This window comes from Schistocerca americana, chromosome 5, assembly GCF_021461395.2.
Source record: "Schistocerca americana isolate TAMUIC-IGC-003095 chromosome 5, iqSchAmer2.1, whole genome shotgun sequence".
In the NCBI taxonomy this organism is placed as follows: Eukaryota; Metazoa; Arthropoda; class Insecta; order Orthoptera; family Acrididae; genus Schistocerca; species Schistocerca americana.
The window spans coordinates 400,732,738-401,010,286 of record NC_060123.1 but is presented as its reverse complement, the minus strand read 5'-3'; the positions used below and the strand labels follow the sequence as shown (position 1 = coordinate 401,010,286).

Here is a 277,549-nt window from a genome sequence, read left to right as displayed (position 1 = left end):
GAGTGATAGGAAGGCTGGAAGTCCTGAGAAATTTAGGCAAAAGGAACAAACTCATATCATAAAACCTGTAATAAATGGACTATCAGATCAAGACATGCAGCTCCTTGCTTTAGATGTAAATTCTAAGCAGATTATCAAGACTGCTAAATGTGAGTACAGGAGATTAGTCAATCAACAAAAATTGAGTGTTTTAGAAAACTACTCAAAGATACGAACTGGAAGGATGTTTATAGTGCTCATGACATGAATGAAACATATAACACATTCTTGAACAATGACAGTACCATGTTTGAAAACTGTTTTCCTCTCAAAGTTACTCAAATTAAACAGAAGTCTATCACAAAAGCATGGATTACACAAGGAATAAAGATTTCCTGTAAGACCAAAAGGAAAATGTCGACCAGTGCTGATGATTTAGCTAAATACAAGAAATACTGTGAAATATTAAAAAAATTAATTCAGACATCTAAATAAACGCACTACGAGAAGAAGATAGCAATATCAGGGAACAAAATAACAACAATATGGGATATAGTGTAAAAGGAGACTGGTAGAACCAAAATGGAACAGGAGCAAATAACATTAAGGGTAGATGACACATAAGTAACCGATGGGCATAGTGTGTCAAATCTATTTAACAAGTTCTTTATATCCGTTACTGATAGAATTGGATTTTCAGGATCAGTAACTAATGCGCTTGAATATCTGAAACTAGCCTTTACAAATAGCTTCAGGTACATGAATATGTCACTCACTTCACCAAAAGAAATTACTTCCATAATAAAATCTTTAAAAACAAAGCATTCTAGTAGTTACGATGAAATATCAACAAAGTTAATTAAAGCATGTTCTTCTGAGTTTAGTACAATTCTAAGTTACTTGTGTATCTAGTCAATTATAACTGCGACATTTCCAGACTGGATAAAATATGGAGATGTTAAGCTTCTATTCAAGAAAGGGGATAAAGTGATACCATCAAACTACAGACCGATTTCACTTTTGGCAGCATTCTCGAATATTGTAGAAAGAGCAATATACAGGCAGCTTCCCGACCATCTGACCACAAATAACATATTATCAAGAACACAGTTTGGTTTTTGAAGGTTTCTGATATCGAGAAGGCTATTTACACCTACAGTGAAAATGTACTTAATTCATTAAATAACACATTGCAAGCAGCAGGTATTTTCTGTGATTTGACAAAGGCATTTGATTCTGTGAACCACAACATCCTTTTAAATAAATTAGAATTCTATAGTGTCACGGACAGTGGTGCAAAAGGTTCAAGTCATACCTCGCTAACAGGAAACAAAGGATGTCAGTGCAAGGGACTAGTGAATTAAATCATCAGTCATCATCAGAATGGGAAGAAATAACATTGTGGTGTCCCACAAGGATCCATTTTAGGGACATTGCTTTTTCTTGTGTACATTAATGACCTCTCATCAGTTACACTGCCAGACACAGAGTTCGTTTTGTTTGCAAATGACACAAGTATTGCAATAAATAGTACTCGAGAGTCGTTCTAGAAAGATCTGCTAATGATATTTTCATGGATATTAATAAATGGTTTAAAGCCAACTCACTGACATTAAATTTCGAAAAGACTCACTATATGCAATTCAGAACCTGTAAGAGGGTTCCACCCAGCATATGCATAAAGTATGAGGAAGAACAGATAGAAGAGGTTGACAGTCTTAAATTCCTGGGATTACAACTTGACCATAAATTCAGGTGGGAGGAGCACACCACAGTACTGCAGGAATCGTCCTAACAAATCCGTATTTGCAATTCGAGTGTTAGCTGACATAGGCGACATGAAAATGAAAAAGCTTACATACTTTGCCTACTTTCATTCCATAATGTCATATGATATAATATTTTGGGGTAACTCTTCAAGTCAAACAAAAGTTTTCGGAGTCCAAAAGAGTGTAATACGTATTATTTGTGGAGTAAATTCACGGACGTCCTGTAGAAACCTATTCAGAGAACTGGGTATACTAACTACTGCCTCTCAGTATATTTACTCCTTAATGAAATTGGTCCTAAATAATATATCTCTTTTTCCAACAAACAGCTCAATTCATACATACAATACCAGGAACAAAAATGATCTGCACAAGGACTTAAAGGCACTTACTTTAGTTCAAAAAGGTGTCCACTACTCAGGAACACTCATCTTCAACAATTTCCCAGCAAACATAAAAAAAATTTGGTTACAAATAAAGATCAGTTTAAAAGGAGACTGAAAGACTTACTAGTGGCCAACTCCTTCTACTCCGATGACGAATTTTTTAATAGAAACAAATGATGTATTGTATGTACTCATACTATTAGTATTGTTATTTCAGCTTAAAAAAATTGACATGTTCCACACCCACGCGGATCTCCTCAGCATGGATCTATGGAACTAAAAACTAATCTAATCTAATCTAATAAAATGTGGCTCTAACATGAAACATCAACTGCTTGCATGTGACAGACAACAGGTGCATGAAGTTGAGAGATTCGCTCTTCAAGTTAGCAAAGAGGCAAGAAGTGCTAAAAGGAATGCCAAGAGGAAGCTTGATGATGAAGAAATGCTGCAGGATGAAGACTATGCTTCAGGAATGTTCTGTAGCGCAGTTTAATTAGACTCTTATCTTCATTCGCAATTTCCAACAAGTTGTATTTTTCAGAATTCACGTAAAAATATTTCCTAAACTTTATAGAGGATCGCTCTAATTGTTTTCTGTAACTTGCAACAGTACATACCTATGTAGTAGACCTAAGCTTTATTGCAAAACCAACTAAATTATAGAAAAATAACATTTTTATTAGGAAAAAATTTATAAAAATTGAAATGTAAGATGTGCTATTTTTATCCTTGTAATATACACAATAGATGGAATTAAGGTAAGAGTACCTATAGTCGACAGGTTAAGAAAAATTTTTCCTACTTTTTAATACTACGGCCATGCTATTAAATAATTACAGGTTCTAAAATTATTTTCTGGAACTTCAGAGTCTCAGCTTTCATCTACAATATCATGTCTTGTAAAAATGAAATTCTATGTTTTTCTAAAAGAAAGGAAATGTGAACCCTTGAATTGCACCTAAAATAGACACCATAAAATGGCTGTGCTCCTAAAGTTAACAATTTTGGCACCTATAGTCGACATAATTTCCATATTGCCAAAGTTAGACAAGGATGGAAAGAAAACTGCAATGCTAGTCACACCAAACTTTTTTTTAATTATTTAAGTTTAACTGCAAACATTTGCAGTAGGTGTAAATCTCCTCAATTGGGATGTAAATATAGTAGTTAAAAATTAACATTCTTTGCAAAATTATTGATTATCTTTAAACAGATGAGTAAAAGCAACTGAAAATTCAGAAAGGAGCTTGCTGCTGAAAATTAATGTTTACAAAAGAATGCCACAAACCAATGTATGGCTAACTTTTCTATTACATTAAGCAACTTTTTGAAAACATATTTGATTCTTTCCCCCTGTCACTGACAGTTCAGGCTTCTCTACAACATCAATTATTTGATGGTGTGAGATAAGGGAAATATCAGTTTCATTTGCTAAAAACTCGGTCTTACTTACGTAAATACTTTTCAGTCCTATAACTTTTATCAGATCTTTTGACACCTACTGAACAAAGTGAAGGTAACTGAAGATTGACGTATTTCGTTTTCCTCCCACAAATTTTGCAATAATAAAATCCCCTTCTTTCACATTCTTTTCACGGAACTTTACTCTCATCTCAATCGGACACCACCACTTTCTTTTTCCCTTTGTTGGCTAGTCTTTCTTCCCTCTTCTTTTGTTGAATAATTTCCTTGTCCTCTCTAGTCTTCTTCCTTTCTTGTTTCTCCATTTCTAGTTTGTTTTTCATTTCCTCCTTTTTTAGGAAGTAATCTATCATTTGAGGAGATGTGACAACAGCTGGAATTTTCTCTCTCTTTCTCTTTAGTCTAGTTGAAGCGGTATGACTAGGCGAAAACAAAGCTCTTTAAAGGGTGATGGTACAAATCCTGTACTACTGGATGGTTTCGACTTATTTGTTGTCATTATGGCTTTTTGTGGAGTGCTAAGTTCTAGAAGTGTCACTGACTGTGTTGTATTTCGCATTCTTGAAGTTGAGAAGGTTGTTCTGGTGATGAAACGTGAGGCAAGATCAGCAAGGCATTCTGTGATGCAGATGACGGTGCTGGTGAGGTTGTTTGCTGAGACAGATCATGTATAGCTTGTTGACCTACTTTCTTCCAAAGGTTGTAAAGAGAACAAATCTTCTGCCCAATCTGCCCAGTCTCCCTCATTTTCCACAAAAGTTCGTAGTCTCTCTGGTCCAATTTGATCTTCGAGCCAAGCTACGTGCTTTTTCAACTGGGACTGTGGGATTGCTGTTGTTGTTGTTGCCACTTGTGGCTGAGTTACATCTAATAACGGATCTACAACAGCTTCTCCATTCCAGGGAAATAATCCACATTTTCAGAGCCCATTCTGAAGGATCTCGTGTGTTATACCATCTAGAGCTGAACTGAACATGTGCACAAAGTTTTGTTTATTTAATTGTCCGTGCTCCATGTGCCATTCTTGCATTTTTTGCTTCCAGGACATTTTTAAAGTACAGAACACAGCAACATCTGTAGGTTGCAAAATGTGTGTTGCATTTGGATATAGGTCCACTATTTGAATGCCCTTCTCTGCACAAAACTGATTCAGGGGACTGACATGTGTGATGTATGACGATCCAGAAACAAAACAATTGGGAACTGATATCCTTTCTTTACCAACCATCGGTAGAAAATGTCGGCAATATACTCATAGAAGTTTTCGTGGTTAATCCACCCACTTTCATTGCGCACAATGGCCCATTCCTTTGGTACTGCTGTGGCTACAGCTATAGCTGCTGGTATTCTGGTGTACCTGAAAGAAAATGTTCAGAAAGTAAACTAGGCTTGCTAGAGAATACAGATACAAAAATTAATAAACAGGTAAAACTATTTACCTAAATACAATTATTGGTGGAACAAGTTTCCCAACTTCATTTCCCATAATGAGTATTGTCATGTTCTCCTTTTCATCATTTCTAGCTCCTTAATACACTATCTTCGATCCTCGTTCAGCCAGAACCTTCCACACTTTGGTTTGAGGGAGAAGGAAGTTTCGCCACCATTAAAAATTCTACTTGGTTCCTCAAACACTGAAATTAGCCCCCTCGCCTCAAAATAACTATGAACCTCCTTAAAACAAAATTTAATATTAACTTGAGTGACATTTCTTTGGTTTGTAGTTAAATTTTGGCAAATTCTTGAGCTTAAATTGTAATGTCTTTGCATAAAGTCATTGTACCTTTTCTTACTGCGAAAAGACTCTTTTACTTTAAGCTTTAATTCGTCAGCCAACTTTCTGGCAGAATACAATAATGTCTGTTTCCCCATCATTATTACCCATTCAGCTAGCAAATTCCCCTGATCTGGTGAAAATGCTGTAGAAACTCCCATCTTCATTTGTAATGGGACCTGCCCCTTATGTTTCCCCATCAAATTTACCCTTGGAATCCCTAGTTGTTTTGAAGCAGAAGAATAACTCATACCATGGTTCACTGCATCAATGGCCTCGATCAAAGACCCTTGTGAGTATTGTTGATACTCCTTTGGATCCATGTTTCTGAAAAGCACAGTTAAAAATAGCAATTATTTAGAATACTGATACTAGAAAATAAACGATTTAAAATTATCAGATAGTACTCCCTAATTTGACACTTGAATACCTAAAGCTGACACCCTATGTCAATTATGGGTTCTAAGTGACATAGCCTAACAAAACTAATATCATTATGAATGGCATTAAAGTTACTTTCAGATACAGTCTAAAACTCAAATTGTAATAGGAAACCTAAAGTTGACGCCCCTGTCATATTTAACATTATGTTAAATTAAAGGAACCAATAGTTGACATACATGTGAATGCTTAAAGTACTAATTTTATGCCACACTCCACAAAACAAATGCAATAATAAAGTCTTTTCAGTAACACAAAAGAATTAAAATTAATCTAACACATACAGAAATAAGTTGAAACACACTGAATGAAACTTAAGTGCTTGAGATTTCCTTAAGGTTTGCTTCTTGTTTCTGTCTGCAGTGCAGGTCATAACTGATGAAAAATATTATTTTAAAGGCAAGAAAACTTTTTTAGGTTTATAATTAAACCACATTTACTAAAAGAAAACACGAAAGTTACACACAAACAAAGAATAAAGGTATTGACAGCAGAGTCATAGAGCAGCACATAAACATAGACCTCAATGAATTTTTTTCTTTTCTTTTAACACTTCCTCCAAAAGAAAAAATTCATGAAATTATTGCTTTGTCCCTTGCATGCCAATATCTGAACATAGAAAATTAAATCGAACTCGTTTGAGGGGTTTCGTCAAAATATCTACCAACTGGTTGTGTCCATCAATGTGCTCCAAGAAAATCTCACCATTCAGATATCTTTCACAAACATAGAAATGTCAGACCTCTATATGTTTAGAGCGTCGATTATATTCTGGATTTTTTGCTAACTTCAATGCACTAGCATTGTCAATGTAGAGAACTGGAGGCTGCCCCGACATTTATGCTAATTCTGATAGCAGATGATGTAACCAAACTAACTCTTTCGCTCCTTCACTAGCTGCAACTATTTCCACCTCGGTTGTGGATGTGGCCACTACTTTCTGAAACTGACTTGTTCATGACACTGCACCACCTGACTACTTTGCAAGAATTCCAGTTGTTGAGCGCCTTGTCCGGTTATCACCTGCGAAATCTGCACCGGCGTAAATCTTTAACTCTTATTTTTTATTATATACAATTCCAAAATTTAAGGTCCCTTTCAAATGCCGGAAAATGCGCTTTACTGTATTCCACTCTTCAGCGGTTGGTTTCTCCATAGCTAGAGCAGCTTTATTGACTACAAAAGTGATATCTGGACGAGTTACTGTTGAAAGGTACATGAGACAACCAATTGCTTCACGGTAGGATACAGATGACGAAACTTCTTCGTGTTGATTATTGTCCTCACGTCCAATAGGAGTTGAGACTGTACTGCATTCTGCCATTCTAAATCTTTGCAGAAATTCTTCGGTGTATTTCTCTTGACTTATCATTATTGCTCCATCTTCATATTGCTTTATTTTTATGCCAAGAAAATTGTCAAGACTACCAGTTGTTATTTCGTATTCATGTTGTAAAACATCCATAAAAACAGCAATTTCCTTCTTGTTACTGCTGACAATCAGGCCATCATCAACGTAGATTGCCAAATAAAGGCTATTTCCATTCTGTCTACGATAAAATAGGCATGGGTCTGCATCACTGTTTAAAAAACCAGCTTTCTTCATGAACTCAACAAAACGTTTGTTCCAGCAATGTGGTGCTTGCTTCAACCCATAAAGACTCTTTTTTAAGAAACACACTCGACCTGTACCATCTCCGAAACCATCTGGTTGTTCCATATGCAGGGTGTTACAAAAAGGTACGGCCAAACTTTCAGGAAACATTCCTTACACACAAACAAAGAAAAGATGTTATGTGGACATGTGTCCGGAAACGCTTAATTTCCATGTTAGAGCACATTTTAGCTTCGTCAGTATGTACTGTACTTCCTCGATTCACCGACAGTTGGCCCAATTGAAGGAAGCTAATGTTGACTTCGGTGCTTGTGTTGACACGCTACTCATTGCTCTACAGTACTAGCAGCAAGCACATCAGTACGTAGCATCAACAGGTTAGTGTTCATCACGAACGTGGTTTTGCAGTCAGTACAATGTTTACAAAGGCGGAGTCGGCAGATGCCCATTTGATGTATGGATTAGCACGGGGCAATAGCCGTGGCGCGGTACGTTTGTATCGAGACAGATTTCCAGAACGAAGGCGTCCTGACAGGAAGACGTTCGAAGCAATTGATCGGCGTCTTCGGGAGCACGGAACATTCCAGCCTACGACTCGCGACTGGGGAAGACCTAGAACGACGAGGACACCTGCAATGGACGAGGAAATTCTTCGTGCAGTTGACGATAACCCTGATGTCAGCGTCAGAGAAGTTGCTGCTGTACAAGGTAACGTTGACCATGTCACTGAATGGAGAGTGCTACGGGAGAACCAGTTGTTTCCGTACCATGTACAACGTGTGCAGGCACTATCAGCAGCTGATTGGCCTCCGCAGGTACACTTCTGCGGATGGTTCATCCAACAATGTGTCAATCCTCATTTCAGTGCAAATGTTCTCTTTACGGATGAGGCTTCATTCCAACGTGATCAAATTGTAAATTTTCACAATCAACATGTGTGGGCTGACGAGAATCCGCACGCAATTGTGCAATCACGTCATCAACACAGATTTTCTGTGAACGTTTGGGCAGGCATTGTTGGTGATGTCTTGATTGGGCCCCATGTTCATCCACCTAAGCTCAATGGAGCACGTTATCATGATTTCATACGGGATACTCTACCTGTGCTGCTAGAACATGTGCCTTTACTAGTACGACACAACATGTGGTTCATGCACGATGGAGTTCTTGCACATTTCAGTCAAAGTGTTCGTACGCTTCTCAACAACAGATTCGATGACCGATGGATTGGTAGAGGCGGACCAATTCCATGGCCTCCACGCTCTCCTGACCTCAGCCCTCTTGACTTCCATTTATGGGGGCATTTGAAAGCTCTTGTCTACATAACCCCGGTACCAAATGTAGAGACTCTTCGTGCTCGTATTGTGGACGGCTGTGATACAATACGCCATTCTCCAGGGCTGCATCAGCGCATCAGGGATTCCATACGACGGAGGGTGGATGGATGTATCCTCGCTAACGGAGGACATTTTGAACATTTCCTGTAACAAAGTGTTTGAAGTCGCGCTTGTACATTCTGTTGCTGTGTTTTTCCATTCCATGATTAATGTGACTTGAAGAGAAGTAATAAAATGAGCTCTAACATGGAAATTAACCATTTCTGGGCACATGTCCACATAACATATTTTCTTTCTTTGTGTGTGAGGAATATTTCCTGAAAGTTTGGCTGTACCTTTTTGTAACACCCTGTATACTTCATCTTCAAGTATTCCATTCAAAAAAGCTGTCTTTACATCGAATTGTTCTAGCAGCATTTTTTTAGAAGCAGCTACAGCCAACAGAGTTCATATCGTGTTATAACGTGCCACAGGACTAAAGGCGTCGTTATAATCAATGCCTGCTTTCTGAATACAGCCTTTTGCAACCAATCTGGCTTTAAAGCGAGTACCTCCATTGACTGCGACCTTTCACCGTAGAACCCAGCGGCTTGCAATACTTTGGCATTCTTCGGACGGTCATCCAAGCACTCAGGTATTGTTTTTCTTTATTGATTGAAGTTCTTCACTGATAGCTTGCATCCATTCTTCCTTCTCGTTTGACTGAAATATTTCTGAAAAACAGTTTGGATCTTTGTATTCAAGTGCATCAACTTTTGTTGCCATACAAAATTCACCATTTTCCATCCAGGTTGGTTTACTTCGTTGTCTTTTATTCTTCTGTTTCTCTTCATTAAAAGATTCAGCAGCTTCTGCTTTTAGAAAATCTGTTAATTCTGTATTCTCATCAGATTCACATGACTTTTGCCTTCTCTAGAATCGAGAGTGCCAATTTTTTCTTGAATTTGACTTCCTCCAGAAGTGTACAGACTAGGAGATTTACATTGCTCATCTTTAGATGAATTCGGATCATTAAATTCTTCGTGAGGGACTTCAAATTCAACATGATCACTATGTAAACCACAAACAACTACTGGCTTAAATTTTACATCGTGACTCAACACCACTTTTCTTTTAGATGGAATCCAAACTCTAAACTCATCCTTGTCATTAACATATCCAACAAGTCGTCCAAAAACTGCTTTATCATCAAACATGGAACGGAATTGTTCGTTAATGTGAACATAGCAGCCTGTGCCAAAAATTCTGAGATGATCAAGTCGTCCTACTGGTCGATTAAACCATAGTTCATAAGGGGTTTTATTTTCAACTGAAGATTTTCCAGTATGATTTATTAGGTAGACTGCTGTGTTACATGTCTCTGCCCACAACCCTTTAGGTAATTTACTCGGATTTAGCATTGACTGGGCAGCCTCAACAATGGTCTCATTTTCTCATTCACCCACACCATTTTGTTCAGGAGTGTAAGGAGGAGGAATCAGAAGCTCTATTCCCGTGACTGCAAGCAGTTCACTGACATTCTTATTGTTAAATTCTTTACCACGATCATATCTAAATTGTTTGACAACATGTCCATTAGTTCGTGCTTCATTTAAAAACTGCTTAAGCACAGTACACACTTCACTTTTGTGTCTTATAAAGAAAATTTGACGAAATTTACTGAAATCGTCTTTGAAACATACATAATAATGCTTACCTCTAAAAGATTTCGTGCTCATTGGTCCATTGACATCCGCATGGATTAATTTACCAGTACTGGTAGAGCGTATTGTTCGTGTTTTGAATGGCAGCCTATGCATCTTTCCAATTGCACAGCTGTCTTCCACATTAATGTTCACTCCTTTTAAAATATTCTTCACATGTTGTCTATTTTGATGACCAAACCTTTCATGGTACACTTGCAATGTTTCAGATGAAGTCATCAAGTTCACATGATTCATTTTTGCATTTCTAACAACACGCATGTTCAATACATAAAGTCCATTTTTCACATAACCTGTCACAACAATATTGCCATTGACTTGTTTTCGAACACAGTCATTATTATATCTAAAATCAGTACTGTAGCCTCTGCAGGCAATGGCTCTCACAGAGAACAGATTAACACTTGCATCAGGGACGTGCAAAACATTGTCCATTTTAGCATTGTAGCATTTATTGTTTCCTTGAATTTGGATGTAAACTGTTCCTTGACCGTATGCACACATTTTGAGATCATGTTTTCCCAATGAAATTACTTGAGGAGCATCAAATTCACTATACGAAACAAAATACTGTTTGTTGGGAGTGATATGACTTGTAGCGCCACTGTAGCAATACCATTTATTTGGGTCACTGTGATTACTGGTACACACACCCATAGCATATGAAGTAAATGCAGCGTGTTCACTTTCTCGTTTCTTCTCTTTTCTTTTATTGCTGTCACGAGTGTTCTGTGGACACTCTACTGCCCAGTGACCTAATTGTTTGCATGCTTTACGCGGAAACTTCTGTTTTAATTGTGACTCCGCCATCTTTACTTGCTGATTACTTGTTTGCCGTTTTCTTGTTTTAGAAACGACTAAATCTGCACTTCCATTAATGTCTTGTTCACGCAGTTCAATAGTACAGAGTTTTTCAATTAATAAATTAAAGCTTTGCTTTTCTGTCGGTATCATATCCCAGAGATCCTTAAAATTGTCGTAGTCTTTTCTCAGTGTAGACGAAATTCGATCAATTAAGATTCTTTGAGATAGCATATGTCCTTCATGTTTTGCTAATTCATCGTTCAGATCCACAAGTAACGTTTGCAGTTTGGCCACATGTGCACTAAGATCTTCCGTTTCATCACGTTTAACACGGAAAAATGTTTCAATCAACATATTCAAACGCTGAGTACTGCTATGTTCAAATCGGGCGCGTAATTTGTCTCATATTTCTTTAGCATTCTGCAACACAGGTTTACTTAGCGCAATTGCTATAAGACTTGCTGCCTTTGCGTCGTCCTTGTGCCATTCCACATACGCTTCTCTTTGTGCACTTGTCGCATTTTGCGGCAACTCTACACGTTCGCGCGTACCGTTAATAATATCTTCTAGTCCATGTGAACGCAGCACTGTAGAAATATGCCATTTCCATTTCGTCCAGTCGTCAGGTCCTTCAAGCTTATCAACGCTGACCTTATAATCACCGCTAGCAATCATGTTTCTTTACAGACATAGACTCATTTCAAATATTGTTTTAATTAAACTATATTGTTTGCCTTTACACGTGTACTGGGCCCATAACCTGATAAAAAATATTATTTTAAAGGCAAGAAAACATTTTATTAACTTTATAATTACAACCTTGATACGAAAAAAAACACATTTACTGAAAAAAAACACAAAAGTTACACAAAAGCAAAGAATAAAGATATTGACAGCAGAGTCATGGAGCAGCACATAAACATAGACCTCAAGGAACTTTTTTTTCTTTTATTTTAACAGGTTGCCTTTATATAAATGTTTTAAATCAGTTATGTGTGGGAAGTTTGACATTGTTGAACAAAGCCTTTGGTCACCTGCAGTAATCATTCCTTATAGTGACTTCCATGTTGGTATTCATACACATGAAAGGCAACTGAGAACTACTGTTCAAGAAATGTCTGTTTCATTTGACATTTGTGACCTTCAAAAGAGACTGGTAGAAATTGGGCCCTTTCCCTAATAGCTCACACGTGGATGATTTATGATCAGTTTAAAACTGAAATTTATTTGCCATGTGGTACAGTGTAAGATGGATAAAGTTTTGTGTTTTATTGAAATTAAAAATGTTCATAAAATAATGCATCCTTGTCAGAATCACTCAACCTGCATTGACAAAATTGAGAAGTAGAATTCTCTCTCTCTCTCTCTCTCTCTCTCTCTCTCTCTCTCTCTCTCTGTGTGTGTGTGTGTGTGTGTGTGTGTGTGTGTGTGTGTGTGTGTGTGTGTGTGTGTGTACTTTCTAGATTACAGAAAATTGAAAGTAAACCTGTAGTTAAACGTATGCTAATGGCAAATTGAAATGGACTCTGAGGGAAATGGAATTTGTAAATATGATTTATGGTCAGTTTGTTTATTTTAAACTGAAATATATTTGCCATGTGGTGCGGTGTAACATGAATAAAGTTTTGTGTTTTATTCAAAAGCAAATTTTTCATAAATTATGCCCCCTTGGCAGAAACACCCACCAGCATTGGCAACATTTAGAAGTAGAACTTTCTCTCCCTGTGTGTACTTTTTAGATCACAGAAAACTGAAAGTAAATATTAAGTTAAATATATGCTAATGTTTATTGAAATGAAGGACTGTGAACAAAATGGAATTTGTAGTTAGGATATGTTGTATTGTGTGAAATTTCTGCATTCAGCTTAAATACATTTTCGGCACAAATCAAATAAAAAACACAATGGTGTAGGTAATCAAATTGCACATTCATCTTCTTTGGTGTATTTTACCATCAATTTATTTTCTTCGCCATTTGATTAAGAAGTATAAATTATTAGTACACATGTCACCAAACTCTTTCATTTGTGTCACTTTCCATTTCCCTTAATAGTGTTATATGAGTTGACTGTTACATGACCAACTGTATGTGCTTTACAGTACATTTATTCTCCGATCGCCTTTTTTCCCCCCTTCTTACTCAGTCTACTATTTATTTAATAAACTGGGAGCAAGTACGTGAAATGCGTTAAATAAATACTTCAAAGTGTCACCAGTAAGAAAAACTGTGCTTTAGGTCGAGAAAATAAATACGCAGAAATAGCAGAAAAAAGGACGAATTAGCAGGGATATAATAGCTAATGTGTGGCAAATTCGGTGTTTTCGGACACTTGAAAAAGTACTAGCGTACTGTCTAGTCGTTTTGCAAGACTATCACTGCAAAAATGTACGTCAGGCTCTGTAATACTATAAAGTGACGTATCATACCGAAAACTACCAAAAATCGAGTGCATCTGAACTGTGACACCTATGGCAAAGAAGCAGAATGCAATATCACTTGCCCTTAAAAGTTACGTAGCTGGTTTATTCCCGGTATCGAATGGATACTGTGAATTTGTATGCACAACATATATAAATAATCCACAACACGTACAAAAAGAATCCGTCTGTATTAGGTATGTAGTGACATTCTAAATATACAGGGCGCTAACGCTATTTTGTCGAAAGTCGACATGTTGAGAAACGTGGCTGTTGTACTTAAGGTTTATAATTTATATAAAAAAACAGCTACCAGCCACATGTGGCTGGTAGCTGTTTTTTATGTACAGGGCGCTATACGGACAAACACACGACATCCCGAGGACATGTGACCAGGCTGGCTATGTATGTTGGCAACACAAAATCTGTTCTGCGCATGTGAATGCTCACTCCAGAGATTTTTACTCTATCACTGAGGCACAGCATACCATTGTTACATATGTCGCTTTTTTCGGCTTTTCTAGCCCGAGGGTGCTATTCTTCAGTTGATGTACATAGGTCAACTGAATTACGGGATACAAATTTTTTGAATGTCAGTCTTTTCCCCTTCGATAGTAGTAGTATCGACTGAAATATATCGTAGTTAATACTATTGCTAGCGAAGGCAAAAAAAGCAACAACTGTAAAATTTATATTCCGTACTGCGATTTGACGAACCCTGCTTCAAGTCTCCCATACTCATGAGAATATCTGAACCCATACCTGCAAACGAATATCAAGAAGTAAAGACTGTCCAAAATGAAAAGCTATTCTTTCAAAACATTTGAAACTCACTAAGAGTGAAAATAAGTGTTGACTTAATTGGAATGAACAAGTTAGTTAAATTAATGCAAGCTACAAGAATCGTACGCAATGTCTAGCCCTGTGTTTTAAAAACACATTTATTTATTTCAATTTACAATGGCCACACCTCACCACAGAAGATTACCGATTTATAATCTATAGTTCGTAAAAAAGGACATTAATATCTAAGAGTAATTATGCAGTCATTGGTCAAAGCAGACAGGTTGTAACCCATTCTTCAGTTGACTCAGTAAGTTGATCAGTTAAAATGATTGCAGCTAGACTGTCAAATTTCCTCATAGAATATAATGTAATTTCCAATAATGATTGTCTATCAAAGTTGCGTGGTGCAAACGACAGATATCGAACAAGCCATTGAAAATCGATCATGCGACTCTGGTGGTGGGCGTTATGATCAATTATTTGTGATCGTCATTTTTATCTGTTTTCTGTCGTTCCCTTCTTTCTCTAAATCACATACCTCTGTGAATTAATTGTGAGTTTCTACGGGAACCTGTACGATTTACGTCGGTAGTGAGTGGGATGTCTGGTGTTCTTGCCGTTTCTTCGCCGGATTCTCTCACATGGAAATCCAGCGTATAAAATTGTTTGACTTTTTGTAGCAAATATGGAGTACTACTCGACGAGGAAAGGATGGACTGTGTAGACTGTGGTGCGGAAAACGAGCATCAGGAAGAATACGTGGTTTGACTCTTCCAAATTATCCATCCAGACCAGTGTAATACTTCTGTCTTGATGGTTTCGAGACTACACCTTCCAAGCAACAGCATCGGAAACTGACTTATCTGATAAATACCGTGTGAGACTACTTAGGATTTTTAGAGAAGCGTGTTATGTGGTAGTGACGAACGACAGTGTACCGATTGGTGGACAGAGTTAAGTTGTTGAAGTGGACGAATCTCATATAGGTAGAATGAAGAACCAGAGAGGACGACCTTTGGTGGAATACAAAGAGAGTCCCGGAAGTGTTTCGTTGTATGAGTAGTGTCCAGAGACAAGGTCACTTTAGTGGATCTGGCAAAGCACTTCATACTGCCTGGTACTAAAGTCATTACAGACGGGTTTCAGTCCTACAAGACACTCAAAGCTAAGGATTCGACCACGAGTTCGTCAACCACTCTTCGTGTCTTTGGATGACCTCAGTGTGCCGGCCGTTGTGGCCGAGCGGTTCTAGGCACTGCTGCTAAGGTCGCAGGTTCGAATCCTGCCTTGGGCATGGATGTGTGTGATGTCCTTAGGTTAGTTAGGTTTAAGTAGTTATAAGCCTAGGGGACTGATGACCACGGATGTTAAGTCCCATATTGCTTAGAGCCATTTGAACCATTTAACCCTAGACTGCACACGCAGGATATTGAGCGGCTATGGAAATCTGTGAAGTCTTCCATTAAACAAGAAGGGCGTCCAGATCAAAGAGACAAACTGTACTTGTTTCAGTACCTCTATTTCCAGAACTTGCGTTTGCAGGGAAAAGTTAATGCATGTGACACACTACCCATATTCTTGCGTGACATTACTAGAGTTTACCCAGGCTATGGCAAAAAGGGAATTGTCCCCATAACGTACACATCACATAGACTTTCACGTAATGTCAACACCGACAACGAGTAAGGTAAGTCGTCTTTTTTGTAGTTACAAGTATTTATGTAACGCTCTTCTTTTGTTGTTGCTGCAGTGGCCACCGTAAACATACTCATAACGCCCGCCACCAGAGTCGCGTGGTCGATTTACTATAGCATGTTCGATATGTATCGTTTGGACCCTGCAACTTCGATAGGCAATCATTTTTGGAAATTACCGAATATAAATGTATGTGATTTATTTAATATTGTGACGTATGTATTCAGGCTGCAAGTGCAGTGTGTACTGATGCTCTTTATAAACTGCAGATTTAGTTTCATAGTTGGGTGTGGGTGAGGGTATGCAGCTGTGCTGTATGCAACTTAGTACTGTTGTAATGACTGTTGGAGGACCCCTTCAAAGTTAACTCTTTAACTTCCATTGAATATCAAGTTATTTTCAGTGCCCTCCTTCATATCAAATTGTAGGTAGCTGAACATATCTTATATTGTACTTTGTGAAGTGCCATTCTTCTGACCTTGATGGCTTATTACAATTGTTTATTGTAACAAAAATTTGATAGTTCACTAATGTCCGAGTTCACTCAGCCACGTCTATAACAGAAAATATTGTTCACTTTCATCTCCCATTGGGACAACAACTTTCCATCTTTTAGTGAATACTTCAGAGCAACAAACCTAGCAAACTTGTAAATTATAACTCAAGCTGAGTTTAACATAGTAAAATTAACAGGATTCCTTTCTTTTAATAAAGCTATAGTAGATAGCTGTTGTATTTATGAGTTGTTAGTATTATCCACATAATGACATCCGCATTTATCATAAAGTAACTGTTATCTTTGTCTTACAAAAGCATGGGTACTGGTAGTTCAGCTAACAGGAGTCCTTACGTATTGAATCTACATAATCATACCAGTGGACGGACTGGCTGGAAAGTTATGTTTTCGAATTAATCTTGAACTGTCTCAAGTCATTCTTTTCTTTCAGAAATGATCTGTTCCACCAATGAACCAGCTATTACGGCAACTCATATATTTTACCTGTGGTGATTTCCTTCTGCCCACTGGAGATGTTATTGGTATGGCAAGGGGATCAACAGCACGATTATTAAAAGGATGTCTATGACACTGGGCAACATATACAAGAGGTAGTTTTTTTAAATTATTTCAGTTCTTTGATGTAATTAAATGAAAATACAGTAAACAAATGTAAATTGATTAATATATTTTTATTATGAAATCATTTGTTTTTGTTTTCTGGTTGTATTTTGAGCTTTATGCTCTTTTTTAACCAATCCAGTAGTTATTCCCTTCTCTGGTTCCCATCAAAGCTACTTTTGATGCAGCGCCGTCTGCAACTCTGCTAATTTCAAATTGGAGAAGAGTTATTTTTACTCTGAAAACAGAAGTGACAGTTCTAAGATGTCATGACTGCAGAAAAGAAGGAAGAACACAGTTACTTCCCCATCCTTCCCAGGTTACATATAGCTGCTAGAGATGATTGCACAATCCAAAATTATGTATGAAATAGTTACTGTTCCTCAAACATTTGTGGTGAGGAAGAACATGTCCCCAGTTTGATATACGCCATAGGTACATTTCTACTCCAGAATTATAAAGAAGATAATGGTTCCTTATTTTACATGTTGCCATCTTATTCTGCATACATACCTTCAATGTGATTAATAACCACCACAACATAGAAATAGGAACTGCAAATGTGGATGCAGAAATAGTGTTCAATAATTCAGCAATGGTATTTTATGTAGCACGACGTTGACTACTGTAATGAATAAATCATTCTAAAACATAAATACAGAAGCAAACTAGCCAGTAATCGATCTCAAAATTTTAAATCAAATCAATCTCCATGATATTTGTGTTGTCAGAATTTGTTGGAGAGACTGAAAAGACCAACTATTTTACAAAGCAGACTGCATTTCACAGTTTTTTTTTTTATTATGAGTCTACTCACAATCAACCATCTATCATTCAGATACATTTGATGGAATACTGTCGTATGTAGATATGTTGCATCTGAATCGTACTGACTGCAGCGTCCTTCTATCGACAACTTTATCAGATCGTGTACTCCTCTGTACACATTATGGAACATACATTTGACTTATGGGGGCGCCACCAGTCCCTAGCCCCTGCTATCTTTTCTTTGCGTAGTATTTACGTGTTTCTTTCTTTCTTTAAAAAGAGTCTTATGTCTGTTGTAGCTTCTCAGTCGATCTGTGTGAAGTTGTTTGTGAATGGAACCTGTTCTAGATTTTTCCTGCACTTTATTCCGAAACCTAAAAGGATCTCTTACTGATCAAATAACAAATAACTGATCCTTTAACTAAATTCAAGACACATCGTTGTATATATATAAGTACACTACCAATTTAGTTAAGTACTTTATACCAATATTTCATTGAATGAGACTACTGCAGTTTTCGACTTTTCTGCTACATTCTTGAACGCATCTGCAGTATCTGCCAGCTTTAAAGTACACTCAAGTGAATAGTTTTGCGATCTGGAACGCTCATCTCTCATGTTTACCACTATTTCTGCAGACGACGACTAAGTAAACGTGAAATGACATACGCGAAAACATCCAGCGCACTCGTCAGTTGTTGCCAAGTTAACTGGAGTTGAACGCTATTCCGGGAATAACTAACAGGGGAATAAAATGGCCTCATACAATGTGCACTCCAAAGTAACCCTCGGTTAGCCTATTCGTCGGTTAGCTACGCCTTGATTTATCCTGAGATTATACAACCGTCCCTGAACAGAAAGTCGATAGCCGATCATGTGATCATCGATACTATGCGTGACAGCAAAACCACGTCATGTTATCAGGAAGTGGTGTGAAACGAGTGTTACTCGCACACAGCCCTGGCTGCAGCGTGCATCTTCTCGGAGCCTCACCTGGCTGCTAATTGTAAGTAATGTAGTGGTAGTAGTAGCACAGTCTAACATAATAGTCGCGACACTCACAGCTGTAAAAGTTGGTACCGTTTGACAGATGGAGCTACACTAGCGCTCCAAGCGGCGAGTAAAGTGAACATCAGACGCGTCGTAAGCATAATGTTTGTTTTGCATCCATTTCCTAAGTAATTTACAAAAATATATTAGAGTTATTTTCCTGCCTCCAAGGGTTTGTGTAGTATCAGAAGGCATATATGTTTCTAAAAATGATTCTAAAACAAGTGCAAGTACGGACAAAAACCATGAATCGAGTGGAAAGCTACAACACATTCAAGAAGAAACACTTGTGACGTTAATTAGAATTCCACCTTACCTCGTTGATATCAAAAGAATATAAACACACATATTCACACGTAAGAAGCACAGACATGTACCTCTACATGCAAAAGCTATCGACAGCTTATTTATCGTTCTATAGGCCTACTGTGTTTGTCATTGTCGCCTGCTGCCACAAGTACGACCTTCATCTTTCTATTATTCTAAGTGCGCCAAGCAACTGCCAAACAGTGGGTGAAATATGTTGAAAACATTATAATGAGCTGATTACATTACATTTCACGAAATCCAAATATTTGAATAATTTTCTAACAATCTGTCAGTGAACAAGGTGCTAACAAAATAATGTCATCACACGAAGGAAGCAAGGAAAATTAAGTGACTAACAACAGAAGTGAATGAAATACATACCAAACCTTACGCTTTTGTAAGACACGAATAACTGCACTTAATCTAACCATTTCATCGTCACACGAATCTGGCACTGATACATGGAGAGCTGAACTGGCTGCTTCTGTGTCGTAGGACTGTTTTACAGCTTTAGATGAATTGTCGAATCATTGGGGCAGTTTCCTCTTCTTTGTCAGTTGAGGTGGCTTATTTAGGACGTCAAACAGTGCGGGTACTGCATGTCACACGAGTTTATTATTGTCTGCGTTCATGAACTGGTTTTGTTCCAAAAGTAGCGAACTACACCTAATATTATCACACAGGTAAAATGGGTCTTTTTTCATAAGGTCTTCTCGCCTGCTATTAACTAGCCATTTTCTGCTTCTAAAACGAAACATTAATCATTAATACGCATGTAGTTTGCAAGGGAATCCTGACGATACACTTTAGTAACATTACGGTATATACCTCTCAGAACCCTTAGGAAACCTAAAAAAAGACATCTGTGGTGTCTTCTTCCTGTTGTTGCTGCAATTTATTGCGCTACAAACGCTCCCGCTTGTAAAAACCATTGTAGAAATCAAAATAAACAACCACTATTCGCTTTCACGATCGCGCCGAACTCACAGTTCAAGTTACTGGCCGCTTGGGGCGCTGCTGGCGCGGTAGGCAACAAAATCGAGGCGAAGTGTCGCGACTGTTATGTTAGACTATGGTAGTACTCACTGCACACACTACACACACACACATTGTTCCATAACACTTCACACACACACACACACACAAACACACACACACTGGTGATCTCTGGCCATTTTCTGTACCACAACTTCCCATTTGCAATCCTGAAATACTGAGTCAGCATCCCTCTATAATGAGTGAGATGTTGAGCTCAGAAAGAGGAAGAGGTGTTAGTATTGTGCTATGCATAGCTTGGAGGTACGTTTTTCTAGAAAAAGAAAAAAGAAAGGAAAAAACATACTATGAAGGTGTTATGTGGAATGTTAGATGTTTTGTAATCATTATTATTTATTTGTATAACTTTTTTAACCAAATCGCTACTGTGTTTTGTCTAAGTAATTCTTCAGTGTATAAAATGTATTGTATAACAGGTACATTTTAGCTGCCTTTTTAAATAAGTGTATTTTTGCAATTTCTTTAATCTCTTTTTGTAATTTATTGCACAGTTTTATTCCTTGGCAGAAAAAGCTATTTGAGTTTTCTGCTTATTTTTTCTTGGTAACTGTAAGTTGAGTCTAGCTCTTGTTCCATGGTCATGGACAGAGCGGTTTGTGCAGTAATTACCAATGTTATTTTTGATGTGGACAACTGATTGGTAAATGTATTCACATGGCGCACTTAAAATCCCCTGTGTTGTGAACAGTTCTTTACAATGATCTTGACTACTATTTATGGTTATTATTCTTATGGCTCTTTTCTGGAGGTTGAAAATTGTGTTCCTATTTTGTCCATTTGTTCCCCAAAAAAGAATGCCACAGCTAAGAACTGAGTACATATGAATAGTATGTAATTAAAAGACACTCCATATTACACACTGATGATAGTATTTTAAGGGCATAACATGCTGATGACATTCTGTTTGCAAGTACTTTTGTGTGTTCACACCACTTCAACTGAGAATCAATATTCATTCCTAGAAATTTTGCATTTGTTACACAGTCTATAGAAGTGCCATCTACATTTAATTTAACATTTCAAACTGAAACTCATGGCATTAGTTTTCTTTATGTTCAATGTCACTTTATTGCTTATTGACCAATCATAAACTTCCTTGACAGTTTCATTTATTTTTCTGCAAGGAGTTCTCTTGTTTTCTCAGTGATTATAATATTGCTGTCATCAGCGAAGAGAATTTTTTCACCATGAGTAACATTACTGGGGAATTCATTGATGTATATCAGGAATAGTGTTAGTCCCTAATATGCTACCTTGCAGAGCCCCTACACCAATGTATTTTGGTTCTGATAAGTGTTTTGTTAAATGTTTAGAGCTATTTGAAGTATGTGTTATCTCTAGTCTTTGTGCCCTATCTGCTAGGTGTGATCGAAACCAGTCATTAGCTACCCCTCTAATTCCTAATGTTTCTAATTTGTGTAATAGAATCTTGTGTTCGACTGTATAAAAGGCCTTAGAAAGATCAAAAAATATGCCTGTGACACACTCATCTTTATTAAGAGCATCAAGTACAACTTTTGTGAATCCTACTACGGGTGACTCCGTATTTTTGCCTTTTCGGAAACCATCCTACTATGGGTGACTCCGTATTTTTGCCTTTTCGGAAACCATACTGTAATTCACTTAAAAGCTTGTATTTATTCAGGTAATTCATTAATCTGTCTTTCATAATTGCTTCTATTATGTTTGAGAATGGTTACAGCAAAGAAATGAGCCGGTAATTTTCTATGTCTTCTGCATTATCTTTCTTAAGCAACGTTACAACTCTTGCCTGTTTTAACTGCTCTGGAAATGTCCCTGACGTGAAGGATTCATTTATTATACTTGTTAAGGGGCCTTGTATACTGTATGCATTGGTACATTGGTACTTAATCTGAGCCTACTGACTTCTTATTTTTTAGTTTTTGAACAGTTTTATTGACTTCATTCTCTGTGGTTGGAAGCAACATCATTGCATTTAGTGCAACATCATTTACAGGTGTTATATTTGTTTTGGGGAATGTTTGCTGTAACTTCCAAGATGGCCGCCGAGTAAGTGACGCCAGAAACCATTTCCAGAAAGTTAAGTGATTTAGACAGGAATATAATTTAGTTTAACGCCGACAACAAATTAAATACGTGCATTAGTGTATCGTTTAGTCTTGCCGTTAAAGGTTTGACTTTTCTTTGCGTATTTTTTCAGAAAACACGAAAAGATCGTAACTTCGCGAAGTCGCGCTTAGGCTTAAATTTTGTAAACGTGTTTGTTTCTTGTTTCACGGTAATTTAACTAGTTTCTCGGTAACAAATAAGTAAACTACCGTAAATAGCGTATAACTTCATTGTTTTAATACAGATTTCAGAAAAGCAGCGTAACTTTATATCAGAAACTTGCCTATATACAGTTGTTTATAGGCCTAATTCTCGTAACGTTTTTGGAGAATCAAAGTTAAAGTATCTCGTTTAATTGTCCTTTTGTTCATTCCATCGAGTGAAATATATAATAAATAGCGTATACCTTCGTTGTTTTAATACAGATCTCAGAAAAACAGCGGAATTTTAAATCAGAAACTTGCTTATATACATTTGTGAATAGGCTTAATTCTTGTAACGTCTTTTTTGATTTTCGGTAATTTAATTGATTTATTCTAGCTAAAGTATTATTTTTGCCATGAGTGAGAAGTGCCTGACTTGCCGTAGAATTGTTAGTTCCGGGGTTTGGTGTGATGGATGCAGTAGTTTTTTTCACTGGGGGGACTGCAGTGGCGTGGGTGTCGGGAAAGTGGATCAGGCTCATCAGTGGTTATGTAGGATTTGCAGCAGAGATAGGAAGATAGCGGAACAGGAGGGGAAAATTGCTACCCTTCAGGCTGAGCTAGATCAGGCTAGGGAAGATCTGGACAGGTTAAGAAGGGAGAAGGGCAAAGAGAGGTGGGAAGTGGCAACAGGTAGCAGAAGGAATAGGCCTAGAACTAAGTCTGACAGTTTTGTGGTGAATGTCAAAAATAAGTTTGACCTGTTGCTTCAGTTAGAAACTGATGAGCCTCAAGCAGAGGTAGGTGTAGACAGGACACAACAAACTTTCAATAGGAAACTGAAAGAGAATGTAGGAGTCATCGAAAAGGAAGAAAGTTTTGTTGTTAGGCAGTTCTCATGCCAGAGGTGTAGGCCAACTTCTGCAGGAGGAATTCGGACCAGAATACCAGGTCACAAATTTTTTCAAACCAAGTGCTAGTCTGGATCAGGTGACAGAGGATTTAGGTTCACTCTGTAAAGGATTTACCAGGGAAGACACCGTGGTTATTGTGGGAGGGCCAGGGAACAGCGTCGACAGAGATCCTGGGTACAGTATAGAGTGTGACCTGGTAAAGATTGCGTCAGCATCGAGACACACCAATGTTGAATTTGTATCTGTCCTGAGACGCCATGACCGGCCTCATTTGAACTCTTCTGTTGGGAGAGTTAATTTGGAGTTGGAACGGCTGCTTGCATTGGGTGCGGGGGCTCATACTGGTGTGGTTCCTGTTGATTATCTCAGTAGGTGGGACTATACCAGGCATGGCCTACATCTCAACAGGAAACGGAAGGGGAAACTGGCTGGGGTAATAGCAGGAAATTTAAGGGGGGAGGCACTGCCATGAATGGTAAAATACCAGTGGTTACAGGTGTTGGAGCAGCACCTTTTTTAGGATAGGTAAGACAGAAAGATGTCAAGTTCTACGAGAGGTCAGGATTGAAACAAATCTTCAGTTTAGGAAAGAAATTAAACAACACAATTCTAGCACATTGGATCACCAATCACAGCTATCAATTATAAATTTTCACCAATCACCAGAAATTTTATCTCCACCAAGTTGTATCTCAGTCCTAGGTAATTCCATTGATGAATTAAAGTCACCCAACCCAATTGACATAATCTGCCTCTCTGAACACCATGTGACCACTGGTATAGGAACTAGGCCTAAGCACAATGAGAAACTCAGACAGGAGAGTACTGCAAATGTTAGAATAAGGAAAGGTTCTCATAAAAGTACAATTAAAAATAATGTAAGTATATTTCATCAAAATATTGGGAGTTTAAAGAATAAAGTAGATGAGCTTCTGGTTTGTTTAGAAGATTTAGAAGCTGAGAATGAAATAGATATACTATGCCTGTCTGAGCATCACATTGTTACTGATATGGATAAGGTAAATGTAAGTGGTTATAAGCTCTCTGCACATGTAATGAGAGAAAATATGGAGAAAGGAGGAGTTGCCATATATGTCAAAAGTTATCATTGTGCAAAAAGTATAGAAACAAAAAAGTTTTGTGTAGAGAAACATATAGAAGCATGTGCCTGTGAGCTTAAATTAAATAAAGGCACATTTATAATTGTAACTGTATATTGGTCCCCATCAGGAAATTTTCATCTATTTCTGAAAAATTTGGACTCCTTGTTGTGCTATCTGTCAGACAGGGGGAAGCAAATTATTATTTGTGGGGACTTCAATGTAGATTCTCTGAAAGAGGGTAATAGGAAAAATGACCTTGAAGTATTACTCGGTTCTTTCAATTTGACACCCGTTATTGATTTTCCTACTCGGGTGGTAAAGGATAGCAGCTCACTGATAGATAACTTCTTTATAGACCAAGATAAGTTTAACCAGATAAATGCCCAGCCTGTTGAGAATGGTCTTTCTGATCATGGTGCACAGCTAGTTACAATATATGACATAGCTCCATTCAGCAATACTAAACAGTCCTCCAAAGTAGTACGTTCAGTCAACGATTTAACAATTGCAAATTTCTGGGAAAGCCTACAGCAGTTAGACTGGGATGAGGTGTACCGTGAACATGATGCCAATTTAAAATATAATTTATTTCATGACATTTTTGTAAATGCATTTGAAAACTGCTTCCCCAAGAAAATAGTTAAATATACTCGTAAGAAACCTTGTAACAAACCATGGCTTACTAAGGGTATAAAAATATCTTGTAACCGGAAAAGGGAAATGTATCTGACAGCAAGAAAGAGTAGTGACCCAGAAACTATCAAAAATTATAAAAACCACTGTGTTATATTAAGAAAAGTTATTAAAAAATCCAGGAGTATGTGTATCATGTCTGAAATCAGCAACTCTGATAATAAAATTAAAACAATTTGGAATATTATTAAAAGAGAAACAGGTCAACCAAGAGCAGAGGAAGACAGTATTACCATCAAATTGAATGAAAACTTTACAAACGAAAAGTCAGAAGTTGAAAATATTTTTAATAATCATTTTCTAAATGTTGTGGATATAGTAGGATCCAGGTGTTCATTAGAAGATGCTAGGCTGTTAATGGAAGAGGCCATACCTATGCAATTTGATACAATTGAAATCTCACCCACTTCTCCCTCTGAAATTAGGAAAATAATAAACTTGCTTAAAAGCAAAAACTCACATGGAATTGATGGCATTTCCAGCAAAATACTAAAAGCTTGTTCTCAACAGATAAGTAAGATTCTCAGCCACCTGTGTAATAGCTCTCTGGAACAGGGCATTTTCCCTGATAGACTGAAATATGCTATTGTTATACCTTTGCATAAAAAGGGGGATAGATCTGATGTCAACAATTACCATCCAATCTCCCTTCTAACAGCTTTATCCAAAATTTTTGAGAAAGTAATGTATTCAAGAGTAGCTTCACATATCTGTAAAAATGAAGTACTAACAAAATGTCAGTTTGGTTTCCAGAAAGGTTTTTCAACAGAAAATGCCATATATGCTTTCACCAGTCAAATTTTGAATGATCTGAATAACCGAACACCTCCCATTGGGATTTTTTGTGATCTCTCAATGGCTTTTGATTGTGTAAATCATGAAATTCTGCTAGACAAGCTCAAGTATTGTGGCATGAGTGGGACAGTGCACAAATGGTTTAATTTGTACCTAACTGGAAGAGTACAGAAAGTTGAAATAAGTAGTTCTCGTAACATGCAAAGATCAGCACATTCCTCAAACTGGGGAACTATCAAGAATGGGGTTCCACAAGGGTCAGTCTTGGGTCCTTTGTTGTTCTTATTATATATTAATGACTTGCCATTCTATATTCATGAAGAGGCAAAGTTAGTTCTCTTTGCTGATGATACAAGTATAGTAATCACACCTGAGAAACAAGAATTAACTGATGAAATTGTCAATACTGTCTTTCAGAAAATTACTAAGTGGTTCCTTGTAAACGGACTCTCACTGAATTTTGATAAGACACAGTACATACAGTTCCGTACAGTGAATGGTATGACGCCATTAATAAATATAGACCTTAATCAGAAGCATATAGCTAAGGTAGAATATTCCAAATTTTTAGGTATGTCCATTGATGAGAGATTAAATTGGAAGAAACACCTTGATGATCTGCTGAAACGTTTGAGTTCAGCTACTTATGCAATAAGGGTCATTGCAAATTTTGGTGATAAACATCTTAGTAAATTAGCTTACTACGCCTATTTTCACTCATTGCTTTCATATGGCATCATATTTTGGGGTAATTCATCACTGAGGAATAAAGTATTTATTGCACAGAAGCGTGTAATCAGAATAATACCCCTGGAGTCCACCCAAGATCATCCTGCAGACATTTATTTAAGGATCTAGGGATATTCACAGTAGCTTCTCAGTATATATACTCTCTTATGAAATTTGTTATTAACAACCAAACCCAATTCAAAAGTAATAGCAGTGTGCATAACTACAATACTAGGAGAAAGGACGATCTTCACTATTCAAGATTAAATCTAACTTTGGCACAGAAAGGGGTGAATTATACTGGCACTAAAGTCTTTGGTCACTTACCAAATAGTATCAAAAGTCTGACAGATAACCAACAAGTATTTAAGAAGAAATTAAAAGAATTTCTGAATGACAACTCCTTCTACTCCATAGAGGAATTTTTAGATATAAATTAAGAAAAAAAAATATTAAAAAAATTTAAAAAAATAAAAATAAAAAAACACAAAAAAATAAAGTTGTTATATTAACTTAAGTATGTTGTTAAATTAACCTAATTATGTCATGTATTGGAAAATTTGACTCATTCCACATCATTACGAAATATCGTATTCATGATCCATGGAACTAGTAGTAATCTAATCTAATCTAATCTAATCTCTGCAATACTTGAAAAATGCTCGTTTATATAGTTTGCGAAGTGTTGTGGATCATTTATTACATTATCCTCCTCCCTTATCAGAATGTTATTCTGCGTTTGTTTGCCTCTCCCCATATCCTTTTTTATAGCACCCCAGACTGCTTTGCTTTTATTCTCTGCATTATATATTAGTTCATCATTAAATGACTTTTTGCAGAAGTCAGCACCTTCCTATAGATCTTTTTGTATCTATGATAGAGATTTAAGAATTCTGGATCATTGTGACTCTTTTTCGTGGAACTGAGGTATTTAAGTGTTTGGGAGGAGTTCTTAATACTTGCTGTAACACATCGCTGACAAATCAGAGCATACTCGCCAGAATGGCCTACCTTTTTAGTCCATCATGAATTGGACTATCGCGATTACAGGATGTTTAAGTTCAGAAGCTCTTGTGTGCTTGTGTATGAAGGTTAACCAGTCGACAAGATCTGGAGCAAAGTGTGTGTTAGAACAGAACAAAGATCTGAAGATAAGAGACTAGCAACCATGGCTCAAAATGACAAACAACAAGAAACTAAGGAGGTAACGAACAAAACCTCGTTCAATAGTGGAATACCTGGTATTTATCCTTTAAATAAGGATCCATGTCCCCTTTTTCACACGGAGACATTAGTGCAGTCATCGGGTATTAAATATGCTAGTGAATAGCAATTGGAAGAAGCACAGACCCCACAGACAGAAGTTACATCTCATCCAAATGTAAGTACAATATATGATCAAAATAAATCCAACAAATATCAGACTGATGCAGTTGGTCTTTTTTGTGTGTTTGTCAAGGGAATTTATAGAAACATTGGTAAGTACCATCCCATGGCTCTGGAGAAGCTGTACACCTCATACTCTGATTATAATAATAAAATTGCATATCTCGAGATCATTTGGAAGAATAGAATTTGAATTGATTTGCTACAAGGACAGCCGCCAATAAATTTGTAGAAGACATACCACTGAGACACAAAGAGGTGGTTCCATACATATATCTAGTCTCAGTACTTACTGGTGAGAAGTTATAAGAAATGTCTATCAGAGCAAGAGCTAAAGGACGTGAATCCATGTACAATACCTATTACACACATTCAAAAGATGTTCAAATGTATAAATAACTTATGCACACTACACAAAGTGCCTCAACAAACATGCGTCCTCACATTTGCGTCACAGTTCTTACCAGATCATGTTTCAATAAGTGGTACGCGATGCACAGTTAAGTCTTGTGAAACAGCACTTCCGTTCCCAGAATGACATTTTCACTCTGCACTGGAGTGTGCACTGATATGAAACTTGCTGCCAGATTAAAACTGTGCGCCAGACCGAGACTTTAACTCGAGACCTTTGCCTTTCGAGGGAAAGTGCTCTACCATCTGAGCTACCCAAGCACGACTCACCCCCCGTCCTCACAGCTTCACTTCTGCCAACACCTCGTCTCCCACCTTCCAAACTTTACAGAAGCTCTCCTGTGAACCTTGCAGAACTAGCACTCCTGAAAGAAAGGACAGGCCGTGAGTCATGTTTGGGTAGCTCAGATGGTAGAGCACTTGCCCGCGAAAAGGCAAAGGTCCCAAGTTCGAGTCTCTGTCCGGCACACAGTTTTAATCTGTCTGGACGTTTCAGTGCTTCCGTTGTCTACAATTTGGTCACCTAAGCTTTCAGTGCTGATCACAAGTCCATTGTAGTACTTGTTGAAGTAACCATTAGGCAACTCTGTGTACAAGCCAAACTACTTGTGTGCATTGCAAAGAATATCACACATTGAGAGACAAATCTTGTTCAATGTACCTGAAACAGCAGGAGCTTAAAAAGACATCAGATATTCTCAACATGTTATTAATGGAAGTTGAGGAATATGTAAATAAAGGACTGTGCACAATAGGCTGCATGATGCGCAACTTCACTCCAGATGTCTGTCTTTGCAACCACGACACTATGCAGCGCGGTACTGCAACATGCTGAATGGACATTTCAGGATTGGCATCGCGTTCTCTTCACTGATAAGTGTCGAATATGCCTTCAGCCACACAATCGTCGGAGATGTGTATGGAGGCCACCCAGTCAGGCTGAACACCTTAGACACACTGTCCAGCGAGTGTAGCAATGTGGCGGTTCCCTGCTGTTTTGGGGTGGCGTTATTTGGGGTTGACGTACGCCGCTGGTTGACGTGGAAGACCCTGTAATGGCTGTACGATATGTGAATGCCATCCTCCGACCGATATTGCAACCATATCGACAGCATATTGGCGAGGCATTCATCTTCATAGACGACAATTCCCACCCCCATCGTGCACATCTTGCGAATGAGTTCCTTCAGGATGACGACATCGCTCGACTAGAGTGGCCAGCATGTTCTCCAGACCTGAACTCCATCGAACATGCCTGGGATGTATTGAAAAGGTCTGTCTATGGGCGACGTGACCCACCAACCACTCTGAGGAATCTACGCTGAATCGCTGTTGAGGAGTGGGACAATCTGGACCAACTGTGCCTTGATGAACTTGTGGATAGTATGCTACAACGAACAGAGGCATGCATCAGTATCAGTGCTATTGGGTATTAGAGGTACTGGTGTGTACAGCAGTCTGGACCACCACCTCTGAAGGTCTCGCTGTGTGGTGGTACAGCATGAAAAAAAAGGGTAGAAATGATGTATATGTTGATCTCTATTCCAGTTTTCTGTACAGGCTCCTAATCTGTCAGAACCGAGGTGATGCAAAACTTTTTTTGATGTGTGTATATTACAGAAACTTACTTAGTTTATTAATACACTTTTTGTCCTTCACATAAACTGCATAGCCAAGGTCGCAATAGTTATAGTACCCTAATTTTGTAAGCTTTTGAAGCTGACAAATTAATTTGTCAAAACAAATAAAGCATAATAAAATATATATTTATTTACGCAAGCATTTTGTTTAACAAAACAGTAGACTTATTGGACAAGGATGCTGCCGTATCTGGATCTTAGATAACAAGCTGTCTTGCACTGACTGATTACATCAAATTAAGATCCCAGAGAGTATCCGATATTTAAAACAATATTATCGATCATCGATACATCGACGCATCGCCCTATAAATATATCGTCTGCACATTGTAAAAATACTCCCGGTTTTAGAGCTGGCAGCTGGGTATCGAGTTATTATTAGATATTCCATACATCAGCATTCTAGCATTCTGCCTATCTCCCTTGGAGCAAGAAATGAAAGGAAAACTATGCACATTCACATTTGACGATAAGCACTTTGCAAACAATAGCATGCAGCAAGTAAGTGGCACAATAAAAGGTGTCCGATGGGTCCGTCGTTTTCATCACATGTTATATTTGTCCGAAACTCTTCCCCGTTTTTTTCATTTCTGCCAACGCCAGCGACCTGCTGAAGTGTCAAAATTGCATGGTGGTGTTAAATGTTGCAGTTTCAGTTGCTGACGCCGATTACGTCAACATTTCGCCTCATACGTCTCCGCACACCGCAAGGATCAATCTTGTCATTTAGACTTTTATTCAAAATTTTCAGCAACTGTTTTTTGAAGAATGTTGACAGGAAGAGAGAGTATACTATTCACGTTCAAAATTGTTTTTTAACGCAACTGAAGGGCTATTTCTTCACATTATAAATCTTGTTATGCCATTCACGCGACCCCCCCCCCCCCTCCCTCACTCCTAGTGTAATTCTACTTTGTGCCACCTAACTTTCTTCACAGAGTCAAATAGAAAGAGAAGACGTGACGAAAGCCCAAAAGCAGTGATAATCCTGCACAGAATGAAAATAAAATAATGTTCTTCTACAATTTCACATATTTACCAAGCATTGTGAAGAAATATATAATATAAAATAAAAGTATTGGTCTTCGATGTGGATATATCGAGCAGAAACGTATCGCCGACATAGCGTTCCATTTCGTTCAAGTATTATCAGTCTTTTAATAAGGTATGATAGAGCAGGGCTTCAGTGTCTGTCAGGATTTATTTTAGTAAACCCTAGGTTAGGTGAAACACTAGTGTTTAGAAATTAAGTTTGCCTTTGCTTACATAATATTGCAGAAACAATGTTTAGATACACTAATGAATCACATTCATGACCAAGTTGAAGGTATGAAAAACATGTGGTTGCAGCGTTATCGGCGAGAGACGTAGAAACAAGGTTGAGAGCGAGATGGAAACATTTACAGGCAGGAACAGTACAAAATATTCTCCATAGTTGGTGGACAATGTGGCAATACCTTGGCAACTACTTGCAACATCAACAGTATTGTCCATCCATATCACAAAATTGCTGTCTATTGCAATAACGGCAATATTTCCATAAAATACAGCCCACCTAAACGTACCTTCATAATTTATGATTTTATGTGGAAAATTATGTTGAAGGTGGGTGGAGGACTTTCCACGTATTTTATTTTGTGGTCTGAGGTCATTAAAAATCATGGGTTTGATTGTTAATTGGGGATAGGACCATTTCTCATTTCAGTTCTGTGGGAACACATTATTCTTTCAGTATTATTAAAGCCCTGTAACAGTAGTCCAATGTAAGTTAGGTGTGGGTGACTTGGTCCAGTTAGAACACTTACCACCGTGCTGAGGGGAATAGGTTGTGGCATATGAGTCTCTAACTATCGTGCCAGTGAGACAACAATCTTTTCATTTGTCATCGCCCCAGATGAAGCAATTAAAAGGACTAGCGGGGGAATTGTTTGAAGATGGGGTAATCTGTCCATCTAAACAGTGCAACTTCGTTCAAACAAATTTTGGGCTTGCAGTTGGTCGTTGTTTAATTCAGCCCACAATATTTTGACTAGGCTCTTGACAGCCATATTCAGGTGAGCTGTCGAAGACTTGTTCACGGGAATAAAGCTGGTAGATGCAGAGTCAAAATATTGTGGCATGAATTAAATGACTGTCTGCAAGCCTGAAGTTTTTTGAATATCAATTCACCGGAAAAAATTTGAAATTGACATGCAACTTTATTACTGTTGTGGGGCCAAGTTTATCTGGAGAAAATTTTATGGTGTCATACCAGGTGTTAAGCCATTTGGAAAACTGAATGATAATTCCTGAGCTATTTTGTCTATTGCCTGTGACTTTGTAATTGTATGGGTCAAATGTTAATAATAATGCTGGACAACAGAAAACCTGTGCCACATTCACAAGAAGACACTGCAAATTACGGTATACAAGGCCACACCTTTAGACAGGACTTCTTATTTATCTACAAGGGTGGTTGGAATAGTTCTTGGAACACAATATGAGAAAAGTACATACATCACTTAATTTTTTTGTTTTTCAATGTAGTGTCCTTGTAGATTAATGGATTTAGTCAAACGATGTTCCAGTGCCTTGATCCCATGTCAAAAATTAGTTTCCTCCAGGCCTGCAAAATGTTTTATCAACTCTGACTATAAATTCTTTGTCTGAAGTGAATCTTCGTCCACCAAAAAAAATTTTCAGTTTTGGGAAGAGATGGAAATCTGATGGAGCCATATCAGGTGAATGAGACGGGTGTGGCAAGAATTCAAACCTTTGTTCGTGTAATTTTGCCATGGCGACGGCACGTGTGCGGGTATGCATTGTCTTGTGGAAAATGACTTTCTTCCTTGCTAAACCTGACCTTTTTTCACGCATCTTTTGTTGTAACTTGTCCAGGACGTTAGCATAGTATTCTCCAGTAATAGTTTGCTCAGTTTGGAGATAATCTACAAACAGAATCCCCTTTTCATCCCAGAACACCGATGTCATGACCTTTCCTGCCAAAGGAACTGTCTTTTTTTCTATGGTGGCAGAGAATCAGCATGTTTCCACTGCTGTAACTTGTTTTGTCTCTGGGGTATAGTAGTGCACCCAGGTTTCACCTGAGGTCACAAACCGGCTCAAAAAATCTTTTCCACTTCTCCTAAAACGAGCCAAACATTATTCCGACATGTCCATTCTCATGTGTTTTTAATCCAGCGGCACCCATCTTGCAGATAATTGTTTCATTTCGAATTCTACACTTAAAATGTGATATTCCCTTTCAGATGACATCTGGCAAGCACAAGCAATTCCATGCACTTTCAATCGGCGATCCTCCGTGGCCATTTTGTGCACTTTTGCAATGGTATCTTGTATATGAAGGAGCAGAGTCCTTCAGTGTATTCGGAAAATCGGTATTAATGCCCTTTGCTTTCATACCTTTCTTTATGAAGTACTTAAACACTCTCGATTTTTCCATCTTCGCAAATCACTATGTGGGACGAACAACAGAGCCACGTCACCACCATAGCTACCTTCCAGGAGCACTGACATGGCACATATTTACAGGCAACAGTCCATTGGATATCATTTGAACAACTTGTTGCGCTAGCACTGACCTCTCGTAGTGATTCCGAAACTTTTCAAACCACCCTAATATATGGAAAGCTACTGATCACATAGAGGGATTTAGTTCCAGACAGGCACAATGACAATGAAACATATTTCTAGCATTATTTTTGGTTTTGGCAGTATGCTACTACTAACCCTGTAGAGGTGTTGACTCTCATTCTACACTTTCCATTGCTAAATTTGTGTTAGATATTGACAAGTTCCTGTTTTTTTAGAAATGCTTTTCTTGCTATGGCTTCAGCATTTGTCAGTTATCTTGCAGCCCAAATAGTTGAACTCTTCACTACTATTTAATATGACTATATTCCATTACCTTTGTTTTAGTTTTGTTGATGTTCATGTTGTAATCTCGTTTCAAGACTTTAGGCATTCTGCTCAATTGCTTTTCCAAGCTCTTTGCATCTCTGATAGATTTATAATGTTGATGGCAAACTTCAATTTTTTTTCTTCTCCGTGAAATTTAATTCCGTTTCCAATTTTCTCCTTGGTTTCCTTTACGGCTTGCTCATTGTACAGACTTAATATCAGAGATAGGCAACAACCCTCACTCACTCCCCTTCTCAACTACGACTTCTTTTCACAACTTTAGACGCTTATAACTGCTGTCTGGTTTCTATACAACTTGTTGGAAACTTTGTGCTTCTTGTACTTTATTCTGCTGTCGTCGGAACTCAGTGTTGATCCAGTCAACATTGTCTTATAAGGTAAGGTGTAGGGTCTGTATAGACCTTCGACCATAGATACTAGTAGACTGGCCTTGCTGTGCAGAAGCTATAGGGCTGGTGTGGCTCCAACATAAACCACGTGACTGTTGGCAAAACGTGGCGGGATTTCAAATCAGCAGTCTGTCATCCTATGTTTGTACCGTATTTTCCCCACATTTCTCAATTTGACTGCCAAACGCTTCCAACAAAAATTACTTTTTATTTGCGAAAAATTATGCCAGAACTACATTTGACCTGGATTTGTTCACAGTACCATTTAAAAAATCTAAGAAATACATCGAACGCCACTCTGGTGCCCAGCGGGACGAAATTACCATAAACTATCAATTAAAGTAAAATGTCGTTAAAATTCTTTTAAACAGTAAGAGTGGGCTCATGTCAAAACTTTAAACATTGGATTCGCTGCGTTTTGAGCTCTAGTCAGTTATAAAAGAAAATGGGATATGGGAATTACGTCAACTATAGGCGCCAAAATTGTTGACTTTAGGAGCAGGTCCATTTTAGAGTATCAGTTTTAGTTGCACTTCAAAGGTTCATTTCCCAATATTTTTACAAAAGTTTTAGAAAATAATTTTGGAGCCTACGTTTATTTAATAGTATTAGAAGGTAGAAAAAATTCTCTTAATGTGTCGACTATAGGTGCTCTTACCTTATTATAATCTCACTTGAATATACAAATCCTTGCTACCTGTGGGCTATTAAGTGCCTCAAAACGAATAATGCATATACCAAAGTGAATATTGTGCACCGTAAAAGATGTCAATTATGACTCCAGAAACACCTACAAAATTTCAACTGAAACAGTCGTTACAGCAATCAGTTTAACCAGGGCAGGCCATAAATTAAAAGTTCCAAGAGATTATGCAATGATTTTAATTTTTTACGGGTATTTCTTCACAGTTGATGAAAACAAACTCAAGGAAAACTCTTTTCAAGGTTAAAACACTGTTGTCAAATTCTGTCTTAAGATAGTAATTCCGTGAGGAAACAATCTGCAAAATAATTCCCACAATGAACTGTGACAGTAGATAATTTTTTAAGAAAACTGTCTAAGGGCCACTTTCCATTCCTAATATTGCAAAACTGTACTGACCCTCATCCAGATTAAGAGCTATTTCCCAGGGCACAAACAGGTTAGAGCTCATCTGCCAAAACGAAAACATTTGGCAGTCTCTCAGTACAATAAGAATAGGGGCTCTTTCTTATTTTAGAAAAATAATACCTGTACAGTGATCTGATTTTGTTCTGCCACTGTGTGGGATCATGAGGAAATTTTTCCTTGCCTCTGCATAATAATCATGTGGGCATAAATCAAATAAAACTCCCCTTTTATTACATAATAATGATTATCATTGAAGTTTGTGAACAATTTGAATAGCTTACTACAAATGCAGCAGAAGACAATTAGTCAACCTAGAGCTTAAAAACTCACTTTTTTAACAGAAATTTTAGGCTTACCTTAGGAGTAACCTTTAAAGATAGAAAATGTTTTTCTTATACTGAAAAGTGAGGTCTGTTTTCTGCAGAGTTCATAAACTGCCAATGTCACATTTTCATGATGTTTTGTACCAAATTTTGGAAATTGTTGCATATGAATGAAATATATATACCTGTACTTGCTTCAATCAAACAGCATTCTGAATTTCTTATTGCAAGCTTATGCAACAAATCCTTAGTACCTGTTGTCTGTAGTGGATGCATATTGCCAGAGATGACATTATCCATTGCAGTAACAACTGAGGTAATAGAAATACTTTTGTGCTTGACACTCCAATGATATTTACAAACATGCACTGCCAACACCATGCATAATCTCACATTTTCACTAAGTTCCTTAGCAAATTTTGAAAGCTGTTGCATATGAATGAAATATATGAACCTGTACATGCTTCACTCAGAGCCTACTGAATTTTGTATTACAATCTCATCTGACAAATCCTTGCTACCTGGTGGTTATTATGTATCTATAGCAGACACATTTTACCAAAGTGAACACAATCCATTGCACCAACTACACTTGGCTAAGAATCAAGAAACTGGTTTAACACGTTCGCTGCGGTCGCCAGTGCGAGCCGCTAACGCGCGAGGCGGACGCTTGTAAGCGCACGTGCGCTGAGAGCTGAAATCATAGCCCTGCGAAACCTGTAAGTTTGTGGCGAATAAACTAGATGCCGCCAGCTGATTCGTTTGGAGTTCGTACGCTGGCTACCAGAGGCGCAGCGTTCCACTCAGTCAAAACAGTTCGGGGCTAGCTGCCAGGAGCGCTGCAATCACTTCTCTTTGAAGCCGCACGGCCTTCTATGATTTTTATTTCGAGGAAATAACTTTACATAGTTACCGACTTAGCTCGCCACTGTATCTTTTCATAATTCTTATGGATGAATAAAACTTTGTTCTGCAAGGGAAGTCAGCAGTTTCAAGTTATAATAAGATACTGCTGGAATTTATATTTCGTAATCCATACCTGGCTGAATACAAATTATGAACACACCTAAATTTTGATCGCAAGACTAATGTCTAGTTTTGCGACAAATTCATGTTGTGCACGAACGTAATATTGGCAACGAATATAATGTCTGCGGAAGAGGTGCTAGATATAGAAATACAAGTACACTTTAGCTGCATGCCGATCATGTGATAAATGCTGCCTGCTGTCTGTCGCTTATAAGCGTTACATGCATTTATTGCAAACAATTCTAACAAAGCCCCTTATTTATTTATTGTATTGCTAACTGGACAGAAAATGCAATTCACACAAGTGACAAATCCACTCCATTGAAAAAGAATTAGTCGGAAAACACCAAAAGATTTATAAAACGAAGAAAAAGAAACAGGACTCGTCTGCAATGTGGTGCTATGGAAACCCAATCACAAATATATACATATTATAAAAATGACTGTATGTGTATGTATGTATGTTCCACATCTCCTCCTACTGGACCGATTTCAACGAAACGTGGTACACATATTCCTATTATCGGAAAACTATCACTGTAGGGGTAAGAACCACATACGACACATACGTCAGGAGATATGACGTCATGAACAATGTAATTCGTCAAAAACGGCCGCATCATGTGACGATATTCCACATCTGCTCCTAAACTAGTACACCGATTTCAATCAAATTTGGTACAAATCTTCTCTAAGGTAATGAATCATTTGCTATGGTAGCAAAAACTACTTACGATATATAGTTCAGGAGATATGACGTCATAAACAATTCTGTTCTTGAATAACCGCAACATCAGGTTTGTGATTTCGATTTATTATGTCATTACTACTAAAGCTATTCGCGAAGAATTTTGCAGAGGATATGCATATATACCACTAAATGTAGCTTTGAAATTATATCATAGTATGACACGTAGTACAGGAGATATGACGTCAAAACTATGAAACGCACGAAAATCCGTCCCACTATGCATGTGGTTGTAATGTATTACGTCTGTAATACCAACTCCATTCGCACCTCATTTTGCAGTTTCCTAATATTCTTCCCGGGGAACATGGAAAATTATATTCTTGTGGGACACATAGTACAGAAGATTGACCTGTGTGAAAACGGAACTGAGATGAATGGAAAATAGATAGCGATAGAACAGGAGGCGATGGACAGAGAGAGAAGAAGCAGATGGACTAAAATAAGACAGGAATGAATACACACCCGGGCAACGCCGGGCACTGCAGCTAGTAACAAATAAGTTTTCAAGGTGTAGAGGTGATGTTTTCATAGCAAACCACAAATAAGTCCACATACGGTACTGTACAGAAACATCATATTCTGAGCAACCAATGTAACTATATATACATGGCTATCAAATAAAACAAACACTTTACAAATCAAACACAAACAGATCTTCCTCTGTAGATACGACGTCCCATTACATTATGGATGTGTAATTGTGCAGCAGTTCAAACAGAATCCAGGTTGGTTTGGACACGTTATACACACGTATGGTGTATCCGTACGCGTGCCCCGTGCCGCGCACGTTTTACATCGCTTCCGCATAACTTGCTTCGTCCCTTCCGTTGCGTCCCGCTTTTGCACAACATGTGTGTCTTTACATTTGTTACGCACACCTTTTGTAACGTCCATTGGTGGAAGTAGTCCCTTTATTATTTGTATTCTATAATCATACAAAGTCATATTATGCCCTGAGTATTTATTATATAGGTAATGTGCATTGAACATTAGCATGTCAACTACATGGAAGAATAGTTTCTTTGGCCAGCGGATTGTCTTTCGTTCACATAAATAATAAGACAACATCTGGTCCTGCCTATCGGTCCCAGACATACAACTATTATATCTGATAATTGGCAGTGGTTTCGCGACTATTTGCTGGCGTGCATTCTGCACACGTTCCATTGTATTGGGGTATTCTGTGGAAATATAGGAGACCTCTCGTCTATCCTTTCATTTGCCGATCATTACCCCGTCCGAATATCGTGCTATGGTGTCCCCTTTCCCCAGCTTGGCGCATACCACGTCTTTAGGGGTATTTTTCCTATTTACCCTTAGTGTCCCGGTGCAATGTGTTTTTGCATTCAACAGGGTTTTAGCTAAGGCAAAGCTGTTGTAAAAATTGTCCATGTAAATGTGATGGCCAACATTCACCTTCTCTTCTAACAAATGCAATACTATCTTTTCAGCATGCCCTTTTCCCCCCATATCACCACGCATCCCCGTGTACACAGCGCATTTATTGATGAAGCCGTCTGGGTTATTTAGCATGTACAATTTGATGCCATACTTATTTCTTTTGTTTTTTATGTATTGTCTAAATGACAATCGTCCCCTCCAAAGAATCATTGATTCATCTAAAGAGAGATCCCTACCTGGATAATACACATTACACATTTTGTTGTTGAAATAATTCAATATAGGGCGTATCTTATACAGTCGATCATTTGGTTTCGGTTCGCCTGACTCTGGATTTTTTGCAAAATGCAATGCGCGTAAGATAAGCAAATATCTGTCTCTGCTCATACTCATCGTTATTCCTTTATTTTCGAACAGCGGATCCCTCTTCCAGTAGTCTTGTAGTCGGGCACATTTGACATTACCCATATGTAATGAAATCCCCAGGAAGACAAGTATTTCTTCTATACTTACGGGTTTCCAATTACTAATTCTAGAGCCCTCTTGTGTATTTGCGCTCGCAAATATATTCCGTGCGTTATCATTTGTTTCGTCATCTATGAGCTGCAGTATGTCATCTGTAACCAGTAGCCTAAAGAAATCCATTGGCGTATTGCCAGCAGGCTTCATCAGCAAACATTCTGCTTTCGTAAACGGGTGATACTGCATCCCATGTGGTTCTTCATGCCACGTAACACCTGGTTTGCTTACCTCTGCGAGCGCTGGTTCTTTATCGTCGGCGATTTCCTCATCATCGTCGCCCGTATCGTCCGATTCCGAACTGTCACGAAACATACTGGACAGTTCTGCTTCCACACTGTCATCGCTGTGGTCTGTTTCTGCAGTCTCCAAATGCCAGTCACCCTCATCTGGTTCGTCCTCTCTGAACTCTACATCACTATCTTCTAACACACGTAGTAACTCATGGTCAGTATATTGGTCACTCTTCCTACACTTTTTCGCGTTCGAAGGCCCCGGTGTCGGTTCATTCGCCGCCATTGCAAACAATGCACAACACAGACGACAAAAAACGAAAACACACAACTGCAGACAGGAACACGTTACGTGATATGTCGTTGGTTACTTGAACTAACACGAGTGCACAGCCGAACAAACTAAACTGAGAACTCTGCTAGTGAACGCGCCGCTTATATGCGTCAGCCGCAGCGAACATGTTGACGGCGTAGCGTAATGGTCAAGCGCATTGCCCACGAAACAGTCGACCTGGAATCAATCCCAGGTGCTTCCTAATGTTTTTCAATTGTTTTCATTCTTATTTTCCTTGGTTTCGTCAGATTTTGCAACTATTTACCGTAGAATTTAAATACATTCAAGTAGTATATTTATATAACTAGGCGAAAGTTTTAATGAAAATAAAGATTTTAAAGATTCTTGTGATTACGTGCGCTACTTTTTATTCATTACGACAGTAGAAGTTTTGCCATTTTTATGGTGACATATCATAGAAACATGTGAAACATATATGTTTCACTCTAGGCACATTTTATGAAGGCATTGTTTGAGCAGTTACATTTCTCTGCAACATGCTTCATTGGAAAGCACACTTAATTCAAGTTTTAAAACTAAGGTGTTTCCTCTAATAGTTTGGATGCAAACCAAGCGTACTAGATCATAGGGGTGTCCACAAGAGCACTGAATTGATGCAGCACGGTCGAATGTATTTTAATTGCATCTTCTCTTGATGATACCTCTCGCTGTTGTTGGAGTTATTCAGGGGCACTTTGTAATCTTTTAATTAGATTTTTGACTTGACGATAGAAATATACATCTACCGTAAATAACCGAACACTCTGAAGATACGAAGTAAAATAAAAATGAGAAAAAAAAATCAGGACGGACCTAGTATTGATCCCAAGTCGCCTGTTTCGTGAGCAATGCGCTTGACCATTACTCTACGCCAATAACGACGAACAGAGCGCTAAATAGGGTATAGCCTCCTATAGTGCTATCGGAACAACTTTCGAGAGCATGTTCTCCTTTCCTATGGCCAACTCAGGCGAAATATTTCGGGCACGTTATGTGGAGTCCCACCTCTTTCTAGAAACAATTCGGACGAAATCGGCGTGTCCCAGTTGGCGACCTCCCCTAGTGAGAACTCAGCTAGCGAGCGCACCGCTTATAAGTGTTACCCGCACTGGCTTGCTGATCGCGGCAACGCTTATGAGCGTCAGCCGCTCTGGCGTGTTGATCGCGGAAACGCTTATGAGCGTCAGCCGCTCTGGCGTGTTGATCGCGGAAACGCTTATAAGCGTCAGCCGCAGCGAACGTGTTAAACTATTACGTGAAACAACTTTTGGGTGTTTGAGTTTCCATAGATAACATGAAAAGAAAGAAATGTTGATTCTTTCAAGTGCTTTTCTCATTTTAAATTTATTACACTTTTTTCTCAGTTGCTGCAAGTATTCAAATAAAACTAACATATCTTGGGAAAAAATGGATATTCAGAAAAATTAACTCAATATTTTATTTCACAACATTATTTTATTTCTTACAAAATTTTATTTCACATTTTCTTTCTTACAACACAATATTTTCCCACATATTTATTTCTTAAGCCCATATTCTAAGAGGGCAGAACAATGTTTAACAGGTAAAAAGATATAGAAGACACTGACAAGAGAATAAATCTAGTAAAAATATAAGGGCCCAAACAAATTAACAACACAACATACAGACCTAGAAGGAACAAAAAATAAAAGACAGTACATAAATATATATTCTGTTAAGAGCAAAAGAATATCTAGGTTTACATAAAAGAAATGAATCCAATTGGTCTGAAAACAGAAGTAAAGTCCAAACATATATTGAAAAAGGCTTTGTGGGTGCAGTATGGGCACTGAGAAGAACTCCAGATACCTCTGTCTGTACTTTGTGTAGACATCAAGGTTCAAACATTAATAATAATAAACAACATAACCTTGGCAATTATTAACTCTAACGTAATAGGGATCAGGCATAGAGTATTTAATGTCCCTTAAACAGCACAGTTTTTGTGTATAAACTCCTCACACAACCTTTCTGGAATGTTTCTGTCACAGACTTGCCAAAATGGTGATTTCTAATTTTAAAATACTCAAATAAAATTGATTTAATTAGAGCATTTCTGTGATTTTCTGTGGGCTCAAAGTCCATAATATGTTTGTTGATAGATTGAAAAACACTACAATCAACATCTGCCATAGCACATGAAACAAGAACAAGCATAACATTTTTCTTTTGCAACATTCCCTTCGCCTGTTGCAACCGATAAGCTTGCTCTGCTGCTTTGCAAATTTTAATAACGTCAGCAGAAGGTGTAACTAAACCTCCTACATTCTTTCTTCTGATTAGTCCAATGTCACTGTCCACTGCCCCACACAAGGAATTTGCACATTCTACACAATGTACTGACTTAGTCAATTTACGCACAATGAATCCTGCTAAGTATGCAACAACATTCCGTACATAATTTGACAGCTGTTCAAATGAGACAGCAAGGAATGCTGTATGAGTGATCATGAGAGACTGATGCAACATCTAGGCTTAACTTCTCTGAATTACAATTGATAACTGATGTAAATGGGTTAGATTGCATCACATCCAGTCCAGAAGATACACCGAGAATGGAACAATCTGCAGTATCCAAAGTAGATCCAAACTCTGACCCTCTTACCTGCTGATGGATAAGCAATCGTTTGTAGGCTGCTTTGAATTGAGCTGCTGTGGGATTGTTGTTATCACCACCATATCTTCTGATTGAGCTGAAAAATGTCTCTATGTGGTCCTGTAGCAATTTATATTGGTTGAGAGCTGTCTATGAGGGAAACATATAATTTTCTTAGGCTCTGTATACATACAAGAAAGCCAAGGAAACCAGTCTTTCTGTTAGTATACAAAATAGATGGTCCATTAGCCTCAAGTCTCAGCTCCTGAATATATTTTTCCACTTCATCAAGAAATGGTAAAATATGGCCAGCTGTCTGCATTGAGCCCGCATCTCGTGGTCGTGCGGTAGCGTTCTCGCTTCCCACGCCCGGGTTCCCGGGTTCGATTCCCGGCGGGGTCAGGGATTTTCTCTGCCTCGTGATGGCTGGGTGTTGTGTGCTGTCCTTAGGTTAGTTAGGTTTAAGTAGTTCTAAGTTCTAGGGGACTGATGACCATAGATGTTAAGTCCCATAGTGCTCAGAGCCATTTGAACCATTTTTTGTCTGCATTGACAGAGGTGATTTATACCCTTTGGACAGGAGATTCCTACTATTGAAACAATCAAAAAGGTTGTTCATTGTCCTTATAAATTTAACTGTATGTTCACATCCTTTAAAGTTAGCTAGTTGCAAATCTTTGTCAAGGAATTCAAGAGCATTAGCTACACTACCACTAAATGTTTGCACAGCAATCCTTACATTCATTTTATGACGATACCACTCAATGTGTCTTGTTCTTACTTTTGTAGCAGCCAGAAGTTTCTCCACTTTTTGCAGCTCATGTAATTTTAATACATAATCCCATTTTATTGGATTTCTGTTTCCATCAAAAATGACACCTTTACCAGCTAATGTATTGCGTATTAACTTGAACATGTGACATAGATCAAGGAATGTGCAAACATCATCCTTACATAGAGGGTGTTTTAAAAAAAGATTTCATTCTGCATGTTGAAAGACAGGCCCCTAGCTTGTCTTGTCTACCATTGCAGTGTTTACGTGAGCACCATCAAAAGTAACAGAAATTACTTCTACTCCAGCATCATATGTAAATTTCAATGCCTCCTTAAGTAGGTTTGATTTTTCAACAGCACCCAGGCCATTGACTAAAAAGTAGCCAATTGGAATTTTTCATGAACCATTAACAGCAGTCAACATGAATGTTAATGCCTCATTTACAACAGGCAGATTGTCATTGTCAAGATCTGTACCATAATCTATGTAACCAATAAACTTATTTCCACAAAATTCAACATGCTTCCTTATGAAAATCTCATCAAATGACATGGCACAAAGCAATTTCTTACCTTTGCTAAAGAGTTCCTGATTTTTTATTCTAAGCGCTATTGCTGCTTCTTTACTGAAACCAGGATCCCCATCAACAACACTGTACCATTTTCTTAATGTTCGTGGATGTGGCAGTGATGTTTTAAAATTTTTCCTTACATAGCTATATGCCTTGCTACTGTAAAAATTTAGTGTTAGAGCAAAGGTCCGAAGAGCTGATGGATACATATTTGCTTCTTTACCTTTACTGACACGTTAGAGCAACTCCGAAGTACCAGGTGGCAGCATCTGATAGCAAAAAGCCACATCATTTAAGCATAAGTATTCCAACCTGCAATCAGTTATACATTTTAAAAATGACAGGCATTGTAAATATACTTGCCTTTAGTAAATTAGCCAGGGATTCATTTATAACATGATTATTTTCAAGATTGTTTATCAAAGATTTCAAAGACAAGACTTTCTTCTTCATCCCACGATATGATCGCTGCAAATTCTTTAACTTTCTGGCTTTGATGCTAATCTGCCGTCTTGCCACATCTATCACTTGTTCTGCTATGCCAGGAGTACACAAATCGCTATTCGAAAAGTCCCCAATATACCTGAAACTTTTGTTTTTTCGGGGTGTTCGTTTCCATATCGCTTGTCACTGTAAACAAAGCAAAAATGCATGTTTTGAGGTATAATTTGTGGGCGAAGCATGTCCGAAATGGCACTTAACGTAACGTGCTACAGTTCTATTCTAATATAATATTTTACTAACTCGCAGTTGTTACACACATTCTAAGAACATTCAGACTTACAGGCATTGGAAGCACAGATTTCAGAAGACGAGGCATCATCTAACGAACGCCTTCTAGAGTGTGATTTACGGAGCTTAGGCTTCTTCGATTTCATATGCTCCGGAAAATCGAAAAGTGTCGGGATAGCATCACTACTTAGCCAATTCCCTCCAGTTTTAGCCCTATAAAAACATCGGGTTTAAAAATGACAGGCATTGTAAATACAAATTATAAATATACATTGTAAATAATAACTAACCTATCAAAATATTTCTCCTCGAAGTGTTTCGAGCAAAGGCGCGTATGTGCAGACGGCTTAAAGTTTTTCCGCTTCAGAGCCTGTATCCAAAGCTGCCTTCGGTTTTCATCCTTAGGGAACCTATGAGTAGGAACGAGAAACAGTTATACTTACTTCTGTAACCGAATTATCACAGATACTTTCCAAAATGTAGTATGAGTCTGACTTTACAGGCACCACTTTCAACACTTTAATTTACGTGATACTCTATTTCAAGTGTATAAAACATATAAAAGTCACTTCAGCAGATTTCAATAAACGCACCTGCACAATCATAGAAACACTTACACGTGAAATGTAATGCCATTTCCCCCGACAAAACGCTGAGTACAGCCATAAGCGCAACACGAAACAACCACGTTTTGCCAACATTCACATGACTTCAGCCCAGAGATGTTGGAGCCGCGAAAATGACGTCAGGGCCAGTCTATTATATTTAATATTTATGGTCGAAGGTATAGACTCACATCCTCTTGCGTTTCTTTGGAACCCAAACTGATATTCTCCAAAGGCGACTTCTACCAGTTTTACTTCTGTAAATAAGTCATCAGCATTTTGCACCTTAGTTCCTTTCTCTAATTTTCTGCTGCATTTTAAGTACAAGGTGTCTCACGAAAGATGTATGGGAGGGGTCCATGGATTACGCGGTATGTCTACCGGCCGCCACTGCACACAACTCTGACACTAATCCGCCGTTAGTCGGCTGTGCGGGCACTTCACGAGAGTTATTCATAAACAACGTTGCCATCTGATTAACTTAAACTTACCTTTTTTACAGTAGGTGCTCAAAATGATGTCCCTTTGTGGTAAGAGCAGCCTGACGTCACCTGAACATTTAGCAAATTCAACGAATTTCCGTTGCCGAAATCTGGGAAATGACTGGCTAAACCTTGTTTTCAGGCATGTGGAGGATTGGTTGGATACATCTTGTTTTTCAACATTACTGCAAGATAAATATCACATGGATTTAAATCTGGAGAACAAGTAGGCCTGACAACCATCCTGTCATCAAAAGCTCTTTGTACTGGTGTCATAGAAGCATTGACAATGTATGGTCTTGCATAAAATAACTGCACATCTTTCCCATAGGTGTTAGTTCTCAAAGAAGGAAAAAAATTTTAAAAATGATGCAATATGTTGTTCACATACCTGTCAGAACGTGTTGTTTTGCGGGACAAGACTGGTTCTATAATTAGTCTTGCACAAATTGCACACCACACTCTTGTTTTCACATCATGTGAAGGTTGGTGATGTAATACAAAATGATTTTCGTGCTCCAGCATTAACTAATGCAGCCATCCATGCTTCATCAGAAAAAAGCATCTCAGGCTCAACTTCCCATCAGCCAATTGCAATAATGATGTCAAACAACAGTATACGAGTTCCTCAGTTGATGCACTACCATTATTTAGTATGGTTTCAATTTCAGTTTGCGCACAGCTCTGTGAACAGATGCTCTTGACACACCAGTTTGAAGTGCCAAACAGCGCAGAGATTTTCTCGAAATTCTTTCCAAGGCCTCCTCCATCTCATCTAATTTATTTTCAGTTAAAGCACAGATTCTCTAGGCCGTCGTTTGTGCAACAAAGATAGTTTCTTGAAATTTCTTCACTAATTTGCGTATTGTTGAATCATTGGGAGCATGCACACCAGGAAATTTTCATAAGAATTCAAGCCAACATTCCACATACAATTCTGTTTTTGCACAGTTCAACACAGGAAACACTTTTTGATCCTTCGCGTATACCATACTGAATGGAAACTTGACAGGAAACTGAACAAAACACCCCAACACACAGTCTGTGCGAGGACTGGGCCCAGCTACATATGGGGAAGGAAAGCCCTGGACTTAACACAGTTGCATTAATGACATCTAGCGACAATATTTTAAGTGATTAAACTTGACAAAAAAACTCAAGACACCACCACTACACTCAGTCGCACAGTGTAGGGAACACGTGCGAAGTATCGATGTCCGAGAACTATGCATAGCGACAACTGGCAGACGTAATGGCAACAGTTAGCAAACGCACTGCGGCACCCATGGACCCCTCCTGGGCTTCTTTCATGAGACACCCTGTGCTTTTATATAAGTAATATATGATGTATGTACTGCTATTCCAAAAGCGTAATTAAGCTTTTTTCCATTTAAATTTATTGCTCAGATTACTTTTGGCTAATCTGATTCCAGGAGTAACATCAGTTCGGCTACAGAACATGGTAACCAAAATTAGCTCTGTAGTTTCTTACATGTAAAACTTTGTGAGCTAGTCAGCATAATTCCATGTGTCACATAGCTTTGCAACGGAAAGCATTCCAATTTTTGAGTAACATACTTTATTTTGCATGAAACTGATTACATTCCAAAGTAATCAGATTTGAAGTTGTGTAAGATAGCATCATTTTTCATTGCAGATTTTGTCATAGCCACAGTTAGATTCCGAAATTCGACTACATATCTATGTTAGTTTAATTTCTCTAGACAGTATGACAGATAACATTTAGTAATTAATTTACTAATTAATAATTTCATCTGATTTATGATTTTTAATGTGGCATGCGCAGTTTATCAAGTAACAGTTTATGTGTATGCCTTTCTTTATACGGACATCTTGGTGACAAATTGGCAGTCTGTGGTCAGAATCTAGACGCATAACGTCTGTGCCGAAACATGTGAAAAAGTCTGCATCTTGTGTTAACTTGTGTAAGGAATATTATAAAAAAACTGTTTGTATGCTGAATTGGGAACATAAGACTGTGCCACACTTAATTATTTTAGTTGGATTGATGTTTAGAGCTGTGTTCGAATTATGGAATGTGTAGTGAAAAACTATGCTGCAGTTACATGACAATAGATTTACTGAACTTCACCACAGTGACTTAGCTATCTTAAGGAGTAGACTGATGTGGACACTAGTATATCTTACAAATTGGTCATTGTCTCAATGAAAACATCTATAAATTAATAAATGTGTGAATCAGAAAAACAAATTGTCGAGGCGTGTAAATTTTTGAATGGAAACCTACCAATAGTTAGTTAGAATTTGCAGTTTTATCTATAAACTGAAGAGGCAATGAGTGGAGGCAAACATCAGGTTAGTGACAATACAGGCTCTCACAAGGATCAGCAATTCCCAGGGAGTGTCATTTACTCCAGGGGATCAGTTTTGACTTGGACCTTTCAGAGCACCATCAAATTAGTTTTACAATATCAGTATCTCCCATCTCACATGCATTTTCTTCCTCCTCTCATTCTATAATACTGCCTCCAGTGTTTCCCTCACACACAGCCCTTCAATGTATTTCTTCTACCTTTCTGCCATTCCTTCTTTGCTTAGTATGGATTTTTCATCTGAGCTTTTAATATACTTATAGATTCTTCACTTTCGTCCAAAGGTGTGTCTTATTTTCCTATATGCTGCTTCTGCATTTCCTGCAGTCATATATGCTTTTACAACCCTGCATGTGTCCTCTAACATTCTGCACTTTTTGTCACTCATTTTTTTACTCCCTTTCACCTGCTTCATTTGTGCATTTTTCTCCTTTCATCAGTTATTTTCAATATCTCCTGTGTTATCCGAGGATTTGCACTAGGCCTTGTTGTTTTACCTGTTTGATTGTCTGCTGCTTTCACTATTGCATCTCTCAAGGATACTCATTTATTATTTGTTGTGTTCCTTACCCTTATTTACCTAACGCCTCCCTTTGAAACGCTCAGTAAGTTGCTTCTTTCAACTTATTCAGGTCTCATCTCCTTAATTCCCCCCCCCCTTCACTTTTAAACTGCAATTCATAACAAATTATGGCCAGAGTCTTCATCCACTCTGGAAATGTCTTACAGTTTAAAATGTGGTTTTGAAACTCATAATTACATAATCAATTTGAAACCTTTTAGTGTCTCAGGGTATCTTTGACATACACAACCTCCTTTCATAATTCTTAAACCTAAACTTGTTTTCAGCCATTCACAGAAGCAACGGAGTGAAACCACTATGGATCATGTTACGAGGTCAGACCAACCAATCATCCAGACTAGCCCCACAGGTACCCCTTCCAATGTGGTTGCACATTCAGTGTGGCTATCTGACACAAATGTATGCGAGCCATCCCATCTAGTCAAGCCTCATGGTTTGTGGAATGGACAGTGGCAGCATGTATTTTGATTGCAAGGGATGGTGTCAGTTTTTTTTTTCTTCTGCAAGATGTCATTAGAGGCAGATGCACCACTATGAAAGAAGGCAGGGAGTATTATGTTGTCAGTAGAGAAGCAGTACTAGCACAATTGGCCAGGAGAGCTCAGCAACTTCAAAAGTGGACCAGTCATTGGATATCACGTGAGTAACAAATCTACCAGAGACAATAAGCGGCTCAGGCACGAAGAGAATAGAAGCCATTGAAATATGACGCTACAGGAGAATGCTGAAGATCAGATATGCAGACTGAATAACTAATGATTTGTTACTGGACAGAATTGGGGGAAAAAGAAATTTGCTAAACAACCTGACTAAAAGAAGAGTCTGGCTGATAGAACATATAGTGGACATCAAGAAATTATTACTTCGTTAATGTAGAGGAGAGTGGGTGGGAAAAATGGTAGGAGGAGACGTAGTCATTGTTTTGTTTTGTTTTAGGGTGCTAAAACAACTAAGGTCATACGTGTCCATGTCAGAACTGTAGAACACTAAGACGAAAATGCAACTACACATTAAGCCTAATCGATGGAAGGAAACACAGCTAAAAAGTAGAATTTCCTCTTGAAGAAAGCTCCACAGAACACGCCAAAGAGACAATGGAGGTCCTGAAGCAAAGATTAGATGTCCTTTGTCATATTGCTATAATGGATAAAAAGTAAAATGCAGTCAACAGCCCATACGGTCGATAAGTCAGATGGCATACATAAAGCAGCATTTAAGTGGTTAAAAAAGGGCATTGGGTCAGGAAGTTGCGAACCATCAAAGGTTGAAGAGCACAAAGTGGTGGAGGAAAGGCAGTGCCCAATACACAACCTAACTAAAATTATCTCCTTGTGGCGAGAGGTGGTCAGCCAAGTAGCTGGGAGAGGCTCAGTTCCCTGGAGCTTGTTCCCATGAAGGAAAGACCAGTGGTGATGCCAAAGTAACACCACCTGCTGGCAGAAAGCAACATGGAGATCACTGGAAGGAATGGAACAACTAGCAGGCTACGAAAATTGCACCCTTGGCGGCAATGTCAGCAGCCTCATTTCCCCTCCAACCTATCTGACCAGGGACCCAAGTAAACATCACAGTGGCTCCATCAAGAGTGGGCGAGTGGAAGCTTTCTTGGATTCGTTGCACTAAGGAATGGACTGTGTACAGCACGCAGAGGTCCTGAAGGGCACAGAGTCAGAGCAGATGACAAAATTGAAAAGCCTGTGTCATTGGATATGCTGTGTGGCCTGACAGGGCAAAGAGCTTTGCTATAAAGATTGAGCAATGTTCCGGAAGCCAATACTGAAACTCATCAGTGTCAATGATGAAGGCACACCTGACACCGTGGTTAGTCCGAGAGCCATCAGTATACACAAAGGTACTACTGGTAAGTTCTGTGCGATGGTAGAGGAACTTACAGCAACTATAGTAGTTTCCTTAGGAAGCGCATGATGTCCAAGATGAACATGAGGTGCTGCACAAAGCCAAGGTGCTGAAGGGTCCCACCCATCGGGTAAGTGGCATGTAATGTGAAGTTAAACTGATGGAGCAATAGCCGAAGGTGAACTCCAGGAGGTAGCAGAGAAGAGGGACGCAACCCATACTGGCACTCAAAGGAGTCATTGGAGAAAGAGGCATGCTTATCTGCTGAGGAGGACATCACATTGTTATGACACGTGTAGTTCAGCAGCAACTGCATAGAGACTCTCACCAAAACTAGTGTAAAAGGCGCCAGTGGCCAAATGGATCCCACAATGGTGGATTCTATTAACATGACATGAGATGGACGGATGTTCAGACACATAAACGAAACACCCATAGACTAGTTTTGAACGGACAAGGATCATCACAAATGGAGGCTGCTCCCACTGAAAACACACAGGACACTGAGGGAATGGGGACACGGGTGGCCAGGTAAGACATAGGAGGACCAAAAAAAGTTTTCTATCCAGCATGAGCCCCTTGAATTTCGAAGTTTCAGCGAACGGAAGAGCAACAGTGCCCATGAAGTTAAGACAGAGGAAGAAACCCATTGATATGCCAGAAATTCATACAAACAGTTTAGTCAGTGGAAAAGCCAAAGCCATTCTCAAAGCTCCACAAGTAATGACGACCGATGCATCGCTGAAGATGACACTCCAGGTGACAGGACAGTGGAGAATTACAATAGGCTGCACATTTGTCAACGAAATGAAACTGAAGATGCCCAGTGGGAGATAAGCATAATAATGTAATGGCAATGGCAAAGAGGACGACACTCAGGACGGAGCCCTGAGGCATTCCGTTTTCCTCGATAAAGGTGTCTGACAAGGCAAAAACCACATGTGCCTTGATAACTTTGTCTTAAAAATTTATGAAGGAAACGGGGCAGGCAGCCTCTGGAGTCCAACATGTAAAGGATACAGAGAATACAAGTAATCCAGCAGGTAGTATACACTTTCTACAGATCAAAAAACACGGCCACAATCTCGTATTTCCACAGAAAACCATTAATGACATGGGATGACAGAGTGACAAGATGGTCAACAGCAGAACGGTGTGCCCAAAACCAACACTGTGCAGTGGTTAGTTAATTGCCACAATACCAGCTGGGTGTGAGAAATGGGATGGTAGTTAGAAGGAAGGTGTTTGTCCTCACCAGCTTAACTACGGGTACAGCAGTAGCTTCACGACAACGTCTGAGAAATGTGGCATCTGCCCAGATACGATTGTATGTAAGAAGGATAATGTGCTTGCTTGCAAGAGAAAGACGCTGCAGCATCTGAATGCGATCATTGTCCAAGCCCTGGGGGCAGAAGATCGGGATGAAGTAACTGTACACTCTAGCTCCCTTATTGTAAAGGCAGAACTGTAGAGTTCATGATTCTCAGAGGAGAAAGTGATCACCCGAGCCCACTCCACTCATTTCCAATGGAGGCATGCATGGTGAGAGTGGGAGGAGCTCAAAATCTCCCTAAGGTGTTCGAGATAGCAATGGGGTCCACAATGACACCATCTGTTATGGTCAGACCAGAAACAGGGCAATGTACATTGTTCCCAGAGAGTTGTCTGAGGTCAGCCCACATGATGGAAGAGGGAGTGGAACTTTGGAAGAACCACTAAAAATAATCTAGCTAGCTTTTTTGTTATACCGAAGAATTCAACAACACTGTGCACATAACTTGTTTTGAATGCAGTTTTCCATTGTTGGATGACAGTGAAAAATGCAGAAAGCATGTCTCCCTGTGCGAATTGTGTCACAGCATGACATAGTCAACCAAGGGATCAGTACGCGTCGAAGTAAAGGTCAAGTGTGAGGAATGGAACATACTTTGACGGTACAGATAATTTAATTTTATCCATATTTTGCAGCTTCAAACGATGGAGAAAAGAATGTATGATGGTGCTAAAACGTTAAAAATGCTTTTCTTGGATTATTTGGTAAGTTTACACTGTTCATCTTTTCCACTATTTCACACATATTTTGCATGTTTGACTTACGGAATTCATAACTTAACATCAAACTTTTTCGTGACAGGAATATGCATTTCACCTCAATAAAGCATTTATTAAGATGATTACACCTGATGGTCAACCCACAGGGTCCGAAATGCATCGTGTACTTCGGGTGATGCTGAGGGAATTAGATTAGGAAATGAGACAGTAAAGGAGTTTTGCTATTTGGGGAGAAAAATAACTGATGATGGTCGAAGTAGAGAGGATATAAAATGTAGACTGGCAATGGCAAGGAAAGCATTTCTGAAGAAGAGAAATTTGTTAACATCAAGTATTGATTTAAGTGTCAGGAAGCTGTTTCTGAAAGTATTTGTTTGGAGTGTAGCCATGTATGGAAGTGAAACATGGATGATAAATATTTTGGACAAGAAGAGAATAGAATCTTTCGAAATTTAGTGCTACAGAAGAATGCTGAAGATTAGATGGGTAGATCACATAACTAATGAGGAGGTACTGAATAGAATTGGGGAGAAGAGGAGTTTGTGGCACAACTTGACAAGAAGAAGGGACCAATTGGTAGGACATGTTCTGAGGCATCAAGGGATCACCAATTTAGCATTGGAGGTCGGCGTGGAGGGTAAAAATCATAGAGGGAGACCAAGAGATGAATACACTAAGCAGATTCAGAAGGATGTAGGTTGCAGTAAGTACTGGGAGATGATGAAGCTTGCACAGGATAGGGTAGCATGGAGAGCTGCATCATACCAGTCTCAGGACTGAAGACCACAAAGCAACAAAAGCACCACCACAAAAAAAAAAAAAAAAACCCAACAACAACAACAACAACAAAAACTTCATAAAACACAGGTAGCACACAGGAAACGGTCGTTCAAGTATGTGTCAGAGGGAATGGACCACTTGAGACTACAAGCAAGCTGAGCAGTGCTACACGAGAGGTCCAAATGGGAATATGTGTATGTGGAGTCTGAAACAAATATGGTTGCTCCTGTGTTAAGGCAGAAGACATTGAGCTGATTGAGATGGTCAGCCAAGAGGGCACCTCTTGTCAGGTTCACAAAGAAGCCAAAGAGAGTGATGCACATTAAAGTCACCAAGCAGCAAAAAGGGCTGAGGGAGTTGCCCATAAGCTGGAGGAAGTCTGCCCTAGTGACACCAAATGACGGAGGAATGTAGATGATACAAAGAGAAAAGGTGAAATGGGGAACAAAAATGCGGACTGCAATAGCTTGCAGCCGGGTGTCAGTGAGATTGTTTAACTATAGATTTCATCCCAAATGAGCAGCATGACTGCCCCACAAGATGGAATGCCATCCTTGGGGGGAGAGGTGAAGGTCAAAGTGGACCAGAAAGAAATGCAAGACATCAAATTGATCATGACAATGTGATTTTGTCTCCTGGAGGCAGAAAACAAGTGGACACTGTGGCTTGAAGAGCAGCTGTAATTCCTCCTCGTTGGATGGAACGGCGCGAGCATTCCATTGGAGTTGAGTCATGACGGGGATACGGGAGAGAAAAAAATGATGGATTGTCACCTCAGTGGCTGCTGAATGCCTGCCTTCAAAGATTCACTGCTACAAGGCACAGAGGCCAGAGGATCCTGATCCATGAGATCTACAGAGGCATAGGCATTCTCACTGTGTCGCCCAGCAGATTCCAGGACAGAGGAACGGTTAGGTTGGCAGTGCGCACCAGCGAAACTGAGGTTGGCCAAGTGAGGCTATCACACGGTGACACTGTAGAAGAGGATCTCCGAGTCAGTGAATGAGAAGAATGTTTGACTTTGTTTGGTTTCTTTGAGCCTTTGCAGTTGGCAGATGAAGACTCAGGTGTTTGTTGGCTGGAGGGACGTATAAAGTATTCGTGGGAGTATTCCTTCTGTCCTTTATGACCTGCTGGTTGTGTAGCAGGTGATTTCGCCACCAGAGGTGAAAATTGGGTGGCTTGTTGCACAGCTAGACAAGGAGATGGAAATGCTATCACGACATTAAGCGATTTTACAACTATGGTGCTGCATTTGCGGTTGCAAGTCTGCATGGCCGTGTCCATCATGGAGCGCATTGTGGTAAAAACAATACCGTAAGTACCATATAGTAAAACGTAGGGTTTCCAACTAATCAACAACTTGTGAGTGACAGGGTAAGGCACTTTCACTCACCCAGGTCTCCTGGACGGCCCACTCAAGATACATGCGACATTCTAGGGATGAGGCTGCACGGTCGCCATTGCAATTGATGCAGCAGGAAGGAAGAGATGATCAATCGCCCTTGTGGGCATCCCTACCACAAGTAATGCATTTGGCCAGGTATCAAAGGAACATTCAACTGTAGTTTGTATGTGTGGCATGGTAGCAGCGCATCGAGTTCGCAATGATGGTCAGACCGTGATGACTTCATAGCCGGCTTTGATGGAAGCACTACTCTATCGAATATGAGAAAAAAAAGAGTGCATGTAGGCGCGCAGGATTCAACAACCTTTGTCATTATCGAATTGACTGCAGTGACTCCCTTATCAGAGAGGCTACTTTGTATTTCACCCTGTCCAATCATCACGCAGCCTAGTGTAAATAACACCACGTGAAGAATACAGTGTTCAATGGGTGACATGAACAGGATGGAGGAGTGAACCTGCAATCAGTTGTGCCTGAGAATCACAATTAGCCTCCAAAAGCAAAGTGCCATTGCATAAAAGAGAGCAGGATTTCACAGGGCCATCAACTCATCAACACTTATGAAAAACAAACAGATTAACCATAGCAAAGGACTGGCCTCCTCCAGCATGCAGTACCACAAGGAACCGAGGTGCGGGTGGGAGAGTCTTTGCATCTTTAGCTTAATTCTATTTGTGTTTAGTAGATGTAGACTGAGTTGGTGATTGACTCCTTGGAAGAAAATCGCCCATGATTGCCAAAGTCCCCAATGGTGCACTCCTTCCAACTGGGCCCCCACTCACTCATCCGCCTTAAGTGATTGTTGAAACCTCACGTAACACCTCCCCGACTCCTGACAGAGGGACCAATTGGCAATTTGGGAAGGTAACAGCTGAAGCAATCACTCCTCTCTGGTCCTGGCCTGTACTAAGGTGTACGTGTGAACCCTATCTGTCGACCTGTGGCCAGGAATTACACACTACCCAGTCACCTTTTACGCATCAGACACATGGGCCGCGGTGTTCATGTGTGCACATGGAGGAAGAAAAAACAAAGAGGAACCTCAACACAGAGCAGTGGAGGAAGGATAGGAGATAGAGACTGGAAAAAAAAAACAGTGGAGGGATTGTTTTGAAGTCAGGCTACTGAAAATTAAGAACATATTTCCAAAAATATCTCAGATATGTTCCCCAAGGGAGGGGAAAAAGAATAGCAGATGGATAGACATGCAGCACAGAAGGGGAAAGGTGCTGCATAGGATGGAGTTCCATGGTAGCCAAGCACGAACTCACCAAAGAGTGGTGATCCCCATGGGAGGGGCCTAGTGATGAATACAGTAAGCAGGTCAGGTTGCAGGAGTTACAGATGAAGAGTCCTGCACAGAAAATAGTCGTGTAGGCAGCTGCATTAAAATAGTCTTTGAACTGAGACCTACAACAACAAATTCCACTGTGTTTGGGGACTTCAAATTATGTATGCTTTTCTTTAATACTGTCTATGAAGCATGAAAAGTTCCATTTAAAGGAGAACATATTGCTACAAAAATGCACTCCTTTGATGTTTCTGGTGCCTGAAAAATAGATTGTAAACAAAGTAAGAACAAATAAATTTTGACATACTGGTCGCTTGTCCCTTCTCATATGTGCTCAGAAACTTTGCCAGGTTCGCCACATGCTAGTTTGTGTGTTGTGTAAAAATAGAGATTTTTTTCTTTTTTGGATTGCGGTCAAAGTATCGTTGTGTAAAAAAGGTGTGTGTATCACCAGCTCTCTTCCTGAAAAATTTTAATAAATGCACATCACACATGGAAGCAGCACTGGCTGCAGCTTGTTAGCACTTGCCGTAACTAGCACTCAGTTGGGGGAAAAAAAAACACATACTGAAATCAAGTTCATAAGCGTGTACCAACATTAAGGTAACCATTTATCTATGTACTATAATGGAGAAAATTTATTCCTGCTAAGACAGTGTCCCCTTTTGTTTCCACATTGGGACTTTACTATGTACAAATTGTATATTTTTTAAAAATAATAATAAGCTATAATAACTCCTTTCCTTTTGGCCTACCAAAACTTCACTGAACCTCTGCAGTTCACCATATCAGCAGGTGGGACTTTGCTACACTCCCGTTATACAGTTCAGACAGTAACCCTGAAACTACCATAGTACATAGCATGAGCGGCGGTGGTGGTGGGTAGTGTTTAACGTCCTGTCGACAATGAGGTCATTAGAGACGGAGCGCAAGCTCGAGTTAGGGAAGGATTGGGAAGGAAATCGGCCGTGCCCTTTCAAAGGAACCATCCCGGCATTTGCCTGAAACAATTTAGGGAAATCACGGAAAACCTAAATCAGGATGGCCATAGATGGGATTGAACCGTCGTCCTCCCGAATGCGAGTCCAGTGTGCTAACCAATGCGCCACCTCGCTCGGTCATAGCATGAGCATCTTGTTATTGTGATCCATATACTGAGTGGTTACTTCAGTCACTTTACTGTCTCAATAATTATTCTCCACACACTAAAAAGTTTTGCATCCCCTCGGTTCCGGAACCTGTACAGAAAATTGGGAGAGAGATAAACATAAACATCATTTCCACCCATTTTATTGCTCATGAAAACCACACTTTGCATGTTATACCACCATGCAGCGAGATCTTTGGAGGTGGTGGTCTAGATTGCTGTGCACATCATCAACTGTAATACGCAGCAGCATGTCCTCTTGCATTGGTGCATGCCTGTATTCGTCGTAGCATACTATCCACAAGTTCATCAAGGCACTGTTGGTTCAGATTGTCCCACTCCTCAACTGTGATTCGGTGTGGATCCCTCAATGTAGTTGGTGGGTCGCGTCATCCATAAACAGCCCTTTTCTATCCATCCCAGGCATGTTCGACAGGATCATGTCTGGAGAACATGCTATCCACTCTATTCGAGCGATGTTGTTATCCTGAAGGAAGTCATACATAAGATGTGCACGATAGGGGTGCAAATTGTTGTCCACAAAGATGAATGCCTCGCCAATATGCTGCTGATACGGTTGTACTATTGGTCGGAGGGTGGCATTCACATATCGTACAGCCATTACGGCACTTTCCATGAACACCAGCAGTGTATGTCAGCCCCACATAATGTCACCCCAAAAAAACAGCAAGGAACCTCCATCTTGCTACACTCACTGGACAGTGTGTCTAAGGCATTCAGCCTGACCGGGTTGCCTCTAAACACATCTCCGATGATTGTATGGTTGAAGGCGTATGCGACACTCATCACTGAAGAGAACGCGATGCCAATACTGAGCGGTCCTTTCAGCATGTTGTTGGGCCCATCTGTACCATGCTGCATGGTGTCGTGGTTGCAAAGATGGACCTCGCCAAGGACGATGGGAGAGAAGTTGTGCATCATGCAGCCTACTGCACACAGTATGACTCTTAACACAACATCCTGCAGCTGAACGAAAAGCATTATCAACATGGTGGTGGTGTTGACATGGTTCCACCGAGACATAATCTGCAGGTAGCGGCCATCCACTGCAGTAGTAGCCCTTGGACGGCCTGAGCAAGGCATGTCATCGACAGTTCATGTCTCTATGTATCTCCTCCAAGTCCGAACATCACTACTTTGGTTCACTCTGAGACACCTGGACACTTTCCTTGTTGAGAGCCCTTCCTGGCACAAAGTAACAATGAGGACACTATCAAACCACAATATTGACCATCTAGGCATGGTTGAACTACAGACAACATGAGCTGTGTACCTCCTTCCTGGTGGAATGACTGGAACTGATCAGCTGTCAGACCCCCTCCATCTAATAGGCGTTGCTCATGCATGATTGTTTACATCTTTGGGGGGGTTTAATGATGTCTCTGAACAGTCAGAGGGATTGTATCTGTGTCACAATATCCACAGTCAACGTCTCCCTTCAAGAGTTCTGGAAACTGGGGTGACGCAATTTTTTTTTTGGTGTGTGTAGTTTTTGCTGAATTCCTATCACAAAAACTACTTTATTACTAATTTGCAGTGACTTGAGAGCAAATGCTACCAGACACGGGATTTCCATCGAAGTGCACATCTCTTAGAGGCGGTGAAATCAGGAAACACCTCAATGTAAATGATAAGTCAAGTAGGGGATAAGGAATCCAAACGTCAGACTGTTTTTAACACCATAATATGACTGTCCAATTACTGAGGCCCTGATGAGACCAGATTTGTTATTCAAAATATGAATATCATGTATGTACGATAGGCTGTTTTACAGTTCTGATGACACACATTTCGATCTCCTGAAATACAGGTCCTACGAACTAATGTTTGGGAAACTGAACAGTAGAAGGGGGAGAAAAGCAGACAGGGCAGGAACAACCCAAATCAGTAACAAAATACAAAACAAAATTAAAATGAAGAAACATTATGCAATAGACTTTTAAGAAAGGTGACAGTGTATTAGCATGGCAAGGTCTCCTGAATACAAGAGGAAATACTGACAAGCCAAAATGCTGACAAACTGGTGTACCAGAGAACACACATGGGCTATGAAACAACTGAAAAACCAGAAGTAGTGACAACATACATGAAAAGAATGAGTGCTGTTGAAAGAGCCAAACATTACATAAACATTACATTGCTGCCTACAGTTTACTTAAGAAATTGGGAAAGCATTTTCCTGGTTACTAGAATTGTGTGTAGTAGGAGTAAACCATTTAATGTGTTTGCGCTACCAATACAGGACAAAAACTGCTTATCCTATAGGTTAAGTAGGAATGAACTGTTTGCTATTTCTCTAGAAGATAGGGATTCTGTTATTAGCTGTGGCTGAAAGTATTGTTATTCTTCTCTCTTTGTTTTCCTAATGACTGTGTATGGTTCTGTCTGCAATAAAGTTTAGTGAAACAAAGACAATAGTGCTGATCGAATTTCATTGTCAGATGATGGTTCACTGGTGCATGCAGCTCCCTGAAGGTCAGCAAGTACACTCAAGAAACAACAAATGACACACCATGAAGAAATTATCCAAAGGGTATGGAAAATGGAAGGGGTGATGTATATGTGTCATACAGACAAACAGATGATTACAATTGCCAAAAAATTGGACGATTTATTCAAAAGAAAAGAACTCACAAATTGCACAAGTTAATATTATTTTGGACCTTATGCTAGCAGTTATTTGGTTTGTACTGGTTGATAGAGTTGTTGGATGTTCTGAGGCATATCATACCAGAATTTGTCCAATTGGTATATTAGATCACCAAAATACCAGGCTGGTTGATGGGCCCTGCCGATAATGCTCCATTCTCAATTGGAGAGAGGTCTGATGACCTTGCTAGCCAAGATAGGGTTACGCAAGCATGAAGACAAGCTGTAGAAACTCTCGATGTGTGTCGACGGGCACTATGTTGTTGAAATGGGAGCACAGGAGGCTCGCCATCAAGGGCAACAAAACGAAGCATGGAATATCGTTGATGTATTGCTGTGCCGCAGGGGTGCCACAGGTGACACCAAAGGGGTTCTGCTATGACCGTCCCTCATCAATTTTCGGAGCTGGTCCACAGCTCCATGATTGGGGATCACAGCAGCCATTGTGATGATTATGTTGCACGAAACTGTCACTAGCACTGCCATTGTAGTGTGTGACAGGTGGGTACTGAGAAACCTGATACCCAAAGAGAGAATTAATTTTTATGAACAATTTTGCAACTCTGGTTGTTTCTATATAAAAAAATTTAGCTTTATACTTACTTGCGGGTCTGGAAGAACAGACACTGTTAATGATACACTGCTGTACGAAATACTTCAAAATTTATTTGCTGACTGAATTTCTTGATATCAGCTGTATATTTATAATTCTACTATTCAATAGTGACACGTGAAAATTTGTGTCAGACTGTGACTGGAGCCCAGATTTCCCAATTACCTTGAGTGGTTGCCTTCACCACTTCAGCTATTTGTGCTTGTGGAGGGGTGATATTCAGGTACAGAACCACATTATTTCAGTGTGTCACTTTACAGCTCCAACATTAAATGTTTTAATTGAAAAATACTAGAATAGTATTTCCAGATCAGAATTATGAGTTGAGAACCTTTAGTTGCTTAGTTTTAGCTCCTATTCACATGTTGTATTCCATTCAGCATACCCAGTTTTTAATACAGTAATTTATTTGTTGTTATTATGGAGGATGGGGAAAATATTTCATTCATGTAATGTATAATCATAAAATAAATAAAAAAAATAAAATAAAAAGAATTTGCTTCTATGTGCAGTATGAATCCATGGGCACTAAGCTCCAGCTGCAAACATGGACAAATACCTTTGAAAGATTTAAAGTAATATGCCACAGTAATGTGGCAGTGCGATCATCTGATCTGGTGAGACACACGGTCTTGTGTGACACACTACATGAAAACCTTTAAACTCAATGTTCATTTCACATATTCAACATATATCACTATGACCTTAAAACAGATTTTTCCCTATTACTTTGATCCAGTAACATAGGATTCTGCTTTCAGTATAGCTTACAGCCATAGGCAATATTACCAGGACTGTTAAGAACGGAGCTGACACTGGAGGATTGGAAACTATTGCAAGCCATATATGTTAAAGTGAATGCAAAATTTACCTGGTTACTCACAGGAAGCTACCAGTCATTGCAAATAATCTCCAGGATATAAATTTCCATTCCCATGTGTATCTTTCTTGCAAAAGTGACATTGTACAGATGCAGTGAGATGTCCACTTCATGCAAGTACGGAAAAAACAGTCTCCAACAGTCATGGTCATCATAAACATGCCAGCCGGAGTGGCTGAGCGGTTCTAGGCACTGGAACCGCGCGACCGCTACGGTCGCAGGTTCGAATCCTGCCTCGGGCACGGATGTGTGTGACGTCCATAGGTTAGTTAGGTTTAAGTAGTTCTAAGTTCTAGGGGACTGATGACCTCAGAAGTTAAGTCCCATAGTGCTCAGAGCCATCATAAACACCTATTACTAGCTACATATGCCTTATTTCTCATCTAAATATGACCTTGTGAATGTACCTTCAAAACAGGACTGCCAGGTTGGACCTTAACCTGGATCTTTTGTCTTCTTCACATGCACATCGTGCACAATTCATCTCTTTAGTTGAAGTTCCTGTAATTAACAATGCTGACTGCTGCATGCATAGTGATGGATGTTTCACCACCAGGTAAGGCCAAGCCACAGCATCAGATGAGAGACTCTGCTGTGGCAGCCGGTGGACACACAGTGTTTGGCATAAGGCTCTGCTGTGGTCTGGTGGCAGTCAACTTATTAAAAATTACGTTTTTCATATCTTTTCCTCCTTAATCAAATCTTGAAATTAAGCTTTAAGAAACTGCTGAAGTTCAATATATATGAAAAACCCTTACCATAAATAGTAAGAAACAACTACACACATTCTAAATATCTAATAATAGCATTCATAACATAATTTACGACAGTGTTAGATCTCTTCACAGACTCAATTGGGACTCAGCCCTGCCCATAAAATTTCTCTGTAATGGTAAGAGTACTAATTAGTGAATTAATAAATACTGAACACAGTAATTAAAGCATACAGATTTGTGGTCCACATGGTACACTTGCATTAATACACCATGGGAACAAGAATGAGTCAGTATCACTATAACGGTCTGGATTTAACAAAAATCAATCTAATTCTGTGGCACCAGAGTTTTCATTTTTCCACAACATTAATAACAATTTTTCTAGAGCAACTACTTTACAATCAATAAAAAGTTATGCACGAACAGCAGTTCACAGGTGCAGCAATAAGGATGGCAGAGACATTGAGTCACAAAGTAACAGTTTACACCCTCTTAAATCATCTCTGGTATACAAGAAACATGTGTTCATGACATGGAAACATATTCTGTACCAATAATTATACAAGCCATCAACCTCTGCAAACAGTGACATGGGCTAAAGAAATGACAATTCATAAAATTGTAATTTACTGTTCCTCTCAAAAAATGTTACATTAAATCGACAGTAAACAACATACTGTACATGTACTCTGGATGTATCAATAGTTACATTTACATATTTCAAGACAACAATTAGTCCATGTTGGCTAACAGAGATCCAGCGACCAAAACAGCCTGCCTTCTTTGGAACAATAGTGCCTTCAGTACACAGAAGGAACCAACAGAAAGCAGTGCTACAACCAGCAGCAGCATAGCTTCCCATCCATAGGCATCAGTGACACAGCCAACCAGGGGACCTTCCAGTACTGCTCCCAGGCTCCCAAAACCATTTACAAGACCAGCCACAGCGGCACCAGCTCCTCTGCCATCACGTTCACCAGCAGCTACTGCGAGTGAGCCTCCCAAAAGGGCATCAGGTCCACAGATGCATGCTCCTGCCAGCAGCAACAGCATAGCATTGTACAGGGGACCCCATGCTGCAGTTACAAGGAACAGGATGAAGGCCAGTGCACTAACCACCACTGCTAGCCACGTGTGAAAGAGAGAGCTGTGACGATCTGCAGCTAGTCCCAGCAAAGCACTTCCAACAACACCACCAGCATCGAATACTGCTGACAAGATGCCTACCTGCAGAACAGAAAAAATTGTAACAGCTCACTTTATTTGTACGATATTAAAACTCACTGAAAAATGTAATGGAAAGGTCTCAAGAAATTTGTCAAGAAAACATTGTTTCTTTTGAATGGCCAACAAACTCAGCAAGTGGTGACATGAAAGTTAACACATGTAAATGCTCCAGTCTCTTAAAAAATACATATCAACCCCCTTAACGATTTTTTGCTTTTCAAATTATGTTCCAAAAAATAATATTTTTTTATTAATGAAAAACATCCTATAAATAATGACATTACATATAGACACAAAGCCAGTTTTTAAATATCAAAATAATGAGCTACAAAATTTTTGAAGATCACCAATAATAAAATATCAAGTATATTCACTCACTGGACTTCATCTAACATATCCTGAAACTTGAAGTCATTTTGTAATTTCTGTGTAGCTAACTGTGTATTTAAATATTGAAGGGGCTGGCTGGAGCACAGTGAATGTATTTATCTCTCAGCACTGGCCAGCACTTTTAACACAACTGATGAAGTATCATCACTTTCAGTCTAGAATGTAATAATTTTACATTCTTCTTCACTTCCTGAGCCACTAAATTCAATGTCCAACCCAGGATCACTATAGCCATTCTTTTTTGAAAGCCTTGCCTAAACAACACAGGAAAGAGTCAAAACATGCATTTTGTTCTCGAGTATCCAAAGCTGCACACAGTAAATATGATGCCTAGTGGCAACCACCACAACCGTAACACAATAGCCAGTCTACAAATGTAGTACCAGATGTTAGCTTGTGGCCAAAAACTTAACTATCAGTGCCGAAACAAATGAAGTGGGGTTCTATTTTTTCAAAGATTGTTTTCTAAGCTACCCAAGTATACAAGCAATTTTAAGCTTCCATCAAACTAATAAAAATGAGATAACTGGTGTTTTAAGTTAAGGGGTTAAATCACAAGTAATGGCCTGGATCACGGTCATCGATGGCATGCAAAACTGATCTGTGCACAATGTGCTGCATGCGTGCGATCCAAGGCTTGGCCTGTCTCAGCACTACTTGGTAAGTCTCAATTTTGCTTGGTCCTTCTCAGAAGCACTCTGTGAATGGCGACATTCCACATACCAATGCACTGTTGCATTTCTTATCAGTATGACATTCTTCACTTCGGCAGAGTCATGGTCTCAGCACTGTTTACCTTCGCTATTTGTTTGAGGTACAGATACAGTTGAGAGGTCCAGTGGCTGACTGCACAAAAAGAGGAAGTCAAGCAATCTAACGTCACAAGCTTTAAAAATGAATTGGAATGACAGAAGAGAAACATGAGAATTCTCTTTTATGTAGTTGCATAACAGGTACAACAAATTTGCTATGGAACAATGTTCCAATATCATGCAGAAAGGATTTAAAGATATAGTTGATGATGGATGAGAAAAAAAATTGTAACAATCGACAGATTTCTGCAGAATTCCTTGTTCTATATGTCAAAAATCACTTTGTGCTAAGTTTGCAGGCATGGAGCAAATGATGAAACTTGAGGTATGAATAGTAAATTAAACTGTCATTCGCTACAGTTTGATGGAATTGAACAGAGTATGGAGACTTTAAATATTATTGAAAAGTACGTTGATTACGTAAAGGGATATGCCTAGATTTATTTCTCAATTTAAAACCAGCTATTGTTAAATTTCTGAAGGAAAAAGGAAAGCAGGAACAGAAACCAGAGGATTCGGAACGGATTGCATCATAGAAGGAACTTATTCTGACACACACACACACACACACACACACACACACACACACACACACACAAACAAACAAACGCTGTCCATTTCGTAAAAGACAACGCAAATTTTCACAAAATCACCATGAGATTGAAAGAATTACAAGGACAATTTTCTAAGCATTTTGAGGACAATGCCAATCACACATCTGTCTTTGAGACTGATTCCTGTTTCAGGTGAAAATACCCCCGTGCATGTGCAGATGGAACTGGAAGCCATGATTATGTGGTAACACATGTGACAAAACTCCGCAAAATTGTCTCGATGCTGACAGTTTATACCAGATAAAAAATTTATTATGTCTTCCGGGTGCCAAAAATGATGACTGAAGACTGAAAATTTGTTTTTGTGATTTACCTTGTTGAGAAATGTGAAACCAGACCACTTGCAAGCCATCCAACCTTCATGTGCACCCACATTGTCGATGTGGGGTATTTGTAATTTCTTCCTCTCCCCCTCCTACCACTCAAGACAGCACGATGTGGTAGTGGGGGAATTGTGTACCCAAGGGACAGAGATTCGCACACATACGATGGAACTGAATGTGCACAGAATTCTTGCTGTCTATGGGCTAGGTGGTGATAAAGAGTTTAATGTATGTGACATAGACCAATGTAACCACTAGTGGAAGTTTCTTTGATCTTACACAACAGGAACAGACTTATTCTCACATTCTCTGCCACTGGTGTGAAAATTATTTGTTACTACTGTGCCTGAAATAGTGATCTACATTCTACTTCTCTCTCCCTACATTTCTGCGTAATGTAAGTCAAGGATCATGAAAGGTATTGTTTCATTTGTTGATTCCCAGTGCATCTGCCAGGAATAACTGACAAATCAGTATTCTGTAACATACAATGCCATTGTGATTCATGTAGGATCCCTAGTCATTTGTTGGAGCCTTTGGAATTTGTAGTTTGTGCTGGAGAACATCTGTTTGATTCCAGTCGTAGTAATAAGTAGGACGTGGCTACATATCTGAACATGGGGTTTCTGCAGGTAAATTATTAAGAGTAAGCAAAATGGCATTTGCCATCAAAATTAATTATAGTTTCCAAGTCAAAATAGGCACCCTCCGTGGTGTCCTTACCTTATCATGGTGGTGGAGCTTGTGTGCTCAAGTGGTCCTGAGAGCTAGGCTGGGGGTAGCTTCGCTTCTAGTAGGGTCTCCCACACCAGATAGGCCAAAGGTGGTGATCCAGACTAAATGGGACAACCTGGTCCTCCAGGTTGGGGGTTGGGCGTGGGGGCCAACACCCCCACATCGCAAAAAAGATGATCATTACAAAACACCAAGAAATAGCCTCGAATTCGGTATGGAACCATGGAAATGACCCCAGGTCAAAGCTTAATGCCAGGTGGTCATGGAAGAAACAGAGTGAAGTGTGGCACTTGGAATGTAAAAACACTATTCTCACCTGGAAATGAAACCAATAGAGAAAAGGAGTAAGAGCAGGGGATGGTTTAATGATAGGTGTAGAGATGCAGTCACCAAGAGAAAAGCAGCGAAACTGTTACAGCGTACAAATGAACAGGATGAAAGAACAAGGTTGGGATACATGGAAGAAGCTAGAGAAGCAACAAGACAAGTCCTTCGAACAGAAAAGTGAAAGTTCACAGACAGTAAAATAAAACTGGCAGAAGAAGACCAGATAGCAGGAAATACAAGAGACTTTTACAAGACAGTCAGGTTCTTCAAGAAAGGATACAATCCAAGGATTGAAGTGATCAGAGGTCAAGGAGGACAGATAATCACAGATGAAATAAAAGCTATGGAGGAACGCAAAAACTACTTCGCAAACCTCCTGAATGTGGATGTAAACACCCAAGAGAAAATTAAGAAGAGGAATCATATAGAGAAAACAGAGATACTGTACCACTAGAGGAGTATGAACTACCAAGCATGGAAGAAGTAAAAGCGACCATAAAACTTCTGGAAGGAGTCTGTCATATGCCCTATACTGACGAAAGGAGACTCAATGAGATGTAGCAACTATAGAGGAATCACACAACTATGTACAGCTTATAAGATCTTGGGATTTCAACAAGTAGGTTTCAGAAATGGAAAGTCAACTGTACACCATTTAAATACAGTATGGCAAGTGCTAGCAAAGAGCTGGGAATTCCGCAAAAATGTTCACTGCCTTTTTGTGGACTTCCAAAACGCATATGATAATGTGAATAGACAAGCAATAAGGCAAGAACTCGAAAGGACTCAAGTTCCCAGAAAACTCATGAAACACACAGATATGCTCCCAGGAGACAACATGTATGGTGAAAGTGGATTGGAGTGTGACAAGGAGACTGCCTCTCCCGTCTTCTGTTTAACCTGGTACTGGAGAGAGCCCTGAGAGAAGTAGCAAGCTTAGAGACAGGAATGCAGCTGGGAAGAATCAGCACCCTGGTCTATGCAGATCATGTAGTTTTAATATCAGAGAAAGAGCAAGACCTCGTTCTGATGACAAGAACATTAATGGAAGAGGCAATGAGAGCAGGCTTAGAGTTGAATATGGATAACACAAAATACCACTTAGCAGAGAAAATGACAGACCCCTGAAGGTGGAGGTCAAAGTCTTTGAAAGGGTAAAAGACTTTAAATATCTTGGGGCTATACTCAGTGAAAGGAACAAGATAGATCAGGAAATTACAGCACAAATACAAGCAGGAAACAGGTCAAGATTTGCTCTGGGAAATCTGTTAAAGTCCTGGCTTCTATTGAGATCCTCAAAGACCAAGATCTACAAGACAATAATACAACCTGTACTCCTATATGGAGCGGACACCTGGACCATCACCCAAAAGACGGAAAGAAAACCCCTGACATTTGAGAATGCCGTTCTCGGACAGATTTTTGAGCCAGCGAAGGACGGAGATGAATGGAGGAAAAGAAAGAAGACTGAAGTGGTATAGACACGTAATATGTCAAGAACGCCAAATCACAAGGCAGGTAGTGGAGGAAGATGTTAGAGGCAAAAGACCATGGGGAAGACGATGACTCTGATGGATTGATCAGGTCAAAGGGGATATGAGTACACTGGGGCTGTCTGAAGAAGCATACATGGACCGAGGATGCTGGAGGAGGCTGATTGGTGAGGCCAAAGACCGAATGCAGCTTGTGTGGCCAATGCAGTATGTAAGTAAGTAAGTAAGTAAATCTAGGCAGAGAATGTAGGAGTAGAACTGGAAATGACCATGTATATTTAGGTGTTTGGTTGGATGGTTGGACGGGAGGAGAGGGGGTTAAGGGTCTTAATGGAAGCTCATCATGCTCTCATTCAAGGGATTGCCCATCTGCAGTTAGGAACATCAGCCACCAGAAATTTGATCAAATTTCTACAGTACGCAGGAGCGGTGAAAAGCAGGTTTTGAAAGCAATATTGATGCCAGAAATGAGCAATTGCATGAGTGACGAAAGTACATCACTCTGGCCAGTTCCAGATAGCAGACGAGTTCTGGGTCAGGATGAACTACAGAATGACGAAAGAAATCCATTCATTTTCACAGGAGAATATTGGAGGCCATGGGAAAGCGTCCAAGTAAATGTCCTTCGGAAGGCTCCTTGGAGCTGGTGTGCAGCAAAGGCTACAAATTTGGAACTTTACCAAATACAGAAGTTGTCGGTATACAGAGTGGGGGTAACTAATGGTTTGACAGAGGTCATTAGCCCATTAATGGCGACAATGAAGGGTGTAACGCTCAGCACTGAGCCCTGAGGGATGCCATTCTATTGGACTCAAGGGAGCTGATTACCAAATATAACTTGAAATGATTGGTGGGATAAGAACTGGCAAATAAAAATCAGTTGGAGGGTAAGTAAAATATGATGTTGCGAGGCAGTGTTGTATGAAGACAGCAACAAAATGTTGGCATTTAGGAAAATGCCAGTCAGATTGCGAATGCCATCTTAACCAGATAGTCAGTTGTAGATCATCAGCACTTAGAGGGACAAAAGGTGCTAAATCCAAGAACTGAGCACAATTGTTAGCCTACCTTCAATTCAAGCATTTTGCACAGCAGGTTTGAGACGCTAATCAGTCAGCAGCTACTGATATATGACACACTTTTGCTCATTTAAGGACTGCAATGTTGATAATATCTCTCCACTGCGAAAGGGAAACACCTTCTGGCCAAATACAGTTGAGGGCCCTGAGTAAACAGAGACTGAGATGCACTCAGTTGTTTGGTCATTTGATTATGAATTGCACCAGGTTCTGCGTGCGTATTATGATGCGAGTCATGAGACTGATGCACTTACCAGTCAGTAAATGTATCATTACATAATTCAAGGTTACTGTGCCAGGGGTTGATAACCTGCGAAGTGGGCCACAACAACTTCAGAAAACTTACGCATATGTAGAAATACCACCAAGAAGGAGGGGACTTTGAATAGTTGCTGATCCTTGGCAGCCCACTAGACTACAGAGTTCGATTCACATCTGGGATCAAGATGTAAACCTTTGCAAGGAAGACACAAAACACTCCTTTTTACTGTCTTTAATCAGGTAGTGAGCATTTAGACCAAGCCACCTAAAACTGATGAGGTCAGTTGTGAAGGATGTTGCTCAAGATGTTGAGGGTCCTGTAGAAAGGAGGATACAAGTTCCAGCAACAGAGACATCTTCAACAAGGGATGAAGGTGATGGCAGAGGTATACAATTGCCAGAGATTCCAAGTGGCAATTGCTCAATTGGGTGGCGACAAAGAAGTGACAGTATTACTGGAAAGATACTGTCATCACAAAGATCATCAATTAATGACCACTGTAGTGAAGCCACGAGATTGGGTGAAGAGATCATAAGGTCAAAAGCCAAAATGGTACCATGGGCAGCACTAAAATGGATGGGATTACAATAATTGAAGACACACAGATCAAAATCTGAAAGAAGCTGGTCAATAAGAAGGTCCCTACTGGTACTCTCCCACGAGGGACGGAGTGCACTGAATTCTGCTAATGGGAAAAACAGGAGAGAGCTGTTTCAAATATGGTATGAAGAGGAATCCACGCACTGACAATATCTGTGTGAACCAATGTACAGATCCCTCCAGATGCTCTCTCATGGCGACTATGGCTCCAACAGAATGCAGGGTAACCTTGAAGTGTTAGAATGGTTATCAGTGAAATGCATTTGTTGGAGAGCAACAAAGATTACAGAAGGGAAGGACAACACTGCACTAGGAGCATCACAATAACAGACTATGATTTTGAGTCTCTCACAAAGTAAAAACTGAACATAAGGACGGATGAATACTCCGCTGTCTCCTTATTGTCTGGCACACCTAAACATACAAAGTGGACCCATTGCCTATCTAAGAGTTTGCAAAATTCTCAATCCATATGCAGTGTTTTGTTTTGTGCTGTTTTGTTTTATTTTAGGTCAAACGCACCTATAACACTAATATCAAAAAGGAGTTAAAAAAGTGCCTACATGTTAATCCCAATTGATGGAAGGAAGAGGGCTAAGAAAAAGGACTACTAGTTAGAGAGAAGTCTACAAAACATGCTGTAGAGGCAATGGAGGCATCCAACTAAAAGTTAAATGTCCTTTGCCACATTGTCACAATGGATAAAGAGTAAAACGTGGTCAACAGCCTACGTGTTGTTCGCTAAAACGGCCAATAACTCAAACAGCAAACATACATGTGCATTCAGTCAGGAAATGGCGAACCGTCAGAGGTTGATGACACTGAGCACACAGTAGTGGGAGACAACCACCTAACAAACAGCAATGGCTAAAATGGCAGCACCCAATATGCAACCTAGCTAAAAAGATCTTGCAACAAGACGGCCTAGAGGAGGTTGGCCAACCCGCTGGGAGAGGTTTAATACCTTGAAGCTTGTTCCCATGAAAGAAGACAAGCAGTGATGCCAAAGTGACACCACCACCTACTGACAGATGGCAACATCGGGAGAAATGGAAGAACTAGCGGGCTGAGGTAGGCGGACTGCAGTCCTGGCAGCAGCAGCAGCCTTGTTTCACGTGAGCCTGACCAGGGACCCGCATTAACATCACAGTGGCTACCTCAAGAATGAGCAAGTGGAATCTTTCTTGGACCCATTGCACTTGCACTAAGGGATGGATTGTGCATAGCACACTGATGCTCTGATGGACACAGAGCGAATCGGATCAATGACAGAATTGAAAAGCCTGTGTTACCAGATGTACTGCATGGCCTGATACAGGGCAAAGTGCCCTGCTCTAAACACTGAGCAGTGTCCTGCATTCCGGAAGTGGATTCCGTCTGTGTCGAATGCACACTTGACACCACAGTCAATCCGAGAGCCATCAGTGACACAAAGGTACTATTGGTAAGTTCGGTGCGACGGTTGAGAAACTTACAGGAATAGATCAAATTTGGAGTAGTTTCCTTAGGAAGCAAATGACATCCAAGGTGAACACAGACTGCCACACAAATCCAATGGTGAAGGGTTCCACCCATGGGGAAAGTTGCAGGTAGCATGCAATTACGCTGCCAGGGCAATAGCCGAAAGTAAACTCCAGGAGGTAGCAGAGAAGAACAACACACCCCATACTGGCAGTCAAATGAGTCATCAAAAAAGCCATAGAATGGGTGACTGGGCGTGGCAGACAAACAGCATGCATTTCCGCTGAGGAGAACATCACGCCAATATAATCACGGTAGCTCGGCAGCTTCTGCGTAGATACACTCAACTGAGCTAGTGTAAAAGGCACCAGTAGCCAAACGAATTTCACAATGGTGGATTGTATTTAGACTGTGTAAGATGGACCGATGCATAAATGAAACACCCATTGTCTAGTTTCAAACGGACAAGGGATTGGTACATATGGAGGAGGGTGGTCTGATCTGTCCTGCAGGAACATGTAGGACACTGAGGGACCGGGTACAGCAGATGGACGGTAAGACACATGGAATGATCAAAAAAGTTTTCTATCCAGCATGAGCCCCCTGAATCTGGTAGTTTCAGGGAACAGAAGAGCAACAGCACCCATGATGTAAAGCACCACTCCTGGAGAGACTTCTGTGGAGACCTACAATAGACCACAAAGTCATCAACGAAAAGAGCTGGAGATGCTCAGAAGAAGATAGGCCATAATACAGTTAATGGCTGTAGCAAGAGGATGACACTCAGGATGGAGCCCAAGGCACCCGTTTTCCTGGATAAAAGTGTCTGCCAAGGCAGAACCCAAACTTACCTTGAAAACTTGGTCTTTTAAAAATTCCTGAAGGAACCGAGGCAGGCCGCCTCGGAAGCCCATGTGCAGAGAGTACTGGGGATACCAGTCAGCCAGCATGTGTCACAGGCTTTCTCCTAATCAGATAGCACAGCCACAGTCTGGTATTTCCACAGAAAACTGTTAATGACATGTGTTGGCAAAGTGACATGATAGTGAACTGCAGAACGGCGTGCATGAAATCCACATTGTGCAGTGGTTAGTAAATTGTGAGACTTGAGCCACCATACCAGCTGGGCATGAATCATACATTCCATCACCCTGAAAACACAGTTGGTGAGAGAAATGGGGCACTAGCTAGAAGGAAGGTATTTGTCCTTAGCATGATTATGAATGGGTATCACAGTGGCTTCACCCCAGCATCTGGGAAACGTGCCATCTGCCCAGATGCAATTGTATGTATGAAGGAGAAAGTGCTTGCCTGCAGGAGACAGGTGCTTCAACATCTGAATGTGTTCATCATCTGACTCTGGGGGGATCATCGGGATGATGCGAGAGTATTCACAATTCTGAGAGGAGAAAGTTATCATCTGAGCCCATTCCACTCGTTTCCGATGGAGGAAGGCAGGGTGAGAGTGGGTGGAACTCGAAACCTCCCAAATAGCAGCCTAAAATGTTGGAGATAGCCATTCTGTCCACAAAGACATCATCTGCCACAGTTTCGCAGGAAATTGGGGAATGGACCTTGATCCAAGAGAGCCATCAGAGGTTGGCATACACGACTGAAGAGGGAGTTTCGTGGGTTGTGCAGGACGTATTTCCCACTAAATGTATTTCTTTACATTTGTTAAGGAAATGTGTTACTACTTCTGTATGCTCCTGGCATCTAGTGGCAGTCTGCTGCAACAGTTGTAGTTTCTGTTTGTTGTGGAATATAGCCTTCAGGACTGTCAGAAGTACATGTTCCACCAAACAATGGTGTTGTAATGGTTCTCGGGAAGTATGACTACAACCAAAGTAGCTTCTGGAAGAGGTTTGGGAATTATATTTATCACAAAATTGATCTGTTATCTGTGGTCCTTGGGAAGTGTACTTACCACCAACTTAGGGGTATCCCAAAGCTTTTGGGAATACGTCTTACCATCTCTGTCTATGCCTGACATCTTTTGGTAGTACACTGAACCAGTGGTATGAAAACTGCTATGACAATGTCGTGGGGTGCTACTGTTGTTGGGACACATTACTTCGCTTCTGCAATACACATTATTGTGACCTGTATCAGGTCATATTTTTATTGCATGATAAAGTTTCTAGGATTGTTTTCACATTGTGGTAAGTAACTTTAATATCAATAACCACCATTTTTTTTTAAAATAAAAGGAAATATGAAATAAAAACAGAAAACACTGTTCATTATTTTTTTATGTGTAATAGCAACACACAACAGCACACAAAATGGAAATGCGAAATTAGTTTACCACCATAGTTTTACTATCTCACAAAGGTAGCCATGGTGATATATGTACGATATTTTTTGATCTTAAGTCACAAAAACAAATTTATCAAAAGATAAATATGGTCAGTTGATCACAATTCTAATAGGATAGCAAAAACAAATTATCTTCGCTGAGCTGCTACAAAATATGTGCACGCGAAAGGGTTAAAAGAACAAGTAAATGAAATCCAGCTAGCTTTTTTTGCTATCCCAAAGAATGTGACAACGCTGCATACACAACAGATTATAACTACCGTAGTTTGTCATCATAGGATGTCAGTTGAAAATGTGGAGAAGCTGCAAATTGTGTTGCGGCACGCCCAGTCCACAAAGGGACTACGACATGGTGCGGTAAAGATGAAGAGCGAGATACGGTATGCTGTGTGGTGATAAAGGTAACGTTTGTAAGATACTCTACCAGGTCATCACAACTGGGGAAATGTCATTCGTCAAAGGTCACCAAGGAGAAGTAAAGCCTTCAGTCAGCGACCTTTTGTCTTTGTTTCATTTCTTTGAGCCTTTTCTTTGCAGTTGGCAGATTACTCAGATGTTTGTTGGCTGGAGGTATGTAAAAAGTCTTCGCCTTCTGTCCTTTCTGGCCTGCCTGTTGTGTAGCAGGTGATTTCGCTACTGGAAGTGAAGATCTGGTGCCTTGTTGCATAGCTGGAGGGGGAGGAGAAAGAAACGGATGCTTCCATGACACTGGGCGATTTTTCAGCTGCAGTGCTGAATTTGAGGTTGCAAGTCTGTGCGGCCGTGTCCTCTGTGTAGCGAGGCATAGCAAGAATGGTACTGTAGGTGTCAGATGGTAAAACACAGGGATTTTGACTAATCAATAGCTTACGAGTGACAGGGTAAGGCACTTTTTCTTCACCTGGATCTCCTGGACGGCCCACTCATCGAGATACACGAGACATTCTTGGGATTATGCTGCAGGGTCGCCATTGCAATTGATACAGCGGGGAGAAGAACGTGGGCAGTCACCCTCATTCGCATTCGTACCACAAGTAACACATTTGGCCATGTTTTAATAGGACATCTGAGTGTGGTTTTAACATTGACACTGGTAACAGTGCATCAGGTTTAGAATCTACAGTCAGACAGTGATGTCTTCATAGCTGGCTTTGATCTTTGATGGAAGCGCTAGTCTACCAAATGTGAAAGAGTACCTGTAGGCAACTTTTTTCATTACCCGGTGGACTGCAGTGACGTCCTGATCAGAGACAAGTTAGGATTTCTCCCTTGGTCAGATCATCAAGTAGCCTAGTGTAAATAACATCATGTGAAGAATTCAGCACTCGATGGGCCTCAACACGAACAGTACAGTCATGGAGGAGTGAAGCTGCAAGTAGTTGTTGGGCTTGAAAATAACAAATGGCGTCCAAAAGCAAAGTGCAATTATATAAATGAAATCACCATTTTACAGATCCTGCAATTACATCAACACCTTTCTGAATAATAAACAGTTTAACCATAGCAAAGGACTGACCATCTTCAGTACACAATACCACGAGGAACTGAGGTTCTTGGAATCTTTAACCTCATTCTGTTTATGTTTAGTAGATATAGTCTGAGATGGTGAGTGGCTCATTGCGAAAAAATTTCCCACAACTGCCAGCGTCTCCAACAGTGCGCTCCTTCCTACTGTGCCCCCCCCCCCCCCCCATCAGAGGGGGGCTGATCCGCTTTAGGTGATAGTTCACATCTCAGGTCACACCTCCGGAACTCTTGACAGAGGGTGCAATTGGCAATTTTGGAATGTCACAGATCAGGCAATCACCCCTCCAGGGCTTGGCCTGTACCCCGTGGTCCGTGTGAACCGCATCTGTTGACCTGGGGCTGGGAATTGCGTGTTACCCTGTCACCTGTCACGCTTCGGATGGCCTTCTGGATTGCACAGGGAGGAATAAGAAACAAAGAGACACCTCCAACACCTAAGCAGAATAAGGATAGTAGACAGAGAATGAAGAAAGAAAGAAAAAATAGTGAGAGCACTGCTCTGATGTAAGGCTAGTGGGACTTTAGAAAACATTCCCAAAAATATCTCAAACATGTTCTCCAAGGGAGAGGAAAAAAAATAGCAAGTCGACAGACATGTGGCACAGAAAGGGAAAAGCTGCTGCACAGGCTGGGGCCCGTTGTAGCCAAGCATGTATGCAACAAGAACTGGTGAGCCTCTGCAGAAGGGGGGGGGCAGTGTTATGTTGTTGACTAGAATTGGGGAGAAGAGAAATTTGTGGCACAACTTAAGTTTCTTAAGTCCAGAGACTGGTTTGATGCAGCTCTCCATGCTACTCTATCCTGTGCAAGCTTCTTCATCTCCCAGTACCTACTGCAACCTACATCCTTCTGAATCTGCTTAGCGTATTCATCTCTTGGTCTCCCTCTACGATTTTTACCCTCCACACTGCCCTCCAATACTAAATTGGTGATCCCTCGATGTCTCAGAAGGCGTCCTACCAACCGATCCCTTCTTCTAGTCAAGTTGTGCCACAATTTCACTTCTCCCCAAGTCTAGTCAATACCTCTTCATTAGTTATGTGATCTACCAATCTAATCTTCAGCATTCTTCTGTAGCACTACATTTCGAAAGCTTCTATTCTCTTCTTGTCCAAACTATTTATCGTCCATGTTTCACTTCCAAGACATGGCTACACTCCATACAAATACTTTCAGAAACGACTTCCTGACACCCAAATCTATAATCGATGTTTACAAATTTCTCTTCTTCAGAAACACTTTCCTTGCCATTGCCAGTCTACATTTTATATCCTCTTTACTTTGACCATCATCAGCTATTTTGCTCCCCAAATAGCAAAACTCTTTTACCACTTTAAGTGTGTAGTTTCCTAATCTAATTCCCTCAGCATCACCCGACTTACTTCGACTACATTCCATTATCCTCGTTTTGCTTTTGTTGATGTTCATCTTATATCCTCCTTTCAAGACAGTGTCCAGTTTTTATTTCTTCTCCATGGATTTTAATACCTACTCCGAATTTTTCTTTTGTTTCCTTCACTGCTTGCTCAATATACAGTTTGAATAACATTGGGGAGAGGCTACAACCCTGTCTCACTCCCTTCCCAACCACTGCTTCCTGTTCATGCCCCACGACTCTAATAACTGCCATCTGGTTTCTGTACAAATTGTAAATTGCCTTTCCCTCCCTGTATTTTACCCCTGCCACCTTCAGAATTTGAAAGAGAGTATTCCAGTCAACATTGTCAAAAGCTTTCTCTAAGTCTACAAATGCTAGAAATGTAGGTTTGCCTTTCCTTAATCTATCTTCTAAAAAAGTCGTAGGGTCAGTATAGCCTCACGAGTTCCAATAGTTTTATGGAATCCAAACTGATCTTCCTCGAGGTCGGCTTCTACCAGTTTTTCCATTCGTCTGTAAAGAATTCGCATTAGTATTTTGCAGCCATAACTTATTAAACTGGTAGTTCGGTAATTTTCACATCTGCTAACACCTGCTTTCTTTGGGATTGGAATTATTATATTCTTCTTGAAGTCTGAGGGTATTTAGCCTTTCTCATACATCTTGTTCACTAGATGGTAGAGTTTTGTCAGGACTGGCTCTCCCAAGGCTGTCAGTAGTTCTAATGGAATGTTATCTACTCCCGGGGCCTTGTTTTGACTTACGTGTTATGTAGCAGTGAACAATTAAAGGAGAAGAAATAAGAGCTTTTAGATTTGCCGATGACATTGCAATTCTGTCAGAGACAGCAAGAAATGGAATGGACTGTGTCTGAAAGAAAGGAAGGAAGGAAGGAAGACAGATTGGGTTTAGCGTTCCATCAACATCGAGGTCACTAGAGACAGAGCACAAGCTCGGATTGTGTCAAGGATGGGGAAGAAAATCAGCTGTTCCCTTTCATAAGAACCATTCTGGCATCTGCCTGGAGTCGTTTAAGGAAATCACAGAAAACATAAATCTGAATGGTCTGATGCAGGTATGAACAGTTGTATATCATGTAACTAATGACGAGTTACTGAACAGAACTGGGGAGCAAAGAAATTACTGGTGCAACCTCACTAGAAGGGTTCAATTGGTAGGATACATTCTGAGACACCAGGGGATCACCAACTTAATATGGAGGGAAGTGTGGGGGCGTAAAAATTGTGGAGGGGGACCAACAGATGACTACAGTAAGCAGATTCAGAAGGATGTAGGTTGTAGTAGTTATTCAGAGATGATGAGGCTTGCACAGGATAGAGTAATGTGGACAGCTGCATCAAACCAGACCACAACAACTACAATTAAGACAGAACCATTTTGTAATTTATTAAGTGAAGAGGTTTCCACAAATACATTTTCAGTATTCTCCACAAAGAACATTGGCTTAGTAGCTGTAAAAAACCTCTGCTTAATAACCAGAAAGAATCCTATGTGAGTCCAGATGGAATCAGGCATTGAGGGAATAAGTTTCTGCAGTTTGCTTGATTTTGATTTCCTTACATGGCTTAAGTTATCTGTACTGATGCATTAAGGTCTACCTGAACTGACTGCTGCAGCATCAAGGCCACCAACTGATAACATCTGTCTTTCCACTGCACCAGATATCCCCCATGAAGATATCGAGGGCTCTCCACACAGGTGCCACCCTACCTGAGCAACGGCCACCTACCCTGACTGCCACTGCCCAGAATTCTGGTGATTCCAGTTACCTACTCATTGGCATATTCCGGGAGACAACAGCTCAGACAACAATGAGGCATCCCCTGGATAGTTTGGGGGCTACCACCATACTACTGTTACCTGAAGACCCCCGCCCCCACCTCCCTGCTCCCTCACGGACTGGCTACCATGCTGTGCACTGGGAATCTTCCTCGGAGAGCCTGCTCTTCCATAAAAAAAAAAAGGGGGGGGGGTTGGAAAAACCATAATCTATGTGCTACGAGCAAGCTGGGTAGTCAGGACGAAATCTGATCTGGAGATTAAGTCTGAGAAAAGACACAATCAGAGAGTAACACGGCAGTAAAGGAAAGGAAGGAATACTGCAATGGCGTGGTGCCCATGTTTATCATTCATTTATTCACTGCCGAAGAATTGTAAGCCTCTTGGAAGTGAGTGAATTTAATAGCTCAAACTATTAAAATGTTTATATATTACAACTGTCTTACTTTTTATACACTGAAAAGGCAAGTAGAAGGAGGGCATCCGTGCAGCAACGAACATCACTGAGTTGGCCAAATGAGTGCAAGGAAAGGTTGAGCTTTAAGCACAGAATTTCCGTACTGGGTTAAAAAAAAAAAAAAAAAAAAAAAAAAAAAAAAAAAAAAAAAAAAAAAAAAAAAAAAAAAAGACTGCATATTTATAACAATTAACTGTTTTCTGTATATGTTTGTATTTGTTCACTGGAGAAAAATTTGGTCACAGTTGCTCTACATGGGATGTGTTTGGTTGCTGAGATTAAAGGTCACTAAACGTCAAAATTGTTAGCAGTAAACTAGACGAATTGAAGGAATTCAGCTACCTTTGAATACATTACCAGGAAAGGAGGAGGACATAGAAAGTAGATTAAAACAGGCAAAGAGGGCATTCCTGGCAAAACAATGTCTACTAGTGTCAAATATTGGCATTAATTTGAGGAAGAAATTTCCTGAGAATATGACTGGAGCACAGTATTTTATGGAAGCGAATAATGGACTGTGGGAAAACCAGAAGAGGAGAATCAAAGCATTGAGATGGGGTGCCATAGAAGGATACTGAAAATTTGGTGGACTGATAATATAAGCAATGAGAAGGTTCTCCGCAGAATTGGCAAGGAAGGGAACATTGAAAACGCTGAAAAAAAGAAGGGACATGCATTACGACATTAAGAAGTAGCTTCCTTGGTACCTGATGGAGCTGTGGAGGGTAAAAACTGCAGGGGAAGACAGAATTAGTGATGGAATCAAAACTATCAATTCATTCGGTTGTAGTTTCATGTATCAGTTACATAATTATCCATTCATTTCTTTCAAGTATATCTGGTCTGTAAGCGTAACCAAATGGAAACAGTCAATAAAGCCCATTTTAGTTCTGCATATTGACTGAATTACCTATTCTTTCTTTTCAAGTGAAATCAGTCTGTGGTACTTCCATTAGTTGAACTAACATAATGGTATACAATCGTGGTACACACAACCCCGGAGGGTAGCTCTACCACCGAGGGCATTTGAAGACATCTCAGGGAGTACGATAACGTTAAAATAAACATTATACATTCATTTAATTATGCACTGAACACAATAATTTTTCTTTTCATTGCTTAAAACTTATTGGATGTATTGCCATGGAGAAAGTGGTTCCAGATGCAATTCGCGTAACTAATTGAGCTGTATCGTTCGCAAAACAAAGTTCAGCACAAAAATGTTCCCTTAGGGGTCAGTGAAGAAGAAAGGAACCCTGCCAAATTTTTTTGAGTTTTTGCATTCCATTTTCCTGAAAACATGTTACGATGTCCATTAACTAAAAACTAATCTGGCCTCATAGATTATGTGTGCATCTTGTGTGCTCCCTATGCAAGGAGGAGTTTCAGTTGCTGGTGGCATGTTTGTACTGCACATCAACTGGGCCTCCTTGAGCTGGCGCAATACAGACCTGCAGTAGGAGGAGACTGCTCGCCTGCTGGCAGCTGGGCCACCTCCTGATACTGGCTGCACTCCTGGCAGCATCAGGAGCCTGCCAGCAGTCGTGCCATATGTCATGGGGGGAAAAAAAGATTGTCAAACCAAAAGACTGGGTGAAAACACTCGTACAGCAGACATGGCCACAGAGACTTGCTTCACTTAATTGGGGAAAAAAGCTGACTGAAGGGAAAGACAATTGCCTCAATCATCAGTTGTGAAAGACATTCTGTTGTTACATCACTATGGATGGGAATATATTCAACAAATAATGATTAAACTGGCGGCGAGAGAGAGAGAACACCAAAGACATGTGGCAGTGTGTTTCAAGCCTTAAGTGGTCTGCACTCTACTATGAGAAGTTCTGTTATATGAATAGTAGGGGCACCACAACCGCATAAACTAAATGTAAGCTCCATTAGCTAATCCGACACCCTTGTGATGCATTTACGACGCAGAGATCATGCTGACAATACAAGCAAAAGATAGACTGCTACTCACTGTGAAGATGACATGTTGAGTTGCACACCGATACAACAAAAAGACACTTACACATTAGCTTTCAGCCAATGTCTTTTTCAGAAGGGGAAACACACACACACACACACACACACACACACACACACACACACACACACACACACACCCCATAAGAAAGCACATTTCATGCACACATGACCGCCATGTCCAGCAGTTTGGACAAGAATGCAACTGTCATGTAGAACAGAAACAGCAATCTGGAGGAGCTGAGGATGGGAAAAGGACAAGAGGATACAGGTGAGTGGAGAGAAGAGTGCTATCTGCCACAGTGTGCTGATGTGTGTGTGTGGGGGGGGGGGGGGGAGGAGAGGAGTGAGGGAGGGGGAAAAACAAGCAGGTGTACTGTCAGAGGGCAGCACACGAATAAAGTGAGTGGATGAGAATAGGGAGGAGGAGGAGGTAGGACAAAAGCGGTGGAAACTGTTGGGTGGAGGGTGGGTGGAGAGTAGATTACTGTAGATTCAAGCCTAGATAATTTAGGAAATGGAGAATGTGGTCTAAGGAAAAATGCCGCCTGCGCAGTTCAGAAAAGTTAGCGTTGGATGGGAGGATCCAGACAGTCCAGGTTGTGAAGCAGCCACTGAAATCAAGCATGTTATGTTCAGATTCTACTCTGCTCCTGGCCACAGTTTGGCAGTGGCTGTTCATCCTGGTGGACAGGTGGCTGGAAGTAATACCTATACAAAAAGCTGTGCAATGATTCCAACAGAGCTGTTACATGACATGGTTGCTTTCACATATAGCCCAGCCTCTGGGGGAGGTAGGATAAGCCCTGTAACAGGACTGGAATAGGAAGTGTGGGTTGGCAAACTGGACAGGTCTCCTACCCGGGTCTTCCAGAAGGATATAATCCCTATGGCAAGGGATTAGAATTGGGAGTGACATAGGGATGGACTTGGATGTTGTGGAGATTGGGTGGGTGACAAAAACCACTTTAGGAGGTTGGGAAGAATCTTGGCTAGGACATCAATCATTTCAGGGCATGTTGATAGGTAAAATTGGGGTGTGTGTGGGGAAATGGCACGAGAGATTTGTTTGTGGACTGGGGGACAGTGCTTGTCTGTGAAGGCCTTGCTGAGACCCTCAGTATACTGACCAAGGTGTTGATGGGATGGCAGTATCTGTCAAAATACAGGTGCAATTTGTGGTTTTAACGTGGACAGAGATATGGATGGAGCCTTCAGAGAGGAGATAGTCTACGTCCGGGAAGGTGGCACGTTGTGTTGAGGAGGACCAGGTGAAGTGGATGTGACAGAAGGTGTTGATATTGTTAAAGAATGAGAATAAGAGGTCTTGGGCCTGAGTCCAGATCGTGAAGATCTCATCAATGAACTTCAACCAGACTAGGAGTTTGGCGCTTTGGAAGGTTAGCAAGTTCTCCTTCACATGACCCATAAACAGGTTGGCATGGCTGTGTCATGGATTTGTATGTATACCTTCGCTTCAGAGGACCAGTAGTTGTGAGTTAGGATAAAGTTGGTATGATGTAAAGAATGAGGTAGTGGGTTTGGATTGTGAAGGACACAGAGAAAGGTTTTGTTCAATAGTGTTCACTTCCATACAGCTTGGCCACATGAGGACGGCATATCTGCAGTGACAAGTTTCCCTTGCCCACCATACTGAGGGTCTCATCAAGGTCTTCACAACAGGCACTATCCCCCAGGCCTACTACGCAAACAGATATCCCGTGCCATTCCAGACAAACCATTGCCAATCCTAACCCACAGCCTAGAAAACAGGGTTTTACATCACACAGGGAGACCATAATCTTAACTTTTTCCATTAATAATTCACCCTCAAAAACCAAGATAAATGTGCTGGTATTTGGTTATCTTTACTTTGTTGGACCCCATAGATAAAATGGATACACTGTCTTTCCACGTGTGCACACTAATCCTCATCTGAAGTAAAACATTAATGTGGAATACCATACCCATAACAATATACAAGTTCTTTAGAGGGGTAACTGTGACAGGATTTCACCGATTTTGCTGCGCCATAACAATGCCTGTTACTGAAAGGAGGTGGCTGTTTTAAATCAGAATGGATACATTCTGCGCTTTGTTTATTGAAGACATATGGCCACCAGCATGTTTCACTTAATTCCCTTCAGTGGTGCCACCCACTCTGACAAAGGGCTCTCCCCAAGTCCAGCATGCCATTAAAGCAAAACTACCTAGCATGGATGTCACTGCCTTAAGTCCTTGTGTTCTAAATATGAAAAACGTATCACTGAAAATAGTTAATTTTCCATTTTTGAAACATAATGTAACTGGATAAATTAAAAAATCTCACCAAGCATTGGCAGGAGAACACCCGGGGTTCTGGACGACTTTTCCAAAGTATCCCCATTTCCTAAACCTTGCCAGTCCTTTTACTTCATCTCCCTTCCTTTCCCTTCAGCCCCTCTGCCAGGGGGAGGAGCCACTGGCTCCCGAAAATTGCAATTTTCTCCTGTCACCATTTGGTGGATACATTTTTTAAATAAGATAAATATGTACTCTTGGACACTCAAGGTGGTAGGAGAGGAAGGGGGGCAGCACAGGCACAAACCGTGCATTCTCTGCTGAGTCAGGGGCCTACCACCACGCAGGTGTTGTGTACATTGCGACACTACTGAGAAATTCTGAAGACACAACAGAGACCGAACCCAGTAATGGGAGCCATTTGTAAATGATTCAAACAGGTAATTGGACTTAATAAAAAGGCAAAGTTGAGTAACAAAGCAGAACAGGGGCAAATCAACATCGAAAAAGGCATCTGTTGGAGATTAAGTTGAATGAAAAGAGAGAGTTCAAAACCCGTACTGCATTACAGGAAGAGGAGAAATGCTGCAATAGCTCATGGCATACAAAATAGTTCTAGATCAACTGGTGGGAGGGTGGGGGAAGGGGCGTCATCCGCTACATCATAAAAAATATTTATTCTGAAAGACAGCAGACTAATGAAATCACAAACTTCACATGGTGTAAGAAATGTTTTTCTCTCTAGGTCCGTGCAGTTTTTAAAGTTATTATCTGTGAAAACAGTCAGAAAATCATAATACATGTCATCTTTCATACACACTCTATTATGCCCTACTTTCATAAATTTATTAAGCAATAGTTTTATAAATTCATACTATGCATGTGGCTGTATCCAGTGTTCGGCTGTCTTCATCCCATTCCTGGACTCAATTTGAATCTGAATTTTTGCTGTCAATTCTGTACAGTTATTTTTGTGTGTGTTGAATACTATGTCTAAACTGCACTCCAGCTATCACAACCCAAATTTTAGTGCAGTTATAATTATAGTTGAAACTGCAGTAGCAATACAAGTAAATGCTTTTTCATACCGTTGCAGCGTTTAATCCTAAAGCTTGGATCAAGTAAGTAGGCAGCCACAGGTACACAGTATAGCGCACCAGCTTCAGACAAAGCACTGCAACAGCCATCTCCGCAACAAGTGGAAGTCTCCAAAGTTCAAGCAATGATGATCGTGGCCTTGATGAAGAACCAGTCTGAACAGATGGGTGCTCTTTGCCAGGTACAACTATCCCAAAGTCAGTTGGTAATCGCATTGACATCCATGCAAGAAGTGATAGAGCAAGAACCACTGCACCCATTGGTAAGTAGACAAGACGCCAACCATATGCCGCTTGCAGCCACACTGCCAGACCTGTAGCTGCAGCACCACCAGCATATGCTGATGTTGACATTAGTCCAAATATAGTGTTTAGTGTCCTATCTGGAAACCTGGAATCACAAATAGAAGAAAATTATTTAAAGTACTAAAAGTATCATGGGAGAACAGAAAAATACAGCATCTCAAAATGAAAATGTGGTGGCCCCCTGGAACAAATTTTAAACTGAGATCAAATATCAGCTGGTCTCCCAAGGACAAATATCACTTGGAAAAAGGATAGATACCATGTTTTCAGAATTGCATCACAAATACAATTCTAATCCTTCAATACAGAAAGTTTTTTTGTATGCATTATACATCCTCATAATAAATGCATGTCCCTATTTAACTAAACTAGATATAAATTTACAGGGTTTCTCCAACACAGGGTCAAAACGGTACAGATAGTATACGATCTGTGATTGAGTACTTCAAGAACAAGCCTTAATCATCAAAAACGACTATTTAGTATTTTACCAACACACATTATTTTAGTCTTTGACATTCTGAAGATAATGGGAATAAAATACAGAGAGAAAACATTTGTTATCTACAACTTGCACAGAAACAAGACTGTAGTTATTAAGAGTTGGAGGACATAAAAACTGCGAGAGGGAGGTATGGAGGGAGGTGTGGAGGTATGGAGGTAGGTGTGGAGGTATGGAGTGAGGGAGGTATGGAGGGAGGTGTGGAGGTATGGAGTGAGGGAGGTATGGAGGGAGGTATGGAGTGAGGGAGGGCGGGGGGGGGGAGTAGTAGGTGGAGGTGGAGGGAGGGAGAGGACGGGACGGGACGGGACGGGAGGGAGGGGAGGGGAGGGGACGGGAGGGAGGGGAGGGGACGGGAGGGGGGAGAGGGAGGGGGGAGAGGGAGGGGGAGAGGGAGGGGGAGAGGGAGGGGGGAGAGGGAGGGGGAGAGGGAGGGGGAGAGGGAGGGGGAGAGGGAGGGGGAGAGGGAGGGGGAGAGGGAGGGGGAGAGGGAGGGGGGAGAGGGAGGGGGAGAGGGAGGGGGAGAGGGAGGGGGAGAGGGAGGGGGAGAGGGAGGGGGAGAGGGAGGGGGAGGGGGAGGGGGGGAGAGGGAGGGGGAGGGGGAGGGGGGGAGAGGGAGGGGGGAGAGGGAGGGGACGAGAGGGAGGGGGGGAGAGGGAGGGGACGAGAGGGAGGGGGGGAGAGGGAGGGGACGAGAGGGAGGGGGGGAGAGGGAGGGGACGAGAGGGAGGGGAGGAGAGGGGACGAGAGGGAGGGGAGGAGAGGGGACAAGAGGGAGGGGAGGAGAGGGGACGAGAGGGAGGGGAGGAGAGGGGACGAGAGGGAGGGGAGGAGAGGGGACGAGAGGGAGGGGAGGGGAGGGACAGGAGGGGAGGGGACAGGAGGGGAGGGGACAGGAGGGGAGGGGACAGGAGGGGAGGGGACAGGAGGTGAGGGGACAGGAGGTGAGGGGACAGGAGGTGAGGGGACAGGAGGTGAGGGGACAGGAGGGGAGGGGACAGGAGGGGAGGGGACAGGAGGGGAGGGGACAGGAGGGGAGGGGACAGGAGGGGAGGGGACAGGAGGGGAGGGGACAGGAGGGGAGGGGACAGGAGGGGAGGGAGGGCGGGGGGGAGTAGTAGCATATCCCCAATGTGATTCATTCTGTACATTAAGCAAGCAATAAAGACAACCAAGGAGACATTTTGAGATAATTACAAATCAGTTGGAAGAAATAATACCTTCAGTTTGCTGATGACAGTCTAATCAGGTCGGAGATGGCATAGGACTTGAAAGAGCGATTGAATGGAATGGACAGTGTCTAGAAAAGATCATCAATGAAAGTAGAACAATGGTAATACATGCAATCAAAGACATGCACATGAAAATAAATGTGTATCTAAATAGGAGATGCATAACATTCTTTTGATCAGCCACTGCAAAATAGCACTAAAGGTGGTGTTGATAACCAACAATGATGCCAATGCAAAGAGTAGGGGTTGTGTGATATCTGTAGCATTGCGCTGCTGATTACTTAGTAAACATTACCAAGAGTAATAAATTTTCATTGTTCAAAAGTATTTGGTCTGTTGTTCTTATACACACACTGCAGCCCCTTTTAGTAGAATAAATCCAGATACTGCTGTGTTGAACAAGTCAACAATAATGTGATTAATTTCCCATTTGCAAGAATGAGGATCAGTTCCAGATATGAAGAGGACTGTGAGACCAGCCTTTTTGATGACGCTCAACTGGGTGAGGCAAAGATGTGATGCTGAATTCGCCTGGAAAGAGTTTGACGAAACTGTCCAATCTCAGATTTAGAATGGCAGTGCTTAGAAAGTGATGCAAAATTTAAAATTTCATGTGTACCATGTTTGTAGTGTCCAGAAATTGAAGTCAAAGTACAAGGAAAAGTCTCTAGCATACTGTACATCATTTTTGTCAGTTGTTGACACCCACTGAATCGCAAAATGGACCTATTTTTAGTGGATTACATGTGTGAAAACTCAAAACTTAAGAATTTGGTCAACTGAAAATCTCCATGTGTTCCATTAAAACACCTTGCACTGTCAGAAAATTAGAGTGCGGTGTGCCGTATCATGTCATCAAAAAGTGAAGCCTATTTTCTTTGAGACTACAGTTAATAGTATTGTGTACCAAGATGACATTATAGAATTTATTTTGCTTATTGAGGCTCATGTACACAACAGATAGAGCAATGCTGGGATTAGGCTACAACCCTGTACCACTCCTCCTCAACTGCTGCTTCCCTTTCATGTCATGACTCCTAATAGCCGCCTGGTTTCTATACAAGTTAGAAAAACTTTTTCTCTCTGTATTTTATCACTGCAACCATCAAAATTTCAAAGGGTGTAGTTTAGTCAACACTGTCAAACAGTTTCTCAAAATGTACAAATGCTATAAATGTAGATTTGCCTTTCTTCAACCTGTCTTCTAAGGTGAGATGTACAGTCAAGCATTGCTTCCAGTGTTTCTATATTTCTCGGGAACTCAAACTGATCTTCCCCAACATTGGCTTCCACCAGTTTTACCTTTCTTCTGTAAATAATTAATGTCAGCAGTATGGAACCATGACTTATTAAACTGACTGTTCTTGCCTGTCAACACATGCATTATTTTGGAATGGGAATTATTACATTCTTCTTGAAGCCTGAGGGTATTTTGCCTGTCATATATCTTGCACCCAGGTGGAATAGTTGCCACTCTTCCAAGGGTCTCAGTAATTCTGAGGTAGTGTCATTTACTGCAGGGGACTTGTTTCGACTTTGACGCTTCGAAGTCCTGTCAAGTTCATCTCGTACTATGTTATCTCCCATTTCAACTTCCTTTACCTTCTCTACTCATTCTATAATACTATCTTTGAACTCTTTTTCTCGAGTACAGCCCTCCTAACAACTTTTTCCACCTATCAACCATTCCTTCCTTGCTTAGTATGGGCTATCCACCTTGTTGTTGTTGTGGTCTTCAGTCCTGAGACTGGTTTGATGCAGCTCTCCATGCTACTCTATCCTGTGCAAGCTTCTTCATCTCCCATTAATTACTGCAACCTACATCCTTCTGAATATTCTTAGTGTATTTATCTCTTAGTCTCCCTCTATGATTTTTACCCCCCACGCTGCCCTCCAATACTAAATTGGTGATCCCTTGATGCCTCAGAACATGTCCTACCAACCGATCCCTTCTTCTAGTCAAGTTGTGCCACAAACTTCTCTTCTCCCCCATCCTATTCAATACGTCCTCATTAGTTACGTGATCTACCCATCTAATCTTCAGCATTCTTCTGTAGCACCACATTTCGAAAGCTTCTATTCTCTTCTTGGCCAAACTATTTATCGTCCATGTTTCACTTCCATACATGGCTACACTCCATACAAATACTTTCAGAAATGACTTCCTGACACTTAAATCTATACTCGATGTTAACAAATTTCTCTTCTTCAGAAACGCTTTCCTTGCCATTGCCAGTCTACATTTTATATCCTCTCTACTTTGACCATAGTCAGCTATTTTGCTCCCCAAATAGCAAAACTCCTTTACTACTTTAAGTGTCTCATTTCCTAATCTAATTCCCTCAGCATCACCCAACTTAATTTGACTACATTCCATTATCCTTGTTTTGCTTTTGTTGATGTTCATCTTATATCCTCCTTTCAAGACACTGTCCATTCCGTTCAACTGCTCTTCCAAGTCCTTTGCTGTCTCTGACAGAATTACAATGTCATTGGCGAACCTCCATGTTTTTATTTCTTCTCCATGGACTTTAATTGAAATATGGCATCCCGGCTAAGACACAAGTTGAAAATATGGTCACTATTTTTTATTTACTTAAATTTGCCATATTTCGTGACAGTACCTTTTCTGTTAGACGTTTGCAAGGCAATATTAGTCTTGGCTTCAGTTGTCTCAGTATGATTCCACAATGCATCTTTGTCGGCTGCAGAAAAGACATGGTTCAACGTGTTTGCCTCATTTTGGTGTTTCAAATACCATTTCTTCAAACGTAAATCTCTTTTTTATAGTTAAAACAAAAAAAATAGTAACATAATTCAAAATTATTTATGATGGCGACCTTCACATTCTTCTTCCGTCAACACACACCAAGAGTTTACTGCCGACTGACTATAGTCAAAGACGACTCCAACGTCAAAGATATTTTACACAACACACTATTTTCCACTTGTAATCAGTCTCTTTGCTATTCTTCGATAAATTTTCTAATAGTAATCAATATGCTTTCACTCTCAAAAACAGAAGTAAATTAAGATATAATAAGACAAATTATAATAAATTCTGACAAAAAATAAAAGAAAACATTTACAATTCGGTATCGACAAATACAGTAAAAAAAATAACATCTCCCAGATCCATTACAACTTTAATACCTACTCCGAATTTTTCTTTTGTTTCCTTTACTGCTTGCTCAATATACAGACTGAATAACATCGGGGACAGGCTACAACCCTGTCTCACTCCCTTCCCAACCACTGCTTCCCATTCGTGCCCCACGACTAATAACTGCCATCTGGTTTCTGTACAAATTGTAAATAGTCTTTCGCTCCCTGTATTTTACCCCTGCCACCTTTAGAATTTGAAAGAGAGTATTCCTGTCAACATTGTCAAAAGCTTTCTCTAAGTCTACAAATGCAAAAAATGTAGGTTTGCCTTTCCTTAATCTTTCTTCTAAGATAAGTTGTAAGGTCAGTATTGCCTCATCCAAACTGATCTTCCCTGAGGTTGACTTCTTCTAGTTTTTCCATTCGTCTGTAAAGAATTCGCATTAGTATTTTGCAGCCATAACTTATTAAACTGTTAGTTCGGTAATTTTCACATCTGTCAACACCTGCATTCTTTGGGATTGGAATTATTATATTCTTCTTGAAGTCTGTGGGTATTTCGCCTGTCTCATACATCTTGCTCACCAGATGGTAGAGTTTTGCCAGGACTGGCTCGCCCAAGGCCATCAGTAGTTCTAATGGAATGTTGTCTACTCCCGGGGGCTTGTTTCAACTTAGGTCTTTCAGTGCTCTGTCATACTTTTCACGTAGTATCGTATCTCCCATTTCATCTTCATCCTCTTTCATTTCCATAATATTGTCCTCAAGTACATCGCCCTTGTATAGACCCTCTATGTACTACTTACACCTTTCTGCTTTCCCTTCTTTGCTTAGAACTGCCCCTTCCTTGCTTAGAACTGGGTTTCCATCTGAGCTCTTGATATTCATACAAGTGGTTTTTTTTTCTCCAAAGGTCTCTCTAATTTTCCTGTAGGCAGTATCTATCTTGCCCATAGTGAGATAAGCCTCTACATCCTTACATTTGTCCTCTACCCATCCCTGCTTACCCATTTTGCACTTCTTGTCGATCTCATTTTTGAGACATTTGTATTCCTTTTTGCCTGCTTCATCTACTGCATTTTTATATTTTCTCCTTTCATCAATTAAATTCAATATTTCTTCTGTTACCCAAGAATTTCTACTAGCCCTCATCTTTTTACCTACTTGATCCTCTGCTGCCTTCACTACTTCATCCCTCAGAGCTACCCATTCTTCTTCTACTGTATTTATTTCCCCCATTCCTGTCAATTGTACCCTTATGCTCTCCCTGAAACTCTGTACAACCTCTGGTTAGTCAATTTGTCCAGGTCCCATCTCCTTAAATTCCCACCTTTTTGCAGTTTCTTCAGTTTTAATCTACAGTTCGTAAGCAACAGATTGTGGTCAAAGTCCACATTTGCCCCTGGAAATGTCTTACAATTTAAAACCTGGTTCCTAAATATCTGTCTTACAATTATATAATGTATCTGATACCTTCTAGTATCTCCAGGATTCTTCCATGTGTACAACCTTCTTTTACGATTCTTGAATCAGGTGTTAGCTATGATTAAGTTATGCTCTGTGCAAAATTGTACCAGACAGCTTCCTCTTTCATTTCTTACCCTCCATCCATATTCACCTACTATGTTTCCTTCTCTCCCTTTTACTACTCTCGAATTCCAGTCACCCATGACTATTAAATTTTCATCTCCCTTCACTACCTGAATAATTTCTTTTATTTCATCATACATTTCATCAATTTCTTCATCATCTGCAGAGCTAGTTGGCATATAAACTTGTGCTTCTGTGGTAGGCATGGGCTTCGTGTCTATCTTGGCCACAATAATGCGTTCACTATGCTGTTGGTAGTAGCTTACCCGCACTCCTATTTTTTTATTCATTATTAAACCTACTCCTGCATTACCCCTATTTGATTTGTATTTATAACCCTGTATTCACCTGACCAAAAGTCTTGTTCCTCCTGCCACCAAACATCACTAATTCCCACTATATCTAACTTTAAGCTATCCATTTCCCTTTTTAAATTTTCTAACCTACCCGCCCGATTAAGGGCTTGGGCATTCCATGCTCCAATCCATAGAACGCGTATTCTTTCTCCTGATAATGAAGTGCTCTAGAGTAGTCCCCGCCCGGAGGTCCGAATGGGGGACTATTTTACCTCCGGAATATTTTACCCAAGAGGATGCCATCATCATTTAACCATACAGTAAAGCTGCATGCCCTCAGGAAAAATTACAGCTGTAGTTTCCCCTTGCTTTCAGCCATTCACAGTACCAACACAGCAAGGCAGTTTTGGTTAGTGTTACAAGGCCAGATCAGTCAATCATCCAGACTGTTGCCCTTGCAACTACTGAAAAGGCTGCTGCCCCTCTTCAGGAACAACACATTTGTCTGGCCTCTCAACAGATACCCCTCCATTGTGGTTGCACCTACGGTACGGCCATCTGTATCGCTGAGGCACGCAAGCCTCCCCACCAACGGCAAGGCCAATGGTTCATGGTTTAATATTCATACAGCTGCTTCTCTTTTCTCCAAGGATTTCGTTAATTTTGCTACTGATGACATCTCTCTTTCCCAGGTCATGCAACGACTTCCAATCCTGCTTATGTCTTTGGTATTTTTTTTGTCAACCTCATTTTTTAGATATATTTTCCTTCTGTCTTCTTTATTTGACGTATTTTTATACTTTTTCCTGTGGTCAAATTCAACATCTCCTATGTTATCCAAATATTAGTACTAGGTTTGTTCTTTTTACCTATCGATCATCTGCTGCTTTCTTCACTACTTCGTCTGTTAAGCATACACATTCATCATTTGTCATGTTCAGTCATCATTATCTAATGCTCCCATTGAAACTTGCAACTACTTCTGCATCTTTCAACTTATCCAGGTCCTATCTCCTTAATTTCCCAACTTTGTGCAGTTTTTTCAATTTTAATCTGCTGTTTATAATCAATAAATTATGTTCAGTGTCCATAACTACTCCTGGAAATGTCTTCCAGTTAAAATCTGGATTTAAATACTCATTTTATACAATCAATTCAGGACTTCCTAGTGTCCCCAGGTCTCTTCCACATATACAATCTTCTTTCATTATTCTTAAGGCAAGTGTTAGTGATTTCCAGTTTCCGATCACCATTAACTTTTTGTGTGCCATAACTATCTGAATAACTTCCTTTATATCATTATACATTCCTTCAATCTCTTATTCATTTGTGGAGGTAACTAGCATATAAACTTTTACTATTGAGGTGCATGCCACCTTCGTGTATTTTGGCTACAATAATTTGTTCACTAAGCTGTTCATCATTATACCCTAATTCCTATTTTTTAAATTCATTATTACACCTATCCTGCATAGTCCTATTTCATTTTGTGTCGACAGCCCTGTACTGACCTGACCAGAAGTTCTGTTATGCTTATCAACACATTTCACAAATTTGCAGTATATTTAACTTCAACTATCTGTTTTCCTTTTGAATCCTCTAACCTATCTAATTGATAAAGGGATATAATATTTCATGCTCCAACCAGAGGTTTGATAGTTTTGTTTTCCCTAAAGGTTATATTTTGGGTAATTCTTATCCAGAGATCCGAATGGAGCACTATTTTACCTTCAGAATGTTTTACCTGAGAGGATGCCATCACTTAATCACACGGTATAGCTGCATATCATTGCGGAAAAAAGGGGGAAAAAATGGCTATAGTTCCCCCCCCCCCCTCCCCCCTGTTGACAGCTGTTCACAGTAACAGCACAGCAAGGGCAAGTTGGCTAATGTTGCAGGGCCAGATCAGTCGATCAACCAGACTATTGCCCACCTGCAACTACGGATAAGAATGCTGCCCCTTTTCAGGAACCATGGGTTAGTCTGGCCCCTCTGCATATACCCTTCTGTTGTGGCTATTTGTACTGTTGAGGCATGCAGACACTCATCTTGGCAAGATCACGGCTTGTGGGGAGACGTTCTCTCTACACTTTGCATTACTGTTTTCAGTTAAGTGGATTCATGTTGCTCCTGTATGTTTTCTAATATTGTCCACCCACTTTCTTTTTAGTAATTGTCTTCTTTTACCACTCAAATGCCAGAAAAGGACTTCATATCCCCATCTAAAATCCATTTGCCTGGCTCCATATCCTGCTCCCTTCTGTTAATTTTCGTAGTCCAAATTAATATCTTACACTTCATCCTGTTTGTTATCCATCCGTCCCTCACTCACTCAGCAACACTTAGTTTCTGAATGGTTTTCATATTGAAAATCCACACCATACTGCCATTTGTCAAAACAGACACTACACACCAATTGCAAACATTCTGTTTCAAACCTATTGTAGCTTTGTCTTCAAAACTTTGCAGGACAGTTTTACTCCTGGGTTTGTTTGTTTCACTGCCCCAAAAACTAGGAACTTAACAATTTGTTGTATGCCTTCAATACTTCTGATTCATCTCTCAAATGAATCAAATGTTTAAAGGAAGTTCTGAATACTTTTAAAATACTCTTTGTTCTCAGTTACTGATGTAACATGATTCTACCCAACAATAAATATAACTGCACCTTCTCACATTCTCTCAAACATATTTCCGAATAGTTTTATGGAGTTATCCACATTCTATAATGTTGCTACATAACATTCCTCTTTAATAGTTGCCTAGAAATATTTCAAATTTTCTCTCTAGCCCTCTCTGCACCTGCAACATCTTTTATTGCTTGCATAAGTACCTTTGATAAATAACTGATGATTTGGTATAATCTATTTGTTAGTATGCTAAGGTCATAATTTGGATCTGGTATTTCTTCATTTAATCATGTCTGGCAGTCTCTCTTTTTTCTAACTTTGTCTTCATTATTCCTCCACACAGTAAGAGGCTATGGCCACTTCAAAGTCTCATGTGGTTTAGAATCATCATATCCTGTGCAATTCCCCTGTTGTTTGATAAAATAGTGAATTTCATTTTTTGTTCCACTTTGAATGCGTCAAGTACATTTTCGATTTATTTTCTTCAGGATGACTGCAGACAAAACCCAATCTTACTGGCAAAAAAAACTATTGCATTGTCCGTGTCATTTCTACAGCCATACTGAAAAATCAAGTTTTAGTTTTTGCCCTACTTTTGAGTTAACACTCCATCTCCCAGATTATAATTTCTGGTAGGATCTTCTGCCAGTTCATTGAGGTCTTTGTATTTCCTCCTCATAATGTGAGCCCACAAGTGCACAGACTAATTAGTTCCGTGGAAGAGATTTTCTTTATATTTAAGACAAATGTTCCCACTCTGTCCAAGATTGCTACATATCTGTTTTTAAAATTATTTCTTGATTACAATAAAGCCTAGTTCTGAAATTCCTAGTTGCTCTGTTTCACCATACTAGCACACATTTCCCAATTTTAATTCAATTTGTTCTTTGATTGATATCTAATTATATACCATTTGATTTAAACTATAACATGCCTTTCTGTTTATTTATACATATGTTACATTTGTTTATGTCAAGAGCCAATTTTACAACCAGCAACATGTGTCTATTCTCAGAAGGTTTTGTTCCACTCCACTTATGTTGTTGAAATTTCCCTAATTACCACATACTTTCAAAGCTTGGGTCAAACACTACAGGGGGGAGGGGGAGACACCACACATTAAAATTCTTAATATCAACTTACTCCTATTCTTGAGTTATTACAATTCCTAAACATCTGATTATTTATTTTGATTATGTCAGATACACAGATGATGCAAACCATTACAATGATATTAACAAGCACAGAACATATAATTAAATATGAACCTGCATGGTTTGTGAAATATGCCTTCGTTATTTCCGTCGTGTGATAAAATACAAGCCGAATTTCAAAGGCAGTTCAAAACAACAGTGACAGACACTGTGTTTCATTACATTTGGTAAACCTGAAAGAAGCTTTTGTGGCATCATGCACATACTGACAATAAAAATTTCAATTGTTCATTGTACCATGCAGCAAGGCACTTGCAGCAGGCTGGCCAAGCAGGACCCTGAGCTGCTCCACAAAGTGCCAACAACAACATTGGGCCTGCAAATCCACTCCAAGCACCAATAGCTGTCGCTACAGTGCCTGCTACAGCCAGAGATGCTGCCGCTGTAAGACGTGGTCCCATACGATCAGCAGTGGCACCACCGAGTGCCTGTGCCAAGGCATAAGGCAGTAGTAATGCAGTGTCTAGCAAGCCCAGACGAGATCTAGATAGCCCCAGTTCCTTGGCCATTCCAACCTGCAAATGGGTAGACAGCACCAATATTATCTCAGTTGCATTGATAAACCACATAATTTCACTCAACTCTGTCAGTGCATAATAAAAGATGACAATGACATTAAAAAGGAAACACTTCCTGAAGTTCTTCAAGTATTTGTTTGTTCATAAACTGACTTTCAGCTACTTATGCACATATGTGTTTTTGAGTTAAATTTGTAAAACAATTTACTGTTTAACTGCATACGATGATAATTACAAGCATCTCTGGCCATTCTCAAGTGATGACTGAATGATACAACCACAGGTAAAGTGACTTGCAACTTACACAGATATTACAGATACAGATGATTGATTAAATGGTGAGGTACATTATGTTAATTTTTTAATTATGAAGAAATCACTAAGTTAATAAAAAGGAGCAATAAAGTTGAGTTTACTATTGTAATCTGACATTTGCACAACTTAATTTTACAGAATTTAGGAAGCAGGTAACATTTGCACTTTTAAGACATGGCTGGCATTGTGTGTCGCATTTACTGATTTCAAACATTTCTATCTTTCTATTTCTGACAGTATGTAAAATATCAAAATGACCTTAATGTGGGTAGTTTTCTGTTAAAAGAAGTTCCAAAAAGATTGATTTCTGTATTTCCTAGGCTTCAAGTTCTCTCATGTTTTGATAACCTAATTGACATACGCCTCTCTGACTGATGCACACACTTTTATACACTATTTGCTACAGGTTCACTGTGTCTTTACTGCTGAATTCACTGTACAACAGATCTGTAGCTGCAAGACTAACATTTTTGCAACACTCTTTGAAATTCTGCTAAAATATGGGTTAATGCACCTGTTTTTGTAACTACTGACTGGCTAGTTTTGGTCAGAATTACATAAGTGGTAATTTTACACAGAAGTTTCACTACTATTGACAAGCACTTTACAACAACAACAACAACCTCATTTATTAATAATAATTATTTAATAATAAATAAAAAAGATACAATTAAACCATTGGCATAGAGAGCAACATATAAAATCAATGGCCAAGCACAGAGAAAAAGTAACCAATGGCCAGTCAGGCAGATCTGTGCAAATTAGGTTATCTGAATACAAAAGAACCTGGAGATTAGAACAGATATAAATTAATCTTTTCAGAATATCTTTCAACAAAAAATTACCCTCATGCTTTAATTTGTGACTTTTACACAGTGATATGAAAAGCAGAAAGATTACACTACTGGAAATCAATAAATATATTACACAGAATGCTATCTTAGTTTTTAAACAACCAAGTACAATTCCATTTTTCACTCAGTTAAAAATGCTTCAGTCACTGAAAGTATCAGTTAACAATAGTTAATTCAACTTGATTTAAGCATGATATAAAAAAATAATATGCAATCTGGTGTCTTCCTGGCGTATTTCTAACTCAGAGAATTCTTGGATATTTGTCCGGATCATGTCATAAGTTCTGCTCGATATTTCAGCAAAAAAGCTCATAGTGATCTTCAGGTGGTTCCTTGTGGCTACTGCTCCGCTCTTGTTGATGTTCTATACATGTTGGCTGTTACCCTCTCCATCCCTCTGCTCATGTTGCTATGTGTGCAGTCACAGCAGTAGGTAGCAGCAGTGGTGGTGGTGGTGCCAGGTTGCAAACTGTGACATTCAGTGTCCACACTTTCATTGTCAGGTGTGGACAGCTGCAGATGTTACTCCCGTGCTCAAAATATAAACAAAAAATATACGAACTTCTTGATGAAGCAGTGCACAGGAAGACAGACTAAGATCTGTCAAATTGCCTCTGGAGGAAAAACACTGAACGTCTTTGCAGTACCTTCAATGTGAACGCTGTTAATAAACTCTGACCATGAGCTGCTGCACCATCACAGCTGTATGAGCTGCCAAAAGTTCACAAAGGGGGCATTCCACAGTATCCCACAGCTGGAAATGTAGGAGCACCAACATATGGCTTGGCCATACACCTAACTGTTCTCCTGAGTCCATCTGTGGGGAAATGCAAACATCGCATCTGCAATTACATTCATTTTGTATATCAACAAAAACTTCACCTCACTGATAGTGACCTGTTGGTGAGTCGTCATGACCCTCTTCACCAGGGTACCACTAAAGGAATTCATGGAATTGATAAACAGGAAATTTGAGACCAACCTGATGAGGATCTTCGAGTTTGTGCTTACCTCAATTTACTTCCTGTTCAATGGAAATTACAGCTACAGTTGGGTGGGACAGGATGGCACCTTCCCCCTTCTTGATGTCTTGGTGAAATGGAAACCATATAGCAAGCTGGGATACACTGTGTATAGAAAACCTAGACACTGACCAGTATCTACATGTTCCCAGTAATCACAACAACTCCCAGTACAAAGGAATTTTATGCACACTTGTTCTTAGGACGCAATCCCAGCAGCAAGCAGAAATGCTTGTGTTTTGGTAGGTTGTACTTAGAGAACAGCAGGAAGAAACAGAGGAGCAAAAATCACTAGCACACATCCTCTTTGTTACCAATATCTGCAGAAAAGTTGGCAGAATCTTGGAACATCACAATGTTACATGCGTATTTCACCCATCCCCTAAGACGTTGATGCTACTAGATTTGGTAAAGAACAACCTAGCCCTTTGCAAACCAGCAGTCTACCAAATCCCATTAGTATGGCAAAGCATACATTTGGGAAACTGTGTGAATTGCATATGAGAGGCGCCATGAACACCACACAGAAGTACGCCAGACCAACAAATCAGCAGTGGCCGACAATAGTACAAAAACTGACCATACTACAGATTACAACAATAGCAAGACACTTAGGCAATCTTCCTCCTCCTGGGATTGCGTGATAAAAGAGGTAATTGAAAGAGTCTAATTAACAAAGGCAGTGGCCTACAGCTGATCCCAGTAAGTAACCTTGCAGTAAGCCTAGAAAAAGAAAACCATTCCCACATAGCGACACCAACCCTTGACAGCAGTGCAGAGACAGGAGATTACAGTTCACAGCCTGGCACCGCTACTTGTATCTTAGCCCCACCCACTGCGGCAGCTGCACAGATAGCAACATAAGCAGCAGGAGGAGGTGGCATAGCAGCCAATGTATGTAGGATGATAAGTGTGGAGCAACAGTCATCAGGAACCACCAAAAGATGGTAATGAATGTGTCTGCCAAAATATTGTGGAGAAACAAAAATGTGACCGGTCAGGCATCTCATAATTCTACAAGTAGAGAAGTAATACTTTTCTTTGTAAATATCCTGTATCATCATTTTACAATTTTTCTGTATTGGTAAAGTCTCAACTCACTTTATCTGTGATTGCATCATCTAATGTTGGACTAAGAAGCTGAAAGCCAGTTTGTAAACAAATACATAATATTTGCAGAACACCTGAACAGGGTTTATTTATTAGTGTGAATTACCCAACTGTTTTTCACAGCTAACATCAGTTGAAATAAGCCAGTAAAATTAAATGACTAATTATTCTGACTTCTTTTGGCAGTGAATCTGGGTTCTCATAACAACCTTTAATATTAGTATTTTTATTTCATTAATGATTTTACTTATTTCTGTTGCATAAAAATATTTTGTCCATTCTCCATTAACCACATGATTTCTCTCTGGAGATGCTCGATAAGAAATAATAAGACACAGCTAACCAAGAACAAAAGTTTATTATGACCACAATACAGAGATTTAATAACAAAGGAAAACTCTTCTCAATAAAAAAATAAAATAACTTCTCCGACACCAACACACATATGCCTCAAATACACAATGAATAAATGTAGTGGGACATAAGGACTATGCCACTGATAATCCCTAATGATGGAGGTTGAGCATTGGGTGTAGTTGACCAACAGGTACATCACAGGATATTGCTGGAAAGTCTTAGGTCCCACTATGGTGGCTTCTGACAGGGCACTGACTGATGGGCTGCTAAGAGCCAGCACATTAATTGGCCCAGATCTTTGGTGGAATGTACTGCTGACGTGTTGGCTCAAGCCTTCCCATCTAGCCAGGGCTGTGAGGAATTCATGCCGATCCAGTTTGCAAGCATTACACAGCGAAGGAAATAGGTCCATGTCACAGAGGACATCAGGTGGAGCGTGTCCTGCCGTCTGTCATGCTTGTTGTGATTTATACAGTCTGGGGATGTAATGCCTTGTTCATATACAAACCCTTCGTGCTTCTGTGTGAGGGCTTGCTAACTGTTTAGGCAAACATTGGGTACAAGGCACCAAGCCTTTTTGTTTCTTTAACTGGAATGAGGTTACAATTTTTCTAGACTATTTTCATACATGAAGCTCTTACTCTAAGTCACAAAATACCAGCAATACATTAAACTAGGCCTAGGACTTTTGGGTGCAATAGAGTGATGAAGAAAGTATGAAGTTTTAGTTGAAAAAGTTACCAGTTCCAGACAGAAAAATTTATAATGGAAAGCCTATATAAGTCATTAAATCATAAACCTCAAAAAAGAATTTACTCTAGAACTGAAAAACCTATGGAAAAAGCCACTGACTGAGGTTGCATCTACAATTACTCGGCAAATATTTGTAAATAGAAAGTAACATTCTTCAACAGAAACAGGAGCATATTTTATATCTAAATGGTAATGCACTTTTTTTGCATTCTGGCATGGCATCTACATCTCTGTATACAACCTAAAGGTTATTATAGGTAGACACAGCAGCTTTTAATCAAGTACCACATCTAGTAATAAAGGGGAAATCTGATAAAGGAAGTCTTCTTATACATTTACTTTTGTATTATGGAAAATCATTTATCAAGATTTACCAAACACTAGTTACAAATTTATGTAAGTATATGCATCTTAATACTTCACTATCTCTGTAATATAGTGCATTATGCAGATAATCCCCCCCATGAACCATGGACCTTGCCGTTGGTGGGGAGGCTTGCGTGCCTCAGCGATACAGATAGCCGTACCGTAGGTGCAACCACAACGGAGGGGTACCTGTTGAGAGGCCAGACAAACGTGTGGTTCCTGAAGAGGGGCAGCAGCCTTTTCAGTAGTTGCAAGGGCAACAGTCTGGATGATTGACTGATCTGGCCTTGTAACAATAACCAAAACGGCCTTGCTGTGCTGGTACTGCGAACGGCTGAAAGCGAGGGGAAACTACAGCCGTAATTTTTCCCGAGGGCATGCAGCTTTACTGTATGATTACATGATGATGGCGTCCTCTTGGGTAAAATATTCCGGAGGTAAAATAGTCCCCCATTCGGATCTCCGGGCGGGGACTACTCAAGAGGATGTCGTTATCAGGAGAAAGAAAACTGGCGTTCTACGGATCGGAGCGTGGAATGTCAGATCCCTTAATCGGGCAGGTAGGTTAGAAAATTTAAAAAGGGAAATGGATAGGTTGAAGTTAGATATAGTGGGAATTAGTGAAGTTCGGTGGCAGGAGGAACAAGACTTCTGGTCAGGTGACTACAGGGTTATAAACACAAAATCAAATAGGGGTAATGCAGGTGTAGGTTTAATAATGAATAGGAAAATAGGAATGCGGGTAAGCTACTACAAACAGCATAGTGAACGCATTATTGTGGCCAAGATAGATACGAAGCCCACACCTACTACAGTAGTACAAGTTTATATGCCAACTAGCTCTGCGGATGACGAAGAAATTGAAGAAATGTATGATGAAATAAAAGAAATTATTCAGATTGTGAAGGGAGACGAAAATTTAATAGTCATGGGTGACTGGAATTCGAGTGTAGGAAAAGGGAGAGAAGGAAACATAGTAGGTGAATATGGATTGGGGGACAGAAATGAAAGAGGAAGCCGCCTGGTAGAATTTTGCACAGAGCACAACATAATAATAACTAACACTTGGTTTAAGAATCATGAAAGAAGGTTGTATACATGGAAGAACCCTGGAGATACTAAAAGGTATCAGATAGATTATATAATGGTAAGACAGAGATTTAGGAACCAGGTTCTAAATTGTAAGACATTTCCAGGGGCAGATGTGGACTCTGACCACAATCTATTGGTTATGACCTGTAGATTAAAACTGAAGAAACTGCAAAAAGGTGGGAATTTAAGGAGATGGGACCTGGATAAACTAAAAGAACCAGAGGTTGTACAGAGATTCAGGGAGAGCATAAGGGAGCAATTGACAGGAATGGGGGAAATAAGTACAGTAGAAGAAGAATGGGTAGCTTTGAGGGATGAAGTAGTGAAGGCAGCAGAGGATCAAGTAGGTAAAAAGACGAGGGCTAGTAGAAATCCTTGGGTAACAGAAGAAATATTGAATTTAATTGATGAAAGGAGAAAATACAAAAATGCAGTAAGTGAAACAGGCAAAAAGGAATACAAACGTCTCAAAAATGAGATCGACAGGAAGTGCAAAATGGCTAAGCAGGGATGGCTAGAGGACAAATGTAAGGATGTAGAGGCCTATCTCACTAGGGGTAAGATAGATACTGCCTACAGGAAAATTAAAGAGACCTTTGGAGATAAGAGAACGACTTGTATGAATATCAAGGGCTCAGATGGAAACCCAGTTCTAAGCAAAGAAGGGAAAGCAGAAAGGTGGAAGGAGTATATAGAGGGTCTATACAAGGGTGATGTACTTGAGGACAATATTATGGAAATGGAAGAGGATGTAGATGAAGATGAAATGGGAGATACGATACTGCGTGAAGAGTTTGACAGAGCACTGAAAGACCTGAGTCGAAACAAGGCCCCCGGAGTAGACAATATTCCATTGGAACTACTGACGGCCGTGGGAGAGCCAGTCCTGACAAAACTCTACCATCTGGTGAGCAAGATGTATGAAACAGGCGAAATACCCTCAGACTTCAAGAAGAATATAATAATTCCAATCCCAAAGAAAGCAGGTGTTGACAGATGTGAAAATTACCGAACTATCAGCTTAATAAGTCACAGCTGCAAAATACTAACACGAATTCTTTACAGACGAATGGAAAAACTAGTAGAAGCCAACCTCGGGGAAGATCAGTTTGGATTCCGTAGAAACACTGGAACACGTGAGGCAATACTGACCTTACGACTTATCTTAGAAGAAAGATTAAGGAAAGGCAAACCTACGTTTCTAGCATTTGTAGACTTAGAGAAAGCTTTTGACAATGTTGACTGGAATACTCTCTTTCAAATTCTAAAGGTGGCAGGGGTAAAATACAGGGAGCGAAAGGCTATTTACAATTTGTACAGAAACCAGATGGCAGTTATAAGAGTCGAGGGACATGAAAGGGAAGCAGTGGTTGGGAAGGGAGTAAGACAGGGTTGTAGCCTGTCCCCGATGTTGTTCAATCTGTATATTGAGCAAGCAGTAAAGGAAACAAAAGAAAAATTCGGAGTAGGTATTAAAATTCATGGAGAAGAAATAAAAACTTTGAGGTTCGCCGATGACATTGTAATTCTGTCAGAGACAGCAAAGGACTTGGAAGAGCAGTTGAATGGAATGGACAGTGTCTTGAAAGGAGGATATAAGATGAACATCAACAAAAGCAAAACAAGGATAATGGAATGTAGTCTAATTAAGTCGGGTGATGCAGAGGGAATTAGATTAGGAAATGAGGCACTTAAAGTAGTAAAGGAGTTTTGCTATTTGGGGAGCAAAATAACTGATGATGGTCGAAGTAGAGAGGATATAAAATGTAGACTGGCAATGGCAAGGAAAGCGTTTCTGAAGAAGAGAAATTTGTTAACATCCAGTATTGATTTAAGTGTCAGGAAGTCATTTCTGAAAGTATTTGTATGGAGTGTAGCCATGTATGGAAGTGAAACATGGACGATAAATAGTTTGGACAAGAAGAGAATAGAAGCTTTCGAAATGTGGTGCTACAGAAGAATGCTGAAGATTAGATGGGTAGATCACGTAACTAATGAGGAAGTATTGAATAGGATTGGGGAGAAGAGAAGTTTGTGGCACAACTTGACCAGAAGAAGGGATCGGTTGGTAGGACATGTTCTGAGGCATCAAGGGATCACCAATTTAGTATTGGAGGGCAGCGTGGAGGGTAAAAATCGTAGGGGGAGACCAAGAGATGACTACACTAAGCAGATTCAGAAGGATGTAGGTTGCAGTAGGTACTGGGAGATGAAAAAGCTTGCACAGGATAGAGTAGCATGGAGAGCTGCATCAAACCAGTCTCAGGACTGAAGACCACAACAACATGCAGATAATGTGTGGTAAGGTACAGAACACAGACTTGAGATTTGGGAAGACAAGTAATATGTAAGGAAATTTATCTGTAAGCGTACCTTACCATAATTCATTCCATCAAGCCACTATACAAACCATGCATTGTTAAAACTTCACATTGTGGTGGAACTGTTTATTTTTTCCAGGAGAAGTTCACAAAGAATCTGTTTCCCTTTTTCTTTACTAAAATGTATCACTAAAATACTCAACATGTTTGTTCTGTACATCAGTGTTTCATATAGAATAAAATATACTGAATCATCAGAAACTACTTGCCCCACTTGAGATATTTTTTCTTCATGTAGAAGCTGGAGGTATTACTTTCTTAAGGTAATCTCTTTGGTGATAGACTTTTCAGTACGCTTCCAAATACGATTTCATAATGGGACTGTTGGGGCTAGAAAGTACCACGTAGCAGAAATGCCACCACTGTGTCAAACATTTCTCTTACTTTTTGGAGTTGAAGATACCAGTGGCTCATCAATAAGTAGTGCGTTACCACATTGTTTCCACTTTGTAGTTCCTTCACCACATTATTTCCACTTTTTAGTTCCTTATTCTTGCCATATTTTGTGTTTCCAGAAGCTGCAGAATGCAATTTCATGTATGGTTTTCAGACATTGTGACAGAGACATTACAAATAATACCTTACACCCTGAGAATAATCACTACTACTGAACAATGTCACACATTCTTTCATCGCCCACTTTGGATTCTGGTAGCTTTAATGAAGACAAAAGAGCAAAATTAAACAAGCAGATCATCATCATAAGTTGCATTGGCAACACTCTTCACTGTATGCGACATACTGAAACCCAAAATGCTTCTGCATATGGTGTGGTCACCCACTGAACAGCACGGTGACCCTTGTTAGCAATTACTTGAGTAGTTTCTCCTCACACGAATGTTCACAGACAATTCAAGTAAAACAGGAACAACTTTTGTTGTTACATTAGCCTTTTTGTGATTGATTTACTCAGTTGTTAAAAGCACTTCATCAATTTTCTCTTACATATTTTATTTGGGATTTTTTAAATTTTTTTGTTTGTTATGCATGACAAGATGATAGTATTTTGTATTACTAAACTATAATTCTTTCTTCACTATATACAAAGTGTCAAAATATTTCTGTTCAGAGTATTATGGTACTGCTTTTACTTCTGTTTGTAACTTTACGCGTACTTAGGCAAGCTAATCAGCTGCCTAGGATTAGTACAAGGTGAGGTGAAATTTTTTTTTTTTTTTAAGCTGTGCGGCCCCTAGGGCCAATGAACAATGCGGCTGGGCTGGCCACCACAGCTGCTCCAGGCGAGTGCATGCACTAACAAAGGACCGGATGCGGGAAAATCCCTAAGCTGGGAATGTGGACAGCTGTTACTCGCATGGCCTTTGTGCAGGAGATGCTCAGATAAATGTCAGTGTCTCAGACAATCTTAAAAATGGTTAGGTTACTGCTCTCTCAGGTCTGATGATAACTCACATCAAATATTAATGTAAATCTGAATACATTTATGATCTCAGAAAAGTGAGGCACATCCGATGACAGAACAGTATTTCAATATCTTTAAAACTAAAGAAGTTTATATCTCACGGCGAATATAAATTTTCACAATGAACCTCTGAATTAACAACTTCTAATCGCTTCAAGCAATTTCAACGTATTGATATCTCAGATGGCAGCATTGTGCTATAGCTATTGTCCCTGAAAGCTATGTGTCTGTATCTATTTTATTTATTGACTTACAACATCTTTTATATGCTTTCATTATGCGAATGTTACTCAAAACATCCATTCTCCACATTTACAGAGCAGTGCCTTATATTTTGTCATACTCGTGTATTTATTTACTGAACCTTTAGTATTTAGAAAGTGACTTTACTTAAATATTGATTGCAAGTGCTAATAAAAAACTGATCTGATTTACAACTGGTCAATCGCATGTGTTAGCGGACATCACAACTGAAAAGAGAACCGAAAAATGCTTCTGTTAAGAAGATGTAAATAATTGTTTAAATACTATTTACTGATAATCTGTAATCATTTACCATGAGTATACTTGCACAAGAATACTGCCATATTTATTTATGGACAAATTTTTGATATAGTTATTGTATTACTATGATTTATAATTATCGTGCATTACCTGGATATGACAATGTTTATAACATTTCCTTATTTAAATGTTATTATAACATGTAAGTTTAGTCCATGATGTGGTCAACTTGAATCACACCATGTCTGTAGAGATTGAGAATGATGTATTTTTGATGGGAATGACCTTCTGCCAAAGAGTTTGACAGTGGCAGAACAGTGCTAGAGTCAGAAGACTGGGACTTCTCGAGTGAAGAGCTCTAGGAGCGAGCCTGGACACACTGTATCGAGTGCTTGAAGAAAGCAGACTGCCTATGGTAATGTGAGAGATTCACCGATCTAGGTGATGGATTCTGAGTGGGAATGGCTGCTACAATACTCTAACTTTTGAAGGGACTAACTCATGAGAGATCTGAATGTGCACCAGGAACTGAACAGATTCAGTATGGGTTACTATTCTTTCTATCATTTATGTGAATCATCATGCTGAACTATGAACTGTTCTGAGCTGATGAATATTTCGTATACTGTGATCATGAAATGGACTTACGTTTTCGCAAGTCTTTGATGACTATTTAGTTTGAGTATTTTGCTACCATCCTTGTAACACTCTCAACGTAACTTGACTGCATTTGATAAGGGTATTTTCTGTCTGTATTTTAACTGATTATTGTAGGACCATTCCCTATTTATTTGAGATGTCCTTTCTTGAATGAACATTATTCATCATAATTCTCTGTCATCTACATCAATTATAGACATTAGAATAGAACCATTTATTACATTATTCATTGAACTTTTATATTTCTGTGTATTATATTAATTCACAATTCTAGCCAATGCGTAGACTATCCCAGACTATAGAAGCTTTCAAAATGTGGTGCTGCAGAAGAATGCTGAAGATTAGATGGGTAGATCACATAACTAATGATGAGGTTTTGAATAGGATTGGGGAGAAGAGACGTTTGTGGCACAACTTGACTAGAAGAAGGGATCGGTTGGTAGGACATGTTCTGAGGCATCAAGGGATCACCAATTTAGTATTGGAGGGCAGCTTGGAGGGTAAAAATCGTAGATGGAGACCAAGAGATGAATACACTAAGCAGATTCAAAAGGATATAGGTTGCAGTAAGTACTGGGAGGTGAAGAAGCTTGCACAGGATAGAGTAGCATGGAGAGCTGCATCAAACCAGTCTCAGGACTGAAGACAACAACAACAACAATAACAACAGTATAGACTATTTGCCTGCAGGATCATAGGTACAGTTTATCATCTGCAGCAAATTAGTTGAGGAGCATGAAAGCAAATGTGCTCTACCCTGTGACTACAGTGAGCTATTCTTTTTAAATAGAGGCATGCATAGCCCAAGTATCTAAGGTACACGTAATATTAGGCAAAGTCACAACTGGTTTGCTCGTATGGGACACTGTTTGAAGAGCAGCTACACTCAGCAGTTAATGTTAAGTACTGTCGTTATTGGGAGCTCGTCCAGGATATGAATCTAATCCATGTTGAATTGTAATTGTAGTGCTAACACTTTACAGTATTCTGTGAGCCAGGTCCAAAATTTACTGCATGATAGGCAGTTTGTGTGAAGGCTCCAAGCATAAGATTTTGCAGCAGTTATGTGTGTGATGATCTGTAGCAAAAGTTAGGAATGGAAAAGTTAGCTGTGAAACTTCAAGAAAGAAGAAGGAGGCTATGCAGAGGCAAGCTGAGTTCGAGTCTATAGCGACCAGCAGCAGCGAAGACTTCAACGGCATGTGAGCAGCAGTAGCAGCCACGACAACGTGGGCCACTGGCAGCGAAGTCGAGTTCATCGACAGCACCTGCATTTTCAGCAGCAGTAGTACAGCAGAAGCAGCCAGCATAACTCACAAGTTAAGGACTTGTACGAACAGTATTAATATGTGTAAAACCGCAGGGTCATCACCAGTGATGGAGCTTCCAGTGATTAAGCGATCACCCAGGATGTGTGGTTAAAATGATGGTAATGGGCCAGGTAGTCTAAAATCTGAGCACGGTGATAGGTACCTCGATAAGCGCGATATTAGTGGAGCAGATAGTATGAAATCAGATAAAGGAGATGTAACTGAAGATGATTCCATGGCATAGTTAAGGAAAATTCTGACAAATCTGAACTCTAAAATCAGGGTCTTGGGTAGGAACACAGGTACAGCAAAAACAGAAATAGGTGCAGTAGAGACAAGTGTTGCAGAAACAGTAAAAGCTGATGTGAAGAAAATTAAATCAGACATAGAAGGCATGATTGATTCAAAATTAGAAGCTATAAGGGATGATGCAGACAAAATTTCTGAGAAGGTTGGCCTGGTTAAACCAGAGTTGACACTATAGAAAAAGATTTTGGGGACAAGTTGGAAAAGACACATTACGAGCTGGGTCGCAATGTTAAGAAGCAAAATCCACTTGAAGTGACCAGTAAGTTAATTAACAATTTGTCTGGTAGAGTGTAGGAAAGAGGTAATGAAAGACAGACAGCAGTTGGAAGCAGAGATTTATAAGGAAGCTGTGCAGCATGAACAGTGTTTTAATGACAAGAGGGCAAAATTAAATTCTTAAGCAGTGAATCAGGCTACTACTGTGATAGGTGTTACATGGGTTAATTAAAATACCATCCAGGTGCTTGCTGTGTGGTTTTGTGATAGTGTTGGAAGTGGCAAAGATTAAGTTTGCTAAAAGACATCTTGAGGGCAATGCACAATCATGGGCAAATTTAATGAGTGCTTTATATACTACCTATGAAGAGTTTGAGAATTGTTTCCTGATCAAATTCTGGAGTGAAGCGAAAGAAACGTGACTTCAGAATGAGTTCCTAAATGGCTCAAGTTTCAAACAAGAAAGTGGGTCGCTGCGGGGATTTTTGCGCATAGGAACTAGCTAAGTTGATGAATATAAGTCGTCCATTGGAAGTGTTGACAGAGTTATTATGCTCAAGAGATGCTTGCCAAAATATTTACAATTGGATCTTGTCCCCAATCTGACAAATTCCATCGATGAATTTTTAGGTTTAGTTTAGAAACAAGGTGCTGAAGCTCAAAACACACAGTGGGAACAGTAGACAATGAAATGGGTTCCAGTACAGGAACAAAATTAATATCCACAATAATTATAATCATCATAACAGAAATTATTATCAATGTAATAATAATTTTCAAGGGGGAAATGGAAACTGGAACTTTTGTAAATGAAACCAAAACTTGGAATTAAGATTTGAGGGACAGGAGCCTCACGAAATGCAACATTAAAATAAGAGGTCGGAAAACTAGAGGTCGCCGCATCTCACGCCCAGAGCTAGCAAAATAAATCAGCATTGAAAGGGATATGTTATTTCAAAATTCTGTCAGTGCTGAAAATTCAGCAAAGAAGTCACAAATGTTGGAAATGAAGGTTAGAACAAGTAAGAATAAAATGGGAAATAATTTTACGCAGCACAACTAAACAGAGGGCGCAAAAGAAAGGTTGTAAATACGTAGAGAAATTTGATAATGAGGATATGGGGCTGGAAATTTATTTTGTGACAGGAAAGTGAATGTTGGAAGGAATGTGTATTTGGTGGAAAATTCTATACTCAGAAGAGAGGCTGAGGTCAATCTGGTGTCGGTTAGTCCGTCAGTGAGAGAGCACCGTGTGTTCCTGCTGCTAATAAGGAGGGTACACCATTCGTTTACTACATATCTTTACGTACGAGTTTCAAACAGGAGCGAGTTCAGAAATGGATAGGCACTGTGATTGCTATGTACAGATGCGAGCTGAGTTGGTGATCCTTTGCTCACAGCTGCAGGCAGTGCTGGCTTCCATCACACAGCTTGAGACTGCTGCCAAGGGGCATCACCATGGGGGTTCGGACGCGGGGATGCGAGGGAAGTCGAGCACGACACGTGTCCCCCGATCGATCCACTGCTGTGGCCGCCCAGGTTACTGCCTACACTGAGGTTGACCCCTCACCTGTGATCGAGTTGGAGATCATTTCAAAGTCTGGCAGGCAGTGAAAGACTTTCCGTGGGGCTGATCATAGGGCCTGCCCGGTTCGTTTGACGAAGATATAATCGTCCAGCCTGTTCCAGAGGAAGCTTCTTGGCCTTCAAGGTCTGGGCATTCATAGAGGGTGGGTTTACTGGTAGTTGGGAGCTCCTTAGGAATATGGCTGCCAAGGAGGGGAAGAAAGCTAGTGTGCACACCGGGGGGTGGGGGGGTGGGGTGTCATTCCGGATGTGGAAAGGGTGCTTCCGGATGCCATGAGGTGGACAGGGTGCTGCCAACATCAGATGGTAGCCCATGTCGGTACCAATGACGTGTCTCTCTTTGGATCGGAGGAGATTCATTCTGGCTTCGGGCGGCTAGCAGAAATTGTAAAGACTGCCAGTCTTGCTTGGGATATTAAGGCGGAGCTCACAATCTGCAGCATCGGCGACATAACCGACTGTGGTCCTTTGGTGCAGAGCCGAGTGGAGGGTCTGAATCAGAGGCTCAGGTGCTTCTGTGACTGTATAGGATTCAGATTCCTTGATTTGTGTCATCGGGTGGTGGGTTTCCGGGTTCCGCTTAATAGGTCAGGAGTCCACTACACACAGGAAGTAGCTACATGGGTAGCGGGTGCTGTGTGGAAGGGACTGGGCAGTTTTTTAGGTTAGAGTGTCTCTGGAAGCCACAGAAAGAGCATCCGTCGAAAAGGGGGCAAGTAAAACACAGTAAGGTAGTTGTAGAAACAATTGATATTGTAGTTTTAAACTGTCATAGCTGTGTTGGGAAAGAACCAGAGCTCCAAGCCCTAATAGAAAGCACTGAAGCTCAAATAGTTGTAGGTACAGAGAGCTGGCTAAAGCTGGAAATAAGTTCAGCCGAAATTTTTTCAATCAGTGTTCAGAAAGGATGGATTAAATACAGTTGGTGATGGAGTATTTATTGCTGTCAGAAGCAGTTTGCCTTGTAGTGAAATTGAAGTAGATAGTTCCTGAGAAATAGTATGGGTAGAGGTTATACTTGACAATCTGACTACACTATTAATTGGATCGTTTTACCGAGCCCCAACTCAGAAGATATACTTGCTGAACAGTTCAAAGAAAACTTGAGTCTCATTTCAAATAGGTACCCCACTCATACAGTTATAGTCAGTGGCGACTTCAATCTACCCTCGATATTCTGGAAAAATTATATGTTTAAAACTGGCGGCAGGCATAAATCATCATCCAAAATTGTACAGAATGCTATCTCAGAAAATTATTTTGAACAATTAGTTCATGAGCCTACTCTAAGCATAAATGGTTGCAAAAGCATACTTGACCTCTTAGCAACAAATAATCCTGGACAAATAGGGAGTATCATGACGAATACAGGGATTAGCGACCACAAGTCAGTTGCTGCTAGGCTGAATACCGTAACACCCGCAACCATCAAAGTGAAATGCAAAGTACATCTACTTAAAAAAAAGCTGATAAAAATGCTCTTAACACATTTTAAAGAGACAGTCTCCACTCCTCCTGATCTGATCACCTAAGCGTAGTAAAGATGTGGAATGATTTCAAACAGATAGTATCGACGGCAGTTAGATATATAAAACATAAATTAATAAGTGATGGTACTGACCCTCATGGTACACAAAATGGGCCAGATCACTGTTGCAGAAGCAATGAAAAAAGCACGCCAAATTTAAAACAATGCAAAATCCCAAAGATTGGCTAAGTTTTGCAGAAGTTCGAAATATAGCATGTGCTTCAATGCGAAATACTTTTAATAATTTCCACAACAAAACTCTGACTCTGAATCTGGTAGAAAACCCAAAGAGATTCGGGGCATATATAAAGCACACCAGTGGCAAGATGCAATCAATACTTTCACTGCGCGATAACAATGGTGAAGTCACTGATGACAGTACCACCAAAGCAGAGTTATTAAACACAGTTTTCCGAAAGTCCTTCACCAAAGATGAAAAGTAAATATTCCCAAATTCCTGTCAAGAACAACTGTGAAGATGAGAAACATAGAAGTAGATATCCTCAGTGTCGCAAAGCAGCTTAAATCACTAAATAAAGGCAAGGCTTCCAGTCCAGATGGTATACCAATCAGGTTCCTTTCAGAGTATGCAGATGCAATATCTCCATATTTAGCATACAACCACTTGCTCACAGAAAGTTCTGTACCTAAAAACTGAAAAGTTGCTCTAGTCACACCAATACCCAAAAAGGGAAACAGGAGTAATCCGCTGAATTACAGGTCCATATCACTAATGTCGATTTGCAGTAGTGTTTTGAAACAGACTGTACTCTAACATTATAAAGTACCTCGAAGGAAACGATTTATTGACACATAGTCAGAACGGATTCAGAAAATATCGTTCTTGCGGAACACAACTAGCTCTTTACATTCATGAAGTAATGAGTGCTATCGACAGGGGATGTCAAATTGACTCCATATTTTTAAATTTTCAGAAGGTTTTCGACACTGTTCCTCACAAGCGTTCCAAATTGTGTGCCTATGGAATATCACTTCAGTTTTGTGACTGGATTCATGATTTCCTGTCAGAAAGGTCACAGCTCGTAGTAAATAGACGGAAAGTCATCGAGTAAAACAGAAGTAATATCCAGCGTTTCCCAATAAGTGTTTTAGGCCCTCTATTGTTCCTGATCTATATTAACGACATAGTAGACGAACTGAGTAGCCCTCTTAGATTATCTGCAGATGATGTTGTCATTTACTGACTTGTAAAGTCATCAGATGACCAAAATGAATTGCAAAATGACTTACATAAGATATCTGTATGGTGCAAAAAGTGGCAATAGAACCTGAATACAGAAAAGTGCGAAGTTATTCACATGAGTGCTAAAAAAAATCCACTAAATTTCGATTACATGATAAGTCATGCAAATCTGAAGGCTGTAAATTCAACTAAATACTTAGGGATTACTATTACAAATAACCTAAGTTGCAACGATCACATAGATAATGTTGTGGGTAGAGCAAACCAAAGACCAGGATTCATTGGCAGAACACTTAAAAGGTGCAACAGATCTACTGAAGAGACTGCTTACACTACACTTGCCTGCTCTATTCTGGAGTATTGCTGTGCGGTGTGGGATGCATATCAGGTGGGACTGACGGATGATATTGAAAAAGTTCAAAGGAGGTCACTCATTTTGTATTATCGTGAAGTAGGAGAGAGAGTGCCACAGACATGATATGTGAATTGGAGTGGCAATCATTAAAATAAAGGCGTTTTTCGTTGCGATGGGATCTTCTCATGAAATTTCAATCACCTGCTTTCTCTGCTGATTGCGAAAACATTCTGTTGGCCCTCACCTACATAGGGAGAAATGATCATCATGATAAAATAAGAGAAATCATGGCTCGCACCGAAAAATTTAAGTGCTCTTTTTTCCCATGCGCCATTCGAGAGTGGAATGGTAGAGATACAGCTTGAAGTTGGTTCACTGAACCCTCTGCCAGGCACTTAATTGTGAATAGCAGAGTAATCATGTAGATGTTGACGTAATCACGTAGAGGTAGATGAATTTGGTGGAGGTGGAAAGTATGACAAATTCTAATGAGTCACTAGTCGGTAGCAACAATCATAGTAATGTAGGTCAAAGTAATATAGATAATATTGTATTGGAGGAAGTAGATGAAGCTGTGTGCGAAAGGGGTGAAGCTGAAGTCTCGTCAGCTGGAGATTAATTTTGTGGTGTATCAACGGTGGTATGCGAAAGTATTGGTGAGGGTGGTGTAGCAATAGTCTCATCAGCTAGTGATGAATTTAATTATGGATCGGCAAATGTGGGTGATTTATTGTTAACGGGAGGTGAAGGTGACATTTTAGGTGCTGAAGTTGCGAAGGTTCAAGCTACTGCATTAGGTACCTCGAAAGGAGGAGTTTATACATTAATTTCTATTGATGGAAGTGAACCTGTGGCTCTTGATGAAAACATGAATTTTAAGTGGATGTTGAAAGATGAACATGTAAGTGTGTCAGATAGTGTGTAAAAGCATGAGGTGACAGGAGCATCTGACGGGGAAAAAGTGAGGAGGAGACAGAGATCCAAGTTCGGCACAGTTCATGTGTACTGTGAATTCTAATGTGGAGCTATGCAATAGTGGCAGTTTATATGATGTACAGGCAGAGGTTGAGAGAGTTATTCATGGTGGCTTGCATACTATATTGGCGGATGTAATGGATTTTTTATTAAAGTAAAGAAGCTTATGAGTTGTCATTGGATGTTAAGGGAGTTGACTGTGATGAAGTTTGCAGCGATTCGATGGAAATGGGTGAGGATTTGTTTAAGAGAGATGAAGTTTTATGTTGTGTGGTTAGTTGCGAGAATGTTGCAGCTACTGATATCATTACTTCAGGGAAAGGGAACAGTATATTTTATGCTTACGAGGATGATAAAATGACAGGTTTTGAGGGTGATTTAAATCCTATAGATGAGCTGGAGATAGATCAGAAAAATCCGAATGGATAATGGTGCTGATAGTTGCTCTGAAATTATAATGTGTACTATAATAATGGAAGAAAAAGGAAGGGTCACTGAAAATGATCTTTTAAGGGAGCAGTGTTTAGAGAGGCGTGAAATTAAAAATATGCAGTCTGTAAGTGAAGTGATAAATTTCGAAGAAGAAAGGAAGTGTGTGACTCTCAAAATTAAAAATGGTGTTGCAGAGGTAGTCACAAATGATGTTGGTTCGTTGGGAAAGAGTCCTCGAATTTGAGCGAGTCAAAAAACGTAAAAAAGTGAGATTCAGAACATACATACACTGACAAGACAAATGTTGTCAGAAGCAATGATTGCCAAACTGACCTGTTGAACAAAAAACATGGCTTGTATTGATATAAGTGTGTGTATACAAAAGTAATTTTGTGTGTAGCATGTAAGAATTTTGGGGTTTATACAGCTTGCATAAAGAGTGAATTTGGTGAATTTATACAAAGTACAGAAGCACAATTTAGTGCAAGGAGAGTGTCGATGTTGGCCGCACAAATCTCGGTGCACGGTGTTCAGCAGGACAAAATTAATTTCATTATTCATGTAAGAGTAATGTAAACTGTATTGTATGTAATATCTGTAGGAGAAATTTCAAGGAGTTCTTTAAATATGTTACCCATAGCATTTTGGATGGGTCTTTCGTGTGATATGTGTAATTTATTCATAATTATTGTTCGCACAAAATTTGGCGCATACATTGAAATTTAACTGCTTGTGGGAGTAGTAGATGTGTTTAGGTGCAATGTAAATGTAAAGTTTTGGGGTATATTCCATGGGTTAATTCTGTGATGTATGTTATTTTGAAAGGGTTTAGTATAGATTTCTATGTGAAATTTTTGGGACAACTTCATAATATGTTTAAGAAAATAATTTTATGGATAAATATTTTATTATGGAAATAGGGTATTGATGAATTTACAGAGCTGTTTAGCTGCTGAGAAAAGGAGAGCTAAATGGAGGATTTCTGTGCAGGGTAATATTAGATGTGGTAAAGTTGCAGAGAAATGATAAAATGTTAGTTGATTCATGATGTTGAAAAAATTTCATAGCACGAAGGATGTGTTTTCTAGCGGGAACATTAACAGAGTGTTTGAAATGTCGAACTAAAGCAAATGTGTTTCTCCCATCATGCGCTGCTGCTCGCAGTCTGGCTTCAGCTGCCAGAGACTGCGGTCATGTGTGCGCGTGCGCGCGCGCGTGCGTGTGCGTGTGCGTGCGCGCGCGCGTGCGTGTGCGTGTGCGTGCGTGTGCGCGCTGTTTTTGACAAAGGCCTTGTTGCCAAGTGCTCACTTTCCTATAGTCTTTTTGTTGCGTCTATCTGCACCTCAGCATCACTGCTACATGGTGAGTCGCAACTACCCTTTTCATAATATTGTTAGAGTCCAATAAAATGCAAGTTTACAAAAGAGTTTTGCCAACATTCAAAACATGCAATTGTCTCAGAGAAGTAAAAATCAAAACTGAATGGCAATTAATACAAAAAATATGAAAGCAAATTTTACAAGTTTACCACGTTAATTTCCTCAAAGCTTTACTACTAAAAAGGAAGTAAAAAGTAGGGGACAGGGGACACAAATGAGTGCACTGAATTTCATTAAGGTACTCTTCATTGCTTCTTACAGGTATACACATCTGTTAATTATCCAAGGACAATCCGAAAACTACCTCCAATTATTCAGAGGTTGATAAATGTTTGTCATGAATATTAATCTGTGGAATTCTTTGCTTCAGGAAGTTCATTCACTAATTCATTGCACCAATTATCTTAGTGACTATCAGAGTGGGGATAGGTGCACCCTAGTGCACAGACGAGTTTTACAAAAATAGTTCAAATGGCTCTGAGCACTATGGGACTTAACATCTGAGGTCATCAGTCCCCTATAACTTAGAACTACTTAAACCTAACTAACCTAAGGACATCACACACATCCTTGCCCGAGGCAAGTATTCAAAAGAGTATTCAAAGGATGCGACCTATAAATTGAAAGTAATAGCATATGCAAAAGAACATGGAAACAGTGCAGCTGAGTGGCTTTTTGGCCCTCCACCAACAGAGGAGGGAAAAAAAAAGAAAACATTTGCTATTGGCAGGCTAGTAAAGAAGAATGGGGAAAAAATTAGGAAGACTAAATGTGTATATAGAGAACCTTGGAATTAATACAAAAATGATTCAAATACACACTTGCGAGCTAGCACTACAGTGGAACTTAACAGACTTTCAGGGTGAGGTTGGTCAGTGCAACATGTTTGTAAAGCATCATGGACTCGGCATGTGAGCCAAAACCAAAATCTCTCAGAAAATGCCAAAAGAATATGAAGAGAAAATATTATCTTTCCATCACTTTATTATTCAATATCAAACGCAAACCCGTGTGGAACTTCAAATTGCAACCTCCTAGTGTCTCAATAAATAAACCATTTAAAATATGTATGAGAGAGGAATGGAACAAACGGATAATCGATGAAACCCAATATGAATTCACTCCAGAGGGAGCTTTAAAATGACCTACAATCAAACAAGTGTGTCTGTGGATAAAAAAGTTATGATCTAGAGTGAGAGAAGACATTATTGTTAAATCTTTCGAGAAGTGTGGCATAAATAACACTCTTGACGACAGTGAAGACCATCTCATATACGAAGAGGACAACGATGACAATTTTAATTTTCAGGGATTTCAAAGATCAGTTCAGTTTTATAAACTAAGATTTTTTTAGCCCGGCTTTGCAATCTAATAATAAAATTGGTAAAAATTTTATTTTAAAAAGTGCTAAAAACTAAGGTGCGCCTTATAGTCTATAGTGTCTTTTAGTGTAAAATACGGTACAACAAATTAAGGATAACAAAGCCACAATTCCGTTTGTATAAACAGAAATAAATGTAGTGTATACTAAGATGAGTATTGCTGCAGTTCGTGCATTTAGGTAAATGACTTTCTCCATACAAGATATGATGTGAGCAAGATGAAATAAGCATGTCTTCAGCAACTAAATGAGACAAAGAAAATCTGCACCTGGTGTAATACTCACTATTCATTAATCCTCTAACTCTTCACAAACAGTTACTTGATGATTCTGTTCAGTTCCCATTCAAAATGGCCATGCTACCACTCATGCTTTGGTAGTGTTTTCAGCCCAACCCATCTGATATGAATGCAAGAAACCAGCTTGCAGGTTTTCGTCACTCATACAACCTACTTCATGACACTATTTCCTCGCTGCGGCCTGTTCTCTATGTAGCACTAAGCCCTCAATTTGCTTGTGTTATAAAATGCTCAAGATCTGATACAATAATGGCACAACTAAAAGAAAATTACAAGGAAAAAATCTGAAAGCTATGGATACACTGGTATAATACCTGCGGAAATTTGTAAGTGTCCAAATTTTTAGAAAGCGGATACTGAAAATTGGTGCAGGGCTCTCTGAAGTCTAGGGAACATGCCAAAGTGACTAAATCCATACTGCAGTATCAGGGACTGTGGAGCTAACGGGCTGGATACAGACAGACTGGTATACCATATAGTTATATTTTCTTTCCGTATTAGCTTTGTAGGTGAGGTACTGTTCCAGACAAGCTGAATGTAATATGATGTCAGCTAAGTATTACACAGAAGTTATGATAAATATTTTTGTGCGAAATGTCACAAACTCAAATGTCACCATGGTGCAATTCTTACAGATAAAGGTCACTTGCTGCAGAAGAATATAAAGTATCTTCCTTACAGTAAATTGACAAAAATACTTTTGTGGATATGATTATGATAATGGCATGAACATCCATACTACAGGAACGATGCCTGTGTTACCAATGCTAACACAAAATTGTTAAAGACAAAAAAATGTGTTTCTTACCTTTATCACACCCAAAGGTTTGCGCAACAAATATGTTGAAGCATACACGAGCCATACACCTCCAAATACCAACCACTGCATGCGTCTAATAAGTGACATTTTTCTGCAGGTGGCTTGACAATTATCTCAAATAGTTATTCCACCTACTCGTTTTTCCCATATAGTGCTTGGAAAACACCTTGAATTATAATATCAGATGATGCATCATCTCCAACATGCTCCAAGAAAGGGTCTGCCTTGAAATAGAAGACTGGTTGGTGATCAATGCTCTTATCTTCAATGTTCTCTGAAGACCTGGGGAAAAAATATTAATTTTCACTATGTTAGATATAACCTCTGCAATTGCTGAGATCACAGAGGACAGTCACGAAAAGAAAACAGATCTACAAACAGCTGACCTTCAAAAAGCCTCCCTTTTGAGGAATAGACTGATAAAAATAGGCAAAAATCAAAAGAATGATAAGTTTATCCATTCATGACTTAGTTATTACATAAATAAAATTCATTTTCACCACAGTGTTTTATCAAAAGCAAACCACTTTAGAAAGATCGATTCTCTATCTTCACACATTTGACTGTGACAATTACAGTCACATTCCAAAGGATGTGTTAAGCCAACAATGATATGCGTGCATGTAACTCGATGCTTGTGACATCTTGTGCCATGTTTGTGTGAACACTCGCAGTTTCCAACACACAGTCAACATAGATGACATAAGGTTATGCACATATAAGAACATTAAACTATGTATTAGACTAGGCCTGGGCAAGATTTGGATGCTTCATGCATCCTTGTGCCCCAGGAGCACAGCCACATTTGACCAGTACTTTGACTTCCCTCCACCAGTGCGCTATTCAAAGCCGTGCAAATGGAACAACCATATGATGGCCATGTCAAGTGGGAAATGGCAAATGGTGCATGTCTAGTACAATGAGACTACTAGAACTTTAATATTGCAACTCAGTCTTCAAACCAGGAAATAATTGGTAACACTTGTTTTCAACTTTAGATCATTACATCAATGCTCTAAATTTCTTATTAACCATGTTACATAAAATTATGAAATTAGATGACATTACATTTTATTTGCTAGACAAAACAGTTCGTTCTCTCACTCTCTCACTCTCTCTCTCTCTCTCTCTCTCTCTCTCTCTCTCTCTCTCTCTCTCTCTCTCTCTCACACACACACACACACACACACACACACACACACACACACACACACACACACACTTACTATCAAGATATAACATTCAAACATTTGGATTTGACAATGTGTAATGTATACAGAACAATGCTTCAGAATGTGCCAATATGCAGATCAAGATATGTTGATCCAAAAGCTGGCTGTACTTGATAAAATCATGACAGAGGACACAAATTCACATAGATAACCTGCAATAAACATTGACGTAACTAACATATTTGTGTGTAATTGATGATACTGCTTGAGAGCACTTGTATTATAAAACTCTTGTAAATTCTAGGATTGAAGAAACAGATTCTTGAATTGGGTGTTACACTATAGGTCTATTAACTTAAGATAGACGTACATTGATACATCAGCAGCCAAACGCAAGTACCATGTAAGCAATCTTGAAACTGCTCATTAATGTGTTTCAGAACCTCTAGAAAACTCTTCCTAGAATGTTTCAATTGCTGAATTGTAGTCATCCATGTCTGCTCCATAACTTACTCCCAGGAAATGGCCTTTGTCTTGAAATTGAAATTTATTTCCCCATAGGTTTAATTTTTGTTTCAAAGTATCCATTCTGTTTGGCACACCTGTCACATATTTCTCCTGTTGCGTAAAGAGGTTTAAAGTATGGAAATAATTGGTGTTGTCTACTTTAAATGCAAAGTTACCAACCCACTGAAAATCATGGATATACTTGCCATCTGTTCTATTTATTTATAAGAGAGATAAAATCTCTCCAAAAGCCAAGAGAATGTTGCTTTTGTTTTCAAGTAGCAATGGTGATCCAATGCATCTTTTTTCCAGCACACAATAATATGATGTAATAGTATGCACTGTGCATAGCATTCAAATGATATGTAAAAATAAGGCAATTCCAAGTCCACACTGAATGGTAAAGCTCCTCTTCTCTGCTTTTTGGACAGGTGCATGGTATATTTAATGCAGAACATAAATCTTGCAAAACAACTCACATTGCATGGAAACTGTTTGACACATGATAAGGCTTTGAGGGCAATTTGTCAAGCTGAAACTGCAAATGTACTGCTCTAGACGAGTCCTGATACAACTGTCTTTCCATTTGCACCACTTCATTCTCATCCCCTGGTTACGCTGGGCAGGACCATAGGCAGAAAACATTGAATGCCGTTTACTGAAATGTTTTAAATGCTTAATTACAAGGAAATGTCAAAGCACTGTCAGAAACATAAAGCTTTTGTTCTGAGACTTAAAACGAACACACAATAATGATGGTGGTGGTGGTGGTGATACAGGGCGAGTCACACAAGACGTAATGCCCTTCGTTTTTACTTTATTTATTTATTTATCTACTTATTTTTGGAACAGTTCCACATATCAAAATGAGGTTTTTGGTATGTGATACAGTGTATTCACACTTATGTAGGTTGAGATATTGAAGCAAGTATGATTTTTTTTTTATAGACTGATATACCATTTTTAAGGGCATCCAGAAGAGCTTGCAAAGAGGTGTATGAATACTTGTTAATACTGCTCTTGAAACTCTTCACAATAGAATCAGAGAAATGTACTAAATTTGGAAAGCAAAGAGACAGTTATAGTAGGTGTAAACACTGCCAAGCAGAATTCTAATGCGAGGCTCCGTCATACACAGCAAGATGGGCCTATGCTTATAAGATAAAACTCATTTCCTGTACGACACAGACACAGGGTCAGCTATAATTTTTATATATGGAACTATGGCATATGCTTCTGGTGTACTAATCAAATGTGTGTAAAGTTTTCATGTTTTTGTGGAAACAACTATAGTTTTGTCAGGCACTTTTCCTTTCAAATCCTCCCAGTTACACTTACTTGTCAAAGCCAAAGTAGAAATGTTGGAATTCATACTTCATAATGATAAACAGCTGTACTGCTTTCTTTGATTAAAAAAAAATTCTTTGACTGGACATGCCTGAATGCTTCTTAAAGTGAACCACATGCAGTCAAACAAATGTGTCCATAAATATTTGTCAAAACTGTGATTAGATGGAATACAATTTAAATAAACTAAACGATTTATTTAGGATTACTGGCAACATGTCACACAAAATAAATACTTTTTGTGACAAAATATACTATCACAACTTACTTAAATATGTACTCAAATTGTTTGCCACTGACTGCAAGGCACACTTTCAATTACCATTCATGAGGCAGATGAACAGATGAAAGTACATTAGATGATACTTCATTGCATGCTTAGTTGGGGCTTCATGAGTGTATCTTTCAGAGATTCCTACAGAAAGAAATCAAGGGAAGTCAAATCAAGATACCTGGCTAGCCATTGTACTGCAACAAACCATACTATCCAATGGCCAGTGAACTTTTTACTCAGTATTTGCAGCGCAAGATCAGACGAGTGAGCTGGGCAGCCATCAGGTGTGAATCAAATCCACTGTTGCTTATCCAGGGTACCTCTTTTAGAAGAACAGACAGAAAGTACACAAGGAAGTGTGCATAGCTATTTCCATTTAACATCCCATGGACACAGTAAGGTCCCACAATAGAATTTATTATGATGTCACATGGAATTTATTACAATGCCACATCAAATGTTTAGGCTTCATGGTAATTGTTTTTGTGCCTGACTAAGCAGTGTGGATTTTCTGCTGCCCAGGACTGCATGTTACATAAATTTGTGTAACCACAGTTCATGGATGTTGCTTTGTGGTAAAGAGCACATATTGGAAAAATGTAGTGTTACCTCCAAAGTGGTACATGGCAAACCAATAAAATTCTATAACACTTTCAAAATCACATCCTCTGAGTGACTAAAGTAGCGACAGACGATATGGGTGGAATTTATGTCAATGACTGATGTAAATGACACTCCTCTGGCTGATCCCACACTCCTTGACAATATGTCTCTGCCACCATTTGCCGTATAAAAGTAGCACGTCTAACTTCTCCTCATAGGTGTACACGTCTGCAGCAAAGGAATGTGGAAGCGGAAATGACCTGCTGACAGATGAGACAGTTCCTGCTAATTATGAAGTGCAGACAAGTAAAGAGTTAAAAGGCTTGATACAATGATCTAGCCTGGTATAAGAATCTATACAGCAGACTAGCCAATTCTGGTAGACTTGCCTTTGAATTTTACAGTATTTCTCAGATTCTTTTGCAGAGAGTAACAACCTCAACATTATCAAGCATTACATCACTGTAGTCATCTTTTCGAGTGCTTTCAGATGCCATTAAAAATTTATATCATTCTATTTTTTTAAAGTCATACTTGCTTCAGTATCTTGATTGAGACAATAGTTAAGACTATCGTATACCAAGTACATGCCCCCTTAGTGTAATATCATTTGCCAAAAACCTCATTTTGATATCTAAAATCATTCACAAAATAAAAGGGGTGTTGCATCATATATCTCAACCTGTATAGTGGTCTGGGTGCATAAAGCTAGGTCTTTAGTGCCCTTATGAAACTGTTACAAGACAGTGATTTGCATGCCACAGGTACCGCACACAGGGCAGGTTGGGAGTGGGGGTGGTTTCCTCTTACCTGAGTAAGAGTAGGAAGCCATATGTAAGAGAGCAGGGCCCAATTCCAAGAAGGATCAGAGACCCTTCATCCTGCCCAAGTGACCGGCATGTGGAATGCCACAGCAAGACAGTTTGTTTCACCAACCATAGCTTATTGTCAGTCGCTGCCAGCTGCCCCCCCCCCCTCCCCCCTTCCCCCACAAATGTCTGGATTTCTGACTCACTAGCAAAATAACAGCCTGCAGGGGAATAGCACATCATGTTTCCTGCAGGCCTCCTTGGGAGGCCTGCTTATGACCTGAAATTCCCACATGTCCTGGTACCCAGCAGAATGACAGCTGCTTCTGTCACTGTTGAGGAATATACAGCCAGTCATGTACGAGCTAGACCATTTTCTCTGCAGCGCATATGTGTTGCAAAGATTGCAGGGCACTAAAGGAATTGGAGTAGATGAGAAATTGTTTGCTATGAGACCATTCACTTACTACAGTGCCTTTAGGACTGCATGGAGCTCTGTAGGTAGTACAGCATGTTGAAGGGGAAGATGAACCCTGAAGACACAGTCAGGGAGTGTTACTGAGCAGTCTAGGGAGTCCTGTGTTTGGAGTCATCAGTGTACACAACTTTAAAACTGTGATTTCTATCTAAAACCTTTTTAAAGAGAGAGAGAGAGAGAGAGAGAGAGAGAGAGAGAGAGAGAGAGAGAGAGAGAGAGAGAGAGAGAGATTGAAACACAAAACTGGAGTGTAATCTGCCTTATAATTCATCAAGTTCAAAATAATACTGAGCCCCTGCTCCAATCTTGGCATAAAACATTCCAACATGTCACACCCATTTCTAAAAGGCAACTCTTTGCCTGAACCCTGTAGGGCCTAATTGCTCACTGTCAATTATGGAAAACCCTTTCCATTTGTGACTGAGTAATTAAATGTTGTGTAGGTGTGTATGGCATGGACAGTGTTTTATAAGCCAGCTGCACGACGAGGAATCATTGCCTGATGCGAAGAGGCAGCTCGCTAGCCTCAGCACAAAGACTCAGTATGAAACCGAGTCCAAAAAGCCCCAGTGGCCAGTCAATTTTTTTCATGGTGCACCATGTCCAACATTTTCAAATAAGAAGGTCATGCAGACCCGTACACTGTGCACCCACAATCAAGCCAAGATCGCACAAAGGTCTTGTAAAACTGGAGCAGACAAGTTCGGTTTGTTCTCCATGAATTATGGCTAAGACATTTTAAAATGCTGAGGGCTTTTAAGGGCCATCTTTTAAGATCCTTAAGCTGTGGCAACCGTGAAAGTTGAGAGTCAAATTTGAGGCCCAGAAACCTTGTGGTATCTTTAAAAGTAAGAACCGTGTCCCCCATCTGAAATTCAGGACAGTTTAATACAGAATGTGAACTGCTGAAGATAATGTGCACAGACTTCTTGGTGGAAGAAATAAAGTCTCTCTCTTATCTGCCTATTCCTCCAACTGTCAAAAAGCCAGTTGCAATTGATGACTTGTTGCAAGGCTCGAGGAGGAACAAAACACTGAGGAGACCTCAACAAACAAAGAATACTGGACAAAACATTTAACTATTGATGTTATGTAACATCAAATTACCTTGAATATACTGTGTTTTTAAATATTAATAATATGACAATCAATACTGGTTGGTAAATGCAGCCAGTGAAACTCTATTACTATGGGGGTAATCCCCAAAAAAAAAAAGTCCAATTTTTTTTATAAGTACATAGACCTGTTTATTTCTACAATGGTTTACATCAGTTTACAGCTTGAACATTTAGCTATTTTTCAACATAATCACCATTTCTGTTGATGCATTTTTGTAGATGCTGTTGCTGTTTTTGCATGTCCATGTCATACCAGCTCGCCGCCAACTGTTTAGAAAGTTTTGAACCTCTTCTTTCACCTCGTCATTGGACCTGAATTTCCGGAACCACAATTAACGCTGACAGGTACTGTAAGACTCTGAAAAAACTCAAACGAGCATTTCAGAACCAGAGAAGAGGAATGTTGAGCAAGGGTGTGCACATTCTCCATGACAACGCTGGCCCACACACCGCTCGGCAAACCGTTCTCTCCTGCGACAGTTTCAGTGGAACATAATCACCCACCCACCCACCCTCCCTATAGTCCTGACTTGGTGCCCACTGACTAACTTGTTCCCTAGGTTAAAAGAACATTTGGCCGGAAAGCGATTCAGCTCCGACAACGACGTGAAAGAAGAGGTTCATAACTTTCTGAACAGCATGGCGACAAGCTGGTATGACATAGGCATACAAAAACTGCCACAGCGTCCACAAAAATGCATTGACAGAAATGGTATTTATGTCAAAATAGAGCTAAATGCTCAAGCTGTAAATTGATGTAAAGCATTGTAGAAATAAACAGGTCTATGCACTTATAAAAAAATAGGAGACCTTACTGTTGGGATTACCCTCGTATCATTGTTTTTAAATACCTGAATGCTTTATGAATATGTGTAGCATAAATTAATAGTTAATACTTGTAAAACTGATTTAGTAATTGTAAATGACTGTGCATCTGCCAATGAACCTTTATTATGTTGAACTGGTGTTTGTAATACTAAATTGAGTAAATCTGAGAACTACGCAATCTTTCCCCCGGGTGATTTTCTTCAGATGATCTTGGCGTGCTTTTAGAGACAAGGCATTTTGGATATTTGTGGTGGTCAAACAATTACACTACAGCCACTTCAAGAACTATGGCTCTTGTCGGCAATATGGCGAGCCCCTAACAAGCCACCATATTTGAGACTTGAAGAAACTGTATCATATTTGCCACCACAACAATGTATGCTCAGCTGCTAGGAAGCAAGAATCTTTACATAATTTAATATTTAGTTGTTTATAAGGAAGAAACAGACGTCTCACTGCATGTGTTATAAATTTCCAAATTTGAACAATACAGTTATTTAATTTCCATAGTTATGTTTTAACATAACTATGGAAATTATGTTTTAACATAACTATGGAAGCATGGCACAACAGTATGTTCATAATTTTTCATTCAGTTGACTTTAAAAATGAACATTGTATGTATCGTATATAATTGATTCTAAGGTCATAATTTTACGAAAAGGATAGTTGCTACTTACCATATAGCAGAGATGCTGCATCGCCTGCGAGTTAGTAGCAACTACCCTTTTCATAATATTGTTACATTCCATCCTGGATTTTCCATTGTTTAAAGTCATAACTTCATACTCATCTGTCCATATGACTGTCCAAATCCAATGTTCATGGAGTGCATCAAGCAATTCAAATACAATAAACATTGTGGATCCAATGTGCAAGCTTATTTCACAAGTGTATGATTGAAGAAGGTATTGGCAACAGTTATTCTGATGTCGAGAGACACGTACCTATTTAACAGTAATGAAACATGCTACACGAGGCATCTGTGTAACTTTTCTTAGATTATTTTGATTTAGATAGCCGTCTAAACATGTGATGGAGTTTTACAGCTATGAAATTGATAGCATAAACTAAATATGAGAACATAAGTAGAGTGTGGAGTGTTACACAATCTCAATCTCACACTCTCTCTCCAATTTTTTTGTGACTGAAAATTTTCCTGTTTGCTATGTACAAAATAAACGGAGTTAAAAGAAAAAAAAACAAAATTTAATGCTTAGATAAATTTGCCATGTGAAACTCACCCAAACTGCTCTTCCTGTGGTACACCTAAAAATGTAAGAACCTGAGAGCGACTCGATTGATCTGCTGCCAGCATGGCACGAAGGTACCGCTCCAGAGACTGCTGCCGTCGTTGCAGTACCTTTGCGTGTGAGCTGCGCACACGTTTTGGTGGAAACTCTGGTGTACTGTAGTGTTTCCGTAACTGTAACCATCAAAGAAAATTCAAGTAATAGCATTCACAAACTCTTCCACCATACAAATACTGTAAAAAGAATTTAATATCCCTGCCAGTGAAAGTGACTGACAGTAAAACGGAGGCACTACAGTTAGACTTGCGCAGGCACAATTACTGGATCGCATGGTCTCCACCGATTGTGGTTTGGCTCTAGCCGAGAGGCTGCAGCCCCAGTCTAGCACTGTATGCTGCACAAACTTGTTTAAGTCTAGCCTAATTGCTATTCAGGTTTCAACCTGCTTTGGACACTGACTTTGTGGATTACTTTCATTGTGTTTAAACAGTACTCCACTCACGACAACCTTGGCTTTTTTTCACAGATCATAAGTTCGTATCAGGTGCAGACACTTAAAGAACCTGGAATTCTTGATAATAATTTAACTGTCATAAAAACTACATTATTAATTAGCAACTTTTGTCCACTCCAACTGCACATAATATGAAAGCTATGTTATCAGTTATCATTAAATATGAAATGCTGTGTACTGACTGTACGCTTATTATCCAAAAAAAATTGCACAATTCATCTCAAACCTTCATACACTTGAACGTTAAGTGGGTACTAGTGTTTATTGTGTGCACTGAGGTGACACATTGTTGTTCAGCTTTTGTGTTTTTCCTTATTTCATCATCATTCATTTTTGAAAATATCATTTAGTCAATGATTCTGTTCACATCTGCCACTGAATCCTGTGCCCTCTTGACACCTTTATATATTTTATCATTTTAAATGACAGTATACTGACAGATTGTAGTAAACATCTGTCTGCCTTTGCTACCTGCAGGTCAAACACCACCTCATGTTTCTATTGGTGTATATCTTCAATGCACTTTTCCATTATTACCACCTTATTTCCCCTCCCCCTCCTGCTCACATGTGAATCCCATTATTTTGGTCCTTTTGAAAACTCTCCTTGTTTTTACCCTTTACTGCCTATTACAGAAACAGTAACGTGTTAATTTTCATTTTTAAGTAACCTTCTGCTTGTAGACAATACTGAGACCATTTCTTACATCTCATCATAACAATTATGGTCACACACTATGCTAAAGCAACAGGTGAACTACTACTGTAAATTAAAATCAATACATAACAAACAACAACACTCAGGTCAGCAGCAACAGATTTCTGAGTCTACATCTATGAAACAGAAAAATTGAGATACTGACATTAATGCCTTAACCAAACCAAAACCAATGTAGTAAAGGTTACATGATAGTTTGAGTAACATAGCACTGCTGGCTATACTGTAGAAAGTAAATTGTACATCATTCAAGACTGATCATTTCCAAGGAAAATTTAAATATTTAATATAGTTAACACACTGCAAGACTATTACATTAACAACTAGACAATACTAATACTCACAGTGTTATGAAAAATCTTTGACACAGTCCAGTACTACAAGACAATTATTTCAACTTACATTCATCTATGGGAAGCAAGAAGACATCTGGTTAGTATGTGAGGATTGATGGTATCACCTTCAGTGCGTGTTCTAAATTTCTTCATTCAGTGCAAGTGGTTTCACTGCTACAGTGGCTCTTAAATTTCTTTATTCAATGTGATTGGTCTTGCTACTGCTACACTGTCTTCAGGAATTGACAAACTGACAATAACTGGATCCAAACCAGCTTCCCATCCTCCCATTGCATGGGATAAAACTAAACCAGCATCCCCAGGTCTCACCGAACACACCAAACAAAAAGTGTGTCCAAATTCAAATATTTGTATCAGCTGTTGCTTTGGTGTGCGTACCAAACTCTCCATACACAAACAGATCTGCAGACAGTGTTTTAATTTTACCCCTTGTAATCCTAACTGGATTAGATCCAGTTATTGCAACTGAGTGTCTGATGGTGCAGTGTAGCACTGAGACCAATCACACTGAATAAAGAAATTTAAGAGACACGGATGAAAGGGGGACCATCAGTCCTAATGTTGTTTATCGTTGTTTATTCCAGTGTGTACAATTTGCCACTGGAGCCACATTGCAGTTTTAGTAAAGCATTAGCAATTACTTGAACAATTTGCCTCCTGTGATGCACATTTCAAATAAGCCCAACTGATTTAAGAGTGAAGAGTACAACCAAATAAAATACTCGTGTTTTGTGACTTCAATTGGTCTGCCAGGTCTATAATCTGGTAAGTAAGATTGTGGTCGGGTTAATCAGTAGAAAAATATATTTGACAACAAACTAAAACATAAACATACATCATATATGAAAAAAGAAATATGCAATTACAATTAATGATACACCCAGACACCCTTAGCATCAATAATTGCTTGGCACCCGTGAGGCATGTTTTCCACATAGAAGAGACCTCCAAATGTGTCGAATCTGAGTTGTGAGCTGTTTCAAAGTGAATTTTGCTTTGTGCGTCATGAAGCGTTAATGGGTTTCCCAAAAAAGGTTTCAATCATTTTTCCCACTTTTGGAGTCACTTAACCAATCGAACAACATTCTTCAAAGTCATCTATGTTTTTAACCAATTTATAGCATGTTACCCACTTTTTGTGAAAATGACTGATTTCCCCATATATTTAGATGCCATGGAATGACTCACTTTCGAACCTTTGGGATGGCTGCTGACAGCCTCAAAACACAATGTGGAAGCTGCAGTCATGTCTCTTCTTATGTATCTCAGTCAAGAACTCAAAGTAAACTAATGCTTTATGGACATTGCATGATGGACAAAGATTACCTCTCATTTGGCTGAGAAAGAACTAAGGCAATATCTTTTTCCATTTGTGTGTAATGCTGACCACACACTTACTTACCAGACTGTGTTCCTACAATGCTGGCCATTCAAACTGCAACTCTAGGAAGGGCACAAATAATGAAATTTTACTTCTTGTGCATATACAATGTACCAGAAAAGACACAAAATTACATGCATAGTGGTTTCAGGGTATACAGAGTGCAAAATTTAGTAAGCAGAGCTGCCACCTATGGTAGCAACAATAGTGCTAACCAGCTGAGTACCGAACCAGACTGAGCTAGCATGACAGATACGGGTACGTCACTCTTTGCTGCTGGCGACTGACAGTGAGCCACTCTCTCATCAACCCATGCCCATGTTTTCAATAGTCTGAAGGAACTGGACAATGTGCTGGCCACCAAGGCAACAGTTAAATACTCCTCTGTAAGGAGATGAGTCACAACATAATGGGCAAAACACAGTCTTGTTTATCTAGCTGAAAGATAACATCATACAATTTTTCAACATAGGAGACAGCCACAAACTATAACAGACAGAAAGCTATGCAAACTACTGACAGGGTTGTTGGTTGGTTGGTTTAATGATTAAAGGGACCAAACTATGACATCAGTTCCTCTTACCTGGAACAAGCAAGTTACCAAAACTGCACACCAAAGAAAGGCAAAACCTACAGAAAGAAAACTCCCAAGGTCTCCCAGAGGCCCTCAAAGGCAGAGAGCGTGATTGGGGACATTCTCTCTCTCTCTCTCTCTCTCTCTCTCTCTCTCTCTCTCTCTCTCTCTATCTCTATCTCCCCCCCCCCCCGCCCCCCGCCCACACACACACATACATACCACTCAACAATACACAGAAAAGACTAGTGACATATGGACAGGGCGAGAAAAGCACAGGAAGAACATCAAGTAAACATAGGAAGAAACCAAGTAAAACAGAGTGTGTGAGAAGGGGGAAGAAGAACAAAATAACAGATAAGATGAATGCTGGGCCATTGACTGGTCAGGGCAGAGGAGGTAATAGGCCATCTTGCCAAGCCCTCAATCGGCCAAAGAGGCTGAGGTGCCCTCCGATAGGTAGAGTGATGAAAATCCCCTTCACAAATAAACTGTAAAACCAGGTCAGCCACTGAGGCATCGTCCGCCAACACCAGGCGTAGTGAGTTAGGAAGATTAAGAGTATGCCACAGGGCGGGTAGATTAGAATAGTCCAGCAAATTGTGGACCACTGGCAAATGGCACCAGAACGAGAGTGGGGTGGACCCCAGCAACAGAGGAAATCAACGTGAGTCAGCCAAATATGGCCAATGCCGAGCCGGCAAATTAAGACGGAGACATTGTGTGAGGTTCACATGGAGGACCTCCACAAATTTGTGGTCTGCTTTATCGCCCATAGTTTGTTCGGTGAAGGAATATGCCATTCCGTATTCCACATCATCAGAATGTGGCGGCATAATATTAATCACAAGTCCAGTTCTGAAATATCAATCTTAAGCAGCAGCTTGCCTGTAGCCAATTTAGCCAGCCTGTAAGCGAGTTTATTCTCTGGGATCCCAACGCGACCCTGGGTCCAGACAAAGACCACTGAGTGACCACATTGAGGGCAAAATGGGAATCCTGGAAAGTCAGGACCAAGGGATGATGAGGTTAATGCCGGTCAAAAGTTTGTAAACTGCTCAAGGGGTTGCTACAGATGAGGAAGGACTCCCAGCACAGGAACGGATATGATTAAGAGCATGAGAGATGGCTACTAAAACACATCCAGCAAGGCGTAGAGTTCATTACATCCCGCATGAATGGAAGCAAAGCCAGTGTGATCGCAAACCATCCAGTCAACAGTACAAACTACTACCCTACCCTGAAACAAGGCTAGACTGGACAATAATTGGTGGTGGAGGCCCTTAGGCAGAGCCATGTCTTTCAGACCTTGTGATAGGTCAAGACAAAGCTGTGGACAGGGATGAACTATGGAAGTGTATGTGAGCAGGCCGGGAGAAGTGGTGGTACAGGGAAAGCCAGAGTTCTGAAAAAAGGGACCAGATGCAAATGGGATTGTAACATCAGAACTGGGTCATCGTTGCAGGAGATGTACCTCCATGTCTAGAAAGAGGAGACAGTAGTTTGGGTGCTCTGGGAAGCAGTGGATGCATAACGCAGAAGCAGACCCCGCAGTGATGGAACCATGGCCTCTGCCATCAGGTTGATCATGGGGCTATTCCGAAAGGCACCAGTTGCCAGTTGTACCCCACAATGGTGTACAGAGTCCAGAATCTGTAACATCGAGGTGACACAGAGCCATATGCAAGACTCCCATAATCTAGACAGGACTGGACTAATGCTTTTTAGAGCCAGAGCAGAGTAGAGTGGCCCACACACCAGTAGGTATTGCTGAAACAATGAACAGTGTTGAGATGCGACCCACATGTCTGCTTTAGTTGAAGATAGGGAAACCAAGTCAACTGGGCATCAAAGCCCAGTCCCATAAACCAATGAGAGTCCCTACATTGGATGGAGTTGCACCGTATGACGTCAACAGAAATGCATAATCCCAGTCCTGGCAGCCGAAAACTGGAAGCCTTGAGTGACAGCCCTAGATTGCACTCTGTGTATTGCTCCCTGCAGTCTGCATTCTACAATACCCATCATGGATGAATAAAAGTAAATGCAAAAGTCATCAGCAAACGAAGAGGGGGACACCTTAGGTCCCACAGCCACCACAGACCATTGGTTGCCACTAACAAGAGGACACTCAAAATGGAATACTGAGATACCCCATTCTCTCGCAGACTGAAGGGGCTAGGGGAGGCACCAACCTGTACCTGATAAATGTTACATGAAAGAAAGTTCCAGATAAAACCTGAGAGTGGGTCATAGATGCCCCACTCACATAAGGTGTTAAGGATGAGATGGCCCAATGTGGTATCACATGCTTTTTAGGACCAAAGAAGATTGCAACAAGGTGTTGATGCCAGGCAAAAGCAGTTCAGATCACAGACTCCAGGTAGACTAAATTATCTGCAATAGAATGGCCTTGGTAAAAACCACCCTGGACCAAAGACAAATGGTCCTGGGATTCAAGGCACCAATATAGCCTTTGACTCACCATCTGCTCGAGTAACTTGGAGAGGCCACTGATTAAACTGATTGGACAATAGCTGTCTACCTGAACAGGCAGTTTACCCTATTTGGAAACTGGAATAATGACACTTTCTCACCATTGGGAAGGCTATCCCCCTCGCTTCACAGACCATTAACAAGAGCAAGTATATGACATTGGCTAGCCATTAATAAGTGTTGAAGAATTTGGCTGTGCACCTGGTCTGGTCCACCCACTAAATGGGTCATTAAAATGCTCGGACAACAAAAGATAAAGGGAGTTGTTCCAGATGCTATTTGAGGAGATGAAATGTGGGTGGATAGTGGAGCAATGCTGAGGCCTGTGTGAAATGCTGAGCAAAATGCTCAATGCTAGAGCCTGGGCTGGAGAGTATAACACCATTCAGGGAGATTCTCGGGACACCTGTAGGACGACGGTGACTCGAAATGTGCCTGATCTTTGCCTATACCTGAGAAGATATAGTGTATGGCCCTACAGCAGTGACATATTGCTCCAAACAAATCTGTTTCTGGCATTTGGGTAGATAATAGGCCCAGGCATGAATCTGTTTAAAGGCCAGGTGGTGATCGAGAGACGGATGCTGTTTACAGCACTACAGTGGATGACAGTGGTCTTTAATAACCGAAGCAATTTCATGGTCCACCAAGAGATAGTCTTCTGTCAGGTAGAACACGAGGAGGAGGGGATCGCTGAAGCAGCAGCCGAAAGGATGGTGTTGGTCGAACTCTGTACGGACTCATCAATACCGTCATGTTGTGTGTAGGATGGTAGACAGAGAAAAGGCATCCCAATCCACATTAGTACAGGCCTAACTGGCAGGACATCCAGGCGAAGGATGCTGAAGAAAAGACAAGGCAATCGGAAAAAGATTGCTGTCACTCAAATCGTCGTGAACTCCCTTTTGAACAGAGGGTACGAATCCAGGGCTACAGATAGAAAGATCAATGGCCGAGAAAGTGCTGTGCGCCACACTACAGTGTGTGGGAGCTCCAGTGTAGAGGGGGCAAAGATCAAGCCTTGCGAGCAGGTCTTTAATAATCTTGCCCCCGTCAATGGTCACAGTACCACCCCACAGAGAGTAATGGTCATTAAAATCCCCGAGGAAGAAGGAAGGGAGGACAGAACTGTCGGGGGAGATAAAGATTGGTGGTGTCATTAGTGTGTCCAGTGGCACTGTTGGGCACACCACTGTCAGCAGACTTCTCTATGCTTTAGTGTTAAGGGAAGTGGCACCAACACTCACTATACTGACAGTCCGTGATGCTCCAGACATCGTTGCACTGTCCATATGTACATTTGTCTTGCTACAATGCAAGTCCATTTCCTGACCTAAGGTATGTGTTGTGATTTTGCGTGACCATATGTCTACCCTCTTGGGCACTGATTGGGCAGACCTGTTGAGGTAAAGCATGACACTAAGTTGTGTCCCTTCTGTTGTTGTTGTTGTGGTCTTCAGTCCTGAGACTGGTTTGATGCAGCTCTCCATGCTACTCTATCCTGTGCAAGTTTCTTCATCTCCCAGTACCTACTGCAACCTACATCCTTCTGAATCTGCTTAGTGTATTGATCTCTTGGTCTCCATCTACGATTTTTACCCTCCACGCTGCCCTCCAATGCTAAATTTGTGATCCCTGATGCCTCAAAACATGTCCTACCAACCGATCCCTTCTTCTAGTCAAGTTGTGCCACAAACGTCTCTTCTCCCCAATCCTATTCAATACCTCCTCATTAGTTACGTGATCTACCCACCTTATCTTCAGCATTCTTCTGTAGCACCACATTTTGAAAGCTTCTATTCTCTTCTTGTCCAAACTGGTTATCGTCCATGTTTCACTTCCATACATGGCTACACTCCATACAAATACTTTCAGAAATGACTTCCTGACACTTAAATCTATACTCGATGTTAACAAATTTCTCTTCTTCAGAAACGACTTCCTTGCCATTGCCAGTCTACATTTTATATCCTCTCTACTTCGACCATCATCAGTTATTTTACTCCCTAAATAGCAAAACTCCTTTACTACTTTAAGTGTCTCATTTCCTAATCTAATCCCCTCAGCATCACCCGATTTAATTTGACTACATTCCGTTATCCTCGTTTTGCTTTTGTCGATGTTCATCTTATATCCTCCTTTCAAGACACTGTCCATTCCGTTCAACCGCTCTTCCAAGTCCTTTGCTGTCTCTGACAGAATTACAATGTCATCGGCGAACCTCAAAGTTTTTACTTCTTCTCCATGAATTTTAATACCTACTCCGAATTTTTCTTTTGTTTCCTTTACTGCTTGCTCAACACACAGATTGAATAACATCGGGGAGAGGCTACAACCCTGTCTCACTCCTTTCCCAACCACTGCTTCCCTTTCATGCCCCTCGACTCTTATAACTGCCATCTGGTTTCTGTACAAATTGTAAATAGCCTTTCGCTCCCTGTATTTTACCCCTGCCACCTTCAGAATTTGAAAGAGAGTATTCCAGTTAACGTTGTCAAAAGTTTTCTGTAAGTCTACAAATGCTAGAAACGTAGGTTTGCCTTTTCTTAATCTTTCTTCTAAGATAAGTCTTAAGGTTAGTATTGCCTCACGTGTTCCAACATTTCTACGGAATCCAAACTGATCTTCCCCGAGGTCCGCTTCTACCAGTTTTTCCATTCGTCTGTAAAGAATTCACGTTAGTATTTTGCAGCAGTGACTTATTAAACTGATAGTTCGGTAATTTTCACATCTGTCAACACCTGCTTTCTTTGGGATTGGAATTATTGTATTCTTCTTGAAGTCTGTGGGTATTTCGCCTGTCTCATACATCTTGCTCACCATATGGTAAGAGTTTTGTCATGACTGGCTCTCCCGAGCCATCAGTAGTTCTAATGGAATGTTGTCTACTCCCGGGGCCTTGTTTCGACTCAGGTCTTTCAGTGCTCTGTCAAACTCTTCACGCAGTATCTTATCTCCCATTTCATCTTCATCTACATCCTCTTCCATTTCCATAATATTGTCCTCAAGTACATCGCCCTTGTATAAACCCTCTATATACTCCTTCTATATACTCCTTCCACCTTTCTGCCTTCCCTTCTATGCTTAGAACTGGGTTGACATCTGAGCTCTTGATATTCATACAAGTGGTTCTCTTCTCTCCAAAGGTCTCTTTAATTTTCCTGTAGGCAGTATCTATTTTACTCCTAGTGAGACAAGCCTCTACATCCTTACATTTGTCCTCTAGCCATCCCTGCTTAGCCATTTTGCACTTCCTGTCGATCTCATTTTTGAGACGTTTGTATTCCTTTTTGCTTGCTTCATTTACTGCATTTTTATATTTTCTCCTTTCATCAATTAAATTCAATATTTCTTCTGTTACCCAAGAATTTCTATTAGCCCTCGTCTTTTTACCTACTTGATCCTCTGCTGCCTTCACTACTTCATCCCTCAGAGCTACCCATTCTTCTTCTACTGTATTTCTTTCCCCCATCCCTGTCAATTGTTCCCTTATGCTCTCCCTGAAACTCTGTACAACCTCTGGTTCTTTCAGTTTATCCAGGTCCCATCTCCGTAAGTTCCCTCCTTTTTGCAGTTTCTTCAGTTTCAATCTGCAGTTCATAACCGATAGATTGTGGTCAGAATCCACATCTGCCCCTGGAAATGTCTTACAACTTAAAACCTGGTTCCTAAATCTCTGTCTTACCATTATGTAATCTATCTGATACCTTTTAGGATCTCCAGGATTCTTCCAGGTATACAACCTTCTTTCATGATTCTTGAACCAAGTGTTAGCTATGATTAAGTTATGCTCTGTGCAAAATTCTTCAAGGCGGCTTCCTCTTTCATTTCTTCCCCCCAATCCACATTCACCTACTATGTTTCCTTCTATCCCTTTTCCTACTGGCGAATTCCAGTCACCCATGACTATTAAATTTTCGTCTCCCTTCACTACCTGAATAATTTCATTTATCTAGTCATACATTTCATCAGTTTCTTCATCATCTGCAGAGCTAGTTGGCATATAAACTTGTACTACTGTAGTAGGCATGGGCTTTGTGTCTATCTTGGACACAATAATGCGTTCACTATGCTGTTTGTAGTAGCTTACCCGCACTCCTATTTTTTTATTCATTATTAAACCTACTCCTGCATTACCCCTATTTGATTTTGTATTTATAACCCTGTGATCACCTGACCAAAAGTCTTGTTCCTCCTGCCACCGAACTTCACTAATTCCCACTATATCTAACTTTAACCTATCCATTTCCCTTCTTAAATTTTCTAACCTACATGCCCGATTAAGGGATCTGACATTCTATACCCATTAAGTCACATTCGCACAGTCGTCGAATCCTGGCCAACACAAGCAGAAAAAACATGCTACAAAATAAATAAATAAATCTCGTTCGCAGTGGAGGGGCAGGGGTAGAGGGGGAGTGGGAATGACTAAAGTCTTCAATGTAAGTGTGATATTGTGTTCTAGGACACAAAATATTGCTCAAAGTAAATGCCAAGGCTATTAATGTCACCAAATATTCTAAGTAAACAGTGTAAACAGGGCATGGAAAATAAATCTACAACTGCATTAACTCTTCTCAAGCCATCACAAGACATAAGATGGGGTGTGGCTTGTGCAAGTACAGCTTGCTCACCTTCTGTTCCATTTACAGATATCACCGATAAACTACTAATTTTGTCACACTGGTCTCTGCATGATACAAACGTAGCAGCTAGCAGTGTATTCGCAACAGTTTCTGTTAAGATACATGTTTTTTTCATCACACCGGTATTTATGATGCATGTCCATAACGCTTAGCTGTCAATTGTGGAAAATCATCAGATATTATGTCTACATCTACATCTACATTGATACTCCGCAAGCCACCCAACGGTGTGTGGCGGAGGGCACTTTACGTGCCACTGTCATTACCTCCCTTTCCTGTTCCAGTCGCGTATGGTTCGCGGGAAGAACGACTGTCTGAAACCCACCGTGCGCACTCTAATCTCTCTAATTTTACATTCGTGATCTCCTCGAGAGGTATAAGTAGGGGGAAGCAATATATTCGATACCTCATCCAGAAACGCACCCTCTCGAAACCTGGCGAGCAAGCTACACCGCGATGCAGAGCGCCTCTCTTGCAGAGTCTGCCACTTGAGTTTATTAAACATCTCCGTAACGCTATCACGGTTACCAAATAACCCTGTGACGAAACGCGCCGCTCTTCTTTGGATCTTCTCTATCTCCTCCGTCAGACCGATCTGGTACGGATCCCACACTGATGAGCAATTCTTCTCCGTCAGACCGATCTGGTACGGATCCCACACTGATGAGCAATACTCAAGTATAGGTCGAACGAGTGTTTTGTAAGCCACCTCCTTTGTTGATGGACTACATCCTCTAAGCACTCTCCCAATGAATCTCAACCTGGTATCTCAACCTGGTACCCGCCTTACCAACAATTAATTTTATATGATCATTCCACTTCAAATCGTGCCGCACGCATACTCCCAGATATTTTACAGAAGTAACTGCTACCAGTGTTAGTTCCGCTATCATATAATCATACAATAAAGGATCCTTCTTTCTATGTATTCGCAATACATTACATTTGTCTATGTTAAGGGTCAGTTGCCACTCCCTGCACCAAGTGCCTATCCGCTGCAGATCTTCCTGCATTTCGCTACAATTTTCTAATGCTGCAACTTCTCTGTATACTACAGCATCATCCGAAAAGCCGCATGGAACTTCCGACACTATCTACTAAGTCATTTATATATATTGTGAAAAGCAATGGTCCCATAACACTCCCCTGTGGCACGCCAGAGGTTACTTTAACATCTGTAGACGTCTCTCCATTGATAACAACATGCTGTGTTCTGTTTGCTAAAAACTCTTCAATCCAGCCACACAGCTGGTCTGATATTCCGTAGGCTCTTACTTTGTTTATCAGGCGACACTGCGGAACTGTATCGAACGCCTTCCGGAAGTCAAGAAAAATAGCATCTACCTGGGAGCCTGTATCTAATATTTTCTGGGTCTCATGAACAAATAAAGCGAGTTGGGTCTCACACGATCGCTGTTTCCGGAATCCATGTTGATTCCTACATAGTAGATTCTGGGTTTCCAGAAATGACATGATATGCAAGCAAAAAACATGTTCTAAAATTCTACAAGAGATCGACGTAAGAGATATAGGTCTATAGTTTTGCGCATCTGCTCGACGACCCTTCTTGAAGACTGGGACTATCTGTGCTCTTTTCCAATCATTTGGAACCCTCCGTTCCTCTAGAGACTTGCGGTACACGGCTGTTAGAAGGGGGGCAAGTTCTTTCGCGTACTCTGTGTAGAATCGAATTGGTATCCCGTCAGGTCCAGTGGACTTTCCTCTATTGAGTGATTCCAGTTGCTTTTCTATTCCTTGGACACTTATTTCGATGTCAGCCACTTTTTCGTTTGTGCGAGGATTTAGAGAAGGAACTGCAGTGCGGTCTTCCTCTGTGAAACAGCTTTGGAAAAAGGTGTTTAGTATTTCAGCTTTACGCGTGTCACCCTCTGTTTCAATGCCATCATCATCCCGTAGTGTCTGGATATGCTGTTTCGAGCCACTTACTGATTTAACGTAAGACCAGAACTTCCTAGGATTTTCTGTCAAGTCGGTACATAGAATTTTACTTTCGAATTCACTGAACGCTCCACGCATAGCCCTCCTTACGCTAACTTTGACATCATTTACCTTCTGTTTGTCTGAGAGGTTTTGGCTGCGTTTAAACTTGGAGTGGAGCTCTCTTTGCTTTCGCAGTAGTTTCCTAACTTTGTTGTTGTACCACGGTGGGTTTTTCCCGTCCCTCACAGTTTTCCTCGGCACGTACCTGTCTAAAACGCATTTTACGATTGCCTTGAAGTTTTTCCATAAACACTCAACATTGTCAGTGTCGGAACAGAAATTTTCGTTTTGATCTGTTAGGTAGTCTGAAATCTGCCTTCTATTACTCTTGCCAAACAGATAAACCTTCCTCCCTTTTTTTATATTCCTATTAACTTCCATATTCAGGGATGCTGCAACGGCCTTATGATCACTGATTCCCTGTTCTGTACATACAGAGTCGAAAAGTTCGGGTCTGTTTGTTATCAGTAGGCCCAAGATGTTATCTCCACGAGTCGGTTCTCTGTTTAATTGCTCGAGGTAATTTTCGGATAGTGCACTCAGTATAATGTCACTCGATGCTCTGTCCCTACCACCCGTCCTAAACATTTGAGTGTCCCAGTCTATATCTGGTAAATTGAAATCTCCACCTAAGACTATAACATGCTGAGAAAATTTATGTGAAATGTATTCCAAATTTTCTCTCAGTTGTTCTGCCACTAATGCTGCTGAGTCGGGAGGTCGGTAAAAGGAGCCAATTATTAACCTAGCTCGGTTGTTGAGTGTAGCCTCCACCCATAATAATTCACAGGAACTATCCACTTCTACTTCACTACAGGATAAACTACTACTAACAGCGGCGAACACTCCACCACCGGTTGCATGCAATCTATCCTTTCTAAACACCGTCTGTACCTTTGTAAAAATTTCGGCAGAATTTATCTCTGGCTTAAGCCAGCTTTCTGTACCTATAACGATTTCAGCTTCGGTGCTTTCTATCAGCGCTTGAAGTTCCGGTACTTTACCAACGCAGCTTCGACAGTTGACAATTACAATACCGATTGCTGCTTGGTCCCCTGACTTTGCCCCGCACCCGTTGAGGCTGTTGCCCTTTCTGTACTTGCCCAAGGCCATCTAACCTAAAAAACCGCCCAGCCCACGCCACACAACCCCTACTACCCGTGTAGCCGCATGTTGCGTGTAGTGGACTCCTGACCTATCCAGCGGAACCCGAAACCCCACCACCCTATGGCGCAAGTCGAGGAATCTGTAGCCCACACGGTCGCAGAACCGTCTCAGCCTCTGATTCAGACCCTTCACTCGGCTCTGTACCAAAGGTCCGCAGTCAGTCCTGTCGACGATGCTGCAGATGGTGAGCTCTGCTTTCATCCCGCTAGCGAGACTGGCAGTCTTCACCAAATCAGATAGCCGCCGGAAGCCAGAGAGGATTTCCTCCGATCCATAGCGACACACATCATTGGTGCCGACATGAGCGACCACCTGCAGATGGGTGCACCCTGTACCCTTCATGGCATCCGGAAGGACCCTTTCCACATCTGGAATGACTCCCCCCGGCATGCACACGGAGTGCACATTGGTTTTCTTCCCCTCTCTTGCTGCCATTTCCCTAAGGGGCCCCATTACGCGCCTGACGTTGGAGCTCCCAACTACCAGTAAGCCCACCCTTTGCAACTGCCCGGATCTTGCAGACTGAGGGGCAACCTCTGGAACAGGACAAGCAGCCATGTCAGGCCGAAGATCAGTATCAGCCTGAGACAGAGCCTGAAACCGGTTCGTCAGACAAACTGGAGAGGCTTTCCGTTCAGCCCTCCGGAATGTCTTTCGCCCCCTGCCACACCTTGAAACGACCTCCCACTCTACCACAGGTGAGGGATCAGCCTCAATGCGGGCAGTATCCCAGGCAACCACAGTCGTAGTCCAATCAGGGGATGCGTGGGACGAGCTGGCCGTCCCCGACAAACCCCCATCCGGACCCCCACAGTGATGCCCATTGGCAACAGCCTCAAGCTGTGTGACCGAAGCCAACACTGCCTGAAGCTGGGAGCGAAGGGATGCCAACTCAGCCTGCATCCGAACACAGCAGTTGCAGTGTTATAATCGATATTTTCTACATTTTAATAGAATTTTTATGCGTATGTACAAGTGCCATGACTTTCAGTTTTGTATTCAGTTGTTATTTTGCTACACATGCGTACATTACAATATGTTTCTATAGAATTAATACTTTGTTAATAAACATTATGCATTAATATACTGTTTCATGAATTACAACTACATGACCATTTACAAAATAACATTATCTAGTTATGAAGATTCAAAGAATTGTGAAGACGATCCACAATGACAATGGCAGAACTCGCAGAGCTTAGCGAGATATTTACACTCCAACAGCGGCAGTTTATGGAACAATGTGAATTGTTAAAACTGCTGACAAAAATGTACCAAAAATCAAATGTACCTGCATTCCCCACATTCAAAAGAACAAAGGAATGATGGGATACATGCCTGTGCCACCTACATCACCATTTCGAAGTACACCTGATAACAGATGGCATCCAGAAACAGGCTTATTTCCTGTCGTGGGTTGACACTGACACGTTCAACCTGCCAACACTGCTCTTTGGAGAAAAGGGCATAAGTAAGAAAAAATATTCTGAGCTTGTTAAACAACTATTGGCATAGTTTAAGGCAAAATCACATGTGCTGTCACCCACTTACAGATACTTCATCACAATAGGGATTACAATTTCATTTGCAAACGTGATGGCCAAGAGACTGCTTATACTGAGACTGATTGGAGGTGTCGTCATACTGCCAACCCTTGATGACACTTTGCTTATTTCAGCTCTGCAATACAGCAATCTTTCAATGGTTGGAATTTTAAACATTTTGGACACATTTGAAGCAACTCAGTGAACTGTGAAACCAATAAAGAGAGAAAATACAGAAGAGTTATATGACATTTCTCAAATGACCACTCATTACAAATTGAAAAGGTCACATTTAAGAAACTCATCAAAAGAAATGAACCATAATTGGGAAAATTATGTCTTGCTTAAAATGTGAACCATAGCTTCTATCAATACAAATTTAGAAACACAATGTGCAATATCTGCAAGAAGGCTGGCCCCATTTCCACCATCTGCCTATGGAGAAACGAAAATCTTTTCGCAGCCAAGAGGCAACAACATTCAAACTCTAGGACCTATGAAATTATTAGCAGTGAAGATGCAGGAAAACCAACATATCACTGGAAATCTATGGCTACACAATGATATTCCTGCTGGATGCTGGTCCAACTTGCTCACTATTACATTCTGATGCTTACAAATTGCTGGGATCACCAGATTAATTCAATTCAAACTCAACACTGAAAATATTAAATAAGAGTCCAGGTTAACTTAGAGGGGAAAAGGATAGCAGTCATCAAATGCAAAGGAACAATCAAAATGGTTCCATTAATTACTGTCAACTCACAAAAATCAGCCAAACTCTTTGGCATCAACTTGTTCAATGTTCCCCAACTTATCGGATTGTAGAGTGGAGGCACCTTGGTCCTCTCCGCTGATGATTTCTGTGACAAGTAGTGCTGCTGGCATTGGGGCAAAGTTTACTGTATTTACTCGAATCTAAGCCGCACTCTAATCTAAGCCGCACCTGAAAAATGAGACTCGAAATCAAGGAAAAAAAATTTTCCCGAATCTACGCCGCTCCTGAAACTTGAGACTCGAAATTAAAGGTGAGAGGAAAGTTTTAGACCGCCCCTCCAAATCGAAAAACAGTTGGTCCATTGTAACGTGAAACACAATTGAGGTCGAATGGGTGAAGATACAGCTACAGTAGTTTGGTTCAAGTCGTAAGCTTAACAGTTAAGCTTTACAGGTAGCCACTGCTGTGTGTCAGGCACTCCGCCGTATTTATATGGGTACCCTTCCTTTTTCGCGTGCTTCATCTGGTTTGAATCGATTACTTATTTTGCTTTGATATGATAAGTGCTGTTCTCTTTGTTATAGGTGTTTGTCACTCTAAGCTGAAAATGCATTATTGTACTGTGTCATGCATTGTTTGTCACATTCTGATAATGCATGTTTATGACCTGTCGTCGCTCGCGGCAAGGCCTGCTTTTGTGCGTGCTACCGCGGCTTACAAAAAAAAAAAAAAAAAAAGAGAGGAATTGTCTCATAAGCGAAACAATGGCGAGAGTCTGCTATTTGTTGTTACTTAAACTGCTGCTTTCTTTGATAATGATCAACAAGAACCAAATAATAGACTGCGTATGAAAGATGATGTTCTGAACAAAAGTTTAGTGAAAATTTTGCTCCGTTTGAAAATCTTTGCAGACGACTCTTTAGCACATTACATTCTGCACAGAAATTAGGATCATCTTAGATTTAAAAATCTAGTCAGTTGCCGTGCTTAGTTTATGACTATCACTATTCAGCATAATTAATAATACGAATATAAACATGATGTGATATGTATATTCTTCCGCGTTTGCTGTTCTAGTTTCGTAGTTCATTAGGCAGACAGGATTTAAATGAAATAGCAGCAAACACGGAAGAATACATGGCATAATGTTTACATTCTTCTACCTTTTAATTTATTTACTAACGCAGAGGTTTTGGCGCCAGTATTTATCTTTGTGCCTGCAAAGCATACCTGTGTAGTGTGACGTATATTTGACGGCAGAAGTTAGTTGTGGCGACACCTACCAACATGTTTCAGAACTTCCGCTTACTTTGCACTCGATTCTAAGCCACAGGCGGTTTTTTGGATTACAAAAACCGGAAAAAAGTGTGGCTTAGATTCGAGTAAATACGGTAAGCCTTTCTCAAGGGCAGACAACACACTGTCACTGACGGTTTTCCCTATAATATTCATGATCATTCATCCAGTCTCTCAGCTTGGCTGTTTTGACACTAATTGGTTGAATTTTGATGACAGATTCGTAGGTGCACATTGTTGTGCTCAATCTGCCTGCGACTAGGATGAACATTCAACACACTCCCAGGTAATGGGGGTGAGAGCAAGGTTGCCAATTGTAGATGTAGGGCAAAGAGTTTGCATCCTATGTAGTCAAGCTGGTGGCGTGTGTGTCTGATACGTTCATGCACTAAAGCCAAACTGACTGTCCCAGTAAGTCGGCTCACTGCTGGTGTTTGGTTATGATGTACGATCTTGACAAAGGTTGCACAATGTGGATGTAAGGATCATTTTCAAAAAGGCAACTGCACTCACAAAATGTTGGTTCCTGTTTTGGCACTCATCAAGCTTCTTATTTTGCTGTAATATTCCCTCGGATTAGAGGAAACTAATTCTTAGGTTTTCTTGGCAAATAATTCATTTGGGCATGCAGCGATTTGACTGATCATTGTAGAATGAATTTTCAACAGCGTAAAACGTCGTCGTCGTCGTCGGCATCAGATTACTCCTACTGACTGACATGCTGACCAGTGGACGCAGTACATACAAATGTCGTCCCCCCCCCCCCCCCCCCCCTGACCCTGTGTATGGACTGTGCAATGTGCTGGACGTGGTGATGCAGGAAGCTTGTGCTCAGGTTTGAGTGGTGGTCCTCAGTCAGTACTTCATCTTCGCCATGCTCAATGTTCCCTTTCCGCTGCATCTGGAGAACTTTCAGTGCCACAGTCAACACCTGACTAAGTTGAAATCCATTGTCCTTGTTGATGAGGTTTTCATGAAGCAGGGTTTTGATAGCCTTCTTGTACACACAGTCCCAATAGTGGGATGTGTTCTGCAGAATCTTTGTCTCTTCGTATTTTATTTTGTGGTTCATTTCAAGGCAAGCAAAAGACCACACCATAGCCAATACCCAATGGAGATAAATCGAAAAAGATAGCCTATGTTCCATATCAGAAAACGTATCTGGAAAGATCGGTAGAATTTCACATTAAAAAAATATCAAATATGTGTACCACCCACCAGCAAAGACCAAATCCTTTTTAAGGACAGTAAAAGATGAACTGGGACTCTGGTAAATTGGAATGTATTACATACCATGTTAGTGTGGGAATGCATATGATGTACAAACAATTTGCACAATTGAAGAAAGGAGCACACACCAACTTCCAGCAGCCCACAAAATCAGGAATTGCTGAACACCGTCTTGAAACCAACCACAAAATGAAATATGAAGATATAAGAAATTCTTAAAAACACATCCCACTGTTGGAGCTGTGTGTACAAGGAGGCTGTCGAAACTCAGCAACATGAGAACTGTATCAACAAGTACACTGTGTTTCCATTTAGTTACGTATGGGTTCCAAAACTGAAAATTCTCCTAACACAGTAGAAACTGAACACTGAGCACAGTGAAGGTGGAGCACACACTGAGGATCGCCACTCAACTCTCGAGAACGAGTTACCTCCACAATTGTCAAGCAAAAAGAGGTTGGATGTCAATACATCAATTGGGCATTCTGAATACCAGATGCTACCATTTGGTGCAGCAAGTGCTCCTGTAATACAGCATTGATTTGTGAACTAAGTTACAAATACCATAACTGTATGTGCCAATTACGTGGATGATATAGTTACCACAGGCACAAATATATATGAACACGAAGAATCTGAGCACGCTTTTCACATGATGGGAAGAAAATAGCTGCAGATGCAATAATATTAAATGTGAATCCTCAAAAAAAAAAAAAAAAAAAAAAAAAAAAAAAAAAAAAAAAAAAAAAAAAAAAAAAAAACAACACAAAGTGGAATACGTAGGCCACACCACTGATGCAAGTCAAATCCAATGGCCTGCAGCTAGTGCAGATGCAATAAAAAAGCTGCCTCATCCAAAGAATAGACAAACTAGACTTTTTATTGGAAAAGTACGTTACAATAACAAATTCACCAAGGAACTTGCTGAAATCACTGGACCACTGGATCAACTTTGAAAGAAAACTGCACAGTTCAAATGCACCAAGCAAAAAGAAGCAGCATTTTTGAACCTCAAGAAGAAAAACATCAAGAAAACTAAATTGGTGCACTTTGTACCAACTCAAACTGTTTTATTGGCCATCAATGCTTCTTTGTATGTAATCAGAGCAGTATTGCCTCAAGTATTCAGATGGATTATTAAAACCCATTGCCTTTGCTTCTAAGGCTAAAGGACCATCAGGCCAGATACAGCCAGATTGAAAAGAAAGTGCTGTCTATAATTTATGGGATGAGGGAATTTCAACAATAGTGTATGAAAGAAGTTTAAAATGATCACAGGTCACAAGCCTCTGCTTTCAATATTCTATCAAAGCAAAGCTGCTGCAAGTAATGGTAGCTCAGAAACTACAAAGATAAGAAATCACGCTGATGGATTGTAACTACGAAATCAATCAGATGCAGGGAAGAAAAGGAAAAAAAAGAAAAAAAGAAAAAATAACATTACAATGCAGATGCCTTATCAAGACTAGTACTGCTCCAGATGAAAAATCAATACATCTGGCTGGATAATTCTGCTTGCAACTTATGAAGAAATTAATTTAGATCAATTAATTTCCAGTTGATTGTAGGAAACGTTTTGAAGCTACGAGCAAAGAGGCAGCACTAAAATTGATTCTGCATTAAGTGAAAAGCAGATGGCCACACTATTTGCGAAAAGAGAAAAAAGGTTTGCAACCATATTTTAACAAACTGCTGCCATCAGCACTAGCCACGATAATCTTCACACAGCTTTCACAATGGTTATCATACCCAAATATGCCAAAAGAAATTTTTGAAGAAACTGGGACATTGTCAGAACAAAATAAATGGCAAGAAGGTATCACTGACAGTGAAAAGTGGAGAAAGACATTTAAGAAATGGTTTCACAATGCGTTCGTCAAATGGCAAAACAAAATCGCAAAAATGATTTTCAAACCTGGCTCCAAGCAACAGAACCATGGAAAAGAATTTACACTGATTATGCTGGACCACTCTGGAAACATTGTGGTTCATGTACGGACACAGTTCCATAGGCATTTGACATGGTGTCAGCAACTTCATAAGCTACAATAAAAGCACTCGAGAAAGTCTTTGCCACAGGATTCCCCAAGACCATAGTTCCTGGTACTCTTACACAGTTTGTATCAAAGGAATTCAAAGATTTTTTTGTGGCAGGTATGGCAAAGAACACTTTACTACAGTTCCATTTTATGCTGCTTCAAATGGTGGAGCAGAAAAATGTGTCATAACTTTCAAAGAAGCCATTAGAAAAGCTAATTGGGAGAGGAAAATAAGCAAGATGCTCTACAAAAACTGCTGATTACTTATCGTACAACTCGAAATCCAGTAACTGAAACTCACCAGCCAAACTACTTCGTGGCTATCGGCCAAGGATGACATTGTCACTGATCCTTCCCTCAGAAGGAGATACAAAGCCAAAGAAGAGCTTCAAAGTTACAGGTTGGTAATCAAATGTACGCCACAAATTTTTCAAACAATTTGTTAAATGGATCACAATGGATCACTGGCGGTATAATCAAACAGCTGGGAAATACGCCGTATGTCAAACTGCATTATGAACTGTCAAAAGGCATCAAAACCAACTCAGAAAATGCAGCATCTTTAAGAATAATGGGCAACACAGAACTGAAGATGAAAGGCACTTAACTCGACTGCTTCCCAAAATGAGAGTAGAACACGATGAAAGTGGACCACAGGTTACTTCAGGGATTGAACCAGAAAATGCACAGATTGAGGTGACATCTATTGAATTTGGAAGACCAACAAGGATTCTTTGAAATGTGGTTCACTACACATTTCATCAAATTCAATTACGTTAGTGACAATGGAGGGGCAGTACATTAAAGATGTATTCTTGCATTCCAATGGAAGACAAAAACAACTGAGCTTCTGTGCAATGGCATGGAAAACAACACACAGAAATATTCTGACAACACTGGCAATGACTGCAGATGTGTGAGAACTCAATCATACATCGAAGGCGACCATAACTGACAGAACACATCTGGTAACTAAACATTTGCAGCATCAATCCTATTTATCTTGTATCAGTCATTCAACTGTTGTACACGTAATTTTCTGGTGAAACATATGAATATGATCATAGTGAATACACAGCCTTAGGGATTAGGCCTTAATCCCATTCACACTGCTGCCTACAATGCAGTAAATGGTGCGATCTATGATCGTGGGACATAGAATCAGCATGTCGCCAATCCTTTCCGCCTTTATTGGCAGTAGATGAATTCTAATAATGCTGGTGCATGTTTATTCAACTAAATCTGCATTTGGTCTCAAGTCTGAGTGGATGGTAAACAAAAATTGAACCTGGGCCCTTCCGCACCAAAGGCAGTAATGCTAACCATTTGACCAAGGATGCAGTCTATGTTTATTGCAGTCTATGTTTATTGTTGACTGCTCACTCAGTACCTGCAAAGAACCAATTTCGAGGACTGCAAAATGGCATAGCTCAAAGTCAAAAAACTGTCATTTACTACCATACCATGACAAAGAGTGCCTTAGTAACCTGCAAAGTACTTCTTTCTGTTGGAATTTGTGTTTTTCAAAAGTCCAACATTCACTCAAAACAAACAACAGGGGATATTCGAATAAAGAGAATTTGTGAAAATTGAGGAGCTGAAGGCAATCAGTAAAAAACTACCTCAACCAATAAAAAAAATTAGGTATCTGGAGAGTAATAGTGACTGAAGAACAATGTGGTATGTGTGCTTGCATTGACAGTGCTTAATATGTTACCTGATGTTTCTTTGAAATTATTTGGTACTTTGCTCAAACTTAATAAAAATCAGAGCAGCATATACTGTATTTTCTACAATACTGTGATGGTTATTGTGTAGTGAACTGAGACATTGTGAAATTACAGAGTATCATTCTGTGTTGCTAACAAAACAAATGGTTGTACAGTAATCATGAAAGGGGCATTAAGCCCTCCTGTGATGGCACATTATAATCAACGTGTAATTTACCCATTCATGTAGTATACGTTATTTGCCTAATGTTGCAGATAACATATGGCTAAGGTGTACTTCCATGAAGTGACAAACAACAAAAATATAAAGTACTGAAATTGCACTGTGGGCGGAATAACAAACACCTTAAGAAGCTACAGATGATGCAACTTTGCAGTGTGGTACAAAGAACCTTGGAGGATTGACTTTGAAGAAGGTACACGAATGTACAAATGTGACATGAATATTTTGTTAGCCAATCATATGCTGTGTCAGTCTGCATTTTAAGGTAATAGGTCAAAATTATCACTTGTAACCTTAATTACTTGCAGCCATCTATGCAGAAGGGGGGCAAAATTCAACTGTAAGCAAATCAAGATAGAGAAAAAACAGAATATAGACAAAAATACCAAGATCTAGATGATTGAGTAGCAATGAAATGTGAGTCTTTTGCAAACTTAAGTTGACGTGTCACTGTTTAAAACAATCAGACTCACCACCCATTGTCTGAAACCTACAAGAGCTAACACATACCAGGATTTGCTACATCAACAATTTGACGGGAAGCAATTGCCTACAAGGGGAAATTAAACACTTTACATCCACACATCATTCATTAGTGGCATTCGACCAATTACTCAAAGACCAAAATCAAGAAACAGTTACCTCAGAGCAATCAAGGCTCCAAACACCATACTAGAGTGGAGACGCTGTCAACTTCAAAAGACAATCCTAGTTAAAACCATCCAAACTGGTCACTGGCCATACTGAAAACTGGAAATCATGGAATCTGTTAAGAGACTACAGACAAGAACAATAAGATCCAAAGCAAATCAGCAAAAATAGGTATACTCAATACCGTCAAATGTTTGGATGTGTAGAGATGTCCAAACAATGCAAACACACGTTCCTGTCCTGATTGTTCCACCAAGTGATAGCACCTATGTCAGCAACTTGTAAGCCCTAATGCAACTGAAACTGCACACTTCTGAGCTCAACTGATCTGTTCTGTACATATTTATTTCTATTTTTATACTTTTGTCTGAGATATGTTATAGGTACTATAACTATTGTTTAATATATTTTCATGAGTCTTACTTCCTTTTCTCAACTGTAATCTGAAACTTTTACAAATTATGAGCTATTGTCATAAGAAAAACACAAACTGTTTGTGTGAACAATAGTTCAGAGAAAACAAGTACATGCTGAGCTCGTTATAAAGCAACACACACCAGTCATACTGATAGAAGTACCATACCTCTTTGTGCAATCTCAAAAATTCACTGTATCTTCTCTCTACAGAATAGTACTTTCCAGCCAATAGCGTTTCTATTACATAAACATAGTAGGGTTTCTCAGGTGGTTCATCCACAAGGCGATAACAACGAATAGAAACTTGAATCATGACATAATTTCTCTACCAGTCTGGAACACACAGCAAAGAATAATATATAGTTATCAACAAATTTAAATGGTAGTGAATAATATATTTAAGGTTACAGTGCAATAATGATAATAATAATAATAATAACAGCCACAAATATGCTTCTTTTCAAAAGCATTCTACTACATACTGAAAATCAGTATAGAAAAAAATTATACTTGTGTACACAGGTACCACTGTACCTGTTTTATCTTCTGGTGTCTTACCTACACAACCTGTCACTACTGTCATTTCTGAAACATTCTCAGTGGTGATTCTGCTTAGACCTTTCCTCAAAGCTGTATCAAAATAGGACTGCATTAAGTTATTCTGTACAGTCCTGGTCATACTATGACCACAATTCATGTCTTTAAAACCACAGTAAAGCTGCTGCTCATGCAAATCTCAATAACAGAACATCTGACTTTGTAGGTTGAGTAAATATAGCTCAATCACGCCACCGAAGAAAGGATCCAGACAAAACCTTGACTTGTAATGCTTCAAAAATCAAAGCAGCAAAATGCATATGGCAGATAAACAGCCTGTTCACTATAGCAGAAGTATTTGCCTCTAGAGAATCAGAAACTGTACTGATATTAAAATTCTTCCCATTTATTGTTCAATTTCAATACCAAATCTTGTTTTTTACCTAAATGACCACTTTCAGTCACTCTGGATCATCTTCAGATCTAAGTTAGTTGGTTTGGGGCATAAAGGGACCAAACTACAGCGTCTTTGGTCCCTTTCTCCCAAAGCAAGCAAGGCTCAAGGTACAAAAACACCCGAAGTATGTTTGAGAAAGTAAAAGGGGAAAAAGGAATGGGGAACCACACCTAAAAAGAAAACTAATGGCGCGAGCAAAAAACGGGGAAAACATACACCAGAAGGAAAAGTAGAAGAAGGTATTTAAACCAGCAATAATAAAAGAGGATGAGCCAGCCACTCTGCAACACATTAAAATGTCCACCCCCAAAAAGACAAGGCGAGGTGAACACACTTAGGGAAAAGACGACCACCAACACATACAAATGCAAAGAAAGTGCAACAGAGTTAAAATGGAGGGAGGCTGGCGGCCTCTGAGAGAATGCTGAATGCCAACCCTTAGACGGTACGAAACCTCCCCCCTCTCCCCCCTCCCCCCCCCCCCCCCCCCATCGCCCCCTGCTCATGAATAAAATGTAAAACTGTATCTGCTGTTGAGGCATTGTCGCCCAACACTGAAGGTAGTGTGCTGAGATGATTAAGTCCACCGCGGAGCGGCTAAAAGTGGTCAGTCCAGCAAGATGTGGACGACAGTCATATGTGAGCCACAGTGACACCAAGGTGGGTCCTCGTGATGGAGGAGGTAGCCATGTGCTAGCCTCGTATGGCCAATGTGAAGCCGGCAGAGAACCACACAGTCTCTGCGAGAGGCCAACATGCATGTCTTCCGCACATTTGTAGTCTCCTTAATAGCACACAGTTTGTTGTGCTTACTGAGATTATGACATTCCATCTCCCAAAGCTGAAAAACTTTGCAGTGTAGTAATGTGCAGCCTGGGATCCACACAAACACCACGGAATTATTGGACCATTCCAGGGCATAGATGGACTCCTGGATGGTCGCTGCCAAAGGATGGCAGGGCTTGTAGGCTGCTCAAGGAGTCAGTACAAAGAAGAAACGACTTGCCAGGGCACGAGCAGATGCACTCAAGAGCACAAGAAATAGCCACCAGCTCTGCAGTGTAAACACTGCAGTCATCTGGCAAGGAGTGCTATTCAGTATGTCCTCTATGAACATACACGAAGAAAACATGACCACCATCCATTGAGCCGTCTGTGTAAACCACTTTGTGGTCGTTTATGTCAAGAATCGAGAGGAAGTGACAGCGGAGAGCTGCAGAGTTAACCGAGTCCTTAGGACCACATGAAAGGTCCGGGCAAAGCTTCGGCCTAGGTGTACACCATGGAGGTGTATGTGAATGGTGGTAAAGGTAAGGACTCAACTTCATACAGAAGAGATCAGACGTGAACCGCAATCTTAAGGCCTAACCTGGGCCTCCAATGCGGAAGATGAACTGCCGTGGATGGGAAAAGGAGAAGGTAATTCAGATGCTCAGGAGAACTACGAATGTGTGGAACGTAACTGGCGAGCAGTTGTGCACGCCTAACCTTCAATGGAGGGTCTGGCATCCACCAGGACACTGGTCACCAGACTAATCCTAAAAACTCCTGTTTCCAGTCGAACGCCACTGTGGTGCAGTGAGTCGAGTAAACACATAGCTGAGGGCACTGCCGAACCATAAACCAGACTCCCATAGTCAAGGTGGGATTGAACAACGGCTCTGTAGAGCAGCAGCAGCGTAGTGTGATCTGCACCCCAGTTGGTGTTGCTCAGGCTGCATAGGACATTGAGGTGATGCCAGCACTTCCGCTTAAGCTGACGAAGATGAGGAAGCCACGTCAATCAGGCGTCGAAAACCAGTCCTAAGAATAAATGTGTCTCCACTACAGTGAGTGGATCGTCATTAAGATAAAGTTCTGGTTCCGGACGAACAGTACGACGCCAACAGAAATGCATGACACACGACTTCGCAGCTGAAAACTGGAAACCGTGGGCCAGAGTCTATGACTGGGCCTTGTGGGTGGCTTCCTGTAGGCACCGCTCAGCAACACCATTACTGGAGGAGCAGTATGAAATGTAGGAGTCGTCTGCATACAGAGAAGGTGAGACCAATGGCCCAACAGCTGCTGCTAGACCGTTAATGGCAACTAAAAATAGAGATACACTCAATACAGAGCCCTGCGGGACTCCATTCTCCTGGATGTGGGGGGAACTATGGGAGGCACCATCTTGGACAAGGAAAGTAGGGAGCGATATGAAATTTTGGATAAAAATCAGGAGCTGGCCCCGGAGACCCCACTCATATAATGTGGCAAGGATATGATGTCGCTAGGTCATGTCTTAAGCTTTTCATAAATCATGAACGACGGCAACCTGGTGTTGGCAATTGGAAACGGCTGTTCAGATGGCAGACTCGGGGGTAACTAGATTATCAATGGTAGAGCAACCCTGGCGGAAACCGCCCTGGCATGGAGCCAATAGATCGCTCGACTCCAGGACCCAACAAAACCGCAGACTTACCATACATTCTAACAGCTTACAAAGAATGCTGGTAAGGCTGAGGGGCCGATAGCTATCCATATCAAGCGCGTTTTTACCAGGTTTGAGCACTGGAATGATGGTTCTCCACTGCCACTGCGATGGCAAGACTCCATTGCACCAGATCCTCATGAAGATGACAAGGAGATGTCACTTTTAGTCAGACGAGAGGTGTTTGATCATCTGACTGTGGATTCTATCTGGACCAGGAGCTGTGTCGGGGCAATGTGCAAGAACGTTGAGGAGCTCCCACTCTGTAAATGGAGCATTATAGGGTGCATTGTGACATTCAGTGAACGAGTGGGCTTTTCTTTCCATCCACTGTTTGTGGGTGCGAAATGCTGAGGGATAAATCTCTGATACGCAGGCTTGACTGTAGTGCTCAGCAAAGTGCTTGGCAATTGCGTTTGCGTCAGTAGATAACACGCCATTTATGAATGCCAGTGACACCTGTTCGTTGTCTTGTACCCACAAACATGTCTGATCTTCGTCCAGACTTGGGAAGGTGACGTATGGCACCCAATGGTTGAGACGTACCTCTCCCAACATGCTCATCTCCATCTTTTTGTAAGCTGGTGAACACGGGCACAGAGCCATTTAAAAGTTATTAGGTGCTCTAAGGAAGGGTGCCGCTTATATCGCTATAGAGCTCGCTGATGCACTTTAATGGCCACAGCGATTTCCAGCGACCACCAAGGTACTGACTTTAGCCGGGGGCACCCTAAAGAACAAGGGATCATGTTTTCCGCTGCAGAAACCATCGTTCTAGTGATCTGCTCAAGTACCACATCGATGGTGCCATGTGGGGGAGATTCAGTGGTGTCAGCAGAGGTAAAAGCTTTCCAGTCTGCCTGGTTTAAAAACCACCTTGCTAGACATCCAGGGGAATGGCACTGTGGGAGTGACTGGAAGATGGGAAAGTGGTCACTACCACACAAGTCATCGTGGGCACTTCAGCTGACAGATGGGAGACATCCTGGACTGCAGAGGGATAAATCAATGGCCAAGTAAGTGCCATGAGCCACACTGAAATGTGTGGGGGCCACAATATTTAAGAGGTAGAGGTCAAGGTCAACTTGAGACACGAAAGTTTTGACATCTCTGCCTCGGCCAGTAAGCATGGTACCACCCCACAAGGGGTTATGGGCATTAAAATATCCCAAAAGTAGGAAAGGTTTAGGGAGTTGTTGAATCAGTGCAGGCAACGAGTTCAGGGGCACTGCACCATCTGGAGGAAGATATACTTTGTAGACAGTTATTTCCTGTTTTGTCCTTATTCTGACAGCCACAGTTTCAAGAGGGGTTTGAAGGGGCACAGGTTCACTGCATACTGAATTCAGGAAATATACACAAAGTACACCTGACACACTATTATAGTTGATACAGTTCTTGTAATATTCCCTATAGCCACAAAGGGCCGAGGTCCGCATTACCAGGAACCAGGTTTCCTGTATGGCAATACAGAAAAAAGGTGTAAAGCTTAACAGTTGCAATAGCTCAGCCAGGTGGTACAAAAAACAACAGCAATTCCACTGGAGGATGACATTATCATGAAGTTGGGAAGGTATGAAGCGTGCAAGGAGGCAGGTTATGCCTCAGTGTCACCTGCTGTCACTGACTGAGTATTTGTATCCATTCCTATTGTGGATGAGGCATCAATGAGATCCAGGTCCTCAGGGGACACAGAGATCTCCACCTCATCCGCAGGTGCAGAATTGGTAAGGAGTGGTGGTATTGGGGCCATCGAAGGGTCCTTTTTCTTAGCACACTTCTTTGTTTGCTTGTGCTCTCACTTCTCTTTAGGGGCTTGCTAAGAGGACTTCTCTGCAGTAGCTACAGGCACAGAGAAAGACCATGAAGTTCTTTGTCCAGCGGCATTTGGCTCCTTTAGCGAGTGTCTGCTGTGGCATTAGCAGAGACCTTGGGAGAGAGGGTCGCAAGAGACACCTCCCGCAGGAGAGGAGCTGGAGGAGGCTGTTGCTCCTCCAGCTGGGGGAGAGAACTGATGTCCCTTGCATTTGGGAAGAGGGGTGGGGGGCTTGCTCCTGAAGTAGGTACTTTGGGAGCAACGGAAAGAGATTTTCCCCTACCACCAAGGGGGTGGATGTATTCAGGAGGCCCGGAGGTCCCACTGTTCGTGGCACAGAGTGTGGCATGACTGGTAACTGTGATGGCAATGGTAATATGGCAGCAGCATATGTGGACGTCAACCGAACAAGGTGGAACCGTTCAAATTTACGTTTAGCCTCATGGTAAGTCAACCGGTCCAGGTTCTTGTACTTCATGATTTTCCGCTCCTTTTGGAGTACTGTGCAGTCTGGCAAGCAGGGGGAGTGCTGCTCTCCACAGTTGATACAAGTGCGAGGAGGCGCACAGGGAGTATATGGATGCAGTGGACATCTGCAGTCTCGACATGTGGGGTAGGAATGCAGCAGAAGAAGTGCCCAAATTTCCAGCATTTCAAGCACTGCATAGGGGGATGGACATACGGTTTAACATCACAGCAGTGAACTATCGCCTTGACCTTTTCAGGCAATGAATCATCTTCAGAGGCCAAGATGAAGGCACCAGTAGCAACCCTGTTGTCTTTGGGTCCCCTGTAAACACGCCAGATGAAATGAACACCCCACCGTTCTAGATTGGTGCAGAGCTCGTCGTCAGACTGCAAGAGGTCATGATGGAAATAAACCCCTGGACCATGTTGAGGCTTTTATGGGGAGTAAAGGAAACAGGAATATCACCCAGCCGGTCATAAGCGAGTAACACCCGGGATTGGGCTCTGGATGCTGTCTGAATCAAGAGTGCACTGCGTCTCATCTTGGACAGCGCTGTCACTTCCCTAACTTATCCTTAAGATGTTCAAAAAGAAACTGAGGCTTCATATGTAGAAAGGAGACCCGTCCATTCTGCTACAGACTAAATACCGAGATGAATATGGCTCTTCTTTCTGTAGCCCTACGTTTCCAAGGAAGGGAAACGATTTGGACTCATATCTGTCAGCATTGTACTCAATCTTGTCCTCCTCAGAGACTGCTGGCACCGTACAGTCACCAGCAAGAGATGACAGTCCACTTCATTGTGGGTCAGCCGCCCTGATGCCACCCACTCTGGTCAGGGGCTCTCCCCACTGGTGCCACAGCAAAAGCCACCTGGCATGATGGCCGTTGCCGGGAGTCCTGATGCCCCAGGAAGACAGACATCTACTCCTTGGCATATGTGGGGAGTTTACAGCTCATTCATCAGCAGTGTGATCCCTGTGTTGTCAGAGGGCTACCACCAAATGGGTACACGAGGGCCCCACAACAACGGACTGGCTACCATGCTGGATTTTGGGTGCAGAGAAATCCGATACTGTCATGGGGATGAAAGAGGACAGAAGACAACAGAAGAAGATGACATACATCGGGAAGTGTCCTCACCCATATAGTTGAATTGCAGGTGCAGATGCAAATGCAAAGCCATGACAAGAGGTTCAGGAGATCAAATACAAGGGAGCTATAGATAACTCATGCACCACATTAGGCATCCTTTCCCTTATGGCCCACACGTCTGTAGAATTTGGAAAGTGACAGGTCAAGCCATAAAATGGGACCTGAACTTATAGGGCCGAAAAGTGAGAGACTCCTTTTAGTCTTGTTTTAGTCACCTCTTACGACAGGAAGGGCTAACTCGGGCCTATTCTAACCCCCAGACCCGAAGGGGGATCAGATCTAAGTAACTGCATCAGCAACCCACCTTATCTATTCAGAACCTCATATCACAGTGCTCAGGTATGAGGTCCTGAATAGACATGACAGGTTGCTGACAACTACTTATATCTCAAAATGATACAGAGTAATTGAAACATGTCATTTAATTTAAAAAAAAAGATGCAATTGAGATTGAACAATAAATGAGCATTATTTTAAACAGCCTGTAATTTAGATACAGAGATGGATCTTATAAATTAAGAAAACAACTTACTTAGTGACTAATGAATGAGAGATGACACACAAAATGGCATTAAATCAGTATTTGTTTAACACCAGTTTGTTTTCATCACCTCTGTATAAGCCAACAGCAAAATATAGAAATATTTAAAGGTTTGGCACCACTGTGAATCATTCGTAATCAAATGTTGAAGAGTTTATAATTCATTTAAACTATGGCGAAGTCTTTACAGGAACAAATATGAGTCTTAATAACATAATAGAATATCCTGGGTATAATATAAGCAATAAAAGGAGTAAATGTATAGGTGAGATACTGAACAGTCAAACAAACATTTCCTTCAGAGCTAAATGTACAAAGTCACACCAATCAAATATCTATGGTCGGTTGGTTTAAAAGAGGGGAGGGACCAAACCACGAGGTCATCAGTCCCTTGTTCCTAATAAAACAATGCCAAAAGTGTGAGAATAAAACAAATGAGGCACACAACACAAAAGAAAGGAAAAACAACAAGAACAAAGGAAAGGCAACAAACACTAAAAGGAACAGAGGAGGACAAGAAAACAACAGACACACTAGAAACAGAAGAGAGTAAAACAAGAAAGCAGATTACAGTGGCTGGCCGACCATGAGAATAAAAAGGAGAAGTCAGCCACTCTGAAACACATTAAAACCTCCACCCTAAAAGCACTAGGACACAGAGGGACAAAGGACATGCGCTAAAACATAGATCAAATGATGAAACCCAACCCTCACAAATAAAACATAGAACTAAATCAACCAATAAGGCGTTGTCAGATAAAAAGAGCGGCAACAAGTTCGGTAACTCAAGATTTCGTCGCTGGGCAGTCAAAGTGGGACAGTGCACCAGAATATGGGCCACTGTCAACCGGGGTGCCACACTGACACTGAGGCAGGTCTTCACGGCACAAGAGGTAACCGTGGGTCGCCCAAGCGACGCCAATGTGGAGCCGGCAGATGACAACTGATTCCCTGCGAGAGACCTGCATGGAAAACTTTCACACATTCGTGGTCTACTTAATGACACACAGTTTGTTGTGTTTACTGCTATACCAACCATCTCCCAAAGCCGAAAAACCCTATGGTGTAGGTCAGAATGCAGATCAGGTTCAGAGATGCCCATCTCCACAAGTGGTTTCCAAGTAGACTGTTTGGCCAGCCTGACGGCAAGTTTGTTGCCTGGGATGCCAACGCGTCCTGGGGTCCACAGGAAAACCGCTGAACAACAGGATTGGTCCAGGGCATAGACAGACTCCTGGATATACACCACCAAAGGACGGCGAGGGTAGCACTGGTCGATAGCTTGTAGGCTGCTCAATGAGTCAGTACACAGAAGAAACGACTCCCCGGGACATAACGGATATACTGAAGTGCACAAGAAGATATGGCCACCAGATCTGCAGTGAATACGTTGCAGCCATCAGGCAAGGAATGCTGTTCAATGTGTCTTCCATGGACATACGCATGGCTGACGTGAGCATCAGCCATTGAGCTGTCAGTGTAAACCACTTCGTGGCCTCGGTACTCGTCAAGAATCAAGAGGAGGTGGCAGCAGAGACCCAAGGGTTTAACCGAGTCCTTAGGGCCATGTGAAAGGTCCAGGTGAAGCTGTGGCCTAGGTGTACACCATGGAGGTATATGTGAATTGACCTCAGGTATAGGTGGTACAGGCAAGGACTCTAGTTTAGAAAGAAAGGATCGGACACGATCTGCAATTGGAAGCCCTGAGATGAGCCACCGATGCGGGAGATGATCCGCCGTGGGTGGGAAAAGGAGACTGTGATTCGGATGCACAGGAGAACTACGAATGTGTGCTACGTAACTGGCGAGCAGTTGTGCATGCCTGACCTGCAATGGAGGCACTCTGGCTTCCACAAGGATGCTGGTTACCGGACTCATCGTAAAAGCTCGTCGCTAGCCGAATGCCACAGTGGTGAACTGGGTTGAGTAAACGGATAGCTGAGGGCGCTGCCAAATTGTAAACCAGACTCCCATAGTCCAGGCAGGATTGAACAAGGGCTCTGTAGACCTGCAGCAGCGTAGAGCGATCTGCACCCCAGTTGGTGTTGCTCAGGCAGCAGAGGGTACTGGGGTGCTGCCAGCACTTTCGCTTAAGCTGACAAAGATGAGGAAGCAACGTCAATTGGGCATCGAAAACCAGTCCTACGAATCAATATGTCTCCACTACAGTGGGTGGATCGTCATTAAGGTAAAGTTCTGGGTCCGGATGACTGGTACGACACTGGCAGAAGTGCATAACACATGACTTTGCAGCGGAAAACTGGAAACCACGGGCTAGAGCCCATGACTGCCCCTTATGGATGGCTCCCTGTAGGTGCAGCTCAGCAGCACCAGTACTGGTGGAGCATTACGAAATGCAGAAGTTGTCTGCAGACAAAGAAGGTGAGACAGACGGCCCTACAGCTGCTGCTACACCATTAAACGCCACTAAAAATAGAGAAACACTCAATACAGAGCCCTGCGGGACCCCATTCTCCTAGAGATGGGGGGGAACTATGGGAGGCACCATCTTGGACATGGAAAGTATGAAGCGACAGAAAATTCTGGATAAAAATCGAGAGTGGGCCTCTGAGACCCCACTCGGATAATGTGGCAAGGATATGATGTTGCCAGGTTGTGTCATATGCTTTTCGGAAATCAAAAACGACGGCAACCAGATGTTGGTGTCTGGAAAACAGCTGTTCGGATGGCAAACTCTAGGGACACAAGATTATCAGTGGTAGAGTGACCCTGGTGAAAGCCACCCTGACATGGAGCCAGTAGGCCACATGACTCCAGAACCCAACCTAACCGCCGACGCACCATACATCCCAGTAGCTTACAAAGAACGTTGGTGAGGCTGATGGGCCGATAGCTTTCCACATCGAGTGGTTTTTACCGGCTTTGAGCACCAGAATGATGGTGCTCTCCCTCATTGTGATGGAAAGACGCCATCACACCAGATCTGATTGAAGATGACGAGGAGACGCCGCTTGTAGTCAGATGAGAGATGTTTAATCGTCTGACTGTGGATACAAACTGGTCCAGGAGCTGTGTCGAGCACTGAGGACCTCCCACTTTGTAAATGGGGCATTATAGGTTTCATTTTGGCGTGTAGTGAACGAGAGGACTTTCCCTTCCAGCCCCCATTTGAGAGTGTGAAAAGCTGGGGGTGTATTTGTCCAACGCAGAGGCTCCAGCAAAGTGCTCGGCAACTGCATTTGTGTCGGTAGATTACATGGCATTTATGTTAACACCGGGAACACCTGTTGGGGTCTGGTACCCGAAAACATGTTTGATCTTTGCCCAGACTTGGGAAAGTGATGTATAGCACCCAATGGTCGAGAAGTATCTCTCCCAACACTCCTGATTCCGTCGTTTGATAATTTGGTGAACACCAGCATGGAGCTGTTTTAAAGGCTACCGTAAGTAGTGCTCCGGGGAAGGGTGCCACTTATGCCACTGTAGAGCTTGCCAACACTCCTCAATTGCTTCAGAGGCTTCCGGCGACCACCAAGGGACTGTCTTTCGCTGGGGGCACCCTAAAGAGCAAGGGATCATGTTTTCTGCCACAGAAACGATTATTGTAGGCACCTGCTCAACCATCACATCTGTGTTACCATGTGGGGGAGATTCAAAGGTGACAGCAGAGGTGAAAATTTCCCAGTAAGCCTTGTTTAAAGCCCGTCTGGGCAGGTGTCCAGGGTCTTGATACCGGGCAGTGACAGGAAGATGGGGAAGTGGTCACTACCAAACAGGTTGTCACATGCTCTCCAGCGGATACATGGGAGACGTCCTGGGCTGCAAATTGATAAATCAATGGCTGAGTAACTACCTCGAGCCACACTGAAATATGTGGCAGCCCCTGTATTTAAGAGGCAGAGGTTGAACTGAGACAGTAAAGTTTCGACATCTCTGCCTCAGCCAGTAAGCATGGTACCAGCCCACAAGGGGTTATGGGCATTAAAATCTTCCAGAAGTAGGAAAGGTTTAGGGAGTTGATCAATCAGTGCAGCCAATACATTCACGGGTAATTCCTCATTTGGAGGAAGATATACATTGCAGACAATTATTTCCTATGTCGTCCTTATTCTGACAGCCACAACTTCAAGAGGGGTTTGAAGGGGCACATGTTCACTACAGACTGAGTTTAGGACATAAACGCAAACTCCACCTGCCACTATTATAGTCGCTATGTTTCCTGTAATACCCCTTATAACCATGGAGGGCAGGGGTCCGCATTGCTGGGAACCAGGTTTCCTGGAGGGCAATGCAGAAAGCAGGTGTAAAGCTTACAGTTGCCATAGCTCAGCCAGGTGGTGGAAAAAACTGCCGCAATTCCACTGGAGGATGACATTGTGAGACTGGGAAGGCATCAAACATTCAATAAGGCAGTTGACGCCTCAGGGTCACCTGCTGCCACCAACTTTTTGCCTGAGCAGTCCATTTTGTCTGAGGGTCCGGCGAGATCTAGGTCCTCAGCGGACGCCAGAATCTACACCTCATCCACAGACGCAGAGCTCTGAGGTAGCGGTGGTGTGTGTGCCACTGCAATTCCCTTGGTCTTGGGGACCTTATTTTTGGATTTCTCTTGCTGTTCCTTGGGTTTCCCTGGCTGGGATGACTTCACTGATTCTGTCTCCAGGACTGAGGATGAGCATGAACCCTGCGACCAGTTGCTTTTGGGCTCTTCTGCCACTGGCGGGTATCATCTTATCCACTGGCAGAAACGTGGGAAGGGAGTGACCCAAGGGACACCTTCCTAGCGACAGCAGCTGAAGAAGTTGTACGCTTCTCCAGCTTAGAAGTGGGGACGGATGTCCCCGATGGTTGGGGGAAGGTGTTGCTCCATAAGTATGTCGTGCAGGAGCAACAGGGAGGGAAGTGCCCCCACACCATCAAGGGGGCAGGTGTAGTCTTCTGGCTCAGACAGGTGACTGGTTGGAGAGGTGACTGGGGTTGGCAGAGCTGATGGGGCTGGAATTATTGTAGCAGCAACGTAAGACAATGTTATACGTACAAGGTATAGGCGTTCAAATTTTTTCTTAGCATCAGTGTAGGTCAGTCAGTCCAGGGTGTTGTACTCCACGAGTTTCCTTTCTTTCTGTAGAATGCTGCAGTCTGGCGAGCAAGGCGAATGGTTCTCTCCACAGTTGACTCAGATGGGAGGCAGGCACATGGAGTATTGGGATGTGATGGGCATCCCCAATCTCGACATCTGATGCTGGAAGTACAGTGGGATGACATATGATCGAACTTCCAAGATTTAAGCACCGCATTGGGGGAGGGATATAGGGTTTTACATCACAGCAGTAGACCATCACCTTGACCTTCTCGAGTAATGTAACATCCTCGAAAGCCAAGATGAAGGAACCGATGGCAACCTGATTATCCCTCAGACCCCAGTTGACACATCGAACAAAATGTACACCTTGTCATTCTGAATTGGCTCACAGCTATCATTGAACTGCAAAAGAAGGTCCCTGTGAAATATGATACCCTGGGCCATATTTAAGCTCTTATGGGGTGTGATGGTACAGAAACATCACCCCCCCCCCCCCCCAGCTAGTCACAAGTGAGTAACGCCCAGGACTGGGCAGAGGATGCTGTTTCGATCAGGACTGACCCAGATCTCATTTTGGACAAGCCCTCCACCTCCCCAAACTTGTCCTCTAAATGCTCAACAAAAAACTGAGGCTTCATCATGATGAAAGATTACCCGTCAGCTCTTGAACATACAAGGTATTGGGGCAAATAAGAGCCACCACCATCCTTTGCCTGACGTTCCTCCCACGGTGTGGCCAGGGAGGGGAATGATTTGGGGTCGTACTTCTATGCATTGAATGGAGCCCATGAATGCTTACAGACTGCTGGTGTTTGACCCCCAGCAAAAGACGATGCACTACACTTCATCGCGTGTCATCCACCCTGATGCCACCCACTCCGAACGGGTGCCCTCCCCACGTACGCCACCCTGCCGCAACACTGGCCACCTTCTCTTCAGGAAAATTTTGAAAAATGGAGGTCAAACCCTACAAGGGACCATCATAAAGGCCGAAACATGTGGGACTCATTTTAGTCGCCTCTTAGGACAGGCAGGAATACCTCGGGCCTATTCTAATCCCTGGACCCGCAGTAGGGAAATATCTAAACCTGCATTTGCGACAGACTTCAGAATAATTATACTACTTTAAAGGCGAACATTTTTGGTTAGGCTTTACCATGACTGTTTATTGACATTAAATGAAACAACAAGTTTACTGTTACCAGTCACTATTTATCTCCATGGTGCGTTTCAAAGGTTTAAACCTCCATCAGGTGGATTTACATTTGTTAGTATGACGTGTGTCTCTGCATTGTGCAAAACACAGAAACGTGTCATACTAAGAAATGTTTTGCGCGCGCGCGCACACACACACACACACACACACACACACACACACACACACACACACACACACACACACACACACACATTTGTAAAGGCAAAGAGTGTGGGCAGAGATGTCAGTCGAGGCGGAAGTACAGAGGCAAAGATGTTGTTGAAAGACAGGTGAGGTATGAACGGCGGCAAATTGAAATTAGCGGAGATTGAGGCCTGGCAGATAACGAGAAGAGAGGATATACTGAAGGGCAAGTTCCCATCTCCGGAGTTCTGACAGGTTGGTGTTAGTGGGAAGTATCCAGATAACCCGGACGGTGTAACACTGTGCCCAGATGTGCTGGCCGTGCACCAAGGCATGTTTAGCTACAGGGTGATCCTCATTACCAACAAACACTGTCTGCCTGTGTCCATTCATGCGAATGGACAGTTTGTTGCTGGTCATTCCCACATAGGAAAGCTTCACAATGTAGGCAGGTCAGTTGGTAAATCACGTGGGTGCTTTCACATGTGGCTCTGCCTTTGATCGTGTCCACCTTCCGGGTTACAGGACTGGAGTAGGTGGTGGTGGGAGGGTGCATGGGACAGGTTTTACACCGGGGGCAGTTACAAGGGTAGGAGCCAGAGGGTAGGGAAGGTGGTTTGGGGATTTCATAGGGATGAACTAAGAGGTTACGAAGGTTAGGTGGACGGCGGAAAGACACTCTTGGTGGAGTGGGGAGGATTTCATGAAGGATGGATCCCATTTCAGGGCAGGATTTGAGGAAGTCGTATCCCTGCTGGAGAGCCACATTCAGAGTGATCCAGTCCCGGAAAGTATCCTATCACAAGTGGGGCACTTTTGGGGTTGTTCTGTGGGAGGGTCTGGGTTTGAGGAGATGAGGAAGTGGCTCTGGTTATTTGCTTCTGTACCAGGTCGGGAGGGTAGTTGCGGGATGCAAACGCTGTTTTCAGGTTGTTGGTGTAATGGTTCAGGGATTCCGGACTGGAGCAGATTCGTTTGCCACGAAGGCCTAGGCCGTAGGGAAGGGACCGTTAGATGTGGAATGGGTGGCAGCTGTCATAATGGAGGTACTGTTGCTTGTTGGTGGGTTTGATGTGGACAGATGTGTGAAGCTGGCCATTGGACAGGTGGAGGTCAACGTCAAGGAAAGTGGCATGGGATTTGGAGTAGGACCAGGTGAATCTGATGGAACCAAAGGAGTTGAGGTTGGAGAGGAAATTCTGGAGTTCTTCACTGTGAGTCCAGATCATGAAGATGTCATCAATAAATCTGTGCCAAACTTTGGGTTGGAAGGCCTGGGTAACCAAGAAGGCTTCCTCTAAGCGACCCATGAATATGTTGGCATACGAGGGGGGCCATCCTGGTACCCATGGCTGTTCCCTTTAATTGTTGGTATGTCTGGCATTCGAAAGTGAAGAAGTTGTGGGTCAGGATGAAGCTGGCTAAGGTAATGAGGAAAGAGGTTTTAGGTAGGGTGGCAGGTGATCGGCGTGAAAGGAAGTGCTCCATCGCAGCAAGGCCCTGGACGTGCGGAATATTTGTGTATAAGGAAGTGGGATCAATGGTTACAAGGATGATTTCCGGGGGTAGATTGGGTAAGGATTCCAGGCGTTCGAGAAAGTGGTTGGTGTCTTTGATGAAGGATGGGAGACTGCATGTAATGGGTTGAAGGTTTCGTTTGTTGCGAAAGCTTTAATTTTGTGTGTATGTTTGTGTGTCTATCGACCTGCCAGCACTTTCGTTTGGTAAGTCACATCATTTTTGTTTTTAGATATATATTTTTCCCGCGTGAAATGTTTCCCTCTATATATAAACAGAAAGCGCTGTCGATAGACACACAAACAAACACAAACATACACACAAAATTCAAGCTTTCACAACAAACTGTTGCCTCATCAGGAAAGAGGGAAGGAGAGGGAAAGATGAAAGGATGTGGGTTTTAAGGGAGAGGGTAAGGAGTCATTCCAATCCCGGGAGTGGAAAGACTTACCTTAGGGGGAAAAAAGGACGGGTATACACTCGAGCACACACACACATATCCATCCACACATATACAGACACAAGCAGACACATTTAAAGACATATTGGTCTTTAAGAAGGGGTATACACTCGCACACACACACATATCCATCCGCAAATACACAGACACAAGCAGACAGCTCTTTCCTGATGAGGCAACAGTTTGTTGCGAAAGCTTGAATTTCATGTATATGTTTGTGTTTGTTTGTGTGTCTATCGACCTGCCAGAACTTTCGTTCGGTAAGTCACATCATCTGGGTTGGGCAGAGATGTCAGTCGAGGCGGAAGTACAGAGGCAAAGATGATGTTGAATGACAAGTGAGTTACGAGGGGCGGCAAATTGAAATTAGCGGAGGTTGAGGCCTGGTGGGTAACGGGACGAGAGAATATATTGAAGGGCAAGTTCCCATCTCTGAAGTTATGATAGGCTGGTGTCAGTGGGAAATACCCAGATAACCTGGACGGTGTAACACCGTGCCAAGATGTGCTGGCCGTGCACCAAGGCATGTTTCGCCACAGGGTGATCCTCATTGCACACAGACCCAGTCTCTCCCATCTACGCAATCTCCCACTTACAGCTCCACTCTCCCCAAAACCTCAAAATTCTAATCAACACAATCTGGAACCACAACACCCTAATTCAGTAGTTAACCTTTCCTCCAAACCTCTCTCCCAATCCAAAACCTCTGTCCTATCCAAAGGCCTCACCTTCAGCCCTACTCCCAGATTCAACCAAACAGCCCTCGTCAGAGATTTACTGTCCTACACTCATAGTCTCTGCTGGAAATATCACTTTGCCACGAAGAGAAATAATCCTAATCCTACTCCTAATGATCAAACTCCCCAAGACACTATCCAAACTGAACCCTGCCTGGAACAGTTCCATCTATAAAATCCACTGTTCCCAGTTTACAAACATTTCTCGTGTAGCCTCGTGAATACTATTTCACAGCTTCAGTTCCTTTCACCTATTAAACAACCATTTCGGCAAGTTCTAACAACTTTCACTTTATTTCCATTCCCATTTTTCCCACATCACCGATCATTTTTTAGCAGCTTCCCACAGGTTTTAACGTTATTATTTCTTCGACAGACAACTGTTAGCCTCATTTTCATAATCTGCCACCACATAACCAGTCCTTTTAATACATTTACACGGAGTTTTTTCGAAATTTTCCCGAATTTCTTCACCCTTTAACATGTTTTGAAGGTTAATACAACTACCTAAGCTTTGTGCACATCGTTGTTTACCAACCAAAGTTCACCACAGGATCAGCATACCGTATTTACTCGAATCTAAGCCGCACCTGAAAAATGAGACTCGAAATCAAGGGAAAAAATTTTTCCCGAATCTAAGCCGCACCTGAAATTTGAGACTCGAAAATCAAGAGGAGAGAAAAGTTTTAGGTCGCACCTCCAAATCGAAACAAAGTTCGCCTAGTTGTAATATGAGACACAATTTAGGTCGAATGAATGACGATACAGCTGCAGTAGTTTGGTTCGAGTCGTAAGCTTAGCAGTTACGGTTTACCAGGTAGCCATTGCTACGCGTCTCGCGCTCCGTCCGTATTTATACGGATATCCTTCCTTTTTCACGTGCTTCGTCTGCTTTGAATTGATTGCTTATTTTTCTTTGATCTGATAAGTGCCGTTCTCTTTGTTATAGGTGTTTACGTCACTCTAAGCTGAAAATGCATTACTATACTGTGTCATGCATTGTTTGTCGCATTCTGATAGTGCGTGTTTACGGCCTGTCGCCGCTCGCGGCGTGGCTTGCTTTAGTGCGCGCTACCGCCGCTTACAAATAAAAAATAGAGAGGAGTCGTCTCATTAGCGAAACATTCGTTGTTACTTACACTACTTCTTTCTTTGATAATGATCAACAAGAACCAAATAATAGACTGCGTATGATAGATGATGTTCTGAACGAAATTTTAGCGAAAATTTTTCTCCGTTTGAAAATCTTTGCAGACGCCTCTTTAGTTCATTACATTCTGCACAGAAATTAGAGTCATCTTAGATTTAAAAATCTAGTCAGTTGCCGTGCTTCATTTCTGACTGTATCACTATCAGGCATAAGAATAATACGAATATAAACATGACATGATATGTATATTCTTCCGCGTTTGCTGTTGTCTCACTCTAGTTTCGTAGTTTATTAGGCAGACAGGATTTAAATGAGATGATAGCAAACACGAAACAATACATGGCAAAATGTTTATATTCGTATTAATCTATGGCGAAGAGAATACTACATATGATTCACAATTCATAAAAGCTCCTATTAGCAACCATCTCTTCTCACAGGTAGGAAAAAATTCAGAACGTAGAGTTGGCCATATTGACAAGCATCCCAAACAGTCTTGCCAGTCGGATTTTCGTAGTACATTGAAATGCTGCTACATGCGAAGATCAACAATACAGAATTTGTATTTACTTCGTTGGATAATGTACCAAAACGCAGTGGTCGAAACTCTGGGCGGAGCAAAAAGGCTCGTCTTCCACTTTTTTTTTTAATTTATTTACTGACGCAGAGATTTTGGTACCAGTATTTATCTTTGTGCCCTACAAAGCATGCCTGTGTGGCGCTACATATATTCGACGGCAGAAGTTAGTTGTGGCGGCACCCACCAACATTTTTCAGAGCTCCCGCTTGCTTTGCACTCGATTCTAAGCCGCAGGCGGTTTTTTGGATTACAAAAACCGGAAAAAAAGTGCGGCTTAGATTCGAGTAAATACGGTAGCTCAGCTTTAACCAACACTTTTTCGACTTTTTCGCACCAGAACTCCAATTGCTTTCTAGTTCACCTTTATCTCTCCCCACATATTTTTATTTTCATTTTAGCCTCATGTTACACTTTCCACCTAAATACCATGTCACCCTCACAACATCCCCACAACGACCCCATCAAGTTTTATTCACATTCCCTTCGCAAACATGCCTTCGCACTAGCCAGATTACGCTCCCATATTTTATTTACTCAGGCTTGTCTGACATTTGGCATTACCCCCAGAGGCCTCACACTTACAGTTCTCTTCTCTGGCTGTAACCCTTCTTTCCATTAGTCCCTATACCAGTTCCAAACTGAACAATCCATAGCCCTCACCTGCCGAATCCTTCACCTACACATCAACTCAGCCAATGAACACACCTGTCAACTCCTATCCCTAATCAAAGTCCTCAATCTTTCCTCTCCCACATCCACACCGGCTGTTCAGAGCATCTCCCCTAAGGTAAGTCTTTCCGCTCCCGGGATTGGAATGACTCCTTACCCTCTCCCTTAAAACCCACATCCTTTTGTCTTTCCCTCTCCTTCCCACATCCTGATGAAGCAACCATGGGTTGCAAAAGCTTGAATATTTGTGTGTTTTTTTATTTTATTGTGTCTATCAACATACCAGCGCTTTCTCGTTTGGTAAGTTAAAGCAACTTTGTTTATATTATATAAAAATTCAAAATGTATTGCCAGAAGTAGATTACAATCTTACACAAATGTAAAGGTAGGCACGAGCTTTATTTTTCATACTGAGGAAATTATTTACAGGACAGTATATTTTTCAACAGGTGGTATATGACAGTACCAGAGTTAGGGCCAATCACATTAAAAAAAAAAAAATTGTTATTTATGTAGGTTAACTGGCTGGTGCAAAGGGAATGCAGTGTAGACTGCCAGTTAAATTTGTGGGTGTTGGAAAAAACAATTTCTTTATTCCCACATATATTTAGAAATAACTTAACACTACACACATGAATGAATTGTGTAGACATGAACAGCATGGAATAACTAACAAAAGCTAAGTCAAAGAATAACTATATCACTGCACGTAAATTAACACTTCACGGAATGTTTATGAAGCACTGTACACTTGTAGGGATCGATTGTCAGAAATAGGTCACTACAAATTTAATATTTACTACTTAATTGATATGTGAACATGGGCAGCTGTTAATTACGCTACAGCGTGATACAAATGTATGATTCAACTTAAGTGCCATCTGTTAGCGAAAATTTAGTTGTGTCAACACAAGTTTTTGCTTTTAAAAAGAAATTCCACATATTTCTGTACACACCACATCATACTGAAGGCAATACTTTTCATAAGAAGAATTTCCCACTACTCCTGTCACAAATAGTCCATTACATCCTCTAATCGCACATAATTTGAGTTCAATGTTTTAAGGGAAGAGTTTTCAACGGAGTAAACGCATGTAAACATTGTGTTAAATGCTTCACCATAATATATCTGTACAGATGTGTTCACTTTTTTAATAAATATACTTACAGCTGATTTAACAGAAACATCGAAGGGATTTAGTAATTTATACATTTACTTTGCCTCAACATATAGCAACTCATTTTATTTTATTTTACATACATATTCTGTAGAGACATGGAAATGAAATACATCAAGACTCATTTTATTACATGCATGTCATTTACATCACACAAATTTATACATATAGCTTTTAACAATATTACATTAGTTTGCATACACACATGTATTACACAAAAACATAAAAAGGGATGTAATTATGAATTATAGAACATAGGAGTTTGCAAAGATCCAGTCTGAGTTATCTTGTACGGAAGAGTATCTTTTAATTATGCTTTATCATATAGATAAAAAACGTTGTGTCTTTTGCAACTGAACTACCGTGTGGGTACCTAACACTTTTTGCCTATTCATACTATGTATCTTCCATATAATTAGTTGTATAATGTACACAAATTGTTGGATTTAATAGTTGTTAATGGATGTTGAGTTTTCACTTGGCTGAAGGCTGGAATGATGATACTATCTCACCATTGCAAAAGGAAGAGACTGTCGAGCCAAATACAGTTGAAGATCTCGAGTACATGGTGCCGATGAGTAACAAGATGTTATATCATCTGACTGAATGGAATAAGGCCCTGGGGCCGTACTGTGAGATGAGGCAAGCAATTCCCAGACAGCAAACCGTTCATTATACAAATCGCCATGCCAAGGGGTGAGTAGAGGGGGTTATCTTCAATTCATCCCTTCTATGACTGGAAGCCAGCTTTATAAGAAGAGGACAGTGTCACAAAGTGGGTCACAAGGCACTCAGCAAAAGTCAACATATCAATACGGAGACTTTAATGAAGAAAGAGACCAAGTACAGTTGTGGATTCTTGGTGGCTTAGAAGACTACAGAGCTCGATCCAAACCTGAAATGAAGAAGCATATGTTCCCAGGGAGGAGATGTATTGCTTCCAGCATTTCTTCTTCCTGCACTTAATTAAATAGCAAGACTTAGCACATAGTCACTTCAAAATGATAACACTAGCAGGTGAAGGATGTAGCTTGAAGTATTGCAGGGCTCTTCAGTGATCGTGAACAGCAATTCCAATCTCTCTGGTCCACCAAGGCAGCGGCCAGGGATGGACAGAACCTGCAGAAATGGGAATAGCAGTTCCAGAAGCATGGTTGATCACATCGGATATGTCTTGCACAAGCTCGTCCATGCAGTCTGACAGAGAATGAGTGAAGATAACAGCAGCGAAGATATACAACTGCCAGTTGGTTCTTCAAAATGCCCTGCACAGTGGTCTGTGTCTGTCTGTGGCAAGAAAGCGACAGGGTCACCATAAAGTGGTCACTTTCACACAGACTGCCACATAGTGACCAATGTAGTGAAACCATGAGACTTGGGAAAGATATAGTTTGATCAATAGCTGAAAAGGTTCTATGGGCGACATGAAGTGGGTAGGAGTACTATCACTGATGGGAAAAAGCTGGTCAATTAGAAGGCTCGAACAACATGAAGTGAAACACCCCACAGGACCACAGGAGGTAGTGCACACTGAAGTCCAGAATTAGGAGAAAACAGGGGGAGGGGGGGTGCTGTTGGACTAAGGGGGTCACCTCAGTGTAAGTGAGATGTCCATCTGGAAGTAAGTAAATGTTGCAAATGGTAATGGATAGGCTCATTTGCACCCGTACCACTATTTCTTCCAACTGGTACAAAGGGGAATGCACTTGCTGACAATATCTGTGTGATGGCGTAGTTCCGGCAGGTGACAGTAATACAGTAAAACTGCATTTATACATTTCTCAGCTATATGTTTGTCACATTTGTATGTTATATACTGTGCACTTTTTTGATTTTGCACACGTAGCTACTCCACTTTCAGGTTTTCCATTTATACATCCTCGCACTTTTACACTATTATTTTGCTCCTCAGTCATTTTTGTCGCATTCTTAGCAATATAAAGACTACGAAATTGTCTTTAAATGTTCCATTTATGGTGTGGCCAGCAACTGTTGATTTGCTGTCTGCATGCAAAGTTGCATATATTATTGTGGGCCTTAGTTGCAGTATACACGGTGACACTGTTGTTATTGACCTTGTGGCAGTCAGTTTCAGATCGTGCAACTTGACTGAACATTGCTCCCAACAGCAGCCTTCGCAAGATGCCACTCAGGGATGCTGCTGCCCACCCAAGCAGTGAGTGGCACACTTACAAACAATTGGTACAAAACAACAGTGAACACAGCAGCAGAAGCAACAGCAGCATCAAAGTAGTTCGCAGGAACAGTTGCACCTATTCTCAGTGGCAGCATAATGCGCTGCACTGTGTGAATGCAAGAGCTGCAGAGTAGCACTTCTCGATGGCGTTGTGTAATGGGGCCCTAAGGAGAGGGAATGCAGCCCGCGGTTCAACAATCACAATACATAGGTGGAGAGCACACCGAGTGAAGCTAAGAGTGTTTTTGCCAGGGGGTGAACTCAGTTCAACTTTTCTAATGTAGTTTCCAATGTTCATGCATGTTGACTTTGTCACAAAATAAAAGATGATGTCTTTCCATGCAGGAGAAAGTAAACATAACTGAAGTAGTGCAAAGTAGTCCTAGTGAACCCAAAGTGAGCATCACAAAGCATCTCAAAATCCCATACTCTAACTACTATACCGGCCAATGACGTGCATAAGATCCAGTGTTTCAAAAGCGGGGCCAAATGGTGAGAAATGCATGTATATCCAGGGTGGGAAGTTTGCAGACGTGGAAAAACTCCTACAGACTTGGTTTCAGTAAATGTGCTTTACCTATTTCAGGTGCAATACTGAAAGGAAAGGCTTTAGAATTATCAAAAAACTTAAATGTTGAAAACTTTCATGATTCTTCTGATTGGTTACACTGCTTCAAAGTAAGATGTGGCATTACTGGCCACAGAATTTGTGGGGAGGCTAACATTGTGGATAATGTGATGTAGACTGTTGGAAAGACCATGATCGCCAAAGTATAATACCAAAACACAGTCTGAAAGATATTTACAACACAGACAAAACAGGGCTTTTTTTTAACTTTTTGCGAGATAAAACATTAGCATTTAAGGGCGATCCCTGCTTTGAAGGAAAGATAAGCAAGCAAAAAGTGACAGTACTCCTTACTGTAAACGCAGATGGCTCTGATATACTCTGCCCTCTAGTGACTGGGAATGCACCAAAGCCTCGATGTTTCAAGGGCCTTAGGTCATATCCCACTGAGTATGAGTCAAACAAGAAGGCACGGATGACTGGAAACCTCTTCGAAAGTCACCTTGATAAGCTTAACACCTGCATGTGCCATGAGAAGAGGAAAATACTTTTACTTCTAGACAGCTGTACAGCCCATTCTCCAGAACTATAGTTCAGCAACATAGAGCCGACTTTGCTTCCAACAAACTGCATGAGCCATATTCAATCTCTGGACTCTGGCATCACTGACACCTCTGCCCAGGGACTGGGGTGTTTGCGTTGTCCTCATATCGTCATGCCCCACAAACCAATCATCATCACTGCAGCCACAAAAGCGAAGTACAGGAAAATGCTGGGTTCAACGTGACATTGCACATCTAGACAGTGGGAAGGAAGATCCTAAACTGTACCTGTTGCAGGTAAACCAAATAATAGCATTGTATGTTAGGACACACTTTACACATACACTACATATGTATAGCATTTCCTGTCATTTCCCTCAGAATTTCACTAAAACTTTTAGAATACATCAATAAATTAAATTCAGCACCGATATGTAAATGTAGCTTTTTAATTTGTATTTCTTATCTAGGGAATCCAGTACAAAAGGTCTGCTTGGGATCAACTGATGTCAAACACAATATGCAAGTTCTTTTGGAAAGCTGGCATCACAAGAGATGAAACTCAAGCTGACCCTGAAAATGTTGAACATTTTGTTGTAGATTTTGATACACTGAACACAATGACTGGGCTCATATTTCAAATGGAATTGATTTTGATGATTTTGTTTACCATGATGCTGACGCATATTGTGTACTAAATGACAATTAATAAAGCAGTGCCAGTATTAGCTGAAATAAATAGTTCTGAGGAAGCTGAAGAATCGGATGGTGAATCTGTGGATCCTCCCAGTCTGTCACAGGGACTCACTGCATTGAAAGTACCACAATGTTACATAAGATCAAAAACATTAGTGATGACAGGATGTGTACAGTGACTGCATAAGAAAACTTTAATTATGAATGCAGTATTGCTTCCAAAAAAACAAACCACTATTATTTCACTCTTAAGCATAAGTAACTTTAATTGCCCATAACTTGGACATAAGTCTATTTGAACTACTGTACCTATTACTGTACAATATACGTATCTTCCATTTGCACGCACTTGGGTTTAATAGAAATATACTGAAAACATTAATCACACTTGTTCATTTATGTTATCATTCCCCTACAAAAACCCATAAATGAGGTTTTACTGTATCCACTACATTTCCACTGAATGATCACATTATGGGCGTCCACATTTAGGTACGAAGAGGTCAGGAGGACCAGTCACACTCCACGATCACTGCCTGTCATCAATGGGTATGGAACCACTCCATGAGCATTTGTTCTCCTTGCGTCCTTCTCCCTCTTTGGTGGCTGAGATTTTTGTTAGGGCCTACCCACAATGAGCGTGTGGGAACCCCTCAAACCAACAGGCCATGTATCCTTCAGCCACTGGCTGGTTTCAGGCCTCTGACCTATGGATTTGAGGGAGAGGGGACCCAAGCCCTGTCACTTGTAGATACTGAAGGAGAAAGCTGTTTCTCTGGCTGCATGTGGGAATTTGTTCCTGAAGATGGTGCTGCAGGAATGACAAGAGAGCAGGCAGTGGAAGAACTAGTGTGGATGGTGACTAACTTCTGCATAATTGGTCATCATATCAATAGTAAGTAGGTGTTCACATTTTCTTTTTTTTTATATGCTACGACTGGGTAAACCATTGAACATGGAGGGTGGTATTCTAGGCAACTGACATACAAACGTGTGGTTTTTTTTACCATGACTACCTTTGTGGAATGGTCATCTGCAGTTGGTGCATTTTGGGTCCGCTGTGCATCCGGGAGATATATGACCAAAGTGTAAGCATCAGAAGCACATCATGAGTGACTGAATTTAAGATTTCACATCACACCTGTACACCACAACTAATTTTTTCCAAATGGACATTCCTTTCAGTGGCAAAGGTAAAGGTACCAAAGTCTGTTATATTATCATAGGGACCCTTTTGGACATGTATGACACCACATACACCTCACCGCTCAAGATTAGCCGTAGCTTCTCGCCTATTTGAAGTGTAAGGTGTCTGTGAAAGATGTTTCCTTGGACCAGATCCAAAGTTTTATGAGGGGAAATGGTCACTAGCACATCACCCACACAATCACTTCTGAAGAACAGACTGTGCAGCAGAGGAGGCATTAATCAATTGTGATCCATTGCACATAATTCCCAGAGTTTCATTCTCCAAATTTATCTTCAATATATTCCACAAAAAATAAAAGTTTTGCCACAGTACAAGTATCCCCATCAATTTGAATACATACCAACTATTGGATAAACTGGTTTGCTCCCAGATGTCTGGCTTGTTTCTCTTCACACGGGGTAGTCAGTGTAGAGAAAGCAGTAGGTTCCACATTGTAATGTGAAGAACAATGATGTGATAGAACAGTGATCTGAATGGCCATTGTTTTGTTGTAAGTTGACACATTTCAGGAGCAAAATATCCGCCCTGATGCTACCTTTTCTGTTCAATGCCTGGAGTCCTGATGCCCCAGGAAGACAGACATTTACTCCTTGGCATGCAACCGAGCAGCTCAGGCATCAGCAGCTTGAACCCCATTTGTACAAAGGCTCAATGATAGTTATATAACGATCCCACCACAGCGGATTGGTTTCTGTGTTGGCTTCGAAGCACTTATAACAATCTCCACAGGTAATGAGCATACAATATTTACCACTGCAAGCAGTAGGTGCTATTTAGCGTGTTCTTCCCCAGTCAGTCCACATTACAAAAAAAAAGAAAAAAGGAAAATAAAGGTCAAACCCAAAAGGAAACAAAAAATTACTTCAGCCAGAAAGTGATGTCAAGTAAATAAATGACTATTCTGAGAAAGGAAATCAAGATTTAGGGCATAGCCAGATCGACATCAAATGCTTCCACCAACAGAAAGAGGGTATGAGAAGGCAGGATAGTCACAGATGAGACACTGCTGCACAGGGAAAAAAGTATGTGCTGCAATAGCCTGGGACACCATGCTCACAATACAGGTATTCACAAAAGACCTGTGGGCCCTGAGAGGGGGGGAATAGAATTTAAAAATTTGTGGAGTAGATGATGAGCCGGAATGAATTTTCATGCTGGACTGTGTGTCGACATAAAATTTTCTGTTAGGTTAAAACTGGGTGCGAGACCTGGATTCAAGCCTGGGAAGTTTGAAAGGTAAGAGACAAGGTACTGGGGGAAGCAAAGAGCTGTGAGGATGGATAGTGATTCGCACTTAGGTAGCTAACTTTGTAGAGGCATAGGTCCCCAGATTTGAACCCAGCACATAGTTTCAGTCTTTTAGGTAATGAGAAATTCTAACACTACATGCAGAAGGCAGTACAGCAATAAATTTTACATAAGTGGGTAGGTTCAAAATAAATAAAAATGAATTTCTTGCGTAAAATTATACTGGGAGCAATATTACTCTTATAATAATTAAGTGACTTACCAGAGTGTATTAGACATACCAGTTGAGAATGATGATGCAGCTACTGAAAAAAGAACAAAAAGGGGAAAATGGTCAGAATTAACAGCACAAAAATAAAATGAAACAGTAAGCAATGAATTGTTTCAAATAACCAGTCTTTCAATTTTTTTTCCTGTATTGTGCTGATCTCAAATCTACAGAATTACTACACACTACATCACTTATTTTATCTACTTTGGATATTGTAAACTCTGTCCACTGTTCTATTTTACCCCTCTACTTCTCCTTTCACCACCAAGGTAATTTCTGGATGCAGTAGCATATGTCCGGCTAATACATTGCTTGTTCTGTTAATGGTTTCCAGACAGGACTTCCGTCATCTACTCTTTTTTTTAAATTTCGTTTAGTATTTTATCTGCATCAAATTTTGGAAAAGAAATGGAAATACAATAAACCAGTTCATAATCTCTTCATAGATTTCACAAAAGCATAAGATTCAGTATTGCAGTCAAAATTTTACAGAACTCTTTTGGAACTTGGAATTCCAAAGAAGCATGTTAGACTTATAGAAGCGAGTTTGAAAAACACAAAAGGTAGAGTACGCATGGGAAAATTGGAGTCTGAAGAATTTGTAATAAAGAACGGACTTAAGCAGGGAGATGCCCTGTCTCCACTACTCAGCAAATGCGAATGCGTTAATCAAGGCTAGTGAAGATGTAGGTCTAAGCATAAGTGAAGACAAAACTAAATATCTGGTTACTACTAGAATGCCAACAGCAGTAGATCAGTAAATGTTAAGAGTTGGAGACATGCAGTTTGAAAAAGTGAACACATTTAAGTATCTGGGCGTGGACATCACTTCGAGAAATGAGATTGAATCTGAACTGAAGACGAGATTACGGGCAGGAAATGCGTCCTACTTCTCACTGAATAGATTGCTTTCATCACGGATATTGTCTAGGAACGCAAAGATTAGAATATACAAAACTATTATTCTACCAGTTATGCTGTATGGGTGTGAGACTTGGTCTCTCATTGTGCAAAATGAAAAGCTGTTTCGAGTATTTGAAAACAAAATTTTGAGGAAAATTTTTGGAGCAAAAAGGGATGACATTGTCAGAGAGTGACGAAAACTGCATAACGAAGAGGTTCACGAACTCTATTCAAGCCCTGACATAATCAGTATTATTAAATCATGTAGGCTGCGATGGGCGGGTCACATAGCTCGAATGGATGAGGCCAGGGCAGTGCGCACAGTACTGGTAGGGCACCTAGAAGGAAAACGTCCTGTGGGGAGGCCGAGGCGTAGATGGGAGGACAATGTGAAGGCTGATTTGAGGAGCCTAGTTATTGAAGGTGAATGGAAGGAAATACCCCAAGACAGGGACAGATGGCGAAAATACGTTGCTGCGGTAATGGACTCTCGAGTCCGGTATGACCAGTAAGTAAGTAAGTAAGTAAGTTAGTATTTTATCTGCCCACTTAATTTTTAAATTTCTTCTATACTGTCACAGTTCAAATGCTTTTGGTTTCTTCTTCACAGATTTCTAATAGTGCACTTTTCAATTCCCTGGAAGAGTGCTCTTATTGAAGAAATCTTCCTTCACATGTGCCAGTCTAACTCCACTACTTTCCTTGGTTAATACATTCTAAGTAATCTTGCTTTCTAGATTGGACAATTCATTCACTTCTTCCACTACAGTGTTCGATGGTTGGACATTAACGGACTAAACAGTGAGGTCATCTATTCCTTAGTCAAGAGGGAGTTTATCTGGAGTAAGTGAGGTCTGCCAAAAATATTAGCGAATTATGGAAGTATGTAGGAATAGTAAAGGCGAGGAACTGAAATCAATGTTGATGCCAGAGCTGAGAAATAATTTAAGGAGTTTTTATGAGTCAGACCAGTGAGGTGGTCAGAGCAGACAAGGGTTCTCTCAGGTCTCATCTGTGGCAAAAGAAATCCCACCTGTATCTGACTTCTTTCACCTCCCCCCCCCCCCCCCCCCCCCATACCTCAGCCAACCTAATTAAGAGCAAAGACAGTAAATGCCTTGTAGCTGGAAGATTCTTAATAGTAAAAATGAGGAAGCTAGAAATATCATGGACATCAGTTGGACTGACTACAATAAAATCAAGTGAGAGAAATAATCAGGTCAATAGATCAGTGGGTCCAAGCAAGTATCCCTGGGGCTTTGCATATGACTTGGGGCCATACAATACCTTAGAACAAAACCCATTTTCACAGTGAAAACAGGGAACCAGCTTAATTGCCCACAAATCGCCTGCCAAAGTGAGAGGCAAGGAATTTAGAAGACCACACTTAGCATGGATAGCCAAGAGGAGGAGGAGGAGGCATTCCAACAGGATGTGAGCTACTATCTGTAAGGCTCCACAACCACAACACGAGGGTAAAATAAACTATGAGTTAATCCGGTATGACTGACACAGAGGTGACATAAGATGGTGGGTCCTTCTGGGAGAAATGGAAGGAGTAGTGTCATGTAGCAGTAGTATCCTAAATAGTGCAGGGTTTATTAGAGGGGACAGTAGCCCACTGAATGTTCCATCTCAGAATGAGGAAAGAACTTACTTCACTTGCAAATCTGCACCTAGGATTGTGCGGTCAACCAAACAGTCAACCAGTTCATTCCCTGGGGTATCCACATAACTTGGGACTCGGATACAGACAACTGAGTCCACAGCATGATTAAGGTCAGAGAGAAGGTCATGAATGGAAACTATCACAGGTTGACAGCAGTAACATTGCTCAATACCCTGTAAAGGGCTCACTGAGTCACTACAAATTAAAATGCTGTGGAGAGAGGTCTGATTAATAAAACATAGGGCTCTCTTAATGGCTATCAGCTCCACTGTGAAAGCACAATCATTTCCTTCCAACAGATTTCTTTTTTTGTCGCGTGGAAGATGTACAAGCATATCACAGCCTATCCAATGTTTCAGAGGTCTCAGTGAAAATGACGGTTCACATTGATAAGCCTGAAGAATCTAAAAAAGGAAGAGCTGCCAAAAAGTTGGTCAGTTGGTTTGTAGATTAAAGGGACTAAACTGCAAGATTATCAGTCCCTTTTTTCTTAGTCACACAGGTCTCGGATGAAAACCATACCCCAAAAGAATGCTACCACCTGAGATCAGAGGAAGGAACAAAATGCGTAAAACTGTGTGTGTAAGCACATTGAAGCAGAAAAAGAAAGTATCAAGTCAAAATGGGAAACATTAACTAAAAGAAAAAAAAGTGGCACAAGGTATTACAACAATATAGCAGACTGTGTTAGCAGGCTGATAGCAGGAATAAGAAAGGATGAATGAGCCACTCTGAAACACACTAAAATCGCCAGCCTAAAAACACAAGGCAAGAGAAACAGAGATGGCCTGAAAGATGAGGATAGGGCACCCACCCTTAAACAGAATGATAAAAACCCCCTTCACGGATAAAACTTAAAACTATGTTAGCCACTGGTGCATTTTCACTTAAAATCGAAGGATGCACATCAGGGAGATTGCAAGTCCACCGCAGGGTGGCTACATCTGGACAATCCAACAAGATGTAGAGCACTGTCAAGTGTGAACCACAGTGACACTGAGGTGAGTCTCGCAATGTTGGAAGTAACAGAGTCAACCAAGTATGGCCAATGCAGAGCCGGCAAAGGCTAATGGCTTCCTTGTGAGAGGCTCATATGGAAGACCTCCACACATTCGTCGTCTCCTTTATCATACATAACTTATCCGGCAAAGTCAGGGAGTGCTATTCTATACTCCAGAGCCCAAAAATGTTGCAGCAGAAAACCAATCGAAAATCAGATTCCGGTAAGCCGATGTCCAGACTCTGATTACAAATAGCCTCTTTGGCTAGCCTGTCAGCTAGTTCATTTCCCAGGGTTCCGACGTGTCCCGGGGTCCATAAGAAGTCCACAGGACTTCCATATTGTTCGAGGATGTAAATGGACTCTTGGATGGTCATTACCACGGGATGGTGAGGATAGCATTGGTTGGGAGCTTTTAAAGCATTCTAGGAGTCGCTACAAATGAGGAAGGACTCCCTGGCGCAGGAAAGGATATACTCAACAGCACGAGATGGTTACCAGCTCTGCATTGAAAACACTGCAGCCATATGGCAAGAAGAGCAAGTCATTGTGTCCTGGATGAGCATAAGCAAACTCCATGTAATCATCAACCATCAAGTCATCTGTGTAAACTACCTCTGAATGCTGGGATGCATCAAGAATAGAGAGAAATAGGCAGCGGAGGCTGCAGGATGAACTGAGGCTTTTGGAACTTGCGATTGGTCCAGACAAAGCTGTGGTCAAGGTACGCACTACGGAGGTGTATGTGAGTGGAGCCGGAGGTGAGATGGCAGAGGGATAAGGGACCGGACACAGACTGCAATTTTATCCCTGAACTGGGCTGTCATTGCAGGAGATGGATCACCGTGTTAGGGAAAAGTAGATGGTGATTTGTATGTTTAGGCAAGCTGTCCATGTGAGAGAGCCCTGTGGGACCCTATTGTCTTGGACATGGTGGGACCTGAGTGAAGCACAGACTAACTCTGAAGGTGAGGAGCCTAAAGAAGTTCTGTATAAAAATCACGAGTTGGACTGGAGACTCCAACTCATTTAATGTAATGAGGACGTGGTGTTGCCAAGTCGTGTCATAGGCTTTTGTCAGATCAAAAAAGATGGCAGTGCGGTGACGACAGTGGGAAAAGGCTATTCGGATGGCAGACTCCATAGTAAGTTGTCGGTGGTGAACTGACCTTCGCGGAAACCAGCCTGATGGGGAGCCAGAAGGCTCTGAGACTCACAGGGCCAACACAACCATCTGCTCACCATATGTTTGAGCAGCTTGCACAGAAGGTTGCTGTGGCTAGCAGGGTCTTAACAGGTTTTACCACTGGAACAATGATACTTTCTCGCCACTGAAGTGAGAATTTGCCATCGCTCCAGATGCAACTGAAGATGGTAAGGATGTGATGCTGGTAATCCGCTGATAAATGTTTAATCATTTGGGGGTGGACGTGGTCTAGCACAGAGTTTGTGTCAGGACAATGTGCAAGGGCATATTCACCAAACAGAGTACTGTATGGTTCAAGATGTCATGTAATAAAAGATAAGCACTTTTCTTCCACCCACTGTTTTAGGGTACAAAAGATGGCATGGTCTCAGATGCAGAGATTCGATCATAAGGCTCAGCAAAATGCTCTGCGATTGTATCTGGATCGGTACAGATAGCTCCATTTAAGGAAATCCCAAATATACCAGCAGGTGTCTGATATCCATAAAGGCGCCTGATCTTAGTCCAAACCTTTGTGTTCCGATGGTGGAGATGTACCATCTACAACACTCCCACTTCCATCTTCTGATTATTTGACAGACCCAGGCACAAAGCCGTTTGAAGGCAATGAGGTGCTCCATTGGTGGGTGCCACTTATGATGTTTGAGAGCCCACTATGCTCTATAATGGCCACAGTGATATCCGGTGACCACCAATGCAATGTCTTCTGCCAGGGGCCACCTGAGGAACAAAGGGTTGCCGATTCAGCTGCAGAAGCAATGGCTGTAGTAACATTGTGGATTGCCACATCGATGTTACCAAGGAATGGAGATTCAATGGCAATAGTAGAGGCGAGAGCAGAAAGTGGTCACTACAACACAAGTCATCGTGAGCTCTGCGCAGTGTACAGATGGTAGAAGGCCAGGACTATGAACAGGGATCAATGGTCGAGCATGTGCCTCGTAAAATGAGAGGGGGCATCTGTATTTAGGAGGCAAAGATCAAATTGAGTTAGTAGATGCTCAAATCTTCACCATGGCCAGGGTTGTGGGTCCTGAAATGACACAAAAGTAGGGTAGGTGGGGTGGGGTTGAGAAATTAGTGCAGCCAATACATTTTGTGTACCTCACTATCAGCAGGAAGGTAGATGTTGGAGGTGGTGATTTGCTGTGTTGTCCTCACCCTGAGAGCCACAGCTTCTAGGTGTGACTGAGGGGCCGCTGGTAAGGGGCAAAGGTAAGGGGACATACCTGACATCCTGTTACAGACATTATTATTTTTGTAATACCCCTGATAGCCATGAAGAGCAGGGGTTTGCACTCCTGAAAAACAGAAAGCAAACGTAATGCTTAAGGGAGGACGTTGATGAAATCTACCAAAAATTTTAATTTTCAATTTATTTTTTATTTGTTAATACAACTCATGGACAATAAGTTCCCAAAGTTTCAATGTTGAAATCGCATCCAAAGTGCCTGAAAGTTAATTAAAAGTGTGACGCAGCCTCCCTGCCACGCCCACGTTTTGAAGCAGCACTTCAATTCCAGCTCAGTGAACAATGATTCTGTGTATTCAACCAAACGTGTGTGGGATACATCTACAAGGCTGTGATACATACTCTTTGGTTTTATAGATCATCTTTGTCTCTGTTCTGTATCTTATATACAATAACAAACTAGCTGCATCATTTATGACGAAGCAATTCTTTTTTTGCTTTGTGATACTGATGGAGATTTATACAAGTGTTTGATTCTTTCTTCATTCAGTTATGCCACGATCACAAAGAGAGTATAAAAAACTGGATAAACTGCATTTGAATAAGTTAGTGAATGGAAGATGTGAGAAACGACGACAAACCAGCAATGAGGCTACATCGCTGCAGCTGAAAATTCAGTTGAAGACCTGGTAAATGAAAGAAGACAGACAACAAGAAACCAGAAGAGCAACCTTGAAGGGAAAGACGACCCAGAGTACAAATGTGATGCCTTCTGAAGAAGTGACATAAGGAAAGAAGTTAAGTTGAACTTTTAATTGCGTTTCCTGAAAAGTTTGTTTTTTAAAGTTTATGTACCTTTTTCTCAGATTCTATGAATGCTAGAATTATGAAATTTTGTACACATATTTCTGTAAAGCTATTAAACATTGCCTCACGAGCAAATTTTGAAATTCTGATTGCAAGCTGAGATATGGGGCAAAGTGCTTGAAATTTTGCATGAATTTAAAACTTTACTTGTGGAATTATAATTAAAAAAATATGAAAATTCTATTTGACCTATTCCAAAAACCTCATGAGAGAAACTTACAACATATAAAGAGATGAAACAGAGAAATTTTTGTAGAACTCCCTTGGATACTTTGAGAAAATGGAACATACATTTTTTTTAAAATTAAACTTGAAATTTCATTTAAAAAAAAGTTGAATATATATAATCATATATGTAAATGTCCTACCCCCATGAATCATGGACCTTGTCATTGGTGGGGAGGCTTGCGTGCCTCAGCAATACAGATGGCCGTACCGTAGGTGCAACCACAACGGAGGGGTATCTGTTGAGAGGCCTCCTGAAGAGGGGCAGCAGCCTTTTTTCAGTAGTTGCAGGGGCAACAGTCTGGATGATTGACTGATCTGGCTTTGCAACACTAACCAAAACGGCCTTGCTGTGCTGGTACTGCGAACGGCTGAAAGCAAGGGGAAACTACAGCCGTAATTTTTCCCGAGGGCATGCAGCATTACTGTATGGTTAAATGATGATGGCATCCTCTTGGGTAAAATATTCCGGAGGTAAAATAGTCCCTCATTCGGATCTCCGGATGGAGACTACTCAGGAGAACGTCGTTATCAGGAGAAAGAAAACTGGCGTTCTATGGATCGGAGCATGGAATGTCAGATCCCTTAATCGGGCAGGTAGGTTAGAAAATTTAAAAAGGGAAATGGATAGGTTGAAGTCAGATATAGTGGGAATTAGCGAAGTTTGGTGGCAGGAGGAACAAGACTTTTGGTCAGGTGAATACAGGGTTATAAACACAAATCAAATAGGGGTAATGCAGGAGTAGGTTTAATAATGAATAAAAAATTGGAGCGCGGGTAAGCTACTACCAACAGCATAGTGAACGCATTATTGTGGCCAAGATAGACATGATGCCCATGCCTACCACAGTAGTACAAGTTTATATGCCAACTAGCTCTGCAGATGATGATGAAATGTAAGATGAGATAAAAGAAATTATTCAGGTAGTGAAGGGAGATGAAAATTTAATAGTCATGGGTTACTGGAATTCAACAGTAGGAAAAGGAAGAGAAGGAAACGTAGTAGGTGAATACGGACTGGGGCTAAGAAGTGAAAGAGGAAGCCACCTGGTAGACTTTTGCACAGAACATAACTTAATAATAGCTAACACTTAGTTCAAGAATCATACAAGAAGGTTGTATGCATGGAAGAATCCTGGAGATACTAGAAGATATCAGATAGATTATATAATGGTAAGACAGAGATTTAGGAACCAGGTTTTAAATTGTAAGACATTTCCAGAGGCAGATGTGGACTCTGACCACAATCTATTGGTTATGAACTGTAGATTCAAACTGAAGAAACTGCAAAAAGGTGGGAATTTAAGGAGATGGGACCTGGATAAACTGACTAAACCAGAGGTTGTACAGAGTTTCAGGGAGAGCATAAGGCAACAATTGACAGGAACGGGGGAAAGAAATACAGTAGAAGAAGAATGGGTAGCTCTGAGGGATGAAGTAGAGAAGGCAGCAGAGGATCAAGTAGGTAAAAAGACAAGGGCTAGTAGAAATCCTTGGATAACAGAAGAAATATTGAACTTAATTGATGAAAGGAGAAAATATAAAAATGCAGTAAATGAAGCAGGCAAAAAGGAATAATGAGATGAAAAATGAAATCGACAGGAAGTGCAAAATGGCTAAGCAGGGATGGGTAGAGGACAAATGTAAGGATGTAGAGGCTTATCTCACCAGGGGTAAGATAGATACTGCCTACAGGAAAATTAAAGAGACCTTTGGAGAAAAGAGAGCCACTTGTATGAATATCAAGAGCTCAGATGGAAACCCAGTTCTAAGCAAAGAAGGGAAAGCAGAAAGGTAGGAGTATATAGAGGGTATATACAAGGGCGATGTACTTGAGGACAATATTATGGAAATGGAAGAGGATGTAGATGAAGATGAAATGGGAGATAAGATACTGCGTGAAGAGTTTGACAGAGCACTGAAAGACCTGAGTCGAAACAAGGCCCCGGGAGAAGACAACATTCCATTAGAACTACTGACTGCCTTGGGAGAGCCAGTCCTGACAAAACTCTACCATCTGGTGAGCAAGATGTATGAGACAGGCGAAATACCCTCAGACTTCAAGAAGAATATAATAATTCCAATCCCAAAGAAAGCAGGTGTTGACAGATGTGAAAATTACCGAACTATCAGTTTAAAAAGTCACAGCTGCAAAATACTAACGCGAATTCTTTACAGACGAATGGAAAAGCTGGTAGAAGCTGACCTCGGCGAAGATCAGTTTGGATTCCGCAGAAATGTTGGAACACATGAGGCAATACTGACCCTACGACTTATCTTAGAAAATAGATTAAGGAAAGGCAAACCTACATTTCTAGCATTTGTAGACTTACAGAAAACTTTTGACAATGTTGACTGGAATACTCTCTTTCAAATTCTAAAGGTGGCAGGGGTAAAATACAGGGAGCGAAAGGCTATTTACAATTTGTACAGAAACCAGATAGCAGTTATAAGAGTCGAGGGGCATGAAAGGGAAGCAGTGGTTGGGAAGGGAGTGAGACAACGTTGTAGCCTCTCCCTGATGCTATCCAATCTGTATATTGAGCAAGCAGTAAAGGAAATAAAAGAGAAGTTCAGACAGAGTAGGCATTAAAATCCATGGAGAAGAAATAAAAACGTTGAGGTTCGCCGATGACATTGTAATTCTGTCAGAGACAGCAAAGGACTTGGAAGAGCAGTTGAATGGAATGGACAGTGTCTTGAAAGGAGGATATAAGATGAACATCAACAAAAGCAAAACGAGGATAATGGAATGTAGTCGAATTAAGTCGGGTGACGATGAGGGAATTAGATTATAAAATAAGACACTTAAAGTAGTAAAGGAGTTTTGCTATTTGGGGAGCAAAATAACTGATGATGGTTGAAGTAGAGAGGATATAAAATGTAGACTGGCAATGGTAAGGAAAGCGTTTCTGAAGAAGAAAAATTTGTTAACATCGAGTTTAGATTTAAATGTCAGGAAGTCGTTTCTGAAAGTATTTGTATGGAGTGTAGCCATGTATGGAAGTGAAATATGGACGATAAATAGTTTGGACAAGAAGAGAATAGAAGCTTTCAAAATGTGGTGTTACAGAAGAATGCTGAAGATTAGATGGGTAGATCACACAACTAATGCGGAGGTGTTGAATAGGATTGGGGAGGAGAGAAGTTTGTGGCACAACTTGACTAGAAGAAGGGATCGGTTGGTAGGACATGTTCTGAGGCATCAAGGGTTCACAAATTTAGCATTGGGGGGCAGCGTGGAGTGTAAAAATCTTAGAGGTAGACCAAGAGATGAATACACTAAGAAGATTCAGAAGGATGTAGGTTGCAGTAGGTAGCGGGAGATGAAGAAGCTTGCACAGGATAGAGTAACATGGAGAGCTGCATCAAACCAGTCTCAGGACTGAAGACGACAACAACAACAATATATGTAAATGTGTTACTGTCAAGTAAAGCGTGGTACAAAATTTCAATGCCATATCTCCAAAACTGGATTTATTGCATTTTTGAAATAGAGTGTTTTTTATCAATGTTTCTCCTTAAGAGCTGTTGTAACTCAGCCAGGTGGGCGAAGAAAACCGGCCCAATCCCACTGGAGGATGACGCTTTCTATAGTATGGAAAGGCATGAAGGGACCAAGAGGGCAGTTCATGCCTCAGGGTCATCTGCGGCCACTGGTTTAGTGCTTGTATCTACGACCATCACTGCTGAGGTGTCAGCGAGACCTAGGTCCTTGGGGGAAGCTAAAATCTCCACCTTGTCCTTAGTCACAGAACTAGTACCGAGTGGTGGTGGTGGTGGTGGTGGAGGACACCCGAGTTTCTTGTTTCTTACCAGTCTGCTACTACATTTTTTTGCCCTCTCGCTTCTCTTTAGGGGCTTGTTGGAAGGGCTTCTCTGAATCTGAAGCAGCTTCACGTACAGATGAATAGCGCGAGGCCCTTTGACCAGCAGCTTGTGGCTCCTTCAGCCAGTGGCTGATGTCCACTATTGCATTTGGGGGGGGGGGGGGGGGGGGGGTTTGGAAGGTACAGTCCCAAGAAACCCCTTCCATGCGAGAAGCAGGAAGCAGTTACTTCTCCAACTGAGGGGAGGGGACTGATGTCCTTGGCATTTGGAGGGGGGGGGGCAGCACTACTCCCAAAGTAAGTGCTTTGGAGTAATGGAAGAAGAAGTGCCCCCAACCACCAATGGAGGGGGGGGGGGGGGATGTAGTCAGGTTGCCCTGAGGGCTCACTGTACGAGGCAGAGACGAGCGAACTATCATCACCAGCAAGGGCGACATCGTCATAGCTGCAGCATAGGAGGATATCAATCGAATGGGGTTCAACTAGTCATATTTCTTTTTGACCTTTTGGTAAGTCAGCCTGTCCAGGGTCCTGTACTCCATACATCCACAATCTCCACATATGGCACTGGAATTGCACCATGAAGACATGTGCCCAAATTTCCAGCACTTAAAGCACCGCATAGGGGAAGGACATACGGTTTTACGTCACCTTGGTATACCATTACCTTCACCTTTTCTGGCAACAAGTCATCCTCAAAGGCAAAGATGAAGACGGTGGTAGCAACTCTTATTACCTTTCGGTCCCCTACAGACACAGCAGATGAAGTGAATACCCCATCATTATAAATTGGTGTGTAACTCCTCGTCCAACTGCAACAGGTGGTCTCCATGAAACATAACCCCCTGGACCAGGTTTAGGCTTTTATGGGGAGTGCCCAAATGGAAATATCACCCAGTTTGTCACACATGAGCAGCACCCATGACTGGGCTTTGGATGCTGCCTTAATCAGGACTGACCCATTTCTCATTCCGGATAGTACTGCCACATTCCCAAACTTATCTTCCAGATTTTCAATAAAAAATAGAGGCTTTGTAGCCAGAAAGGAGAAAACTAAATATTGAGGCAAATAAGGCCCTCTTGTTTCTGTAGCCCTATGTTCCTCCCATGGTGTAGCTATGGAGGGAAACAATTCGGGGTCATACTTCTCAGCACTGAACCTTAGCCTTTCTTTCTTAGAGACTGCTGGGGCCAATCAGCCACCAACAAAAAATGACCCGGTTGGCTTCACTTCGGGTCATTCGCCCTGATGCCATCCACTCCAATCAGGGGCTCTCCCCAGGGATGCCACCCAGCCACAGCAAAGGCCACTTGGCATAACGTCTGTTGTCAGGAGTCCTGATGCTCCAAGAGGACAGGCATCTACTCCTTGGCATACGTGGGGAGTTTGCAGCTCAGGCATCAGCAGTGCGATCCCTGTGTTGTTAAGAGGGCTACAACCAACTGGGTACATGACGACTCCTCCACAACGGACTGGCGGACTGGCTACCACGCTGGATATTGGGTGTGAAAAGATCCATTTTCATCATGTGCGCAGAAGACGACAGTGATCAAGGGATGTAGATTATGCACCCTGTAAAGTGTCCTCACACAAACAGCTGGATTACGGGTGGATATGGAGAGCCATGACAATATTAGGTGCAAATGGTCTCAGCACACAATGGATACATGATGCACCACGTAAGGCGTCCTTTCCCAAATGACATGCACTTCTGTAGAATTTGGAAAGGTGGAAGTCAAACCCTAAAAGGGGACCATAACTGATCAGGTCAAAAAGCAGAAGACTCCTCTCAGTTGCCTCTTATGACAGGCAGGAATATCTCAGGTCTATTCTAGTCCCAAAACCCACAGGGTTAGGGGACGGGGGTGGCATGCCAAAAGGTCATGGGAACAACAACTTTAGGTACTTGAAATAGATTGGTCCTAATTCATGGTCTGTTTGCTAACTGAGGGGGGTATGAAGGAAAACAAAAGGAGCACATTCTTAGGATGACAGACAGAGCATGGCAGAGACCCTCGAACTGCATTCTAACCAGTAATCCTGCCTGAGGGTGGGTGTCAGGGGTCAATGCCCCTCACATAGAAAATTATAAGTTGCATGATTAGGAAATTGTCCGGTTGGTAATTGCATAAGTCAGCAAGAGTCAGTACCATCAGAAATGAAGAGGGATTATCTGTGCTTTGGTAATATGACTATCTACAGGACTAGTCCAGAAGCCGCCAATGGTGGACTGGATCCAGCAATTTCAAAGCTGCAGATGCTACTGAGTCATAAACCTGGAAACCAAAGTTTTACTGGGATGAGACCCTGGCCAAGTAAATATTGAGGAGAGTACAGTTATCTGCACCCCAAGAGGTGTGGGCAAGGCTGTGGAGAGAATTATGTTTTCACATGCAGCTAAACTTCAGTCGATGAATACCGGCAGCCATGTCAGCCTTTTATGAAAGAGCAGCCCTGAAAGTTCAGACTGTGCAGCAATGCCCAATTGCCGGGTACCCAGAATTCTAAGTGAGGACGGACTGTAGTGTGATGGTAGAAATGCAAGACCTTTTTTTTTCCCCCACAAGAGACAAATGGAAGTTACAGGAAAGTGTCCAAGCAGAGGCCTTTCAGGTGGCACTCTAGCTGCCATTCAGCCATGGTTACAGACTGGGAGCTGTACCAAACACAGAAGTAGTCGACATTCAACATGGTGGTTAGCAGTGGTCTGATGGAGGTCACTAGCCCATTGATAGTGGTAAGGATGAATTTAACATTCAGCATGGAGTCCTGCAGGACACCGTTCTTTTGGACTCAGTAAGAGCTGAATGATGTACCAACTTTAACCCAAAACAAGTGGTGGGATTAAAATTTATGAATAAAAATCAGTAGGGACCCTCAAAAGCCCCTATTATGGAGGGTAAGTAAATGTGATGGGGCCAAGCAGTGTTGCATGCCTAACATAGCTAAAAAGAGATTGCAATGAAGTACTGGCATTTAAAAACAGGTAGCTGGATTGCTGTTTACAACCTAAGCTGATGGTTGTGGACCATCCCTCCCAGAAACGACACTGACATGGGGGGGGGGGGGGGGGGGGGAAAGGTCCATTGATTCAAAGACCCAGCATAGTTGTTGGGCTACAATCCTTTCAAGCAGTTCAGTGATAACTGATTGGTAGCTTTCATGAATGTTGGTCTTTTGCCTGGTTTAAGGTTTGGGACCATGATATTATCTGCCACTGCAAAGGGGAAGTGCCTACTAGCCAAATGTTGTTGAAGACCCTGAGCAGATGGAACCTGCAACAGTCAGATGTTGGATCACTTAATTATGCAGGTACCTAATCAAGGCTGATGGCTGTATTCATGACAGCTCAAGAGCCTGAAGCAGTTCCCAGTCAGTGGTGGCTCACCCGATTACGCAGGTACCGAACCAGGACCAGGGGCCACATTCATGACAGCTCAAGAGCCTGAAGCAGTTCCCAGTCAGTGAAAGACAGGGAAATGTCTTCAATTTATCATTAACACATTCCCAAGATGGAGACATAGCACTCCATATGTTCTTTCTCACAGTGTTTAATTAGATAACGAGCCTTATTACAAAGAAGCTTAAAAGCAAGGATGGTGGTTGTGAAGGATGTTGTTTGAGATTTGCAGGGCCTTTCAATGATCCTCTATAGCTCTCCGAATATCTTTGGTCCATCATGGCATCAGTGGGTGGCAGTAGGGGCCTGTAGAAAGATGAATTGTAGTTCCAGTGGTGCAAGTAATCACCCCAGAGAGATATCTCACAACCTCGTCAATGCAATGTGACAGACAGAGGGCAAAGGTGACAGCAGAGGTATAAAACTGCCAGTTGGGCCTTTGAAATGCCCAATGTGATAATTGGTCCATTGGGCAGTGACATGGAAGTGACAGGGTCACTGGAAAGTGATCACTGTTGCAAGACCATTGTCGATGTGACTAAAGTAGTGAAGCCATGCAATTGAGGTAAGAGATTGTAAAGTCAATAGCCAAAAAGGTACTACAGGCATTCTGAAGTAGGTAGATTACCGTCATTGAGGAGAGACAGATCAAGATTGGACAGAAGTTGATCAATCAGAAAGCCCCTACCAGACGAAGGTCGTGCTTCCCTATAGAGAGTGGTGTGAACTGAAAGCCCCAAAAAAGGAGAAAAGAGGGGAAAGTAGTTGGATTAATGTGGACAACTCAGTATATGTAAGTAGCTTGCCTGGAGGTAAATAAATATTGCACATGGTGATCATTGAGATGTTTTGCACCTGTGCCACTAGCGCTTCCAACATGCAATGAAGAGTAATCCATTCACAGATGAAATTTGTACAAACCAATGTACAACCCCTTCCAGATGCCTCCTCTGAGCCAGCAGGGTACTGAAAGAATGCAAAATAACCACAGAGTGTTGTGTAATGGTTATCAGTGAAGCATATTTCTTGAAGAGTAATGTAAATTGCAGACGAGAAGGAAATAAGGTGGTATAGTTCCAGCTTGTGACAGTAATATCCATTGTAGCTCCATTGGATCACCACAGTGAGGAAGTCCTGGTTAGATTTGAAGGGGCCAGGATCACTGTGCCACCAGTGAGGGGTGGATCATCATCAATTCGGCATCCAACGATGTGGGGGAATGCATCTCCAGTGCCAATGGGGTAGCCATCTCCCAAGATTTCTTCTTCTTCTTCTTCTCCTCCTCCTCCTCCTCTTTCACAAAGATGGGTGTCAGGTTTGTGAGAGCTTATCTGCTGTCGTGGGTTATGAACAGAAGAAGAGCGAGCAGCCTTGAGATCCACTGTCTGTGGCTCCTGCAGCCACTGGATGGTGTAGGGTCTCTGATCTGTGGATTTCCAGGGAGAAGTTCCTAAGGGGGAGGGGAGGGGCTGTGACAGGCAGACGTTTCTCCAGCTGTTTGAAGGGAATGATTACTGAGGATAGTGCCACAGGAACCATGTGACAAGTGGCCCCCATGGTCAAGTTAATAGGTGTGACTATTGGATCTCAATGTTGAGGGAGTAAACATGCCAGATACTGCTGATGACCTGGAAATAGTAACGATGAAGGTCATTGTCACAGATTGGATTCAATCAATAATCTTTTTTTCCATTCTTCAAGTGACCTTCAGTTCCTGAATTTTGCATTTCTCAAATATGTTAGCACATTTATGGGATTGGGGAGGAAAGGGTAGTCGTTTCCACAATTGACACAGGCTGGTTACAGCAAACCTCAGAGCACTCCATCTGCATGGAGAGTCAACTGAATGGCAGTCGTCCTCATCACTTGCTACCCACATGGCTCAGTCTCAGTCAATAGTGAGTGAGCACTGAGAGTGCAAGTAATGGGCCAATTCCACCCAACTGGGTAAGGAATGTTATAACAGTGTTAGACATGTGAAAGAGCATCAAAACTCCAATCAATCAAATTTCTAGGCCTTTGCACACCCATTTGATGTGTGTGCTGTGTCATCAAGTGAGACGGTGTTGGTCATCTTCGCTAACTTTTCTGCACAGTTTATTCATCCTCTCTGTCACACACAGTAGCTGAGAACACCACACAGATCGGGCACACACTTGCAGTGATCTAGCACCCATGGTGGATGTTTGTGAAGTGGCTAGCCAAAGTCCCCACAATCTGGGTCACAGGTACATCAAGAAGACTTCTGACTTAAGTGCTCGCACTTAAAACACCAAACTGGGGGTGAATAATACACTTCACATCACAGCAGTAATGTGATTTTTACCTCTTATGCAAATGAATCCTTGTCAAAAGCGAGGATGAATACGCCAGTTCTATCTGGCAGGTCTGAAAGTACACAGCATATGAAAAGGCTCCCTCACCTCTATATGGGTTTGTGTCATTTTTTTGTCTGCCTGGCACTAGGTCCCAGTGAAACATTAAGCCCTTATGGTGTGTGATGGCAACAGGTATATCACCAAGTTGTTTACAGGATAGTAACACTTGCCACTGGGTAGGATTTGGTGTCTTAACCACCTCATAACTTGCTAAGGAAAGGGAATTAACCATACAAGTTTAAACTATTCTCCATAAAAAAAACATAGGTCTAGCAGAGAGAAAATACAATATTTAGGTTAAAAAAAATGAACTGGGGGAGGGGGGGGGGGGGGGGGAATAACTGTCTGCATGCTGCTTTGTTTTGTTTTGCTGGCAGGACGTAGCCACGTATGGCACTGAACTGGAGTCTATCCGAAGAGACTGCTAGGGCCTCACAGCCACCTGCCGATAACTCTGGTCCCTTCAGGACAGGAAATGTCTGTTACAATGGAGCCTATTCTGAGTGAGGGCTCTCCCAATGGATGCCACCCAGCGAGAGCAAAGGTCACCTGGCATGACAGCCAGTGCCATATCCTGGTACCACCAAAGGCAGCCCCTGCTCCTTGGGATGCACATGGAGGTGACAGATTGGATACAAATCCTTGTGTGGTCATGGAACTAACACCATAGAGGTACCTGACAACCCCTCGCCCCATGTGGACTGGCTACCATTTGGGTATAGGCCAACATCCCCCACACAATTAGTAAAAAAAAAATTGAAAAGGTGGGGAAAGAATACAGATGTGCAGACTAAAGAAAAGTTAACTAAAATATGTGGAGTGAAATAAAGTTAACAAAGTAAGAAAAACCATACTCGGCATCCTATGAGCAAGCTAGGTTGTCAGCAGGGAATATGTCAAAGAATAAATAAGAGAAAAGAGCAAAATTGCAGCACAGGGAAGTAAGCACTGCAATTGACACACACACACACACACACACACACACACACACACACACACACAATTTCCACAAAAAGCCTAATGACACTAACGGGACAAGCGCGGGAAATGGGGTGTTTTTGGGTGGGGAGCAATATAAATATAAACAAATTTAGACACCCACCGCCATACAAAACCACACAAAATGACGAAAAAAACCGACATCACAAAATTCCCCAAATACCACTAAACACAATATCATCTGGAATCGGACAATTCCCTTGACCTATAAAGCTCAAGAGCAGATCCCGATCCCATAAATTAGGATCAAACACTTCCCTTGGCCTATATAGCTCAAAAACATCTCCCGACATACACAGCCACACATTGGGATTGAACACTTCCCTTGACCTGCGCACTGTTAATTTTATCCGTCATGTCCATTCCTGATCAAAAACAACAACCGATTAATTTTACTAAAATTACCACATGATACACAGCAAACAACACTAAATTAACTTTCACACAAAATCGTTAACTCACTGAAACAAATTCCACTACAAACACAGCCGACACTAACAATTCTGGATAATGAGCAAAAGCAAACTGAGCCCATAACACCACAAACGAAAATCCTGAACATACCACCAGAGATCACAACAAACCACAACACAACGACATCTACAAACACGCCACAATCACAAACCAAACTCCGCGCCGTTATGACGCCGCACACGACAACACCTTTACGTCACAGGTCAAAGCCGACGCGTGGGATCGAACGCTTCTGTCGACTCTGAACTGTAAGCCTCCTGGGGGTCCACACAGTGTTCTGTAGTTGACATGCTTCTGCACAAGCATGTGGAAGTGTGCTGGAGCACCAATATGTAGTAGCAACAATAATACCCTTCATACTGCCAAAGGCAAAGGAGCAGGGCCTCCCACATAAGCAATGCGATGCCACACCTGTGAGGTGTTGTGGAAAAGCTATTGTCCCACCATGAGGAGGTTGCCAAAAATCCCTGTCCGTCATAACATGGGAATTCTCTGTAGCCCAGAGATGGGTGTTGTGAAGACTGGCAATACCGCCCCTCAGAAAGGTTGGCTCATCTGTGAATGTTATGCAAGACAAATCCCAGCACCATGGTGACCTGAACAACAATCCAGTGGCAAAAACATCACCATAGAGCCAAGTTCATACATAATAAACCCTGCAAATATTTTAAGTGATACATAGATAGTGGCGGATGGGATGGAGAATGTTCCACAATTTAATCTTGTTTACTCCATGCTGGTGGTCCACCTGCCTGGTGCTGATACTGGGGTCATATTCAACAGTGTTCAATGCCTGTTTCTCCAAGGCCTGTTAACGTATGGGGTGGACCCATCTTTCGTAGTTACCAATTTCTGTAAACAAGCCTGTCTCACACAAAATGATGAAACATTATCATAAACACTTTACAGTACAGCTCCTATCGATATGGATGCTTTTCTCAATACAGTCATGCTGCTACCCATCCACTGTTATTTGCCTATCAGAATGTAAAGACCATGATGGGGGTGAGTGGTGTGACCAACAAGTCTACAAACATCCATGAATGTGCAAAGCAACACGATAGAGTAGCAATCCTGTTTCTTTCAATAAAATAATGGGAGACTACACAAACAATGCAGAGGCTCCAATCTAATTAACCTGTCTGACTGTCATTTCCTGTCGGAAATCTTGGCTTTCACTCATTTACACCTTTCCACGAATCCCATCTCGAAAGAGATACCTTTATGGATTAGGACAAGACAAGGAAGAACATTAATAAGCATAAACAGCCACAGCAGCCTACAACTGTAAAGCATATGAACAACAGTTATGACTAGCATTAATCTACTCACATTGACATTTATGAAAATTACACCTAGATAAATAAGTATATATCAGATGCACAGTTGCTACTTTCCACAAGCCACTGCTTTTCCTGTTCTTCCACCCAACTGATGTCTTTACCTACTACTTCATACAAAAATTTAGCATTACTGATTTCAGGCACTATTAGCAGTTTGTAGTCTGTCAAAGTAAAAACATCTATGAGGTAAACATAAGTGGCAGCTAGAATCTACGGATTAACTGAAGCATTCTACACCATTTCACCAACTCACAGCAAAACTTGTCACCACCCAACATAGCACTCAGGTTATACTACAGATCAGTAAGTCAGCATCTCTTACGAATTTGTATTCATGTTGGTTGGCTTTGACAACTCAGAATCAAACTGACATTTTCCAATCTAACCTAGACCCTGGGCTCTTGTGCAGCTCAATCTGTCACCACAACATACATATATAAATGTAATATTGTTGCAAAAGAAATATTGTCAGCATTCCATCCTCTGTGTTTGCACACTTATGAAGCAACACTCCACAATCATTATACTAAGGCGACACAGCCGAAATCTGGTATCTGCAGGTTCAGTTGACTCAACTGACATGAGTGATTAATTATTCTTATCTGTAGCGCAGACCAAGGTGATGATTAGGCTGGATAGTGATAGTTTCCTGAAGCCAACAAAACTGAATACAAAAGATTGATGTTGATAGACTGATCTGCAGTGTAATCTTAGTTCTAGGTTGGTAGTGGCCAACATTCACTTCTTATTAAATACAGTTTTCTCTAGCAATAACGAAATCACATAGTACATTCAACAACATTAAGTTCCACAATGGAAAAACCACCTATTAGTATTTTAATACACACCAGAACAATCAACAACCCCAATTTCATACATATTCCATAACCTTTTCTGTACATATAGAGAAACTTTGAGGTCTTACGGTGATTCACCAACATAAAACCAAAAAAACAGCCTTGTATATTCTGGCACAGGAGGTTGGCAACAAAAGATTACTGTTGACATCCTCGTGTGCAACTACCCTGTTTTCCTTCCATGTCAGTCCAAGTGGTGCAACAATCATCATTTTTAAGAGCATATGCCTAGGTAAAACTGTCCCCCAATCCCGCATTTGTGCCATCCATAATAATCTGTTTTAATGAACATTTTAGTGAGTTTTGAGGGAGGTAGGGGAAAAAGGAAGATAAAGATCCGAGGCCTAGCTGGAGAGAATGAGTTTTCGGATGCGACCACTTTACAGGCATCAAGCAAACATTTCCCTTTAAGTCACTTGCTTAGCATCTTGAAAACATTCAATGTATTATCAGGATACGGATCTGAAATGCACATTTTGAATATGAAGACAGTGTCGTGACTTTTGAACCAACTTTGTTGGTACGGCAAATTCTATGATAATTTTTTTACGGGCGATTAAGAAAACGATAAGGAAAGAAGCCATGCTATTTTCTCCAGTGTGCTTCTTTTGACGCTGGGTGTCTCCGCATACGACAGTTTTATACATTCCTTTACTCTAATTTAGATCCTTCACTCACTCCCTTTCAACTAATTTGATAACGTCCTCCATCACTTCGTGTCCGTCGACAGTTTTTCCATGTAAATATATATGAAACGGTATTGTAACATATGGGCCAATTCCACTGTCTGAAACACCAAATATTGACAGAATGATTACGCTAGCTCTCAACAGACAAACATACGAACCGACGGCTGGCGGGAACTGTGTAGAGAAAAATGCCAGTTGGCTACGTTGCCTTGACGTAACTTTTGCCGCAACACATGTGAACACTAACAGAACATGCAACAAACACTAACCTGCCACTTTTTCTGCCCCCCCCACTCATTGACAACTATACACATTACACATTACACAAGAAGATGCCAAAGATATTACACAAAATCTGACGCACAGTGATTGACGTTTCGACCGTAGAGTATAAATATCTGTGGCGTGAGCATTTGGATGCGCAGAACGAGAATACTGTCCCCAATATCTCCTGCGGCTCAAGTGAACTGATTTTGGGGCGGCGCAGTTTAGCCCGTAATGCGCTTGCCGTATTTTGAGCGTTATTACATCACTGCTACACATAGATCACCTTCAGAAGTACCGTGAAACGTTTTATAGACATCTTGATAATTTTATACCAGGACCTGAAGTTGCCTTAAAGCTGTGAAGATCAATAGTACTGTGCTTTTTCACCACAGTATCATAGCTCAGATTCAATTTATTTGCGATTTTTTGGTAACGGGATAAGAAGTGACAGCCAACAATATTTTTTTAAGTTTCCTATTGCATTTGCTAGTATTGTCGAATCTCTGTTATTAATTACGTCACGGTGACACTATACACGATGCCAAAGTACCAAGAAAAAACAACGCATTTGGAACTATGAAGCTGTTTTTGTAAATAACCTAAGATATGCACCTAACAGAACATGCAACAAACACTAACCTGCCACTTTTTCTGCCCCGCACTCATTGACAACTATACACATAGAGTATAAATATCTGTGGCGTGAGCATTAGGATGCGCAGAACGAGAATACTGTCCCCAATATCTCCTGCGGCTCAAGTGAACTGATTTTGGGGCGGCGCAGTTTAGCCCGTAATGCGCTTGCCGTATTTTGAGCATTATTACATCACTGCTACACATAGATCACCTTCAGAAGTACCGTGAAACGTTTTATAGACATCTTGATAATTTTATGCCAGGACCTGAAGTTGCCTTAAAGCTGTGATCAACAGTACTGTGCTTTTTCACCACAGTATCATAGCTCAGATTCAATTTATTTGCGATTTTTTTGCTAACGGGATAAGAAGTGACAGCCAACAATATTTTTTTAAGTTTCCTTTTGCATTTGCTAGTATTGTCGAATCTCTGTTATTAATTACGTCACGGTGACACTATACACGATGCCGAAGTACCAAGAAAAAACAACGCATTTGGAACTATGAAGCTGTTCTTGTAAATAACCTGATATATGCACCTAACAGAACATGCAACAAACACTAACCTGAAACTTCCTGGCAGATTAAAACTGTGTGCCCGACCGAGACTCGAACTCGGGACCTTTGCCTTTCGCGGAGAAGTGCTCTACCATCTGAGCTACCGAAGCACGACTCACGGCCGGTACTCACAGCTTTACTTCTGCCAGTATCTCGCCTCCTACCTTCCAAACTTTACAGAAGTTCTCCTGCAGAGTGTTGCTGCAGAGTGAAAATCTCATTCTGGAAACACTAACCTGCCACTTTTTCTGCCCCCCACTCATTGACAACTATACACATAGAGTATAAATATCTGTGGCGTGAGCATTTGGATGTGCAGAACGAGAATACTGTCCCCAATATCTCCTGCGGCTCAAGTGAACTGATTTTGGGGCGGCGCAGTTTAGCCCATAATGCGCTTGCCGTATTTTGAGCGTTATTACAACACTGCTACACATAGATCACCTTCAGAAGTATCGTGAAACGTTTTATAGACATCTTGATAATTTTATACCAGGACCTGAAGTTGGCTTAAAGCTGTGAAGATCAATAGTACTGTGCTTTTTCACCACAGTATCATAGCTCAGATTCAATTTATTTGCGATTTTTTGGTAACGGAATAAGAAGTGACAGCCAACAATATTTTTTTAAGTTTCCTATTGCATTTGCTAGTATTGTCGAATCTCTGTTATTAATTACGTCACGGTGACACTATACACGATGCCGAAGTACCAAGAAAAAACAACGCATTTGGAACTATGAAGCTGTTTTTGTAAATAACCTAAGATATGCACCATCTGCTTGTCTACAACTATTTTCAAATTTTCTGCTTTTTGTAGACAAGTAAAATATGCAGAACATTTTTTCTCCACCTCATCAGAAAAATAAAACCATACACTACAAACAAAAAATACCAGATCAGTGTTCGAATTTTGGAGTAATAAAAGAACTGACAGCCATCAATATTTTTGTTCTGTTATCTACTGCACTGATTCAGATTGTCGAACCTGTTCTAATTAATTACATGTTGTAATTACTGTACATACTGTATAGGAAATTGTCTCATACAGAAATACTTAGCCACACACAGGGCTATGAGAACTTGCACAGATTGGAGGGAATTAATCAGACTCTCATGTATAAACTTTATATGCATATTAAAATAGCACAAATATGTGTACACTGACTGTCAGTATTCTTGGAAACTTATCTAGCACTTGTATTGTAAAAAATGACTATAAAATCACAGAAATTATTTCTAGAATGCAAGATTTTGTAATACCTGTATCAATATTTTTCATCATAGAAAGTGCCTCATATCAAAATGACATTTACAACTATACGTTTATTGTGCATATCAAAGAGAATTAACTAGGCCTCCTTTTACTCACTTCTCTTGACAACCGTAGCAACGACAATACTGCCCCACAGCTGTTCCTAAAACTCACGTGCAGAAAACTTGGCGAATACATGCAATATTCAGCTTTCGCTACTACTGCAGATTGTAGATAAGGAGCATCGTCCCAAAATCACGTGACTAGCCCTGTTTGATGTTGAGAATATGTGCAGCAGACTATTCGCGAGAACGGAAAAGTCACAGAGATTTGCGCTATATCCTCCAGCTACAACCAAGTGACCAATGAAAAGTCAGAACTGGAAAGCAGGTTGGAAAGCACTTTGTTCCACCCACGTACAGCTTTATTTCCGTTTTCTTACTTAAGTTCTTTTTACTGCCTTGAAGATTTATCACAAATATGTCACCTTTTGTAGGATTTCTTATAATTAAATATCAGGGAATGACACATTGACAGAAAAAGTCATCAGGAGGTCTTAACATGAAAATTAATTTAAGATAACTTTATTTCTCGAATTCAACGATTGCTTTGGCTGTGTGGTTAGAGGTATCATATTACTGTTTCAAAGTTCTCAGGTTTGCGGCTTGTTGCACGCTAAAATTATGTTTTTTTTTCATTTTCACGTTAGTGATGGACTCTGAGATCATCAATAATATTTGTATTCTTACTTGTCAGAAATATTTGACCGTTTTTTTCAACTATGTTGCTATTTCCATGAGTGTGGTTACGCAGGAACCTAACACTACTGGTTAAGCTCCTCTGAGAGAACAAGCAGCAATGACATTTAGACAGGAAAGGACTATCATTTCGTTTTTTATTTTTAAAAAGTGGAAAACAGTAACAAAATATGTTTTAAAAGCATGTAATATTTATTTTATAATCTTATGCATGGTTTACATTTTAGTCATAGAAAATAAACGAAAATTTGTTATGAGAAAAATATTTTTAAGAAAATATTTTAAAATACCTTGCACTTAGCAAGTTGCAAAAATAACTATCAAAATCTGACTCCATGTACAACTAATCAAAATATCGCTAAACAAAATTAGAAGACGATATTAAATTGGAGAAAACAAAAGCTAGTTTCAAAGTAGATATAATATAACAACTTCTATAAAGTTCTAGAATTTCTGTCTGTTTCCTTTGCTGAACCCAGGAACGCTGTTATAGGATGTTCTTGTAAGATTTATGTCTGATAGCTTAACTTTGTGTCGTTTAAGAACATCCCCACATTTTCCCAACAATTTCGTCTTTGAATGGGTGTTCAGTGTTATTTCTCTTTGCTAGTTTATACAGGGTGAGTCACAACTATTGCCACCAAGAATAACTCTGAAATTACGATACGAGCTGAAACGTTTGTGGGAGAAAACTTGCACGGGGCAATAGGTGCCATAATATGACGTATTTTTTTTGTTGTCAGGTGTGGTCGCTTCAGAGATATTAAGGTTAACTTAGTTTTTTTTATTGGGATGCTATAGTTTGGTACTTATTTTTTGGTAGTGACTGTCAAGATGAATCCAATGATATGCAACAGTAAGGTCTTTGAAGGTCAACGAAGGTCACAAAGGTGGCATGAACATCCATTTATAGAAGGTGTTCGAAGTAATGACCATTGGTATCAATGCAGTGCTGCAGCCATCTTATCATGGAGTGAGTGGTATTCCTCGTCACATCAACACTTTTTGAGGCACAAGTTGTGACAATTCTCTCTAGCATATCTTCAGGTGTAGTTGGGATGTCTTTATAAACGATGTCTTTTATGCATCTCCACAAGAAAAAATCCAGAGGCGTTAAGGAGCTCCGGAAAGGCTCAAAATCATAAAAAGTTCAATTTTTACTTTTTTGCGTTTTCTGAATCTGCAGACTATTATCTTTTAATAGATATATAATTTATTCACTTCCGAAGACTACAACTATTTTTAAATTTTTTTTGAAATGTGTTCTACATGGGCGCGACCCACTGTGGCGCTGTTAACCTGCTGTCAAATGGTGTTATTATTAACGTCCGTGTTCATCAGGTACATTTTAGTGATGTGGGATAAAGTATGTGTTGTGGCTAACCTGTGATGGTTCAATATATATCGCTGGTGTGATTGTCGATTGTTTCATGTTTATTTACTCTGTCGTTATCTCGAAAATATTCGTAATTAATTCTGTTTCTTGAGTCTCTGTTTTGTTGAAGTATAATAATGAGTAAAAGTAAAGTTATTAGAAATCCTCTGAAGGCTTTTAAGAAAAGGAGAAATGTTGGAAAGCCAAAGGTATGTGTTATTACTGTAAACAATAAAGACGATAACCAAGTGAGTGAACCTAACCTCTCAAGTACACCTGCCCATAGCAGTCAAAGTGGGAAAGAAAATACTTCACAGAAGAAGCTTGGTTCAATGAGTGAAAACTATGAATGTTTTATGGGCGAATCGGGTGTGAATGAAATATTTGATATGTCGGTTCTCAAAGGAATTTTTTCAAACTGTGTAAGATGTATTCATTGTAGTGAAGTTGGTCTGGAACTCTCCATAATAAAGCACGTAAGACTTGCTAGTGAAATACAACTGAAATGTGATAAGTGTTCATACATGACCATCTTTTGGAACAGTGTTGCAGTAACTGCAACTGAAGAAAATGGTAGCAAAATCTACGAACACAACAACGAGCGATGCTTGCTTTAGACAAGGAACGCCTTCGGGCTGCAGACAGGGCTGTAAAGAGTCTAGAAATACAAGCAAGAGTAAACAGGAGGAGGAACAAGAGAAAGCTGCAGGAGGAGTTTGCAGAGGATGAAGATAATCCATCCTATGGACCTGGAATGCACTAAAAAGTTAATCCAATCTTTGTCTCTCGATTCTCAAAACTTTTATTTTCTCATACTAATTACATGTTCTCTAAGGATCTTCCAAACATATTTGTTTCAAACTTTCAGTAAATGTTACACAGTACCTTCTGCATAATTTAACACAGCCTTTTTCCAAAAAACTGTATATTTTTGAATATATAAATAAAAAATTGCAAAAAATGTTGTGAATTTTCATTACAATTGAAAAAAAATCATCTTTAATAACTGAACTAAAATTTTGTAAAATCCCTGTGTTAAGTTGTAGTTCATATTCCGATAAATAATCTGTAAAAAGTTCAACTTCCTACCTCAAATACTTTGTGAGGAAAGATGTAATTTATAAGCGTTATTTTAACATTGCAAGTATAGGGCGTTCCGGAGCCCCTTAAGTCTGCAGACAAGCTGCCCACGACACATTTTCTCCGTGTCCAGTCCAATGATTTGGGAATTGCCTCTGCAGCTCATTTCTAGCCATCAGCGAAAAATGTGCCAGATACCCATCATGCTGATACCACATTCTGTTCCTTGATCCTGAATGTACTTCTTCCAATAACGGACTTGATTTCTTGCAGGAATGTGGTGTACTTCCTACCATTAAGATTTCCTTTGATGAATTAGGGGCCTATAATTATGTTCTGCAGAATCCCGCACCATACATTCACTGACCAAGCTTATCGGCGAGCAACTTGCCACAGCCAACATGGATTTTCAGTTGCCCAATAATGCATGTTATGCAAATTAACATTTCCATGGTCAGATAATGTAGCCTCATCAGTAAATAAAATCTAATTAATAAATGTGTCATTCCTCTGAATCTGAAGTTGAACCCACCGGCGGAATTCAATGCGACACATACAATCCATAGTAGTTAATTCTTGGTAGAGACTGATATGGTAAGGATGATGTTTATGGCGATGCAGAACATGAACTACTCTGGCTCATGCCAGATTCCCTTGCAATTTGACGTGAACTAAAACAAGGATCTCCAACCACAGTGGCAAGAGTACCAATTTCAGTTTCCTCGTTAGTAACTTTAATTTGCCAGATATGTTTCCAACGCGTTACAGATCCGGTAGTTCTCAATCTATCATACACATATTTAAATGTGCGACGTGTAGGGTGAGATCGTTGAGGATATCTTTCAGCGTATAAGCCTCTAACTCTCACTGAATTTCGTTGGCATTCTCCATGAATCAGGAGCGTATTGACTTGTTCCTCGAAGGAATACATCATTCACATTCGCTTGATTCGACGATGCTAGTCTTAGCGTTCCTATTAGTGTTGTATTGGGGAACCATTGAATGATGTTTACATGTAAATGGCGCCATATTCAGCGAATAGTCGTATCTACTATTTTCATGATATATGAGACAGAATTGTCAGAGTATGTGCTTCGATAAGTGCCAAAATGATAAGGAATATCACTCAACTCATGATAAGAAGATTGCAGCGCTGCATTGATACCAATGGGCATCACTTCGAACTCCTTCTCTAAGTGGACGTTCATATCACCTTTCTGACCCTCGATGAGCTTCAAAGACCTTACTATTACACATCATTGGATTCGTCTCGATAGCCGCTATCAGAAAATAAGTACCACACTATAGCATCCCATTTAAAAAAACAAAGTTGACCTTCATATCTCTGACCCCCACCACACCTAGCAACAAAAAACCAACGTCATATTATGGCCCCCGTTGTCCCATGCAACATTTGTCCCACAAACTTTTCAGCTACTGTCATACTTTCGGAGTTATTGTAGGTGGCACTAGTTAGTGGTTCACCTTGTATAGCCATTCTTCAAAAGTCATTGAGAGTAAGCATGAAGATAGAAGCTTCCATAGGAATACAACACGAAACCAGTTTTCTTCAAGAAGTTTGCCGAAAAGGGTAGGTATGTCCCTTTTTGTTTTTGCTGCTAACTCAACTGTTTTTGAACTGCATCAAGCTGGCCGCGGTGGTCTAGCGGTTCAGGCGCTCAGTCTGGAACCGCGTGACTGCTACAGTCGCAGGTTCGAATCCTGCCTCGGGCATGGATGTGTGTGCTGTCCTTAGGTTAGTTAGGTTTAAGTAGTTCTAATTTCTAGGGGACTGATGACCAGAGATGTTAAGTCCAATAGTGCTCAGAGCCATTTGAACTGCATCAATAGCTTTAGTCATTTTTGGCAGACTCCGCTTTCTTTGATCAATCCTCCCTGTTGCCCTCTTGGAATCATCAAGAGAATTCCAAGAGAATAAGAGTGAGTACTAACACAGGAACTCGTTAAACATAAAATGTAAGGGGCCCAGTTTAAGCGCTGCATTGATACCAATGGTCATCACTTCGAACTCCTTCTCTAAGTGGACGTTCATGCCATCTTTCTGACCCTCGATGAGCTTCAAAGACCTTACTATTACACATCATTGGATTTGTCTCGATAGCCGCTATCAGAAAATAAGTACCACACTATAGCATCCCATGTAAAAAAAGCAACATCAGGAGGTCCTATTTACATGATTGAACCCTACATTTTGTAACAGAATAATTTTTTAACTAAGCCTCTCAAGCAAAATGTGACAATATTTGATACAGCAGATGCATCAAAGTACAATAGATATGATGTGCGTGAATACTGTATCAGACATTACTACGAGAAATACCAATTTTCCAAATAGTTCTATGCATTTACATGTGTAAACAACTTCACTTCAGATAATTTATTTCTCGCCCATTCGATACCATTCACGATACAGGGCTTGCTTTTGGCACTGTGCTAGTGCATATTCAACTGTGAAGTACACCAAACATTTCTGGCATAAATTATTCCAGAAGCTACAGATTTCACTTCATACACACAAAAAAGTGGCCAACTTTAAAGGGTCAACAAGAATCAGCTGTTTCCATTTTTGAAGTTAACTAAGTTTACACACATACACATACACACACACACACACACACACACACACACACACACACACACACAGGTAAAACATAGTGCTTTCCCATTGGCCTTTTAGTTCTGATTTCTCATTGCCGCTTGGTTAGAGCTGGGAAGGCATGGTGGGGATAGTGCAAAGGCCTGTGTTGTTTCCGTTCTCGCTAGACTGTGCTCACTCCACAGATATAAATACTCTGTGGTTTCAACTACAGGACACCAAATTATAAGCATTATATTACGATATGAAAATGGAAAACTACATTAGTTCTCATAGTGGCCTAACAGTCAACTTCGAATGTGGGAAAATATGGCGTGAAACTTTGTATTGTTGCTCTGCTAAATACAGAATTTGGCCAATTACAAACCATTTAGAATCTAAGACAAAGGTACAATCTTTTTCATATTATCTTTCCAGAACTTCCTCCTGATGGCCTGCCTCTGTTCATTTGACATCACCCTTCCATGTTGTGGATTTCGTTGTTGGACAGGAAATTTCGCTGTATTGATCAGTGCCCTGAAGCTTTCCTTGTTGTGTATGATTTTTTCTCCGATGTTAAGTTTTCTCAAGTCCTTTCTTGTTTCTCCCAGCCATTCCTTGGTCTTTTTTAATTTGGAAATGAAGTTAATAAATTTCTTCGTTGTTATTCATTCTGTACATATGACTGTAAAGTTTAATCTCCTCTTTCTTATTGAGTCTTTGATTGTTTCTATGCTTCTATATTGATCATCATTTCTTCTCTCTGTCCAGTTGTTACCTTTGTTCTTTTTCGGTCCTAAAATTTTTCTGAAGATTTTTCCTTTCTTTCTTTTCTGGTTCTTCTTGTTCATCTCTTTTATCCAGTGTTAGGCTTTTAGATCTGTAAAGTGCTTCCAGTTTAATTATTGTTGCAGAGTGTTTAATTTTTGCCTGGAATGATACTGATCTTTTATTCTATCGGTTTTGCGTGAGTTTGTTTGCTAATCCCATTTTCTTCAATCTTTCCTTACTTATGGTGTAATCTGGCCCATTTGATTGTATCTATTCTCCCAAATACTTGAGCTTATCAACTCTTCTGATGTTTCCGTGTTGTGTTTGTATATATTTTTATCTGTTGTGTTTATGTTAAATGGATTCTGTTTGCTCATATCATGTTAGTAATCCGGTTTTAGCTGCAGTTTTGTGAAATGTTTATATCATCATCTTTGCAGCTTTTTTGTTCTTAGAAATTACTGAAATATCGTCAGCAAAATTGGAACATTTCACTTCATATATCCCTCTTCATTGTCCTAGATGGATTCTTCTGACATTTTCTCTTGTAGTTCCTTAACCCACTGTCTTATGACCTTGTCTGAGACCAGATTGAAGAGAATTGGCGAGAGCCCATCGACCTGCCTTTGTTAATTCTGAAGGATTCAGAAACTTCTCCTAGAAATTTAATGTTTGAAGTTGTGTCTCTAGTGCTATGAAGGAATACCGTCTGTCTGTCTGTCTATAGAATCGCATGCTTTTTTTAAATCAATGAATATAATGACTGTGTTAAGGTTCTACAATGTTGTGATCTTGAGAATATTTTCCAGGTTAAAAGTTTGCTCTGGCCATGATCTGTGTTTTCTGGTCCCTGCTTGTGAGTTACCAATTACGTGGTCTGCTTGATCTTCTATTTTATTCAGTAGAGCTTTGGACATAATTTTGTAAGTGACTGGAACTAGAGATATGCCTCAGTAATTGTTGGTGTCTGTCCTGTCACCCTTGTTATGCAGCAGACGGATTATGGCTTATTTCTAGTTGTCCAATATTCTTTTTTTCTCCCAGTAATAATTAAAAACCTCATAAATGGTTTCAGCTGTCTGCTTCCCTCCGAGTTCCACATCTCAGTTAATATGCCATCTTCAACTGGTGCTCTGTAGTTTTTCAGCCAGCCAATGTATTGCTCAGTTTGATGCAGTGATGAGGGTTCTGACATATACAAGTATTAGGTGACAATATTTTTCAGGGGTGGACCATGTAGTCTGTTGATAAAGCGTATGTTTAAAAACTTTTTGAGACCTTTCAAACTAATATATTAAAGCAATCTCTATCAAAGACTAAAATTAACTTCTCATAGCTGTGTTTCACAGTTGTGTAAAAATTTTGTAAATGATATAGTAGTCGTCTTTTGACAGTAAAATGATTTATTTGTAAAACCCAGTATTGCGACTTCGACCATGTGTCTAATATCAACTGAAAACAATTGCGCTTTAGCACTTGTCAAAACCTAAAAATCATCTGACATGACACAGAGACTGGTTTCATCGCATTCTGTTTCTGATTATGATTTTCTTGTGTGTATTTCACTCTTAGAAGTGCTTTGAAAATATGTTGCTTGCTTTCTGCCTTGCTCACCACATTCATAATGCAATAGTCAATAACATAAATAATTCCATATTTGTTTTTGTTTCATATAAAACAGAACCAAGTTTCACCACATGGTATTCGACGGATTAATGCCCATTTATTACTGTTTACGGATTCATGTATTACCTCTTCAATTTAAATGCTGTGTAAGTATACTGTTCCTACTCAACATTATTTTCGTTTGCATCCTTTTTTCGTACTTTCTAAGATTTAATGGTGGCTTCCAACATTTTCATTGGAGTCAGAGGATGATTCTAGCGCATTGACTTCTGCTAAAATATATTGTTTGTAGTATATGTAAATGACATGTGAAAACTCTTGTATAGCTACTGTAGCAAATCCTTTAGTCATGCAAATCATACTCATCTGCATCTGCATTCATACTCTGCAAATTACTATGAAATGCATGCAGTCAGTGACAAGAACCAAAACCATTCAGAGGAGAGTTACATACTCATTCCATGACAAGATGTAATAAAGCTGAATACCAATTCTGTGAAAAGCTGCTAACATGGAGTTCTCCATTAAATGCGAGAAAGCGTGGAAAACAGACGCATACTAAAATAAAAAAGTACTCCGTCTTCACGCCACAAATGGCCCATCGGGACCATCCGATCGCCGTGTCATCCTCAGATGTGATGCAGATAGAAAGGCCATGTGGTCAGCACACCGCTCTCCCAATCGTTATGATGGTTTTCTTTGACCAGAATCGCTACAATACGGTCTAGTAATTGTCATCACAAGGCTGAGTGCACCCCAAAAAATAGTGACTTCACATGGCAACCTGGATGGTCACCCAGCCAAGTGCCGGTAACGCCCGACAGTGTTTAACTTCGGGGATCTGACAGGAACCCGTGTATCCACTGCGCCAAGGCTATTACCAAAACTAAAATAAAGTATCATAAAAGCAACATACAATGCTGGCCACCCAAAACGCAACACCAAGAAGGATCAGAGATCTCACAGCTACATTGATTTTGGAGACAATATGCTGTACAAAGATGACATATAGGCTCACGTGAAGTGAGGAAGATGATGAAATCAGTACCTACTGAGTGTTGCCACCATTGCTGGCTATAGCTGCTGCTACACACCTTGACATTGAATCAAAGAGGCTCTGTATGTGTTGTTGGGATATAGCAGTTCATGCTGATTCCATATATTGCCAAAGTTGATCTGGTGTAGCATTGGGTGGTGTACCCCAGGCCAGGCGTTCATCAGTCAACGACCAGACGTTTTCAATAGGCGAAAGATCGGTAGAACTGGGAGACCAAGGCATCAGTGCAATCTGAAGGACGATGAAGAAATCTTGAACATTGTGTTCCACTTGTGGTCGCGCATTTTCCTGTTGCAATGTGGCTGCCAGCAAGATCTGAAGGTATGGAAGGACAACAGACTCCAACACGTCAGAGATGTAATGCTGGCTGGTTAGTGTGACAATAATGCATACTAATGGGGTTCAGGAGTGAAATTGAATTCCATACTAACCCACAACAACAGGTGTAGGACCAGTGTGGCGGTGCATAAGGCAACAGTTCAACAATTTCTCACAACAGTGCCACTAGACTCTAATTTTACCATCATGGTGGTGAAGGCTGAATCAGGATTTGTCAGTAAAAACAATGTCTTTCCAATTGGTTGCTCCATGTCCGTCGTTCATCGCGTAGTTTCCCGTGCAAACACCTGTGGCATTGACTTAGTGGTAAAAGCAGCAATGGATGCCTTGTGGACAGCCCACTCGACTGGAATCGACGTCGAATGGCATGTGCAGACCTGCCTGTTGCACAACAGACCGAATTTATTGTAATATGGTTTGTGATGTGGCAGAGCGATCCATCAGTGTCATGTGCACAATGTGCCTATCAGCACTTGTAGTGGTATAACGAGGTGGTTGCAATCGGTCCTGTTGGTCCCTCTGCATCCAGTGATTACACGTTCGCATCACAGTTGCTTGGTTCAGTCCGACATAATCAACCATTTCTCTGAAGAATAGTCCACAATTCCTGTAGAAAACAATGTTTCCTCGTTCAAAACATGCTCTAAAGACGCTCGCTGTCTTCTATAAGACATACTGAAGTTGCTTACGCAAAACAACCACACGATAAAACAATTCCAGTACGTCCACATGGTGGTCTGTTTCCCCTTTATATGGCGCTTTCAGGTGGCGTTTATGGCGTACATGAGGTGCACCTGCACTGAAATGCTAATCAAGTGCATCTTTTGTCGCTGCAAACGCATGGTGCAAATTTCATGTGATTTGGATACTTCCTTCAGGACGTTGAATTTTGGGTGGCCAGCATTTACTTACAAATTAAACTGAGCACTTCACACAGAGATTTGTAAGGAGTAACAAATGTACATAGTCCAAAAAAGACCATTCGACGAAACCATCTTCTGTTTCATATGAAGCAAAACAAATATGAAATTACCTATTCTGCCCAATATCAAGGGTGCAAGCAGAACTCAAGTAGAATAAGAGTAACATATGACAGACATTCAATAGGTAAAGCAACACATTTTTCGACCAATTTCGGTTGAAAAAAATGCTGAATTTGTTGTGGGACATCGTGAAATATTGCAGTTTCAGCCCCTATGGTATCATGAAGTTCTGCTAGATGGCGGCGTATATGAGGTATTCGAAATGGCATCTGTAACAGAGGTGGGTACCAAGCAGAGAAGGTATCACTGAGCTTCTTTTGGTGGAAAACCAGAGCATCACAGACATTCAGAGGCGCTTGCAGAATGTCTTTGGCGACCTGGCAGTGAACAAAAGCGATGTGAGGCGTTGGGTGAGACACGTGTCATCATCACAATGGACTGCGCACACCTACCGGATCTCCTGTGTCTCGACCAACAAAATACAACTGTGATTCCTGAAGTGTTGGAGCGTGTGGACACACTAATTTGAGATAATCAATGGATCACATCAAACATCTTACTGCTCAACTGGAGGTCTCTGTTGGTAGTGATTATATCACCAGTTGGGGTACTCAAATGTATGTGTCCACTGGATTCCTGACAGCCTAACAGAAGACCAGAAAGAGCAACAAAGGATCGTACATGCGGAAATGCTTGCTCGCTATGAGGCTGAGCATGGCAATTTTTTGTCGAACATCGTAACAGATGATGAAACATGATCACATCACTTGTAACTGGAAACAAAACGGTCATATATGGAGTGGCGCCAAACCATCTCACCTGCACAGAAAAAGTTCAAAATCGCACCCTTTGTCGGTAAAGTCATAGCGACGATCTACTGGGACTCTGAAGGGATGATTCTGTTTGATGTCCTCCCTCACGGTGCAACGATCGACTCTGAAGTGTATTGTGCTACACCCAGAAAATTAAAGAAACGACTTTAGCGTGTTCATCGCCACAAAAATGCAAACAAACTTCTTCTCCATGACAATGCAAGGTCTCAGACAAGTCTGTGCACCCAAGAAGAGCTCTCAAAACTTCATTTGACTATTCTTCCTCATCAACCCTATGGCTCAGATCTCGCACATCCGACTTCCATCTGTTTGGTTGCATGGGGGCTTAATTAAAAAGAAAGGACTAATATTAATGAATAAATGCAATGATTTTAGTAGCTGTGACGAAGTCTCGTAACCGGTTGGCCCTGACTAGTATTAGCACGCAATCTGACTGCATAAAATAAAAATAAAGAATTACAAGGAATTTCTATTAACACAATTGATTAATTAAGTCCGCTGCAACTATAAAAGGTGCGAAACAACAAAGCACATGTGTAGCTGTTCTGTGTGTTGTAGTGTGACTCAACGTACATGTATCTGGCTCGGTTCTTTCTCAATACGACAAAATATTTTAAGCACCATTTACAATGAACTAACTGAGGAACCAGAAATACTATAATTGCACATAGAAACCAGAATTACAAGTCTAATAAACGAACACGAGCCAGATGCTTTGTTGACTGTACCTGTGAGCAAGAGGGATTGTCATTAAAGAAAACTGGAATACCTTTTTACCTCATTATATATTGACGAAAATATTCCATTACACCAGCATCATAAATCAAAAGCCCATCTCCTTTCTCAAATATATTCTGACAATTTGCAACTTCTTTCATCTAGACATTACACCAACCGAACAGCGTCTATTCTCTCGCCCAACCGAACAACAACTGCCCTCGACATCCTCTGAACTACTACTGCCCAGTGGAGGTGGCGGAATAATAGTCTTTGGCGCAATCTCTGGCGCTGTGACTCAGTGTAGCCACCTTTCATGGTCCAATGAAGGATTCACTTCAAGGGAAGGAATATGTGGATGATGGGAAGGTTGCAGTGTATTATTGTCTGTTCCTACCGCAGGGTTTCGTTAATAAATTATTACATCGAGCTGAGACAAGTATAATTCTCTTATTCAGCCTACAATCACACGCAAATGTTAAACCATCGATCGCGGTAATTCAAACCAGTACCGACGTCTATATTAGGGACAGAAGAATGAAAGTGTATCACAACAAGGACAGACGAAATTGAAAGTGGGAAGAAAAACGTTCGAAACACAAAAACACGCTCATGTTTCGTAAATAGAGCGGTAGTGCGACTTCCGTGTGACCAAATGAAAAGAAATGCCGATGCCGACTAAACACGCGAAGAACTATGTCAGTGAGATGCCGTTAGTGAAAAAAGGCGAAACGCGCGTGGGAGAATAAAATACAGTGTAGCAAGAGAAGGCGTTTTCTATTTACAGAACAAATATTTCTGTGCTTGCTGCGGAGAATGGCCACGCAAAGGAAATCGTTAGCTACGCATCATTTCAGGTCCCAGGTACTGTAACTTCATACTGACACCAACAGTGTCCTCATACTGCCAACTTCAGTGTTCGTTTCACTTGATTTTGTAATCACTTTAATAAAAGTCACGTTTCATTTCGTCTCTTATTTCTCTCTGGGAGATTAGTTTCCTGGTCAGTAAGCTTTTTTCCCTTCTAACCAGCAAATGCGGTCAGTATTTGCTTCGCAAACCGGTATTTAGTACCGTTAAGAAAACTTCTGTTAACGTTGTCGTCGCTGAAGGAATTTAGTTTAATCTGAAAACATTTTCAGCAGCATCCAAAAATTGACCAAATAAGAAAACCGTATCGTCCAGGTAGGAAAAGGGTTAAAAACAAACTCTGCACAGTCTGGGCCAGGTCGATCATCTATTCCTCTGATTGCACTGCATTATAGCTTGCCTAAAAAGTATCACATGTTGTGTTCCTGTAGCAGTAGGAATCATTAGTTGAAACCAAGTAATGGTATAGTACTGCCCAAATACAAAACGTTTAACAGCCGAAGGCTGAGTTCACCCTCAATCTGAGGTTTATTTGTAATAGGGAAACGAAGGGAGACTGTTTGTCCTAGCCTTCTCGAGCGAGCATTGGAAGCCACATTCACAAATATTTACAATAATACGAGTACTTTGAACGTTACAGTTGATGTTTTCCTAAATTAACTGGACCCATTTTCTTGTCATTACAACTGCGAAATACTGGAGAACGTATTGCTTCCTTCTGTGCATCAGAGATTTTCGAGAGGCAAATAATCTTCTAACAAGACTGTTCTGTCCACACAGTGAACTGTGTAAAACACTGGTTTAAAATGCCTCCCAAATTTGCTGACCTTAGTCCCATAGACCATGTATAGATAGAGAGGGAGAAAATTCATAGCACCATTAACCAAGTGGCAGAACTTTCATAAAATTTCACCACAATGATGGCAAAGTCTCTCATGTGGCAATTGCTTGTGCAGAAAAAGGCTTTAGAATCTCTGAAGAACGTGTTCTGTCACCACGCTTGAAATGTATCGGAAAATGCGGTTGAATTATACACTTACCGTATCTATGTTACGTCGAAAGTTGGATGTAATGAAAGAAAACTCTTTGTTTCAGTGACAGTTGGAAATGGTCCAAGTATATCACACAGTAATCAAAATTTGTATTAACAAGGAAAATATATATCTTCTGATGCAGATACAAAAAGAAAGATATGAAAAAGGATTGCAGTTCTGTCATTAAATACATTTCTCAGCTCCATATTTAGCCCAGTATGTTCATTGCCACTGTAATGTATGTCTCGAATGATGATACCCTAAATGAAAATAACACACAAATTGCTGTCATTAATGGTCCCTTGGAGACTTTTCTGAAACTTTCTTGTGAAGTAACCCAGTATTTCCCAAATAGACACTTCTGCTCACTCCTACAATTTATTGAATAGAAGTCGTGAGATGGAATAACAATGAAATGAAGACCCTTAGATGCATACAGGCATTGATATAAGTCAGCGAGGACAGCTGAAAATGTGTGCCCCGACTGGGACTCGAACCCAGGATCTCCTGCTTACATGTCACACACTCTATCCATATTTTTTTTCATTTTGTTCAATATTGTTCATTGAATTTGTTTGATGCGGACGTCTGATGACACCCTTTTAGGTCTCTGTTGATCTATTCACTCAGTTTTTTGTTACATGCTGATCTACCGTACCGGCTGCCATCCATCTGAGCCACTGAGGACACAGAGGGTAGTGCGACTGCAGGGACTTATCTCTGGCACACCTCCTGTGAGATCCACATTCGCAACTTTTGTCCCACACTATATTCATAGTGCCCCTGCCCATCATACTCAATACTCGCGACTTTACTGCAGATTCCCGTAAGAGTTCGGGCACTGTTTGTGCATCAGCACAGAACAAGATGGTCAAATGGCAGGTGAGCCTTTACATTCGTAGCTTGGGTTCAATCAATGAATTTTACTTACTCAGCCTCACATCTTAAATGGAAGCCATTCAAATTGATTTATCTAGAAGACAAGAAAGTCCAGTCATATGCGTGACGTGCAACACTGCAGCATGTGGAAGTTATAGAAGAAAGTCTGTCCGTCTACTCGAGGTGTTACAGTAACGTATCTGCTCATGGTCTAGGTCAATTTCGTGCTCTGTACTTCATTCCCTAGTTCCCTTAAATCGCATGAAGCCTGGGTCAATTAGAATCATTCGAAGAAGATCCACTGTAAAATGGATGATGGTACTAGTTGTCGTGAAGTGATTAAGTTTCTGTAAATATTTAAGTGTGATTTTTAAAAAAAGTCAGGTGACAGCAATAAATGTGAAGTGCTTAACAAGCAGGAGAGGCGGATTATATACCGCATTTATAACTTTTTCAAACGTGAATTTGAAAGCAGGTCTCCTACTGTTGACATTTGAAAACACAAGATCGGACTCCAGAACCATGTGGTGTCGGCAAGATAATTGTAAAGAGAATTGTAACCGAAACTGTCAGAGCTGTAAGAACTGTAGAGACAGTAGGTTTTGTGTATCCTGGAAAGCATCGAAATTGCAAGGAACCTGTGACACAGATACATGGTTTTAACTACAATGTTTTAAAATGCTCCATGTGATGATGACTGTCCGACATCACAAAAACGTGTTAGAGTTATGCAGGCTTCAATGGTAAGCACTTTGTCAATGTAAAGAATTTTGAAAGACGTTGGTTTAAGACATGTTAAGAAGAAGTTTTTAATTCATAGAAGTGACATAGGTGCTGCACAAACTATATCCCATATGAAGATTCACGATAAATCATTTTGGATGGCTTCCATTTAAGATGTGAGGCTAAGTAAAATTCATAAAGTCGCGTGAATCTTTATATGGGATACAGTTTGTGCTGCACCTATGTCACTTCTCTGAACTGTTCTTCAGCCAGCAGAATGCATCGCACGCGGACAGCAAAGCGCCGAAGGAGAGAGTGAGCTACTGCGACCGCTGTTGCCAACCTGCCAGCCGTTATGAAAACGCAAACGGCAATAACTTTAAACGGAAGCAGAAAACCAATTACAGTAATCAGCAGAGATACCACCCAATTTACAACCACCAGGTACAACATCAGTACGGAAACCCACCCTTTAATTCTGCGCCTGAGCAGTATGGAAATTCTCCACAAACGATTGGTAATTTTTCAAATGGGCCAGTGTACAATCAATGTTATAGGTCGAAAAAGAGCAAGTGGCATGGGCAAGGCGGAGGCCACCCAGCACAACATCAGAACAACTTTTCACAGGATAGAGGACCGCGGAACAATTTTCAAACGGTACCAAATGCGAACTTTCCTTCACAAGGAAATGGTTCTGCCGGCAACCAAAAGATCGGGCGACAGCAGCCGTCTCAAATATTTTATTCACAAGTGAATGCACCCAGTGGATTTTACCCCTTTACACCGGCATTTGTACCACATAACCAGCACCAATATGAAACGGAACAAACACTTAAGGCCATGAATGACAAACAGGTTAAAAATCCTGCGGAAAATTAGAGGCAGCGCCTTTCAGCCTCCTAGAGGTCGCTGCCGGTTCCAGTGGGGGTACTAACGAATACTCTGATTCTGAGTATGTTAATGCGATACGGTACGACCATGAGACCGACTTACGAGATGACCTTGAACCTGACCTAGAAGCTCAAGACATTAATGACATTTATGATGAACAGGTCCAGGCTTCGATTAAGATTTCTATTGCCAACATTCCTGTCACAGCCGTTGTTGATACAGGAGCAAACATCAATGTCATGTCACCATGTCTCTTCAGACAGGTGTCTTCTGTTTCAAAAGTTTTATCATTGCCGATTCAGGGCTACTCCATATCGGGAGCGATTGGTCCATTGAAACAGAGAGTTAGTTTACAGACACAGCCTCAACTGCAGATAGAATCTGTTTCGGTTTCCTGCCTCTTGCGTACTGGAAATTTCCTTGTGTGAACTGTTAATGATAAGTATTGTGTTGAACAGCGCACTGACTACATGGTAACGGCTACTACATGTAAACTTTAAGTATTAAATGCTATGTATGGAAAAATTGTTTATAGTGATGGACATGAACTGATATTTCTTCAACAAGCTGAAGCAGGAAACTAAGGTTGCAGATAGAATTTCAATTTAGCTTTAAGTTAGTGTTAAAAAAATGTGCTTGCGAGGTGATTGCCAGGATCTATATAAATATGTAAAGGTGAGAAATGGAGGAGGATGCGTAAATAAGCACTTCTCTCAAGGTACAAGAAGATTTATAGATTTATTTTTAGTAATGTAAGTACTTGAAGTTCTGTTGTAAAAGCCCAAATTACCTGCTTAAAAAAAAAAAAAGGGTACATGTTCAAACAGTCCAGATAGTGGACAGGAGTAGAAGAAATAGCTTAAAGTTCAGTTAAAGCGTGCTGTTAAATGGAAAAACAAGTGGTAACCCGCATGTGTTCACGCAAGGAGACAATAAGCTGTAGTAAACTAAGTTAGGTGAAATACAGTACAAATAGAGGTAAACCATGAAGCATCAATAATGTAGCGTAAGTACTCCACGAGGCCATTAATTGCTATGAAAGTAAACTATTTCCCTGTGATCTGAGCCCAATGTAAAGAGTATATGAGGAATGTTAGCTGACGAATTGATTTCAGTACAATCAAGGTACTACATAACCACACAGCAAGCCCCCTGTATCATAAATAAGTCCAAGTAAAGATCTTCAGAAGATTTGTAGTGCAATCTAGCGACCATCAATACCCTAATTGAAGGCTAATCAAAAGAACAAGCAATGCAGTGATATTTAAACTTAATACTGACTATAACCAGAGTAAGACGTAGAAGTAGCAAAGCATGCTGTGATGAAAGACGTTGAAATTTATATATGTGCCTATGTTTATTATGATAATTTTATTTACGTGAAGATTTTATTGCAAAAATGTCTCCTAAGACACTCCTCTTATGAAATCCATTTTCCATGTGCCCGTTCCTTTTGATCCTGGTTCATTAACCCAGACCAAGGGTCGACTTGTAAAAGGCACGTGTGCTTCGAGGCAAAGCAGTGCTTATGAGAAATGAGACACGTAGCGTGATGAACTTCGCTAGCTTGGTAATGTTTGTTATGGACCGGTTGCGTAAACCCAGTGAACTGTCGGTAATTCCATTCATGCGAAAAATAGTAGACACGCGTTACCCTATTTTTTTTTAACAGAGAACGATTGCTGAGTACATGAAGCGAAAAGGGAGACCTATTGTTATCCAGTCTGCCCTCAAATATAAAAAAAAAATTGGCAAGCACAAAGGAAAGCATTGGGTTGCCTTCCCACATGACACAAGCTTTAGTTTCCCATCTGAGCTCTTGATACTCATACAGCCGTTTCTTTTCTCCTCAAAGGCTTCTTTAATTTTCCTGTATGCTTCTAAATCCATACATTTGTTCCTGCTTAGCCATTTTGCACTTCCTGTCACTCTAATTTCTTTAAACGTTTGTATCCCCTTTCACCTACTTCATTTGGTGCATTTTTATATTTTCTTCTTTCATCAATCAAATTTAATCTCTCTTCTACTAGGCCTTCTCTTTTTACTTATTTGACCCTCTGCTACCTTCACTATTTCATCTCTTAAAGCTACCCATTCGTCTTCTACTGTATTCCTTTATACTGTTGCAGTCAAACTTTGTCTAATGACGCCTCTGAAACTCTCAACAACCCCTATTTCTTTCAGTTTATCCAGGAACTGTCTCCTTAATTTCATGTAGTTTTCCTATTTCTTAAGTTTTAATTTACAGTTCATAAGCAACAAATTGTTGTCAGAATCGACATCTGCCTCGGAAATGTCGTACAATTTAAAATCTCGTTCCTAATTCTCTATCTTTCCATTATATAACCAATCTGAAACCTTCCAGTGTCTCCAGGTCTCTTCCATGTATACAGTCTTCTTTTATGATTCTTAAAACATGTATTAGCGATGATTAAATTGTGATCTGTGCAAAATCTAACAGTCTGCTTCCTCTTTCATTTTGTTCTCTGAGTCCAAAGTCTCCTAGTATTTTTCCTTTTCTTCCTTCTCGTACTGTCGAGTTCCAATCCCCTATCACAATTAAATTTTCACCTCCTTTAACTATCTGAATAATTTCTTGTAACTCATTATACAGTTCCTCAATGTCTTCATCATCTGTGGAGCTAGTTGGTATGCAAACTTATACCACTGTAGTGGGTGTGGTCTTCATGCCTATGTTGGCTATGGCAATGTATTCACTATGCCGTTCATAGTAGCTTACCCTCATTCCTATTATCTTATTCATTATTAAACCCACCCTTGGATTACCCCTGTTTGATTTAGTATTTATTGCCCTGTAGCCAACTGACAAGAGGTCCTGTTGCTCCTGCCACCACTGATTACCACTATATCTGACTTCAACCTATCAACTTCCCTTTTTAAATTTTCTAACCTACCTGCCTGATTAAGGGATCTAACATTGCATGCTCCAATACATAGAGCTCCAGTTTTGTTTCTCCTTATAATGACATTCTCCTGAGTAGTCCCCACCTGGAGACTCAAATGGGCGACTATTTTACCTCCGTGTTATTTTACCCAAGTGGATGCCATCATCATTTAGCAATACACCGGAGCTGCATGCTCTCAGGAAAAAAATTCAGCTGTCGTTTCCCCTTGTTCAGCCGTTTATCTACATCTACATCATACTCTGCAAGCCACAAAATTGTGTGTGGCAGAGGGTACTTTCGGTACCACTATCTGGTCTCACCAACCTTGTTCCACTCGCGAATAGTGCGTGGGAAGAATAATTGTCGGTAAGTCTCTCTATTGGCTCTAATTTCTCGAATTTTTCCTTCGTAGTCAATACGCGGGATGTATGTGGGTGGGGGAATTAATACATTGTCCGACTCCTCCTGAAAAGTGCTGCCCCAACATTTCAATAGTAAATCCCTCCATAATGCACAATGCCTCTCTTGTAATGTCTGCAAGTGGAGTTTGTTTAGCATCTCCATTACTCTCTCTCTCTCGCCAGCTAAACGATCCCATGACGAAACGCGCCGCTCTTCATTGCATCTTCTCTATCTCCTCTATTAGTCCTACCTAATAGGGATCCCATGTAGATGAACAATACTCAAGAATTGTGGGAACAAGCGCCTTATAAACCACTTCTTTCGTGGATGAGTTACGTTTCCTAAGATTCTTCTGACGAATCTGAGCCTGGTGTCTGCTTTTCCCACTATCTGTTTTATGTGATCATTCCGCTTAATGTCGCTCTGGATTGTTACACCCAGATATTTTACGGCAGACGGTGTCTCCAGCTGTTTGTCATCACTAGTGTAGCTGTATAGTAGTGGATTTTTTTTCCTGTGTATGCACAATATATTCGGGGCCAACTGCCAGATCCTGCACCATTCATCAATTCTCTGCAGGTCTTTCTGCAATTTCTTACTATCTTCTGGCGTTGCTACTTTGGTATAGACAACTACATCATCTGCAAATACTCTTAAAGAGCATCCGACGCTTTCTACTAGACCATTTAGATATATTGTTAGCAGAAACGGTCCTATCACACTTCCCTGTGGTTCTTGTGATATTCGCTATTTTTGACTTCATTAAAACAGCAAATACGAGTAGTTAATACTTTCAGCCAGAAGGCAAATACTTGTTTATAAATAATGATTAATGTATAATGAGGCGTCGCATGGCGACGGTGGAATTTTCTAAATAATGTAATTCGTCGTCTTTGGGCGGCGATATAAACGGAAAAATACGGATAGATATACGATCCTTCACTATTTTGTTCGCTGGAGAACAGATGAAGCCTTGAGCGCTAAAAAGACTTGTACTGTTTTTCTCAAGTAAGACGGACGCAGATTTGTGGCAGTCTGATCTAATTTTTACTAAATGTATAAAAACGTGTATGTCTGAGTTGAGTGAAGTGTAAAGAACTGTTATAACTTACCGTGACGACGCACGAACGACTCAAAGAAGACAATGGCTATATAAAAGAGCGCTCAATGGACATGATACGAACATAAAAATCTACCGTCATTGTAGTACTAAGCTTAAGGTACGATATATGTTTTAGTTTATAATAAATATTTGTTCTGGGAATACTGAATCATTTAGCAGTGCTCATTCCTATCATCTCCTCAGTATTATTTTCATTTTAATTATGCATTTTGCTAAGATTACAGACACGGAGATCAGCAGTCCAATGTACGTGTTACATTGATAAAAAGAAAACTGTTTTACCGTCTTCTTGCATCAGCTTTAATATTGAATTTCCCTTTTGTGTGATGTTACAGTTGTTTTTGCGCCCTTAAGAACTTTCTGGTCCCTTAGGAAATTGTTTTGTCATAACAATAACTTCACAACCGGGGATGATCGTATCTACGATCATGAAGTAATTAGAAAGACGATAAAGCGATTTCTTAATCAATAGCACGCTAGTTGTGACTGCCTCAAGCCACGCGAAACTGCAAGTAAAAAACTATTCACATCTCATAATGCAATATTTTATAACAATGGTCAATCCATGATTCTTACGCCAATTGTGATTGATAAAACAGTAAGCTAAATCTCAATTTCCAACTTTCCATTGAATAACAACATCACTTTTATTTTGTAACATCACATACTCTGGATATTACCTTTACATCTGTCGATTTTGTTCCATTAAGAGCGCCGTGTTGAGTTCTATCTGCAAGAAAGTCTTGAATCCAATCGCAAGTCTGCTCTGATACTCCGTAAGCTCGTGTTTTTTTTTTTCATTAAACGGGAATGCAGGACGGCGTCAAATACCTTACTGAAATCAATGCTTCAACCTGAGCGCTGTTGTCCACTGTGCTGTGGATTTCATGGAGGAACAGAGCGAGCTGAGTTTCGTAGGACCTCTTTTTGGGAAATCCATATTGATTTTACAGAGGAGATGTTCATTTTCCAAAAACGTCATCATTCTTGAGCATAAAACACGTTCCATAATTCTACAACAGATTGATGTCAATGATGTAGGACCCTAATTTCTGGATCTGTCTTACGGCGCTGGCCGGTGTTGCTGAGCGGTTCTAGGCACTTCAGTTTTGAACCACGTGACCACTACTGTTGCAGGTTCGAATCCTACCTCGGGCGTGGATGTGTGTGATGTCCTTAGGTTGGTTAGGTTTAAGTAGTTCTAAGTTCTAGGGGACTGATGACCTCAGACGTTAAGTCCCATAGTGCTCAGAGCCACTTATCTTACAGCCTTTCTTAAAAACAGGAATGACCTGCGCTTTTTTCCAGTCGTTAGGTATCTTTCGTTGCTCAAGCGATCTACGATAAATTACTGCTAGAAGGGGAGCAAGTTCTTTCGCATAATCTTTATCGAATCTTATAGGTATCTTATCTGGTCCTGACGCCTTTCCACTACTAATTCGAGTGGAGCTGCTTTTCAGTTCTGCGATCGGTTTACGATGCCTAAAGGTTGAAATCCAGATACAAAACAAAAAAGTTTGTTAAGGCGTTTAAAGTTCAAACATTTGCCCAGATAACTGCTTAATCATGAATACAGAGAAATTACTGGTGATACAATGTTAATTTTGAGAGACCCATAGAGTGCTTGCCACTGTTAATCACGTTAGTTTTAACTGGTTAGTACAACATCCAGTTTATGCCAAACCACACATATCAGGAACGACGTTTCACAGCTGTGGAAAAACCTTTTAAAGGCCAAAAATACTTCGAATTGTCGTAGAATTTCAGGAGTCCAGATATTGTCCCGAAATCTCTTGTTAATAAAAATATTTAATTTTGCCTAAAGATTGCTGGAGTGACTTGTGTGATAGAGTTAGTTAACTCAATTTTTAATGAGTATGGTAGGCATTTTGAAATGTCACTTACTATTATGAAACTGAGTTTACAAGCATTAATGACTCTCCTGCAAAGAGATTAGAGGACCTGCAAGACAGCTATGTTATGTGGGTTGCATGCAAATTAAGCGTAACACAGTTCAGGTTGTTCGGATACTTTTAGGTATAATAGCACCTTCAGTGTATTGTAGATAAGATAAAAATTCAGAAATATTGCTTTTCGGAATGCAATGCATTCATTGCAGTGACTCCGGTTCCTAGATATTTCAAACCATTTTCCTCATGCATGAATTTCTTACACTTATATCCTCCCACAACTACACTTACATGCACGTTAGCATTTCTACACGTCGAAGTTGGAAATGCTACTTATGCGACTTTGGAGATGGCGACAAGTGAAATTATTTTTTATGGGAGGTTAGCAGCTTTTAGCCAAAGAGCTTACAGTGCAGATAGCCAGTTCTGTAGGATATTCATAGCATCACACAGCATTGTTGCTTTAATTACTTTATCTGCACAGTTCGTCACATGGTTTGTCGTCACATGGTTTGCAGATCACATCTCTTTTTTGTCAATACCGGTGGTTACATCACACATATGAACAACATTAGTGTCCAGTTAGAGATGGCTGACTGCTCATGTATTTTGTCCTGTAAATATCCTCCACAGTGAGCGTGTACTGTTTCTATTTTAACGCCAGTCACATTTGAGAAACTCGCAGCAACTTCTGTCCATTCTAAAAGTATCGACTGTGGGATCTTGCCCTTCATGCCACTGTATATACGTTTGAATTATTCCAATTGACTTGAGTATCTCACACGTTTAGTGTACGAAATTTAAACTTTAATGACACTGCATATTCCTTTCAAATCTTATTGATTTTCACTGTTTCTTTTCACTGCTTTGAAGTTTAAGCACAGTTACAGTTCAGAACTGAAATTACATCATCACCCTGCATACATGTCTTTAAAGATTAGTTACGCAAAACAGATATCTTTCAAAATACATCTCATATAGTTCTCAGTAATTCATTATCGTTCGTTTACATGAAAAATTTCAATGTTCCATTTTGTGGATACAGTATACAACCAGTTTTGCTCATTTTTAGAGTTTTTTCTTAGAAGAGATCAACGAAGGTCAAAAGCATTTACAGATTCCTGGAGTCAGCTGTAGACTGTGTATTACCAAGATAAGATGTCTAAAGCTCTTTTTGAATGACAAGAGATTGATGAAACAGTTCGATTTGTGAAGGACACATATGACAAGACTGATAGTTGTGCAGGAAAAATTAAAACAACCAACATGAAGAAAATGATGCCTAAAGAGAAAGCTGCAGGCGAAATGCTGATTTTTCACCAGGAACTGAGAGGGTCAATGTTAAAAAGATATAACATGTTTCTAAAAGAAATGGATAAACGTTGCCAAACTGTGGAACATATATATAGCTGGCTTTCTGCATGCATGAATTTCTTACACATGCATCCCCCCATCACAACGCTTACATGCCCTTAGTATTCCCACATGTCGACGATGGAAATCCTACTTACGCGACTTTCAAGATGGCGACAAGTGAAATTACTTTTACAGGTGTTTGGCTGCTATTAGCCGAAAAGCATATAGCGACGTTGATGAACAAAAATCAGTGACACAAATGTTGGGTATGGGAACGGACATTTGTAGGAATCGTTTGGAAATATCCAATCTGTTTTGATTTTATCCATATCCAATGTGTTAATAACAGAGTTATCCGCTGAGGTCGATGTTTCGTTCGAAAATCGTTTGAAATCTTTTTGAGCGATATTTCTGTCTCTGTACAGAAATCTAATACACATATGTAACATGCTGTGACAGTAGCTGCCTCTGTGATCAGTTAAATGTGTGATTGGAAAAGACTGCTATAGAATAAAATGAGTGTAAAAGTAACAAATATTTTAATGTATACATTGAAAAATACGTGTTGTAGTTATTTAATGTATCTCAGTACCATTCCATGTGAAATAATCTAGTCGTTTTCCAAATTTAGCTCCATGTGCAGCTACAGAAGAAAACATCGTTGATAAGTTCCAGCCGCTGCCATTATCCAGTACATTTGATATTATTCAAGCCGTGTGAAAGATGCACAATTTTAGAAGTGATTTAATGCAAATATTTTCTCTTTCAGCAGTGCAACAGTCCGGTATATATACTTCAAATTATTTGTTTCAGTTGATTAAGAAGGAATAGCACAGATAATCTTTGGCATGAACTTGCATAGGAACATAAAATTTGTTTGCATAATTCTAAAGTTTTTCTCAGTTAAAAGCATTGATCTATGGAAATCAGACTAACAAAAACAGAAATCCTGTTATTTTCAGCTTATTTAACAAGAGTAATAATTATCCATTCACGAGTATATACCACACTTCATACTTCTCTCCAACTTTCACCTGTTGTGCACCCTGTAAAAAAAGCATCTCTGTAAAGGAAAGACTTTATTTTCATTCTAAGAATTAACATAACACAGAAAAGATAATAGTACTTTTTATTTCAATAAAATTTAAATATTATTTTTCAGCTAATACAATTAAATGATATAGAAACAGCAGAGAGAGACTATAAACCCTTAGATTTTCTGGAGTAGGAAAAGGCCACTGAGATATGATACAAAACACAATATTACTACTATTAAGTAGGTGCATAAGTTCATAGCGCTTTCGTTTTGCATGTTGGTGTTCCGATTTCTAAGTATATATTTATCGATTGTCTTTTTTTATTTGTAGTTCAATGTTGCTATTTGAGTTTACATTTTGTCATTTGGGGATAGTGAGTGGACTCTTGGAGAAACCGGCATTCATTTCTGGCATATTCTTTTTTTTGAGGCAGTAGAGGGGTGACAGCAGTGGAGGCAGTGAGAAATGTGTGCGCCATGTATGGGGCAGAGAAGGGCAAGAAAATAGATTTCTCGTTTTATGGAGGAGCATTTTGGCATTAATGACTATGAGCTTTTATGAAAATCTTCAGCATTTGATGAAGATCTTTTAAATGCATTAATCCGCAATGGTCCACGTCAGTGTTATCGAGAATTGGCAAATGTGATTAACTGTGATCATTCCACAATCGTGCGACATTTGCATGCAATGTGGAACATACAGAAAGAGAGTGTATGGGTAGAACATGCTATAAAAGGGTTGGTGGGTGGTCAGATGTGCATATCTGCTTGCTTGTCTTTGATTGATTCATGAACAACACCAACCATTGTTATCCTGTTTCGATACTGGTAACGAGAAATGGTGTCTTCATGCTAATGTAAGTTAAAGAGAGGAGTAGTTGAGCCCAAACAAAGCCGCAACTCCCTGGACAAAAACTTGCATGCATCTACAAAAGATAATGTTATGCATGGTGGAATGGCGACAGTGTGGTGTACTATAAATTTCTTCCCAGAGGTGTAACTATCACTCCTGACATTTATGTCAACAACTAAGAACAACGCCAGGAAGACTGCTTGAAGCGAAGTTAGTCCACAATAACCTCCACTCATATTCTGCTAGACTGACAAAAAACACTGTATGGGAGTTGAATTGGAACGTCACTCTGCATACACCAAATGCAACTGATGTTGCATGCACAGATTTTCACCTTTTCCACTCTCTATCGAACAACCTTCAAGGACCTTCCTTTCCAGATGAAAATGTGCTCCAAACATGATTCAATGAGTTCTTCTGCTCAAAACCACATGATTCTACAGTTGCAGAGTCAAGAAGTTACCCCACCGTTCGCATACTGCTGTAAATAGTGAAGGAGAATATATTATTGACAGCCAAAGTCTATCATTTGTGTCTGTAGTGTTTATTAAACTTTTGGAGAAACGCTACAAACTTATGCAGCATCCCAATACTTTCAGTGGTTTCTTCTTCATTTGCTCCCTGTTTATCAGGTGTGTTGTCTCCCAATCTATTTTGATTTACACTGCAACTATCTACGAAATTTTCTACGTTTTCTTTTAGCTTTCAGATTTCTTCATGAATGTCTACTCTAACTGGTTCTTCACTTTCTGTCAATTCTTTCATTGTCTGCGAATTCACTCCAGGATTGAGATAATTTTATATCTTCTTCCTTGTCATTCTGGTATGGTGCTTTTTGAATACTTGATGCTGATGTAAAAGCTTTATTACATTTCATCACTGAGTTGTCCAGTGACTGTTCTTCCAAAACTTTGTCCATCTGTTTTCTCCTTTGCTGTGCTTCAGTTGGATGATGTCGTTTCATTTTCATGTGTATACATATTTTAAATTATATTACTACAAAATGTAATAAATTGCATATAAACATTTATTTATTTTAGTCAATAAAAACAACTACTTATTAACCTAACCGACAGAATTATAAAAAGTGTTAATTCCTTAAATGCAAACGAGATTTACATATCATAACTTAATGACACTCAAATTATTACTAGCAAAATAAAGGAAATCTAACTTAGTACACAAACAGTGTTTCAACATTATACATAGCTTTAAAATACTTCAGTCCGTCAAAAATTTTATACGTACAACATTGGAAAGCAGTTTGCACACACTTCACTTGAAACTAAAGCACTATATCATTTTCTGTAGTGTTGGCCTCGTGTTGTTGTTGTTCCCTCTGCTGCTCCTGTGCTGGTGCTTCTATTGCTCTAACCATTTAAATCAACTCCACTGAGTCTACTGACATTAGCAATTTCCACATTACATTTTCGGCAACACGTTAGTTGTAACATGTTTGAAACATATGGGCACTCTTGTTTGTGTCTTTTTATTAGTGTTCGTTTTGTGAATGAGGAAGAAGGTTAATGTGCAGACGCTTAAAAATTAGAACACAGCAGGGGTCATGTGATAGTTTTGCACCCAACTTTACATTTCTTACATACATGTTTGCACTTTTTCGATTCTCCTTTAGGACAGTCGTTAAGGGCACGTCTGTCTTTCTATATATTGACATCGATTGCATTGCTTATATTTGAAATAAACAATAAGACTTCCTCGCAATACTTGTCGCATAAAACCAAGCGAATTTGAACTCAACATTCCTGTGTTTATTGGGCAGGAGCTTAGTAGGATATTCATGTATATTTTTGTGTAATATCCCCTTTAAAGTCTGGCTTAAATCGATCAAGGCTCTGGGAAGTAGGACACTGGTATGCCAGAGATTCGTCTGATCAGTTAGCAGTGGCCTCATGCACATGCACAGAGCTGAGGTCGGGCCTGAGCAATGCCTTCTCCTGCTTCTGGTTACTTGGAGTGTGGCTGTTGATTGTTTCAGCAATGAGTAGCAAGCAGCCAGAATCTACCGGTATCAAATTTTTCAGGCACTTCCAAGCTACAAGATTCACATATGCGTGTAGCTATCTGGGTTGTGTGGGGGGGGGGGGAGGGGGGGGAGGAGGGATGGAGGGAATTCTCCACATGACCATAGGGTAGAAACATCTTTGAAGTGAGCATTCAGGTATGCAGAACAGATTTTGTGTTATCAACATACATAGCCACACTGGTCACATGATCCTGGGACACAGTACATTCGTCCATAATGTGCCTTGTACACTTAGAATGTCATTACATTGCCAGCACAAACGGATACTCTTCGTATGTGTTGTGGATTTGGTATAGGGGCTTCATGAACATCATAACAATTTGCATTTAACACCTGGAATAAGTGGGACTCTTTATCTTTGAAGAGAAAAATGAAGTGGCATTTTGTTTCTTTGTGACAAGTGTCACAGTCCAGATGCACTCGTTTTTTGATATCTTAGGCATCCACCACTTTTTTAATGTTTTATACGAGACTTTTTCGTGTTGCCATGTCTGTTATGGTAAATTTTTCCTATCACAAGCATTGCAAAATGGCTTAATACCAAGGCAGTGCCTTTGAAAGTACCCCAAAAAATACTGAATTTGCCACACATTATGGATTAGAACAACTGTTTTTTCGTCTTTCTTCTCCAGTTTTTGTGTATTTATTTTTCTTTTTTCTGTAGGCTAGAGGACAGTTTTGCTTAATGGTTTTTGACATATTTATTTAGTGCATTTAATGTGCATACTCCCACTACATTACAGACCAAGTACAACTGAATAAATTCGGATTGCTCGTTAACTGTACTCCTCTCACCAACAACCCCCCTCTCCAACACACTGTAAATTGCATGAACTTACAATACAGTTCCCTCCATGAAATTTATTTTAGATCCTCTGTGTCATCTGTTAAGTATAGACCATGTATCAGCATGAAGGGAAGTGGACAGTGACACACATGGAGGAGTTTGATGATGTACTGATATTTTATGTGTGTTAATCAAATGGTAAAGACAATAACTTGAGGATAACTCCTAAAAGGTAACTCAATTTTAACTTTGATCGCAATGTGTGTATATATATATATATATATATATATATATATATATATATATATATATATATATGTGTGTGTGTGTGTGTGTGTGTGTGTGTGTGTGTGTGTGTGTGTGTGTGTGTGATATTTGTTCCCTATTATCACAGTTCACTATCAGTCTGTTGGCTTTTTATTGACTTACTTGCAAAGCAGAATATACATCCGAGGTGTGAGAATGCCAGTGTTGTGATAAAAATAAATAAATGAAGTGTTCTGTACCAGACCATTGCAGAAAATGTGTTTAGATTAATGCTGAAATTTCAATCAGTACAGCTTGTCACGTTTTCCAGCTTTCATGTACTTCACAGATCTTCATTCCATATTGCTATTAGTATATATTGAACTCCCCTTTTACTGGTACCATATTGGAAGCATATTTCAGTTTAAAACAGACAAACTGTCCATAAATTAAGCGGATGTGAGCATCAGAAAAGTACAAAAAGCAAAGAAGCCTAACTTCTACCAGTATTTTTTGAGATTCACCACAGTCAAAAGAAAAACTATTTTGCCTTTTGTGTGTACAAATACCAAGAAATGACTTCGTTAAAACATCCTACACATTTTGCATACATAGTAATAGTTTTAAAACATTTATTCAAAATGCAACCAAAACAGCACAGTACAGTATCAGTACATCAAAGTCTTTATACAACAACTTTTCTCCTTTCTTGTATTTCTCTTTGCACTTGTAGCAACTACAGTAAATCCCCATTGCTATTACGAATAAAAAAACAGTGAAAACGCAGCAAATACATGTAATATTATATGTTCACACTATCGCAAACTCAAACGAACACCATCGTCCCGAGATCACGTCCTCTCACAGTGCTGACAACATGAACAGAACGCAGATTTCAGTCCAGAGATATTTCCACTCTACACACGTGACACGTGTTTACATTTCGTGATTTTGTTCTTTTCTGTATGTACTTCGTGTACAACTCTCACTTCATATGAGAACAAAACAAATTTCTGCGGCTGGGAGCTATGAAGTGAATTGAAATACATTCAATAATCATGGGAGACTAAAATACTATATTCTTAGTTTCAGTTTTTTGATGTATTTTCTTTCCATGTTCTTAGCAGATCAAGCGTTAATCATGTTGCAGAACACTGTAGTGAATTTCATAGGGATGCTAAGGCAGTTGTTAATCAGCTAAAATGAACTGTGAATTCAGACATATGACAAGCGTTTGGAATCCATCATTACCCATCATTACCTGGCGCATCAATGACCAACTCCACCGACGCCACCTCCTCCCCAATACCCAATGTGGCTTTCGACCTTCCTTCTCTGCCGACAATCAACTCCTAAGTCTCACCCATCTCCTCTCCCTCCAGCTTAACTCCCATTGCTCCGCTATTTTTGTCTCCTTAGCCCTCGAAAAAGCCTACAACCACGTATGACATCCTGGTCTCCTGTTTAAACTCCAGATCTACGCCCTTCCTATCAACTATATCCGTCTGATTACCTCCTTCCTCTCCCGCTGCCCCTCCTACATTACCATCCATAATGCCAATTGCTGCACCTTCTACCCTTCCGCAGGTGTGCCCCAGGGCTCTGTCCTCTCTCCTCTTCTTTACCCCCTGTACATAGCAGATCTACCCCAACCTCACCCCCCCCCCCTCCAGGCCACCTCCTGAAGTATGCAGCCTTCCTTGCCCTCGCTCCTACCCTTCAATGGTCCCAGTGCCTCTTCCAGAATCACCTTGACGTTTTGCCACATGGTGTAACCATTGGCTCATCAAAATTAATCCTTCCAAGACCCAGGCAATCATCATAAGTCATACCACTCACTCCTTCCAGCTCCTTGATTTTTCCCTTACCATCTGCACCCATCCTGTACGCCTCTTCCCGATCCTCACTTACCTTGGACTCACCATCGACCGTCACCTCACCTAGATCCCTCATCTCCGCTCTATCCAATCCAAAGCCCAATACCACCTCCATCTCCTTAAGATCCAATGGCTGGACATGGTGGTTGAACCCCCCTACCATTCTCCACACTTACAAATCCTTAATCCATCCCATCCTTTGTTATGCCAGTGCTGCCTGGGTATCCGCCACCCCCCCCCCCCCAGACTCTATAAGTCTCTCTAGATACTTGAGCGTCATGCATTCTGCCCCGCCTTATGTATACTACACCTCCCATCCCCCATGAAGATCCTCTATGACCTGATTCCTTTCACCCATCTACTCCTTTTCCTCGAACATATCTGCATCCTCTACACCTCCCGCCAATTTGATCCCCCCCATCCCCTGGTTGCTCCTCTCCTCTCCAATGCCCTCTCACTGCTGCCCCTTCACTGTGGTGTCCTCCGTACCCTCCACTTCTACACGCTCCATTTCCTTTCCCAAGGTGGCTTCCATCAACTCCCCCTCCCGGATGATGCCCTCTCTCCCTCCATTTATCCCACCTATTCTCACCTCCCCCTCCCTCCACCTGTCCTTTTCCCGGGCTCCCTCTCCCCCTCTTCTATCCTGTTTATCCTCACCTACCCTCTCTTTGATTCCATTCTCTCCTCCAAGTCCTTTTTCTTTCCCCTCCTCTGCCTTCCCCACTCCTTCCCACGTCCACCCTGCCCCCCCTTTCATGTGTTATCTCCCTCCCCCGGATCGCCCGTTTTTTCTTTTCCTGTCCTCCTCCCCTTTTTCCCCTCATCGATCTGGGTCCTCCTCCCCCCCCCCCAATCTTCTTTCGCGTCTCCTCTACAGTGCAGTTTTTAGTGAGTGTTTAGTGTTCTGCATCCACTTTCAGTTTTGCGAACAGACGCCATACTGTCGCTAGGTGTTTGTTTTAACTCTTGCGATCAGAGACCAGACTGTCGCCGTGTTTTTTAATTGTGAAGATTTACTTACTGTGTGTCTTCATTCGTATTGTCAACCCCGTGTTTTTATATTTTAACTTCCACAGTTTTCCGCCATTTTACAGTTATTTAAAGTCACCATTTTATCGCTTGTTTTTATTGTTTGTTATATTCTCATTCTGTTTTTTTTTAACTCTTCTGTAGGCTGTAGAGCGGCCTTTTACGCTGCTGCCAGCCTCCCCCCCCCCCCCCCCCCTCTGGGAGGGTCTCTAAATGCAATAAAGACAAAAAAGTGGACATACTAATGTGCACTTTAAGTCGAATTATGCTTTTTTTACGAAATTCCAATGCTATTCATTGATGTTTATCTTTTTTAACATAGTGTACGAACATACGTAAATAATCACTGGAAGATGACTGAGCAGGCGAATTTGGTCAGTAACGTGGAATAAAGTATTTTGTTTCAAATGTATTGACAGCTGTAGCAGGATAAAATATTTCTCTTATGAATTTACTTTCCTCAAAATACAGATTTTCTGTCACAAGACATTTTTTTGACACCTGTCTGGTGCCCCCTACGTTTCACGTCATTTTTTTATTTGTATTTACGTCTTAAATTTTCAGAATGTCTTTCTTTGATAAATTATAGATTGCCACCACTTTTATCATTGTAACTTCCCATATGACTATTCTGCTCTGGGAATAAATGTTAACTGCCAGTTGTACAGTTTATTGGCTTCATATATAAACTTTATAATTTTGTACCCAGTTTGAAATAGTCATAAACAGATTCATACAACATTGAGACAAATTCACAGTATTGTGGAATTGTCTTTAATTAATTGGCATTTGGAATACAGTAGTGTTACAGAAGGGGAAGGTTAACATGAAATTCCCACATGTTGTATAATGGGAGAAAATGTAAGAGCAAGATGGCCGCAAGTGTATAGTGTGTGATTCTAACTTGAGAAATAGTTATAGTTATGCTGTTAAAAAGGGAGTTTGTAAGAATTGTAACACTGAATTTACAACGCTAAAAGAACGAATTGCGAGCCTGCGATTCATTGTCAGTTCCTTAAGAAGCGATATTGACTCACTCAAGAAAGAAAACCGGGATCTACGATCGAAGCCAACACTAAGTGAAGTGATGCAAGACAAAAGTAACATATCGTGCGAGTGGGTAAAAGTGTCGCACAGAAATAGTGTTCCAACTACAAAAAGAACAACAAAGTCTGCGAAAACTGTCACATTTTCGGAAAAAAAACAAACATCATGTTTTGCAAACAAGTGACTCTCCAAATGATCGTGAACTTGAAAAAGTCAGTGAACTTTAAATGAATAGCGTTTTTTTTCAAATAATGTCAACAACAAACACAGATCATCAGGGAAAAAGAGTAATGTACTATTACTAACAGACAGTTATGGCAGAAATCTATCCAGCATGCTCCGTGAGAAAAATCGCGACATAGCAGTGACTAGTGTAGTGAAACCGGGAGCGGGATGTAAAAATGTTGTAGACATTAACTCTCAGACGAAATTAATGCAAGATAATGACTTTATCGTCTGTATAATGGGTTCAAACGATGTGGCAAAAAATGAAGCAGAGGTTTGCGTGAAAATGCTGCAGAATTTTTTACAAGCTAATAAGTGCAGAAACACAGTAGTTGCCACACTTCCTCATAGGCATGATCTGATTTATAGAAAGAAATTCCGAAAACAAACATTAAAATAAGGAAACTGTGTTCTCAATACGCTAAGTGCGATGTACTGGACATAAGCAAGCTGCATCGAAATCTGCACACAAAGCATGGAATGCATTTGAACTATAAAGGGAAAAGGTTTGTTTGTGATCGTGTTAGTGAAATAATTAAAGACAGACTTGTAAGAGATAGAAAAATCTATCAGCTTCCTGAACATCCCTCCAACAACAGCGAGGAAAACAAAACAAACAAGAAAGAAGAACGAAAATACAACACTGCTGACGTTCCTAATTTAAACTAGATGTATGTGATGCTGTAAATATGATTCCCAATTACCAAATCGTGAATACGCTCGAACTAAAAATTTATCACCATAATGTGCAATCCCTGCGTAATAAGATCGATGAAATTAACGTACTATTAACACAAGAACTTAATGATATCTCAGTGTTACGCATTTCTGAGCACTGGCTTAACCCAGAACTAATTCAGAATACGAAAATAAACAAATTTGTCTTGGCTGCTTACTGCTGCAGGAAAAACAGCAAGCAGGGTGAGGTAGCAATCTACACAAAGGATAATGTATATTTTATTACACTATCTGACTTAACTAGGGCAAATGTCTGAAAGGGTTATGAAATTGCAGCTATAAAAATTACTCAGTTCAACCTGGTTATTGCTACAGTTTACCGATCACCATACGGGAATTTTGAACTTTTCTTAAACAAAATGGAGTCATTGCTAAATAAAGTAAATAAAATAGATTGTGAATTGATAATCTGTGGTGACTTCAATATTGACTTCCTCACGAATAGTGGAAATAGGGAGACCATTTTGAACCTTGGAATGTCCTACAACTTAAAAGCTGAAGTAAAAGCTGCTACCCGAGTATCAGAAACAGCTCTTGACCAGTTTCTAGTCAAGAAGAGTTTACACAACACCTCACTAAAAATTTACAATGCAGGTTTTAGTGATCATCTTGCTCAAATATTAAGCATAAAAGTACAATGCAGTATTATTAACAACATGTTTTTCAGAACAGCATATCAAAGTTATAATCAGCATAATGTAAACTACTTCAAAAACTTATTACAGAAAGAAAAATGGCTAGGAGTGTACAAAATGAACAATATAAATGAAAAATTCAACAGTTTTATTGATACATTAACCCATTTCTTTGAACTTGCATTCCCACTGAAAACATTAACCATACGAGGGAACTCTAGAACAAACAGCTGGATCACAAAGGGAATAAGGGTTTCATGCCAGAAGATAAGACGAAATATGTAACTCGAAAAATTCCTCACCTGCAGTACGTGCATACTATAAAAAATACTCCAAAATATTAAGAAAAGTAATGAAAGCAGCAAAAATAATGCATAATGATGAAATCATTTATAATTCACCTAATATATCAAAGGCTATGTGGAGTGTTATAAAAAAAGAATGTGGAGAATACAGACAACCTTGCAAAAATATAACACTATCACATAAAAATAAAAGTAACAAACCCCTTAGAAGTAGCCAACACATTTAACAACTTTTTCACAGGCGTTGCTGATAATATGTTACAATCAAACTTTAAGAGCACCCAGGCAAATGAGTATAAAATAAGTGCATGTAGAGGATCAATGTACATCAGTTCTGTTTCACAAGATGAAGTAGCTAAAGCAATAAAAGGACTACAAAATTCCAAATCGGCAGGTATTGATGGTATACCTGCAAAAATGTTAAAGAAGAGCACATCAAACCTAATTGAAGTACTCACACACTTATGCGACTGCTCACTTCAGGCCGGCACTTTCCCCGATGTGTTGAAAACATCAAAAGTTATTCCTGTATATAAAAAAGGGGATAAAGACAATGTAAATAACTACAGACCCATCACAATTTCCTCCTGCATCTCTAAAGTACTGGAAAAACTTATGTATGAGAAACTTACGAAATTTATAAATAAAAACAACATCCTATGTAATGAACAACATGGATTCAGAAACAAGAGGTAAACGACAACTGCTGTCTATGAGTGCATCAATTCCATCCTAAACCTGATGGACAAAAAACAGGAAACAATAAGAGTCTTTATTGACTTGTCAAAAGCTTTTGCATGGTGGACCACAAAATTCTGCTATCAAATCTAGAAAGATATGGTATTCGAGGTCTGTCCAACAAGTGGATCAGTTCCTTCCTGACTAATCGTATGCAGGCAGTGTGTATCAAGCACACAAATATTGAACTAAAAACTGTATCTAATCACTTATCTGACCATAAACAAATTAAATGTGGTGTACCCCAAGGATCAGTATTGGTACCCCTTCTGTTTCTTCTGTACATAAATGATCTAAGCTTAAATCTTGATGCACACAAAACAATCATATTTGCAGATTACACCACAATTCTACTAAAAGGAGACGACAATGAACAGTTACAGCAGACAGTAAACACGGTCACGAAACAACTTAGCAGCTGGGCACAGAGTAATCAGCTTGTAATAAACAGTAAGAAAACCATTGCTCTAAAATTCCACAATGTTCCCAACAAGGACATGTTTATCCCATCAGTCTCTATCAATGACGAACCAGTTGGTAACAATACTGAAACCAAAATCTTAGGAATTTGGCTGCAGAGTAACATCAGATGGAATAAGCATATTGAATATCTCAATGCAGAACTGAGCAAAACATGTTACCTTCTTTGTTCATTAAAATCATGCTGTAGTGAGAAAACAGTATTGAATGCGTATCATGCGTACTTTCATTCTCGTATTAGATATGGAGTCACCTTCTGGGAAAACTCTAAAACAGCTAATAGCACTTTTAAACTACAAAAAAGGGCCATTAGAATCTTGTTTGGGTGCAAGCCTAGAGACTCTTGTAAACCCCTGTTTAAGAAATCTGGTATTCATCCATTACCATGTGTATACATTACGGAAACCCTTTTGTTCTTTAAATTAAATGTAATAGGCAAGGACCGGAGACTGCAAAAAAACTGTGATATACATGAGCACTTTACCAGACAAAACAGAAACTTACATATGACTCAAATCAGCACAGCACTGTGCCAAATAGGTACTTTTCACATGGGAGTTAAGCTTTATAACAAACTTCCTGAAAACATAAAAGCTATCACTGATGTCAATACATTTGGAAAATCTCTTAAGTCATATTTACAGCATCACTGCTTTTACTCCATTGAACAATATTTAAATTTATGAAATGTGTTATATAAATACTTACGTGTAAAGTGTATTATTGTAACCTTAAATATGTATGCCTTGTAATGACTTTCAGCCTGTATATTTATAACTTGACTTGTCCATTGTCTTATGCATAAGCTGCTATGTAGACAACAGGACCAATAAAAAATACAATACAATACAATACAAGTTTGCTGCTTAACATATGAGCAGTATCTTCTAGGTTCCACTTGGTCACGTGATACTCCAGAACGCACTACGCAGTAATATCGAAGTAGTATTGCGACCGCACCAGACAAACAAAGTCGTTATGCAGTAGAGATGGGCAAACTGAAACACGTAACTGTTTTGAAACAAATGAAAGAGTACAATGTAATGTTTCGATGCGCTGTTTCGAAACAGTGAAACAGTTTGTGTTTTGTAATCTAATAAACCTACACATTTTATTATCTTGAGTGTCTACTGTATAAGTATGTCCATATAAACAAAAATGAGGTGCGAGAACGATAATCATATCGCAGAAAGTATGAAACTATCACTTAGGCGTCTTGGCAGTTTCGTATTTCCTGCAGCAAATGCGTTGCTTTCGTGTCGTGTGACTTTCATACTTTTCAATTGGCTGAGGACAACCATAGCTGAAGACAGAAGAACCACCACGAACGGAACTGGAAGTGGGAGCAAACTGCAGAAACAACGGATATGCTACTGGGATTCCCACATTCTGTTTGTATGGGTAATATACCCATCCTGCTACTTTCCATGCACACAAATGGAATAATTGTGGATAATAGGCACAGTGACTAAAGACTCACAAATAACGCCAATTAATTCGAATAAATAACAAAACATAAGAGAAAAAATTTTGTCTTTCAAGGTGTTTCGAACCGTTACTATAAATTCACCATGCTTCCCAGCCCTTCCCGTTCACCATTACACTATCAGTGATATGTCAAACAGATTGCTTGCAATTATACCTACATCAAATTTATGTATATGTCTAATAACTGTCACTCTACGCCTTTTTTTATTCAAAATGTTATAGGCTTACTTGCGTTGCTTAATATGATTACTGTACATGAACAGAGAAGCGTGTGTTATAAAAAAAGGGTAATTTAACTGAATGATTTTCACATATTTATTATTTTGAATGTGAATATTATGCGTTGTTTTATTGTTTGGTTAGTGTTTATAAAGCAGATGTTACGCCATTTCGAAATAGGACAGTCAGCTAGAGACGAAGCTTTATTTTCGGATATCTTAAGCTTCATGCTATTGCTTGTCAAAAAGATTTCGACGTTCTTGAAAGTGTTTCATGAAGTGGTATGTTGTGTTTCAGTACCTGTGCTGAGCCCGAATCTCGTCCGACACAGAGCGAAATGAAACATCATTGTTTCGATACAATTAGTCCGTTCCAAGCACAGGTGGACTGAAACAGCCTTATTTTGAAACAACGATACAGTTTCTGTGGCTGGGTCGAGATCGAATCTGGTCCGGTTATCCGAGACAGGGACGGAATGAAACACCACTGTTTCGAAACAGTGAACCACAGCCGTTCCGAAACACTGAAACAGTCCCACGTATCGATACACTGTATCGAAACATAGAAACAGTGGCCAAATCTATTATGCAGAGGAAAACAACGAGAACGGGTTTTCTCATGGAGGTAAAATAAGTTGTTCTACCTCCATGGGTTTTCTACGTCATCGCAGCTGTGTGTGTGCAATAACGCGTGTTTTGTGGCGGTAGAGCTCTGGCGTCTTCTAATACGGACTTGCCAGTTATCAACGGTAGAGTTTTTTTTTTCTTGAAAAGGACGATTAGACTGCCTGTAGGAACCATCATACTAGTGATGGGCTAAACTGCGATTTTCCGATATCAGTGATTTCTTTTCAGTATCTGTTATTCTTAACTGTGATTTGTCGCAGTTAAGGAACCTAGGTCGTGTATCCCTCCGCGACTGCTATTTCTGCGATTTCTGCTACTTCCGCGATTTCTGCGACTTCTGCTACTTCTGCGACTTCTGTGATTTCTGCTACTTCTGCGATTTCTGCGACTTCTCCGCTTTCTGCGACTTCTGCTACTTCTGCGATTTCTGTGACTCCTGCGACTTACCATCGTATGAAGAAAAAGTTACATCTGTCCACACAGAAAATTGCATCTCAACAAACCTGTCATTGGTAAGTATGTTTTACGTTTGTTCTTCCATTGGCTTTAATTTTGTATTGAAGAAACAACTGTGAAAATATTAATAATGTAATTAATATGTAAGTAGCCATACAGTAGCGTAGTAGTTCGTGTTTATAAAATGAATTCTACCATATTGTTATGTTCACAGGTACGCGAACTACATTTTAGTCACTCAGTAAAGTGATAACTCAAAATATCATTGTCAACAGATCTGGAGAAACTGCCACTGCGTCTTTAGACCGTTTTCATCAGACGAGAGGTTAGTTTCTAAGTGTTTCGATGGACTTAATTACTTCAGTGAGATCGTTCTTGCAAATGTGAAATATACCCCATTGAGTGGCTTTCATTAGAGCAAATTTTAGCATTCTACTCTGTCAATAATATTACTTGTAATTAGTGACAGCAAAAATTGTTTAATAATCCTTGTGATTTTGCAGACACAGTTCTGACCCTGATTACTTGTTGCTGTACGTATCTATCCACATCAAGGCTGTTGAGAGAGACTCGAGAAGATTCAAGACAGCTCTTAGAAGATTTTGCTGTTTAAAAGTGACATAATTGTGAAATAAGTGTGCAGATGAGTGATTAAACTGTGTTTTATTGAAGTTGTTGTGCGATTTTAAAAGAATAATAAATGTTAAATACAGTGAGTGAATAATGAAAATCTCATTTTCCACATGTTTAAGCCGTCCTATACCCGTAATTTTCCGCCACTTATTTACTGGTAAACACTAGTTGGAGAGTGACATGCCGCCCCCCCCCCCCCTCCCCGTCTCCACAATCTTGGTGTGACACTGACCTGTAACATATCCCAAAGTTTACAATATGCATTTTGACGCAGTTGATATGAAAGTGGGAAGTACAGATCTTCCATTTAAATCAGGAATAGGTTAAGTGCATTACTTGAAAGTAACACAGGAAAAGCTTACTTATGTAGGTGGTAGTAATGTCGGCAAAAAGTTCTTGTGTGTGAAGTTGCCATGTAGAACACCAGGTGTAAAACTTTTATCCCGAGTCTTGAACTGTGTCGGAACAAAAGTGAGGCATTCATATGACCCAATAATACTGTTTTCATTTCACTACACTTATACAGATGTCTGAGTTCCTCTGTGTTAACATTGCAAAGTCCTGTAGGCATGTGGAGTATTAAGCAAAACTTTCATATTGGAAGCAGAATCAAACACATTTGTTACGTTACTTGATATTTTCGGGAGAAAAAGGCAATGTTGCTTCTTATTAATATAATACTTTCAGAGTCACAGCTGTGTTTGACCAACCACAACTGATGCTGAATGTGCATGTCGTCATATAATGTGAAGGGCTCATTTCAATAGTGGTACAAGTCCATTACCTCCACTTTTCTGTCTATAATGCTTCTGAAATTAATGATCCAAACAAACATAAATAAAGGTTCATCTCTAGCAAGACGCCATATGCTTGAATATTTCTGGTATCTCAACTGCAGATTTTTCAGCGCTCATTTAACTTTACGACTCTGTATCTCAAAATGAACAAAAATGGACTTGTACCACTAATGAAATAAGTCCTTCATATGCACACACAGCACATCGATCTCGTGAGGCACAAGGCTCTCATAACGAAGTACGTATGTCGGTCAACAGATGGCACTAGGAAAAGAATGTTAACTGCGCTTTGTAATTGCTACTTGTGATTCTTAGTTGCGATTTGTCACAGAAATCGCAGTTTCTCGGTAGCGAATAACGTAGTATGATCTGTGCTCAACAGATGGCACTGCTAACTGCGCTTTTTAGTTGCTATTTGCGACTTTTAGTAGCGACTTGTCACGGAAATCGCAGTTAGACTCGATATCGTATCGCATAGATAGACGTAGTACGAACTTTAGCCAACAGATGGCACTGTTAACTGCGCTTTTTAGTCACTACTTGCGATTCTTAGTTGCGACTTGTCACGGAAATCGCAGTTGGACTCGATAGCGTACCGCAGAGATGGACGTAGCACAAACTTTGGCCAACAGATGGCACTATTAACTGCGCTTTTTAGTTGCTACTTGCGACTCTTGGTCGCGACTTGTCACGGAAATCGCAGTTGGACTAGACTGCGAATCGCAGAGACGTGCGTAGTACAAACTTTGGCCAACAGATGCCACTGTTAACCGCGCTTTTTAGTTGCTACTTGCGACTCTTAGTTGCGACTTGTCACTGAAATCGCAGAAAGCAGTGCTAAATTCGACCAATAGATGGCTCACGTCTTTGAATGTGAAATACTACTTGCGACTGCTAACTGTGACTGAAATCGCAGTTAGATTCTGTAAAGTTGTTATTGTGATATCTGCGACTTCTCAGTCACTGTGATTTCTAACAGATTTATTGCCCACCACTACATCATACTGCATGGGCCACTAATCGTCTAATGTGTGCTAACAGAAATATCTGTGTACTACAGCATCCAGCTTTTACTCAAAATTTCTTTGGATATTTCGGCAAATACTGCTTAAATAAGCAACCTGGAAACTGAATGAGTTTCTCACCAATCAGATATTTGCAGAAAAGTTTATAAAAAAAGTTATAATAGTGGGTAAGAAGCTCATATATCAGGAAAGGTACTAACAAGATGAAATCAACCTGGGATGTATTGAATAGAAGCTTCGGTAAACAAAAAAGTAAAAACAGGATTCTTGTAATTAAAAGTGAAGGGAAAACAGTTGAGGACCAACTACAGATAGCCAACATATTCAACACACATTACACAAATATTGCAACAAAACTAATTCAAGGATGATGTGATTCCAGCTCCAGAATGCAACTACCAATGAATGACAAAACCATGTTTTTGTACCCTGTTACTTCATTAGAGGTACAAAATGCCTCAAATCAGTTAAAAATAAAATGACATGTCGCTGTTATGTGATTCCAGACAAAGTAATAAGAACAGTGCAAGATACATAGATTCCACACTTGCTGACATGATTAACGTGTCATTTAGCATACGAGTCTACCCATAAAAACTAAAGAAATCGACGTTCGAGTCTATTTACAAGAAGGGTGATCAGTCTGATGTAATCAGTTACCGGCCTATATCATTGTTATCTGGATTTGCAAAAGTAATTGAAAGGGTAATGCATGAAACACTGTCTTATTTTCTTAATAAAAATCAAATTCTAGTTAATGGGCAAAACGGTTTTAGGAAAAATAGGTCAACTGACACAGCAATATATAACTTTTTCAAACTGATCATAAATTCTGTAGACGAAATGAATTAAAGTGTGGTCTGTTTTTGGATCTGTCTAAGGCATTTGATGTCATTGACCATAATTTACTGCTCAGGAAACTATATTGGTACGGGGTTTGTGGAGTAGCACATGATTGGTTCAAATCCTATCTTTCTAATAGGTATCAGAAGGTAGAGATACAGCATGTGGGTAAAGTCTACTCATCAGCATACCAAAGAGTCAGGTATGGCGTGCTACAGGGCTCTGTACTGGGGCCATTGATGTTCTTAATATTTATAAACGATATGCCAAGCCATATATCAAAAGCAGATACAGTATTGTTTGCTGATGACACCAGTCTGTCTGTCAAAGCTATGATTGAAACTGACTTACTGGAGAGAGTCGCAGTAGCCACAGAAGAAGCAATCATTTTGTTAACAAACAACAAATTAATTGTGAATGACAAAAAAACAGTGTGTTTGAACTTCATACATATAAGAAACGAAATAAAATCTGACCTAACTGTAGAATTTGGGCTGTGTAAGATATAGCAAACCCCGCGTACTAAATTTTTAGGACTACAGCTAGATGAATATTTAATATGTGAGAACACACAAAATGTTAAACAAAAAATTAAGTCAGTATTGTTTTATTCTTAGAATACTAAAAAATTGCTGTAGTGTTGATGCAATGTTATGTTCGTACTTTGCACTCATACAAAGCACACTAAGATATGGTATCATATTTTGGGGGAATACCAGTTTGGCTAAACACTCATTTGTGCTTCAAAAGAGGGCAATAAGGATAATCAGTGGTATGACACACAGAGAATCTCTCAAGGAACTACAAATCATGACTCTACCATGTATCTATATTTATGAAAGTATATGCTTTATAAAGGCACACCAGGAACATTCTTTGTTAAACAGTCAAATTCGTAGCTACAAAACAAGAAATAGAGACAACTTGCATAGAGAAAGTCACACAAAACCTATGTATCAAAAAAGTGGTCTTTTTCAGCCAAAGGAAATAAAAAGTATACCAAAATTCCACATATTCAAAAAAGAATTTTAAAAAATTTAATTAGCAATAGTTTTTATAGTGTCAAGGAATACTTAAATCACCAGCATTCAATGTAGGGTAGCTTATTTCCTTCATTATAATGACCCAAAATGCTCATTGAAAACTAAATTGTATTCATTTATTATTCTAATTTAGCATATTATGAATGTTGTTATGTGTATGGTTTCATATTATATGTAATAGTATTTTATTTATGGACATCTAATTGTAAATCTTTTCATGTCCTATTTTCTATGTAAGGCAATGTATGACAAATCCTATATCATTTTTATAATGATGAGCTACACGGATGCTAAGTAAATAAATAAATAAAAAGTAAATGTATCCTTTCATGTATTTTTATGTGTAGGAGTCAGAAATTCCCGAAGAGTAAAGAACTGACAGATTTCTTCATCTCACAACCACATACATAATAAGTAGATAGCAAGTGATACCACCAATGTCACAGTTGCATTATCTAATTAACCTATTTATATTTTCTTGTAATTTTCAGTATCTTATTGCTGCCCTGTACAATATAACAACTTGTACTGGTAGCTACAGCGAATAAAGCTCTGGTTTTATGCTATACCATTTCTATGGCGAGGTCGAGCTTTTCACTTATGATCCCTTGGTCACCCTTGCTACAGGTATATAAATGTGATAATATTGTTGTTTTCTTAGTGGGACTGGTTTAGCTGAATGGCTGTGTATTTCATTTGGTTTTAACTTAAGAACAGATAAAAGGAGCTATTGTTAGATAAAAGGAGCTATTGTTCACGGTGACTGTTTCAATACCAGAAGTACCAGTACTATCTGAATTAAAATTGTGTTCACTTTCTTTAACATCATGTCCAAGCTCAGAGAAACATGGCAAATATTCATCTTCACCGTTGCAAAGTAATTTTTAAGCATTTCACGCCAAGAAAAAAGAAGCCCCTTCTCATCTTCCTTACACTTAAGTGGAGGAATAAATGACATAACAGGAGGAGGCCACCACTCGCGCCGGGTCAGACTATAATAGTAATTTAATGTGAAAGAATAATGCCGACAACAATTCTAATTATACTATTCCAAACACGTTAGCAGTAAAACAAAATTACATTGCTGTAGAAAGTTGCAGAATAGATGAAAGAAAATTATCTCAGTTTGCTTTGACCCAACTGGCAACCAACATGGAAACCTCACCTACTAACATTCCAACAGAAAGCCCACAATAGACTAAAGCTAGTAATAAGACGAACATGTGGACTATGACCCTCCACCATACTCCACACCTACAAAGATGTTGATTCGCCCTGTCCTCACCTAGGTCAGTGTTGCCTGGATATCTGTTCCACCCAAGTTCTATCACTACCTCCAAATCCTTGAGTGCCATGTGTTCCAACTGTCTTTCTGCATCCATTTACTTTCCCCCTACATGAATCCTCTGCCATCTCATCAAGCTCCATCTCCTCCTCATCCACACTAAACACTTATGTGTTTCTTACACTATTGGGAAAGTAGACTACAATAACCAGTTTCCCCATTACATATCCAGGCATACTGTTACTCCATTGCCAACACATCCCATCATCCCTACACTTACCCACACTCCACATTGTATCCTTACCCAACTCAGCTAACTGTCCCAGATGATAATATCCGCCTGGATATTTACTCATCGTATCATCCATAATTGCTTCTCTTTCCCAGATATGCTGAAAGACAGTGGCTACACAAGCAGTTTTCATGACATTGTGAGGACATTCTGTTACCAGTATCATGTAAAAAATTCAAGAAGATATGCTGAAACATCAAGCACTTCAATAGACCATGTGCTCCCAAACATACCTAGCGACAGACAAAAAGTTCAGGTTGTGAATACTGTTGTAGCAGACCATTTTGAGCAAACAATTAAACTGGGAGATGATAACAAAGCGAGGACAACATCATGACTGAATTTAGACAAACAAAACTTGGAAATTTGAGTATGATAGAAATTCTGCTAAAGGCTGAGAAGTAGGATTATGTGTGCATAGAGGCCAGTGTAGAAATGAGATGGGAATCTTTCTGTAATGTATTAAGACACCACATAGACACAGCTCGTCCTAAAGTATCAGAACTATTAGGGGTGAGCAAAACAAAAAATGGTACACTATAGAAATTAAAAAAGCAAGAGATGAACTGACTGAGCCATGAAAATTATCAGAAAGATACAGAACAGTCATGAAGCTTGCAGATGCAAGAAGAAAGCACACACTAGGATTATAAGAGAAACAAAGGCTAGCCCTCAAAAACTTGAAATACAAATTTCTTCTAACATTTCTAAAACAATCTCATATAAATGAGAACAGGAAAGTCTCATAACACCAGAAAGAGGTGGGAAAGAAGTGACAGAGCCACATCAAGTGTTTTTCAATCAGTGCTGTATAGCTGTAGTGGAAAAACTTCTAAAACAAAACATAACAATACCAAAGAAGTGGAAAGTTCCAAAAGGGTGGCTGATACTTTATACTTACTCCCTACAGATGAATCTGAAGTTTCAAAAATAACTGCTGCTCTAAAAAATAAAAATACAGAGGGTCTGGTTGGCATATCAGCAAAATGGTAAAACACTGTGCCAGTTATCTTACATTCTTGGCAAATTTAATAATGAATGAAGGAGTGTTCTCAAAATGTTTATAAAGAAACAGGTAGTGCCAGTATTTAAAAGAGGGGAAGAAGGAGATCCAGGAAACTGTAGACCCATAACAATCAAAACTGTTCTGTCTAAAATAGTAGAAGCAGTGATTAAAGAAATAATTATAAACTTCACAGAAAGACAAAAATCCAGCACAATTTGGGTCTAAAAAAGAGAGATCCATTAAGACTGTAGTGGAAAACTTCATAATACACATCTCTGAGGCCCTGGATCATGAAAGAAAAGTATCTAGTGCATAGCTAGATCTTTCATAAGCTATTGATTGTCTCTGTCATAAAATTCTTCTAGAAAAATGGGACTGCTGTGGCATAAGAGGGAGAAGCTGTAGTTGTTATAAAACATTTGTTGAAAACAGACAGTGTGCTGAAATAAAACATAAATCTGGAAATACAGAGAAAAATGTCTACTCTGATTTTGTACAGGTAAGATATGGAGTAGCTCAGGGCTCTGTACTGTAAGTTCTTAACTAAAAAAGGACATAAAGGATAGGATATACTGTGAGATCACTGTTAATATTTTATGTGTTTTAAAAAGACTTCTGCATGAATGATTTCTACTCATTCCACTTAGATTTTGGTTTGCTCTTTTCTGAGTGACGAATACTTTATTTGCCAATGGCTGATCTTCCCAAAACATTATGCCATTTGGCAACAATGAATGAAAGTAGCCAAAATAAGCAACCTTAACAGTGCCAATATTTGCAGTCACTGCTATAATATGTAGAGCGTAAGTTGCTGAACAAAGTCTTTTTCTCAAGTCCAGAATATGACACAGCCAACTTCATTTATTGTCGATGTGGAGGCATAAAGAGTATACTTGACAGATATCATGATCATTACTGCTTAGACTTGTGTCCTCCCGCACTTTCTGAGACCCATGGAAATGATATTTATTTATTATTTTTTTTTTTCAAACGTCAGGCCATTGCATGTGATATATTTATAGAGATCACTGAACACAAAGTTGGCAGATGTTGCAATGGCTCTGTCAAGTGTTTTTCAGCTAAAAGAGATGTATCATCTGCTAAGAGAGTTAAGTTCACAGCAAAGAGAGTGAAGTTGGTAGTAGCTTTTGTACAGTGTGGAAGGTCATTAATAAAGATAAGAAAGAGCAAGGGGCCCAGCATAGAACATTGCAGAACTCCTGTACCTACTGTTCCCCAACCATATGAGGCTATTATGCCATCTCCATGGTTAAGCGATACCCTCTGTTTTCTATCAGTTAAGTACGATCGAAGTGACATTCCCATTGTGCCACTTAAACTATAATAGATAGGGATGTGAACTAACAATGGCTAAGAGCGTGTGGATGTTCAGGTGCTCCACAATTCTTTTATGTATAAGTTTCTCAAGAACTTTGGAGAAACTTGTTGAAAGGGCAATCGGACAGTAGTTAGAAGCATCAGTTTTATCCCCTTTCTTGAATAGTGGTTTCACATCTGCATACTTTATTCTGTCTGGGGCGATACCTTGTTAAAGGGATTCATTAAATATATGGCAAAGTACTACAGAAATAGCAATATGAGAATGTTTAGGTACCTTAGAGGAAATATTATCAAAAGCCAGATGAATTTTTGGTTTAATTTTAGTGAAGGTCCTTTTCACCTCGCAAACAGTAACTGGAGCTATATACATTTGACTTATTTTGCGCAATACAGATTCTTTCGGAAGGTCCATAGCTTCATTGACTGAGCCCGTACAACCAGTTTTCTCAAAAGCTGTTAGAAAGTGCTCATTAAGGACACATGCAACTGCATCAGTTTCTTTAATCAAACTACCAAAATGTCTTATTTCTATGTTAGAAAAACTATCATCTTTTTTCCCCAGCTCCCTTTTATAGTGCCCTTGATGGTTTTTATTTTATTGTTTGAGTTGTCTATTTCAGATTTAATATTTTAGAGCACCTTGTAATGCTTTTCAGTATTTTACAATATTATCTACAATGTTCTTTTACAATAGGCTCATCAGAATATCTTTGAGATGCATATAACTCTCTTGTATATTACATGAAATTTTTACCCCTTTTGTAATCCAGAGTTTCATTTTGGAAGCCTGGGGATTCATTTTTACTGTTTTTTTCTGACATACTGCTTTGAATGTTGAAGCAGTACTTACAGGCAAATCCACAGGACAAATATAAAGTTAATATGGAATAAAATACTTTCTTTTTCTTGCGGAAGCAAATTTACTGAAAGAAAGAAAGAAAGAAAAACAAAGTGCAGTAGTGAAAATACAGAAGAGGACACATAACAAGTGTATTTGGTGCAAATATGATTTGGTTTTCACTATGTATAAATGCCTACATTTTCTGCAGTATATATAAACATACATAATCTAAAAAAACTAGTTTTCACCTTCCTTTCTACCAACAAGACCTTTTCTGAATTGTGCAGGTGGGACCTCTCCCTGCAATACACTAGACTCTCGCTAATCCAGCCATTCCTGGCGCATGTGGATGCCAGATTAGCAGAAGTGCCAGATTATTGAGTGTCTGAAATTTATTTTATTCGTTTATTTTGTTTTTTATTGATTTTGAAAACACAGGGGATATTTTGTACTGTACTTTATTAAACCGAAGGATACAATTTTAAAACATAGAGGATACACTTTATTAAATCCAAAAATACATTAATTTTCAAAGAAAACTTAGATCTTGAGTGTACGATATACTGTACATAATTATACAGTCATATCATTCACTACAAAACCTGTCTCTAATTTTTAACTGTTGCAATGATGATACGCAATGGTGGTATGCTTTATCATGTAACTGTTTTACAAGCATTACGTCGGTACTGTATGTATCTGGCTGTTGTATAATGTACTCCAGGAAGTCCTCAGCAGCTTCAGCACCAGCAGTGTGAGAAATCTGCACGCTCTCTCTCCTCCTGTGTCCTCTTCTTCATCACTTTCATAATTACTTTCTTGCACGCTTTTGATTATTTCTTCATCTGTTAAAGTTTGGGCCGTATCACAGTTTTCCTCACTCAGCCACGTAGTAACATCTTCATCATATTTTCTTCTCCTCCTGGAAGGTTGTGGAATATGTAAGTGTACAAAGTAATTGATAATTCCGAATTGACTGACTCATCACTGTCACTCAGTACTGGCTCCAACTCGGCATCAGTGGAGGGCCACAATTTTCTCCAGCTCTTCATTATGGAAGCACTCTCCACTTTATCCCATGGTTCAGCTGCTTGGAAAACATCATGTATGTTAATTGCTTTCCATGCCTTCAGCATAGTCTCAATAGAGTCGTTTTCACTTTTGTTCAGCAAGGCGATGAGAAATGAATGTCGATAATGGCGTTTAATTGATTCCAAAATTCCCTGGTCCATAGGCTGAAACAGGGCTGTCACATTAGGTGGGAGAAAGAGTGCTTGTATACCATCAGACATTAGAGGAACATTTGAAGGTTGACTGGGAGCATTGTCAATTATTGGGATAGCTTTCAGTGGAAGCTTTTCCTTCTTTAGCTCTTTTCTCACTGCTGGTACAAACGTTTCATGGAACCACCAAGAGAATATTTGTCTGTCCATCCACACTTTCTTCTGAGCACAATACTGCACTGGTAGAGTTTTTATGTCAGTATGTTGAAAACAACATGGATGTTGGGATTTTCCAGTCACCATAAGTGGTAGTTTATGACTCCCATTTGCATTACAACACACCATAAATGTTACACACTGTTTCTGTTACCTGTAACCGTGAGATTCCTTCTTGTTCATGGCAGATAATGTTTATGAAGGAAGCATCTTGTAAAAGAGTTCTGTTTCATCAGCATTATACAAGCAGTTAAATCTTCTTCCTCTATTATCTTCCGTATCTTGCTTATAAACTCATCAGCATCCTTATTGTTAGCTGAGCAACTTTCCCCAGTGACCGTCAGCTGCTGAATGCCATGTTGTTTTTCCAGTTTGATAGCCAACCTTCACTTGCTGCAAACAAGTTACTACTGCCAAGTTGTTTATTAAATGCAGCTGCTTTTTTCTTTATAATCAGGCCACTGACTGGAATTCCTTTACTGCATTGATGTATGAACCATCTATAAACAACTACGTCTAGTTCTTTTTTTGTACTCTTTTGCATAACCTTCAGTTTTCTCAACTCACTATCCATTTGTGTTGAGTACTGTCGAATAACATCTTCTTTCTTTTTGATGTCATAAATAGTTGCTCGTCCAACACTGAACTCAGCAGCAATGGCTTTCTGCGAAGAACCTCGATTTAACTTATCTAAAATTTCGAGCTTCTGCTTAATGTCTACCATAACGTGTTTGCTTTTAGAAGATATGATTCTGAACTATAAAGAAAGCTACAATTTCAAATACAGTGTATAAAGCATTGCTTAACTGAGCATTGTTGTGCACAATAATTCATTGTGTACGTGTTTTTGGATGTGTACCGGATTACTGAGAGGCCAGACTACTGAGGGCCGGGTTAGTGAGAAGCGTATATCCTACATTCTCGTAACTCTCCTCACCTCAACCTTCATTAGTCATAGTCCGTCACCCATCTATCCCCTTCCCTGTTCCCACTCTAGCACTACACAGCCGTCATTACACAAGCACGCCCACATTCTCACATTCTTTTTGCTTCTCTACTCCCCTGTCTCCTTGCCCCCTCCACTCCCCATCTAACCTCCTAACTGAACTTAGCTTCCCTACCCTCTGTCCTACCTTGCCCCTGTATGCTCCCACAAACAGCACTTTACCGTCTCCCATGCATACCCTGCTCTCCCTCCCCCTCTGACCTTGCGAGTGGTGCAGTGGTTAGCGCACTGGAATCGCATTCAGGAGGATGGCAATTCAATCCTGCATCAGGCCATCTTGATTTAGGTTTTCTGTGATTTCCCTAAATTGATTCAGGCAAATTCCAGGATGGTTCCTTTGGAAAAGCTCGGCTAACTTCCATCCGCATCCTTTCCTAATCCGATGGGACCAATGACCTCACTGTTTGGTCCCCTCCCCGAATCAGCCAACCAACCTCTGCCTCTCTGCCCCAGTCTCCTCCTTACTCCCACCACCCAGATTGCTTCTCCGATCATGCACAGTTGGTTGCAGTCTGGCCTCAGCAGCCAGACACAGTGGCCATGTGTGTGTGAGCTATGTGTTTAGAAGTCTTTTTGTTGTGTCTGTCTGCTATTTAGCATCTCCACTGCATGGTGAGTAGCTATCTATCCTTTTTCATTATAGTGTTACTTTTCCATTCTGGATTTTTCATTGTTTGAAAAAGTTTTCAGTTTTTATAAATGTATTTTAGTTTTTTTGGCAATGTGGCGAAACCAAACAATGAACTTTGTTTACTTTTCTTACGTATCCAATATTCATGCATAAATTGATTCAGGCAATTAGCATATATCATCAAATTACATTGCTATTGATTTTGTTAACACTGTACAAAACAAAATTTATTTGGTATCAATGACAAACTTCAAAGAAATTTTTTTTTTTTTTTTTTTTTTTTTTTTTTTTTTTTTTTTTTTTTTTTTTTTTTACTGATAAATGACATATCTAATACCATTGTAAAATATGATCTATGGACAAAAGAATAAACTATAATTTTCCTCTCCGTCTTTCCCCATCCCATCTCCTCTTTACACTAGGCCCTGCCCATACATCAAACTCCTTCTCTCTTTCCATCTTCCCACTGTCCAACCCCACCACAGACCTTCATTTCCATAGATACCAACCAATGGCTCCTATATTTATACCCACATGCTTCAGCCCCACACAACACCCACCTTCTTACCACAAAATCATTTTCTCCGCAGTGTAGATCCTTCGGGTTTTTAAGAACAAGAGTGTGCTTTTGATGGCTGATCACAACTCCATCTCTTGCTGGATTCTACTGACTAGGTATCTGGTTTAGGGTCCCCTGGATTAAAAGAAAGTGTTTTTCCACAAAACGTGTAACTGAATATATTCACCAATGTAAGCATATTAAAGTATGTCTTCCTTCAAGACCAAATTCTGTAATTGCTTGAATTTGTTCACAACTAAGACACGGCTGTCATGTTTGTTAAATCACATAACTGTGTAGCTATATACATGTGCCGGACTGGAACATGAACCTAGATCTCCTGCATAATACAAATAATACAAACAGTTGTCTTATCTGCCTTGTCCATCTGGACATAGTTCCCATCTGACCCAAATTCTCAACTTGTCACACACTTGTAGCATCCATTGTCCATTCACCTACTTACTCACAGCAAATCCTATTCTCTTACAAGTGGCTTGCACCCAGTTGTGCATCCACACTGAAGTTATCAACGCAGTCACATGCCTGACAGAACACATAAAGACACACATATTCTTGCGGAAATATGGGTTTTGCTGTGAGCAAGTAGGTGAATGGACATTGGCCACTATTAGTTTGTGGCAAGTTAAGAATGTAGCTTGGACAGAAGTGTGTAGGGATGGCTGAGGCAGTTAAGGCATCTGCTTACATTAAGGAAATTCGGGTTTGACTCCTAATTGCATAATACAAATAGATAAGTGCTCGCATTTTAAATATCTATTTTTCTTTTATCCTTTTAGTCTTCCTGGTTTTAAATAAAAAAAAAAAACAAAGAAAATAAACTGTAATTTTATGTAACTAGTATCAAACATTAATCGTCTTATAGATTTTAAAAATTATTGTAAACTTGTTGCAGACTGTAATCATGTTTGTAATGTCTTAATATATTTTTAGAGCTTTTCCCTGAATAGTAGGATGTTGTACTGCTGATAACACACTCTCATTCATATGAGGCAAGGGGAATGAAATAACAATAAAGGAAAAAATGTTTAAGAGCCATGTATCACTTACACTTTAAGTGATTTCACTACTGCCGTTCTGTAGATGCAGCATTTTGTGGTTGATGGAATCTGCATGGATTGAGTTAGACAGATTACATTATCTCTGAGTAATCATTTCGGTGTCATCAAGTCAAAGGGTGAATTGTGTGATTATTATAAGAAACCAAATGGGGCAACTCTTATTTGTGGTAATTTTAAAGTTGCAATGAACACCCAATTCAATGTAGATTTATCCCCACTCCTCAACCAATGGATCAACCAGTGAAAAAATACTCATATCAGAGCACAAAACAGATGAATATGCTCCTCTTCTGACTGAAAAGTGGGACACCAGCTGCCTTATTCTACCTTCCTCAGAACCTTTAAAAATTATCACAAAAATATTGGCAAGCAAACATATTCACGCTCTTTTAAACATAAAAGTCACCTCTCACTCCCACAAGCTGCTCTCACTGTAACTTGCTCACACCCAGCCCATCACTGTAAGTTTCTCATACCCATGCAGTCCCAGCTGTTCGTATCACTCACTCATTTGTCTCAACTCATTGTCATTATATCTTTGTGCCTCTCTACCTGTCACTGTCTCCTGTCTTACAGCCACAGTCACCTTCAATCTGTCCTACTACTATTGTCTCCTCTTGCTGTCATTTTCTTGCCCTTATTCTCTCTTACTATTACTATCGCATCCCGTCCCACTGCTGCTGTCACTTCTCACTGTCCACTATCTCTCTCTTCCTCACTGTCATTGTCAAAAACTGTGTCTCATTACCACTGGCTCTCACCCACTTCTACTTTCTCCTTCTCTTTATTTGTCTCCCACTGGCACTGTCTCCTTCACTCTTTTCCTAGCACTGTTCTCTCACTGTTTACTATGTTCCACTGCCACTGTGTCCCTCTCTTTCTGTCACACTGTCATTATCTCCTTCGCTCTTTCTGTACCACAACCATTCCCTACAATCTTCCAATATTTATTACATCTCTCCTGTCGCCACTCTCTTCTGCTATCTCATAAAAAAGCATGAATATGTTTGCATGCCGATATTTTTGCAAATATTTTTAAAGGTGGTGATAAAGGTACAATGGGACACCTGGTACCTCACTTTTCAGCATGATTTTTTAATAAAGAGGAACATATTCACCTTTTTTGTGCCCCAACAGGTGCATTTTTCTGCTGGTTCCTTTCTTTTCGTTGTCAAAGTAGGGCAAGTCACTCATATGTAAGCTATTACTATTACTTAGTCAAAATCGTTCAACAGCCGTGGCTGGACAGATTGTGTTACATCTTAGCAGTTATGTATTAAAACCACTGCTAAAACTAAGATAACAGACTAGAAGCATTACACAACACTGATGTTATAAACAATGGTTATAAACAATTTTTACAGCACTTAAATGTTTTCAGTTTGTGGCTTCACATGTGATAGTATGAGGGTGGATCAAATATAAATGGGATTTTGTTTTTTATTTAAATTCATTTATTGAAAAACTCAAGGCAATTATAATTTATTTTTCCACATAGTCTCCTGCTTTGGAAATGCATTTGCTGCAGCATATGGACAGCTTTTTGATTCTTTCTTTCACTTATGCCATAGTCCCACAGGGATCACAGGGTCGGCGTATTTACAACGGATTTGGCAATGTTAGCTTTAGGGATGGCCGGATGCCCTTGCTGCCACCGCCCCCCCCCCCCCCCCCCCCAGGACGGATTCAGTGTACCCCAATTGTCTGCGTCTAGTGTAAATCGTGAAATAGTGCGGACATGTTTCAAATGTCTGCGAGGTGTGTAACTGAGGTGGAACGTGGGAACCAGCCCGGTATTCACCTAGTGAGTTGTGGAAAACCGCCTAAAAACCACATCCAGGGAATCCGGCACACCGGCCCTCGTCGTTAATCCACCGGGTGGATTCAATCCGGGGCCGGCACGCCTACCCGAGTCCAGGAAGCAGCAAGTTAGCACTCTCGGCTACCCTGGCGGGTCATATGGACAGCTTTTTGATGCCCTCATCATAAAAAGAACTGGGCTGTGTCACCAGCCAGTTGCGCATGAAGTCTTCCCCACTCTTGTCATCTTCAAATTGTCGCCATCCTAGAGCTTCTGTAAGCGGTCCGAATAAATGGAAATCGTAGGGCGACAAGTCTGGACTGTAAGAGGATGACCAAGTGTAGTCCAGTGCATTTTGTGTACCTTGGAGACAGTTAGAACTGCAGTATGGGATTGCGCATTGTCATGTAGGAGGATTACCTGTCGAACTGATTGGTCTCGTCTTTTGCGGCTATGTGCAACTCTCGCCCTTTTCAACAGTTTGCAGTAGTAAGCAGCATTGATTGTGCATTGCTCATGCAAAAAAATCAATCAGCAAAAGTCTCGCTGATCGAAAAAAATGGTTGAAAGAACCTAAGAACCTTGCCAGCTGACAGTCAAGTCTTGGCTTTCACTGGTACTGCCTCCCATTTCCTCCACCACTCCTTACTGGCTTGTTTGGATTCTGGAGGGTAGTGATGAACCCATGTTTCATCGCAAGTGATGATCCGACTCAAAAATGCATCACCTTCTTCTGCAAACCTTGCTGTAGTCTCTGACAGACCTCCAAATGTCTCAACTTCAGACAGAGGCAATTTCTGTAGGAGCAATATGTTTTACTTCCAGCAGAGTGTCTCCATACAAGTAATCCACATATGATGTGGCTGTAAAACAGTTCATAATACACAGCGATTAAGTTCTGGTGTGTTATCACACATTTGAGCTTCCTGAGGAGGTAAATTACTCTTGAGAGCTTAGAACACACATGTGCAGTGTGTTTGGTCCATGTCAGCTTATTATCAATAATGATTACCGGAAGTCTGACATTATTAACATTTGCTACGGGTCCACAGTCACCAAGGCTGCATACTATTTTCTTGGTTTTATCGTCATTTAATTTCATTTTGTTTGCTTTGAACCACATTTTGGTTCCTTCAAACAAAAAATCAGCTTCCTTTAGTGCCTCAGCTGATTTACTACTCTTAGTCATTAATGCTGTATATCACCTACGAAGAGCAGGGTATGACCATCACAACTTAAACCATTGACAAATAGTAGAAAGAGCTGAGAGCCCTGCAGTGCACTGCATTCAAGGACCATTTCACAGGACGTTGCTCCCTGGATACAAATGATATGCTGCCTGTCTCAAAAATGATACCCTTTGCACCACAAGACTAGAATTTTTCAAACAGTATCTTATTAGAAATGCAGAAAAGAAATTGATGGGTCAGTAAAAGTGTAGTAACACTGTTCACGTTTTCCGTCGCACTGCACATAGCATATACCGGGAACTGTCTTCTAGGCATGCCCGATGTGAACTGACTGGGCACAGCCTGTGCTGCCTGAGTTGTTGTTGTTGTTGTTCTGCTGGCAGAGGTCGTGGCCGAATTCTCGTGTGCCCTCTGGTGGACGGGACTCTACTTGCGGCAACTACTGTTCGTAATGCACCGTGCCGATGTGCGCCTTCCATGATCTTTCTGGTGGCTACAGCACCCCTCCTCCTTCGGGGGTGAAGCCACTGTGATCCACTGCATCGGAAGGTGGAAAGTCGTGCAGGAGTGATGACCTCCACGTCCTTCGGAAGTCCGGAGTCGAGGGGATCAGCCAACCCTCGAACCGGAACCTTCGAATACGGCTGGAAGTGACCCACACGAAGAGGCCCCCGTCGTCCCACCACCGGAGCCTGGAACAGAACAGGAGACAAGCCGTCGAACTCCGGCTCCTGGTCCACCTCGGGAGGGGCAAGACCCAGTGGCAGGGACGATGAGGAAGGGACGACCACAGGCGAACCAGCCTCCTGAGAAACTGGGCCTGCGAGGGGGGCCGGCTCTCGCCGGGGCATTTCTAACGATGGCGATGCCGGTGCTGGAGCTACTGGAGGCTGCCAAGGCTGAGAACCATTGGCGTGTGGGGGGAGGGGCGGTAGCGGCCCCTGAGAAAATGACACGGGTGCCGGCAATGGCGAAGCCGGTGCCCGAGGGGTCGGAGGGTGGGTGCCCAAACGTGGATGTAGCTGATTTTGGTGACGACGTACCTCTCGGTCCCCCGCCTGCAAGGTATAGAGCCGGCGGCCATTGCGGTGCAGGACCACCGCCAGTATCAAACGTGGGTTGCAACCAAACCCACGTGCCCAGACCGACATACCCCGTGGAAAGCCGGGTACTCCATTGTGCGAAGACTGGCGAGGACCAGGCCGGAGGAGGTGCAGCAGAGTCCTAGGTTGGCGTCCGTGTAGGAGCTCTGCGGGGCTGCGTTCTCCCATCGGTGTGGTCCGGTATGCCGTCAGGAAAAACGTCAACACCTCCTCTGCCGGAAATTCATGCACATACTTTTTCAACTGCGTCTTAAATGTGTGCACCATGCACTCAGCTTCCCCATTTGATTGTGGATGAAAGGGGGGAGAGCAAAAGTGCCGAATACCGAAGCGCCTACAAAAATCCTGGAAGGTCTGTGAAAGATACTGAGGTTCATTGTCCGATACCAGGGTGACTGGCAGACCTACCACCAAAAAAATTTTTGCTAGTGCCTGGATTGCAACTTCTGTAGTGGTTGAGGAGCAGGAAACCACATATGGGAATCTGGAATAAGCATCAATGACAATGAGCCAAAAGCCATTGAGAAACGGGCCCACAAAATCTATGTGAACACGTTCCCATGCCTGGGTTGCAGGTGGCCATGAAGAGAATGCTGACCTGGGAGATGCCTGTTGGCTCACACACTGGGAACAGGCTGCCACCAAGTGTTCAGTTTCTCTGTCAATACCGGGCTAGTACACATGTCTGCGAGCCAGGGTTTTAGTACGGGAAACACCCCAGTGCCCCTCATGTAATAACGTGAGGACCTCCCATCGCAAACGTGCAGGAACAACCACACGAGGAGCTGTATCCTCGGTAGCCAGAAGGAGAATTCCTTCCAAGATGGAGAGGCGGTCTCGTAGAACAAAATAATTTCGAAGAGGGTCCGAGGCCCGGCCTGAAGGTCGGGATGACCACCCCTGCTGAACGAGGCGAACTACTTGCCGGAGAACCGGGTCAGCTGCTGTTTCCCTGGCGACTCTAGAACTAGTGATCAGGAAGCCATCAACCGCTTGGCGGGACGCCACATCCAAATGAAAACACATAATCTCCTCTCCATCAAACATAGAATCCGGGCCCACCGGAAGACGGGAAAGAGCGTTTGCGTTGGCATACTGTCCAGTAGGGCAAAAATGAATGTCATAATGGTACTTAGAGAGGAACAAGGCCCAGCAGTGTAGTCTGTGGGCCGTTCTATCTGGAATCTGAGAGGTGGGGCCAAATAACAATATTAACGGCTTATGGTCAGTGATTAACTGAAACTTCGTGCCATACAAGAAAGGGTGAAACTTGGTAACAGCATAGACAATGGCCAAAGCCTCTTTTTCCACCTGGAAGTAATGGGCCTGTGCGGGACTAACAGTTTTAGACGCAAACGCCAGTGGCTGCTCGGAGCCATCCGCATTGCGATGGGCCAGGACCGCCCCCACCCCATACTGCGAAGCATCTGTAGCCAGGACCAACGGCTTATGGGGGTCAAAAGTAGCCAAACAAGGCACTGACGTGAGGAGGCCCTTCAACAAGGTGAACGCTCGCTTGCATGCAGGCGACCAATCAAGAGGAACACCCTTGCGCAGAAGGCAGTATGGGGGGCGGGCTATGGTGGAAGCCCTGGGAATGAACTGGTGGTAATAGGCAATCTTGCCTAAAAAAGCTTGTAACTCCTTCAGCGAAGCGGGCTGCGGAAGGTCGACGATACCTTGGACCAAACTTCCTAGCGGCTGGACGCCATACTGAGAGATGGTGTAGCCCACATACTTAATGGACGGTTGGAAGAAGTTCGACTTATGCAGGTTGCAACGCAAGCCCACGGACCTGAATTTGAGAAAGAAGGTGTGAAGGTTGTGCAAGTGTTCCTTCATGCTGTGGCCTATGAGAATTATGTCGTCCAGGTAATTAATACAATGAGGGATTGTCGACGTGACGTGCTCAAGATAACGTTGGAATATCGCCGGGGCACTGGATATTCCGAAGGCCAACCACTGGTATTGGTAAAGGCCAAACGGGGTGTTGACGACCGCCAGCCGTTTCGAGGCCTCATCAAGTGGTATCTGATGATAAGCCTCCGAAAGATCAATTTTCGAAAAATATTGGCCTTCCGCCATGGCGGAGAACAATTCATTAGCACGTGGCAAACGACAGGTGTCCACCACCAATTGGGAATTAATCGTGGCCTTGAAATCGCCACAAAGATGTAATTTTCCCGAGGGTTTCCTGACAATAACAAGGGGCGAAGCCCACTCACTAGAAGAAATGGGAAAAACGACCCCGAGGGCTGTCAGCCGGTCTAGCTCTTCTTTTACCTGAGGGCGGAGAGCCAAGGGAATCTGCCTCGCGCGTAGAAAACACGGGCGAACCAACGCCTTCAACATTACGTGAGCTTCAACGTCTGAAACACGCCCCAGGCCTTCCTCAAAGATATCCGGAAAGTCAGAGATCAAAGATTCCAATGATTGATAAGGAACATCTTCGGAGACCAACTGTATGGTGTCAGTGATAGAAAAACCGAAAGCTTGAAAGGCATCCAAGCCAAAAAGGTTAGTGGAGCTCGCATCACTGGCAACAATAAAAGTAATAGGCCAAGTGGCTGATTTGTAAGTCACATCGGTAGTGAATTGACCCAGTAGGGGAATGAACTGTTTACCATAACCGCGTAGACGCCGGTAAACTGGCTCCAACGGGGGTGACCCAAGGTCGGAGTAAGTTTGTGCATTCAACAAAGAAACTGCCATGCCCGTATCTACTTGCAGTTGTAATCGGCGCGACCGAACCGACACCTCGATAAAGAGTTTGTGTGCCGATGCGTCGGGAGCCTGGCCCGACGAAACTTCCTGAATGTCAATGTCCATGTCCTCTGTACCTGCTTCCTTCGATTCTTTGGAGGCTGAGCGGCAAACTTTAGCAATGTGTCCTTTTTTATTACATTTGCAACAAACGGCCCAACGCTGGGGGCACTCTGACCGATCATGATGTATATAGCATGACGCACAGGACGGTAACAGGGGCCGGCGGCCGGAACTCTGTTTATGCGCCATGCAGGAACGTCTGTAACGGCCAGATTGTACTGCTCGCACGTCGTCCACCCCGGACGCAGTGGACGCGGCCGCACCGCCCTGAACCACCGCGATGTCGCACCACACTTCCAACTGTTGACCTGTGGCGTGAGAGACTTCATACGATTGAGCAATGGACAGGACTTCCTCAAGGGAAGGGTCTTCTAACTGCAGGGTCCGTTGCCGGACCTCCCTATCAGGGGCCGAACGAATAATGACGTCGCGCACCATAACGTGGGCGTACGACTCTCGCGACTGCTCCGTGACAAAATGACACTTGCGACTAAGACCATGCAGGGTAGCGGCCCATGCCCAGTGAGACTGATGGGGCTGCTTCTTGCATTGATAGAACTCGACCCTAGCCACTACAACATGCGTGTGGCAGCGATAATATGAAGACAGCAATGAACACAATGCGTCAAGAGACGAGGACGAGGGTTCCTGCAATGGCGCTAGCTGCCGCAAAACTTGATACAGTGAGGAAGATATCCAAGACAAGAAAAGACCACGACATACCTCTGCATCGGCAACATGAAACGCCTGGAAATGCTGCCGAAGGCGATGTTCATATGTGTCCCAGTCCTCCGCCATCTCGTCATATGGGGGAAAGGGAGGAGGGAACAGCGCTGGAGCAGACGACCTGGAGAGCAACGCCGGAAGCACTTGTTTCATGGTTGCCATGAGCTCCGTCTGCTGCTCAACCAAAACCCGCACTAAATCCTCCATGCCATGGATAAGCTGCGAAACCGGAACAATGATGCAACACGCGAAAGAACGACCCTACTCATCGCCAATTGTGTAGTAACACTGTTCACATTTTCCATCGCACTTCACGTAGCATATACCAGGAACTGTCTTCTAGGCATGCCCGATGTGAACTGACTGGGCACGGCCCATGGTGCCTGAGTTGTTGTTGTTCTGCCAGCAGAGGTCTGGTGGACGGGACTCTACTTGCGGCAACTACTGTTCGTAATGCTCCGTGCCGATGTGTGCCTTCTGCAATCTTTCTGGTGGCTACAGCAAAAAGTTTGATAGTTTACAAATGTGAAATTGAAATAATGCAAAACTAGTTTTACACCTCAGATTGGAATTAACATGCACAAAAATTTTGCCCGTGCTTCAGTACTACAACATGGATAATGGAGACACTATACATCATATTTCTCTGTGCTACATCACTTTATGGACTATGTTTTCACCTTACACCATATTTTACAGGTACAAGTAGGGTAACTTTGAATCTCTGTATCTCAGAAATGGATCAAGATATCAAGAAAATTTTCAACGTTATTCGAGATTGGGGTCTTAGGAATATATTGTGAAAAAGTACAGCCATTTGCTGTGCATAGCCATCTTTGAATCCTTGGGTGGAGTTTGATAACAAAAAATTGCATTTTCAACAATTTTTTAACACTTGACAAATTGTATGTACAAAATGTACAAAGATGCAGCATCATGGGTATACCCATCAGTTTAAATCAGGGGACATTACAGACATCAATCAATTTATTTGATAATTTTTATGTGCATATTTTACTTATACAAATAGTGTAGTAGTAGTGATATCAAGAAAATTTTCAAGGTAGTGTGACATCAAGATCTTAGGTATATACCTTAAAAGTGTCAGCCATTTGCTGTGAGTAGCAATCTTGGAAGCTTTGCCTGGGTTTCAGTTTGCTGGTGATGGCAGAAACTCTTTTTTGGGGGTTTACTGAGGAACTGCCCATAAACTAATGATGCTCCATAAGTCCCATCAAGCCCACCATACACCATATCAGATGCAAAAAGAACTAACTGATTTGCTCCATTTGCGTAAGCAGGAGAAAGTGTGTAATAGTCATCCTACTATGACTGTACTGTAGGATAGTGACACCAAACAATCCCATCTGGTGGGTCGTTGAAAGGGCTATCCAGGACACTTGACCCAACCTTTTATCACCAATAGAACTTTAGGTGTGAGCCCTGGAAAATACCAGTTTTATGTACAGTGTTTTATAGCAAATTGGTCAGCATGCTGTCAAATGCATACCGATTATAAACTGGATCAGGGGTCACCATTTTTCTAAAATAGATCTAACGGGGTAGCAGTTTACAATTGCCTCATGACACAGACACACAACAATTCGTAGAAATATCTGCATGCTATTCAATTAACAGAGGTTACAGGGGAGCAACAGTTATTCATTTGCATGCATTATTCAGACTAGTCCAGTTAAATAGCTTGCACTGCTGGCAGGATAATTGTAATTTCTGTGAGATTTGGATGAAGTACATTATGCACACTTTGATCAAGAGTAGAATCATGCTCATGGTGGAACATGTTGGGCAAATTGCAGACTCCAAAAGACCTTATTGAAACACAGACTTTGTAGTGCCTCAAGAATTTTGGAGTAAATTCTAGAGACATTCGTATTTTCACTGTATCAAACACATGCTATTTTAGAGATAAGTGTGGTAATTCTTTAATAGTACAAATAAATCAAATGTTTACGGACTTTAACCAAAGACAGGAGGAGCAATTACAGAATTTGACCAAGAAACTAGAATTTGACATTGAAGACAAGTGTAGTAGTGTAGAGTCGGAGTTAAATGAAAAATTGGGATCACTTCAAAATGTGTGTAATATTACATATGACACAGTGAAACAAAGGTTACATACTTTAAATGATTCCATTGAAAGACGGGACAAACTGATCACTATTGTCCAATCCCAAAATGCAGGGGTCCACACTCATGTAGATGAGGCAGAGAGAAATTTTAATGAAAAGATAGTCGACTTCGATACTATAAATGTAAGTAATCTGGTGGAACCTTTTGAGCTAATTATAGATCGAGAAGTTTAGACTGTTTCTTTTTACAAAACTAATGCTGCTAGCAAGGCTATAGATGAAGAATTCAAACTTGTCCATGACAGAGTGGAAAACAAAATAACTTTACCTGATGTTGGGTTATGTAATAAAAGGGTAATGGTTTCATTGTGGGGAGACTTCCACATGAAAGTTAATGAGAAATATTGGCCTGTGAATAATCAAGTGAGGTTAATATCAGATCCACGGGATCCGGGCAGTGTCACATCTGTTCCCCAGGGACGTTAACATTCAGTGTTAATGGGTGGAGTCACGACTGTCGGATCCTGAGTTGGGTTCAGTATTACTTCCTTATTCATTTTCCCACACCGAATTCTCTTCAAGTCTTATACTATCCTGTATTCTGTTCTTGTCCTATTATACTGTTATAGAGTTTAGTACTCATCTTGACAGGGCAGATAACAAAGCGTTGCAGCAAATCACTGATATCAGGGTCATACTCCTTCTTGTGGAGGTAGCCATAAGTGGTCTTGTCATTATACGCAGCCTTACTTGTTTTACGGGGGCTATGATTCCCCGTTGTATATTCACTGTGATGAATTGGGTTGTTATATTGCGTCAAGACTGAAGCATTAGGTAATATATCATAATATGTGAATTGGCAGCATGCTCTGCTCTAGTCTCAATGTAAAAGAATGCCAAGTTTATATGGGCCATTACCTGTCACAGTGCATTTCTATGACTGAAACAGTACCTTAAAACTGCTCTGTACTTAGGGACTTGTGCGATGGACAAGTGTGTCATGCTTGTGATATTAGTGTTGTACTTCTGCATCAGCACTGTGTTACCTCACAAAGATGCACTGAGCAACCAACGGCATTTACCCCTCAAACATTAACGGCAGCACAACACAATTACACTAAAATATAGAAGGAGGTCTTGGTGATCTTTTATAATGTAATAAATTTCATTTCTATTTTTATGAAACCATGTTTCACTATTAACAGTATGTAAGCTGGCAATATGTATTTTTTAGCCCCTGTTCAGAGCTCCCCTAGAAAATGGCTCAACACCTATAACAATGGGCTTTGTTCCTTGGTAATTATAACTACATCTGTTATCACAGTGCCACAAAATATGCAAATATGGATGGTGTACCCCTCCTTCCCCTGGGATCCAACATAGTTTTCAATCACCATGAAGCCATGCGTCTTGCAATTATTAATAATTTTGTGTCACATCCCAGATGAGGTCCTGCTGACTTCACGCAAAGTAGCTTTAGTCATAACGCTCCTCTCAGTATGTTATCTTAAATGCAACAGGGGTGAGTGGCTAGAGCACTTACTGAAAGAAACAAATTAAACTGACAGAATATTCTTCTTATTATGACACTAGCTACATGCCACAGATGGTGTGTCATACTAGCGACAGAGGGACCAGAACACAAGTCATAATTTCACCCACACTTTGGCTCTGAATCCTTCAGATACTCCATTCTTTACACTGGGGGTGACTGGGATGTAGGCACTAGCCTGTAGGCATCAGTGTGGAAATATGTCTACTGATCCTATAGCTTTATTACTGCCAACTGCAGTTCTCAATTGTTCTAATTTCACTTGGGCTCTTGTCAGATCGACTCTTGTGTTATAACTTCACCTGCTCTTTCTCTGTAACTGGGAAATATAGCCAAAACTACTCATACAACAGAAACAAAGACTAACCACACCTCTATCCAAAGTGGTTGTTTTCAAGCACCCAAAAATGAGTTTTGCAATGCTCTGCATTATTTTCTACACTTGTCCATATTTCATTAGTTTAGACAGTTTAGTTGGTGCTAGCTTGTAATGTGTCGATTAGGCAGAGTGACAAGGGCCTGAAGGGAAGGGGAAACACATACCAGCTAGACACACAGAGTAGACGCTTGGTGTCTAAGCTGACAGAATTGTCTGGAGGTTGGAGCCAGATGCTGAGAAAGACAACGTAGTGAATCATCTAATCCCCCCTCCTCTGCCAGCTTCTATTGTGGGAACTACATGGACCAACTGTACAAGGACCTGACAACACTGTATCTCGGACTGCATCAAAAGCAGACATTTGTAGATATAAGGACACTTTTTGAAGATGAAATGATACAAGTACTGGACTTGAGATATTTGCAAGTATCAGAGAAAATGCAACTTGCCTCAACAAAAGAATACCTTCTGAGAAAAACTTTCTTGGAGAGCACGTGTGGTGCTTTTACCACAGAAAACGAGGACCGTATGTAACAGTTACAAAAGCTGTTGGAAAATAGTTTGCTTGGCAAGGTGAAGAATCGAAGCTGGCCAATTGAATGCACACCCCTTTCCATAGAAATCTTTGCAGATCACTAAGAGAGAGATAGTTCTAGTGAGACACTTCCATGCTAAATTTTTGATTAGAGACTTTAATGCTAGCCTTGATTAAACACATGTGTCAGCATCATTGCTGCTGCAGCCTGAACCAAAATCGCAATCACAACTACATTAGCAAGTACAAACACACACACACACACACACACACACACACACACACACACACACACACCCTTAAACATTGACTTTATACCAAAAACTATATTGTTACCAGCTTCATATCTGATACATCCTGCATCGCAGGTCATTTAGAAGTTAGCAGCAACTGATCCAGCCTCCCGGTGTTGGTAACTTGTGCTGATCTCTTGCTGCGTTCAGGCAGCATTATACCTTTATCCTGTGTCCTAAACTTTTCTCATGCCTCGCTGTATCTGTAGGTGAAGATTGTAATACCCTCAATAGATAATTCCTTGCGCCACAGTAGTGTTAAAGTAACCACAGTATACTGAATTAATAGCATCTATATGTCTACAAGGTCACATGATGCATAAAACAAAAGTGCAGAAAACAGTTACTTGCGTAGATATAAGTCTGTTTGCTGTTGTTACATAAGCCAAAGTATCTTTTTTAGTATTCACCCTTGCTATCTTTTGGTCAAGCAAGGTCCCCCCCCATGAACCATGGACCTTGCTGTTGGTGGGGAGGCTTGCGTGCCCCAACGATACAGATAGCCGTACCGTAGGTGCAACCACAACGGAGGGGTATCTGTTGAGAGGCCAGACAAACGTGTGGTTCCTGAAGAGGGGCAGCAGCCTTGTCAGTAGTTGCAGGGGCAACAGTTTGGATGATTGACTAATCTGGCCCTGTAACACTAACCAAAACGGCCTTGCTGTTTTGGTACTGCGAACGCCCAAAAGAAAGGGGAAACTACAGCCGTAATTTTTCCCGAGGGCATGCAGCTTTACTGTATGATTAAATAATGATGCTGTCCTCTTGGGTAAAATATTCCGGAGGTAAAATAGTCCCCCATTCGGATCTCCAGGCGGGGACTAATCAAGGGGACATGGTTATCAGGAGAAAGAAAACTGACGTTCTACGGATCGGAATGTGGAATGTCAGATCCCTTAATCGGGCAGGTAGGTTAGAAAATTTAAAAAGGAAAATGGATAGGTTAAAGTTAGATATAGTGGGAATTAGTTAAGTTCGGTGGCAGGAGGAACAAGACTTTTGGTCAGGTGAATACAGGGTTATAAAAACAAAATCAAATAGAGGTAATAATGAATAAAAAAAAATAGAAGTGCGGGTAAGCTACTACAAACAGCATAGTGAATGCATTATTGTGGCCAAGATAGACACAAAGCCCACGCCTACTACAGTAGCACAAGTTTATATGCCAACTAGCTCTGCAGATGATGAAGAAATTGAAGAAATGTATGGTGAGATAAAAGAAGTTATTCAGGTAGTGAAGGGAGATGAAAATTTAATAGCCATGGGTGACTGGAATTCTACAGTAGGAAAAGGAAGAGAAGGAAACATAGTAGGTGAATATGGATTGGGGCTAAGAAATGAAAGAGGAAGCCGGCTGGTAGAATTTTGCACAGAGCATAACTTAATCACAGCTAACACTTGGTTCAAGAATCATGAAAGAAGGTTGTATACATGGAAGAACCCTGGAGACACTAAATGGTTTCAGATAGATTATATAATGGTAAGACAGAGATTTAGGAACCAGATTTTAAATTGTAAGACATTTCCAGGGGCAGATGTGGACTCTGACCACAATCTATTGGTTATGAACTGTAGATTAAAACTGAAGAAACTGCAAAAAGGTGGGAATTTAAGGAGATGGGACCTGGATAAACTGAAAGAACCAGAGATTGTACAGAGTTTCAGGGAGAGCATAAGGGAACAATTGACAGGAATGGCGGAAAGAAATACAGTAGAAGGAGGCAGTGAAGGTAGCAGAGGATCAAGTAGGTAAAAAGACGAGGGCTGGTAGAAATCCTTGGGTAACAGAAGAGGTGCTGAATTTAACTGATGAAAGGAGAAAATACAAAAATGCAGCAAGTGAAGCAGGCAAAAAGGAATACAAACATCTCAAAAATGAGATCGGCTGGAAGTGCAAAATGGCTTAGCAGGCATGGCTAGAGGACAAATGTAAGGATGTAGAGGCTTATCTCACTAGGGGTAAGATAGATACTGCCTACAGGAAAATAAAAGAGACCTTTGGAGAAACGAGAACCACTTGCATGAATATCAAGAGCTCAGATGGAAACCCAGTCCTAAGCAAAGAAGGGAAAGCAGAAAGGTGGAAGGAGTATATAGAGGGTCTATACAGGGGCGATGTTCTTGAGGACAATATTATGGAAATGGAAGAGGAAGTAGATGAAGATGAAATGGGAGATATGATACTGCATGAAGAGTTTGACAGAGTACTGAAAGACCTAAGTTGAAACAAGGCCCCAGGAGTAGACAACATTCCATTAGAACTACTGACAGCCTTTGGAGAGCCAGTCCTGACAAAACTCTACCATCTGGTGAGCAAAATGTATGAGACAGGCGAAATTCCCTCAGACTTCAAGAAGAATATAATAATTCCAATCCCAAAGAAAGCAGGTGTTGACAGATGTGAAAATTACCAAACTATCAGTTTAATAAGTCACAGCTGCAAAATACTAACACAAATTCTTTATAGACGAATGGAAAAACTGGTAGAAGCCAGCCTCGGGGAAGATCAGTTTGCATTCCGTAGAAGTGTTGGAACACGTGAAGCAATACTGACCTTACGACTTATCTTAGAAGAAAGAGTAGGGAAAGGCAAACCTACATTTCTAGCATTTGTAGACTTAGAGAAAGCTTTTGACAATGTTGACTGGAATACTCTCTTTCAAATTCTGAAGGTGGCAGGGGTAAAATAAAGGGAGCGAAAGGCTATTTACAATTTGTACAGAAACCAGATGGCAGTTATAAGAGTCGAGGGGCATTAAAGGGAAGCAGTGGTTGGGTAGGGAGTGAGACAGGGTTGTAGCCTCTCCCTGATGCTATTCAATCTGTATATTGAGCAAGCAGTAAAGGAAACGAAAGAAAAGTTCGAGTAGGTATTAAAATCCATGGAGAAGAAATAAAAACTTTGAGGTTCGCCGATGACATTGTAATTCTGTCAGAGACAGCAAAGGACTTGGAAGAGCAGTTGAACGGAATGGACAGTGTCTTGAAAGGAGAGTATAAGGTGAACACCAACAAAATCGAAACGAGAATAATGGAATGTAGTCAAATTAAGTCGGGTGATGCTCCAGGAATTAGATTAGGAAATGAGACACTTAAAGTAGTAAAGGAGTTTTGCTATTTGGGGAGCAAAATAACTGATGATGGTCGAAGTAGAGAGGATATAAAATGTAGACTGACAATAGCAAGGAAGTCGTTTCTGAAGAAGAGAAATTTGTTAACATCGAGTATAGATTTAAGTGTCAGGAAGTCGTTCCTGAAAGTATTTGTATCGAGTGTAGCCATGTATGGAAGTGAAACATGGATGATAAATAGTTTAGACAAGAAGAGAATAGAAGCTTTCAAAATGTGGTGCTACAGAAGAATGCTGAAAATTAGATGGGTAGATCACATAACTAATGAGGAGGTTGAATAGAATTGGGGAGAAGAAGAGTTTGTGGCACAACTTGACTAGAAGAAGGGCTTGGTTGGTAGGACATGTTCTGAGGCATTGAGGGATCACCAATTTAGTACTGGAGGGCAGCGTGGAGAGTAAAAACTGTAGAGAGTGACCAAGAGATGAATACACTAAGCAGATTCAGAAGGATGTAGGCTGCAACAGGTACTGGGAGATGAAGAGGCTTCCACAGGATAGAGCAGCATGGAGAGCTGCATCAAACCAGTCTCAGGACTGAAGACCACAATTACAACAACTTCTATTGGTCATCCAGTTTTACTCCATCTTTTCTACAGCCATAGTAGCTGTTTAAAACTGAACAAAACTCATTTTACTGAATTTATGGTAAAGCAGTAAACAGTTCATAATATCCACAAAAACCTTATTTAATGCTCCCTGCCGCCGTTGGATAAGCAGCTGCAGCAGCAAGTCGTATACTCCTTGCTCACTAATTTGTTACATAGTTTAATTCTTAATTTCTTTGCGTGTTTTTGGTACTTGCATTGTTTAATTCATAAATTTCGGGCGTATTATAGTATTTGAGAGTTGTAGCATCGCGTTTTAGTACCTGAATAGTGTAAATTCGCGTAGTCGTTTGTCTTCTGTTTTTGTTTTGAACGGCCAGTGCCGGTTGGTCACAGTCAGTGTGCTCCCTGCCGCCGTTGGATAAGCAGCTGCAGCAGCAAGTCGTATACTCCTAGCTCACTCATTTGTTACATTGTTTAATTCTTAATTTCTTTGCGTGTTTTTGGTACTTGCATTGTTTAATTCGTAAATTTCGGGCGTATTATAGTATTTGAGAGTTGTAGCATTGCGTTTTAGTACCTGAATAGTGTAAATTCGCGTAGTCTCCTTCCACCGCCGAGCAGTGTCAGCAGTGCGCAAGTAGCAGCATTACTGCATTTACTAGGCAATCTTGTATTTTAATAACCGTTTAAATTTTGTCAATTTGTTTGCGCTCTCTGTAGATTAGTTCAGACGTTCTTTGCAAAACAGTTTTTAGCATGGATAGGGACTGCAACTGCTGTGTTCGGATGCAGGCTGAGTTGGCATCCCTTCGCTCCCAGCTTCAGGCAGTGTTGGCTTCGGTCACACAGCTTGAGGCTGTTGCCAATGGGCATCACTGTGGGGGTCCGGATGGGGGTTTGTCGGGGACGGCCAGCTCGTCCCACGCATCCCTCGATCAGACTACGACTGTGGTTGCCCGAGATACTGCCCACATTGAGGCTGATCCCTCACCTGTGGTAGAGTGGGAGGTCGTCTCAAGGTGTGGCAGGGGGTGAAAGACATTCCAGAGGGCTGAACGGAAGGCCTCTCCAGTTTGTCTGATGAACCGATTTCAGGCTCTGTCTCGGGCTGATACTGATCTTCGGCCTGACATGGTTGCTTGTCCTGTTCCAGAGGTTGCTCCTCAGTCTGCAAGATCCGGGCAGAGGGTGGGCTTACTGGTAGTTGGGAGCTCCAACGTCAGGCGCATAATGGGGCCCCTTAGGGAAATGGCAGCAAGAGAGGGGAAGAAAACCAATGTGCACTCCGTGTGCATACCGGGGGGAGTCATTCCAGATGTGGAAAGGGTCCTTCCGGATGCCATGAAGGGTACAGGGTGCACCCATCTGCAGGTGGTCGCTCATGTCGGCACCAATGATGTGTGTCGCTATGGATCGGAGGAAATCCTCTCTGGCTTCCGGCGGCTATCTGATTTGGTGAAGACTGCCAGTCTCGCTAGCGGGATGAAAGCAGAGCTCACCATCTGCAGCATCATTGACAGGACTGACTGCGGACCTTTGGTACAGAGCCGAGTGGAGGGTCTGAATCAGAGGCTGAGACGGTTCTGCGACCGTGTGGGCTGCAGATTCCTCGACTTGCGCCCTAGGGTGGTGGGGTTTCGGGTTCCGCTGGATAGGTCAGGAGTCCACTACACGCAACAAGCGCCTACACAGGTAGCAGGGGTTGTGTGGCGTGGGCTGGACGGTTTTTTAGGTTAGATGGCCTTGGGCAAGTACAGAAAGGGCAACAGCCTCAACGGGTGCGGGGCAAAGTCAGGACAAGCGGGGACCAAGCAGCAATCGGAATTGTAATTGTCAACTGTCGAAGCTGCGTTGGTAAAGTACCAGAACTTCAAGCACTGATAGAAAGCACTGAAGCTGAAATTGTTATAGGTACAGAAAGCTGGCTTAAGCCAGAGATAAATTCTGCTGAAATTTTTACAAAGGTACAGACGGTGTCTAGAAAGGATAGATTGCATGCAACCGGTGGTGGAGTGTTCGTCGCTGTTAGTAGTAGTTTATCCTGTAGTGAAGTAGAAGTGGATAGTTCCTGTGAATTACTGTGGGTGGAGGCTACACTCAGCAACCGAGCTAGGTTAATAATTGGCTCCTTTTACCGACCTCCCGACTCAGCAGCATTAGTGGCAGAACAACTGAGAGAAAATTTGGAATACATTTCACATAAATTTTCTCAGCATGTTATAGTCTTAGGTGGAGATTTCAATTTACCAGATATAGACTGGGACACTCAGATGTTTAGGACGGGTGGTAGGGACAGAGCATCGAGTGACATTATACTGAGTGCACTATCTGAAAATTACCTCGAGCAATTAAACAGAGAACCGACTCGTGGAGATAACATCTTGGACCTACTGATAACAAACAGACCCAAACTTTTCGACTCTGGCAGATTTCAGCCTACCTAACAGATCAAAATGAAAATTTCTGTTCCGACACTGACAATGTTGAGTGTTTATGGAAAAACTTCAAGGCAATCGTAAAATGCGTTTTAGACAGGTACGTGCCGAGTAAAACTGTGAGGGATGGGAAAAACCCACCGTGGTACAACAACAAAGTTAGCAAACTACTGCGAAAGCAAAGAGAGCTTCACTCCAAGTTTAAACGCAGCCAAAACCTCTCAGACAAACAGAAGCTAAATGATGTCAAAGTTAGCGTAAGGAGGGCTATGCGTGAAGCGTTCAGTGAATTCGAAAGTAAAATTCTATGTACCGACTTGACAGAAAATCCTAGGAAGTTCTGGTCTTACGTTAAATCAGTAAGTGGCTCGAAACAGCATATCCACACTCCGGGATGATGATGGCATTGAAACAGAGGATGACACGCGTAAAGCTGAAATACTAAACACCTTTTTCCAAAGCTGTTTCACAGAGGAAGACCGCACTGCAATTCCTTCTCTAAATCCTTGCACAAACGAAAAAATGGCTGACATCGAAATAAGTGTCCAAGGAATAGAAAAGCAACTGGAATCACTCAACAGAGGAAAGTCCACTGGACCTGACGGGATACCAATTGGATTCTACACAGAGTACGCGAAAGAACTTGCCCCCCTTCTAACAGCCGTGTACCGCAAGTCTCTAGAGGAACGGAGGTTTCCAAATGATTGGAAAAGAGCACAGGTTGTCCCAGTCTTTAAGAAGGGTCGTCGAGCAGTTGTGTAAAACTATAGACCTATATCTCTGACGTCGATCTGTTGTAGAATTTTAGAACATGTTTTTTTGCTCAAGTATCATGTCGTTTCTGGAAACCCAGAATCTACTATGTAGGAATCAACATGGATTCCAGAAACAGCGATCGTGTGAGACCCAACTCGCTTTATTTGCTCATGAGACCCAGAAAATATTAGATACAGGCTCCCAGGTAGATGCTATTTTTCTTGACTTCCGGAAGGCGTTCGATACAGTTCCACACTGTTGCCTGATAAACAAAGTAAGAGCCTACAGAATATCAGACCAGCTGTGTGGCTGGATTGAAGAGTTTTTAGCAAACAGAACACAGCATGTTGTTATCAATGGAGAGACGTCTACAGACGTTAAAGTAACCTCTGGTGTGCCACAGGGGAGTGTTATGGGACCATTGCTTTTCACAATATATATAAATGACTTAGTAGATAGTGTCGGAAGTTCCATGCGGCTTTTCGCGGATGATGCTGTAGTATACAGAGAAGTTGCAGCATTAGAAAATTGTAGCGAAATGCAGGAAGATCTGCAGCGGATAGGCACTTGGTGCAGGGAGTGGCAACTGTCCCTTAACATAGACAAATGTAATGTATTGCGAATACATAGAAAGAAGGATCCTTTATTGTGTGATTATATGATAGCGGAACAAACACTGGTAGCAGTTACTTCTGTAAAATATCTGGGAGTATGCGTGCGGAACGATTTGAAGTGGAATGATCATATAAAATTAATTGTTGGTAAGGCGGGTACCAGGTTGAGATTCATTGGGAGAGTGCTTAGAAAATGTAGTCCATCAACAAAGGAGGTGGCTTACAAAACTCTCGTTCGACCTATACTTGAGTATTGCTCATCAGTGTGGGATCCGTACCAGATCGGTTTGACGGAGGAGATAGAGAAGATCCAAAGAATAGCGGCGCGTTTCGTCACAGGGTTATTTGGTAACCGTGATAGCGTTACGGAGATGTTTAATAAACTCAAGTGGCAGACTCTGCAAGAGAGGCGCTCTGCATCGCGGTGTAGATTGCTCGCCAGGTTTCTAGAGGGTGCGTTTCTGGATGAGGTATCGAATATATTGCTTCCCCCTACTTATACCTCCTGAGGAGATCACGAATGTAAAATTAGAGAGATTAGAGCGCGCACGGTGGGTTTCAGACAGTCGTTCTTCCCGCGAACCATACGCGACTGGAACAGGAAAGGGAGGTAATGACAGTGGCACGTAAAATTCCCTCCGCCACACACCTTTGGGAGGCTTGCAGAGTATAAATGTAGATGTAGAATGACAATTAAAGTTTGTCTGTTGAATTATCAATAAGTAAAGTAGTATCATCATTAAGAATAGTAAATTTGCAATATTCTGTACAAAGAGATATACCGAAGAGCCAAAGAAACTGGCACACCTGCCTAATATTGTGTTGGGCCCCCACGAGTACGCAGAATTGCCGCATCATGACATGACATGGACTCAACTGACATCTGAAGTAGTGCTGGAGGGAATTGACACCATGGATCCTGCAGGGCTGTCCACAAATCTGTAAGAGTATGAGGGAATGGAGATCTCTTCTGAACAGCACATTGCAAGGCATCCCAAATATGCTCAATAATGTTCATGCCTGGGGAGTCTGGTGGCCATGAGAAGTGTTTAAACTCAGAAGAGTGTATCTGGAGCCACTCTGTAGCAATTCTGGATGTGTGGGGTGTTGCATTGTCCTGCTGGAATTCCCCAAGCCCGTCGGAATGCACAATGGACATGAATGGATGCAGATGATCAAAGAGGATGCTTACGTACGTGTCATCTCATATCATTCCAACTGCACATTCCCCACACCATTACAGAGCCTCTACTAGCTTGAACAGTCCCCTGCTGACATGCAGGGTCCATGGATTCATGAGGCTGTGTCTATACCCACACTCACCCATCCGCTTGATACAATTCAAGGACTCAACTAATGTCCGAAGTAGTTCTGGAGGGAACTGACACTATGGATCCTGCAGGGCTGTCCATAAATCAGTAAGAGTATGAGGGGGTAGAGATCTCTTCTGAACAGCACATTGCAAGGCATTCCACACATGCTCAATAATTTTCATGTCTGGGTAGTTTGGTGGCCAGAAGAAGTGTTTGAACTCAGAAGAGTGCATCTTGAGCCACACTGTAGAAATTCTGGAAGTGTGAGGTGTTGCATTGTCCTGCTGGAACTCCCCAAGTGCTGACTATAACACCACATTCAAACTCACTTAAATCTTGATAACCTGCCATTGTAGCAGCAGTAACCAATCTAACAACTATGCACAATGGACATGAAGGGATGCAGGTGATCAGACAGGATGCTTACCTACGTGTCATCTCATATCATTCCAACTGCACATTCCCCACACCATTACAGAGCCTCTACTAGCTTGAACAGTCCCCTGCTGACATGCAGGGTCCATGGATTCATGAGGCTGTGTCTATACCCACACTCACCCATCCGCTTGATACAATTCAAGGACTCAACTAATGTCCGAAGTAGTTCTGGAGGGAACTGACACTATGGATCCTGCAGGGCTGTCCATAAATCAGTAAGAGTATGAGGGGGTAGAGATCTCTTCTGAACAGCACATTGCAAGGCATTCCACACATGCTCAATAATTTTCATGTCTGGGTAGTTTGGTGGCCAGAAGAAGTGTTTGAACTCAGAAGAGTGCATCTTGAGCCACACTGTAGAAATTCTGGAAGTGTGAGGTGTTGCATTGTCCTGCTGGAACTCCCCAAGTGCTGACTATAACACCACATTCAAACTCACTTAAATCTTGATAACCTGCCATTGTAGCAGCAGTAACCAATCTAACAACTATGCACAATGGACATGAAGGGATGCAGGTGATCAGACAGGATGCTTACCTACGTGTCATCTCATATCATTCCAACTGCACTTGCCCCACACCATTACAGAGCCTTTACCAGCTTGAATAGTCCCCTGCTGACATGCAGGGTCCATGGATTCATGAGGCTGTCTCCACACCCATACACGTCCATCCACTTGATACAATTTGAAGCACGACTCTTCTGACCAGATAACATGTTTGCAGTCATCAACTGTCCATTGCCGGTTTTGACGGGCCCATGTGAGGTGTAAAGCTTTGCGTTGTGGAGTCATCAAGGGTACACAAGTGAGCCTTCAGCTCCAAAAGCCCATACTGATGATGCTTCATTGAATGCTTCACATGCTGACCCTTGTTGGTGGCCCTGCAATGAAACCTGCAGCAGTTTGTGGAAGGGTTCCATTTATGTTATGTTGAACTATTCTCTTCATTTGTGACTGGTCCTGTTCTTGCAGGATCTTTTTCCAGCGCTGGTCCCATTGCTCCTGCGCTGACTATAGCACCATGTTCAAACTCACTTAAATCTTGATAACCTGCCATTGTAGCAGCAATAACCAATCTGACAACTATGCCAGACACCTGTTGTCTCTTATAGGTGTTGCTGACCGCAGCGCCGTAATCCTCCTTTTTACATATCTCTGTTTTTCAATATGCATGCCTGCACCAGTTTCTTTCACACTTCAGTGTAGAAAGCTAATAAAGAGTAGGGAACCCAGAAACCAGTCAACAAGTGACTGTACCCCATTCTGATGATACTGAGTCTCCTTCTGCACATCCAACTTTCTGCTTTCTGTTAGAGACAAGCCACTTCCCTGCTGCACCACTTATTCCTAGGTGCTTGTATTTCTTTAAAATTATTTTGTGACTGACACATTCAAAAGCTTATGTTAGGTCAGAAAATATTCCAGTTGTGCTGATTTTTATATTGATTGGAATCCAATACATTGACAGCAAAATCAAATATAGCATCATCCTTGGAAGCTTTCATGCCCAGTATTTGCATTTTTGAGGATAATTGTTTTGTGGGAATTAGGCCTTGGTCCAAGGCACATTTCTGTGCCTAGCAGTTTGTTTT

At 40.8% G+C, this 277,549-nt stretch overlaps 2 protein-coding genes across 7 annotated transcripts; both read right to left on the bottom strand.

Annotated features, from left to right (window-relative positions):
• Window positions 1-63,091: 63,091 nt before the first annotated feature.
• LOC124615497 (putative glycerol-3-phosphate transporter 5) lies at window positions 63,092-118,763 on the bottom strand. The gene is made up of 4 exons (XM_047143441.1): window positions 118,638-118,763; window positions 95,737-96,014; window positions 84,616-85,015; window positions 63,092-63,708 (listed from the first exon to the last, which is right to left on the bottom strand). The coding sequence occupies exons 1-4, from the start codon at window positions 118,734-118,736 to the stop codon at window positions 63,214-63,216; spliced, it is 1,272 nt and encodes a 423-aa protein (XP_046999397.1). The 5' UTR covers window positions 118,737-118,763; the 3' UTR covers window positions 63,092-63,213.
• Window positions 118,764-118,780: 17 nt separating this feature from the next.
• Window positions 118,781-200,366, bottom strand: LOC124615498 (sorting nexin-24-like). 6 transcript variants are annotated; one of them, XM_047143445.1, is made up of 5 exons: window positions 200,324-200,366; window positions 177,585-177,627; window positions 150,905-151,071; window positions 127,030-127,211; window positions 118,781-118,931 (listed from the first exon to the last, which is right to left on the bottom strand). In XM_047143445.1, the coding sequence occupies exons 3-5, from the start codon at window positions 151,049-151,051 to the stop codon at window positions 118,781-118,783; spliced, it is 480 nt and encodes a 159-aa protein (XP_046999401.1). In that variant the 5' UTR covers window positions 151,052-151,071; window positions 177,585-177,627; window positions 200,324-200,366. The 6 variants fall into 6 exon arrangements, with proteins under 6 accessions (XP_046999401.1, XP_046999400.1, XP_046999403.1 ...); XM_047143444.1 differs by lacking the exon at window positions 200,324-200,366 and adding an exon at window positions 198,897-198,992; XM_047143447.1 differs by lacking the exon at window positions 200,324-200,366 and adding an exon at window positions 198,897-198,919 and having other exon boundaries at window positions 177,585-177,624.
• Between the last annotated feature and the right edge of the window lie 77,183 nt (window positions 200,367-277,549).

Excerpts from the sequence above, each read along its gene's own strand:
- LOC124615497 (XM_047143441.1), bottom strand. The coding sequence starts at position 118,736 with ATGTCACTTATTAGACGCATGCAGTGGTTGGTATTTGGAGGTGTATGG. Across the intron at positions 85,016-95,736 it reads TGCAAGTGCCTTGCTGCATG|GTTTCCAGATAGGACACTAA; the intron begins GTACAATGAACA and ends TTGTGATTCCAG. Across the intron at positions 63,709-84,615 it reads TAGGATTAAACGCTGCAACG|GTAGGCATCTTGTCAGCAGT; the intron begins GTATGAAAAAGC and ends TCTGTTCTGCAG.
- LOC124615498 (XM_047143445.1), bottom strand. The coding sequence starts at position 151,051 with ATGATTCAAGTTTCTATTCGTTGTTATCGCCTTGTGGATGAACCACCT. Across the intron at positions 127,212-150,904 it reads TTTTGAGATTGCACAAAGAG|TTACGGAAACACTACAGTAC; the intron begins GTATGGTACTTC and ends TGATGGTTACAG. Across the intron at positions 118,932-127,029 it reads CCACAGGAAGAGCAGTTTGG|GTCTTCAGAGAACATTGAAG; the intron begins GTGAGTTTCACA and ends TTTTTTCCCCAG.